The sequence below is a fragment of the Scyliorhinus torazame genome, chromosome 6, assembly GCF_047496885.1.
Source record: "Scyliorhinus torazame isolate Kashiwa2021f chromosome 6, sScyTor2.1, whole genome shotgun sequence".
NCBI classification, from domain to species: Eukaryota; Metazoa; Chordata; class Chondrichthyes; order Carcharhiniformes; family Scyliorhinidae; genus Scyliorhinus; species Scyliorhinus torazame.
Window position 1 is genome coordinate 198,147,248 of NC_092712.1, and position 259,639 is coordinate 198,406,886.

Genomic DNA, 259,639 nt, shown 5'->3' on the forward strand with positions numbered 1-259,639 from the left:
ATGATAACGACCCGCTCTGCGATGAGCCCTGGTGCTCCGCATCGTATGCCAATGTCTGACTCCTGCCAACAGTAGCACATTCCTCCGTCCACCTGGGTGATCACTGTGTGCGAGCAGGTCATTCCATCACACGGTCCCATCCCTGCTGGGGTGGTGGTGGTGGTGGGGACAGTCGGGGGGGGGGGGGGGGAGGGGGAGCACAGCCCACCCACAGGGTCCACTCGTTCCCCCCCTTCCCACGTCCGCCCATTTCCCTGCATCCCCCGGCCAGCCGAGACCAGCCCACCCCTCACACCCATCTGACAGAGCCCCAAGGCACATTGTAACAGTGGTAACAGGTGTTTATTGTGAACATATATACAGGTTTGTGCCCTAGCTCCTATTACTAAACTGTGCCCTGTACCCGTGACAATTAACGTGTCTACTTTTCTGGCTTTACGGGCCCTAACATTACGTCTAGGTGGGGCCCCAGATGGCACAGCAGGCGTGGAAGCAGCCTGCTGTGACTCCTGCTCTGTGACAAGGGTCCTCTTTGGCGGGCGTCTTTTGGGGTGACTGGGCCTGGATGGGCCCAGCTGCTGCTCGGGTGTCCCAAGTGGCGTGGTGCCACTCTGTTCTGCCCACTGCCCACCAGATGCGCCAGGGATAGGAGGGGGAGGGAGAGTCCGAGATGCTGCGGTGTCCTGGCGCCTCCCCTGCAGGAGTCACCGGCATGGACCCCATCACCTCCTCCTCTCTCGGGGTGCCTGATGGCCCCCGGGTTACTTCATGGGATGAGGGCGCGAGCGGAGATATCCCCTGAGGCTCTCCCGACACCTGCCACTGCCAGTCCTATTGCCTAAACTCTGTATGCTCACAGCCCATGGAGCACAGACGGTGGACCATCTGCATCTGGGACTGCACCACATCACGCTGCGACTGTGCCACCACCTTCTGGGTCTGTGTCATATCAACCAATGACTGCGCCATCCCCTTCTGGGACTGGGCCACTTCCTGTGTCTGTGTCACGTTGGCCAGTGCCTGGGCAATGCCATCGAAGTTCCCAGCCATGGCCCACTGTGACAGGGCCACGCTCTGGAGCACCGCTGCAATTTCCAGGTGGTTCTGGACATGGTTGCCTGTGAGGTAGCAACCATGTCCTGGGCCTCGGCCAGCCCCTGCACAGAATGTCCCAGGCCTTGGACATGCTGATCAATAGCCAAAACCATCGCCCCCAATGCCCCCACCGCGGAGGCCACCCGTGCGTTGTTGGCCTGGGTGGCACACATGGTCAACATCATCTCCTGCTCCTGCACACTGTTTGACTCCTCCAACTCATGCAGTCCCTGGCTCTGTGACTGCATTTCCACGATCGATGGGACTGTCCATTCCAAAGGTCCAAGACCTGTATGAACGGCAGCTAGTTCCTGAGATTGGTCTGCCCTCCGATCGTTCACCCACCTTGGGAGTTCCTACCTTCACCTGTTGTACCGGGTCAACTGTGTGGTGCGCACCAGAGAGTGTCCCAGGAGCCTCTTCACTAACATGCCCAAGCGAGGTGAGTGTCTCTGGCATGGTGGAGGGTGTCAGAGAAAGCTGTGACAGAAAGTCAATGTCATCCTCCGACCTGTGCTCTGGGGTGCCCCATGTCTTGGGCAGAGGGCTGATGTTCGAGCTGCTCCCATCACTGCTCGGCTCATTGGGGGGGTGTTTGCATGAAAGTGGTTTGGGGGTGAGGATGGTGTGGGGGGGTGGGTGTTGGCGTGACAGTGGAGTGGGGTGAGTGGTGTCGGGGGGGGTGTTGGGGGGATGGTTGGCGTGACAGTGGAGTGGGGGTGAGTGGTGTGGGCGTGGTGTTTGGGGGGTGTTGGCGTGACAGTGGAGTGGGGTGAGTGGTGTCGGGGGGGTGTTGGGGGGGATGGTTGGCGTGACAGTGGAGTGGTGGTGAGTGGTGTCGGGGGGGTGTTGGGGGGGATGGTTGGCGTGACAGTGGAGTGGTGGTGAGTGGTGTGAGGGTGGTGTTTGGGGGGGGTGTTGGCGTGACAGTGGAGTGGGGTGAGTGGTGTCGGGGGGGTGTTGGGGGGATGGTTGGCGTGACAGTGGAGTGGGGGTGAGTGGTGTGGGCGTGGTGTTTGGGGGGTGTTGGCGTGACAGTGGAGTGGTGGTGAGTGGTGTCGGGGGGGTGTTGGGGGGGATGGTTGGCGTGACAGTGGAGTGGTGGTGAGTGGTGTGAGGGTGGTGTTTGGGGGGTGTTGGCGTGACAGTGGAGTGGTGGTGAGTGGTGTCGGGGGGGTGTTGGGGGGGATGGTTGGCGTGACAGTGGAGTGGTGGTGAGTGGTGTCGGGGGGGTGTTGGGGGGGATGGTTGGCGTGACAGTGGAGTGGTGGTGAGTGGTGTGGGCGTGGTGTTTGGGGGGTGTTGGCGTGACAGTGGAGTGGGGTGAGTGGTGTGGGCGTGGTGTTTGGGGGGTGTTGGCGTGACAGTGGAGTGGGGTGAGTGGTGTCGGGGGGGTGTTGGGGGGGATGGTTGGCGTGACAGTGGAGTGGGGGTGAGTGGTGTGGGCGTGGTGTTTGGGGGGTGTTGGCGTGACAGTGGAGTGGGGTGAGTGGTGTCGGGGGGGTGTTGGGGGGATGGTTGGCGTGACAGTGGAGTGGTGGTGAGTGGTGTGGGGGTGGTGTTTGGGGGGGGTGTTGGTGTGACAGTGGAGTGGGGTGAGTGGTGTGGGGGTGGTGTTGGGGGAATGGTTGGCACACGTGCCACAGGGAACCGCAGCTAAGCGGGGTCTCTCTTCCTCGCCTGAGGCCAAGCTCCATCTCGGCTACCTCCCTTTCCTCCGGGTCGCCAGCCACGTCCAGGACCTTCTGCTAACTCTGCCACGGTGAGGGGCTGCTGGTCCCCCTCCTGTCTTCTGCTCCCAGTTGTTGTGTGATGGCCTTCTCCTGGGGAGGGAGTGGGGGGGAGCACATAGATCAACAGTGTTAGACAATCCGACGCATGCATCCCAGGGGGTGGGTAGGTGTTGGCATCATGGCCATGTCACCCGGCCATGGCAGTCAGTATGGGAATCCACATGTGGTGCAGGGTGGGGGTTCGGCCGTCCTCTGGGGGGCTGGGGTGGTTATGGTGTGTGAGCCGGGGTTAGTGCCAGGGGTACACTGCTGCCTACTCACCCTGGCCGCCCTGAGTAGGTTGTGCAGTTTTTCCAGCGTTGCTGGCCTGTCCGGTGTTGCTGGTGGCGCTCACAGCCTCTGCCACCTGCGCCCAGGCACAACGAATGGCGGTAGCTAGCAGCCTCCTTCCTGGGCTGGGTTACAGGGTCATCCATCGCTCCTTCACCACAGCCGACAGGGTCTCCAACTTGGCATCTGTGAACCTCGGGGCTGCTCTCCTCGCTGCCATCTTGTTGGCTGGGGTGGTGTGTGTGGGGGGAGAATTGTGTATACGCGGCTGCAGCTTGTCAGCCTCCTGAGTGTCAATCGCAAAACTGGCAGATCCGGCACCGTTTCCCATTAGAATCGATTGTGTTCCACGTGGTGCCAGTGCTAGCCCCCTTTTTTTTTTAAATAATATTTTATTGAAAATTTTTGGTCAACCAACACAGTACATTGTGCATCCTTTACACAACATTGTAACAATACAGATAATAATGACCTTTTTAAATTTAAACAAAAACAACAACAAATAAATAAATATTAAATAACAAAAAAAAAAAAAAACTAGCCCTAATTGGCAACTGCCTTGTCTCAGGCCACCCCCCCCCCCATCCCCCCCCATCCCTCCCCCCCCCCCCCCCCCCAAGTCCTGGGCCGCTGCTGCTGCCTTCTTTGTTCTCCCCTATCTATCTTTCCGCAAGATATTCGACGAACGGTTGCCACCGCCTAGTAAACCCTTGAGCCGACCCCCTTAGGACGAACTTAATCCGTTCTAACTTTATGAACCCCGCCATATCATTTATCCAGGTCTCCACCCCCGGGGGCTTGGCTTCTTTCCACATTAGCAATATTCTGCGCCGGGCTACTAGGGACGCAAAGGCCAAAACATCGGCCTCTTTCGCCTCCTGCACTCCCGGCTCTTGTGCAACCCCAAATATAGCCAACCCCCAGCTTGGTTCGACCCGGACTCCTACTACTTTCGAAAGCACCTTTGTCACCCCCATCCAAAACCCCTGTAGTGCCGGGCATGACCAAAACATATGGGTATGATTCGCTGGGCTTCTCGAGCACCTCGCACACCTATCCTCCACCCCAAAAAATTTACTGAGCCGTGTTCCAGTCATATGTGCCCTGTGTAATACCTTAAACTGAATCAGGCTTAGCCTGGCGCACGAGGACGACGAGTTTACCCTGTTTAGGGCATCTGCCCACATCCCCTCCTCAATCTCCTCCCCTAGCTCTTCTTCCCATTTCCCTTTTAGTTCGTCCATCATAGTCTCCCCTTCGTCTCTCATTTCCCTATATATATCCGACACCTTACCGTCCCCCACCCATTTCTTTGAGATGACTCTGTCCTGCACCTCTTGTGTCGGGAGCTGCGGGAATTCCCTCACCTGTTGCCTCGCAAAAGCCCTCAATTGCATGTACCTGAATGCATTCCCTTGGGGCAACCCATATTTCTCGGTCAGCGCTCCCAGACTCGCAAACTTCCCATCCACAAATAGATCTTTCAATTGCGTTATACCTGCTCTTTGCCACATTCCATATCCCCCATCCATTCCCCCCGGGGCAAACCTCTGGTTGTTTCTTATCGGGGACCCCCCCAGTGCTCCGGTCTTTCCCCTATGTCGTCTCCACTGTCCCCAAATCTTCAGTGTAGCTACCACCACCGGACTCGTGGTATAGTTCCTTGGTGAGAACGGCAATGGGGCTGTCACCATAGCCTGCAGGCTGGTCCCCCTACAGGACGCCCTCTCTAATCTCTTCCACGCCGCTCCTTCCTCCTCTCCCATCCACTTACTCACCATTGAAATATTAGCGGCCCAATAATACTCACTTAGGCTCGGTAGTGCCAGCCCCCCCCTATCCCTACTACGCTGTAAGAATCCCTTCCTCACTCTCGGAGTCTTCCCGGCCCAAACAAAACCCATGATACTCTTTTCTATCCTTTTGAAAAAAGCCTTCGTGATCACCACCGGGAGACACTGAAACACAAAGAGGAATCTCGGGAGGACCACCATCTTAACCGCCTGCACCCTCCCTGCCATTGACAATGCTACCATATCCCATCTCTTGAAATCTTCCTCCATCTGTTCCACCAACCGCGTCAAATTTAGCCTGTGCAATGTGCCCCAATTCTTAGCTATCTGGATCCCCAGGTAACGAAAGTCTCTTGTTACCTTCCTCAACGGTAGGTCTTCTATTTCTCTACTCTGCTCCCCTGGATGCACCACAAACAGCTCACTCTTCCCCATGTTCAATTTATACCCTGAAAAATCCCCAAACTCCCCAAGTATCCGCATTATTTCTGGCATCCCCTCCGCTGGATCCGCCACATATAGTAGCAGATCATCCGCATATAAAGATACCCAGTGTTCTTCTCCTCCCCTAAGTATTCCCCTCCATCCCTTGGAACCTCTCAGCGCTATCGCCAGGGGCTCAATCGCCAGTGCAAACAGTAATGGGGACAGAGGACATCCCTGCCTTGTCCCTCTATGGAGCCGAAAATATGCCGATCCCCGTCCATTCGTGACCACACTCGCCACTGGGGCCCTATACAACAGCTGCACCCATCTAACATACCCCTCTCCGAACACAAATCTCCTCAACACCTCCCACAGATAATCCCACTCCACTCTATCAAATGCTTTCTCGGCATCCATCGCCACTACTATCTCCGTTTCACCCTCTGGTGGGGCCATCATCATTACCCCTAACAACCTCCGTATGTTCGCGTTCAGCTGTCTCCCCTTCACAAACCCAGTTTGGTCCTCATGAACCACCCCCGGGACACATTCCTCTATTCTCATTGCCATTACCTTGGCCAAGACCTTGGCATCTACATTGAGGAGGGAGATTGGTCTGTAGGACCCGCATTGTAGCGGATCCTTTTCCTTCTTTAAAAGAAGCGATATCGTTGCTTCTGACATAGTCGGGGGCAGTTGTCCCCTTTCCTTTGCCTCGTTGAAGGTCCTCGTCAGTAGCGGGGCGAGCAAGTCCAAATATTTTCTGTAAAATTCAACTGGGAATCCGTCCGGTCCCGGGGCCTTTCCCGTCTGCATGTTCCTAATTCCTTTCACCACTTCTTCTACCGTGATCTGTGCTCCCAATCCCATCCTTTCCTGCTCTTCCACCTTGGGAATTTCCAGCCGATCCAAAAACTCCATCATTCTCTCCCTCCCATCCGGGGGTTGAGCTTCATACAATTTTTTATAAAATGTCTTAAACACTTCATTCACTCTCTCCGCTCCCCGCTCCGTCTCTCCATCTTCGTCTCTCACCCCCCCTATTTCCCTCGCTGCTCCCCTTTTCCTCAATTGGTGTGCCAGCAATCTGCTCGCCTTCTCTCCATATTCATACTGTACACCCTGCGCCTTCCTCCATTGTGCCTCTGCAGTGCCTGTGGTCAGCAAGTCAAATTCCACATGCAGCCTTTGCCTTTCCCTATACAGTCCCTCCTCCGGTGCTTCCGCATACTGTCTGTCCACCCTCAGAAGTTCTTGCAACAACCGCTCCCGTTCCTTACTCTCCTGCTTCCCTTTATGTGTCCTTATTGATATCAGCTCCCCCCTAACCACCGCCTTCAACGCCTCCCAGACCACTCCCACCTGAACCTCCCCATTGTCATTGAGTTCCAAGTACTTTTCAATGCATCCCCTCACCCTTAAGCACACCCCCTCATCCGCCATTAGTCCCATGTCCATTCTCCAGGGTGGACGCCCTCTTGTTTCCTCCCCTATCTCCAAGTCTACCCAGTGTGGGGCATGATCCGAAATGGCTATAGCCGTATATTCCGTTCCCCTCACCCTCGGGATCAATGCCCTACCCAACACAAAAAAGTCTATGCGTGAATAGACTTTATGGACATAGGAGAAAAACGAGAACTCCTTACTCCTAGGTCTACTGAATCTCCACGGGTCCACCCCTCCCATCTGCTCCATAAAATCCTTAAGCACCTTGGCTGCTGCCGGCCTCCTACCAGTCCTGGACTTTGACCTATCCAGCCTTGGTTCCAACACCGTGTTAAAGTCTCCCCCCATTATCAACTTTCCGGTCTCTAGGTCTGGGATGCGTCCTAGCATTCGCCTCATAAAATTGGCATCATCCCAATTCGGGGCATACCCGTTTACCAACACCACCATCTCTCCCTGTAATTTGCCACTCACCATCACGTATCTGCCCCCGTTATCCGCCACTATAGTCTTTGCCTCGAACATTACCCGCTTCCCCACTAATATAGCCACCCCCCTGTTTGTCGCATCCAGCCCCGAATGGAACACCTGCCCGACCCATCCTTTGCGCAACCTAACCTGATCTATCAGTTTCAGGTGCGTTTCCTGTAACATGACCACATCTGCTTTAAGTTTCTTAAGGTGTGCGAGTACTCGTGCCCTCTTTATCGGCCCGTTAAGCCCCCTCACGTTCCACGTGATCAGCCGAGTTGGGGGGCTTCCCACCCCCCCCCCCCTTGCCGGTTAGCCATCATCTTTTTCCAGCTTCTCGCCCAGTTCCCACGCGGCTGTATTTCTCCCAGACGGTGCCCCCCCGCCCATCCTTTCCCGTACCCACTCCCCCCTTTCCCCATCAGCAGCAACCCAGTAATTCCCCCCTCCCCCCCCCCCGCTAGACCCCCCGCTAGCGTAATTACTCCCCCCATGTTGCTCCCAGAAGTCAGCAAACTCTGGCTGACCTCGGCTTCCCCCCGTGATCACGGCTCGCCCCGTGCGGCGCCCCCTCCTTCCTGCTTCTCTATTCCCGCCATAATTATCATAGCGCGGGAACCAAGCCCGCGCCTCTCCCTCGGCCCCGCCTCCCATGGCCAACGCCCCATCTCCTCTCCCTCCCCACCTCCCCCCATCACCACCTGTGGGAGAAAGAAAAGTTACCATACCGCAGGATTAATCATACAATCCCTCTTCGCCCCCCCCCCCCCACTCGTCCCACCACTTTGTCCAAACGTTCATTTTCGTAGTCCAATCATTCCAATTTTTCTTCTACAATAAAAGTCCACGCTTCATCCGCCGTCTCAAAGTAGTGGTGCCTCCCTTGATATGTGACCCACAGTCTTGCCGGTTGCAGCATTCCAAACTTTATCTTTTTTTTGTGAAGTACCGCTTTGGCCCGATTAAAGCTCGCCCTCCTTCTCGCCACCTCCGCACTCCAATCTTGATAGACGCGGATCACCGCGTTCTCCCATTTACTACACCGAGTTTTCTTCGCCCATCGAAGGACCATTTCTCTATCCTTAAAACGGAGAAATCTCACCACTATGGCTCTGGGAGCTTCTCCTGCTCTCGATCCTCGCACCATAACTCGGTATGCTCCCTCCACCTCCAACGGACCCGCCGGGGCCTCCGCTCCCATTAACGAGTGCAGCATCGTGCTCACATATGCCCCGACGTCCGCCCCCTCCACACCTTCAGGAAGGCCAAGAATCCTCAAGTTGTTCCTCCTTGCGTTATTTTCCAGTGCCTCCAACCTCTCCACAGATCGTTTCTGGTGTGCCTCCTGTATCTCCGACTTCACCACCAGGCCCTGTATGCCGTTTTCATTCTCTGCTGCTTTCGCCTTCACGACCCGAAGCTCCTGCTCCTGTGTCTTTTGTTCCTCTTTCAGCCCTTCAATCGCCTGTAATATCGGGGCCAACAACTCTTTCTTCATTTCCTTTTTTATCTCCTCCACGCAGCGTTTCAAAAACTCTTGTTGTTCAGGGCCCCATATGAAACTGCCACCTTCCGACGCCATCTTGGTTTCTGCTTGCCTTCCTTGCCGTTGTTCCAAAGGATCCGCTGCAATCCGGCCACTTTCCTCTCCTTTTTCCATCCGTATCCAGGGGGGAACACCCTCCTGGTTTACCGCACGGTGTTTTCAGCCGTTAAAATTGCCGTTGGGGCTCCTATCAAGAGCCCAAAAGTCCGTTTCACAGGGAGCTGCCGAAACGTGCGACTCAGCTGGTCATCGCCGCACCCGGAAGTCCAGTGCTAGCCCCTTAACGGTAGCAGAATCGCTGCAGGTGCGGCACCGGTTTTTCTGTCATAAAGGTCCACGGATTCTGCGTTGACGTCAGCACTTAGTCTCAGGAACGGAGAATCCCGCCTGTTGTACAATTATTATCAAGGGATCTCGTATTCTACAAGCTTCACAGGGCCATCTCCACCCATGAGACCCGTGCAGGTTATAACAGTACTGGGAACCAGGGTACAGGAATTGTTTCCTTTTCTTTCAGTCTGTCAGTCTGCCTTTTGATTTACCATTCCCCCCTTATGTTCTTAAGCCCAGAAAGAGATAAGTTTAATTAGGCTCACCAGAAGTGACCGGGGTTACATTGCCCAGGAAATACCCCAGACAGAGTGACAATGTTGTCCCTGGGCTGACTGAAGAAATCCCTTTGCTCCCAGAATTATGTTTAATTGGGTGAAATGTCTGCAGCAGAAAGTTGACAAATCAGACACCACACTAGATTGCAAACCTGACTTGCAACTGGGATTTTTGAGCCCAAATGGCACAGATATACAGATCTTCAAAGGCAGAGGGCTGGAGGATATAGCTATAAAAAGGGAAAATGCTACTTCTGGATTTTCTGGTCCTCCCCACCCCTCTGTACCAGAAATTCTTGCCTTGGTCAACAGTCCGTTAAATTGTCCGTCCCTCCCACGATGATTCCCACGGCGGGCGAGATCAGAAGGTTTACCCCGGAAGTTCTGGTGAATGAGTACAAAACATTGGTTAAGACATAATCAAAGTAGTTTATATAGAAAGGATTTAGAGTCACCAAGAAGGTGCAGCATAGGATAACATTAAGGATGATAGAATATTATTATGATGGGAAAATGGAAAAACTGGACTGCTATCCAATGGAACAGAAAGTGAAGGAAGGACTTAATACAATTATTCTAAATATTGAAAAATGTTTGGATTGTTAAACCACTGACTGGTGAAATAGGAGCAGGGATGCAAGATTTAGGACGTGTTATGGGCCAGAGCTTCGAAACTCCAAAGTATATTATGAAGTCCACCTGACCTACAACCTTGATGTTGAATTTGACTAGGATGAGCACAAGAGCCTTCCCTTCAGGCATGACTCCTCAGGCTTCTTAGATATTTTAATCAAAACAAGCTTTATCCTAAGAATTTAGTTAACATATATATATAAACACACAGCAAGAACTGTATCAATTACAAACAAAAAGACACAGCTACAGTAATCTATGTATAATACTTAATGAATTCCCCCTTAACTGTTCCAATTCAAAAGCAAAACCCCATAAACCAAAAACCCCTTTTCAAGGGCTGGCCTAACACTCTGCATTCTCACTTGAATGAGACTGGCTTTCCCTGAGATTCTAATCCCGTCTCACCAGCAGATTTAACTCCTTCCGGAAAGCCAACTGTATCTTTTAAGTTACCAAAGCAGGTAGCTATAATCAATGTATTTTTTTTACAGGAACAACTCTTTTAAATGAAACAGTAGAAAGAAAGGAAAAAAACACTTCTTCTCCCTGAATCCACAGCAGTCAAACTGAAAATGAAACTGAAAACCCTCCCAGCCACAGCTTAGTTCCACACACAAAATGACATCACTGAAGCCATGTGATAAGACACAAACCTTTCTTAAAGGGACACTCCCATGACAGGCTGCTGTTTCAGGCAAAATGGGGGCAGAATAAATTTTTCTTACATGTTAGAATAATGAATACATTTCGATATGTAGCTTTTGAAGTAAAATTTTAGAAAGAAAGGCTCAAAACATACAAAACTGAAATGGGCAGAGAAATAGGTTAGATAACTTTAATATCTTACATTCAAAGGTACAAACCTAATGCTCCAAACTGTCTTCTCCTGTGCCAGAATTTCTGTTGTCTAGATTTGATTATTCGAATGTTCAACTTGCAGGCTTGCCATGTTCTACCCTAAATGGCGATGAGGAACATGGTGCCTTGTCATACAGGCACCTGTTGGGTGCCTCTTTCAGACTGTGGCCTCTGCATGGGAAGCAGTGGTCACTGACATATGTGGAACAGATGAGGGGCTGGATTCTCTGCACCCTGACGCCAAAATCACGTTCGGCGATGGGGCGGAGAATCCAGTTTCCCGCATGAAATCGGGCCCAGCGCCGGTTCCGCGATTCTCCGCCACCCGAAAAGCAGCGTACCCGGGGAGTACTCCCTCCAATTATCCACCACCTGAGGCCATTGCCTGAGGCCCGCCCTGCTATTCTCCGTCCCCGACTGGCCGAATTCCCGATGGTGTGGACCACTCATGGTCCCACCATCATGATACCCGCGTGGTGGCTGCGGACTCTGTCCGGGGCCGCCACAGTTGGGGGGGGGGCTGATCGGAGGGCAGGGAGGGCCTCATTCGGGACTGGGATTTTTTTGTGTGGGCGGTCCGGGTCAGGCGGGCAGCCGATCGGGGGCACTATTTCCGCTGTCCAGGTCCGGGAGCTGAGCCAGCCATGGAGCATGGCACGACCGCCGGATGCCACCGCCGTGCGCATGCGCGGCCTCTGACCCGGAAGTACAGCTGGAGGTGCGAGCTCCACGACAGCTGCCTGCTAGCCCCCTGCAGGGCTGTGAATCTGTGGCCTTTTGACGCCAGTTTTCCTGGCACAAAAGACCACAGTTTTCATGACGGCGTGGGGACATAGTCCCAAAAATGGAGAATCCAGCCCGAGGGCTCTGAGAGAGGGAGATGGAGGAAGATGAGAGGGCTCAGGAGCTCTTGGTATTTCTACCCTCCTCAGTGGACTATGCAGCTCTGGAATGACCCTCAGGTGGGGTTGATGGGGTTGACTGCTGGTGCACAGCATTTGCCCATTTCAGCAACCGCTGTGCCAACAGTGTGACTGTTCTGTAAAGGATATGCAGCACCTCATGTGTTCTCTGGGTGTCAGCATTGATACTCTGAGCAGACTGATTTAGGTTACAGAGGGCTGCTTGTGCCCCATCCAGGACGTGATGCTGCCCCTATATCCACTCCACGTGAACCGCCGGTAAATCCTATCCTTAGAAACCTTTCTGTCAGATTGCGCCCTGAGAGATTCAGTTTAAGAATTTTATTCTAGCTATAACAGGGGAGGTAAGTGTCCACTAGGTGGCTTGTCAGCTCCCCATCAAATCAACGTAGGACTTTCACGGTGAATGGTAGGACCTTGGGGAGTATCGTGGAACAGAGAGACCTTAGAGTTCAGGTGCACGATTCTCTAAAGGGAGAGCCACAGGTAGCTGGGGCAGTGAAGAAGGCTTTTGGCATGCTGGCCTTTATCAATCAGGGCATTGAGTATGGAAGTTGGGAAGTTATGTTGCAATTGTACAGAATGTTGGTGAGGACGCACCTGGAGTATTGTGTCAGTTTTGGTCGCCTTGCTATAGGAAAGATGTTATTAAACTGAAGAGGGTGCAGAAAGAGATTTACAAGGAGTTGCCGGGACTCAAGGGACTGAGTTATAGGGAGAGATTGCACAGGCTAGGATTTTTTTCTTTTCTTTGGAGCATAGAACATACAGTGCAGAAGGAGTCCATTCGGCCCATCGAGTCTGCACCAACCCACTTAAGCCCTCACTTCCACCCTATCCCCGTAACCCAATAACACCTCCTAACCTTTTTGGACACTAAGGGGAATTTATCATGGCCAATCCACCTAACCTGCACATCTTTGGACTGTGGGAGGAAACCGGAGCACCCGGAGGAAACCCACGCAGACACGGGGAGAACGTGCAGACTCTGCACAGACAGTGACCCAGCAGGGAATCGAACCTGGGACCCTGGCGCTGTGAAGCCACAGTGCTATCCACTTGTGCTACTGTGCTGCCCACGTTATCCCCACTTCTTCATTCATTCACCAGATTAACAAAATTTAATTTATGGAGGGAGGTCTAATATGGGCCACCCAGATTCCCAGATAACGAAAGCTAGACTTGGCCAAGCAAAAAGGCAACGTCCCCAGCTCACCACCCCTCCCTGCGGAATTCACCGAAAGTATTCGCTTTTGTTAAGATTCAACTTATAACCCGAGAAAGGAGCCAAAACTCCTTAGTAGCTTCATTATCTCCTCCACATTGGAGAGTGGATCTGTTATATTCAGAAGCAGATTATCTGCATACAAGGACTTCCTCCCCTTTCTCCCTCCACCCCATAGATATCCTCAACGTTATGGCCAGAGGCTCGATTGCCAAGGCAAACAAAAGCGGGGAAAATGGGCAACCCTGTCTCGTACCCCATTCAACTGGAAATGTCCTGAGCTCAGGGCATTCGGATGGACACTCGCAGTGGGGGTCTTGTATAGAAGACGGATCCAAGATATAAACTTTGGCCCAAAACCGAACCTTCCAAGGATCTTAAACAGGTACCCCTACTCTACCCTGTCAGACGGTTTTCAGCATCCATTGAAATAATCACCTCTGGCTCAGGGACTTGAGAGGGGGACAAAATAATATTAAGTAGCCAACTCATGTTGGCCGAATGCTACCTGCGCTTAACAAACCCAGTCTCCCTCCGAGATCACCCTGGAAGACAGGGTTCCAAGCGCATTGCCAGAACCTTTGGCAACAACTTACCCTCGACGGTCAGTAGCGAAATAGGCGATGGGACCACACTGTCGGACCTTATCCTTCTTCAAAATCAAGGAGATCAATTCTTGCACCAGTGTAACCAGCAATATGCCCCGGGACATGGAATTGTTAAACATATCTAACAACAATGGGATTAACTGATCTGAAAATATCTTTAAAAATTCAATTGGGAATCTGCCTGGGCCCGGAGCGTTACCAGACTGCATTAAACCCATTCATTTCATTGTCTTCCGCAGGCTCAACGGAGATTCCAACGCCTCGCTTCTCTCCCACTTCATAACTGGGATAGACAGATCATCCAAAAATTCCATTATGGGCAACCTCTATGCTGCGGGCTCCAACTTATAGAGCCTTTGGTAAAAGGCCTCAAAGCAGCATTGAACTCACCTGGGGCGAGACCGACGTGCCATTCAAGTCCTTCATCTACACTATCTCCCAGGGGCAGCCTGCCGTCTCAGCTGGTCTGCTAACAGGCGACTGGTCTTCTCCCCATATTCATAAAATGTCCCCCTTGAGGGTCACAGCTCTTCCAGCGCCTTGCCCGTCGATAGCATTCCATCTGCATCTTCTTCCTACTCGCCAACAATTCCGGTGTCGGGGCAAACGAGTACTGGCGGGCCACCTCAAGGATAGAGTCCATCAACCTCTGCCTTTCACTCTTCTCTTTATGTGCCTTGTAGGAGATTATTTCCCCCCCATATGACTGCCTTCAGGGCATCCCACAACATGGAAGGTTAGATAGTCTCACACCTGTTAAACTCAGTATACACCCAAATAGCAGAGAGCACCCCCTCACAGAATCCTTTGTCCACCAGCAACGCCGTATACACGGGACACTGAGAGGGGCCTGGCCCCAACACCAAGCCCACAAAACATGGAGAATGATCCGAAATAACCATTGCCAAATATCCCGCACTCATCACCCCAGAAAGTGCCCACCACAAAAAACGCGATCCGAGAGTAGGCCTGATGGACATGAGAGAGAAAAAAAAACCTTCTTACTCAGATGTAAAAATCTCCACGGGTCTGCCCCCCCCCCCCCCCCCCCCCCCCCAACCCATCTGGTCCATAAAAGCTAATAGTACCTTTGCCACTCCTGAAGGACTCAAATACTTAAGTCTTGATCTATCCAGGCAAGGGCACAGTACACAAAGTCCCTCCCCAGAATTAACTGGTGCAAATCCAGTTCGGGAATAGATGCCAGCAACTTGCTGACAAAAGCTGTATCATTCTCGTTGGGTGCATACAAATTAACTACGACCACCAGAGTACCTGCCAAAGACCCACTAACATATCTCCCATTTGGGTGTGCCAAAATTCTAGTCGCCAAACAAGACATCCTTTTATTAACCTAAAACGCAGCCCCACCCCCCGCCCTACTATCGAATCCGAAATTGAATACCTGCCCCACCCAGCCATTTTGTAGCCTCATCTGGTCATTGATCCGAAAATGGGTTCCTGCAAAAACTCAGCATCAGCATTCTTTTTTTTTAAATTTAAAGTACCCAATTATGTTTTTTCAAATTAAGGGGCAATTTAGCGTAGCCAATCCACCTACCCTGCACATCTTTTGGGTTGTGGGGGTAAAACCCACGCAGACATGGGGAGAATGTGCAAACTCCACACGGACAGTGACCCAGGGCCGGGATTCGAACCCGTGTCCTCAGCGCCATAGTCCCAGTGCTATCCACTGCGCCACCGTGCTGCCCCGATATCCACATTCTTCTTTTTATAAGTTTAGTGTACCTAATTCATTTTTTCCAATTATGGGGCAATTTAGCATGGCCAATCCACCTACCCTGCACATGTTTGGGTTGTGGGGGTGAAACCCACACAGACACGGGGAGAATGCGCAAACTCCACACAGACAGTGACCCAGAGCCAGGATCGAACCTGGGCCCTCAGCGCCGTGAGGCAGCAATGCTAACCAGTATGGCACCGTGCTGCCTTTATATCAGCATTCTTAAGGTGCACAAACACCCTAGATCTTTTCACTGGGCTGTTCAATCCCCTTACATTCCAATGACCAGCCGAACAGGAGACCCCACCCCCCTCCCCCACCCGGATCCACAGTCAGCCATTCCCATCACATGGGGTAATCCAGCAACTACTCCGAGAGTGCCGACATCAGGCCTACCCGCGATGGCCGTTAAACCCCCCCCCCCCATCAAAACAGAACAAAGAAAAAGTTGTTGTAGCCACTGTCAGAGAACTAACCCTCCCCTCTGCCCCACCTATCCAACCTCCCATCAATAGCACACCCCAATAAACCAGCCAGCAGCAACAAGATGAACAAAGATCCCTGCCTTCCCTCCATTAGATGTAGAATAGAATTTACAGTGCAGAAGGAGACCATTTAGCCCATTGAGTCTGCACCAGCCCTTGGAAAGAGCATCCTACTTAAACCCACAACTTCACCATATCCCAGTAACCCCACCTAACCTTTTTGGACACTAAGGGCAATTTAGCATGGTCAATCCACCTAACCTGCACATCATTGGACTGTGGGAGGAAACTGGAGCACCCGGAGGAAACCCACACAGACACGGGGAGAATGTGCAGACTCCGCACAGACAGTGACCCAAGCCGGGAATCAAACCTAGGACTCTGGAGCTGTGAAGCAACAGTGCTAACCACTGTGCTACTGTCTTGCCCTTCTTAAGCCCAAACAAAATGAAAACCAATATTCTAAGCTCATCCTTAAAATTCCCTAAAGTATGAGCTGCAGTTACCCCACACCCCACTCATATCCCATTAACTAACTAAACAGCTAGTAGGGCGGCCCCCGCACAGAGTAAAAACAGAACAAATAACCAGAACATCAAACAGCCCCCCACCCATGTTCAACTTTAATAGTCAAAGAAGAAAGAACAATACACATCACACAAACTGGCAGTAAAAACTCCGGAATAGCCAAACATCACGCCAACAAACCCTAAATATCACATACCCACAACAAATCCAATTCAGTTTGCTCGGCCCTAGTCCTTGCTGTAATGATATGTATATAAACAAGTTAGTGATGGGTTAATTATTACATCTCATTGTAAATCAAACACTAGAGGGTGCCACCACTTCCCTATATTTAAGTCAGATCCTGAGGGAATTCTGTGAGTAGCATTGGAGAAAACATAGTGACAGCATTAGGAGACGATTAAATTAGACAGAGTTAACACAAGGTTAGATCATAGTGTAGTTAGTGACTGTTTAGTTTATTGAGCACTGATAGACAGATTCAATTTTACTTAATTATTAACTGTAGCTCAGTAGAGTTTGCGAACTTCATTTCCTTAATAGTTTTAATAATAAGTTAGTTTAGAATTATTTGGATTGGCGGATTCTGTGTCAACTACATATCGGAAATTCTGGAAATAAAGACAAATATCACAACATATTACCACAAATGATAATATAACACGTGCTTCTTCACAAAAGCCTCTGCCTCTTCCAGTGCATCAAAATAGTAATATTTCAAGTCGTAGGTGGTATGCAGGGTGTTCCACATCATTTCAAACCTTGCTCCTGTACAACATGGATTCGGCCTTGTTGAATGCTGACACCTCCTAGCCAGCTCTGCTCCCATATCCTGGTAGGGTCTAATGGCGTGGCCCTCCCATTTATAGTCCTAATGGTCCTTCATCCACTGCAGAACCCTTTCCTTCTGTTGATAGCTATGAAAGCGCACAATGATGGTCCATAGTGGTTCACCAGAATGGAGCTTTTACCTGAGTGACGTATGGACCCAATCCAATTCGGGAGGGGAAGTCTTTCAACCTTCACCAAACAACTGTGACATGTATTCTGTTGGATTTGGACCTTCCAAACCCTCTGGCAGCCCTACGATCTGGAGGTTCTGCCTTCTGGAGCCATTCTCCAGATTGTCCACTTTGGCCCTTAGTACCTTGTTATCCCTGTGCCATCTCCACTTCCAGGGAGGCAATCTGGTCAGTCTGTCTGGAGAGGGCCACCTCCACCCCCTGTAGCACGTGCCTTGTGCCTTTACCATCTGGTCCGTTTTTGCCAAAGCAGCACGAATGGGGACCAGGGTCCTTTCAATTGCTCTGTCAAGGTCTTCAGAGGCATCCTGATGTAATTTCTTAAGTTCCACTGCCAAGATGCCTGTAAGCATATTAACCGTTAATGGAGTAGCCAAAGTTGCAGCAGGAGCCTCTCCAATCTCTCAGCAGACAAAGCACTAGAGGTTTCCGAGTCGGATGATGATCCTTTACTTGTCTGCTGCCTCGTCTTGTAATTTTTAGGCATTCCTTTTATGTGGGATTTTTATCCCATAAAACTAATAAAGTTCCACCCCAAATCCCCCCCAAACACTGGGCTAAAAGGGCTAAATTATAAGTACTCTGGCGGGAGCCACCTTTGCTCCCTACATGCTGCCATCAGAAGCCCCCATTTTGTCTATTGTTTTTTAATTCTCCGGGAGTCTTCCAGCGTGGGTCCAACCTCCGCGAGGCCAGTTTTTGTTGTGATATTTTTAAAGAATGGGCTTGCAGACGGTAGAAATGAACAAGAGCTTTATCGGAAAGGTGTTTAGTCTACAGGCTGTTAGGATAGACTGCCTGTTTGCCCACACAAATTGTCAATTTCGCATCAATAAATCACGTGATCAGACTCTTAAAGTGATCTTGTTAGGAACAAACATGAATACACAACAAATACCGTCTCCCTTTCATTCAAGGCAACCTCTGAAATGCCCCCACCCCACATCCGGCTGGTGCCTGAGGCAATTCCACTTTAAAGAGTGACCCTTCTGTCGCAAGTTTACGTGTTACTCCTTTAATTTAAAAAAACACTTTTAGCCTCATCACTTCCTACCTCAGACTTCACCCCTCAGAATGTCAGATTATCAACTTTAAATACAGAGAGGAACTCACCAAAGACAATGCAGCGCCCTGTGACTCATTCTCCTGCAATTCAAAATAGCTCTCGCAGTGAGTCAAATAAACCACAGTTAAGTTGCTTGTGTTCAATGGGTGGCTTGTTGAAGGTATTGGAGACTCATATCAGTTTCATTTCACTGGGGAGGCTGCATTAAGTCACAACAAGTTACATGAGTATAGGAAGCAGATGGTCAATTTTGAATATACATGAGGGTCCAGGTACTAATGGATGAGTTTCCTGCTAGCTTACCCTCTCACGGCCAACATAATTTTTTAAAATATAAATTTAGAGTACCAATTCATTTTTTCCAATTAAGGGGCAATTTAGCGTGGCCAATTGACCTACCCTGCACATCTTTGGGTTGTGGGGGTGAGACCCACGCAGACACGGGGAGAATGTGCAAACTCCACACGGACAGTGACCCAGAGCGGGGATTGAACCTGGGACCTTGGCATCGTGAGGCAGCAGTGCTATCCACTGTGCCACCGTGCTGACTGCCACTGCCAACATAATTGATAGCCGACAAGTATGGATGTGTGGCCTCTCATGCGATTCTTCCAGCCCACTCGCCATCTTGCCCGCTCCAGCAAGCTCCATAAAATCTAGCCCATGGGAGCCAGAAATATGTCAAGCCGGAATTAAGAGGAGAATTAGGCTCATCTGTGGTGCCTTCCAGTTTTCAATAGGCTGACACTCAGACAGAGGGCACGGTTTAACAGAAAAGCTTCCAAGTGTGGTAACGAGCAGGAACCGCCGGGAGCTTCCCGACGTTCGGCCCGGCGAGGCCGTCACTGGTATCAAGGGTTAATTGGTCCACTTAGTGAAGCCCCACAGACTTCACGCCGTAAATGATTGTCCCACCGGGACCTCACCTGCCAGCGCCCGCTAACAAGAGGAAACAGTACTTAAACCGATCCCACAGAGCAAAACCCACACAGCACACAGCAATGTCACCGAGGAGATCAGCCCCATGATTCGGGGATGCCGACCTGGCTAAAATGTTAGAAGGGGTGGAGTCTAGATGGGATGCCCTGTTACCCCGAGGGGCATGGAGGGTCAGCCACACAGCAGCCAGTGTCACTTGAGAGGAAGTGGCAGCAGCCGTCAGCTTCGGGAGCGTCACCAGGAGAATAGGCACCCAGTGTCAGAAGAAGATCAATGACCTCCACCGGTGAGCTGGCTCCTGCACCCTGGCACAGGCCATACATGCCACCCAGGCTGCCCCCGACGGCCATGTGCCTGGCACTGCTCCGCACAGCATCATACTGCGCCCGGCCCACCGATGGCCAGCTACCCATGCCTGTCCCTCCGCTATCCTGCATCCCCTCTCCCCAATCTGGAGAACTGCAGAGCATGTCTCAGTCACCGAGGATAATAGCTGAGGGTGTTGACATCATGGTGCAGACATTGGGGAGCCACTAGGGTTGGGTGCAGGTTGCTCAATTCAGCTGCACCTCCATCCCAAGATGATCCCCAGGGCCCAAATGCTCCGACCAGGAGGAGGGGATGCTGGATGCCAACCCAGAGCCTCCCTATGGCATGGTGACAGTGGGCCCCAGCTCCCCTGAGTTCCAGCCCCCGACAATGGCCCGTCTCGGAGTCAGCCCCTAAAACATGGTGGCACGTCGTGGTATGGGCCGTCAGCAAGTGGGCGGGGGGCCCTCTGGCCCCAGGGCCCCCAATGGATGCCAGTCAGGGGCATCAAAGGCCACCGGACATGGTAAGGAGCAGGCTGCCTCCACCTCTGATGTGCATCCCGGGATACATCTAGTCGGAGCGGTAAAGCACAGAAGGCTAATCAGGTTGGGGATCACTGAGAGGGCACTGGGGGAAAGGGGGGTGGGGGAAGAGGGATGGGGTGGCGCCATGGGGGGCTAGGGGGAAGTTGGGGTTCAATCATTAAAACACGTTGCACCCAGGACATGTTACACCTATGCCACGATATTCTGCAATGCGGGCCAACCTCCGCCAGCCCCAGCCCCCAAGCACGGTGGTTCTGGATGTGCCTCTATCAACCTCCCCCGCCAACTGTCCCCCCCCCCCCCCCCTCCCCCCCAAGGCATACCACATACAGGTAATGAGTGTGAGTGCACAATCAGCAAACGGGCAGGAGTAAGACCATGGCCTAGATTGAGGAGCACCAGCCCTCAGCTCGCAGCGATTTATCATCATCCCCCTGCCTTCAACAGTGACCCTTTGACAGTGCCAACACAGACCCATCACCCAGGAGTGATGTAACAGACCCTGGAAGGGGGAGGGGATGGGCAATGGGTGGGGGGGATTGGGTGGGGGAGGAATGGGTATGGGGGAGTTGAAGCAGGCTGGGTGGGGCTGTGGGGGAACGGAGAAATGGGTGTGGTGGAATGATGGGTGGGAAGGGTTGAGATGACGGATGAAGCCACATCCTATGAGAAACAAGCAAGGATGAAGGCCTCCCTGACCCTTGCCGCTGCCACCTGTCTCCATCCTCTGGCTGGTCCAGCTGGTCCTCCAGCCCTTCCTGGTTCAGCACCTCCTCCTTGGAGTTGGCCACATATACCTTCCCTTCCACCTCCAGCATGTCACCCTACTGCAGTGCTAGGTTATGGAGCAGACCATCACAAAGCAGGCATCCCTCTGGGGTGTGTACTGCAGGGCACCGCCAAAGCTGTCGAGGCATCAGAACTACATTTTGAGCAGTTTGATGCACCGCTCAATGACAACCTGGATGGCCACATGGGCCTTGTTGTGTCGGGTCTCCACGCAGTTATCTGCTCCGCACTGGCGTCATTAGCTAGGTCCTGAGCCTGATCCCGCAAGAGTCAACCGGCCATTCTGGGTTGGTGCTCGAAGAGGCCGGGGTTCTCTGACTGCCCCAGGATGTAGCTGTCAGTGTACAATCCCTGGGCAGTGTGCACACAAGTGTATGATCCGGAAGGTGTGGCTGGACACAAGTTGGACGTTCAGGGAGCAAAACCCCTTACTGTTGATATGAGGAGTCCCTGAAGCCCCATTGCGTGCCAGGCATCGTGCGTGCCATCCACTAACCCCTGGACTTGGGGCATCCCGGCAATGGCAGAGAATCCTGCTGCCTGGGCATTATGTTGGGCCTGGTTCAGGTCAAAGTTTATATAGTTAGCTGCACAGGCAAACAGGGCATCCTATACTTCACAGATACACTTGTGAGCTGGAGGTTGTGAAATGCCGCACACGTCCCTGCTCGAGCTCTGGAATGATCCTGAGGCGTAAAAGTTCAGGGCTACGGTGACTTTGTGGCCACCACGAGCAGGTATCTTCCTCCATGTGGTGCCAAGTCCGCAGGTACATGGCACAGGCGCTGCACCATTGCCTTGTTGAGGTGAAGACTCCTGCAGCACATGCTTTCCGCCATCTGCTCAAAAGGGCAGCGACACCTGGACACCTTGCGCCATTGCGGACCTCCCCCTCTGGGTCTCTCCCTGGCCTGATGGACAGTTGGGTCCTCAAGGTGTGGGGCGGGGCCTGGCACATCGCCTGCCACCTCGTACCCCTGTTGACGCCGCTCACTTCTCTGGCGTCTGGCCCCCTGGCCTGTCACCAGCACAAGGGCAGCTTCTGCGGGATCCATGATATCATCCATCCCGTGTAATGTCTGGAAGGAATTGGAGAGGGTGAGAGACTGACAGCCAGCGATGGCTTCCACCCCGGGACCCTCCATTCCCCCATGGCTCCCCCCTCCCTCACATCCTCTGTCATCCCTCAGGGTGCCAGCTAACCCACCCTACCCATGCACCACGGCCGCATCAGGCGCCCCTGGACACCGGATTCCGGACCATGTACCCCAGACACCCGTTAATAACATTACCAGGACTGGGCGCCGGTTCCCTCAACAGTGCACACACCCATCCTGTGGTCGCGGGAATGTTCCCAGTGCTGAGGACTGGCCACTGGGTGTTCGGATATTTGGCTGCTGCATCCGTGGTGTTGCTTCCTGCAGTGTCCAGGCTTCATGATCTGATCGGGATGCTAGGCAATAACTCCCACATGCGACCTGGCCCACCTACCCATGGGAATCCACTTGGAAGTTGTGAAGTGCTCACTTTACTAGGATTGCCAATTCCCTATTAGCAATAGCTTTCAGCCGCGTGTCAGAGGCCTCCACGGTCAGTGAGAGTTGTGGGCGGTCGGTGGGCCAGATAGGCGGGAGCCGGAGTTGACTTTGTTATGGGTACACATGATCTAGGGGGTGGCATGGTGGACCCGCGGGTGCTGAGACATCCACACCCCCCAGCCAAAGAGCGGCTACCCTCTCACCAATGGCAGCCCCCACCACCCCCGCTCCTGACCAAGGCCATTCCCCACCCGGGTGCTCCCCCACGTCCACCCATCCCCGAGCACTGGGGCAGCAACCCTAGTGCCCCCCGGCCTCACTATCCGGGGATCGAAGATGACTACTCACCTCTTCGGATCCACAGCAGCCATTCCACTAGCTGCACATTTTTAAAAAAGTTTACTCACCAGTGCCGGCATCACCGCTTGCTGGGGAGGCGCTTAGATCACAGGAAGCCGTCAGATAGGAAGTTGATCCATTAATGGTATGGAGATTGACTTTAATTGGTGATTATTGTTTTCTCTCCACACTGTGGTGGGCTCGGTTCTCACAAACTGATCAACACCTGGCGCGGTTCCCGATTTTGGCCTCTCCTGCGAGCGCGACATGGCCGTTAAATCGTGCCCAGAATTTTTTTTTGTCAAAGCATCAGAGGGTAATTCCTCCTTGAAGTACACCTTAGCAAGGGTCAGCATATTCAGGAAAGCAACCGTGGAAGAGATGTGAGATCAACCAGGCAAAATAAATTGCTTAACTTCTTATGTTTGACTGAAGTGAATTTACTTGTTGATCTCTTATTAAATATTACATAAGGTATTGGTTAATAACAATAATAAAAGTAATTCATGCTTTTGCACAAGGTAGAAATGTGTATAGAAAATGTAATCTTGCCCTTGTAAAGGAGCCAGTTATTGTTTGGCTAGGGCGGAGGTATGGAGGTAGGGTGCTCTTTCCAAGGGCCGGTGCAGACTCAATGGGCTGAATAGCCTCCTTCTGCAATGTAAATTCCATGATTGTGTGAATATTGAACAGGTTTACATTCTGAATTTCCTGGAATTGCTCAGCTGTGCTAATCTTGGATTTATTTTGTGGATGTTGAGGTATCGGAGGGGAGGTAGAAAAGATTCACAAGAATTATTCCAGGGATGAGGGATTTCACTTATTAGGATCAATTAGAGAAACTGGAATTGTTCTCCTTAGAGAAGAGAAGGTTGTGAGGAGATTTGATAGAGGTGTTCAAAATCATGAAGGTTCTGGACAGAGTGGATAGGCCAAAACTGTTCCTATTGGCAGAAGAGTCGAAGACCAGAATTAACATGAATGGCAATTGAACCAAACGCAACAGGAGGGAAAACCTCTTTTACACAGTTTCATGTGAGAGTACCTTTAAGAAATGAGTGTTTCTAAATGGGTGTGTATATAAATATCTGTAGTGAGAGTACCTTTGAGAAATGGGTGTTTGCTACTGCAGTGATGTCAGAGAGTGGGTGGAGCTGGGCTGTCTGTCAGCTTTTTACTTTCGTTTCAGGCTGTTTGCTTCAGGGTGTGTTTTAGTTTCGTTTTCAGTGTTGGAGCTGAAGCCAGACCAAGCAGCTGTACTGCTGTTCTCTCTGCCATCGAAAGACTATCTCTTGATCATTTGGTGAATTCAGAATTATAAATGTTTTCAGTAGTGACTTTAACCTGATGTGCTTCTGTTAAAGGTTTTGTTTTTAAGTCGTATGGATGTTAAAAGGAAAGCTTAAAGGATTACTTAGCGTTGTAGTCTTTGGGGGTTGTATTTGAATTAATGGTTGCTAAGATATTCACTGTATGTTTTAAAAAGGTTAACTTGAGTTCATACAATAAACATCATTTTGCTTTGGAAAAAATACTTTTCCATTTCTGCTGTACCACAGCTCTAGAGTGGGCCGTGTGCTCCCCATACCACAACCTATTAAAAGTTGTGGGTCAGGTGAACCCCATGATACACTTTGGGGTTCTCTACACCCTGACGCTTAACTACAGCATTGGGTTGGATTTGGAATGCATTCCCAGAAAGTTTGCTGGAGGCAGATTCACTGGTGACTTTCAAAAGGGTATTGTTTATTTATCCAAAAAGAAAAAAAATTGGGTGGCTGTGGGCAAAAGGTGGAGGGGTGAGATTATCTGGAAAGCTCTTGCAGAGAGGCAGCACAGGCACCAAGGACTGAATGGACTCCTTGCTGTAACCATTCAATAATTTTAGAAAACTAAATAGAATTTCAGAAATGTTAAAACAAAATTGCAGACAGCATACATCGATAATTGTCTTCCACATTCCACGATATTTAATACACAGTGGCTAGGTAATTCTACAGAAAACAATGCTTCTTGCATGTTTTATGTTTCACATTTCTGCAGCTACACAAACACAGTTTGGCTTGCATAGAGCAGCCATGTGTCTCTGTTTAATCCAATTAACAAACTGACCCAGATTTTTACAGCACTGCAAAGCTGTCACAGTGTTTCAAAATGAGCAAGGAGCTCAAACAAAAACATTCTCAGTTTAAAGGTTTGATTGCTGTCTCTGTGTAGGCAGCAATCTGTTCTTGTTTTCTACAGCATGCATGAATATATCACGCCATTCAGTGTCCTCTTTCCCTGAGCATATTTATTTTTCACACATTCTTCTCATACATTCCATTTGTAATGTTCTTCGTTGTATCTCTTCCGTATTCCTGAGGTGGAAAGCAATGCGACAATGAACTCATCAAAATATTTACACATTAATTTTATCTCTTTACTTTACATAATTATGAGTGTCATTTTTTTAAAAAATACTGAATAAAAATTAACATTTATTTAATTTAAATGTTTGATTTCGTATTTAAAGTCAAACCTCTCAGATGAGCAGCATCACGAGCTCTAGGCTTGACAAGCAGAACTGAGATTCTGACCATTTGGACACAGCAGGTTAGGACGAAGTTGACATAGAGCCAAGATTCAGAGGCTGCAAGATGGCTATTGAAGGCAGCTAACCAAAAACAGTAAAAGATTGTCGAGATGTTAATTCACAAACAGGAATTGTAACAGATGAATGGGAAACAGCAACAAGATGCAAATAGAAACTATTTTCACTTGTGCAATTTTTCTCATGCTGCATTGGAATGGGAAAACAATTTCAGATCAAATCTCTTGGAATTAGATTTTTAGGACACCCATGAGAGTTCTATCAATAAAAACTGACTCAAAGTTTCTGGAAAATATGCTAAGACCTCAGCATTGAGTTCCATGCTGTAAGAAACATATTGCGGCTTTAGGGAGGGTACAATGCAGATTCACTGGGACGCTGACTAGAATAAATAAATACAATATGAAGGAAGCATTGAAAACAACTTAACTGTAATAACACATTGTCATGCCAGGAATACATGAAAGAAAATATATGTATCTGTATCACCCTGGCTATTTCATAAAATTATTATTTTAAAAATATAACTAACTGACGGAATCCATGATTGGCTAATACTTACACAAAAGAAATTTCCAGCCTTCAGAAAACCACAGCAACCTCATTATCTTTAAAGTTGCACTGATGCCCCCTGTAAATGCCGAAATCAAATTCCAAAGAAATGCACAAAGGCCCATTTACATTTCTGAGGCAAAGCCCTGGCCAATGGAGATGATCTGTCTGTGAGGACAAAGGCCCTTAAAACCTCTCTTTACATCAGAAACGTAACTGGACTAGCCATATAAATGCTGTGCATATTTTTTGAAATTCGTCCATGGGACGACATTGCCCTTGAGGAGGCAGTTAAGAGTCAATCACATTTCTGGAGTCACATGTAGGCCAGAACATGTAAGTATGACAGATTTCCTTCCCTAAAGGACATTAGTGAACCAGATGGGTTTTTACGACAATCGACAATGGTTTCATGGTCATCATTAGATTTTTAGTTCCAGATTTTTTTTAAATTGAATTCAGATCTCACCATCTGCAGTGGTGGGATTTGAATCTGGGTCTCCAGAGAATTATTCTGGGCCTCTAGTTTACTATCCAGTGACAATACCACTCTGCCACCACCTCCCCATATAAATACAAGGGCAGGTCAGAGGCTAGACCTAGAATTCTCCATCCATTCATGCCAATAGGATGCTCCGGTCCCACTGCAGTGAATTAAGTTTTGGCTGGGCACCAAATTCTCTGTTCTCACTGCCAGTTGTGGTGGGGCGAACTGGGATCGGAGGATCCGGCCTAGGAATCTTGTGGCAAGTATCTCACCTTTTGACTCCCCAAATCTACAAGACACAAGTCAGAAGTGTGATAGAATACTCTTGGATGAGTACAGCTCCAATAATATTCAAGAAGCTTGACACCATCCAGGATAAAGCAGCCTGCTTGATTGGCACCCCATCCACAAACATTCAGTCCCTCCACCATTGACAACAGTGGCACAATGGCAGCAGTGTTTACCATCTACAAGATGCACTGCAGCCACTCACCATAACTCCTACCATATAGAAGGAAAAGGTCATCATACACATGGGAACACCACTACCTGGAAATTCCCCTGCAAGCCACTCACCACCCTGACTTGGAAATATATTGTCATTTCTTCGCTGTCCCTGGGGTCAAAATCCTGGAACTCCCTCCCTAACAGCATTGTGAGTGTACCTACATTACATGGACTGCAGAGCTTCAAGAAGGCAGCTCACCACGACCTTCTCAAGTACAATTGGGGATGGGCAATAACATGTGCAATAAATAATTTTTTAAAAATACATTTACAGTCAGAATGATTGATTACTGCACCTTTAATGTAATGATCCCTTGAAGACCGGTTTGGAACCCTGGGGGACTCCTCCTCTGGCTCCACCCCCCAGGGAGCCATATATAAGGTACTGTTCAGTGGGCAGTGTGCAGTGAGCACACTTCTCGATAGCTGTCTGGTTGTCTGCTAATTAAAGCCTTTGAATTACCAATCATCTCACTCGAGTTGTAATTGAGGGTATCTCAACAGTACTAAATTCTTTTTTTCCAATTAAGAGGCAATGTAGCATGGTGAATTGACCTACTCTGCACATCTTTTTGGGTTGTGGGGGGTGAGACCCACGCTGGGATCGAACCCGGGTCCTCAGTGCCATGAGACAGCAGTGCTAACCACTGTGCCACCGTGCTGACCCCTCATGGGCAATAGATTCTACCGGTATCCTGTAAATTCTTCTTTTTTAAGTAGTTTCAGGATCGTGCGTAAATCTGATCATCAAGGACAGGAGAAACCTCTTTACACTAATCTGGGCAATTAATTTCCAGCGTTAGTTCTTGAAGTCAATTGGATAGCTGGATCAAGGAAAAGGGTTGACGAAATACTGGCATAAGGTGAATAGGACTACATGCTCACCTGGAGTGGAAATGCTGACAAGCTTGTTAGGTTGAATGGCTTGTTTCTGTGCTGTAACTTTTATACATGTAAAAAAGCAGATGTGAAGCTTTCAAACAACGTGAAGTGAAGTGGAGCAAAGGAAAAAGTTGTAACTTGGTGGTGAGGGCCATGCTAATACCGCAATGGTCCCAAGTAAAACCGGGTGTCAAGGCTTTCAGTCATGGCAAAGGAATCTCCTGTCAGGAACCAAGTTTCATTCAAAATTAGGATGCCAATCCTTAATAAGGTAGTGAATGTCAAGGACGTAAATAAACATTCTGGGGTGGATGGAAACTCAAATAGAACAGGAATTGTTCATCAGTGTTAGTCTGGACTGGTAATGATGGATGAGATCTTCTCTAAGGCAAGCATGCTTTTCCCTATGCACAAACCATTCTAAGCCATTATAGTGGATGAATGAGCAGGGTGGAGGGAGGTCACTGGAGAAGGGAGCAAAACAGTCTTTGAGGATGAATCTTGCCAGGGTCTTGTCTGATATTCCTTACATACCACCCCATCTCCCCAAAAAATGGATTGTTAAGTTTCACACTGTATAAAAATATTGCGACTTTAGGACTGTAAAAACTTTGAGTGAGCTGTGCATTAGTAGTGTGCTTGACAAGTAACCAATAGGGAAGCTGTGCCATCTGTTGATGAGGATCCGTAGCCAATAATCTACTGTGGCTGTACAGGTGATCACTGTGCTTAGCCTTTATGGCATAGGGTTGTTTCACACAGCCATTGATGATGTCTGTAATAAGGCAAAGGGGTTGCAATGCAGGCACACATTAGTCAGCTGGCTCCAGAACTGTACAGGAGATTATGATAATTCATAGACATTAACCCAGTTTAACAAAGATCCTGCATTTCTCCAGGTCCAAGATGAAATACCTAACACGCACATTTTTTGCAAGCTTTTATAGCTGACTGCCTTGACAAGAATGGCTTAATTCCCTGATTGGATAGTTCTGCCCTTTCCTTGGATTGCCACCTTGTCATGGTGGAGAGGCTTAAACGCTCCATTGATCCCGAGAGCAATACCATGCGGAATCTTAAGCTCCTTGCTTAAGTGGTGGAGTTTGATTCAGTCACCTTGCTCTTGGAATAGGGACAGGAGAGCATTTTGGCAGCTTTCTTCACAACTGAGCAGCCTTCTTCAGGATCCACTCTGCTCACCCCGCATGGGGAAAGGGCGCCCTAAAAATAGTCTGTTTCATCCCGAACCTGGCTGGAGAACCGCATTCAGTAGGCTCATCTACCTGCGGTCAGAAAGTCAAAATTAAACTCCAGTTAGAAACCTGGAATGTAAAAACCCTCGTGGATAATGACCAAAACAATCAACTGGAATGGAGAACTGCCCTTGTTGCCCGTGAACTCAGGCACTTCAACATCGACATCGCTGCCTTGCAAGAGAGTCGCAGAGCAGGTGAAGGGCAGCTGAGGGAAGATGCCGGTGGTTACACCTTCTTCTGGAGAGGAAAGCCCGAGGATCAGCCAGGGACGCATGGAATTGAATTTGCCATCGAGAACAAGCTCGTCAACCAACTCTTGGAGCTTCCTAACAGCTTCAACGAGTGCCTCATGACCCTCCTTCTACAACTTGCCAATAACCAGCAGACAACGGTTGTGAGTGCCTAAGCCCCAATGCTTGATGCCAATGATGAGTACAAAGAAGGCTTCTACTGCACCTGGACACCATACTCTCGAACATTGCTAAGAAAGATAAGATCATCCTTCCTGGGGACTTCAATGAAAGGGTTGGAAAGGACTCCCAAATCTGAAAAGGAACAACCGGAGAGGAAGAAGTTAGGAATTGCAACTCTAAAGGGGTTCTCCGGCTCACCAAATGCGTGGAACACCAGTTTGTCATCATTGACACACTGTTCCACCAAAAAGACAAGTTCAAGACTTCCCGGAGACATCCATGATCAAAGAACAGGCACATAATCGACTTTGTCATCATCCGATCCTGAGACCAAAAGGATGCCCTTGTCGCCAAAGCGATAACCAGTGCAGATGACTGCTAGACAGACCATCAGCTCATCCGCTCCTCTATGTCCATCAAACTCCACAAGGTTGAACAGCTCAGAAAAAAGATCAGTGTTGAACGACTTCAAGAGCCAAATATGCTAATGACTTCCAAGTGTCTGTTCCATGGGAATGGAGGAAAACTGGGAAGAGCTGAAGACAGCCATCGCCGCAAGCTGTGAAGTAACCATCAGCTACAAGACCAGGTAACACCAAGCCTGGTTTGACGAGAATGACCACATCGTCCAATACGTCATCGACAAGAAGATGAAAGTTCTCCATGCCTGGCAAAATTACATAACCAGTAAGGCAAAGAGGATGCTCATCAATCTGCCAAGGCAAAGATACAAAGAAAAACCAGGCAAATCAAGAACCAATGATGGACTGAGAAATCTAAGGAGCTGCAATTCCTCACTGACCAGCATGGCACCTGGGCTTTCTCAGTGCCACCAAGGAAATATATGGACCCAACACCCTAGGCCTCAAACCAGTGTGGAGCAAGGATGGAAAACCCTTGAGAGACAGAGAAAACATTGGCCTTTGATGGAGCGAACACTTCAAAGAACTCCTAAACCATGATACAACCATAGATGAGGAAATACCATAACTCCTCATCAAAGATGATCTTAGACGCCCATCGACTGTGGACGAAGTTGAAGCACCATTTAACAGTGGAAAAGCCTTGGAGTGGACGGGATTCCGGAGGAGATTTTCAAACTTGAAGGAGAAGAGATCATCCGTCAGCTCCATCAGCTGTTGCTGAAAGTCTGGGACAGAGAAGAAATTCCTGTTGACCTCAGGAATTCTGCCATCGTCACCACCTTCAAGAAAGGAGACAAAGCGGACTGTGGGAACTACCAAAGAATCTCCCTACTCTCCATTGCCGGGAAGATCATCGCCTGAATACTTGCTAGCCACCTTCTCCCAGTCTCTGAAGAAATCCTTCCAGAAAGCTAGTGTGTTCCAAATCATGGAACACAGGACATGATTTCACTGCTTGGCAACTTCAAGAGAAATCAGGAGCAACATGAACCACTCTACATAGCCTTCATCAATCTGACCAAGGCTTTTGACTCAGTCAATTGGGAAGTGCTACGGAAGTCCCTGTCAAAGGCCAGTTGTCCAAAGAAGTACACCAACATCCTCTGACTTGTCCATGACAATATGTCAGTGACAGTCCTCACCGAGAGAAATAAGATAGAAACCTTCGATATTAAGAGTGGAGTCAGCGGGGATGTGTCATCGCTTCCACTCATTTCTCCAACTTCATCGCCACTATCCTTCACCATGTCAAGAGCAAGCATCCCAGTGGGAGTGGACATCGTCCACAGGATGGAAGAAAACTTTTCAACCTCAATCAGTTGAAATCCAAGAAAAAAACGACACTAACATCGCTCTTGGAATTTCAGTATACGGATGACATCACCACCTCCACTCTCTAAGAAGAGAATCTCCAAGCTATGCTTGACACCTTCACTGAAGCATACCAAAGAATCCGTCTCTGACTCAACCTCAAGAAGGCTCAAGTCCTTCACTAACCCAACCAGGGCAAGATCCAGTCTCTCCCTCCATCAAGATCAATGGAGAAACCTTGCCAAATGTGGAACGTTTCCCATACCTGGGGAGCCACCTCCCGCCTAAGGCTGACATCGATGTGCAGATCCAGCATCATATCCAATCCACGAGCATCTCCTTTGGACACCTAAGCATGACCAGTAACATGGAGTTGGGGCCGGGGTTGTGTCGGAGGTAGTCGAGAGATTGGGGCGCCAATTTTAAATGGTGCCCAGATTTCTTCCTGCACTGGTGAGCGGAGCTCCTCAGTGCAATAAATGCAGCTGAGTGTGGCCTCGGTGGGCCATTCCCCACTGAGGCCCCAGAAAAATAACAGAGTGCCTTTCGATAGCAGGGTCGTTCCCGGCACTTGATCGCGCCCATTATGTAAGATGGTTAAAAGCTTGGACAAAGAGTTAGGTTTTACGGAGTGTTTTAAAGAAGGCAAGTGAGGTAGGGAAGTAAAGAGGTGTAGGGAAGGTATTCCAGAGCTCAGGAACTAGCCAACTAAAGGCAAAGCGACCAATGGTGAAGTGATTCAACTTTCCAATGCACAAGGGGCCAGAATTAGAGAAAGGTGGATATCATGGAGGGTCATAGAATCATACAATGCAGAAGGAGGCCATTCGGCTTATCGAGTCTGCACTGACCCTTGGAAAGAACACCCTACCTATGCCTTTGGCCCACCCCATCCCCATAATCCCATCTAAAATTTTGGACACCAAGGGCAATTTAGCATGGCCTATCCACCTAACCCGCACATTTTTGGACGGTAGGAGGAAACCGGAGCACCCGGAGAAAACCCACACAGACACGGGGAGAATGTGTAAACTCCAAACAGACAGTCACTCAAGATCAGAATTGAACCCGGGTCTCTGGCAGTGTGAGGCAGCAGTGCTGGCGCTGTGAGGCAGCAGTGCTACCACTGTGCCATTGTGCCTGGGCTACAAGGGATTACAGAGATAGAGGGGCAAGGCCATGTAGGGATTTGAAAGGAAGGATCATAATTTTAAAAGCAAGATGCTGCTTGAGAAAGAGTCAATGTAGGTCAGTGAACAGAGGAATGTTAGGGGAACAGGACTTGACATGGGCAGCAGAGTTTGGAATGACCTCAGGTTTACAAAGGAATGTGGGAGATCAGTTCGGAGTGTGTTGGAATAGTTGAGTCTAGATGTAATGAAAGCATGGATGAGGGTTTCAGCAGCAGATGAGCTAAGTCAGGGACAAAGTCAGGCAATGTTACCAAGGTTGAAATACCATTATGCTATTGTCCACCTTAGATGGGAACTTGTCACAATGTATTTATATTTCACAACTCTGCCCCAACCAATAAGCGATCCAATTTACACTGGGGAAAATAAATCATTCTAACTGCATATTCTAGGCCTTTTGGGTCCAAAGATTGAATAACGGTGAACCTGAACTCTCGATTAAAAGGATACAACTGGATGTTCGAATTCAAATCTTCAATTTGGACCAAAATGTGGTATATATGTTATTCTAATTTTAATATGTATAGACCAAATAATCAAATCTGCTACTTAGACTTACAAGACTAAAATCCATTATGAAAACCTCAATGACCTATTGTAAAATCATTGCCCTGTGCCTGTGAAGGTTTTTGCAAAGGTATGAAAATTGAAATTGCATTTAGTGCCCTTTTGTGCAAAATCTAATGGCTGTAGCATTTTCTGAAAGGGGATTTTTAGCTTCTGATTCCTTGGAAAATAGAGTATTAACTTGGTCATTGAAACCTCAACCCCAAATGTATTACACTACGTAAATTGAAATAATTGGTTATAGTGTGGAAATCACAGTGTAGTTACAATCATTTCTCCAGCACCCTTCTCCCATCTCTGATACGTTTTAATTTTGAGAACTGCACAGTATTTAATTTTGTGGCACTAAACCTTAAAAGTGAGACCCACACCTTGAACTATCCTCCCCCCCCCCCCCCCACCTCCCCCGCACCCCATCCCTGCCACCTCAACCCCCCCAATAATCCTCAAGCCTCCAACCTCCCCCCTAATGAAATGAGTGCATATGTGTCCATGGGTTTCAGCCATGGAAGTGAAGAGCAGTGAGATTTTCAACTCTTTCCATTCTCTGCAACCAAAACTCCGCCCATCATTCATTGGACTCCTCCCATTTTGATCTCCAATCCTAGCAGCCGCATGTGAATTTGGAAACATTGGGAAAAAATTATACTTTTCGTTGTCACTAAAAGTGCAAGAGATTTTCTATCTACATTTTAATTGACTGACTGTCATAAAAGATGCCACACCTCCTACTTGGGCAAAAGCACATAACATGCTCTAGCAGCGCATATGAGGTTTTTTTTTGTTCAGGCGATATGGGCATTGCAGGCTGGGTCAGCATTTATTGCCAATTCCTAATTGCCCTTGGACTGAATTGTTTGCTTGGCCATTTTCAACCACATTGCTGTGGGTCTGGAGGGAATAGAGGAGGTTGAAGGGTTATAGAGGGAAGGCGCAAGGTGTTGGTTGTAGAGAATGGAAGGAGTTGAAAATCTCAATGCCCATCACTTCTATGACTGGACACATCAGACTGTTTGTGAATTCAAATTACACTATTTGCCATGATGGTAATTGAACCCAGATCCCCAGAGCATTACCCTGGGATTACCAGTCCAGTGGCAATCCCACTCCACCGGTAGCGTGGGGCAGGGCCAGCGAACCACGCGCACATGTTTTGGGGTTGTGAAAAATTGGGAAGATTCTGGGCGGGAGTGTTTATGGCATTAGCCAGGATAGTGGAGGAGGAAATGGGCCAGATCCTTTGGTGGCAATATTTGGGGTTTCGGAGAAGCCGGAACTCATGGAGAGGAGGAAGGCCGATGTCGTGGCCTTCGCCTCTCTGATTGACTGGCGGCGAATCTTACTGGGGTGGCTGTCAGCAACACCACCGGGGGCAGCGGCTTGGTTGGGCGATCTGTACAATTTCCTGTGGCTGGAAAAAATAAAGCACGAGCTAAGGGGCTCAGCCAAAGGGTTTGAGGCAAGGTGGGGGATGTTCGTGACCATGTTTGAGGAGTTGTTCGTCGCGCGGTGGGGGTGGGGGGCGTAAAAATGGAAAAATTTGTACAAACTATATAGTTGATTGTTGGGAAGTATGTTTCCCGGGGAGTTTATGTGTTGTAACTTTTTTTATATACATTTGTAATAAAATACTTTTTTTTAAAAAGTGCCCGAGGAACCCCTTCACGAAAGTGCCCAACCGAGATGAGTATCTCTGGGATGGTGGAGGGTGTCGGTGCAGCAGTGACCCGAAATCGATGTCATCCCTGGAGATGTGCTCGGGGGTGTTGTGAGGTTGTGCCAGAGGAAATGGGACCCTGGATGGTCCTGCCTCATCAGGAGGCGATCCTGCAAGACGCAAGACAAGACGCATGGTGACATTGCAGGTAGGTGTGGCGTGGGGGGGAGGGGTGACTCATGTGCCATAGGGACGTTACAACATATTGTGGGCTCACTTGGTAATCCCATGCCGACCTCCACCTCTGTGACTGCCCGCTCTCCCACGACGATAAGGATCCGCAGATCCGGCGGGCCCCCTCTGGTCGTCTCCCACCGGTTGTGGGCCACCTTCTCCTGGGGGGACAGATAATGGACAGTGTGAGACATTCTGATGCAGGCAGCTGGTGGCCTCTGTGTGTAGGGCACCGGACCATAGCGGACAGTATGGGTGTTGGCATGTGATGGAGGGTGGGATGTGCGTGGACTGCCGGCAGGTGGGGTTCGGTCACTATCTATGAGGGAGAGTGGGTTACGGGAGTGGTGGACAGGGTGGTGCCGGGGCACGGACTGGTGACTCACCCTGACTGGACCAGGGGGTTGCCCATCCTCACCCAGCACTGCCTACCGGTCCTGGTGATGGGGCCCACGGCGCTCACGGCCTCTGCCACCTCTGCCAAGGCCCGGTTGACATTAGCGAAATACAGCCTCCTTCCCACCCCAGGGAACAGGGTGTCCCACCTCTCCTCCAAGGCATCCAGTAATATCTCAAGCTTTACATCCGCAAATTTTGGGGTCGTTCTCTGGGGTGGCGTCTTCTTGGGTGGAATAACTGTGTGTGGGGAGTCGAGTGCTTATACGCAGCTGCGGCCTGTCAGGCTCATCAGTGCCATTCCCAACCCCAGCGAATCACACACCAGCATGTGTTGAAATTGCACGAGTTCCACGTGGTGTGAGTGCTGGCCTATTTGCATATCCTGAATTTCTCCGGCAGGCGCACCCCCGGTGGGACCTAGAACACCTGCCATTCGTGTCAGTGCTTAGTCTCTCAAACGGAGAATCAAGCCCAGTGTTATTGTCTGCACAGTGTTTTAATGGGATATTTTTCTGTCAAATTAACAATATTGCACAAAGCTGTTAAAGTAAAATTACAATCTCTGGTTTGTTTAATAGCTGCGATGGGATCACCTATAGGGCGCACACAAACTAATTGCATTATGTTGTTGCTGATCTTAATTTTTAATGACCAATGCTGCATATATATCGGACAATATTTGTAACCATATGGCAGGCATTATCACTTTCCTAGAACATTTCTATGATTGATGAATTGATTGGTGAATCTAGATTAACGTGGAGCTAATGTGCTCCAGCCGGTCAGGATACTCGCCTGGCGGCTGCGGACTCAGTACGTGGCCACTCTAGTCAGCGGCGGGCCGATCGGAGGCCTTATAGGAGGCCAGGGAGTGCTTGTGCAGGAGTTGAGGGTCGGGCGCACGGCCGATCTGGGGTCTCTTTTGTGGGTCTAACTCCGCGGTCCAAATCCGCCATGGAGCACATTAGCTCCACACCGTCGGGACTTCGACCGGTCGGGGCGGAGAATGGCTGAGTGGGCCTCTGGAAATGGCCCCAGTTAGGTCCCAGGTGATGCGGCGTACTCCCCGTGGACGGCGCTTTTCGGAACCCGCAGAATCAGTGAATGGGCGCCGGTCCCGATTTCTTGCGAGATCATCGATTTTCCTCCCCTGCGCCAGCCGCGATTTCGGTGAGAGGGTGCGGAGGATCCAGCCCAGTATTTTTAGACCAGCCTGAGAGCCATTCTGAAGATAGCTATCTTGGAAAGCCACGTTTCAAAAGGAGCCATTTGTGGGTAAAAAAGATTGAGAATAGTGTTGGTGCAATGACACACCCATGTCTGATGCTTGTTTGATAGGGAATGAGGCCTCTGATAGAGCTATTGCATAGTAATGTTATTTACATATTGTCATGTGGGAGATGGATGATGGCTGAACTTAGCTGTGCCTCCATACACTGTAGCACTGTAGGGCAGTATGGCAGTTCAAATCACGAAGTCAAAGGTTTTTGTAAGATTAAAGAAAGTTATGTACAAAGGGATTGTCGTGTTAAGCACACTGAGATAACACGGGCTGCAACTGGATGCAGCTTTAACTGAAAGATACTCCAGACCTTAAAGTTAGTTCAATCTGATTTATTGAACCTGTCACACAGTTAGCACAGTTCTCTGTAAGTTCGACTCTCTGCTAACCTAAGTGTGATTACTCTGTCTGACTGAACCGGACTAGCTCTTAGCCACGTGCTGGAGGTGTTATGTGATATATACACCCTGACTCACTCTGTAGATGTCCCCAGTGGAAAGAGGCGGAGTGTGAGTTCCTCATGCCTTTTATAGTGGGAAACCATCCCCAAGTGTTCTGCCTGCTGATTGGTTATGTCCTGTTCTCTGTGTTCATTCGCTGTCTGTATCTCATTATGTGCATGTCTGCATATCATGACAGGGATATTCTGTTCTCTACACATTTCCAAAAGTAGGCATGCTGTGAAGATCATGTCAGTTATTCCTCTGGTGAGTCAAAAGATGCTCTTGTGCTATGGAAGGACTGCCTCTGCAAATGGCAAGGGCAATTAAGAAGTAACCTATTCAGCGGTTTACCAACAGTTGAGAGCAGCGTCAATATCTTGTGGTTGATACCGTTCTTATCTCTTTTCTTGAAGATTGTGATCATCATGGCATCTCTGAGGTCACTTGGAATTTATTCTTTGGGTATGTATCTGAGAGATCAATATATCTCCTCTATGTTTCAGTATTTCTGCAGGGATAGTGTCTGAATTAGAAGCTTTACTGTTTTCCATCTAGTCAACAGCATTTATCACTTTGTTAAGCATTAGTTAATTGTATAGTTCATTTCTGATTGTATGTTGTGGGATATTCTCCAGCAGGTGCATGCCTACCATTGTGTTTTAACTGAGTAGTTCAACAAAATATTCTTTCCAATGCGTGTTGATGCTGCCCATGTCTTTGAAGAAAGCCTTGCCATCTTACTACTGCAACTTAGAACTGACAGGCTCCTGTAATCATTTATCACATTAATGGTAAGCTCTTCAACTTCAATGGCTGAAGGCCACAACTAAGCTATAACCACTGTTGTAATATATTTTGGCAATGCACAAGTTAGTGCTCACAATTAAGCCAAGCTACAACAAATAGTCGGTGTATTCACCGAAACATATCAGAGCATGGAACTTGCCCCGAACACCAAGAAGACCAAAGTCTGCTATGAACCTACACCAAATGTATCAAACCCAATGCCTTCAATTGAAATTTGTGGTGAAATGTTGGAAAATCTCCCTCTCTTTCCATATCTTGGAAGTTATGTATCCCAAAAAACTGACATTATGAAGAGGTACACCACTGAATCCAGTGTGCTCGCTCAACCTATGGTAAATTACATACTTGAATTTCCAACAGTCATGATATTAGACCCGACTGTGTACCTGGCTAAACCCATATATGGTGGACAAATGATTATGAGACTCAGTTTATAAAACAGAACAATATTTATTTCCACGCACACAATGATTATGGTTATTCAATCACACACTCTCAATCATAGGTTACACTATACACCAATAGTTCCAAGATCTTAACTTAACTTGGCAGTGACCGACAAGTGCTAGGCAGATACAAGCCTGATATCTGTGATCGCAGTCTTGTAGTCTCTGTTGTTTGGTTATCAATCTGGTTGTCTTCTGGCTGTGGTCTTCCTTCTGTTGGTAGCCTGGCTGGTTTCCTTCGTTGGCCAGTGGAAGTCATCGCTTGTGATGGCTGCTGCTCAAGAGACAGAATGATGGCTGTGCAGTAACTTTTATTCTGCTTGAATTTTGTGCCCTTTGGTGGGCGGTCTCTGGGTAATTTGTCAATCAATTGATCAGAGCTCGATCAGCCTGATCCACCAAGTCCAATCAGGAGCTGCCACATCAATTTTGGGGTGGGCACTCAGTGGCCATGCCTGCAAGAGTTGGAGGCAGGTAGGCCCTTCCAAATAAGGAGTTTAGGTGCTGCAGTGTCTGGTAAGCAAGTGTGATTCACAGGACAGTTCTATTGTCCCATCTGGGATGGTCTGGAGATGTCCCTTTGCCGATGTTGTTTGCAACAACCTGCAAAGTCTTTTGAAGTCTGCAAAGCCTGGGCTGCAACTATGATTGATCTGTTCTGCAGCCTGCTTGTCCTGTTGCTAACTTTTGGTTGGTTCAATTGGCTCTGTTTTATAACCGTTGCTCTCGAGTCGCACGGTATCTTTATGATACCGCCACGAGGTTCAAGTCCAAGTAATGATCGATAACTCAATACACCGATTAGTAAGATTCAAATCAAAGCACATTTATTATACACAGTAATCGCTAACCATGCACAAATTCTACGACTAAGCTACTTCTACGACTAACAGGCCTATACTTAGCTTCGGACTGGCCCACCAGGTCAGGGGAACAAATGGCCTTTCGTTCGGGTTCAGAGTCTGCGGGATTCGAAGTTGGTACGGATTGGTAGCTAGGAGCGCCTATCTCGTAGCGAGCGTTGACTTAAGACTTACTGGATCTCGGCGGCAGTTGAACCGGTCATGGTCAAGGTTGGTTCGCGTTGCTGGGTCACCCGGTCAAGAAGAACGATTTGAGCTTGAAGGCTTAACTTTATAGTCCCCAGGGGCTTCCCGCCTTTCGGGGCGGACCCTGTACCTGGTTCCAGGTGATTGGACTTTGTTCCAATCGCTTAGTTCGATTTCTCCAATACTGGAGCGGTTCCCTGATCGATGGGCGGTCTTGAGGTGTCCGTTAACCTCTTTTGTGTTGGCTCCTGCTGGCGCCGGGGAGTCTGGCTTAGCTTTGTTTGTCCCAAATGTTGCGATTGTTCCCGGGGATTGCTTATTAGCATGTAGATGGCTGCTACATTTTTATGCAGATGGCTGCTTGTATCGATGCTGTCTGGGCTTTTGCAGAGTTTAATACACAGTAAACTTGCACCTGCTGGTTTCTGCCTGTGTTGGCTGAATTTCCCTGCAGCCTTTGCTGTTCTCCATTTTACATCGGGAGTTGGCCAATAACAGTCCATAACCCTGACCACTTTTCCCAGCATCCCTTGCTGGACACCATTTTAGGTGGCCACACGACATTAAACTCAAATTTAGTGGGCTGCGTTTTCCAACCAACCCCTCCTCCCCGACCCCGAAACAACCTCAGTACTTCTCAACAATGCTGAAGATTGGACAAATTATAGATGTCTTATGCAAGGCTCTAGAACTGTGGTGATATACATCACTGTAAGCACACAAAGGGTTAATGTATATACACTACACCTAGCTAGACAATAGAGGAAACACCAGAGACATGACACACAGTCAGTCAACTAATAGGTCAGTAAGATAGGACACGACCAATGGGCAGTCACGATACACACAGAGGTGACACTACCACAGGAGGGCATTACACCAACCCATATAAATGAACACATCACACATGCTCAGTCTCTTTCCAGTGGAGACACTCAGTGAGTACAGATACAGGGTTGATTGAACATCACACCCACCACGTGGATTGTAGCAGACTGGTTAGTCAGTCTGAGTAGCTATAGCAGGATTAACAGTAGAGTCGAATCCAAGTAGGAGAATCGTTAACAGTAATAAATGTGTTAAAGCTATCTCCAAGTCTGAACCTTCCTTTGTCAGAGTGCACATCAAGGAAGCAGCTTATGCTACGCCAAGAACATAACAAAACATGGTTGCAGGAGTGACTGTTAATTCCATATAGTTTCAACTCAGCAAACAGTGACAACCAGCAACAACAGCCAGGCAAGATGATGTTCGGGATTCCGGTTCCACAACCGCTCAGGTACCAAGGCAATCTCAGTGAAAACTGGCGTTGGTTCAGGCAGAGATTCGAGATCTACCTGGTAGCGTCCGACCTAGATGGCGTGGCGGATGCAGAAAAAATAAAGCTTCTACTTACCATCGCCGGTCGAGAAGCAGCTGAAATCTTCCAGACCTTCAAATACTCAAAGGGGCAAAACAAGAGCGACTTCCAGGCAGTCCTGGACAAATTCCAAGAATTCTGCAATGAACATACAAGAAGAAGAGGTAAAAGAGGCGCCAAAACTCACCATGAGGCGAAGGTAGGATTTCCAGTAAAGAACACGGCAGTTTTGAATTGCAGCCATCTTGGAAAAGGTGCTGCACATGCGCAGTTGCACGAAGAGTGCGGGAAAGTCCATTTGCACATGCGCGAGAAGCCGCTTCACAACGTCAGAGGCCCCGGACTATGCCCACTTAAAGGGCAAATGTCCCAAAAGACGGGAAAAAAAATTTCAAGCCTCAAAACCAGATTCTTTCACCTGGAACGACAGCTCAGTGCCTGAAATTCGACCAGTAGCTGAAAGTAACCTCCGCAGAACCCTGCAACAAGCAGTTAGCACCGCCCAAAGAGAATATACAGTCCTTGAAGACTATGACTCAGACCTTGAATTCTTCTTTGGACATCGCAAGCCCAATGCCAGCTCCGACACAAAACGTGATGATATGGTCCTAGAAGACAATGACTCAGACAAACATTTCACCTTGGGTGGCTACCCCAGTACCAAATTCGAACCGCAACTAGATGTGTTGTACATTGACGACCCCGACGACGAGTTCTTCGGATTGGGGAATATTCAGCCCAGCATATACGACATCCCGACTCGTGAGTGCAGGATTATGCTGTGGCCTGACACCAAGAGACAGAGAACGGTACAAGCCCACAGAGAGCGTCCTGCTGCCACACAGAGAACGGTCCCCGACACCACACGGAGAGTTGTCCACGCACCACAAAGGGTCCGAGCCTCTACACAGAAAGCGATGAAAGACTCCACAGCGAGACAACTGCACGTCTCCACACAAGAAATGACTTCAGTGACACAAGCCTCCACAGCGAGCTCATGGACAGCCTCGCAAGACTCCAGAGCGCAGTCCTTGCATGATCAAGGAGTGATGACAGTCTCCACAGCGAGACCAATGCACAATTCCACACAGGGAACACTGCACGACTCCACAGAGGGAGTGACACAAGCCTCCACAGCGAGCTCGTGGACAGACTCCATGATAGGAGCAACGCAAGTCTCCAGAGCGTAGTCCTTGCATGAACAAGACCTTGAGGGTCTAGCAACCTCCTCTGAGCAACCAGCAGCAGACAATGCAAGTCTGCCACGCTCAAGTGAACAACAGAAAGACTCTGACAGTCTGCCACGCTCAAGTGTACAGCAAGCAGACTATGACAGTCTACCACGCTCCAGTGAACACGAAGAAGACTCTGACAGTCTACCACGCTCAAGTGTACAGCAAGCAAACTATGACAGTCCACCCAGATTATTTCAGCCACCAGAAGAAGACTCTGACAATCTACCCAGCTCAAATGAACGACAAGAAGCCACTGAGGCTCTACCCACTGTATGTGAGACAAGTGACGCCGGTATCCCACTTCCCATACCAGATGTGCAACATGACAGACCTCAGCTAGAATGTACAGAGGCACTCGACAATCACAGTGAGACTACTGGTGACTCCGGTGACACCACGTTACTTCAAAATTCATTCGCTCGAGCCTCTCCACAAGCAAATGCATTCCTGAATGTTTTGACTCCGGATCGGGAGCATCAAGAGACCTCAGAAGATGCAAGTGAACCTGAAATGACTCCGGACGGGGAGCATCAAGAAGCCAAAACTGACTCAGGTGAAACAGACCAGACTCCAGGCGGGGAGTATCGACAAGCCAAAGCTGATTCAAGTAAGCCGGACATGACTCCAGATGGGGTGCGCCGCAAACCCAGTGACGGCACGCTCAAGGAAACAGCAGATGCCACAAAGCACGCTGACAAGAGTAACTGTGTGAAGGACTCGTATTATCCACAGATTGTGGTCCTTGAGCGCAACAAACACGACAACAAACCCAACCACCACAACAACAAAATCTAAAACAATAGCAAGAATCATACCAGAGGCAACAGCGTCGACAACAAGCACGACAAAAACAACACCAATGGAACTACGACTGGTTCGACATGGTACAACTCTGCATATGTGGGACACTGTTACTGCTCAGCTCAGTACAATGACATACCATGGCAGGACAATGCATCTTACCAATTCACGTTTACTGCACTACCAACAGGCAACCTGGCTTTCAGGACAGATGCCATCAAGAATTACCACCACAAGCATCGAAAGAAAAAGAAAAAAGAGTCCAAATCCGACAACGAAGTGATTTGACCACTTCTTGGTTCCTTCAGCACAGGGACATTGATGGTGTTTACAATGCAATGCCACCATCAACATCACCAACTCACCAACCAAACAAGAAAGCCACTCGACCATAATAATTAATGAACTTTGGACTCATGCATATGATTTGCACTTATTGTTTAATGATCACTGTTATCATAACTTGTACAGAGTATCACTCATCTACCTAGTTTGTTCAATTTTCTTTAACACTGTACAGAAAATATGTAACATGAAAAAAGGGGGGATGTGGTGATATACATCACTGTGTACACAAAGGGTTAATGTACATACACTACACCTAGCTTGTCAATAGAGGGAACACCAGAGACATGACACACATGACAGTCAACCAATAGGTCAGTAAAATAGGGCACGACCAATGGGCAGTCACGGTACACACAGAGGTGACACTACCACAGGAGGGCATTACACCAACCCATATAAAAGGACACATCACACATGCTCAGTCTCTTTCCAGTGAAGACACTCAGTGAGTACAGACACAGGGTTGATTGAACATCACACCCACCACGTGGATTGTAGCAGACTGGTTCGTCAGTCTGAGTGGCTATAGCAGGATTAACAGTAGAGCCGAAACCAAGTAGGAGACTCGTTAGCAGTAATAAATGTGTTAAAGCTATCTCCAAGTCTGAACCTTCCTTTGTCAGAGTGCACATCAAGGAAGCAGCTTATGCTACGTCAAGAGCCTAACAAAACAAGAACAACATAATTTGTTTCTTGCTCAGCTGTCTTAGAAGGATCTTCTGCATCAAGTGGAAGGGCAAAAGAACAAACATGAGCATCTTTCAAGACACAGATATGCCAAGTATTTTGTTTAAAAGATATTTTATTCCGAACGTACACAATATCAACAAAATACACGGCCCATCAAAGAATAGCGAACAGTTTATACAGTTTTTCCCCTTTTAATCCTTCTCCTCCCTCTCCACGTCCCCTCTCCCCTCACCCGATGATGAACAGCTCCTCAAAATAATGTCATGAACAGCTTCCACCTCACTTCGAAACCTTCTTCTGACCCCCTCAGAGTGAACTTAATCTTATTCAGTTGGAGAAAATCATACAAGTCCCCCAGCCAGGCTGCCACCTCTGGCAGCATATCTAACCTCCAATTCAAAAGGATCCTTCACCGGGCAATCAGAGAGGCGAAGGCCACAACATCGGCCCGCTACCCCTCCAGCAGCTCCGGCTCCTCCGAATATCCAAAGATCATCACCATAGGGTCCAGCCTGACCTTGGCCCCCACTATCCTGGATAACGTCCAAACACCATTTCCCAAAAACGCTCTAGCTTCTTGCAGACCCAGAACATGTGAGCATGATTCGCCTGCCGCCACCCACACTTCTCACACCCATTTGTCATCCCCTTGAAGAACCCACTCATCCTAGCATGACCCAGGCTCATTCTCACGCAGGAGGAAGTTAAGCTCACCTGCCACATCGCCTCATACCGAAATCCCCATATTATCTCCCTCCCCAACTCCTCCTCCCACTTACTCTTCATCCCCACCACCAGTGCCTTGCCCTGCTCCCCAACCACCTGTATACGTGCCCAATTCTACTCTCCCGCAAGTAATCAGGAAGCAGCAGTTGCTCCAACAACATGTACCCCGGTAGCCTGTGGAACGTCAGCCACTCCTTTCGTGCCAAATCCTGCACCTGCATATACCTAAACTCGCTACCCATCGGTGGCTCAAACCTCTTCCGCAGCTCGACCAGCCCCACACACTTCCCCTCCAGGAACATATCCCTCGCCTGCTCCAGCCCCTCCTCCCTCCACTTCCCATACATTCCATCCATCTCCCCTGGCTTAAACCTATGGTTTCTACACACTGGTGTCAACATCAACATCGAAATCGCAACCAACCTAAAATGCCTCCTCAACTGGTTCCATACCCTAATAGTCAACTCCACCACCGGACTTCCTGTATATTTCCCCTGGACTAACGGCAATGGAGCCGTCACCACGGACTCAAACAAGAACCCCTGTAGGACTCCTCCTCCAGCCTAATCCACTCCACACGCTCCCTCCCCCACCAACGCCTCACTTTCTCCACATTTGCAGCCTGGTAATAATACATCAGGTTCAGGAGTGCCAACTCCCCCTTTTTGCCTCTGCCATTGTAGCAGAGCCCACCTCACCCTTGATGCCTTCCCCGCACATATTAACTCCAAAATCAGTGCTTCCCCCTAGAGAAGAAGGCCTTAGGGAAAAAGACTGGTAGGGTCTGAAAGGCAAACAGGAACCTTGGTAGCACATTCATCTTTACCACCTGCATCCTCCCTGCCAACATTGTGCAAAGTATTCTATCTCTTTAAATCCCCCATAACCTCCTCCACTAACAATGTCAAGTTCCAGCTATGCATTGTGGCCCACTCATGTGTCACCTGAATCTCCAAATATCTGATCTACTCTCTTAAATGGTAGTGCTCCCAAATTGGACCCTGCCCCGCCGCATTCACCGGAAACACCTCGCTCAACTACGTTCCCTACATTCAACTTATACCTGGAGAAGGCCAGAACCTCTCCAGCAGGCCCATAATTCTGCCCATACTCTCCAGCGGGTCTGACACAAACAACAACAGGTTGTCTGTATACAGTGACACCCGATGCTCCCTGCCCCCTTACAATCCCTCATCACTTGGCTAACCCTCAAAGGCCATCGCTAAGGGCTCAATCGCCAAGGCAAATAACAACAGTGACAGCGGGCAGCCCTGCCTCGTTCCCCTATGTAACCCCAAAAATCCTGAACTCATCTCATTCATACACACACTTGCCATAGGGGACGCATACAAAAGACAAACCCAAGCCAAAAACGTCTGCCCAAACCCAAACCCACCCAGAATTTCAAACAGGTACCTCCATTCTATTCAGTCAAAGGCTGGATACAATAACATCAGGAGCCCATCCTCCTGACGGAGTCACAATTACATTCAGTAGCCTCCTAAAATTACTGGAGAGCTGCCTACCCTTCACAAAGCCCATTTGATCCTCAGAGACCATCTCTGACACCCCCCCCCCCCCCTCTAACCTACATGCCAACACCTTCACCAATACTTTCACGTCCATGTTCAACAATGAAATAGGACCCACACTTCTTCCCCTTCTTCGGGATCAACAAGATTGCACCTGTGCTAACATTGCTGGCAACTCACCCCCCTCCACTGCCTCACTGAACATCTCCAACAAGTAGGAGGTTAACTCTGTCGCAAACAGCTTATAAACCTCTGCCGGAAAGCATTCCGGCCCCGGCTGCATTCCCCTGATACAACCCAATGGTTCTTCCAGTGTATGCCTCTTCCCCTCCTCCAGCTCTGGACCTCCAACCCAGCCAGAAACCGCCCATATCTCCTGCCTCGCCAACTGGCTCAGCCTTATACAGCTTCCCATAGAACCCGCTGAACACCTCATTTATCTTTTCCAGTTCCGACACTAGCTCCTCCTTCTCCACCCTTATCTGCTAACTATCTCATCTAAAAACTGCTGATGTTCCTTCCACCCCCTCCTGTCCCTTTGAGCCGTAAACAAAATAATCTCACCACGGACCACCGCCTTCAAAGCTTCCCAAAACGTGGCTGCCGACACCTTCCCATTCTGATTAAGCTCCATACAATTTCTTTTTTAAAAAAAATATATTTATTAAAGTTTTTTAACATAATTTTTCTCCCTTACAAACAATAACCACCCCCCCCCCCCCCCCCCCCGTAACAAAAAAAACCGAGAAATCGCGCAGAGCAAGATATATACATGGCAAAATTATATATTTACACAGCTTTGTACACTGGCCCTCACCCGTAGGTGCCAGTTTCCCCAACCCTTCATGTTAACTCTTGCTCATCCACCCTCCCAGGCAGTCCCCCCTTTCCCCCCCTCCCCCCCTCCCAGGACGTCCCCCACCCCCCCATCCCCTCCCCCCAAGGTTGCTGCTGCTGTTGACCGACCTTCCTCTAATGCTCCGCGAGATAGTCTAGGAACGGTTGCCACCGCCTGTAAAACCCCTGCGCAGACCCTCTCAAGGCAAACTTAATCCTCTCCAACTTTATGAACCCAGCCATATCATTTATCCAGGCCTCCAGGCTGGGGGGCTTCGCCTCCTTCCACATTAGCAAGATCCTTCGCCGGGCTACTAGGGACGCAAAGGCCAGAATGCCGGCCTCTTTCGCCTCCTGCACACCCGGTTCGTCCACTACTCCAAATATTGCTAGCCCCCAGCTTGGCTTGACCCGGACTTTCACCACCTGAGATATTGCTCCTGCCACTCCTCTCCAGAACCCCTCCAGTGCCGGGCATGACCAAAACATATGGACATGGTTCGCCGGGCTCCCTGGGCACCTTCCACATCTGTCCTCTACCCCAAAGAACCTACTCAACCTCGCCCCCGTCAAGTGCGCTCTGTGGACCACCTTAAATTGTATCAGGCTGAGCCTGGCACACGAGGAGGAGGAATTAACCCTACCTAGGGCATCAGCCCACAGACCTTCCTCGATCTCCTCCCCCAGCTCCTCCTCCCATTTACCCTTCAACTCTTCTACCAGCACTTCCCCCTCTCCTTTCAACTCCTGGTGTATTTCCGACACCTTGCCCTCCCCGACCCATACACCCGAGATCACCCTATCTTGAACTTCTTGTGCCGGGAGCAACGGGAATTCCCTCACCTGTCGCCTCACAAAAGCCCTCACCTGCATATATCTAAAGGCATTTCCCGGGGGTAGCTCCATACAATTTCTGATCACCACCCTCACCTTCTAACAAATGCCTTGTCTGCCAGAAGTCCCAAATCCAACCTCCCGCCCGGCTTTTGCCCCTGTCCCGAGCTAAACCTCACACCCAGCCAGTATGGCGTGTGATCTGAGATCACAATTCCCGCATATTCCTCCCTTACCATTGATATGCCGATATTGAGGCCGTGATAATCCCGTATTAGCCAAGATGAACTGGGCAAACAGGCGCTTACTCAGAACTACATCAGGGAACTCAATCATAAAAGGGCCAAATTAAATATTTTAAAGACAATATCAAAACTTCCGTGAAGGTTTGCTCTATTTACGTCAACACGTGGAAAGCAGATGTCCAATTGTGACTAAAATGGCAATTCATTATCAAAATTGATGCTTAGACTTTCCAATCAACAATAACAGCCACTGACTTCCGGTGGTGGCAATGAGTGAGTGAGCCGCACATTCGGGGGCTCTCACTCCGGCGGGATTTCAGGACCTGGTTCCCCGGTTTTGCGGGGCTGTGGAGCACTGAAAGGACGGCCACGGGGGGCTAAGGAGCGAGCAGAGCTGCATGGAACTGCGGGAGAGCAGAAAACAGCGCAAACGGGAGAGGAAGGGACAAAGGCAAGGTGCAGGGGAAGCTGACCTGGGAGCAAAGATGGCGGACCTGCGGACCTCAGACCCGCCGATCCAGCAGGTGCTGGAAAACATGCTGCAGGCGATAAAGAGCAGTTTTGAGTCGTTGAAGCGGGATAACTTGGACCCACTTCAGAAGGCAGTGGATCAGCTGAACCAGAGACTGGATGCCCAGGACGAAAAGGTTAAGGAGCTGGGAGAGCGGTGGAGGAGCAGGCGGACACGCAGACGATTGCTGCGCTAGAAGTCGACGGGTTGAAGGAGAGACAGAGAAGACTGCTGGACAGAGTAGAGGAGCTGGAAAATAGAGCCCGTAGTAGACAAAATCTGAGGATCATCGGCCTCCCGGAGGGGGCGGAGGGAGCTGATGCCACAGCGTTCGTGGCGGACCTGTTGATGCAGCTGATGGGGGCTGAAGCCTGTCCGCGGCCGCCGGAGCTGGAGGGGGCACACAGAGTACAGGCGAGACAGGTGCATCCGGGGGGGGGCCCCCGTCCGATGGTGATTAGGTTCCACAGGTTTGTGGAGAAGGAGCGAGTGCTGCAGTGGGCAAAGAGCGCTAAGAGCAGCACGTGGAAGAAGCGATGGACTTTGTGAGGGATCAGGGGCTGGTCTCGAAAAAACGTCCCACGGACGCAAGCTAGGGTCCAAGAATTACTGGTTGAAGGGACGCTTGCTGTGCCTGGACTGCAGGTCAACTGTTTACTGCTTTAAAGGTACCTTGTGGTGTATTTTTTGTGGGCAGTTTTTGCCTGTGGGGGATGTGGGGGGAGGGTATCCCCCCTCCTCTCGAATGGTCTTTTTCCTTTTTTCTGTTGTTTTTTTTTCTCTCCTTTTTTTTTCTTCTGTTGTGGTGGGTACCTTTTGTTGGGCTCTCTGAGTACACTGGAGCCTGTATTGTAACAAAAGGGTGGCCGGTCAGCAATGGGGATTAAAGATGTTGGTTCGGGGCTTTTATTTCATTCATGTCTATGGTTTTTATGTTTGTTTCGGATGGGGGATGTACGGGTACTGGGTGATTGCGGTGTTATATATATTTAAAAAAAATTTTTGGTGCTCAGAAAGGGAGGTGGGTTAACACTTTTCTGTGTACACAGCTGGGACTGTATTGTACCTGGAGCAGCCTCGCGTTGCTGTTTGATGTTTACATCTTGTTTGATCTTTCCCATCTTAGTGAGACTGCTCCAGTGGGTCGGAGTGGGGGATGGTGTGCTGGGGAGTGGGAGATGAGGTCGGGGAAACAATGGGAGTGAGACCAGGGGGCGCCGGAGCGATGAGTCACCGGGCTAGCAGATTGGCTAGTCAAGGGAGTCAGGTGGGGGGGGGGGGGGCGGGGAGAGAGAGAGAGAGAGAGAATACAGCCAGTGGATGGCAGGGGTGGGGTTATCGGTGGATGTTGCTGGGGGGGAAGTTATTTTGTTGACATGGGGGGTCTGAAGTAGGTAATGGAAAGGAGGTCGGGGTGGAGGCAGGGGGTGGAGGCAGCCAAGAGGCGAGCCAGGAATGGCACGGCGCATGGGCCGGGGGTGAGCCCAAGAAAGGTTATGGCTGACCGGAGTGGGGGGGGCGGGTTGTGTCCCCCAACCAGGCTGATCACCTGGAATGTCAGGGGACTAAATGGGCCAGTTAAAAGGGCACGTGTGTTCGCGCATTTGCGGGCTCTAAAGAAGGACGTAATTATGTTGCAGGAGACACATCTGAAAGTGTCTGATCAGAGTAGGCTAAGGAAGGGCTGGATCAGCCAGGTCTTCCACTCGGACTTGGATTCTAAGTCCAGGGGGGTAGCAATTATGATCAATAAGCGGGTTCAATTTGAGGCGGAGGGCATAGTCGCAGACGGCGGGGGCAGATTCCTTATGGTAAGGGGCAAGCTGGAGGGGAGAAGAGTGGTGCTGGTGAACATATATGCACCGAACTGGGACGACGTTAACTTTATCAAAAGAGTGTTGGGGAAGATCCCGGACCTAGACTCACGTAAGTTGATAATGGGGGGGACTTTAATACGGTCCTTGACCTGGGGCTGGACCGGTCATGTCCCAGAACGGGCAGACTCCCAGCAATGGCAAGGGAGCTGAAAGGGTTCATGGAGCAAATGTGGACTCATGTGGACCCATGGAGAGCCAGACAACCGATGGGAAGGGGCTACTTGTTTTATACGCATGTTCATAAAGTATATTCTAGGATTGATTTTTTTATCGTGAACAGGGACTGTGTAGGGGAGGTAAAGAATACGGAATACTCGGCAATCACTATCTCGGACCATGCCCCGCACTGGGTGGACCTGCAGGTCGGGGGGGGGGGGGGCGAATTACCAACGCCCGCAATGGAGGTTAGACGTAGGACTGTTGTCGGAGGAGGGGATATGTGAGAGACTTCGGAAGTATATGCAAAATTACTTGCAGGTGAATGATACAGGGGAGGTTTCAGCAGCGACCCTGAGGGAGGCGCTGAAGGCAGTAGTGAGGGGGGAGCTGATCTCAATTGCGGACAGAGCAGAAATGGACAGATTGGTTAGGGAAATTCACCAGATAGACGAGGAGCATGCGGGGTCCCCGGGGGAGGACCTACTCAGGGAGAGACGGAGATTGCAGGCGGAACTGGGGGTGCTATCCATGAGTCGGGCCGTGCAACAACTTAGGAAGGCGAGGGGAGTGGTGTATGAGCATGGGGAGAAAGCCAGTAGATTGCTAGCGCAGCAATTCAGGAAGAGGGAGGCGGCCAGGGAAATAAGTAGAGTGGTTGATGGGGAGGGGAGCAGAGTGGAGGACCCAGCAGGACTGAATAAGGTATTTCGGGACTTCTATAGTAAGCTGTACACTTCAGAACCCCCGGAAGAGCCGGAGGAGATGAAAAGGTTCCTGGATGGACTAACCTTCCCAAAAGTAGGCAGGGGACTAGTGGACGGGCTGGGGGCCCCGATTAGAGCGGAGGAGGTATTGGGGGGCCTAAAGGCCATGCAGTCGGGAAAAGCCCCGGGACCGGATGGATACCCAGTAGAGTTTTACGAGAAGTTCTCGGAGATAGTGGGACCGGTCCTGACAAGGGTTTTTAATGAGGCAAGGGACAGAGGGACCCAGCCACCGGCGATGTCGCAAGCCACCATCTCGCTGATACTAAAGCGGGACAAGGACCCGGAATCCTGCGGGTCATACAGGCCAATCTCCCTGATCAATGTGGATGCCAAGCTCCTGGCCAAGGTCCTGGCGATTAGAATTGAGGACTGCGTACCGGAGGTGATTGGGGACGATCAGACAGGGTTTGTGAAAGGCAGGCAGCTGACAGTTAACTTGAGAAGATTGCTTAATGTGATCATGATGCCCCCGACGGGCAAGGGGGTGGAGGTAGTGGTGGCAATGGACGCTGAGAAGGCCTTCGACCGGGTGGAGTGGGGCTATTTATGGGAGGTGCTTGGATGGTTTGGGTTCGGGGAGGGACTGGTTAATTGGGTCAGACTATTGTACCAGGCCCCAAAAGCTAGCGTTAGGACGAACAGGATAATGTCAGATTATTTCAGACTACACTGCGGGACCAGACAGGGGTGCCCACTCTCCCCGTTGCTGTTCGCGCTGGCCATAGAGCCGTTGGCGATGGCGTTGAGAGCTGCAAAGGGGTGGGAAGGAATGACTAGGGGGGGTGGTGGAACATAGGGTCTCTCTCTATGCGGACGACCTGCTCCTGTACGTGTCGGACCCACTGGCCGGGATGGAAAATATACTGGAAACATTGAGGAAGTTCGGCCGGTTTTCAGGGTACAAATTAAATATGGCCAAGAGTGAGATGTTTGTGGTGCAGGCAAGGGGCCAGGAGAATAGACTGAAGGAGCTGCCATTTAGGCTGGTGGAGGAACGTTTCCGGTACTTGGGGATACAGGTGGCACGAGACTGGGGCAGGTTGGATAAGTTAAATTTGACTAGGGTGGTGGAACAAATGAAGAGGGAGTTTCGGAGATGGGATGCGCTCCCGCTGTCACTGGCGGGGAGGGTGCAGACTGTAAAGATGACAATCCTCCCTAGATTTCTGTTCATCTTCCAGTGCCTCCCGATCTTTATCCCATGGTCCTTCTTCAAAAGGACTGGCAAAATCATCATGAGGTTTGTCTGGGTGGGAAAATCCCCGCGGGTGAAGAGGGCGATGCTTGAAAGGAGCCGTAGCGAGGGGGGACTGGCATTGCTGAGTCTGATCAACTACTACTGGGCGGCTAACATAGTAGTAGGGGCGGCCCTGCGGATATGGGGCCAGTGGAGGAGGCATGTGGCGGGGGGGGGGGGGGTGGGGGGGCTGCGTCTGTCTGGGCTCCAATATGTGATAATCATCGATTCGCCCCCGGGAACATGGATGGAGGATTTCGAAAATGGCGGCGGGTGGGGGTGGGGAGGGTGGGCGTTATGTTCCTGGAGGGGAGCTTTGCGGGTTTGAGGGGCTTGGAGGAGAAATTCGGGCTGGTAAGGGGAAATGACTTTAGGTACTTACAGATGCGGGACTTTGTACGCAGACAGGTCCCATCCTTCCCACGCCTCCCGTGGGAGGAGGGGGAGATTAGAGTAGAGTAGGAGGGATACATAGGCAGGTAGTGTCTCGGGGAGCGGAGCAGGCATGTGCAGTATGGTTTGATTGAAGTATTGGTTTTATATTGATGTTTGCACATTTCTGTTATCTGTAACTGTTTACAATGCCAAGAAATACCTCAATAAAATTGTTTGTTAAAAAAAACCAATATCAACCACTAAAAGAGAACAGAAAGAGACACTGAAAGAGAGGGCAGTAGCTTGAGCCTGTTATATTACTGGGTCTAATAATATGTATTGTTACTAGTTGCTGTTGATGCAGATGGTCTGATGGTGTGGTCCTGAAGAAACTACGAGTCTTCAACTTAAAGCAAACTAATGTATTAAAGTAACAATTAATTATATCTGAGTTCGACACGCGACAGAACTGTTGCCGAAAAGCTGCAAATTTTTTTCTTCTTTTCTAACTTAACTATTCTATTCTACCGCACATGAGTGCGGCCTCAACCGGGACCTGGGATTCATGTCGCATTACATTCATGCCCCACCATCTGGCCTGCGAAATCCTACCAACTGTCCTGGCTTGACACAATTCACACCTCTTTAACCTGGGGTTACCCCATCTCTGGATCTGTAAAGATTTAATCACCTGCTAATGCTCGCATTCCAAGCATTGTCTGGCATCTTTGAATTTGTCTATATATATGTTTCTGGAGCATACCTCTTCATTCACCTGAGGAAGGAGCAGCGCTCCGAAAGCTAGTGACATCGAAACAAACCTGTTGGACTTTAACCTGGTGTTGTAAGACTTCTTACTGTGCTCACCTCAGTCCAACGCCGGCATCTCCACATCATATTCTATTCTAGGTAGTTTACTTTAGCCAATCCTGGTACCATTTTATATTACTGGTTCTAGTAATATGTATTGTTACTAGTTGTTGTTGATGCAGATGGTTAAAGCAAACTAATTTATTAAAGTAACGATTGATTATATCTGAGTTCGACACTCTACAGAACTATCGCTAGAAATCAAGTAATTAAATATGATTGAATTAACTGATTCACAACTATAAATACTAACTACACTGAGAGCTATCTCAATACACAGCTGCTTACTAAACACCCCTGGGTTGGAAAGAGACCAAGATCCTCTGGGAGCTGATATTTATACTGGATCTTGTAATGCCCTCCAGTGGTAGTGTTACAGCTAGATGTTATAATTAACCCTTTAGTTATATACACATATGCATGTCATTACAGAGCCAAAAATACACCACCACCTCTACCTCCTGAGAGCCAATGTGCTCACTGTGGTAGACACTGGAATGCTATGATGGGACCCGAAACCATTTGCTAAACCAAAGCTAACACTGATATCTTACTCACAACCAGCCAGCTGCAAGAAAGAATCACCCTTAACATGAGGGATTACAGATCGATAATTGATTTATAGTTAATTGTTTTTTCAGTAAGGGCTGTTAGGGAATCTATTCATCTGTGTGTCACCGTAGACATTGCAACATTTAATGGACGGTCCAATGCTGTTACACTGGTTCCTGCCTAGTAACAAGTGTTGGATCCGCTGAGAGTATGTTGATAGGTCCTCCAGATCAGTTTAAGGGTAATTCAGAGAGGCAGTTTGAGGCAGTCAACCTCAGGGAGCCAGCCTGCAAGTGCCATGTACAAGGGCTATTGCAGAAGTCCCAGTTAAGTTAAAGAAAGTGCTGTGAACTAGCTGTGCAGTTGGGGCTCATGAAAAGACCTAGGAGCTGTTTGGTGGCTCCATGCAGTAAAAAAGGGTAAGGTTAAAAGCAATAAGTGAGAGTTAACAAAGACAATGGGCGGGATTCTCTGTTTCTGAGACCAAGGCCTGGATTCTCCGATTTTGGGGCTATCTTTGGAGGATGTGTCTAGTTTTACAACAAAAACGTTGGCGCCGCCTCACACCGATTCTCACGCCATGGTCGTGCCGTAAAACATGGCGCCGGCCGTGCGCAGACCCGGCCGGCCAGATAGTGGCTTCCTGGACACCCCCTCGCCATCCCCCACCAGTCCCCCAAGCCCTCGCCGAAGCCCCGCTGCCAGCAGCACAGCTCACGCCCGACTGTGGTGGCGATGCACACAGTCCGCAGCCACCACGCTGGTTTAACAAAAACTGAGAGCACACACACCCCACACTGTTGGGAACTCGGTCTATCGGGGTGGAGCATCGGGATAGGGCTCCAAGTGACGCACTGATGCCATGCCAACAGCGTATGGTGTGCCCCTAAATGATGCCGTTTTGGAGGGGGTGGAGCATGCGATAACCGGCGCTGTCCCCAATTTGGTTGTAAAGCACGGTAGCACAGTGGTTAGCACTGTGTCTTCACAGCTCCAGGTTCGATTCCCGGCTGGGCCACTGTCTGTGCAGAGTCTGCACGTTTTCCCCGTGTCTGCACGTTCTCCCTGTATCTGCATGGGTTTCCTCCGGGTGCTCCGGTTTCCTCCCACAAGTTCCGAAAGACATGCTGTTCGGTAATTTGGACATTCTCAATTCTCCCTCTGTGTACCTGAACAGGCGTCGGAATGTGACGACTAGGGGCTTTTCACGGTCACTTCATTGCAGTGTTAATGTAAGTCTACTTGTGAAAGTAAAGATTATTATCATAAACAGGGATTCTCTGCCCGATCGCCGATTATGATTTCGGCATCGGCAAACGGAGAATTCCGACCCATGTGTTGATGTTGACGCACAATTTGTGGACTTTCACGACACAAAATTGGCGCCGAACCTGGATCGATTCAGCAACTGTGGAGGGCCGCGCCACATGGAACACAATCGATTCCGATGAAAATCGATGCAGGATTCGCCGGATCCATGATTGGCACTCGAGAGGCTGACAAGTTGCAACCACACATACATATTACAATCCCCAGACACACTCACCCCTGCAAACAAGATGGCATTGAAATGGCGAAACACGATTGGATGGAGAAAAGGTTCCGACACTAAAATCGTGGCGAGCGCTGATTTGACGCCAAATCGCTATTCTCCGTCACCTCGACAGTGGCATCAATGCGGTGCTGGAGCATGGCCATACAGTTGATGGGTCGGCTGGGGCCAGAGTACACCTAGGAGGGTGGCTTGAGAGGAACACCTGTATGACCCGTGGCCCTAAGTTCACAATGGGCTGTTAGCGGTGTGCGCAGCTACACGGCTGCCTTTCCGGCTGCGGCAATGGTGTTCCATGTCCATCCACCCCGACCCCACAGCCCACCTCCTGGTCACCCCCTACTACTGCCCCTGGCCCTGGCAGAAGCCGCCTGGCCAGCAGCAGAACTGTCAGCAAACTATGGCGATGTTGGACATTTTCCGTACCATTACTCTTTCCCTCAGCAGCTTCAATGCAGGTTTAATGATTTTTCAAAGCACAAGTGAACCGCGCCGTCGGGAACTCGGCCTATCGAAGGCGGAGCATCACGAAGGCCCCAGAGAATACTGGGTCAGGCCCGCTAATGATATGCAAACGGTGTCTACTGTACGTGCATTCTGGACCACATTGATGCCGCTGTCGAGGTGATGGAGAATAGCGATTTGGCGTCAAATCAGCGCCCGCCACGATATATAAGTGTCGGAACCTTTTCTCCATCCAATCGTGTTTTGCGATTTCGGTGTCAGCAAATAGAGAATCACGCCCAATGTTTCAACAAAGATCCATCTCAAAAGACTCGCAGTCAACTACTGCGACCAGTGACCTGTCAGATCTACACTGTCAAGGCCATTTTGAACTTTAGTCTTCTTATAGTGTTCCCCTTTGCCAACCTTGGCAGAGACCTTATTTGTCTTGTCCTTTGCTTTGCATTGTGTGTGTTGGAACTTTTGAAAGGGGGAAAATAGTTACTCTTCCTGATTAGAAATTGTATGTTAACCAGTTTTGTAACTTGTTTAAAAAAGTTTTGTTTCATAATAAATCACTTATTCTGAGTTTATTGAAAGAATTCTGTTTCAAGTTTATTTAAGTCTCGGTCTAGAAGTAGCGAAGGTACACATAGGGCCATTTTGATGAGTGAATTAAACAGTTACACTATTGCTGTGCTGCAACCTGTATCGTGGGGCTAGAGAATCTGTGCACGCCTTCAAAGATACTTGATCATTTTTGTAAATGATGATATTCATAACGCCACACTTGATGAGTTTATATTTGCTACAAACATTTTAATTTTGAATTTAAAGAAACAATTAAAAAAGGCACAGAAGTATCAACACATTTTGACATGAACATTAATTATTTAATGAGGTAACAGTAAGCAGCCAATTGGAAGAAGTGAAAACTCTTAGATACAAACAGCTTGAAATAAATTAGCAATTATTTGTAACCACTACCAATACTACAAAGGAAAACATGAGCATGAGATAAAGATATCCCAATTAAGATGGACTACATTGTTGTAAAGAAAATCTTATACAGGCTAAATGGACTCAAAATAAATAAATCCTCAATACATTAGAATTATCCTGGCTGAGAAACCCGATGTAGACAACTACAGACCCAATATTTCTCCATTTCAATTAATTACCAAGAGTAAAACTGATCTTCTGTACAACAATAATTTAGTTGCAGCAGTCATTCAGCATTCAAAAGAAGATCCCGCCTAACCACCTTCATCTTTTTAAGGAAGTGACAACTCAAGTGGCCTGTGGTAAGCCCTATGATATTCTGCACCACAGTTCCCTGAAATCCTTTGATAATGTTATGCACAAAGGGGCATAACGCAACCCAAGGCTAAAATTTGTGAATGGACAAAAAACTGGCTGAAATTTCGTAAACCTATGTACATGAGAGAAATATGAAAGGGATAACTCAGGACTCAGTACTAGTTAGTACCAATACTTGTATTTCACATAAATTACCCAGATTCAGGAATTGAGTGCAAAGTGATCTAACTTGCAGATGATACAATACAAGGGCAGTGGAATTAGAAGAGTTTCATCAAACCTACATCCAATTTCTGTCAAATCACTTGAGTCTGTGTTATGAAGAAAGATTGGAAATATTGGTCTTTTCATATTTAAAAAAGACTTCCAAGGTGATCATTGTTATATTACAGAGATGTAATATATATATATTACTCATTTGTCTTGCCGAATTGTATTCAACTTGATAAACAGTCAAAGTCTTCCAGTTGATGACAAATTATTTATTGAGTAACAGAATAATATACTTGTGAGTTCTTTTACTTTAATACTTTGACTAGTAATAGAATTAACTAAGATTAGATTACATTAACAATTAATATATTGCACTACACTCTGGACTGGCCACGTCTATCCTCTAGCTGCAATACACACACACTAACACTAAGAAAGAGCGGGAAACTCCTTATATAGTTCCTGTTAGTGTTGCCATCTAGTGATCATCTGACTGTACTAACTGCACATTAAATAATCATGTATTAACATATACAGAGATCACTACAATCTTGTAGCAGTCTGAGATTGTTAATTGTATGGAAAATGCTAGATAAGAACTAAGTACCGAGTAGAATTTGGCAGTACCAGTTTAAACTGACAAAAGGATAAATATCAGAACCTCTTTTTATGCAAAATGATCAACTTGTGGAATTGACATCTAGATGGTTAGATGCAAAAACTCAGGGATAATTTCAGATGCTACAATGAAAAATGTTTAAAACTCCTTGGAAGAAATGGATTATAAATGACTGGCCTTCCTAATTCATAATTGAATTGTCACTTTATTATTTATTAGACTGCATTAAAGTTTTTAAAGTTATCATGAATAAGTAATAACAATGTATTTTGTAAAATTATTGGTGTTTCTTTTGAAACATTTTACTTTGATCTTTACAGCTTTATTTGTCTAGACAAAATAATACTTTTTAAATGCCTATCACATTATAAATATTCAAGATGTTTTACAGGAGATTAGAAGAAACCAAACAGGAAATGGGAGGGAGTCCATGGTCAGAAGGATATGTTTTGAAGGTAAGCGATTCAAGGCAGAAAGGTTCAGGAGTTCAGTGTTCAAAAGCATGCTGCATAAACATTACTATGTAGTGGAATGGGAGGTGACGAAGACACTCTGACCAGGATCAGAATATTGACGGCGATGTATCAGGGTAGAACAGGCTATGGGGGAATTTGAAAAGAACAAAAATGTTAAAGTTGATGTGTTGTCTATGAAGCTTAACCAGGGAAGGTATTCACAAGTGTTGGATCTAGTACATGGTACATAACTTTCCCGGTGTAGAATATAAGTGTTATACTTTTGAGCTGAGTTGGAACTTGACAAGCACTAGCAGAGGTTTGTAGAAATCAGGCACCAAGGTAAGAAACTATGGATAAATGTTTCAGATGATGAGAGTGAGATCAGGGTGTTAAAGATCAAAATTCCATTAGCTTGTAAGATATTTGTGATGTCAGAACTTGAACCCCAAAATCTATCTGCTCGACTACAGTTCTTAGCTTTTGGCCATCTATCTTTATGAAATAGCCGTTACCACAGAATGAATGTGAATTCTGGTGTTCACCTTAAATTTTGCAAATAAAGAATGCAAATAATATTACTTTAGAACTTTTTATAAAATTTAAACTGAAAATGCTGGTAATAGGGACGCCTGTTGTTACCTGTCTCACTTAAAACTTTTAGCTTTTTTTTTTCAGTTTCTGATCAACCTGTTGTGCATTTCTTAGTTTTTATTACATTTCATTTGTGATTTTTCTTGCATTCTTTTGTTACTTCTTCACATTAGAAGACAAGCAAAAGCCGTCCAACTTCAAAAGAGCTACAAAAAGCTGAAAAAAACAAGAAAAAGTAATTATATTGAAAGTGTAGTGGGACATGGACCTGTAACTCAAACTGCAGAAAAACTCAATGATTCTTTGATTCAATGAAAAAAAATGTGGTGAGGTGAGTGGGCAGAGCCTGAAGGTGTATGGATGGTAATGGTTCAAGATAACTTTTCCAGAGATGTTTGGGAGAATGAATCCTGAAAATGTTTAAATTACTGACACTTTATTTGGAAAGTTTCCAGGTATCTTATGGAATCTATAATGAACATGGGCTTTTTACATTTTAATCGAAAAAGGAAGAGGTATTTACTAAATATTATTGAAAACTATTTCCGAAGTGTCATTTGGAAATCAATTATTTTTCTTTAAACTTTTTGCCAACAGATAACTTATTCCTAGGAGTGTTTGTGTAAGTTGTTGAATAGCAAGGAGAAGATTTAAACTCAATCTGGTTACTTCCAGACCAAAATATTTGAATGTGTCTGCATACAATGTGTGAAATGAAATTCCAGATCTTGAGTCATACCCACCATATGCAGTTGCTTTCAGAGTAGCAACAGTCATAGGAACAGGAATAAGGCATTTAGCTCAGTATGTCTGTTCTGTCATTCAATTCAATCATGCCTAATCTGCAATTTAACTCCCTCTACCTGCTTTGGTTTTGTAAACCTTAATACCTTTGCCTAACAAACAAAAATCTATCAATCTCAGTTTCAGGATTTCCAATTGATCTAATTTCAACAAGGTTTTGGAGGAGAGTTCCAGATTTCCACTACTCTGCGTGAAAAATTGCTTTCTGACATTACCCGCCTGAATAGTCTAGCTCTAATTTTAAGGCTATGCACCTTTGTTCTGCACTCTCCAGCAGAGGAAATTGTTTCTCTCCATCTAATCCTTTAATCATTTTAAATACTGAGATTAGATCACGCTTTAATCCTCTATTTTCAAGAGAACATAAACAATCACTCTTCAACCTGCTCTCATAATTTAACCCTTTCAGCCTGGTATTATTCTGGTGAATCTGTCCTGTGACTCCTTCAAAGCCTATATATTATTTCTGATGTGCAGTGCTCAGAACTGAAAACAATACTCCAAACAGTGTCTAACTAGAGCTCTGTAAAGCTATATTGTAACTCTCACCCGCTTGCATTAAATCCCTCTTGCAATAAAAGCTAATATTCAATTAGCCTTTTAAATTATTTTTTGTACTTATTCACGAGCTTTTAGTGATTTCTGCACTTGGACTGTGAAGTATCTTTACTCATCCACTGTTTCCAACCTCTTCCCACTTAGAAAATACGATAACATTAGCTGGTATCCTATCTTGGCATCCAGCCTCATGGAGGACTCCCTATACAGGCACCCTCCCTATTCCTTTGGGGATCAGGCATGCAGAGTCTGAGCCTGCCTGCAATTTTGTGACCTGCATGAGTCCACGTTTCATAGTTACTTGCAGTGTGGGAAGCTGCAGCTCTCTGCCCACCTCCCTACTTTAAGTATTTGAAGGAGTTGCTACTTAACAGCTGGCTGCATTTCAGTCCCATGCTTCTGATGTTGGTCATTCAGTGTGAAGTGGGGCAGACAACTCAGAAGACCTCATTGTGGAACTAATCCAGGGACTGGCCAAAGTGGCCATCCACAGGTCCATACAGCACTCAGTCGAGGGGTCGATCAGTACGAATACCAGCCTTTTCCCTGGTTGTATCCATTGAGAAGTACTAGGTGTTGCATGTTTGAGGCCTTCTGCAACCAGTGAGAACTAAAGGAACAGGAATGCATAATTGAAAATAGGAATAACTTTATTTTAACTTGGTTTGTTTGTTTTTGTTTCACTAATAATTTGGAGTTTATGGGTTGTGCCTCTTTAAAAAGGGGGGCACTTTTGTTAATTTTATTTCTTTTGACAGTGCCCTGCCATGCTATTTGTCATTTCATAAACCATAAGACACAGGAGCAGAATCAGTCCACTCGGCCCATCGAGTCTGCTCTCCATTCAATCCTGGCTGATATTTTCCTCATCCCCGTTCTCCTGCCTTCTCCCCGTAACCCCTGATTCCCTTATTAATCAAGAACCTATCTATCTCTGTCTTAAATACACTCAGTGATTTGGCCTTCACAGCCTTCTGCTGTGGCAAAGAGTTCCACAGATTCACCAACCTCTGGCTGAAGAAATTCCTCCTCATCTCTGTTTTAAAGGATTGTCCCTTTAGTCTGAGATTGTGTCCTCTGGTTCTAGTTTTTCCTACAAGTGGAAACATCCTCTCTACGTCCACTCTATCCAGGCCTCTCAGTATCCTGTAAGTTTCAATAAGATCCCCACTCATCCTTCTAAACTCCAACGAGTACAGACCCAGAGTCCTCAACCATTCCTCATACAACAAGCTCTTCATTCCAGGGATCATTCTTGTGAACCTCCTCTGGACCCTTTCCAAGGCCAGCACATCCTTCCTTAGATACCTGGCTCAAAACTGCTCACAATATTCCAAATGGGGTCTGACCAGAGTTTTATACAGCCTCAGAAATACACCCCAGGTCTTGTATTCTAGCCCTCTCGACATGAATGCTAACATTGCATTTGCCTTCCTATATGAGTGAGCAAATACTCTTGATCTCTTTCTTCAGTTCATGGTAGATACACTCACAACTTCTTACATCGTACTTTGTCTGGCACAGGCTTTCCCACTCATTTAATCAATCAATGTTGCTTTGCAACTTTCTGCTCCCATCTACAGTTGTATCTAACGTTATGTCAGCAACAGATACAGATGTTCAGTTCTCTGTTCCTTCATCCAGGTCATTTATAAATGCAGTGAAAAGCTGCAGCCTCAGTACAGATGCCTGGGAGACACCATGGGTCCGAATTTTTGTTTGCCTTATACCGAGTGACAGACAAGATGCAATTTCACGTCCCAAGTATTGTGTCAGCTTCCCAATGCAGTCCCAAATCCCAGAAATTTTAGAGAGCTCCTTGAGGGCTTAATTAAGGACATTCTCCTGACCCTGACCGGATTTTCACTCCAGCACATGGCGCCAGCAGCCGTCCGTGAATCCATGAGTCTTCCAGGAGCAGGGCAGCTAGACATTGGAGACGGAGGTTCCAATAATATTTGCAAGGTGCTGGTTCGAAAATCGGCTGCAATCGTGGCAGCGCTTATTATATGTGTTGGGGGGAGGGGGCGGCGGACCAGGAATAGAGCCACTGGGAAATCCAAAGAGTGTTAAAATAGTTGATATTTAGCTTTTTTACGACCTCTACCACTTCTTAATTACTTATTCAACCGATCCATCGGGGTTTCCCCCCCTCTCTAATCCAACCCCAGGGAAAGCCTGAAGAGGATCTCATTGTTATCCCAACGCAGTATCAATTTCTGGGACCTTTACAGCTCGCTTTTGAGCCTGCCCTTATTGGACTGGGAAAATTCCGCCCAACATTTTGTGTTGATGACCTTGAATCCAAATTGGGTAAAGTTAGAGAGATAAGTTTTCAGCAGTTACAGAAGCAGGGAAAGGAAGATCAGAATGGAACGAATGGGGTGGAAGGCAGGATAAATTAAAAAATGAAAGGGATTATGGTGCAACACAAAAGGAGATGGCAATGGGACAGGTAAAGAAACAAACAATTAGTTGGGAGGATATGCAAATAGGATCACCAACAGCAGTTGTTGCCAAAGGGGGTAGAGTTCATGTGCCGCTGAGTCAGGAAGTCTGTAAAATGCCGAATTTCATGAATGAGGTGCTGTTCTGAGTTTATGTTGCATTTCATTGGAACAGTGATTTTTGAAGACGTGTCAGAGTGGGGTGGAGAATTAATTGATAGGACAGCCGATCTGAAGGTTAGGGTCACACTCGCAGACTGAAAAAAAGAGGTATTTCTCAAAGCGATCATCCAATTTGTTTGATCATCCAATTTCCACATCATCCAATTTGTTTGATCTGCCCAATGTAGAGGGAATTCAGGAAAGATCAAGTACAAGTGAATCGCTGTTTGAGCTGTCGACTGATGTTTGGGACTGGGAAAGGAAGAAACAAAAGGGCAGATGTTTAGGGAAGGCAAAGTGCATTGTCATGAGTTAATTACTTTATTATTGATTGCACGATTATAAAAATGATAGAGGCTGAACTAGGTGAACCTTGGAATAAAACTCAAAAAGTGTTGGAAATTCTCAGCAGGTCTGTCAGCATTTGTGGCGAGAGAAAAAGTGAACATTTCAGTTCGGAAGAGTGGAGTCGAGCCGAACTGGTCGTGAATTCTGTCCGGGCGTGTTTGCTTCAATCAATTACCATTTGTTGTTTCACTCAAACAGAGTGATCCCTCTGCGCCCTTTCCTTTCCTTCATTCGGTCAAAGTTTCATCAAGCCCAACAACATGACTCATCCACAAACTCTCCCCTTGTTCCGAACAAGATTCGGCCCCTCCTTCAGAATGGGGGGAAGCAAATGGCTGGAGATATGATACAAAAGCAAAATAAGTGCAGACACTGGAAATGTGAAAGTGGCAGATCATCGACCTGAAACGTCAACTCTCCTGCCTGCCTCTCTCTCTCTCTCCATGCTGCCTGGCCTGCTGAGTACTCACATACAGCACCTCTTGCTATTTTTAAAAACAAAAGTGTAAAATCCTGCAAGATGACATTTGCCTCATTTGAGAATGAAGCAAATATGTTTCATTTCTGTAACTGACGTGGATCACTGTATAAACTCAACCAAGTGGGGACTCAGCAGCTGCTGGCGTTGGGGGGGACGCATGCGCGCTGCGCACTCAGCGCTGCCTGCACGTGACCCTGCCGGCTGCCGACTGCCGGCACCCCTCCCCCCCCCCACCCCGCGTCTCCTCGCCATCTTCTGTCAAAGGGAAGCCCAACTTCCGAGTGGAATTCCGCCGCCCGCCACGTTCCGCTTGTGCGAGGCGCGAGCTGGGAATTGGAACGCGCCGATTGTCTCACTCGTTGGGTCAGCGGCTCGCGCGTGTTCTATTGACAAGCCGCGCACGCGCGCGCACACGGCGAGGAAGGGAGCCGGTTGCACACAGGTTTGTGCTTTCTACACATTTCCGACTTGCACCGTCCCTCCTTCATTTAATTGTGCTTGTGTTTTAAATTTTGATGTGTGGACTGTAGGACGATTTTCTCAATTTTTGAACCCCCCCCCCCCAAAAATGACCGCAGCTGCAATATGCTCGTGCTTCTGATGGGAAAGTTTGCAGCAGATCTCTGGGGGTAATGTCTGCTGTTCTGAATGGTGATTCGGCCGAATATGTTTTAACTGCTTTCTGCGTTCTTTAATCGCCTTCCAATCATTGTGTACAATGTGCAGTTAGTAATACTGGTGTCCGTCACTAGGGCAGTGGAGGGGGTGTGCATGGCAATTCCTCGGCGGGCTTCTTCATTGAGGAAATAGGTTGTACTGTATCTCCGGACATAATCCGTCTGTGTTGGAGATTTATACACGTGTAAAACAAACCCTGATAATTTGTCTTGCCCGCCTTCATACTTCTCGCCCTATTGTATGAAGTGGTTAGGCCGTGCCTTTGCCAGCGTGTTTAATGTATATTACTGATTTCACGATGGTAATATTTCGTGATGTAAAAATATGATCTGAACACCCCTTGGCTGTTTTGCAAGGTGGCCATATCTGGTTTTGGTGAAGAACATTTTGCAGATTTTGATGTAGACGCGAGGTGTTGGCGTCAGCATTTAGACTTAGTAACATTTCTTCTTCTGAGCTCATAAAATACCTAACTGTTTTGTTAGTAATCTGTGGTGCAACATGTTGGATGATGTTCCTGTCCTGTTGCATGGAGCAGACTGGGGAAAAAGAAAATTCACGTTAGCTTTTGAATGGCCGTTTAACTCGAACACTTTAACTGGTAATTCGATAACACTAATGACCATATTTTACACTAGTCAAATTACTCTGAAGGCCGAGATATCTATATCTCTTCTAGAAACCCAGAAAGCTCAATTCTATTTAAACTTATTTCTCCTTTGGCTTGTCCTGTTTGAATTTTGAAGGCCTGATTTGTTTGAAAATGTGACATTGTAACATGAAATCTGCCATGTGGGACCATGCCAAAGCCTTGCTAAAATCCATTTAGACTATATCACGTGAGCTATCTCATTGACCCTCCTTGTTATTTACTCACAAATTCAAGCAAACTGGTCAAACAAGACCTTCATCTAATTAGCACAGGGCTAAATCGCTGGCTTTGAAAGCAGACCAAGGCAGGCCAGCAGCACGGTTCAATTCCTGTAACAGCCTTCCCGAACAGGCACCGGAATGTGGCGACTAGGGGCTTTTCACAGTGACTTCATTTGAAGCCTGCTTGTGACAAGCAATTTTCATTTCATTCATTTCATATCCATGCTGGCTGTCCTTGACTAATCTGTGTGTCTTTCTAAATGACAGCTAATACTTTCCTTCAGAACTTTCTCTGCTCATTTGCCCGCCATTGAGATTAAGCTGGCTGGTCTGTAATTGCAAAGTTTATCCCTTTCTCACTTTTTAGACAATGGTACAACACAACATTAGTAGCTGCAAATCCTCTATCACCAAACTTGTAGCCAGTTATGATTTGAAAATAATGGTTGGTGTCCCTTTTATTTCCTCTTGTTTCTCTGAGTGGTCTGGGATATATTTCATTTGACTTGATTTATCTACTGTCAGATACGTTAAACCCCTGAGTATTTCCTCTCTGTTTATCCCATCCAAAATTTCACACTCCTCCTTAACTACAACATCAGCATTGCACTGCTGTTTTGTGAAGACCAATGCAAGCTATTCATTACGAACCATGCCCATGTTTTGTTTCCACATAAATGTTACCTATTGACCCCTATTCTTTCCATAATTATCCTATTGCTCTTTATTTGGAAAATATCTTGTGTTTTCCTTGATTTTACTTGCCAATATTTTCTCATGGCCTCTCTTTGTTTTCCTAATTTCTATTTTAATTTCATCTCTGCACTTTCTATGCTCATCTAGGCTTTCTGCACCGCTAGGATCCTGTAGTATTGAGCTCTCGGTATCTGACATTCTGTTTTTTGTAACTGATAATCCGGTTCGATATGTGGAGGTGTTTTATTGAGGGTGCCACCTCTCTCTGGAAGATAGAACATAAAGCATAGAAAAGTACAGCACAGTAAAGGCCCTTCGGCCCACGATGTTATGCTGACCATTTGTCCTAATCTAAGATCAACCTAATCTACACCCCTTCAATTTACTGTTGTCTATATGCCTGTCCAAGAGTCGCTTAAATGTCCCTAATGACTCTAGAGTCCACCACCTCCGCTGGCAGTGCATTCCACACAACCACCACTCTCTGTGTAATGAACCTACCCCTGACATCTCCCCGATACTTTCCTCCAATCACCTTGACATTATGTCCCCTCGTGACAGTCATTTCTGCCCTGGGGAAAAGTCTCTGGCTATCCACTCTATCCATGCCTCTCATCACCCTGTACACCTCAATGAAGTCACCTCTCTTCCTTCTTCGCTCCAGTGAGAAAAGCCCTAGCTCCCTCAGCCTTTTTTCATAAGACATGCCCTCCAGTCCAGGCACATCCTGGTAAATCTCCTCTGCACCCTCTCCAAAGCATCCACATCCTTCCTATAATGAGGCGACCAGAACTGACACAATATTCCAAGTGTGGCCAACCAGGGTTTTATAAAACTGCAGCAAAACCTCGCGGCTTTTAAACTTAATCCCCCTGTTAATGAAAGCCAACACACCATGGGTGGGATTCTCCGATCCCGCGCCGAATCAGAGAATCTCCGGTGACCGGAGAATTGGTGCTGGCGCGGCGCCGGTCAGTGCGCGAGGCCGATTGCCCACCCAGTTCGGCTGAGTCCCGTCGGCGGCGTTCTCGTGTGATCCAACTCGGCAGGACCTCAGCGTTCTGGCTGCGAGGGTCGGCCTAGTGGGGGTGAGGGAGCATCCGACTCCGGGGGGGGCCTCCACGGAGGCCTGGCCTGCGATCGGGGCCTACCGATCAGCGGGCGAGCTTATTCCTCCACGCCTGGGCCCCTGTAGGTCTTCACCATGTTGCGTCGGGGCTGGCACGGAGACTGCACCCCACGCGCCGGCTGTGCTCGCGCTTGCCGCGCTTGTATCGGCTGCTGGAGCTGCGTGAAACACTCCAGTGCCGTGCTGGCCCCCTGTGCGGCGCAGGATTGCTGATCCTAAGGGCCAGATGACGCCGTTGTAAAACACTCCGGCGTTTACGACGGCGTCAACACTTAGCCCCAGGATCGGAGAATCCCGCCCCATATGCCTTCTTAACAAACCTATCAACCTAGGTGGCAACTTTGAGGGATCTATATACATGGACCCCAAGATCTGTTCCTCTACACTTCCAAGAACTCTGCCTTTACCCCGTATTCAGCATTCAAATTCGACCTGCCAAAATGAATCCCTTCACATAGTTTGATTTCCGTGTCGGAGTGGACTCCGTGTCAGATGTAAAGATAGGTTTACGTTCCCTCTTATATTTAAAAAAAAACCCATCCCTTTTAAATTAAAAAAAAAATAAATTAAAAAAAATTACTTTATCAGAATTACAAACCCAGAGCTCGGAGTGTGGACAGGGGCAAACCCCTAATCCAGCTCCTTGCCTGCTCCAAAAACCAATTCAAATTGAACCCAATTCATGGCCCCCACAAGAGAGACATGGCATTATACTTGATCTCGCGCTCATCTTAGCCAAAAGGCCGGGGTGCTGAAAGAGGTGCAACCGTGATTTTCTACCCGTTGCAAATATAGATTGTAGTCTGAGCTCTTCGTCAGATGATAGGCAGCTTGGCTGTTTCCAGATCTCTCCATTTTCTTTAGTGTGCTGCTTAAAGTGTGTCAGAGTCTCTGTACGTTTTTGCCATTTAAAGCCTTTAACATGACAATTGCCTACTTAGCAATAATTAGGAATAAAGAGGAGTCGGGCAATGAAATGGTCTATGTATTGCCAAACCCTCTATTGGTGCTTCAAATACAATGCAAACCAATTGGCTGGATATTTTATAAATGACAAGATGATTATTGTGAAAGGGTGGAATTAGTAAACTGATGGAACAGTATATTACAATTTTTAAACATTTAAAAAAAATCTAACTAATAATTAAATCTACATATTTCACTAGAGCACTGTTGTCCAATGCACTCACCAATAGGCCACAGGCTTGAAGTGAATTGATGCAGTTTATTTTTAGAGCCACACATGAGGTCGAGTTATGTTTAAAGTTACAGCGATTGAGTATGGGTGTCACTCAGTTTGTACCTAATTGTGCAATCAACCATGTTGTTGTTAGACAAAAGTCACATATCTGTCAGACCTCAACTTTGTTTATTAGAATATCGTTCAGGTTTTAGATATTTGTAGTTCCGAACTTGAACATAGTTTGTGTTTTTAGTGACCTGAAGCTGAAGGACTATTTGCTCAATGAAACAAGAAAAATAGTTTACTGTTTGTTGCCTCCTCTTTTCTTTGTTCTTGTGCTGTCTGGGTGCCTCAAAATGACGGTACGTTTAGATCTGCTGGACTTCTCTGTAGCTGTGAAAACTGGACTGGCCTTTGGAGGGAAAACGATCTAGTTGCTCTTGAAATTTTCTTCAGGAAATCTAGTGACAAGGGGGATGTTGACTGAAGAGCTTGGTTTTGTTTAGCTGGTAGTTGGCAGTTTTTGCAAACAATTAGGTTGCATGATTGACAGACATGCTGCCAATGAGGGTTGAAATGTGTAATTATTGCAACCTTGATGCAGCACCATTCAAATATGTTCAGCTTTCACCTTAATAGATCTGTTGAAATCAGCAATTGAAAGAGATGGGGTGCTGTTGATGTTACAGGAGGTTGGCCATGAGCCAAAGGTCTGTTAAATGTCTGGTCACTGTTCGGAAATGGCAGGTGACAACATATAAGCAAGGTAAGAGTCAGGAGCATTAAAGCCAAGATTTGTTGATTCTTTTCTCTTCCTGAATCTCCTAACATCAATTCTGATGAAATAAAGACAGTTTGCACTTGAAGAAATTTGTATTATCTGAAGCAAACTATCAGAGACATACATAACACTTCAGGTAACAGATGTCACAACTTTTTTTCAGAGTTTATACAGTGGGCTTGGTTTGTGGAATGGTTGGATTGTAAAACCTGTTTCAAGTTGTTCTGGCAGTGGTATGTTGGTCTTGATTGAGTTTAAAACCTCCAACCTGTTTTCAGAGAATTGCTCATTTGTTTTGCTTTTTTTTTTTGAAAATATTTTATTCAGGCATTTGGTAATTTTAACACTTTTAAACGGAAAAATCCAACAAAAGACAAAAAACCCACAATAACATAGCCATCCATCAAACAGACCCCAATCAACATGAACCATATAAACACTCCATCTGCTCATTTGTTTTACTAATATTGCACATTTAATATTGCATATATTTTGTCGTGTGGTGAATCTGGTGACTCGATAATCACAAATTTGGTTTTGAAATCGTATTGGACAGCATTTTGCTAGATGTATGAAAGTTGCACTTATGCCCTTGTATTGGAGTCTGAAGATTGTTCGCATCCATGTGTAAATTTGATTTTATAATGGCCAATTCAAAGTTTATCTGCTGCCGTGGCTTTAATGATTTTTTTAAAGACGAATATTTTGTTCTAGCATAATAATGGTGAAGCTTCTCCATTGTATGTCAAATGGGTTATTTAATGTTCTTTTAGAAATACTACTGATTTCCATTTTTAAAAAATGATGGAGGAACAGAATATGCTTCCCCTAAAAAACTTAAAATCCATTCTCTTGTATTTAATCTTGTACTGAATTGTACTAAATCTTGTTTTCAATGGGCAACAGAGGTACAGTAGATTATTCATTTTATATACGGTATACCTGGAATTATTTTTGGTTACAAATCCTTCCATGGAACCTCTTAAACATTTAGGACGGCAGAGGTGATGGCAAAGAATAGTGGGCAGTTTCAGACTGGGAAAACAAAAACAATTCTTGCATTCCTGCCTCTATTATTGCATCTAAAATGGAAAGTTCTCCACTCACGTGGTCGCTGAAATGATCCTTATTATCACTTCTGCCTACTATTTATCTTCACTTTCAAACCCTGTGCTTTTTGTGTTGTCCCTTCAATTTTTCCTCCATTTCTGCTTGGCATCTTTTCCTCCATGAAGTTCCTCAAAATATTTTGCCACATAAATACTATTGCTCAAATTTATATATACATTTTAAAATACCCAATTCATTTTTTTCAATTAAGGGGCAATTTAGCATAGCCAATCCACCTACCCTGCATATCTTTGGGTTGTGGGGGTGAGACCCACACAGACATGGGGAGAATGCAAACTCCACATAATAATAAGAATAATCTTCATTAGTGTCACAAGTAGGCTTACGTTAACACTACAATGAAGTTACTGATAAAATCCCCATGTCGTCTGATCGGGTACACTGAGGGAGAATTCGGAATGTCCACTTCACTTAACAAGCATGTCTTTTGGGACTTATGGGAGGAAACCGGAGCACCCGGAGGAAACCCACGCGACACGGGAAGAACGTGCAGACTCCGCACAGACAGTGACCCAAGCTGGGAATTGAACCTGGGATCCTGGCGCTGTGAAGCAACAGTTCTAACCACTTTACTACCATGCCGCCAATGGACAGTGACCTGGGGCTAGGATCGAACCCGGGTCTTTGGAGCGTGAGGCAGCAGTGCTAACTACTGTGCCACCCAGCCACCCATAATATTAGATATTTTAATGAGATGGCCAGACTCGTTCCTTGCATTTTTGCTAAAGATGCTGTGTAATTGTCAGCAAGGCTTATTCAAGAGCATTGTGTGTTGATAGGCCTGGGAATTTTCTTCTGCCCATCCAACCACATAACACTGCTGTCTGTTTTATGTAGGAAAAGGTCCCACAAACTCTCATTTGCCATTATTCTTTTCTGAATTGTATATTTTTATTGTCTGACACAATTATTCACACAAAGTAGTTAAATCAAATGTCTTTGCCTCTCTCAAACTTCAGCTTTTCTCCATTTGTTAATCTTGAATATATTATTGAAGTTCAGTTTCCATTCTTTAAGAATTTTGAATAATGTCGACCGAGTTTTCTTTTCCGTGTAAATAATTTAGTTCTTGGATTTTCCTCATAGCTCAGATGCTTAAACTTCTTTCCCTTTTCTAGACCGCCTTCTTTACACACCACATCACCACTTCTCGGGAGTTGCTCAGTCGCTCTGCTTGTTTGCCTCTAATTTCCAGTTAATTTTCCACTTTCTTGCATTTTGGTTTGTGAGGTACCACTACCCCCGAATCCCATTCTGTGTTGCGATCTGTGATCTGACAAATTTGCTTATGCTCTCGCTGATTATTTCCTTCCCTTTTGCACTCACACCATTTATTTCCTTCCCTTTTGCACTCACCAACCTATCTAAGCCTGTCCTCTATTGTCTGACACCAAGATATTCAAGGTCTCCAAGCTTGGTGAGGGATTGCATCTAGCAATGAGAGATTGTACGTTTTTCAGTTTGCTGTGGTTGGAGAAATCCTTGACTAGACTGGACAAAAGGAAACAGCTGAAAGTAAGTCATACCTATAATCAGGCAAAAAAGATGTTTGGTAATTAAATTAGTCTGAATGAATTATTTTTCTTCATCTTTGCACAAAACGTGTTACTGCTATAATCCCAGTTTCTGGCTCATAAAAGCATGAAACTATATTTCCAGTTAGTTTGAACAGTACTAAGTATACGTTATCACTGTCTTCAGACTGTGCAGATGCGCCGCCGCCAGTGCCAAATACAGATGGCGGCTGCACAGTTCCGTGTGTGAGAAAGCTGCAGCCCCCTGGCTATCAGTGCTGGGACCTTTGCTGTTTGTAGTATATATAAATGATTTGGAGGAAAATGTAACTGGTCTGATTAGTAAGTTTGCAGACGACACAAAGGTTGGTGGAATTGCGGATAGCGATGAGGACTGTCTGAGGATACAGCAGGATTTAGATTGTCTGGAGACTTGGGCGGAGAGATGGCAGATGGAGTTTAATCCGGACAAATGTGAGGTAATGCATTTTGGAAGGTCTAATGCAGGTAGGGAATATACAGTGAATGGTAGAACCCTCAAGAGTATTGAAAGTCAAAGAGATCTAGGAGTACAGGTCCACAGGTCACTGAAAGGGGCAACACAGGTGGAGAAGGTAGTCAAGAAGGCATACGGCATGCTTGCCTTCATTGGCCGGGGCATTGAGTATAAGAATTGGCAAGTCATGTTGCAGCTGTATAGAACTTTAGTTAGGCCACACTTGGAGTATAGTGTTCAATTCTGGTCGCCACACTACCAGAAGGCTGTGGAGGCTTTAGAGAGGGTGCAGAAGAGATTTACCAGAATGTTGCCTGGTATGGAGGGCATTAGCTATGAGGAGCGGTTGAATAAACTCGGTTTGTTCTCACTGGAACGAAGGAGGTTGAGGGGCGACCTGATAGAGGTCTACAAAATTATGAGGGGCATAGACAGAGTGGATAGTCAGAGGCTTTTCCCCGGGGTAGAGGGGTCAATTACTTGGGGGCATAGGTTTAGAGTAGATGTACGAGGCAAGTTTTTTACGCAGAGGGTAGTGGGTGCCTGGAGCTCGCTACCGGAGGAGGTGGTGGAAGCAGGGACGATAGTGACATTTAAGGGGCATCTTGACAAATACATGAATAGGATGGGAATAGAGGGATACGGACCCAGGAAGTGTAGAAGATTGTAGTTTAGTCGGGCAGCATGGTCGGCACGGGCTTGGAGGGCCGCAGGGCCTGTTCCTGTGCTGTACATTTCTTTGTACCGGCAGGTTAATTTTTCCGGATTTTCGGTTTATATAACATGTTCACGAAGCGTGTCTAACGACCTGCCTGATCCATCTCTCCCTCCGTCCCGCCATTGCCACCTTCACCTCATGACCTTCAAGAGCCATCCTTTGTTGACACGCTGCCTACCTGACGTTCAACCTGAGAAATGTATGGTTTACTAAGTTTCTGAATCTGTACCATTGTCCCAACTCCATCCTCGCCCTTTGGTATTCAGTTGGGTTCAGCTAACTGCTGTGTAGATTTAACCCTGAGCTGAATTTCAAACCCAGTGTTCAATCCATAACATCTGCTCCCCAGCTAGCTCACCTCCAACAATGCTCAACTCTTAACCATAATATTGCTACTTTATACTTGATTCACTATGCCCACATCACCAACCTCCCAAGGCACAGCTTATTCTTAAACTTCACTTAATCCCTTTGTTTCATGAGTCTTATAGATGTGAATAGGCAACATTTTGAAAATATATGATATTCTAGGTAATATGCTGGGGATTCTAGATAATATGCTGGGGATTGATGGAGGATGATCTGAAACTTGAAACATCGTGAATTATGGGGAGGATGGTATAGATCTTCACCAAGACTAATTGGTGGATGGACTGACAAGTGTCAGATGTAGTTTAATTGGGGGAAATGTGAAGTGATTAATTTTTGTAGGAAGAACATACAAAGCAAAAGGTATTAGTCTAAAGGGGGTGCAGGAACAGGAGATCTGGATGTATGTATGTACAAGTCATTGACATTGGCAGGATAGATATATTCATTCTTTGGCTGTGGGTGTCACTGGAAAGACCAGTATTTGTTGCTCATCCCAAATTGCCCTTGGACTGAGGGGTTTGTTGGGCTATTTCAGAGGGCAGTTAAGAGTCAACAGTATTGGTGTGGGTCTGGGACCACATGTAGGCCTAACCAGAAAAAGAGCAAAATGGCTTTTGGCAACAATTGATAGTTTCATTGTTGATATTAGCTTTCAATTCCAGATTTATTAATTGAATTGAAGTTTTACTAGCCAACATGCCTCCAGAGTATGGCCTGGGCCTCTAGATTACTAGTACAGTGATATTGCCACTGTGCACCATCTCCCTGAAGAGAGAACAGTTAATAAAGCATACAGTATCCTAGGATTGAGTAATAGGGGCATGAAGTAAGGGAGTTACTGTATTACGATCCCAGACCAGACCCCAACAGTGGCTAGGATACTGGACCAAAACACCAATATTTTAGTTAATTTTAAGACTGCGGAAAGAATCAATAGCTCCAGGGGTGATGGCATGAAAAAAGTAGGGCTTTGGCATTTCCAAAACAAAACATTATTATGAATGCAATATTAAACTTAAAAAAAAAAAGTTTATACAAATTTTTTTTAACAAACAAGGCTTGTTTCCCCCCCCCCCCCCCCCCCCCCCAATAACAAAAAGAAGAAAGAACACAAACACCACAATCAAAAATAATAAACTACTTATACATTGGGTTTCTCCCGCATATATTAACCGCCCCCATATGACATTCAAGAGTACCCTCCCACATCTGTCCTCCACCCCAAAGAACCTACTCATCCTCGCCCCTGTCAAATGCGCTCTGTGAACAACCTTGAATTGGAGTAGGCTGAGCCTGGCGCAAGAGGAGGAAGAATTAACCCTACTCAGGGCATCAGCCCACAGACCCTCATCAATCTCCTCCCCAAGCTCTTCCTCCCACTTGTCCTTTAGCTCCTCTACCGAAACCACCTCCTCCTTCTTTCATCTCTTGATAGGTCGCCGAAACCTTGCCTTCTCCGAGCCATACACCCAAAATCACCCTGTCCTGAATCCTCTGTGCCGGGAGCAATGGGAATTCCCTCACCTGCCACCTCACAAACGCCCTCACTTGCATATACCTGAACGCATTTCACGGGGATAACCCAAACTTCTCCTCCAGCGCCCCTAGGCTCGCAAACGTCCCATCTATAAACAGGTCCCCCATTCTTCTGATCCCTGCCCGATGCCAGTTCCGAAACCCCCATCCATCCTTCCCGGGACAAACCGATGGTTCTCCCGAATCGGGGTCCAAACCGAGGCTCCCATCTCGCCCCTATGCAGTCTCCACTGCCCCCAGATCTTCAACATTGCCGCCACCACCGGACTCGTGATGTACCTTGTCGGCAAGAGCAGCAGCGGTGCCGTCACCAGCGCCCTCAGGCTCGTGCCCCTGCAGGACGGCATCTCCAACCTCTTCCCTCTATTACCCACTTACGGATCATCGCCACGTTGGCTGCCCAATAGTAGCCGCACAGCGGCAGCGCCAGCTCTCCCTGTCCCTACTACGCTCCAGAAACGCCCTCTTTACCCTCGGGTTCTTATTTGCCCACACGAAACCCATGATGCTCCTACCTACCCGTTTAAAAAAGGCCTTGGTAATCACAATGGGAAGGCACTGGAACACAAAGAGAAACCTCGGGAGGACCATCATTTTAACCGACTGTACCCTGCCTGCTAGCGAGAGTGGCAGCACATCCCATGTTTTGAAATCCTCCTCCATCTGCTCCACCAACCGCGTCAAATTGAGCTTGTGCAGGGCCCCCCAGCTCCCAGCCACCTGGATCCCCAAGTACCGAAAGTTCATTTCCGCCCTCTTCAATGGTAGGTCGTCTATCCCCCTTCCCTGGTCCCCTGGATGCACCACGAAGAGCTCACTTTTCCCTACATTGAGCTTATAGCCCGAGAAGTCCCCAAACTCCCTTAGGATCCGCATGACCTCCACCATCCCCGCCACTGGATCTGCCACATAGAGGAACACGTCGTCCGCATACAGCGACACCCGATGTTCCTCTCCCCCTCGGACCAACCCCCTCCATTTCCTGGACTCCCTTAGTGCCATGGCCAAAGGCTCAGTTGCCAATGCAAACAAAAGGGGGACAGGGGGCACCCCTGCCTCGTCCCTCGGTACAGCCAAAGTGCTCCGACCTCTGCCGATTCGTAGCCACACTCGCCACCGGGGCTCTATATAGGAGTCTGACCCAACTGATAAACCCCTCCCCAAACCCAAACCTCCGCAGCACTTCCCAAAGATACTCCCACTCCACCAGGTCGAAGGCCTTCTCTGCGTCCATAGCTGCCACTACCTCCGCCTCTCCCTCCACCGATGGCATCATAATCATGTTGAGGAGCCTCCGCACATTGGTGTTTAGCTGCCTGCCTGTTACAAATCCCGTCTGGTCCTCATGAATCACCCCAGGGACACAGTCCTCAATTCTCGTAGCCAGCAACTTAGCATCCACATTGAGGAGCGAGATCGGTCTATACGACCCACATTGCAGCGGGTCCTTCTCCCGCTTCAGAATCAGCGAGATCAGCGCCCCGGACATTGTCGGGGGCAGGGTCCCCCTCGCCCTTGCCTCATTGAAAGTTCTCACTAACAACGGGCCTAGCAGGTCCACATATTTCCTATAAAACTCGACCGGGAACCCATCTGGCCCTGGGGCTTTCCCCGCCTGCATGTTCCCCAATCCTTTAACCAGCTCCTCCAACCCAATTGGCGCCCCTAAACCAGCCACCTCCTGCTCCTCCACCCTTGGGAACCTCAGTTGATCCAAAAATCGTCGCATCCCCTCTTCCCCCGCTGGGGGCTCCGATCTGTACAGCTCCTCATAGAAGTCCTTAAATACCTCATTTACTCTCACCGCACTCCATACCGTATTCCCCCAGCTATCCTTGACTCCACCTATCTCCCTCGCTGCCACCCTCTTCCGGAGCTGGTATGCCAGCATCCGGCTCGCCTTCTCCCCATACTCGTACGTCGCCCCCTGTGCTTTCCTCCAGTGTGCCTCTGCTTTCCCTGTGGTCAACAGGTCAAACTCCGTCTGGAGGCTTCGCCGCTCCCGAAGTAGTCCCTCCTCGGGGGCCTCTGCATATCTCCTGTCCGCCCTTAAGATCTCCCCCACCAACCTCTCCCTGCCCTCTCTCTTCTCCCTGTGGGCCCTAATGGAGATGAACTCTCCCCTGACCACCGCCTTCAACGCCTCCCAGACTACCCCCACCTGCACCTCTCCGTTGTCATTGGCCTCCAAGTATATCTCAATGCACCCCCCGTACCCTCCCGCACACCACCTCATCCGCCAGTAATCCCACATCAAGACGCCACAGCGGGCGCTGGTCCCTGTCCTCTCCTAACTCGAGCTCCACCCAGTACGGGGCGTGGTCTGAGATGGCTATGGCCGAATACTCCGTTCCTTCCACTTTCGGGATTAGCGCCCTACTCAAAACAAAAAAATCTATCCGGGAGTAGGCTCTATGTACATGGGAAAAGAATGAGAATTCCCTGGCCAGGGGCCTAGCAAACCTCCACGGATCCACTCCCCCCATCTGGTCCATAAACCCCCTAAGCACCTTGGCCGCAGCCGGCCTCTTTCCCGTCTTGGATCTGTAGCGATCTAATGCTGGATCCAGCACCGTGTTGAAATCCCCCCCCATTATCAAGCTTCCTGCCTCCAGGTCCGGAATCCGACCCAGCATGCGCTTCATAAATCTGGCATCATCCCAGTTCGGGGCGTATACGTTTACCAGTACCACCCACACCCCCTGCAACCTACCGCTCACCATCACATATCGACCCCCATTATCCACTACAATATTCTTGGCCTCAAACGACACCCGCTTCCCCACCAGCATTGCAACCCCTCTGTTTTTCGCATCCAGCCCCGAATGGAATACCTGTCCTACCCATCCCTTTCTCAACCTGACCTGGTCTGCCACCTTCAAATGTGTCTCCTGAAGCATGACCACGTCTGCCTTCAGTCCCTTTACGTGCGCGAACACTCGGGCCCTCTTAACCGGCCCATTCAGGCCCCTCACATTCCAAGTTATCAGCCGGATTGGAGGGCTTCTCACCCCCCCACCCCCCCCCCCCGCCCCCGCCGACTAGCCATCTCCTTTTCTAGGCCAGTCACGTGCCCGCGCCTCCCGCACCCTCCAGGACCCCCACCCCGACCACCTCTCCTATTTCCAGTTCCCCATTGGGCAATGCAGCAGCAACCCTATACCCCCCCATCCCCCGCTTGATCCATATCTAGCTCTTTTGCTCCCCCCATAACACTCCCGTAAGTAAGTCAGCTGACCCCGGCCTCTCCTGCCTTCCCATCGACCCCCCCAGTGTGGGAATCCCCCCTCCCCCTCCTCCTTAGCAGTCAGCATTTCTGTCTTCGGCTCCTCAAAGCAGCGTTTAAGAAACTCCTGCTGCTCCTGCGACCACTGCACCCATGCTGCTTGGTCTCCCTCCCGCCGCCATCTTGCTTTTTCTCCCTCTCCCTTTTCGCTGCTCCAAGATCTCTTTTTTTCACCGCTCCACTCCTGGTCCAATCCATATACTGTTGGGGGGACCTTGCTGTCACCTTCACACACTGGAAGCCGTCGAACAAGTGCCGTTGGGGCCCCTCTAGAGAGCCCTAAAGTCCGTTCCCGGCGGGAGCTGCCAAACGTGCGACCTATTCAGGCATGGCCGCAACCGGAATTCTCAATATTAAACTTTTTAGCTTCACACCGGAAAATAACAACTTACAATTACCCCTTAACACTACAATACAATTTCCCATTAAACAACAAGAAAGTAAACGTGCAGCTCTCAATCCAGCGTAGGAATCAGCAGGGCAAAGAGTAATAATTGCTTTATGAAACCGATTTGGCTCCGGTTGGAACCCTTTCACACTCGCTGAATTTCTTCAAATAGCTGCTTCAACTATGTTATTTCAGCCTCTTCAGACAAGATTGCTCTGCTTTAAAGTATTATTAACTATCCTACTGGGAAAGAATTCTGGACTCCCGAGTCAGGCAGATCAGAATTCAGCTCCTCTCTCCCTCAAAGCTTCTCCTAACTCACTGCCTCCAATGACCTCATTTCCCCAAGCTGAAAAACAAATTATCTCTGCAGGCTGTTAAAGCACCTTAACTCCCCAGGGACTTCCCCAGTCAAGCCACATTCTTCTAGTCAATTTCACTATTATTTTCTAGAAGCAAAACACAATCCTTTTTTAAAACCATGGCTACTGCAGCCAAACACACCGCTTTTAATTCTCAACTTGTCCCAATATTTAGAAGCCAATATTCCTAAAATCCTCCAATTGTCACATCTTCTCTTCCCCCCCCCCCCTTAAAAATATTATTCCAGCAATGTAAACAAATGGTTTCATTTTCTAAAACCGTTGTAACTAAACATTTCTTAAGATTACATATAACTTATACTCTGTCATTTTATGTTTTTAAACAGGTAAATATCAACATGAATATAGTTGATTTTAGTCTTCTCACACATTATAGTCGTAATAAAGCATCCGCAACCACATTTTCTTTTGTACAGATTCGTGTGTAGGTTCTGTCTGAGTAATCCTGGCTTTATCTAGCATATAGGTGGTCTCTGTTCTAGCTTCCAGCAATTTTTCTAAAGTCGCTTGAAGACAGGGTCTCACATTTAGTGCAAACTCATCAGCTTCCGGATCCAGTATTCCACCACTGAAGATACACTTTGTGACTACTCTACCTGTTCCTCCTGACCAGATACTAGTATCATCACCTCCTGTGTCATGACCATGATAGGAATTTGACTGCTCTTGGAACTCCACAGTTCCTGCATTTTCTTTCATTGCAACCTGGTGTCTTGTGATTAATTCCCTCTCTTGTTGAAGTTGTTGCAGGGCAGCACTCTGGCACAGTGGTTAGCACTGCTGCCTCACGGCGCTGTGGACCCGAGTTCGATCCTGGCCCCAGGTCACTGTCCGTGTGGAGATTGTATCTTTCTCCCTGTGTCTGCGTGGATCTCACCCCACAACCCTAAAAGAATGCAGTGTAAGTGAATTGGCCACACTAAATTGTCCCTTAATTGGAAAAAAATAGAATTAGCCACGCTAAATTTTTTTAAAAAATGAAGTTGTTGTTGCTCCTCTTCTAGCTCATGCTGGTATGCTGGAGTTCCTGTGCAATTTGATGTCGGATCTCAGTTTCCTCCCAAACCTGCCTTTCCAAGCTAGCTTTCTCTTTTTTGTAACCAGCACTAATACCTTCAGCTTGATGAGGCTCCAATGCTGCTGCTCCCTAACCTTCAGCTCTTCATTAATTCTGTCAAGGGGTTCTATTTGACGTTTATATAAATCCGCCATGTCCGTTTGTACCAGTTCTAATTTTAATGGATTGAGCCGGTATGGATGTTGTTTAATGGGAATAGCATTTCCTATATCTACATTATGCATAATTACTTTTGTACTTCCAATTTGTTCCTACATACAGCTCTACGTGACTGTAATAACTCTATTAGGTCATGTTGATTTTCCTCCAGATGGTAACTCAAATAATTTTTGATTTCTTATCTGCTTTTTTTCATCACCTGTTGTGACAATTTTAAATGTTTCCTAGCCAACTCACTTAGTTAATCTCTCCCTAAGATTTGACACATAGTCCAACAGCGTAGTTTCTGACCGCTGACTCACCAATTTCTCCTTGATCAATTTATGTGGTCCTCTCACCTCATGACCAAAAATCTATCCAAATGGACTAAATTTAGTTGATTCGTTAGGTGCATTAATGTTGTAATGGGCATTGATTTTTAAAAAAAAATGTAATATACCTAATTCATTTTTATTTCAGGTAAAGGACGATTTAGTGTGACAAATCCACCTACCCTGTACATCTTTGGCTTGTGGGGGTGAGACCCATGCAAACACGGGGAGAATGCGCAAACTCCACGCGGGCAAATTTCGAATAGTAGAAATGGGATTTTCTGCTTTTTATTCAGATTTCCAGCCTCAACAGTATTTCTTCAGTATTGTATTTCTTCAGTTTGGAGGCAGGTGGATTTTAAACTCAGCATCTGAAAGAGAAAGAAAAGTACTGATTTGTTGGTTGTGACAGATTTGTCTTGCGTTCGAAATGAAACACTTCCGTATGCATTACTCAGCTAGCTGGTGAGCATGTATCACGGTAAAAAGAATAGAGCTTATTCAGTGGTGAATTAGGTGAGAAGGAAACTTGTAAAATCGTTAGTACAAGTGCAAAGTATGGCAGGTGGATGAATGCTGGAAATCTGAAATAAAAACAGAAAATGCTGCAAATACTCAGGTCTGGCATTTTTCTTGTTAACAATTTAAGTCTTTTTATATGCTGGTTATTTGGATGATAAAATAGTGAGAGCTTGAGGTCATGCAAGGTTTGAGCAGAGCTTCCTTTGTAATAGATCTGTAATCCCATATGTGTGTATTTTATAAAAAAAATAAAATCCCCTCATTTGAGGCAGTCAAAATGGTCTTTGATGACTCTCTTCTGTTCCCTCAACTTTCCCCTTTCTCTTCTCTCCACTCCCAATATTTTTAGGTGCACCAGATGCCTTGTTAATCTGATAGAGCATGATTCGACCACTAACCAAACTGGGTCATTACATTGCCTACGTTTTTGGCAAATAATGGGAAGTGTATCGGAGTTGTTGTTAATTAATTAATGCATTTTGTGTGTCATTATCAAGCAACATGGATGCATCATAGTATTATTAGATATCAGTCATCTAGAGGCTTTATTTCAAGAACAAAGTGTCCAGCTGAAAGCCAATTAATTATTTTTGATAGAAGAATTATGTTTTCTGTTTGAAGATGGAATTTGCTCTTTATTTATCACACGCTGCACAGTGTTCAGTCAGGCTACTGCATAACTATAATATTTTTGCGTGTTTCGCAGGCTGCACATGTGCTAGAATAACAAACTCCTTTAGCAGGGGCATAGAGTCATAGAATTTACACTGCAGAAGGAGGCCATTTGGCCCATCGAGTCTGCACTGGCCCTTGGAAAGAACACTACTTAGTTGCACATACAACTGCAAATCTGTTTTTTCTCAAGTCCGAGACAGTCTTGTACTGAAACTTATTCCCGAGGTGGGATTACTGGAACATCCAAAGTATAGAACTTGGGTTTCGCAAATTACTCTTTGAGGGCTTTATTTCCAGTTTGACCTATTTTCTGGTGAACGATATAGTTGGGTGGGCTTGGAATTTAAAGGACTGATTTAGTAATCATTGCTTTCAAACATCCTGTTACATACAGTGAATAGTTCTGAAGATTTGCCATTACATATGGAAATGTGGTTGCCACTTTGTACACTTGAGAGGTAGAAACTCATCTTGGTGGTAGGGCAAAACAGGGAAGGAGCTGGGGGGCGGGTGCAGTCTGTTTTACACTCTGCCCAATTTTCTTTATTTCAGTCAGGCCAAGTGTAAAATGAGCTGCTGATTTGCTGATCCCTGATTTGCTTTATTGCTCAAGATGGTTTTGTACACCAAAGATCCCATAATCAGAAATGGAACGAATAGCTAATTAACTTCTTAAGTGATGTTTGAGGAGAGAATTTTCACTAACTAGGACACTGATAGAACTCCTTGCCACTCTTCACAATAGTGCCATGGAACTGTTAACATCTGTCAAAACAAACAGAAAGGGTCTTGTTTTTAACACCTCATCTGAGAGATGGTGCTTCCAAAACTGCAGCTTTCGTCAGTACTGTGTCATTGGGAACAGTATAATGTTTCATTGTTTTTATGTAAAATTAGAATGATCTACCTGGAGGTGTGTTTTGTAATGTTGAAACTCATTGTTAGCTATGCATTTACACCAAATGACTATTTGCAGAGCTTTTGTAGTAAAGGTATGTATTGGGACATATCTAAAGGCCAAAAGAAATACTGTACAGATCATACACCTTCTCCTTGATCCTGCTCCCTATTTTGTGAACATTATCTTCTGAAACTAGTGCTGACAAATTTGTTGATGGAGACTGAATGACTATTCTTCAGTTTGGAGGCAGGTGGATTTTAAATTATGACCACAGATTTGGAATGACTGAACATGATTTTTATTGCATTGGTCTTTTATCTGTGTTCTGGGATCACGTTCTACTTGTTTATCATTAGGCCCGTTGGTTTATGGCAATTCCAATACTGTTTCAATGACACCTGGGTTACAATATTTCCCCAGAATTTGTATTGGTATTTTTGGCTTCTTTCCTTCAATTTGTCCCCCTTTTTCCCCCATCAGTTGTAAATAGAAAAATAAATCTGTGACCTTGGCTCAGGCCAACCCTGTACCTTCTGTACCACTGCTGGATTAGAGCTGCACTTGAAGTAGTGCAATTGCTGTCATGATAAAACTGGGTTCACCTACAAATGTGTGAAGATTGTCTTTGTGCAGTATAACATACGCAAGTTAATGGATTTGTGGTGCCGCCGTTGCTTTTGGACATCTGCGAAGCTGTTTTCTAAACCAACACGGGTTTGCACTTCTACGATATGATGGATCAAAATTGAAGGACTGAAAGAAGTTTGAGGAAAAACACAGTAAGGTGGGATATGGGGAAAATAAACCAGCTGGGATACCATCTAATTTGATGGATTACTCGAATGAGGGGCCAGTAAAGGCAGTTCCTGTTGGTAGATGTAATATATTTTGATGTATTTTTTACAGATCTGTTTTACCAAATATTGTGTTCAGCTGGTAGTTTACCGTCTCCCTTTAAACTGCATTTGTTAATAATATTTGAAACATTAAGCTTCTTCTCTTTCCTTCCGCCACCCACTGCACCCTGCAGTGTGCAGTTTTTTTAGAAAGTAATTGAGGTACATTGTGTACACATTTGTATTTGCCATAGACTGCTACTCCTGAAATGAAATGCTCTCAAATTGGCCAGACATGCTGGCTCTTTCAAGTTGTTTATTAATGGGAGATTAAAGTATTCAACTGTCAAGGGGAGCTTTGGCAAGATTTCTTAACAGCTGAACTAAAGTTGGGGTTTGTAAGGACAATAGTCTGAGCTGAAGGACGAGTTATTTCTTTAACTGACAAAGTAAACAAGTGTTAATATTCCAATGTAGATTTTGTCCTGTTCTGTAGAGTAGACTGGCCGAAGTGAACGAGGAAGTACAGAACATGTAGTTTAAAATAACTTCTTATGGAACTGTTATAACCTGCCTACTTACCATTGGCTGGGGACTAATGACAAATAACACTAAACAATTCTTGTGGAACTACTGCAAATACGTCCATCTCCCAGCATGGCCAACTCCCAGATGACATGGTGAGTTTACAATGCCACCTAGTGGTCAGGGGTCCTGCATAACATTATGTAGAAACTCACAATGCATATATCACATCCCCTTTCCTTTGTAAAATAAAATTATTTACAAGCATGAAATTACTTTATACATTTCAACATAATATGCATAATTATATACACGTAACCCTGTACACAGTTCAGTACACGTTCAGTCTTTCAGGTTAATGCCATCTTCTGGTTGGTCTCCTGAGCATTGACCTAATAATAATAACTAATAATCTTTATTGTCACAAGTAGGCTTACATTAACACTGCAATGAAGTTACTGTGAAAATCCCCTAGTTGCCACATTCCGACCCTGTTTGGGTACGCGGGGGAATTCCGAATGTCCAAATTACCTAACAGCACGTCTTTCGGGACTTGTGGGAGGAAACCAGAGCACCCGGAGGAAACCCACGCAGACACGGGGAGGAATTGCAGACTCCGCACAGACAGTGACCCAAGCCGGGGATCGAACCTGGGATCCTGGCGCTGTGAAACAACAGTGCTAACCACTGTGCTACCGTGCCGTCCACAAGAATATGTGATTTTGTTTCCTATTCCGAAAGACCGGTTTTCTTTCTGGTCTTTGAGTCACCAACTCTTTCAGCCTTTTGAAATGACTCTTATTCCTTCTCCTTGACTTTAGTGCCATCATCTGTGAAATTGGTACGGTCCACACTCACATCTGCCTGTGCACCCAGAGCATCATTCTTGCACCTGGTCTCGGCCAAGGGATTAGCTGTTTCTCAATCTTCGGCTAGATTGAGGAGTTTTGGTTGATCCATGGTGCTTGTGCTCGAACGCTGTACTGTGCACCCATCAACTGGTGATGCATCTAATGTCGGATGCGTTCGAAGTTGCAGGCAAGTGTGTGACTTCAGGAATGATCTGCAAACCTTCGCATTCCGGTATCTTAGCTAGATCAATGTCCTCAATATTAGACATTACCTCTTCACTTTGTGGTTTAGCCTCAATTAGTGGCTCATCTTCATCTGATAGAATGATACATGCTTCGTCTTTTGTTAGAGAACTGCGCAAAGATGTATCCATTTGTTCTTCCTTTAAGTTTTTTGATGGACTGGCCTCGAGTACTTGGGAATCCACTGCAGGAACTATGCCATGGGCATTGGATAATTCATCGTACTTCTCTGGAGCCAACGTCTCCAAAATGGGGATTATTTCTTCAGTTAGAAGTTGGCTGTTCGCAGTTGATTTGCTCTCACTGAAAATCATATCAACGACAGACAGGACTTCGCTGTCTGTGTCCTCCATCAAGTGAATAGGTATTGGTCGCTCCTCCTCCACCAAGTGAACAGGTATTGGTCGCTCCAGTGTCCAACGGGAGTAACATTGCCAGGCAAAGTGGTTTGCTCTACCAACCCAAACCTCTCCAAAACCGCAAAGAGGTACCTCCACTCGACCCTATCCAACGCTTTTTCTGCATCCATCGATATGGTGATCTCCGGTTCTGGCCTAGCCACTGGGGTGAGAACCATATTAAGCTGTTGCCTTCCATTGGATGACAACTTTTGGTCCTTTTATAAATCCCGTCTGGTCCTTCCCAATTACCTCCGGAAGTCAAGGTTCCAACCTTGATGCCAGGATTTTGGCCAAAAGCTTTGTGTTTACATTGAGCAATGAAATCTGGTGATATGACTCGCATTCTGTGGGATCCTTATCCTTTTTCAGGAGAAGAGAAATGGTGCCTTCCCAATCATCTCTGGGAGAGAGCCCCAGGGAATGATTAAAACATCCCCATCAATAACAGAACTAGCTGATCTCACTCTGCCCCTTTTAATAAAGCCTTGGATACTGTAAGCATTATTGACCGCTCTGAATGTCCCATGCAACCTTCAATGATGCCCACACATAGGCACCTAGGTCCCGCTACTCCTCCACCCCCTTTAGATTGTACCTTTTATATTGTCTCTTCACGTTCTCCCTATCAAAATGAGTCATTCCACACTTCTCTACATTGAACTTCACCTGCCACTCGATTGTCCTTTCCACCACCTTATCAATGGCCCTTTGAAGTTCAGTAAGAAGTCTTACAACACCAGGTTAAAGTCCAACAGGTTTGTTTCGATATCACTCTCTTTCAGAGCGCTGCTCATTCACCTGAGGAAGGAGCAGCGCTCCGAAAGCTAGTGATATCGAAACAAACCTGTTGGACTTTAACCTGGTGTTGTAAGACTTCTTACTGTGCTCACCCCAGTCCAACGCCGGCACCTCCACACCTTTGAAGTTCCACATTACCCTCCTCACAGTTCACGAAGCTTCTAAGGTTAATGTTAACTTCACATTTTGACATTTTTATTGTGCCCTGTACATCAAGGTCTAGTTCATGAATATATATCAGGAAGAGAAAGGGTTCCACCGCCAACCCCTAGAAAACTCCACCACAGACTTATTTCCAGTCCAAAAACATCCAGTGACAACTACTGTTCCCTGTCACTCGCCCAATTTTGAATATATTTTGCTACTGTCCTTTTTATTCTATGAGCTCTAACTTTGCTCACAAGGCTGTACAGCACTGTATCAAATGCCTTTTGGAAGTTTGTGTGCACCAATTGCAGAGTATTACCTTCATCAACCCTCAGAACCTCTAGAAAGTTAGTTAAATACTTTTCTCTTGATCCATGCTGCTTTCCTTAATTAACCTGCATTTGCCTGAATGGCTGTTGATTTTGTCCTGAATTATTGTTTCTAGAACCTTGCCTCCCACTAAAGTTAAAATTATTGGTCTGTAATTGCCAGCTTATCTATTTGGCTTATCTATATACCCTTTTCGGAACAGTGGTGTAACATTGTAATTCTCCAGTCCTCTAGCACATCCAAATCTAAGGAACACTGGGAAATTACAGCCAGTGCCTCCACAATGTTACTCTCTCTTCTCTGTGTCTGTGATGCATTCCATCCTGTCCTGGCACCTTATCAACTTTAAGTACAGGCACCCTATCCAGTACCACCACATCATTAATTATAAACCCTGTAAGTGTTGAATGACCATGTCCTGGGAGCATTTTCTTCTTTGGTAAAGAAGGATGCAAACTATTAATTTAATACTTCAGCTATTCCCGTTGCCTCCATGGGTAAATCTCCTTTTTGGTCCCAAATCGATCCCACTCCTCTTATCACCCTTTTACTACATTATATATTCATATAAGATCCTGAGGGAGCTTGACAGGATGGATGTGGAGAGCTCTTGTGGGAGAATCTAGAACTAGGAGTCCCCATTAAAAATAAAAAGTTGCCTATTTAAGACAAATGAGGAGAATTGTTTTCTGCTGTTATTTTTTTCTGCTGTTGTATGTTTATTCATTTACCTTCTATGTTTGCCTGGTTGTATTGTTCAATGATGTCTGTCATAAGCACACTTTTTCTACACTTTAATCTCGATCTCTTATGTCATCCAGGGAGTTCAGAATTTGTTTATCGTACCTTCCCCCTTCGTGGGAGTATACTGTGATCATCCATAAAATTTCATAGAATCCTTAGAGTGCAGAAGGAGGCCATTTAAGCCATTGACTCTGCATTGCCCATTCCCGCCCAATCCCAGTACCCTGCACATGAGCCATCTTCTTCAAAGGTAGCCCGTTGTTCAGTTTGCATTTTTGCTGCCAGTCTTTGATACCAATTCATCCTGTCCTGGTCCATTCTTACCCCATTGAAATTGGCTTTTTCCCAGTTAATTATTCTTACTCTAGATTGTTGTTTCTCCTTTTCCATAACCAACCTCAACCATATGATACATTAAACACTGTCCCCTATATCAGGGTTTTTCAAAGTGCATGTCATGACTGGTGTTTGGGTTTCGGAGGGATCGGTCGCGCCCATCCCGTGGTGGTCCCGATTGTGGAAAAAACACCCAAAGGCCGCTACTGACATTTTTATTGAGAATGGGACTGCTGCCGTCTTTTAAATGAGAAGGAAATGATGCTTTGTGCAGTCGTCCGGCCAGAAGTGGCAGCAGTGAGCAGGTCACATGCCTTGCACGTATACTTGACATCAAGTATGTACATGCTTTTGGTGCCAAATCACGGAGGAGAGTGACTTCCATTTTCTAGCTGCTGGCAAGCAAGGCAAGAGGACTGTGGACGATGAATCGTTTTCTTACAAGAAAGAGACAGCCAGAGACACAGATAGGCAGAGTACCTACTGACCAGGATCTCCCATCTGAATCTGCTGGAGAGAGCTGCTCAGGTGAGTTCAAGATAGGATAGAGCAATGCTAGTGTTAGCTATTTACAGAGATCCCAGGGCTCCGGTTAACAGCCAGCAAAGAAGATACTTCAGTCAGGAACAAACACTATAAAGATGAGATCTTGAGGTATGGTTTTGTCAATTGTGCCGATGCAAAGCTCATTTATGCTATTTGCAGGGAAATACTGGCAAATGAGAGGAGACGTCTCAGATTTTGAAAGAGAAATGATTGGTGAGAAATTTATTTTTGAGGTTAAGACCCCAGCCTCTGTAATTAACTTGCTGCTGACTCCAAATGAAAAGGCTAATCTGCTGTATCTGATCTGTGACAGTACATTAAAATCAGACCAAAAGCCCATGATGCTGTCAGCATTCTGCAGTAGCATCTCCCAGGAGTATCCAGTGCTGAGTAAAATGAGCATTTTGTTGCTATTGCCCTTCACAACGACCTTCATGTGGGAGGTTGGATTTTCCATTCTCACAAAGGTGAAGATGGCACAAAGGAAACTGGCTGAAGTCTGCACCTGATATGCCCATTGCCCTCTTCTCCTGTGACCCTGATTTGGCATGAGATTTGTGAGGACCAAGCAGCCTTCCCTTTCGAATTAAAGGCAAACGTGGGTTGTGAAGATAGGTGGTTGGCACAAACTGGTACTGGGGAAAAATGTTTGAATATAACAGCCCTCAATGTTCCCTCACTGATACTTGATCTATTTGACTCACTTCATTCCCCCCAAGAACCAGGTAAGCAACGCCTCCTTTCTTATTGGAATGGAAACAATATGATGGTGGTGAAACTTTTCCTGAGATGCTCCTTTCTGTCCTTCACACTACTAGTATCCCAGTCTCAATTCTGATCATGAAAGTCCCCCTTTATAATTACTCTACAATTCTTGCACCTCTCTGAAATTTTCTTGCAAATTTGTTACTCTATATCTACATAATAGTACCCTGCGTTCTGAGATCCTTTTCATTTCACATCATCTTAGCAGTAGGAGTGGCGGCACGGTGACGCAGTGGTTAGCAGTCCTGCCTCATGGCGCTGAGGACCCAGGTTCGATCTCGGCTCCGGGTCACTGTCCGTTTCGAGTTTGCGCATTCTCCCTGTGTCTGCATGGGTCTCACCCCCCACAATCCAACGATGTGCAGGGTAGATGGATTGGCCCCGCTAAATTGCTGCTTAATTGGAAAAAAATTAATTGGATATTCTAAAGTTTTAAAAAACTTTTTAAAATCTTAGTAGTCGGAGCAATTTATAGGGCAGGACACAGTGCTAGCCAACATATGCACAGTATAACTAACCTAAAAATAGATTAGAAAAACATTTTTTTCAAAAAATAAGGAAAATCGTACATAAGATTCAAAATGAATGGGTAAAATGCTAGTGGTTGCTCAGGAAGTATTAATCCGGTAAATAAAATTCCTCAGCAAAGTTAATTTTGCATGAATGTGCTGGCAAATTTAGGCTGCACAAAATATTATTTAATATTTGTCAATGTGTGTCATGTAGTGACTTATCTCTATGCTTCAGCTAGTATTGCTGTTTCAAGTCCTGGTTATAATCCTTGCACTGTTGTCAAAAAACCAGTAAGTATTCATGATGGAACTATTTTCACTTCTGTTGTTTCAACAATTCAGGTAGAACCTGAATTGGACTTTATAGGGTGCTGCAGTCCCTGCCCCTCTCCCCCTGGGCCCAGCTAAAAGTTGGGTGGGAGGTTAATTGCTTTTAGGCGAGACCTCTGCCCCATCTCATGTAGTCCCAGCTGTTGCTGCACTGGTGGCAGTGCTGGCAACAGCTGGGACTTCAGGAAGTCCCACCAAACTGAGGAGCCTCTGGTATGTTATGGGTTGAGGCCCAGGCAAGGATGAGGGATGGGAAGACTTGGTTGGGTGCCTTTGACCCTGACACCCCCCTCCCCCCATAAACCTACAGACAAGTTGGAGTGGGTAATGTGGGGAAACCACCCATTGTATTTTACATGCCTCATATTACTGAAGCTTTTTGGGAGAAAAAACATGGGCTGAGATTTTCCAATCGCAATGATGGTGCACACTTGAGACCGCCACAGCAATTGAAGGTTGCAGTGGCATTGGAAGTTTCCGGGAACCTCCCACCACCCTGCACTACTCACTGACTCCCATGTCTCCCTCTCGGCGCTACATGGCGGTCCCGGTTTGCCATTCACCATTCCCCCTCCAGACATTGCTCACTACTGTCCTGTGACTGCCCCCCAGCCCCGACACACTTCCTGGCACTGCTTACCACCTGGGGTATGAGGTTGAGCAGGTCTACCTGTTTGGTAAAACGAATCAGAATTTGCAGCTAAGTGCTAGGCACCTTTTATATTCATCCCATGTTCTCCAGTGACGACTTAAAACATGATGACATCAGGGATTTTGTTTCTGTTCAGCTAATTCTGTCTCTTTTCCAAATGTGGTAGTGATCTTTGATCAGTCTCATCAGAAACGCATTACTGAGTAGCTTTTTGGCTTTCGTGAAGGCTCAAATTTAAGCTCTATCTTTTAGTCTCTTTTCAATGTAAATTATGCATTTGGCCCCTCCCAAGCAACTACCCTGATGCTTCTCTGAAGGTGATGAATCAGTTATGATATCATGTTATCGGTTTGAAGCTTTCCCAGAGAATGTGAGTGTTACTATGAGGAGCAAGTTTTATCTTTTCAAAGTAACTGTTTTGCATGTGGGAAATTGGTGGATTGTTACCAAGTCTCTCTTTCTGGATGCTAATAGTAACCCATTTTCTGGGGAAGTTCTGTCCTTGTGAGTCATATTAACAAGGCGGGGAGGGTGGAGCGGAACAGAAATTCAGTACTCTGAAAATGGTGGTATAATCTAAATCTCAGTCTGGTCAGAAGTGTAGTTCAACTGAACTAGGTTTTATTCCGAGTAATGTTACTGTTTTTACAGAATGCTGCTTTTAACTAAATAATCAGACAAGCTTCTTATCATTCTGTTCAATGCCAAATTTTCATTCTTGGAAAGAAACTACAATGAAGAAAACAATTTGCATTTATGTAGCACCATATGCATACTTGGGGCATAAAAAATGCTTCACAGCCAATGGCTGTTGCCGTTATAATCTAAGAATAATAAAGTGGTTGCAGCACAGCTGGAGGCCGTTGACCCACACTTTCCTTGTAACCCTGCAAATTTGTTTCCTTTTAGACGTTTATCTGGTTTCCTTTTGAAAGCCGCTATTGAAACTGCCTCCGCCATACTCGCTGGTGTACATTCCAGATCCTGAAGTGTGCTGTGTAGTTTTCCTCATGTCATCATTGCTTCTTTTGCCATGACAATGTAGAGAAATACATCACCAAAGTTGTGATCAGCAAGCTAGCCAAGGAAGCAAATGACCAGATAATTGTTTCGCCGCTGTTTGTTGAAGGACAGGTAGTAGCCAGGCCAACAGCCCCTCTCCATTAATTGTTATGCACCCACCTAAGCAGGTAGATGGGACCTCTGTTTAATTTCTTATCTGCAAGATGTCTTCTCCCAATAGTGCTACCATGCAAACTGAGAACTGCTTTCTGTAAATTTCAAAGACTCTATATTTGACTTATGGAGGAAGTATTTTGAAGGAGTTGGAGTTCAGCGGTATGAGAAAATGTATAACTAAAGCAACATTGCTTAATTGGGTGTTAATTCAGTCTCCCCATTTAGAATCCCATAATAGCTAAATGCCAGTGACCTGATGTGCTGGTCTGTATTTTAGTCTTGTACGTACTATTTCAGTGTCACACGTCCTATAATATTATTTGGCTATGTTACTTCTGCCATGCCTGCCTTTTGCACTTAAACATGTAATACACTTGCTGTCAGTGAGTCATAGCATCACTCAGTTCTGCCTACTAACATTGGACTGGTCACATGATGATCTCACGACGTCTGTCCCCATCTCTCACTGCCCAGCATGCGATTTGTCTCAAAGATCCCATCCTCATTTTGCTACATTCTTGGATTGACCTTTAAACAGTATTAAATATATCAAACCCAGCTCCCAGTATTCCCTTAACTGACTGCACCCCAGAGCATCCACCAACCAGCTATTCATGGATTCTGGAAATGTAACATTTGTGATGATCTTTGACTTGGAAACAGTACAGTAGGGAATATTTGTGGAATTTGTCATTGTTTTTAAGGACAGAAATTTGCTCCCTACCCCACAGGTGTGTTTTGGGACGGGGAAGGAGGTAAAATTGAATGGATGGGATCCTGCCCAACCCAGTGAACCTGCTCACTCCGGCCAGCTGCCATTTCACACTTGGATGGACAGGCCTTGGGGGGGGGGGGGGCACTATGTGGCCACATAATAGCCACTTAAGGGCTTTTTCCCACCCAACTTCACGTTTTAGGGTGGGAAAGTGACAGCAAAACTTTCCTCCATCTTGAGTGGAAAGGTGGAGGGCACCTCACTCTGAGGGCTTCCTCAGAGTTGGGAAGTTCACCCTGCGGGACATTGGAGCTCTGCGTGTCCCCCTCCCCCAACATCTTGATCGGTCCCTCTCTTGATCCTCTAGGGCATCCGCAGCGCTCCTGCCTCAGGATTCCTGGAGTTTTACCATTGCAACTTCGTCTTGGGACTTCATTCCATGCAGAGTGCCGCAGTACCGCTCCTGGCCACCTCCACCGTAGGTTGATGGAAGTCCTATCCACTGCCAATCCGTTAAATGGCAATGGGAAGTTCCAGAGTCGGCAGCTCATAGAATTATAGAATCCCTACAGTGCAGAAGGACGCTATTTGGCCCACCGAGCCTGCACCGACCCTCCAGAAGATCACCCTACCTAGGCCCAATCCCTTGCTCAACTTCGTAACCTCACTTAGCCGTTGAACACTGAGGGACAATTTATCATGGCCAATCCACCTAACTTGCACATCTTTGGACTGTGGGAAGTAACCGGAGCTGCCAGAGGAAACCCACGCAGACACGGGGAGAACCTGCAAACTCCACACAGACAGCCACCCAAGGTAAGAACCCATGTTCATGGCACTGTGAGGCAGCACTGCCATCCACTGTACTGCCCAATCACATTACGCACTGACTCTTGGGGTGGCGAACGGCGATTGTTCGCAATCCTTAAATTCCAACCCTAAGAATATTTGAAAAGGATTTTTAAAGAGTTTGCGTCAATTGTAAAGAGATAATAGTGTTGCATATGACGTGGTGACTTTTGACCTAGAAGCAGTAGAGACAAGAGAGCATTTTAAGATGAGAAGTCATATGACTGACAGACGACGAAAAACCGTAGTAGAGGTGAGAACAGAGGAATCACATTTACAAGGAGCAGTTTGTATTTAATACTGCTAAACAGGATAGAAAGCCAAACATGGTTTTGGAGCAGGCATTATGAATTGGATAATTTTACTGCTGCAATTTTGTCAGTGCTGGCTAAACTGTTGAACAAGGTTTATTAAAGGGAGTCTCTTGGAGCCTGTATCATCAAGACAGCTGTGAACCTACTGGGGGAATCTGGCAGGAATGTGCGGTTTTGGTGAAGACCGCCTTCAAGCAACTCTGATGGAATACGCTGTTGGTCAATGTGAAGTGAGGGTGAATTCATAGAATTAGAATCATAAAATTTACTGTGCAGAAGGAGGCCATTTGGCCCATCGAGTCTGCACCAGCTCTTTGAAAGAGCACCCTACCCAAGCCCACACCTCCACCCTATCCCCATAACCCCATAACCCAGTATCCCCACCCAACACTAAGGGCAATGTTTGGACATTAAGGGCAATTTAGCATGGTCAATCCACGTAACCTGCACATCTTTGGACTGTGGGAGGAAACCGGAGCACCCGGAGGAAACCCACGCACACACTGGGAGAAAGTGCAGACACAGACAGTGACCCAAGCCGAGAATCGAACCTGGGACCGTGGAGCTGTGAAGCAATTGTGCTAACCACTGTGCTACCGTGCTGCCCTTGGCTGAATTGATTGAGTGAAAGTAAGAGATCCTAGGTAGTGGGGGCTGAGGTAGAGAACTTTAGAACTGCACAAGATGCCACACATCTGCTGAGCGTGAGCTGGGTGCTGTGGTTGTGTAAGGTGTAAGTGTGTAAGATGTATCTTTGTTGTGTGGATGATTTGAAGTGAAAGTTACCTTTCATTTGAAATATCATTTACCCATTAATTCATGTTGGTTCTCATTTGTGTTAAGATAAAAGTAATACGTTTTTGGGGGTGGGGGGGGGGTGGGGGTGGGGGGGGGGGGGGTCATTCAGTACATTTTGTTATTTTGGTTTATGGTTTCACCACACTGGGATCATAACACATTTCATTATTTTGCTAAACAAATATATGAACAGTGAGTGCTACTGATTCACAATTTCCAGAAAAATGTGGGCATAATTACATCATCCTAAATCCCAAAATACTGGTGGTGCTTTCCAGAACTTTGAATTAAAAACATATTTTCACTTACTGTGCTTGACCGGGTTGGGTAATAAATGCAGGTTTTGTTAGCAAAGCCCTCGTCTCAGTAAAACAATTTCAATGTCAAACATAAGCAGGGGTATCCTGCTAAGGGGAGCTACTTTTAAGGGCTGTCTTGACAAATCCATGAATAGGCTGGGAATAATAATAATCTTTACTATTGTCACACTGCAATGAAGTTACTGTGAAAAATCCCCTAGTAGCCACACTCCATCCAGCGCCTGTTCAGTTATGCAGAGGGAGAACGTCTTTCGGGACTTGTGGGTTGAAACTGGAGCAGCCGGAGGAAAGCCATGCAGACACTGGGAGAACGTGCAGACTCCGCACAGACACACGGAGGAAACCTACACAGACACTGGGAGAACGTGCAGACTCCGCACAGACAATGACCCAAGCGGGAATTGAACCCGGGACCCTGATGCTCTGAAGCAACCGTGCTAATCACTGTGCTACCGTGCCGCCCATTTGAGGGATATGGTCCCCGGGAGGGAGTTTTTAATTCAGACGGGCAGCATGGTCGGTGTTTGTTCTTTGTATGTATAACATTACAAAAGTTACACCTTTCTTTTGGAATGTTTCCCAATCTTAGCTGCTCTGAGGGCATTATCTGGGTTTCTAGCCCAGGATCAATACTATTAGGTGATATTATCCGTTAAGCACTTTGCCAGCCTGTTGCAATTCATGATCATCCGATACCTGACACAGCCTGTTACTTGGCAGCAATTAGGTTCCTTAGTCTTTCGGGATGCATGCAGTTTAGTAGAAGAATAATACAGTGCCGCAGTATGCAGCGAGTGTCAGCAAGTTAATTAGCTGAACGATTCTGGACTTGAGGAGTCTTCACAGCAACAAAGGGATCGTAAAATCAATTCCTGGGGGCATTTAATTCTCCTTCACATGCCAGGTAGACTTTCTGTGGGCAGATCTAAAAATGTAGTAAATGTTAGCTGCTGAGCCTCCTGATTATTGAAAATTGGAAGGGTACTGGTAGTGCTACAGATCATCTTCATCCTTGCCAGGTTTACATGTGCTCTGCATGGTCCCTGTGATGGTGACTGGTATAATGCCTGGGGTAACCCGGTTGAGGGTTTTATGTTCCCACATTTGTTTCTTTGTTGATAATTGTGAACATCCACTTAATGCCAACTCTGTTTGATGTCTTTTAGATTATGTTTTCTCCTGTCACATTTGCATGACTTGGGGAAATCATCTTTATTGTCCTTGGATAGAAGCCTAATTTGGCAGTGTTCGATCTTGTGCTTGCTTTTTATAATAACAAGAGAAATCTATGACTGTTCAAATGCGCACAAGGGCTCTAGGCTATAATGCTGACAAGCAGACCTCCCTTGCTGTTGCACTTTTCCTGATATTCAGAATCAACAAGATTGTAAGACATTTCAGACAGATTGAAATGAGAACTTGATGTATATAGCACCTTCCAGAGGGCAGCAGGATGGCGCAGTGGAGAACACTGCTTCCTCATGGCGGTGAGGACCCGGATTCGATCTGGGTCCCAGGTCACTGTCCGTGTGGAGTTTGCACATTCTCCCTGTGTCTGCGTGAGTCTCACCCCCACAATCCAAAGTTGTGCAGGGTAGGTGAATTGGCCACGCTAAATTGCCCCTTAATTGGGAAGAAAGAATTGGGTACTCTAAATTTCTATTTTAAAAAAAAAAATAAAAATAGCACCTTCTATTTTCTCAGGACCTCAAAAAGTGCTTCATAGCCAATAAAGTATTCTGAAAGTAAGTCATGGTTTTAATCTATGCAAATGAGGCTACAATTTGTGCAGAGCAAGATCCAACAAGAGATATGAAAAATGGCCATGGCCTATTTAAAAAAAAAAAAAAAAAAAAAAAGTGGTGGTGATTGAGAAATAAATGCTGGCAGGGCATAGGAGAACTCTTCAGGTAGTGCTGAGGGATCTTTTATAGCCACCTGAGATGGCACATGTGGCCTCAATTTAATATCTCATTTGAAAAGATGGCCACTCAACAGTGTAACTCTCTCTGTATTGCACTAAGGCATCCTATGGATTAAGTGCAGAAATCTTTGAAATGGGGCTCCTGAGAGAGCTTTAGAAATATTGGCATTGGAGAGAGCACTGATATTGGAGAGAGCTAGAAAGGACGGGCCTGAGCGAGAACACAGCGACTGACGAGACTGAAGGAACGAAGAGAGAACAGAATTAAACAATCTGAGAGGATGCAAGATATTTGCAGGGGGAAGGGACTGAACCAGAAGTTGTACGCATTGGCACCAATGATATAAAGCGAGCAGATATTGAGGTCCTAAAATGTGATTATCAGGAGTAGGGTGTAAGTTTAAAAAAATAAGACCTTTTAGAGTAGTAATCTCTGGACTACTCCAGTGCCATGCACTAGCCAGAGTAGAGATAGGAATATAGGGAGGATTAATGCTTGTTTGAAGCATGGTGCAGAAGGGAGGGCATTTAAACCAGTTTTGGGACAGAACACTTATTCAAAAGGAATATTAAGAGGTACACCTTAACAGGACTGAGGCCAATGTCCCAGAGGTTCACTAGTGTGGTTGAGGAGGGTCTGAACTAAACTGGCAGAGATTGGGCACTAGCATATGGTAGTAGAAAGATAAGAATGAGGTGAATAAAGTGAGTGTGTTTGACAGTACTAGAAAAAGAAGTAGAAACACCTGCAAGTTTCCCTGCAGGAACTCCCCAAGGTGCCCCCCCTCCCCCAAACAATAATTACCCTATTTCCAGTTCTCTAGCTTTGACAAAGGTCATCCAGACTTGAAATGTTAGCATTTGCCAGACATGCTGAGATTATTCAGTATTTTTTATTTGTGTTAAAAATGGTGAGGACTGGGCGATTTAAACATACAAGGATATAAAATGTTCAGAAAATATAGAGAAGGAAAAAGGGGCATTGGGGATGGCAGTAATGATTGGGGAAGACATTGTAGTATTGGAAAGAGGGGATTTCCTTGAGGGGGCAAGAACAGAGAGGGGTAGAATTTGGGAGCAAATAAGGTGAGATCAAACTATTTGTGGTATTCAGTAGACTTCCAAGTAGTGAGAAAGAGCGAGGAACAAACCTACAGGGAAATCAGATGTGCAAGAACTATTGAATGGTGGTACCGAGGAACTTTAATCACTGAAACATCGAGTGGGATAGCAATAAAGGGCAACTTAATCATTGTGTTTTCAGGCCAACTGGAAGGGAAGCATTGTTAGATCTGGTGCCTGGAAATGAGGGATGGAGGGATAAGTGGACCGTGTCTGGGGAAACCTTTGAATAAGAGTGATCATTATATTATAACGTTTAGATTAGTGATGGAGAATAACAAGGAAAAATAGAGCTTCTAAATTGGAAGAGGGCGGAGTCCAATGTGATGAGAAGGGATCCCGTCGGGGTAAAATGGAGCCGGAGACTGACGGGGAAAACTAACAGAACAGTGGATGATCTTTAAGAAAGAGATACTTCAGGTAGAGGCTGGCTACGTTCCAGCAAGGGCGAAAGATAAGGGAGTCAAAACTGGGGCTGCTTGGACAACAAAGGAGATGATGGAAAAAAAAAGGAGGCTGAAAACCAAGTCAAATACAGTAGGTTCAGAAGGAAGATGAAGAGGGGAATAAGGCTAACAAAGAGAGTTTAAGAATAGATTGGCAGTTAACATAAAAGGGAACCCAGAAATTGTCTGCAAGCATGTAAATAGAAAGAGTAGAGTGGGTCCTATTATGGGCAAAGAAGTGATTATATGCAAAGAGATGCAGATCAAAGCAACAATACAATATTTTTTAAATATAAATTTAGAGTACCCAATTCTTTTTTTTTCCAATTAAGGGGCAATTTAGCGTGGCCAATCCACCTACCCTGCACATCTTTAGGTTGTGTGGGTGAGACCCACAGCAGTTGTGGGGAGAATGTGCAAACTCCACACACACAGCGACCGGGGTCGGGATCGCACCCGGCTCCTCGGTGCCGTAAGACAGCAGTGCTAACCACTGAGCCACCGTGCTGCCCACAATGCCACAATACTTGATGAGTTCTTTGTATTCGTGTTTACTACAGAAGTGTGGTCTACCAATACTTTTTGTTGCAGAGGTATTGGAGACAATGGATTGTGTGATAATTGAAAGGGAGGTGGTACTTGAAACGCTGACTGTACTTGGACAAATAAGTAATCTGGTCTTGGTTGCTTACATCCCAAATTGCTAAAGGAAGAAGGGGTGGAGATAGCGGAAAGGCAGACGTTATTTTTCAAATCATCCCTAGATATGGGGAGGTGCCAGAGGATTGGAGAGTGGTCGATGTGACAGCCTTATTAAAGAAAGGGTGTAAGGACCGTCCTAACAGGTACAGTTAGTCTAACATCGGTGATTGTTAAGGTTTTAAAATCCTTAATCGGGGAAAAATAATCAACAGGTGCTTGGAGAGATTTGAGTTAATTAAGGAGGACAGATTTGACCAGGGATCAGAGGACACAGATTTATGATTTTGATCAAGATATACATGGGAAATATGAAGAACTTTTTATACAGCAAGTGGTAATGACCTGGAACTTGCTGCCCAAGAGGGTGGTAGATGTGGAAATGATCAACGATTTCAAAAGGAAGTTAGATGGGCACTCACAGGAAATAAACTTGTACGGCTATGGGGACCAAGTAGGGGAATGGGACCGACTAGATTGCTCTGGAAGTAGCCAGGGTTGATCTTGTGGGCTGAACTGGCCTCCTTCGTTGCTGTTGATGTCTCCATGACTGGGGTACGAGGTCCATCATTGAGCCAAGGCTAGCACTTTCTGAACCAAAATACATCATCCCACTTCCCAGGGGAAAGAGCACGCCTTGGAGATGAAAATTGTATCATCCTTGTTTTCAGTAAAATTAAAACTAGGTAGGTATCACAATTGTTTCAGTCCAATTTGGTAAAATTAATGTGGAACTTTATTCTCCGTGGATTGAGCAGAATTATTCTTCTGTACAGCCTCAGCTGTGAGTGAGAGATGAGGTTATAAAATTAAACTGTACTTAATAGTTCTAACAAAACATTAGCATCTTCCAGCTTGAGCATTGACATTTAAATACAGTTAAAGTTCTCCTGTGGTGATGAGACAAGTAATAACTATGTCAGAGGGTTGCTGTGCAGGGAGTACATGCGACACGTCCAGACAGAATCATGTAATCTAGAAGCGTGTGATTTTACTTAAGAGGAATTGGAAATTTTCGTAAGTTTTGGCAAATATTTGATTGGGGATAAGGATACGTTGGTTCCCAAGCTTGGGTTCTTTAATGAGGCAGTAACTGAGATATCTAAATGAGATGTCAAACAAAGTTATTCATTATGATTTCAATCAAAAGACAGAAATTATAGCGCAGATAAATCATTTGGGTCAGTCTTGTGTTAATGCAAATTTGAATAATAGAATGGTTATGGCAGCGGAGGAGTGTGTCTAAGCTGGTTCTCTGCACAAGCTACTCTGTTAGGACCACTCCCTTTCGCTACTTCGTGACCGTACAATTTTTCTTCCCTTCAGGTAATTATCGAATTCCCTTTTGAAAGCCACTACTGAATCCGCTTCCATCATACTCTGGCGATACATTCCAGTTCCTTATCCTATATTGCATTTAAAATGGTTTTCCTCCTGCCAACCTTTGGTTCTCTTGCTAATCACCTGTTGATGTCCTCTGTTTCTCCATCCTTCCGCCAATGGGAACAGTTTCTCCCCAACTCCTTTGTCCAGACTCCATGATTTTGAATACTATCAAGTCTTCTCCTCTGCCTTTTCTTTTCTTCTTAAATGAGAACAACCCTAGCTTCTTCAATCTACCGCGTCACCAAAGCTCCTCCTCTTCCTGAGAGCCAATTTTGTAAATCTTTTCTGCAGCCCCCCGATGCCTTCACATCCTTCCTAAAGTTTGTTACCCAGTATTGAACACAATACTGCAGCTGGGGGCGAACCAGTGTTTATAAAGGTTTGCCCGTTTTCCATAACTTGTTGCTTTTGTACTCTTGTCGCTATTTATAAAATCAAGGATGCTGTGTGCTGCATTAACTGCTTTCTCAATCTGCCTTGCCACCGTCACCAATTTGTGTACACATACCCCTGTGTCCCATCCCTCCACTCCTGCACCCACTTTGGAATCATATTCTTGGTTTTACATTGCCACCCCAGAAATGAGTCACTTCATACTTTCCACCTCTTTACCTTAATTTTCATCTGCCACATGTCCAGACATACAACCAACCTGCTGCATGCTGTCCTCTTTCACATTCGGTCAACTACAGATTTTGAAATTGTGCACTCGTACGCTCAATTGTTTTCTTATTTCCTGTAATTCATACAACTATTATTGTGACAGAAGATGACTATGTGGTTATAGGAATGGTTCTAATATACTCAAATACAATTTCTTTGATTGCAAGATTTCTTCCAGAAAAGCAGAATTCACCACCTTTCTGGAGATAAGCTATGCATTTTAATGTGGAGGATGAAGGAGCAAGTGTGGCTAATGCTTAAGTGATTTTAAAGTAGTGTACTCAAGCTAGCACTATCTTCCCCTTGTCATGGTTTGTCACCTGATGAGATGGGGCATAATACAAATCATTTAAGCTGTTTATTTCTCAGTTAAATACGGAATAGTTATGAGTAAACCCACTTAATTAGTGCAGTTTAACTTGATACAAAATGAGGAACACTTTACCACCTCGCATCAGTGGGCTGTCTTGTTAACTTGTTTAACAAAATGCCGTCTCACTCTTCCCCCAGCATTTTTGCCTTTTTGAGTCTGCTTAAACTGTACTCATTTTAAAAAAAAAAAGCCGAATAGTCCATACATCTTCATCCCACCAGTTTTTGACTTAACTAGAGAAGCAGACAAATAGCTTCATCATTCTCTGCGATAATAATTTCATTTAGCATGTTAATCAACTTTGGTTCTGGTCTTTTTTAAAACATGAATGTTTTTTTAAAAAACAAACTGAAGATAACCGATTTTCAAATCCATTATGACAAAATGGGCAAAAACCTCTAATGTGGAAACCCTTGGTAGAAAACTCAGAATTCTACTGTTTGGCCTTTTGTACCTGCGTTGAGTCCAGGATCTTATTTCTCTCCTTTGGAAAGTTGATATTCCATTATAGGAAATCTATATTGTATGTTGGGACAATGGAATAAGTGCACCGAACATTGACCAGAGTACATTCATTTCTTTTTTAATTGTTTTGACATTTAATAATTTCCCATTCTCTGAGTTGTTGTTCATCTGCATTTTTCCTCCCTGTTTGCCATGATCCTGCATTTTGGTATCTGATATCTTCTGCCTCGTGTGTCCAAATAATTTATATAATGAAGATTGAGAAGTCCCAACGCAGGTGACACCTACCTGATCACTGCCTACGTGGAGCAAGTGCTGAACCCAGCTTTCTTTTGTATTTTCTGCCTTCCTCAATAAAGCTGGATGAAATTGGGAAGCAGTCTGAATTTGGAGTGCATTTTGGATATCCACAGGTGTAGGCACATCAACTAACAACACAAATGGGTAAGTGCCTTGCATTAGGAGTGGGCTGTGGTTCCCATCTGAAAGTCTTTTGAGATTGGAAATTTGCTGTTAGAAACTTTGTGCAAGCATACTTAAGCAATTATGGATTCATCTGAGGTTGCATTTGGATTGACACAGTGTCTAACACTCGAAACTGCTTGGCTACAGTACCCATTCTGGCACTGTTTGGACTCAAAATGTTTTGTGCTATTGTGTAAGTGTGTTATACAGAATATGTTTTTTCCTATTTTAGCAGAAACTTTAATTGAGCCTCCACAATTGCTGCTGAATGTGTCTATTTGAGAGTGTGGGGTGAAATGTGTGTAAAAAGTGAATGCAAGATGTATATAACCTTTTACCTGGTTCTGGGAGCTGTGTGCCATTTATTCCATCTTCTGGCTAGAGTGCTTTTTGCAAATTTGGTTTTCCAATTTTCTCTCTTTTCCTGTAGGTGTTTTCTTGTGCTGGGATGAAGTGTCACTGGTGTTCAAAATCTGTGTTGCTTTACCCAAGTGGTTATTTATTTTGTGCTTAAATGTTGAATGACTGGGGTGGGCAGGGGAGCAGTGTTCTGTGTAGATATTGGGCCCGCGGGGGGGGGTGGGGGGGGGGTGCAGGGCAGTGTTCTGTATAGATATCGGGCGGGGCAGTGTTCTGTGTAGATATCGGGCAGGGGGGCAGTGTTCTGTGTAGAAATCGGGCAGGGGAGCAGTGTTCTGTGTAGATATTGGGCCCGCGGGGGGGGGGGGCAGGGCAGTGTTCTGTATAGATATCGGGCGGGGGGGGGGGGGCAGGGCAGTGTTCTGTATAGATATCGGGCGGGGGGGGCAGTGTTCTGTGTAGATAACGGGCGGGGGGGGGCAGTGTTCTGTGTAGATATCGGGCAGGGGGGCAGTGTTCTGTGTAGAAATCGGGCAGGGGGCAGTGTTCTGCGTCGATAGCGGGCAGTGGTCTGCGCTGTTATCGGGCTAGTGAGGCAAAGGTCTTGATGGATATCCATGAACATTGGGAATCTGTTTTATCCCACCAATCCATGGTATTTGAGGTCAGTTGTAGTGCCCCATGCCTTTATCTCCCAGGCCACTGCCTGAGACAGTTGGTAACCTTGGAGTTATGTCTGACTATGGGATGAGCTTTTGACCATGTTTGCTCCATCACTAAAACCACTTCCACTTCTGTAGCATTGCAGTCTCTGGCCTTGCCTCAGCTCAATTGGTGCTGAAACCTTTATCTATGCCTTTAGTTTCCTCCAGATGTGACTGTTGCACTTCGCTCCAGACCCCATTTTCCACTGACCATAAACATGATGACACCCAGAACTTGGTTGTCTGCATCCTAACTTACACAAGACTCATTCTTCTATTCCCCCTGTTCTCAGAGGACTAAATTAGCTTCCAGTTTGGCAAAGCCACAATTTTTAAAAGTCTCATTTTTGTTTTCAAATCTATCCATGGTCTCGCTCTTCTCCAATCTATGTAACCGCCCTACAAACCTCTGTGACTTTGTGCTTCTCCAATTCTGGCCTTCTGCAAATCTCTGGTATGAATCCCTCTACCATTGGTGGCTGTGCCTTCAGCTGCCAAGACTTGAAGCTCTGGAAAGTTCTCCTTAAATCTCTCTGCCTCTGAGCGCACTCTCCTCCTTGAAGACGCTCCTTAAAACCTACCTCATCTGTCCTAATATCTCCATGAGTGGCTTGGTGCCAGATTTTGTTCATGAAGCACCTTGGCATGTTTTATTATATTACAGATTATATTTAAAAGCATGTCGCTATTATTATAGCTGGACTGAATTAAGTCAGAACAGACCAGGGATAAAGCCTTTGATATTCCTGGTCTGTGGCTCAGCATTTCACCAGGCGATAACACTCAGCAATTAGTTGAGCACTGATGCGTATTAAATTCATTTTATCCATCTTTTAATTAATTCCTGTAATGGGAATTGTGCTGAAATTTAAGTCTTGTCCATTTAAAAAATGATGATAACTAAGCTTTTATGCTTCATTTTATAACATCAATTCTACCAGGGGCAATCTGAATAATTCTGAACTAGGGTTAAAATGGAAATTTAGTTTCTTCACAAGGTCTCAGCTGGAAATAAAGGGCACGATCTATCTAAAATACATCAGAGTTTGTTCTGGGTTCGATTAGCAGAGTTGTTCCTGGCTGTACATGGCACTTTTTTTTTGTGCCCCGGCAGGGAATGCCCCCCCCCCCCCCCCCCCCCCCCCCCCAAGCATCAGTTCATGAGCTGAGGAGCTCCAGGATCAGGTCACTATTTAAAAAATTATGTCCCGAAATCTCAAACCCCCCTCAACACACCTGTTGGGGGGGGCTGCACCCCCAATCCCCAGCGTGGGCAAATGCCGGCTGGGTACCTTGGCACTGCCAGGGTGCCAGTCTGCTTGTGTCAAGATTCCAGGGTGGCACCAGCACTGCCAGGGTGCCACCCTGTCTGGAGACCGCCCACCTGGGGGCCTCCGAACGTCTGGGAGACCTCTAGGTCCTGTTCTGCCAAGTCTAGTTTGTGGGGATCAGTACTACATGGTACCCAGCCAAAGAGGCCGTTAGATCGTGCGGCAGTATGGCTGGGTGGGTTCTAAACTCACTTAGGCGTGTGAGACTGGGTCCCGCCCACAATGAGATTGTGATGCCTCACAACATTTGGTTCGATCACACGAAGCATAATGGCCATCGGGAATCCTGGTGGAGGCCTGTCCCGGGATCTACCGGTCACGTCTCGCCAGGGTTCAGGCGGGTTGCGGCCAGTAGATCGCACACCTGGTTAGCCATTCAATAAGAATGTCATATTTGCCTAATCATCTGATGAGGGGCTGACTCATCAGCATGAGAGCAAATATTTCGAGTGAAAAATCCTTCTTCAAAATTTAAAAATAAATCCATGTATTTTTCTCAGCATTTCGCAGTTCTTGGGCATGAGGCCGGATGTTGTGCTTCATTCATTGCCCTGTGCCCATAGATTTGAGTTACCATTTTGTATTCAAAGACTTAACTGGTTTGAGGAAGATCATTGAGATCAAACATACTATGGTGAGCATAAAAATGTGTGCTTATATATAAAAAGTTCATGGGAGGAAGACTTAATCTCAAAATAAATTGTTCCATTGGAGTCTGAAATTTATTGCAGATTTGTCAATTTTCCAGGAGCATGGGGACCAGATCAGTGTGTCAGAACCTGAACAAGCTGTGCATGAAACATACATTTTAAATTCCTTGTGCGACTCTCCAGTATTGAACCAAACATTCCGAAAGATCGCAAGTTGGAATCTTTTAACATTCTCTGTGCTGTTCTCTGACACCTCTAAAATTGAAAGTATCCAACACACCCTCTGGCTGCTTGCTCATTGCTTCCTATTTTAGCTGGTTAGTATTCTCAGTCCACTATACCTTGCTATCAATTGCTACTCTTGTCCCTCCGCTGCCCACTCTGCACATTGCTGCTGTGTTTTCTGCCACCTTAAAATGCTGTGCTTTCTACTTGTATAACTATTTAATGCACTGATATAATTTATCAGGGTGCATATTCCTTGTAATTTAACCTGAAATATGTGGTCTGGCAATGTACTTTTCCAATGCGAGATCGGAATACTATTTCTGGTGGGCTGCCTGCATTTTCAGCCATGGGTAATATCAAATCCCTGGTCCAAGAGACCGTTTCATTATACATGATCAGTAAGTTTTGATTTGTAAAATGACTGCGTAGGAAGGGACAGCTTGAATTATAAAAGGTACTCCAAAGGTGGCGCTCATAATTTCACTATTCAAAGAGGCAAGTGTGGGGAGTGGCGAGTTTTGTGGCCAAAGGTGGTGGCTGCGTGTTGTCATGGAGCCATGGAAGCAAGGATGCATCATTCTGGAGGGCTTGAATGGCTGGGGGAATTAATAAATAGTCCAGGGTGGAGGGAATGGGGAGTTAATTAGGTAGCTATAAATAGGTTTTCAAAATGAAATACAAGCATCTGATCTGTGGAGTTAGTGCTGAGCATGGATCAATCAGCAATATTAACCACATTACAAACTTGGTGCAAAGTCAGATTTTAAATATATATACATCTGCCCCATAGCTGCTTGATGCTGGGAAAGCTTAGCTGCAGGAAACTGACCAGTTCTTCCAGACTGGCAGGAGCATCCTTCAAAAATGATACAATGGAAATTAAAAAGCACTCCCACAGTGGTATTAATAAGATATATGGATTTTCTTGTTGAATTAGGTGGTTTTATCTGTATTCAGCAGGTCTTTTTCAGCTTCGGCACTAGTGACTTTGGGGAACTGAAACTATCCTTTTGCACTGGTTGAATGTATATAGATGATGCTGTTGAACAACTAATTAAAAAGAGAGGAGCAGTTTACAAGATGACTTACAAATATGGATTTGAATCCAGCCTAGCCTGATGGGATGTAGGTCTCCCTCATGAGATTGACTATTGTACATGTGGATAACTATTGTAGGAAAACTTTAAAGATCACCTTTATTTAAAGCTTCATCCTGCATCTCAGGATTATGTACTTGAGGTGGTATATTGCCGACAAATTCTCAAAAGTAGAAAAGTTTCCCAACACTGCTATCTTTACCATGAGCACTTAAGAACATCAAAATGGTGGCCGTACTAAGGACTTAGTGAGCTGTCTTGCATTAAATGTATCAACATGGTTTAGTTTTTAATAAACTGGCAATTAAAAATAGCACTGCAAGCTCTGTCAAAACCTTGTTTGCCTGAAAAGTTTCAATGTGCCACAAAAATGTTGTGCAACACACCCTTAATTTGCTATTTTTAAACTTTCTAAGAGTTGTCCTTTATGAATGCAGAATTGTTGTTAACTAAGCAATAATAATAATTGCTTCTTGTCACAAGTAGGCTTTAATTAAGTTACTGTGAAAAGCCCCTAGTCACCACATTCCGGCGCCTGTTCAGGGACGTCGGTATGGGAATTGAACCCGCACTGCTGCCTTGTTCTGCATTACAAGCCAGCTGTTTAGCCCAGTGTGCTAAATAGAAGCTTTTCACACTTTTTGTTTCTTCCTCAAGGAGATTCACCCACTTAGTAATCTTGCATTTAGAAATAAATAAATGTCTCAAAGGATTGATCAGCCAAACAATATTGACAGAGGTGGTTTCAGTTTGGAATGGGACAGTTTCAAATTCATTACAAGCAGTGCTAACCACAGTCTTGGTTGATTTAGCCAGATACAGAACAAAGTGTTCTATTGTGTTTGAGCAGCGTGCCTTATTTCCAGCTTAAACATCCATTTTCACACCAGTCATTCTTGCATCCTCAGGCAGTCTGCCTCAAATATGGAATTCAGGCAAAGTTAATCATGCCAGAGTATTAAGCTTTGTACTAAACTTTCAAATAGTCATGTAGAAGTCCTGAACATTGAAAACTGAGAATCCTCAATTTTATCAGTAATATTTTCTTTTGGCTAACTTGATTTCTGGTTTCTGGAGGTATTAAAATGTTCCATGAACTTTTCCCCCCCACTAAAAATGTTATTGACTTCCGGAAAAGCTTTCACGCTTGTAGGTTTGTGACAAATTATGCATTGCACTTGGTATAGCATGTCATTAAGTATGACCAAGGTCCTCGTCCTGTAGTTTTTTTTTGTACCTTGGAGGATCCATGATGTTTGATGTCAAAGACCTGTAAAGTTCTTGCATTTCTGCCTGGAGTTGAGTATTTCTTTACTACGTTAGTAGCATGTTTGTGTTTATATTTTGTACATTTTTCCTTTGGGTAACTCTATCTTTCAGATGTTACAAATTTTCAGGCAGTCTTTTGCAGGTTTAAATCACTGACCTACAGTGCAGGTCTTGGGAGTTCAAGATATTTTGTAAGCATCAAGTGAGTTCTTTTTTTTCGATAAAAGGAAGCAAGTGTAGTGACTTGGTGTTTCTGAGTGCAACCAGTGGACAGTCTTTTGGGATATTGAAGAAAGGGATTGCTAATATAGATCGCGAGGTTGATGTCTCATTGCCAAGCTAGTTCTGGGAATCCTCTTTTTTTGGGCAGAGGAGTGGGGAGAAAGAAGCCTTTCTTATGTTAACCTAATGATGCCCAATCTCCTGTATTAATATGGGAAGACTTTGCATTTTGTATAATTCATAAAAAAGATACAATTTATTTTTCAATTTGTGCCAGGCTAGAAAATGTCATTATTTAGCATAATACTTTTAGCTATTATGGACCATCTGTTGAAGACCTTCCTATAGATAGGAATTCAGCTAACTTTATTCTACCCATAGAAATGCTTAAATGCTATTGGTGGTGTAGAAATCATTATTCATTTTTTTCTTTTTAAAAAAATATAGAGTACCCAATTATTTTTTCCCAATTAAGGGGCAATTTAGCGTGGCCAATCCACCTACCCTGCACATCTTTGGGTTGTGGGGGTGAAACCCATGCAGACATGCGGAGAATGTACAAACTCCACACGGACAGTGATCCAGGGCTGGGATCAAACCCAGGACCTCAGAACCATAGGCAGCAGCGCTAACCATTGAGCCACCATGCCGCCCCGCAATCAAGAGAGTCAAAAGGGTATTCTTGGAGCGTTGGGGGGGGGGGGGGGGGGGGGGGTGTTGTGTAGAGGCACCAATCTAGGGGCACTTGTTACGGCTCCGCTGCCGTTCTCGGCAGCATGATACACCACAAGTCCGGTGGTGATGCCGGCACTGAGGATCTGGGGCAGTGGAGGAGACACTGGAGAGGAGGGGGCCTCGGTGTGGATCCCGATACGGAATAACCACAGATTTGCTCTGGGTAGGATAGATGGGGGTTACCAAGGCTGGTATAGGGCAGGTATTAGGAGGATTGGGGACCTGTTTATTAATGGGGTTTACCCCAGCATGCAGGCGCTGGAGGAGAGGTTCCCCTGGGAAATGCGTTCATGTATCTTCTGGTTCGGGACTTCCTTAGAAAACAGGTGGGGACATTCCCGCGGCTGCCCCCACGTAGGATCCAGGATAGGGTGGTGTCTGGCGTCTGGGTAGGGGAGGGGAAGGTGTCAGACATATATCAGGAGCTGCAGGAGGTAGAGGAAGCCTCAGTGGGGGAAGTTGAAGGATAAGTTGGAGGAGGAGCTGGGCGAGGAGCTGGATGAGGGCCTGTGGGCCGATTCCCTGGGCAGGGTGAACTCCTCCTCCTCATGTGCCAGGCTCGGATTAATCCAGTTTATGGTGGTGCATCGGGCGCATATCACGCCGAGTGGGATAATCGCCGGGGCGCCACGCCGCCCCAACGGCCGCACGCGATTCTCCCACACCGCCCCCCCCCAAAAACCGGCACGGCGAGAATCACGGCTGGCCGCTAGGAGAATCGCCGCTCACCGTTTGTAATGGCCCAGATGGGCTGAGCGGCCTGCCCAACACGACAGGTTCCCACCAGCGCCATCCACACCTGGTCGCTGCCGGCGGGAACGGCGCGGGAACGCTGGGGGGGGGGTTCCTGCATCGGGGGGGACACTCAAAAGGGGTCTGGCAGGCCGGCCTCTCTGAATGAGGACCTCCGTTCCTCCGCCGCCCCGCAAGATCCATCTGACATCTTCTTCTTGCGGGGCGGCCACGGGGAAGACGGCAACCGCATGCACGGGTTGGCGCCGGTCAACCTGCGCATGCGCGGATGACGTCATTTACGGGCGCCGCTATTACGTGGCGGCAAGGCCCGGCGCACGGAAATGATGCGGCGCCGCTCCTAGTCCCCCGGGGAAGGGAGAATAGGGGGCTGGGAGCAGCCTCCGACGCCGGAGTGAAACACTCCGGTTTTCACTCCGGCACCGGGACTTAGTCTCCCGATGGGAGAATTGCGCCCATAACGTTTCATATACTTCCTGTGAAAGTCGACCCTAGTTTTTCAGGAAACATTTTGATTAATTACTTACCGATAATTATTACAGTTTATTAATTTATAGGGGACAAGTGGGAACCTTTTCCCTCTGCCAATTCTAACAGCAGTTTCCCAGGTCAGTCGACAAGACTAATGTGTACCATATGATCTATCATGACGTCTTCGAGAAAGAGTAACAAGTATGCAGCTCCGTTTAAACTGGAGAGAAACAGTGTCAGAATGGGTTAACGAGCATTGGCAAAATAGGTCACATCACCGGCCGAACCATTTGACTCCATGCGCTCCGAGAAGCAAAGAAAGGTAATATTTCAGAATTCAAGCGCAGTGCTCAAGATGATGGTGTGCAAGATTTATGAAAAGGTGCACTTAGTACCTCGTGAAGAAACACAAATTTCAGTGCCTGCCACCTGAACTCAACAGTAAAACACTAAAATTCCAGCTTTTTGTTATCTGTTAACCAGGGCAAAATGGATTTCCAAAACTGACCTGTATTCGAAATCTGGGCGCAGCAACAATTAACTTTGACATCCTAGCAAGAAAAATTGTTACCAAGATTTGTGGAAAAGCCATCCTTGCACAGATGATTGGTCATGAGAAGATGAGGTTCAGAGTCATTTAATATTGTATGGCAGATGGCACAAAATTCGAGCTGGTTGTGATATTCAAGTGCAAAGTTCTTCCAAATGAGAAATTGCCATGGAACCGTAGGATTCCTACTGTGCAGAAAGAGGCCGTTCGGCCCATCGAATCTGCACTGACTCTATGAAAAAGCACCCTACCTCGGCCCACTTCCCTATCCTATCCCAATAACCCAAATTAGCCTGCACATATTTGGATACTAAGGGGCAATTTAGCATGACCAATCCACTTAATGCACACCTTTGGACTGTGGGAGGAAACCGGAGCACCCGGAGGAAACCCATGCAGACAAGGGGAGTGTGCAAACTCCACACAGTCCCCCCCCCCAAGGCCGGAATTGAACCCAGGTTCCTGGTACTGTGAGGCAGCAGTACTAACCACTGTGCCACCTGCTGCCCAAAACGTAGTTGTCATGGATGAATGAAGGTGGTTGTAAGAAATTAATCAAATGGAATTTGAGAGCAGGAGGACAACATAGTAATTACTCCCCCAAAAAACTCATTTGCACCTGTTCAAACCCCACCTTGATGTAGTCCATAATGTGGATCAACCAACACGCAAATTATTTCCTGTAGTCTTATAAGTACAGTCATAATCTTTATAATAATCTTTATTGTCATAAGTAGGCTTACATTAACACTGCAATGAAGTTGCTGTGAAAAGCCCCTAGTCGCCACACTCCGGCGCCTGTTCAGGTACAGTGAGGGAGAATTCAGAATGTCCAATTCACCTAACAAGCATGTCTTTCGGAACTTGTGGGAGGAAACCAGAGCACCCGGAGGAAACCCACGCAGACACAGGGAGAACATGCAGACTCCACACAGACAGTGAAGCAACAGCGCTACCCACTGTGCTACTGTGCTGCCCCTTGGATGTGAGCATAAATAAACCTCTTAAGGACAGTATCTGGAAAAATATGTAACAATTGAATGTTGTGGAATGATAATGATGCTGAGGTTGCCAGTGCTACCTATGATGATGAGGATGATCTATATGTTGATATGTGAATGGGTCAAATTGTTAATTCATTATGCTGTATATTTATATTTGTGTTAGATGAGATGTAAATAGTTTGTAATATTAAAACAAAAGTTAGGTATTTAATATACATTCTTTAGTTCAGTTCCATTTTAGTTCATTCCATTGCCACCACCTTTTTTGGGTCCAAATCATGCACACATGCCAATACCTCAAAAACATTATCCCTGTAAAGTTGTCCCATGACTTTTCAACTTTTATTGGTCTCAAAAATTCTACTTTTACACAAACATGTGTAATACCTGTGACTCCGGCGATGGTGCATTATTCTTCCATGTCCTCCTCAACCTCTCCAGAGGGGCTGGTTTAGCACAGTGGGCTAAATAGCTGGCTTGTAATGCAGAACAATGCCAGCAGCGCGGGTTCAATTCCTGTACCAGCCTCCTCGAACAGGCGCCGGAATGTGGCGACCAGGGGCTACTTGTGACAATAAGCAATCATTATTATTATTATATAATATTATAGGGCAGCACGGTTTTAGTCATATTTATTGTTGATGACACCCAGATTACTTCCGCAGCATCCCTTAATATGTTTTCAGACTTTCTGGCTGGCCCAGATCTCTTGGTCAGTGGCAGAGTGGCTACACCACCCATTTGCCACTTAATCTTGGGAGCCTTTGCACCTTCTGATCCTGGTTCCAGTTTAAATCCAGCACTGAACAGCGTCGGAAGACCGAGTTATGACCAAGCAATTGGAAATTTCAACTTTCATGCATCACATATGTGCGCGTGCCGGGACCTCTCTCCTGTTCTCAAGACACATTGGCAACTTGTGCGAAGTGGCGAATAACCCAATTTATCGCAAGATTCAGGCCTCTGTGTCACATCTTCTTCATAGGTGAACCACTGTGTTCCCCCAAATCGCACTGTGAAGACGGGCACAAATGTTTTTCTCCTCCACTACATACTTCTGCTCCCTTTCTGCTGTACAGCACCTCGTACAGGTTCATGGGATCATCCAGCACAAGAAGACCATTCAGACCATTATGTCAATTTTGACCTTTTGGTAGACTATCCAATTAGTCTCCCTCCCCTGGTCTTTTCCAATCGCCTTAATTGCCTTTTGATAAACTAGGGAAACTGTTGATTTTTTGTGTGCATGGAATTAATTATACGAAATCCATTTTATTTTACTATTAATAAATGCTTTGTTGATATAGTCACCAAGCAATTGCAGTGGAGCTCTTACCATAATAAAAATTTGATTCCGCATTTGAAAATTATTTTTGTACATTTATCAAAGCAACTCAAACTCTGCTTTTGGAGCTAATAGGCAAAATGAGCCACTCGAGTATACAAGTCCCAGTCATTTTATTAATCGTTGGGAACAAATAAAATTTCCTGTTTTTAAAAAAAAAAAAAAAAAATATTTTATTGAAAATTTTTGGTCAACCATCACAGTACATTGTGTATCCTTTACACAATAATATAACAGTATAAATAACAATGACCTGTTTTATAAACAAAGAAAGAATAAATAATGTATAACAAAAACGAAAACTAAAACTAAATGGCAACTGCCTTGTCTCAGATAAACACTCTCCAAAAATATGATTAACAGTCCAATATACAATTATTTATAGCAACGACCTATACATATTATACATATATATTAATAACCCTGAGACTCCTTCTGGTTCCACCCCCCCCTGGGCTGCTGCTGCTGCCTTTTTCTTTTCCATTCCCTCTATCTTTCTGTGAGGTATTCGACGAACGGTTGCCACCGCCTGGTGAACCCTTGAGCCGATCCCCTTAGGACGCATATACCGGAATGCATTCCTTGGGGCAACCCATATTTCTCGGTCAGCGCTCCCAGACTTGCGAACTTCCCATCCACAAACAGATCTTTCAGTTGCGTTACTCCTGCTCTTTGCCATATTCCAAATCCCCCATCCATTCTCCCCGGGGCAAACCTATGGTTATTTCTTATCGGGGACCCCACCAAGGCTCCCGTCTTTCCCCTATGCCGTCTCCACTGTCCCCAAATTTTCAAAGTCTCCACCACCACCGGGCTTGTGGTGTATTTCTTCGGTGAGAACGGCAATGGGGCGGTCACCATAGCTTGTAGGCTAGTCCCCCTACAGGACGCCCTCTCCAATCTCTTCCACGCCGCTCCCTCCTCTTCTCCCATCCACTTACTCACCATTGAGATATTGGCGGCCTAGTAGTACTCACTTAGGCTCGGTAGTGCCAGCCCACCCCCTATCCCTACTACGCTGTAAGAATCCCTTCCTCACTCTCGGGGTCTTCCCGGCCCACACAAAACTCATGATACTCTTTTCGATCCTTTTGAAAAAAGCCTTCGTGATCACCACCGGGAGGCACTGAAACACAAAGAGGAATCTCGGGAGGACTACCATTTTAACCGCCTGCACCCTCCCTGCCAGTGACAGGGATAAAGATTTCCTGTTTATGATTGACTCGCGCTATTATGTTTTTTAAAAAAAAAATAATAATATTGTGCCAATGAATACATGATAAACTGATTTTGTGAAATCACTTAGGAAATCTGCTAGTTTGATTTAGTTTCTTCATCCACAGAGATCTTCCAGTTCAGTTCTCCAGCCACAGCACGAGCTTCTCAGCTGCTAATAGCTATTGGACTAGAACTGAGGAATCCAAAAGTGGTGATTTAAAGGGCAATGGATTGCAGATTTTGGATGCCGAATTAATCAACTAATGTTTGCAGCACCTAAATCTATGCATGTATGTAAAACACATTCCAACTTCTCAATAAAATCCTTTGGATTTCGAGACCTGCACCTTTTAGAGAGTAAGGCAATCCCCTGGCTTTATCTTGCAGCCTGTGTGAATGTACTGTGTTTCTGATGGCACCAAATGCAGCAGTGTAAGTGGGCAGCTTGCCATGTGGAGAATCTGTTCTCTGCAGCAGGAGGCCGTCATCTCAATGTTTGATTCAATTCTGTTTTGCTTGTGTATTAAACTGAGAAACAAAGTGGTGATTATTTTTTAATGGGTGTAAGAGTACTTCAGTTTGTATTTTGGAAACTTGACAATTGTATTGTAGAATCATAGAATCATTAAGCATGGCACAGAAGGAGGCTTTTTAGTTTGTCATATCTGTACTGGCTCTCTGCGATAGCAATTCACTGAGTGCCACCCCCCCATCTTTTCCACTGCAAATCTTTTATCTTCAGATTCTTTTAATTTCCTTTGAAAGCCGACATTGAATTTGTACACTCAAACAGTGTTATCCAATTCTAACCACTTGCTACATAAAAAGCTTTTTCTCTTGTCGCTATTGCTTCTTTTCCAATGACCTTTTAATTAGTGTCTTCTGGTTCTCATCCTTCCACCAACGGGAAGTTTCTCCCTATCTACTTCTGTATCGTGATTTTGAATACCTCTACAATACTTTCTCTCTTAGGAAAACAGCCCTAGCTTCTGCAGTTGATCTATGTAACTGTGTCCAGGGATAAGGGACTTCTAATGAATCTTCCCTACAACCTCTCTAATGCCTTCACATTCTTCCTGAAATGTGACACCTAGAACTGTACACAATTCTCAGCTGAGGCTCAACAAATATTTTATACAAAGTTTATCATAACCTCCTTGCTTTGTCTGCGTGGGTTTCCTCCGGGTGCTCCGGTTTCCTCCCACAAGTCCCGTAAGATGTGCTGTTAGGTGAATTGGACATTCTGAATTCTCCCTCTGTGTACCTGAACAGGCGCCAGGATGTTGCGACTAGGAGATTTTCACAGTAACTTCATTGCAGTGTGAATGTAAGCCTACTTGTGACAATAATAAAGATTATTATTATATGCCCCTATTTATAAAGCACAGCACCCTGAATGCTCTTGTAACCGTGCTCTCAACATTCCCTGCCACCTTCAATAATTTATGCACATACTTTCCGCTGGTTAGAATCCATAAAATACCTTCAGTGCAGAAGGAGGGCAGTTGGCCCATAAATTCTGTGCCGACCCTCTAAAAGAGCATCCTACCTAGGCCCCTCCTCCTATCCCCGTAACTCCCCCTATCCCCGTAACTCCACCTAACTGGCACATCTTTGTACACTAAGGCAGTGTTTTCAAACTTTTTTTTTTACTGGGACCCATTTTTACCAACCAGTCGACCTTCGCGACCTACCATTTCCGCTTACCTTTAATGTGACCGGTGAGCCTGCTTGCTCCTCATGACCTCACGTACTTTGACAGTCAATGTTAAATTTCAGCTCAGGGCGTCAGCTGATGAGTTAAGTTCTCATTGCATCCGTTGAAAAAGAATTTATCCTCACATTCGCTATGCTAAGTCTTCAAATGCCTTTGAAATTTTGAGGGTTTTAATCTTTCATTTGCCAGTACTTCCCTGCATATAACACACACAAGCTCTGCATCTTGATTTGCAGTGGCACAATGAATAAAGTAGAAAAACTACCTCAAGAAATCCTCTTTATGCTGCTTTGTTCCTTATTTCAGCTTCTTAATTGTTCACCAGAGGCTCTGGAGCTCACCCCAGCACTGCTGGCAGCTACAAAATGGAGGAATCTTTCTCGCGCCGAGAGCATGTGATGTCAGTATACCTGCTCTCTGTCACCGCTTGTGGAGAGAAGACTCCAACAACTTTTGAAAAAAGAATCTGCTCCTAGGTCAGTGCGCTGACATCTGGCGGAGGCGGTCTGTCTCTGGGTTCCGGTCCTGCGCACTGCTGAGGGGGCATGCATGCACGGGATGGCTGGCATTCTCAAAGCCGGTTGCAGCTGTTGAGCACTTCTTCTCGTGATCAGGAACTTCTCGACCGATGGTCCTCCCGACACCTGTCCGTGACCCATGCCGCAGGTCGTGACCCTGGGTTTGAAAATTACTACATTGAGGGGCAATTTTTAGCATGGCCAATCCACCTAATCTGGACTGAGAGGAAACCGGAGGACCTGAAGAAAACTCGCGCAGACACTGGGAGAACATGCAAACTCCACATAGTCACCCAAGGCTAGAATTGAACTCTGACGCTGAGGCAGCAGTGCTAACCACTGTGCCACCGGACTGCCCACCAGTTCTTCTCCTGCACCCCCGTTAAAATTGTACCCTTTATTTCATATTGTCTTTCTCTATTCTACCAAACTGAATCACTTCACACTTCTCTACATTCTAAGTTTTATCTGCCATTTGTCTTTATTATTTATCAGGCTTTATCCTAGGGTGGCACGGTAGCACAGTGGTTAGCACTTTTGCTTCACAGTGCCAGGGACCTGGGTTCGATTCCCAGCTTAGGTCACTGTCTGTGCAGAGTCTGCAAGTTTTTCCTGTGTCTGCGTGGGTTTCCTCTGGGTGCTTCAGTTTCCTCCCACAAGTCCTGAAAGACACGTTTGTTAGGTAAATTGGATACTGTGAATTCTCCCTCCGTGTACCCGAACAGGTGTCGTAGTGTGATATGTTAGAAGTCTTCCCATGCTGAGTTCTGAAATGAGCAAAGAACATCTGAAAAAAATTAAAAATACATTTGTAATCCAGTTTGCCTAGATGTTCAAGTGGGTAAGGGGTATTTATAAAAAAAAAAATTGGAAATCGATATCCCATATGTTTGTACGATATTAACATCCAAAATCATCAGGGTTTGTATATTTCTGTTCAAATACAGGATAATGCTACTTTTATGCTAACATTTTTCTAATCTCGGGCTTAAATACAAATCCATGTCATCCTTGAGATGAAAGAGCAGTATTCTTCTAATCATCTCTGCACCCTGCTGCTGTTAGAATTCTGCCAGCAATTTAAGAATTCAATGCCGCTCCGATGCTAGATACACTTTTACAAGCTGCATTCTACTTCCTTTCAGTTTGGGATTCTGATGTTTGAAATTAATTTTATGCATACAGTGTAAAAATGAAATCTGTTATAAGCTGCTCTTCTAGATGGAACAGATTGTTGTCAAAGTTGCTATAGTTGGGACTAGTGAACAATTTTCCCATCTGGCAAGCTGGTTGCATCAAAGTAGATGTTATTGTATTACAATAATTAATCTGTACTTGCATGCATTAAATGTCGATCTCTTTGCACGGTTTGATGAAAGGTATTCATAGTATTCCAGATCTTCCCTGTGTGCATTTATGCTGAGTTACTCTTAAAGGCTTTGTGATTTTTGTTACAGCTTGGTATTGTGGTATTGATACAATATCTATAATTCAGCAGGGCACGTTGCTATTGAACGAGTTGGACTTTGTCCAATCGTTGGGAAACAATGTCAGATGGTTCTATTGATGTTTTTAACTCGTGCTTTACTGCAGGAGTCTTTGTTATTTAATATTAGTGCAGCCCATACTTTTCAAGTTTTGGCTATTGGATTGCTTATTTGCTTCTGTGTCTTGAATGTTTTTTTTTCTCATTTCGCTTTAGGGGAAGAATGATTGGGATCTTGGGAGCAATTATGTGCACTGGTGTATAGCTCTACAGGTGGCAGTAGCCATACAGTCTTATACGGCCCGTGAATGGCACAGCAGCACAGTGGTTAGCACTGTTGCTTCACAGCACCAGGATCCCAAGTTTGATTCCCCGCTTGGGTCACTGTCTGTGCGGAATCTGCACGTTCTCCCCGTGTGTGCGTGGGTTTCCTCCGGGTGCTCCAGTTGCCTCCCACAGTCCAAAGATGTGCAGGTTAGGTGGATTGGCCATGATAAATTGCCCTTCATGACCAAAAAGGTTGGGAGGGTTATTGGGTTATGGGGATAGGGTGGAAGTGAGGGCTCGGGTGGGTCAGTGCAGATTCGATGGGCCGAGTGGCCTCCTTCTGCACTGTACTTTCGATGTTCTATCGTCTCTGCTTCCACTACCCTCACAACTCTGATAAGTCTGTGCACATTCTCGAAGACCTTCACATCTTTCCTAAAGTGTGGTAATCCGAAATGGATACAATACTCTAGTTAGCCTAACTAAGAGCTTTATAAAGGTTGAACGTAGCTTTCCTGATTTTGTTCTCAATAGCTTAAAGCCCAAGATCCCACACACTTTGCTATCTACTCTCTCAATATGTCTTGCCACCTTCAAAGGTTTGGTGGATTTTTCCCATATTTGTTCAGTGTCAGACTCTGACAGTAACTCGAGCTTTCCAGCTGCACAGCCGGATTAGAGGCGGCAATGTCAGTTCCAGAGATCGAGGCGCCGCTTAAAATGGCATCCCGATCTGCATAGAAAATAACCCCCCTCATGAACATGCCCACCTCCCCCCCCCCCCCCCCCCCCCCCCGCCCCACCACCAAGGCTCCTTTTTGTGGATGCATACCTCATTACGTCACCGGCATGGAAAATTGGGAAACAAGATCTTGCCGTCGAGAATCTAGTTTCCTGATTCTCATGGGATTTTGCGCCCGTCTTGCCATTCTCGCTGACGGCAAACACGGGCGCAAAATCTCTCCCTAGACATGTAACTCTCCCCCGGTTTCCTCTGTCCCTGCGTATCTTTTAAAACTGTACCAATAACTAAAAAATAGCCTCTCTTTGTCCCTTCTGCATCACCTCACACTGCGTTAAATTCCACCTGATTTTTGTCCAGATGCAGTTGAATGTTGTCATCCTTACTGTTAACCACATTTCCAGAGTTGGTATGATTAGAAAATTTTACTCGGTATTTCGATATCGAAGTCATTTATCTATTCAAAAAAAAAAAGCGCTAACCCTTGAGGATCTCCACTGTTTACCACCCTTCAGTCTGTTTTCTTTCACTTAAGCTCAATATTTTTGTCCAAGCTGTCACTGGCCATCCTATTTCACGAGCCTCAATTTTGTGAACTAACCTTTACATAGGACTTTGTCAAACGGCATCTTTAAAATCTGTATCTTCAAATGTGCATAGATAAAATTCATATAGATAGCATTGCTTTCCTTGACCTTTTCTGCTACTTTGAAAAATTCAGTTAGATTAGTCAAGCATGATCTGTCTTTTACAAGTCTGTGTGGGTTCTCCTTAATTAATTCCAAGTGCTTGTTGATTTTTTTTTGCGCTTGATTGTTTTTAATACCTTGCTCACCACTCATGTTAAACTAACTGACCTGTGGGTGTACCTTTTTATTGTGTGAAGCTGTCACATTTATTACTTTAATTCCCTGGCACCTTCCCTGTATCTAGCGAAGATTGAAAATTGTGGCAACCTCGTCCACTCCCACTTCCTTTAGCAACTTGAGCTGCAAACCATAAAGTAACTAATCAACAAGTTTACCATTTCCCTTTCTGTATTTACAATATTAGCCTCCAGATCTGTTTTTAAAGGGCTCCCATTGCCCTCAGGTTCCCTGGCGCATTCCAGCAGAGCTCCCACAGGACAATTGGGGGTAGACAATAAAAGCTGTCCCAGCCAGAAACACCCACATTCTGTGAAAGAATAAAAACAATACTTTAGCCCGGAGGCTTTTTGGCTGTAACTTGCTGAGATGGAGTTTGGATTTAGACCCTGGGGTTAAACTCTTGTTGTTCCACTTCAACTTCTCGTCTGAAAGTAAGGTGCATCCGTTTGGAATAAGCCCTGTTTTGTTCATGTGCGTCTTAGCCAACCCTAATGTCAGCCCTGTGGCCAGTTGTCATGTAGATGGGTTTGTGAGCTGTTGGAGCATTGGAGACAAACTGACATAAAAGTCTGAGAACACGCACGAACAGACTCAAAAACAGCATCTTCCCCGCTGTTACCAGACTCCTAAACGAGCCTCTTATGGACTGACCTGATTAACGCTTCACCCGATACCGATGTTATGTATTGCATTGTGTTGCCCTATTATGTGTTTTCTTTTCATGTACTTAATGATCTGTTGAGCTGCTCACAGAGAAATACTTTTCACTGTACCTCGGTACACGTGACACTAAACAAAATCAAAATCTGTTCATGCTCAATGTTCATACACGTGCAGGAACCAATGGACAGCAGTCTGTTACTATTCTGTTTTTTTTTGCAGGTTTTTGCAATAGATCAATGAGTCAAGGTACTTCATTCAAATGCAATCATCCTGTGAAACAATTAACAATACTTTTTTTCTTTTAAAAAAATAAATTTAGTGTACCCAATTTTTTTCCAATTAAGGGACAATTTAGTGTGTTCAATCCACCTACCTTGCACATCTTTGGGTTGTGGGGGGCGAAATCCACGCAAACACGGGGAGAATGTGCAAACTCCCCATAGACAGTGACCCAGAGCCGGGATCGAACCTGGGACCTCGACGTTGTGAAGCAGCAGGGCTAACCCACTGCTCCACCATGCTGGCCCCCCCGTTAACAATACTTGTTTGTTTTTCATGTCTATATGTGCCAGAAAGATGTTTTGAGTAATCTGAATGCATTTCAGTTTCCGTGTCTCCAAATTTTGGATTGGCTGGCTACACTAAGACAATGGCAGGCCTGAAGCCATATGAGTGACTGGATAAGCCAGTGACTGCAGGTAGATTATAGCCAAGATGATGTAACAACCAGCTTTTAATAGCCATTTTACTGTGGGATGGTGCTGAAGGATTTGTTTCTGACGTTTGAAGGGAATTAGTAATGTGTGGCTATATTGTTAGTACCAAGTGCTGTAATTTGCCTGTTTGATTCTCAAACTTGATTCAGTTGATTGTAACATGAATCCACAAAAGGCATTTTCATATTTATTAGAGTGAACCAAACATAGCTCAACATCCAGTTTGAAAGGGTGGAGAGTGGATCTAAAACTATAAGGGCAACTCTGTGGGCATGAAAGCTGAGCTAGGTGAAACAAGTATGGATATTAGGCCAGGGGATAGATCGATAGAGAAGCAATGGCAGACATTTAAGGGGATATTTCAGAATAAGTATAGTCCTGCTCTGGAGAACAATTCTGAAGGGAGGAGTCACCATCCATGGTAAACAAAAGAAGTTAGGGAGAGTATCGAACTTAAGGAAAAATCATACAAGTGCGCAAAAATGCATGGCAGGTCAGATGATTGGCCAAAATATAAAGAACAGAAAGTAACGAAAAGGTTAATCAGTAGAAAGAAATTAGAGTACGAGAGAAAGCTAGCTAGAAATGTAAAAACAGATAAGAGTTCTCTAGGTATTTAAAAAGGAACAGAGTAAATAAGGTGAGTGTTGCTCCTACAGAGAGGAGTTAATAGTAGATAATAAGGAAATGGCGAATTAAATGAACAAATATTTTGCTCCTATCTTTCTTTAGAGGATACAAGAAACATTCCAGTAATAGCTGTAAATTGGGAGGGGAGAGGAACTTGGTAAAACTACAATCGCTAGGGAAGTGGTACTGAGCAAACACCTGATGGGCTTCATCCTAGGGTCTTAAAAGAGGTGGCAAATGAGAGAGTAGATGTGTTGGTGTTAATTTTCCAATATTCGCGAGATTCTGTAAAGGTTCCATCAGACTGGTAAGTAGCTAATATAACCCCTCTATTTAAGAAGCGAGGGAAGCAGAAAACAATAGGCCAGTTAGCATGGCTGCTGTCGTGGGCAAGGTGTTAGAATCAATTATTAAAGAGGTTATAGATGCCCCCTCACAAGCTCAAGCTAACTGGGGAGAGTCAGCATGGTTTTATGAAAGGAAAATAGTGTTTAACCAATTTACTAGAATACTTTGAAGGAGCAGCATGTGCTGTGGATAGAGGGGAGCCTGTAGACATACAGTACTTAGATTTCCTGAAGGCGCCACATAAGGTGCCACATCATAGATTATTGCAGAAAATAAAAGCTCATAGTGCAGGAGGTAACACATGAGCATGGATTGGAAGTTTGTTGTTTGACAGAAAAGAGTGTATGCACAAATGGGCCTTTGACTGTCAGAATGTGACATGTGGAATCTTGCAGGGGGCTTCCTGGGGCCGAGACCTTTTTCAATTTTACATCAGTACTTTCGATGGGGGGAACAAAGGCATGGGAGCTAAATTTTAGACGGCACAAAGATAAAGATGGATAAGAAAGTATGTTGTAAAGAGGACATAAGGAGCTTGCAGAGGGGTGAGTGGGCAAACATCTGGCAGATAGAGTATAATAGGAGGAAATGTGAAGTTGGTCACCTTGGCAGGAAAAATAAAAAGGCAGAGTATTACTTAAATGGAGTGCAAAATGCCATGGTGCGGAGGGATCGTGCTGTTCTTGAGCACAAAAGATTAGTATGCAGTTGCAGCATGTAGTCAAGGATGCTAATGGAATGCTAGCCTTTATTATGAGAGGAATTGGACATAAGTAAGGATCTTATGCTTCAGTATACTGGGCCTTTTTGTGAGACTCCATTTCGGATACTGTGTGCAGTTTTGGTCTTCTTATTTAAGAATGTTAATGTATTGGAGGTGGTTCAGAGGTTTACTAGATCGATATCTGGAATGAGCAGGTTGGATTATAGATTGGAAAAGCTGGACTTTTTGCCACTAGTAGAATGAGGAGTGACTTTACAGTGGGCTAAACAGCTGGCTTGTAATGCAGAACAAGGGTAGCAGCGCGAGTTCAATTCCCGTATCGGCCTGCCTGAACAGGCGGCGGAATGTGGCGACTAGGGGCTTTTCACAGTAACTTCATTGAAGCGTACTTGTGACAACAAATGATTATTATTATTGATTGACGTATACAAGATCTCGAACGGTATTGACGAGGTAGACCTTGAAAGGAGATTTACTTTTATGGGTGAGTCCAGAACAAGAAGGCACTGTTTTAAAATTAGGGGTCTCCCTTTTAGGAGCAAGAAGAGGAGAAATTGGGCGCGATTCAATAAAAAAATTTCTGTGCGGTAGTGAGTGGGAACTGCTAGAGGTCCTCTGGTTCCTCCCAGGCATCCAACCCCTGCTAGTCTGGCGCCTCCTTGTCATCCTCATCCTTCCTCCCCCTCTGAGGTGGTCGCATGTTCCCCCTCCTCCACGTCTAGCACATCGCCCCAATACTGTACCAGTTAAGGAGAACACAGCTGACCAACACAAAGCGGGCGACCCTCTGGGGCACCATCGGAACCGCATTTTGAACAGACCGATGCGCCGCTCAATGGCAGACCAGGTGGTCTCAAGGGCCCCATTGTACCGGGTCTCCGCATAGGTCACTGGCCTCCGTTCTGGAGTCATTTGCCAGATCCTAAGCAGATACCCCATACCTCCCAAGAACCAACATGATCTTAAGGTGGTGGCTGCACACGAGCTGGACTTTCATGGAGTGGAACCCCTTCCTGTAAATGTAGGACACTCCCTGATGGCTCGGTGAGTGCAAGGCGACACGTGAAGTCTATCAAACCCTGGACCTGGGGCATGTCGGCAATGCCAGAGAATCATGCTGCCCAGGCATCTTGTTGGGTTTGGTTCGTGTCAAAGTTGATAAAGGTTTCTACCTGGGCAAACAGGGCCTCCGAGACCTGTCGGATGCACCTGTGTGCTGCAGCTTAAGAGATGTCACACAAGTTCACACTCCAGCCCTGGAATGATCCTGAGGAATAGAAATTCAGGGCTGGCCACCAAGAAAGGGGGGCCTCCTCCACGTGGTGCTAAGTCTACAAGGATGTGGCATGGGTGCCACACTGTCTGCTTGTTGAGGCGGAGCCTCCTGCGGCACACTCTGCCCATTTTCTTGAAAGACCAGCGATGCTTGTACATCCTGGGCAGTCGCGGACCTCCCCATCTGGGCCTCCCTCTGGTCTGATGGGTGGCCAGGTCCTTTGTGAGAGGCAGTGTCCTGAACATGAGCTGCCGCATCTAGTCTCTGTTGATGCTGCTGCCGCCTTCTGGCTTCTCGGCCTGCCAGCAGCACCACTAGGTTTAGCGGAGTCCAAAATATCATCCATACCATTCAATATCTGTAACGAATTGGGAGAGTGTGTGAGACTGACGTCACCCCCCCCCCCCAAAACCTGGCATGCCCTGCCCACGCACAACCAGGTGCAGCAGGGACCCTGCTCACCGGACCCCACAGCCTGCACCCCCAGATAACCGCACATAACGTTACCTGGACCGGACGCAGGTTCCCTCCCTATTGCACTCATCCATTCTCCAGCTGCGGACATGTCCCGGGGCTGGGGTCCATCTCCTGTGTGTGTGGATGTTGGCTGCTGCGTCTGTGGTGTTGCTTACCGCAGTGTTCAGGCACAGTGCCCAGGCATCACGGTTGATTGGGATGCTGGGCAATATCTCCCACATGCTCATGGCACGCCCACCCACTGGAATCCACTTGGGATGTGTGAAGTGCTCACTTAACCACGATTGCCAACTCCCTTCAGCCTTCAGCTGCACAGCAAGAGGCCGCCAGGGTCAGTGGGAGTTATGGGTGGTCAGTAGGGCAGGCAGGCAGGGGCCCAGCAGAGACCCCCCCCACACTCCAACCAGTTGTCCCACCCCCTCTGAGCACCGGGGCAGCAACCACAGCGCCCTGGGCTCTTTGCCAGTGAGTGAAGATGGCTACTCACCTTCTCGGCTCCCCGCAGCAGCCAATCCGCCTGGTTCATGTTTTTAAAAAGGAGTACTAATCGACGCCAGCGTGAACACATGCTGGGGAGGCTATTGGATATGGAGTGGTTCCCATTAATTGTATGGGAATCGATCTTGAGTAGTGATTAGTGATTTCTAGCCATGCTATGGCGGGGTCCCAATTTCGCCTATTGGAGCCGGCCGGTTGCATCGCTAACGGTTTGGCACCCGACATGGTTCTCGTTTTTGGCGCCTCCCGCTATTTACCAGCCTTGTCTCGTTCGCGTGCAGTGAGGCTACTGAATCGCGCCTGTTGTTTCTCCGAAGGTTGCATGACTTTGGAACTCTCTGCCTCAGAAAGTGTGGATGTGGGTTCACTGAATTATTTTAAGGCTGGGTAGATAGACTCCTGTTAGGTAAGGGAATCAAAGGTTATCAGGGGTAGATGGGAATGTGAAACTCAACGCATACTGATTCGCCATGATTGTATTGAATGGCGAAGCAGACTCAAGGGCTGAATAGCCTACTTTTATTTTCTATCTTCGTACATTCAACACCTAAATAGAGCATAATTTTATCCACTAGATACAAGGCAGGTAAAGTCGAGGTCAATTTCCAAGAGCAATTCTGCTTTCCCAGGAGAAATCTAGTGTAAAAATCCACAAATATAACAGGATTTTACAGGATTGTGTTCTGGTGAATGTGGCTGTATTATTACAGGATACTTTGGTTCTTTAATGTTTTTAACTTGAACTTCAAATTTGCATCCAACTGCAACTCTGAAAACTCTCCGTGCTGAATTAGTGCTACAAATATTTTTTGTCCCTTAAACTTGAGGCATCTCAATCCAGCCACCGGAAAAATTATCCAGTCATTGTTGTTTATTGGAACCTGCTGTGTTTACCTGCAAAGCAAGTGATTACCGTAGAAAACAAATAAATTGGTGTAAAGTGCTTAGGAATGTCCTAAAGGTGTGAATGGCGTACATAAATATACTTCTGAAATCTCTCTCTTTTAATGGAAAAACTGGAGCTTGTATCATAATAAAAACAAAAAATGCTGCATGAACTCAGCAAGTCTGGCATCATCTGTAGAGAGAGAAAAACAGAGTTAATGTTTTGAGTCTGTATGACTCCCCTTCAGAGCTGAAATGGGGTATAAATATGATGGATTACATTGCTGGAAAGGGGGGTGGAGAAGGTGGAGCAAAATTGAAGGTCAGGGAAAAGCCAGAGCTACGGAGATATTGACAAAGATGCCATGGACACAAGACCAAGGGAGTGTTAAGGGTAGTGTTAAGGACTACCGGTGCTGATAGTGGCATAAAGGTAAGGTAGGAGAGTTTGTTAATAGGAGAATAAAGGTCACCGCTCGGTGAAAGCAAAACTAAAGAACAAGTGACAGTTGGCCCTGTGGGGGAGGGGGATTTGTCTAGAGGCAAACCAAAAAAAGGGTCAAGATGGAGAGGCAAGTTCATGGTCTAATGTTGTTTAACTCCGTGTTAAGTTCAGTGCCTAATCAGAGGATGAGGTAATGCTCCTTTGCGTTGGGCTTCACTGGAACATTGCAGCGAGCGAAGGACAGATATGTGGGCATGAGAGCAAGGTGGTGAGTTGGGGTCATGCTTGTGGATTGAGCAAGGGTATTCTGCAAAGCTTGTATCATCAGGTGTACCTGGAGCGTGATTCATCTTTTAATATCTTGTTTCCAGTTACAAGCAAACAACATGAAATGAAGACGTTGGGCATGATTGTGCCAATCTGATTCCAATCTTGGATATAACGGCAGGCTGTAAAACCATGAATTTTGTCATCAAATGTGTTTGAAAGCTATTTTTCTGTCTAATTTATTTATTAGCTATACTATCAGAGATGTTCTGAATTTTGTTTTAACTCTGTTTTGTAGTAGAAAAAAATGTAGTGTAAAAAAAATCCCTGGATCAATGGGGAGTGGGCAATGGGAGCAATGTATTACAAAACATGTCCATCCCTTCAGACCCAGTTATAAATCTGATCCACACTGATCTAGTTCTTCTTGCTTTTAAGGAAACTCCTGGGAATCATTAGTTCATCTTGTTGTTGGTCAACTTGAGATGGCATGACAAAAACTAACTGCAAGTCCCATATAGAATTAAGGGAATATAGGCTGTGGTTTATATGTTCGGTTCTTCAACTCAATAAATGTGATTTGAAAATCCACATTTTCTATTGTGTATGCTGGTTTAAAAGCCATTTTCTCTATAGTACAAGCTGGGTTTCAGCCAATGACTAAATAATTTTTCAATTTAAAAAAATATTTTCCAGCTCCATAACTTATTGAGGTTGCGGAAGCATTTTTGTAGGCCCTCACAAACAGAAAACATTTTGAACACTTTCCAATCTGATTAATTTTTAACTGCCTGAGGGAAATTTCAGTTCAAGCGATGGGTATGTTCTGGAAGTGGAAACAATTGGCTGGCATTATCTTTTGTGAATGAGTGGGTTAATTATCTCAAACATGTGCCACAGTAGAATATTTTGCAGGACAGAAGAGTATGCACCTGTCAGCATTTTATCTCTCAGTAATTGAACTATGAAGGCACCAAAAATGTAAAACAAAAAGCTGGAATTTTCTCTGGGCACTTCAAAGAGAGTGCGGGTCGTGCGGCATGTGTCAGAACGGTTGCCAAATTGCGGTGTGTGTTGGGCCTCGGCGCCGAATTTCGAGTCCGTCTTGTGTAAAATCATAGTTATAGGGTCGCACTCAGATCTGAAGAGTGAAATTAAGGTAAAGTTTTCTTCAATTTCAAGATTTCAGCTGAGAAACAGAATAAGTCAGCGCTCGACTGAAGGAACGCGATCAGTGCAGCAAAGAAAGGGGCCTAAATCGAAATTGTTGCCCTGAATTGGTTGTTGAGTTATTTTGTTGAAAAATTATGGCTTGTAAGTACCTCTCTAACTTTCCTCATGGTCGAGCAGGAGGTTTAACTGCTGTGTTTCATGCACCGACAGATTTATGTGAAATGTCATTGTGACAGGATTTTGGGTTTGAATCCAGTCACAAACCTGGTTGTGATGCCTTGTGGCCCCAGCTGTCACGTGACCTGCCAGGGGATGAGCTCATAATTACCCCAAATGTAGCTGTGGATTGGGTGATTGACACAAAATCCTCTTTTTCACTGGGGCTGGCTTGGTCACACTCTCCTTTGATTCACAAGGGTGTGCCATCAAATCCCACTCCAGAATCTGTGTGTAGCAAGCAAGGCTGACACTCCAGGACAGTACTGAGAGAGTGCTGCACTACTGATGGTGCTGCCCTTCAAAAGAGGTGTTAAACCGAGGTCCCGTCCACCTTCTTATTCTGTCGTAAGTGATTCTAGGTCACTGTGCTGAAGACACACGAGCAGTGCGCTTATCGCCCTGAGCACTGGCTGGTATTTACCTGGGAATGCAGCTTTGATAGGATACTTTAGTTCTCTGCAGCATTTACTGGGAGCTGGCTTGTGTGTGGAATTCTAGTTTAGGGCCAGAGATTGTCAATATTGCGAAGACTAATGGTCTCAACAATAGGAAGGCACGTCGTTTCTGTTCCCTCCAGATTTTTTTTCTTTGTGAAGAGGGGATGGAGGAAATAATTTTAGCAGGCAACATGGCCAGACTGGGTAAGAATTTGAAACAGAAGTAAACTATTCTTCCTGTGACGCGATTTAACCATTGCATTGCACCCAGCGTGGATCTGTGTGCGGCGGTTAAATAGCAGGAAAGGCCAGGCACAAGTCAATTTGCTAACTAATCCCCCCCTCCCGATGGCAAGTTCCAGATCACCCCAAATATGGCGAGCATATCATTAATCCTCATTTGCATTAATTTCCATCTCATTAGCGAGATTGAAGTTGAATGCGGTGGCCTCCTAGGAATTAAGCGATTCCCCAGCAAGAAATCACATGGCCATTGTTTCGTACTCCTTTTTAAAAACATGAAGCTGGTGCAATGGCTGCTGAGGGAAACTGAGGTGGTGAGTAGCCATTTCCATTTCCCGGCATGCAGCCTTCAAGCTAACTTTAAATATCATGGATACTCATAACCGGGGGCACCTACAGCTGCTGCCTATCTGTCTTATCAAACGCTTCCAAGACAGAACCCTGCTCTTGGTTCTAGGCTGAAGGTCACTTTAACTCCCTTTGACTGTGAGCAGCCCGTAGCGTCACAGCTGAAGGCTATTGCTAATGAGGAATTGGCTCTGTTAGTTATGAGAGCACTTCCCAGTTGTATGTTGTGTTTGCTGATTGCTCCTGCAGGTGGCTGCAGAACCTGGAGTTTGTTGTTGCTGTTTCCTTCCTTTTCTGTAGCCAGAAAGAATAAGTGATACGTGGACTGTTACATAGTTGATTTTCAAATCTTTGTTACTGTTGACTGTTTAATAAACAAATTATTCTCCAGTGGTGCTGTAGGTTGTGTTTGCTGATTGCTCCTGCTGGTACCTGCAAATGCCTGAAGGCCGTGTGTAAGTTTGCTGCCATGTCATTTTTGCTTTTGTGGCCTGGAGTAAGGAAAGGGAGGATGTAAGATGACCTGCTGCCAGCGCTAGAGATGGGGAAAGGGGTGCTTCTCTCTTCTGGTGTGCTCTGCGTCTGTGCAACTTTTTCCTTGTTGAGTCTACTGCTGGAAACTGCAGGAGGGAGAGAGGGGGGCGGATTGATTCAAATGAGCAACTTGATGGAGGCGTTGAAGAAATGATTTTGCAGATTGTTGATGACTTGTTGCACTGTTGACTGTTCAATGGTTACTGCCGAGAGGGCGTGTGTTTGTTTTCTGCCGTCTCTTTTGCTCCTCTGGCCTGGAGTGAGGAAAGGGAGGATGTAAGATGACCTGCTGCCGGTGTTGGAGAATGAGAAGAGGTGCTGTTTCTCTCTTTGGCGTGCTCTGCGCAGGTGTGACTTTCCAATTTAGTACTCCTTTTGTGTGGCCCCTTGTTTCGCACTTTAACTGATCACTGTTTCTCGATGTACCATTTTGTCAATGTACTCTGTCGATTTATTCTTTATTTGTCTACTATGTATGTACTGTGTACATTCCCTTGGCTGCAGAAAAATACTTTTTACAGTACTTCGGTGCATGTGACAATAAATCCAATCAAATTAATGTGACTTTTCACTGTTGAGAGTCGAGAGCTGGGAGCCGCGAGGCGGATTGATCCGAATGTGGAATTTGATGAAAAGTGTTGAAGAAATGCTTTTGCGGATTGCTGTTGACTCGATTGTACTCTTGACGGTTTGATGTTTATGTAGAACATACAGTGCAGGAGGCCATCCGGCCCATCGAGTCTGCACCGACCCACTTAAGCCGTCACTTCCACCCTATCTCCATAACCCACCCTAACCTTTTTTGGACACTAAGGGCAATTTAGCATGGTCAATCCACCTAACCTGCACGTCTTTGGACTGTGGGAAGAAACTGGAGCACCCGGAGGAAACCCACGCAGACACTGGGAGAACGTGCAGACTCCGCACAGACAGTGACCCAGCAGAGAATCGAACCTGGGACCCTGGCGCTGTGAAGCCACCGTGCTAACCACTGTGTTACCGTGCTGCCCAATATGAACTCCTGCATCTTTGTCTCTCTTTGACAGTCATCCAGACTCGGAACGTTAGCTCCCTTTTCTCTCCACAGATGCTGTCAAACCTGCTGAGATTGTCCAGTATTTTCTGTTTTTGTTTCAGATTCCAGCATCCGCAGTAATTTGTTTTTACTGCATCTTTGACTTGTGCCGATATTTTATAGCGAAAATGTTTGTATGTATGGCGGCAAGGTGCCTTTTCCTCGTTGGTTAGTCTGATGTATAGACTTTTTGAATAAAGGTCCTGTTGACCGTTTAATAAACAAACTATTCTCGAGTGGCTTCTCCTGGATTCATGCGCCATGACTCAGATGATGATTAGTGCATCTCATTTCAAGCAAACTTTGAAGCCTGAACAGTTTGCCTGAATTCAAGAAGCGTCAGCACCATAGAGGCAGCAGCCAACAATCAAACACTCCAGACTGGGCTTCAGCACTGGGGATATCCTCCGGACCAGAGGGTAAGTGTGGGGATCAGGAGAGGGCACCTGAGCACGGTCTCCCTAATGTTCCTGCCAGGGGTCTGTGGTCTAGGGACTCCTGATGTGGCTGGGGGTGAGAGTGCAGAGTTGAGGTTTACCAGCACAACTGGCTTGGTGGATGGCACTCTGAGAGAGGGCAGGACACATAAGGGTGGGGGAGGCTTGGTGGATTTGAGGGCCCAGGGGTGAAGCCCTAGCTGATTTTTGGTCTCTCCTCCAATTTCTTTTAAAAAAAATAAATATATATTTGTTAAGATTTTTAACACAATTTTTTTTCACACTTACAAACAAACCCCCCCCCCCCCCCCCCGTAACAAATTGAAAGAAAGCGCACATAGCAAGACATAAACATGGTAAAACGATATGTTACAGAACTTTGTACATTGGATTCCTCCCGTACATGTCAGTTTTCCAGATCCTTCATGTATTTCTTGCTCAAATACCCCCCAGACCCCCCCCCCCCCCCCCCCAGGTTGCTGCTGCTGCTGACCGACCTTCATCTAACGCTCTCCAATTTCTTACAGAAAGAACAGTATGGCTGATTATGTTGGTCCCGGAGAGGCAGCCCTCATAGTACTGGTGGGAGCCCAGGTGGCCAGATGCCGGAGAAGGCAGCAAAGTCGACGCAGGTTGGAGGTGGCACCCCATGTGCAGGGGGCCGCTGCACACCCTGAAGACTCGGCTGCCTGCCAGGCTGAGGAGGAACCGAGGAGATGCCATCGATGGCCCAAGGTGTCCAGGCGTTGTTGATCTTTTGAGGAGATGATGGACAGCATATGCCGCAGGAGACTCTGTCTTAATAAAGTGACAGTGCCATGTTCTTGCAAACTTGGCATCTCATGGAGGAGGAGGACACCTGCTCCCGGAGGTTGTGAAGGTCACCACAGCCTTGAACTTGTGTGCAGCTGGATCATTCCAGGGCTCGAACTGGGACTTGTGTGGCATTTCCCAAGCTACAGCCCACAAGTGCATCCGTGAGGTCACAGATGCCTGGGCATCGGATTATATCAAATTTAAGCTGGACCAGCCACAACAAGATGCCCAGGCTGCATGGTTCTCCACCATTGGCAGGATGCCCCAGGTCCAGGGGGTGATTGATGGCACGCAAGTCATCTTGCGTGTCCTGGGCATCAGGCATTCATTAACAGGAAGGGATTCCACTACCTGAATGTTTAACTCGTGTGCAACCACCACCTCTGGATCATGCACATGTGAGTATGCTTCCCAGGAAGCGTGCAAAACAACTACATCCAGGGACACTCTGAGAAGATGGGTTGACAGTAGCAATGACTGCGACCTTGTCTAGGGACTTGGAGTTCATGAGTTTCATCGTGTGGCCAACCTCGTTGGCAGCAGCAGCTCGTGGAGAGTATGTTTAAGCAATGCCATACCCTGTGCAGGGTGCACAGTGCCTTCTGTAGCCTGGACCAGTGAGGTCAGGCTCTGGGGACTGATGACCATGGAGTACGTGAGCCAAGGACACTGAACAGGATACTGGTTCCCGTGGTTCAGCAGTAGCTGGGGGGGTGGGGGGAGACCAGCTACATCCCAGCAGAAGCCTTTCTTAAGCTGGCAAGAAAAGCCACAAAGTGGGAAGGGTGTTGGAGAGGAGGATGCAGGTTTCATGTAAATTGCAGCATCCACGTCATTTGTGGTTTGCCCGACCCCTCTGACAGAGGAGACATCTGTGATGTCGGTCTCTGAGAAATGCAGGAAGTGCAGTCACGAGAGGGGCCCTAATGGGTCCAGCATGATGAGACTGATGCCATGGTTCTCAAAGGTGCAAAATCAAAGACGTGAGGAGGCTTCCTCCATCACTTCTGAAGCAACAAGGGAAGCATTGAGTGTCAAAGTGCAAGGCACCATGTTGTGTAGAGCACAAACTGGGCCACTGCAGCATCTTCTTTATGTTGAGTATAAGTAATTTCAATAATAATGCAAATAAAGCCCACATTTTTATAATGGCTAGCATGCTCTTTGTAGTTCAATATAAAACCGCATTTATGATGTGCATGGATATTAGCAGATTTTCACTGGTGCTAGTGGAAACTGCAACTAACTGACAGAAAGATTGAGAAGATGACGCGTGGTTGATCTCCTAATGCAAGCTTAGACTTAGTGTGCCTGGCATGTGTTCAGTTGTTTGGTGAGCCGTGTCCCTTGGCTAAACCTTCGCCGAATCAGTAGAATCCTTGCAACAGTAGCATCGGAAAGGGAGCCCCAACACCTTGCCTTTCCAGCCCACCCTCATCATCTGCAGACTCTCCTCTGATTCCCAGGCCCCTCTCCTGTCCTGCTCCTTCTCAACCGCAGATGAGATGGGGCCCTCCTGGTGTTCTGCTTCTTTGAGCATCACTTCCCTTTGCTGGCCATGTTGTGCAGCATGCTGTACGTCATCACCATGGGAGACACCCTGGCAGGTGAGTATTGTAATAAGCCACCAGGGATATCCAGGCAATAAGTGCATCTAATGGCACTGAGGGGCCATTTAAGTAGGGGGTGGGGAATCCAATTGTGTACCTCGAGGCTGGATGGAAGACCTGTCAAAGTCTTGGCTAATGTAGTATGAATGAATCATGGCAGCTGTCAGGAATGTGTGCAAATGCATGGAGGAAGTTTTTGCTTTGGTCATATACCATTTTGAATGAATGGTATGTCTTCCAGTTTATGAATCTGTCAGGTCTCTCATTTGGCATCCTGATGGCCACATGGATGCAGTTTTGGGGCACAGTGGTTAGCACTGTTGCCCCAGAACCCGAATTTGATTATGACCTTGGGTTTCCTCCAGGTGCTCTGGTTTCCTACCACAGTCTAAATATGTGCTGGTTAGGTGGATTGGCAATGCTGAATTGCCCCTTAAAGTTCAAAGGTTTGGTGGAGTTACAGGGATAGGGCGGGGGAGAGGGATCGGGTGCTCGTTCAGAGATCGATGTAGACTCGATGGGCCAAATGGCCCCCTTCTGCACTGTATGGATTTTATGGATAATACCCTACCCTTGAGGGAATCCGGTGACCCTCTGCGATTAGGTGGCTGTATTTGTGTGGAACTTGAAGTGGTTGCCTAACTTCACAGAGGGCATCTGTAACTGGGAGGGTACGCTGGTGTGCACCCAACTACGCGATCCCTTAGAGGTCTACAGCTGAGCCCCGAAGGATCCTGACATGAATAAATTCTGTGCTACTGGCAGAGCTGTTGTGAGTGGTGAGAGGTGAGGGCCTCTATGTCCATCACCATCTACCTGGACAGTCAGTCTCCACCTGCATCAGCACTTGGTCAGGTAAAGGTGCCCAGGGACCCGCCCACACATCACTGGCTGTTTCTGTGTTGCCTCGATGCTTGAATGTATGAGGGAGCCAGACCCATTTCCAGCTGTACTCTTTTTGTTGGCTGTTTTATTGAGCCTGGCAGAATGCCAGGATGCCACTTTGGAGGCAGTTGTGAACACAGCTCCTGAGGTGACAAGGACCGTATCCTCCCTCCCCCCCCCCGCCCTCTTTCTTGTGAAACTCGTACGTTCAAGCAAAGTTCTGAAGATTTTAAGACATTAAAGTAATTGATATTAAAGTTGCACAAATTGTGCTTGCGCGTCTGTCTTGTCTCCTGTAGTGTTCACAACTCGACTGCAGATATGGTTCTGCAGGGCATTGATGACGATGGCAGAATTTCTAAACTCAGCATTTTAACGGTGCCGTCAACTTCCAAAGCAGTGCAAGCGGGGTTGCCCGCCAAGTCTCTTTCCCGCTCAGCAGAAAATGGTTGAAGATGGAAACAAAGGCAAGATTTCTGCTGTCACCACCCAGCAGCCATTTTCTTTTAAAATCCCCACTCCACAGTCGTACTGTTTTTAGGACTGAAAAATCATAGCCCCCAGAGCTTACTATGTGTCGAATAAATAAATATTTGATCCTAATGTTGCACAAACTCTCAACAGAGCACAGCTCTTCTCGCTTTATTTAAATTTTGCTAAATCTACTTTTCCCTAATCGTGCCTGATCGGTAGCAAAGAGTCCAAGACTGTTTTGGAAGGTTGATGGATTTCAGGCGAGGTCTGTATACCTCCTGGTTGGAGCTAAGGAAGATGGCTTCTGTTTGACTAGCATTTTACTGGGGAACCCTTCTGGCTTTTCTTTTCTTCGTACACATTCAGATTCATCATGAACCAACAGCGCTAAAACAAATTATCTGGTCTATTTTTTCCATTGTGGCTTGTGGGACCTTCTGGTATGTAAATATGTGCACTTGCATAGATTACAACAGTTTATTGGCTGTACCTTGCTTTCGATCCTGAGGATGTAAAAGTAATGCTATGTAAATGCTATCTCTTTGTTTGTTCCTTCCTTCCAGATTTTGAAGCAGGCATTTTGATATTTAAATATTTTGAACAGAAAACAAAATAATAGTGCTGCTGGAACTCTGAAACTAAAACACTAAGTTTGGAAACTCGTTTGTGGAAAGGCCAAATGCTTAGTGTGTGTAAAGAGCAGCTCGCCATGCTTCATTCATGAGCTGCAGGAAAGATTGGCTAATTTGCATTCAGATTTACTCCACAGATGTTGCCTGACCAACCCAACTTGAGTTTTCCAGAATTTGTGTTTGTTGTAAAAAAAAAAAGTTTGACCTGTGACATGTGTCCATTCCGTTTTCCCTTCTCTCCACCACCAGCACACCCAGAGGGGTTGCCAATCTATTAAGTTTATTTAACTGCCCTGCCTAGCCCTAGCCTCCTCACCCACACACACAGCATTTCTCACTTGCCCATGGTCATCTATCTCCCTGTCATCTGGCACAGTTTCATTCTAACGTACATATGGGTTTATTTTCTGAACAATCTACTTGAGAAGCACCAAATATTACAATTTGGTGCTGTGAGTAGTAAATAACAGCATGATCTGAACTGAATGATCACAACTTTACTTCACACTTACATTGTTGCGATAAACAGGAAGCTAAGCTTTAAGGAGACTTGGCTGCAGTGAAAATTCACATTTAGATTTGAAACCATCATACTGAGAATAGAAAATTGGCTCTGGAGGTTGAATCCTGGAACCCTACAGCGCAGAAGGAGGTTATTCGGCCCATCGAGTCCACACTGGCCCTCTGAAAGAGCACTCTACGGAGGCACATTCCCCTGCAATCTCATAACCCACCTAACCGTTGCACACTTAAGGGCCAATTTAACATGGTCAATCAACCTAACCTGCACATCTTTGGACTGTGGGAGGAAACCGGAGCACCAGGAGGAAACCCATGCAGAAACGGGGAGAAATGCAAACTCCACACAGTTACCCAAGGCTGGAATTGAGCCCTGGTCTTGTGTAGCAGTAGTGCTCGTCACAGTGCCACCCCCTTCACTTTTAGCCAAATATCCTCGGTGTTCCTGTGGCACCAGGCTACGTTTATTCTTTAGCCCTCCTTCACAAAGGGGTGGCACGGCAGCACAGTGGTTAGCACTGTTGCCTCACCGTGCCAGGGACCCGGGTTCAATTCTGACCACCAGCAACTGTCAAGTGGAGTTTGCATGTTATTTGCAGTGGGGAAAGTGCTGCTTCCAGGTATAGTCAGAGCAGAATACGCCGTGATAGTTATCTCCAACCACGTTACGTGAATGTGAAGTTGGTGACGGGCTGTGCCCGGCATCCCACATGAAGGTTGCACATGGACCTGCTGGCCGATAAGGTCTACTGCCAAAACATATTACAAGCCATAGGCGAGTATGTTACAAATAACCAGAACAGGTAAATCTCACCTTCCATGTTCTGGGAGGTACTAAAGGCGGTTATTAGGGGAGAGATTATAGCCTACAAGGCACATAGAGACAGGGAAGAGAGGGTGGCCAGGCAACAACTGATCGACTCCATCCTGGAGGTCGACAGAAAATACTCCGAGGCTCTGACCATTGAGCTTCTGGTGGAGAGGGAAATGCTACCACTGGACTTTTAGCTGCTATCCATCAGGAAAGCAGTGTACCAAACTTCACCAGACATGGGGGACCTTCTATCAGCACGGGAAAAAGGCTGGCCGCCTATTGGCTCACCAGCTGAGAAAGCAGGCAGAAACGAGGGAGCTAGTGCAGGTAAAGGATAGTAGCGGTCGACTGGTAATCGAGTAAAATAATAATCTTTATTATCACAAGTAGGCTTACATTAACACTGCAATGAAGTTGTGTTCCTTGTGTCTTAATAACCGTCGTCTTGAAGTTGAAGTAGATGCTTTATTATGAGTTTGTTTTCTCTTCAGTGCTTAACTTTAAGTTACATTTGAGCTGCCTGTCTGTCTTGCTACCAGTTCCCGTTCCTGTGAAGGGTCCTGACTTTCTGTTCGTGTTTTTATATCTCCCGTGCTCCCTCTAGTGATTAATAATAGTCCAATCTTAATAAAAACATTTATGAGTCCAAATTTGATGAATTTGTTCATTGAGTTTTTTTCTTTTTTGTTGTTGACGTGGTGATATTGATATTGCAACTCCGTTGTGAATGTTGTCGGTGTTCTTGTTTTTTTTAAGTAACCAACAAGTCATCCCGAGGTGTTTGAATGGTCGAACCACTGATGTTGACTGACATGGACTTTTTTCTGTGCTTGTGATATCGATTTAGTGTGTCATCTGTCTTGGAAGCTGGTGTGCTTGCTTGTTCTGGAACAAATGTGAATTTGTGCGATTCGTTGTCATGCCATGGCATGTTTGTAGGCTCGTCATTGTTTTGCGTTGTGCTGTGGCATTGTCCTTCATGTGCAGAGTTATACCATTTTGTACAGGTTGTTGTTTCATTGTTGTTTCTGTCTTTGCTGTTTTCATTGTCGTTCTTGTTGTTTCTGTTTTTGTTTTCGTCGTTGTTCTTGTCGTGCTTGTTGTCTTTGTTATGTTTCTTGTTTTTGTTGTGCTTGCAGTTTTTGCTGTTGTTCTTGTTTCTGCAGTGCTTCTTGTGGTTTTTGTTTTTCTTGTTGCGCTCAATGAGTGTTCCGTGTGGATAATTTGCGTAATTGGTGCGAGTGTCCTTTGTGGTATCTGTTACGTTGAGTGTTTTGTCTCGAGAATGGTCTGATGTTGCATTGATGTTGGTGACATCAGTCATTTGTGGTGAATTTGATTCCTCTTCTTTGCTTTGTTGGTGCTCCTCTTCTGGAGTCAAAATCTTCCCGATTTCATTTTGTTGTGGTCTCTCTGGACTTTTGGTAGCCCTACTCTGTGCTTCTGTACAGACGAGCTGCGATCTGTCAGTATCGCTGCGATCCTGCACCTCTTGTATGTCAAGTGTGATCACATTGTCACTGTTTTTGCATGCAGTGGGTAGACGTACATTGTCTTCTTCCTGATTATGTGAGCTTGGTAGACTTTCATACTCTGCTTGTGGTTGCTCAGATACGGTGGGTAGACTTTCATGGTCTTGGGTGTTCGCAATGGAGTGTTTGTTTGCTTCCATTTTTGAGTCTGTCAACGAACTGCCCATGGAGGCTTACGTCGCTCCCTCTGTGGAGTATTTCATTGCTCTTTCTGTGGAGTCTTTCATTGCTCTTTCTGTGGAGTCGTGCAGTGTTCTCTCTGTGGAGTCAATCTGTGCTCTCAACGGAGTCGTTCTGTGCTCTTTGTGTGGCGTTGTCTTCTTCTTGGGTATTGCTGTCATCCAATGTCTCGATGATCTGCTATGGCATCATGGTATTGGATTCATCAACCATGAGTAGAGTCGTGTTGAGCTTTGCAACCGTGTTGCTGATGCTGTGATCAGCATATCCGAATAATTCAGTATTGCCTGGGTAGTATTGTTCGAAAAACAAATCATCTGTTTTTGTTTCGGATATGGTATCGTTCTCCATCTTTTTTTGTTTCGCATTTGTTATCATTCTCTTCACTTTGGGTGGTGCAGACTGCTTGTTCCAGGGTGTTGTTAAAGTTAGCTTCCACTGTTGGTATAAGTTCAGGCATTGTTCTGTCTTTTGAGGAAAGAAAACTGGGTTTTACAGCTTTAAGTTTCTTGTTTTCAATTTTCGGGCATTTCTCCTTTAAGTGGGCGTGGTCCGGGTCCTCTGACGTCGTGACGTTCGTGACGTCATGTGTAGGGCTCGATTTCGCAAGCGCAAATCGATCTTCCTTGACAATGCGTTTTTTTGGAAACTGCGCATGCGAGGCTTGCGCATGCGCAGAACCATCTTCGAATGGTGCAATCTTTTCTTTGAACTGGGCATGCGCACATCGATCTTCCTTTACAGTGCGCTTTTTTTGTCCACTGCGCATGTGCGGCTTTGGTTTCCTGCGCATGCGCAGACGCAGATTTTCGTCTTTTGTTGCCCGCAGACTGTACAATGTGCTTAGACGCCATTTTGCAGTGGATTACAGCGTTTTTGCTTAGTAAGACATTAAAGTTACTTTTTTTCTTTCGATCTGGACTTTTCAATCGTGATTTTCAGAGTTAATCCTTTCTGTTCTGGTTTTGATTGTTTGAGTTTTCCATCACTCATTCCCTGTGCAATTAGTTCTCTGGGCATTGAATGTTTTAAAGCAGCATTGTTACTGATGTTACAGTAATCTTCAAACTTTTTCAGTATTACTTCTAATTTCGTGCTGTCTTCACCTTTCAAGTATTTAAAGCAATTATAGATTTTTCTAGCTTTCTGTCCCGCTGTTGTGAGTAGCAGCGCTATTTTTGTTTCGTCAGACACTGCTTTCATATCATTTGCTGCGATACATATCTCGAACATTTGTTTAAAGCTTTTCCATTTATTACTTAAATTACCGGTTGTTTCCAGCTGCGGTGGAGGTCCAAATTGCAGTAAATCAGCGAAGTCTTCCAACGTCTTTCTTGCCATTTTGGTCTTTCTGTGTCTGCAGCTTGTGTAATCTTATCGTAAGCTTTCTGAAGCCAGTCCTGGTACCTTGTGTCTTAATAACACTTGTAGTCGTGAAGTTGAAGTAGATGCTTTATTGTGAATTTGTTTTCTCTTCAGTGCTTAACTTTAAGTTACATTTGAGCTGCCTGTCTGTGTCTTGCTACCAGCTCCCGTTCCTGTGAAGTGTCCTGACTTCCTGTTTGTATATTTATACCTCCCGTGCTCCCTCTCATGATTGCTCAGTTGTATTGCATCTACATTGACCCCTTGCTTAATATACACAGATATACAGATCACCACAGAAGTTACTGTGAAAAGCAACACGTTTGAGACATTCTACCAAGGGCTGTACACCTCCGATCCTCCCGACGGGGATGGGGAGATGAAACGGTTCCTTGATGGACTGGATATGCCAGTTGTGGGGGACGATAGGTGGGGGAAGCTGGAAGCACCAGCAGGAATGGACGAGATCAGCTCCATGCAGGCTGGGAAGACGCCGGGACCCGACGGGTTCCCGGTAGACTTCTATAAATAATTTGCATCAGTCCTGGCCCCGCATCTGCGGGACATGTTCGCAGACTCGCTCGTGTTATGGGCCAGGATTTAGAGAACCCCAAAATGTATCATAGAGTTCACCTGACCACAACTTTTAATAGATTGTGGTATGAGGAGCACATGGCCCACTCTACAGGTGTGGTACAGCAGAAATGGAAAAGTTTTTTTAAGCAAAACAATGTTTATTCTATGAACTCAAGTTAACCTTTATAAAACATACAGTGAACATCTTAGCAACCATTAATTCAAATACAACCCCCAAAGATTACAACACAAAGTAAACCTTTAAGCTTTCCTTTTTAACATCCATACGACTTAAAAACAAAACCTTTTATAAGAAGCACATCAGGTTAAAGTCACTACTGAAAACATTTATAATTCTGAATTCACCAAATGATCACGAGATGGTCTTTTCATGGCAGAGAGAACAGCAGTGCACCTGCTTGGTCTGGCTTCAGCTCCAACACTGAAAACGAAATTAAAACATGCAGAACTGCATACCAGAGTAGGCAACTAACTGAACATCAGGTGGATGTTGAATGTCATAATGACCCCATCCGGGAGAGAACACCAGAGGTTAACATGTCCTTGGATGCAAAAAAGAGCCGTGCCCGTGAGTGGCAATCTTCTGGGTATTGGACCAGCCAGTCCTCCATACGGTGAAGAGGGCTGACGCCCTGACTTTTGCTTCCCTAATCGCACGCCGGAGAATCCTGCTCGGCTGGTGATCGGCAGCGCAGCCCACAGCTGCGGACTGGTTGGCAGACTTGGAGGAATTTCTCCACCTGGAGAAGATCAAGTATGCCATCCAAGGATCGGACGAGGGCTTCCACAAAGCGTGGGGGAGGGGGGAGGGGGGGGGGGGCGGTGGAAAGGGAGAGACCAGAGCATGCCTCCAACAGGGGATGGGGGTGGGGGGAACTGCTTGTAAAAACTGTTGTACGTAAGATATGAACTGGCTTGTAAATATCAGACACATTTGAGCTGCATGTCAAACTGTTGTACTGTTAAAGTTGAAAACGACAATAAACATATTTTAAAAAAGGAATATGGGAGCAGGAGTAGACCATTTGGCTCCTTTCACCTGCTGCACCATTTCAGTATGGTCATGGCTGATCCTCTATCTCCGTGCCATGCCTCCGCTCTTTCCCATATCCTTTGGTGCCTTCTGAGTCTAGAAATCTATCCATTTCCTCCTTCAAAATATTCAATTATTTGGCCTCCACAGGTTCATCATCCCGAGTTTAAAAAAAATTCTCCTCATCTCAGCCCTAAATGGCCGACCCCACACCCTGGCACTGTGACCCCTTGTTCTAGATCCCCAGCCTGCGGGAATGTCATCCCTGAATCCAGTCCGGCCAGCTCTGTCATAATTTTATACGTTTCAATGAGATCTCCTCCTATTCTTTTAAATTCCAGTGTCTTGAAGTGTCCTCTCCAGATTGAAATGGGCTCCACTGTCTAATGGGCAGGCACTTCTGCTCAAAATGGTGCATTGCCTCTAGCATGGACAGGGAAAGAAGGTCATCTTAACTCATTGTACTTTGAGGATCAGCTGTTGTCCCCAATGATAGTTTAATGGAGCTGATTCTGGTAATGATAGTTGAAAATCAGTTTGCTACTGTGTGAATATAGAATCTTTCATCTGGCAGCTTCTGGGAAGGAAGACCATGGTGAACTTGTAATTCCTGTGTCGAGTTCAGAGTGCAGTAGGGTCAGAGTATCTCTGAGCTATCCTGAAATAGTGACTTATTGAGTTCATGTCCATTTGATTCTTACAAAGTATAAACAGTTGCGAGTAGATTGTGACAAAGATCGCTTTATATTATGCATATTGTGTAAGCTTTGTAATCTTTCAGAATGTTATGTCCATTTTTAAACATTTTTTCAGACCAAGTATCAGCCAAAGTTCTTCTCTCATGGTGGATATTCTCATCACAAAGAATGCCTGTCCTTGATGATAGGATGAACAGTTGGACTTTATTCTTTACAGCATTTTAAATCATAAAATCGTAGAATTAACAGTGCAGAAGGAGGCCATTCGGCAGATTAAGTCTGCACCGGCTCTTGGAAAGGGCACAGCACTTAAGCCCATACCTCCACCCTATCCCCGTAACCCAGTAACCCCACCCAACCGTTTTGGACTCTTAAGGGCAATTTAGCATGGCCAATCCACCTATACTGCACATCTTTGGACTGTGGGAGGAAACCAGAGCACCCAGAGGAAACCCATGCAAACCCGAGGAGAACGTGCAGACTCCGTACAGTCACCCAAGCTAAATTCTTTTTTGTTTATAAATTTAGAGCACCCAATTAAGGGGCAATTTAGCGCGGCCAATCCACTTAACCTGCACACCTTTGGGTTGTGGGGGTGAAATCCACACAAATACTGGGAGAATGTGCAAACACCACACGGACAGGGGGCCGGGATCGAACCTGGGTCCTCAGTGCCGTAGGCAGCAGTGCTAACCACTGCACCACCGTGCGCCCTTTTAATGCTAAGTTCTACTCCTGTGTTGGAACCTTCAAAGGGTTTTGTACTTGAAATGTGTAATATGTAGTACTGCTTTATAGACAACACATTGATTTGTCACAGATATGATGGAGCTGACCTTGTTGCGAGAATTAAACAGATGACAAATTGCAGCTGAAGCAAAAGCTAACGACAATCTTCTCAGGAAAAATGCTCTGAGTTAATCAGCTTCCAGATGAAATGTAATTGTGCTGTCTCAGCAGGATGTCGGCTCCCTACCAGTAATAACAGATGCCGCTATCCGGCTGGTTGTAGCAGCGACGGTGCAAGTAGTTACACAGGTGATTGCAGTAGGACTTCACATCATTTAAAATACTTTGATTCCTTTTTGATTGTGTTTCAGGCCTTGCAATGCAATCTTGCAGGATTTATTATTCCGAAATTGATGCCTCAAGAATTACCAATCGTAAATTTGATCTGTTAAGTTTAAGATTGTTCTTTCTTAGCTACTTTTTGAATCCAGGAGTGTAATTTAAATCACATACAGCCAATTTACTTGGTCATCCCTGTCTAACTTGCCATTATCCTCATGGCGGGTGGCCTTCTTTCTCTCCTGATTGTCTGGGGTATCTTTGTCTCTCGGTCAGAGAGTGTCTTAACCCTTCGTGTCTCGGTGTTTTTCTTTTGTGTGGTCTTTCCCATGCATTTTCCATCGAGCACGTATTCCTTGAATGCGTTCTGGTGCACAAGATCTTTCTGCATTTGGAAAGACTAGAAAAAGATTTCCCAACTCAATGCAGGAACGCACTGTGGAATCTAGTGTGGTAGGATGTGACAATTTCAGATTTGCAGCTTTTGTGTATTTAGAGTCATAGAATTTACAGTGCAGAAGGAGGCCATTCGGCCCATCGAGTCTGCGCCGGCTCTTGGAAAGAGCACCCTACCCAAGGTCCACACCTCCACCCTATCCCCATAACCCAGTAACCCCACCCAACACTAAGGGCAATTTTGGACACTAAGGGAAATTTATCACGGCCAATCCACCTAACCTGCACATCTTTGGACTGTGGGAGGAAACCGGAGCACCCGGAGGAAACCCACGCACACACTGGGAGGATGTGCAGACTCCGCACAGACAGTGACCCAAGCCGTAATCGAACCTGGGACCCTGGAGCTGTGAAGCAATTGTGCTATCCACAATGCTACCGTGCTACCGTATGGTTGGAAGCTTTATGTAACAGCTGTGACAAAAATATTCCATCAAAAGCCACAGTTTCTGAGACATCCTGGGGCCTCCAGGTAAAAACCTTCGATTAAATTTACTCATTGACTTGTCTTTTAATCACCTTTTGTAAATTTTTGATGAGAAATGTAGTTTGAAACCTTTGTTTGGACAGTAGTAACTTAATGGTCTTCATTACGGAACTAGTTTTATATTATAGTTATTAACTGAATTTAAAATCCACAAGCTGCCATTTGGCGTTTGAACCCATGTGTCTGGAGTATTAACCTTAGTCCAGTGACACTCCGAGTGCACCACATAGCCCCAAAGCCAAAATTACACAGTATTCCATTTCTTTCACCAGCTCTCAAAAACCCATCACATTTCTGACATCGTTAACAGCATTTTTGTAATAGAGGATGCAGCACAGAAAGAAGCCTTTTGGCCCACTGTGTTGGCCATCAAACACCTACCTATTCTAATCCCATTATCCAGCAGTTGGTCAGTTGTGGCCTTGTATGCCATGGTGTTTCAAGTTCTCATTTAAATGTTTCTTCAATGTTGAGGGTTCCTGTCTCTGACACCCATTCAGACAGTGAGTTCCAGATACCCACCACCCTCTGGGTGAAAAAGATTTCCTCAAATCCACCTATAAATCTCCTTGCCTTAATCTATGCCCCCTGGTTATTGACCCCTTTATGCCCTCATAATAATAATCATAATCTTTATTGTCACAAGTAGGCTTACAATAACAATGCAATGAAGTTACTGTGAAAAGCCCCTAGACGCCATATTCCAGCGCCTTTTCGGGTACACGGAGGGAGAATTCAGAATGTCCAAATTACCTAACATCACATCTTTCGGGACTTGTGGGTGGAAGGAAACCTGAGCACCCGGAGGAAACCCACGCAGACACCTTGATGAGGTCCTGCCTCTGCCTTTTCTGTTCTAAGGAAAACAACCCCAGCCTATCCAGCCTCTTTTCGTAACTGAAATGCTCCAGCCAAGGCAAAACCCTGGTGAATCTCCTCTCCACCCTCTGGTGCAGTCACATCCTTCACATAGTGTGGCGACCAGAACTGTGCACGCTACTCTGTGGCCTAACAGCTCCATCATGACCTCCCTGCTCTTATATTCTATGCCTCGCTGAAAGTATCCCATTTACCTTCTTAACCACCTTATCTAGCTGTCCTGCCAAAAATCAGGGATTCTTGGACATGCACCCAAGGCCCCTCTGTACATCTTAGCATCCGACTGTTCATTGGATTTTCACTTGTTAGTTCTCCCAAAATACATCACCTCACACTTTTTAGGGTTAAATTCCATTTCCCACTGATCTGCCCATTTGACCAGCCGATCCTGTAATCTAAGGCTTTCCTTTTCACTATTTGCCACACCCTAATTTGCATGCCATCTGTTAACTTACTGAGCATACCCCCCACATTCACCTCCAAATCATTAATGTACACTAGATTCAGCAAGGCACCTAGGACTGATCCCTGCGGTAGACCACTGGACATAAGCTTCCAGTCGCAAAAACAACCATCGACCATTATCCTCCACTAAGCCAGATTTGGATCCAATTTTCCAAATTGCTCTGGATCCCATGGGCTCTTATCTTTATCAGTATCCCCAGCTCACCTTGTCAAAAGCCTTACTGAAATCCATGTAGATCCATCAGCTGCACTGCCCTCCTCTACACACCTAGTCACTTCCTCAAAGAATTCAATCAATTTTGCGAGACATGATCTCCCCCCTGACAAACCTGTGGGCAGCACGATAGCACAGTGGTTAGCACTATGGCTTCACAACACCAGGGTCCCAGGTTCGATTCCCGGCTTGGGTCACTGTCTGTGCGGAGTCTGCACGTTCTCCCCGTGTCTGCGTAGGTTTCCTCCGGTTTCCTCCCACAAGTCCCGAAAGATGTACTGTTAGGCAATTTGGACATTCCGAATTCTCCCTCAGTGTACCCGAACAGGCGCCGGAATGTGGTGACTAGGGGCTTTTCACAGTTACTTCATTGCAGTGTTAATGTAAGCCTACTTGTGACAAAAAAGATTATTATTATTATTATGTTGACTATCCTTGATTAATCCTTGCCTCTCCAAGTGGAGATTAATTCTGCCCCTCAGAATTCTTTCCAATAATTTCCCTACCACTGATGTTGGACCCACTGGTCTGTAATTACCTGGTGTCCCCTACTTCCCTTGAATAATGGTACCATATTAGCTGTCCTCCAGGCCCCTGGCACCTCTCCTCTGGCCAGAGAGGATTTGAACATTAGTGTCAGAGCCCCCGCAATCTCCTCCCTTGCCTCACACAGCAGCCTAGAATACATCTCGTCTGGGCTTGGGGATTTATCCACTTTTAAGCCCGCTAAAACCACCAACACCACCTCCTTAATCTGTTCAAATATATCACCGTCCCCCTCCCTGCTTTCTATACCTACATCGCCCTTCTCCCTAGTAAACACAGATACTCATGAATACCTCGCCCTACTTTCGGCTCCACACAGAGGTTGCCACTTTGGTCCCTAATAGGCCCTACTCTTTCCTTGGTTACCCTCTTGCCATGAATATGCATAAAGGTTGAATTGGATGGCCAGATTGTGAGCAATCATGCCTCAGATTGAGTTTGTGGTTGTGGAAGAGATGATCTAGCTTTTGGACACGCAACTAAGTGAGGCAGTGTACGTGTTAAGTTGAAGAGGTTGATTCGGTGTACTTATGGGAGATGATCCTATATTAATAATGTTGTCCAGTGGCAGTCTGTAAATTAATGGAAGGAAGGGACCAAGGATTGATCCTCGATCAATTCTGGAGATAGTGGCAGAGAAGCCTTTGCTAACTCAAGTAAACAAGGAAGGGAAATTCCATGGAACTGGGAAATGGAGATAAACTGTTGAAAGAAGATGGTATGGTCACCCTTCTCAAAAGTTGCAGTCAGGTCAAGGAGGACAAGTAGGGAAGAAGGACCTTAATTACAGCAGTGGAGGATGTTGTTTTAGTGCTATTTTGATGCTGTAGCAGGAGTGGAAACCTGATTGAGTAATTTGGAGCAGCGGGAAAGATGGGAACAGATTGTGGGGATGGCATGTTCAAGAGCTTGGAATGGAAAAGGAGGTTGGAGATGAAGTTGTAAGAACGGTGAAGCTAGTAGTAACTTTTTTGAGAATGGGAGGGGATGATGTTGACGGCAGCAGTATATTATAATGGAGGAGAGGCTACTGTTTACAATGTCAAATAACAGAAGGTCCAAGAAGGGAAGTTGGGTGGACAGCAGTTCAGTAGGAATGCGGTTTAAAGGGCAAGAGGTGGATCTGATAGACAGGATGAGCATGGAAAGGACATGAGGAGAGATTGGAGAGAAATAGAATGAGATGCAGTTTGAGGGAATATCAGGCAGAAGCTTTGATGGGGGTGGCCGTGGCAGGTACATCTGAATGAATACTAGACTTAAGATTTAATTTTTGCATAGTGTTTCTTATTCTACTATTGTTGCATCATGATAAATTTGAAATATCTGCTGAAATGAAAATCCAATTATTGTGTGCTTTTCTTTTGTTTCCTCCAATAATGTACTACACAGTGATGGTCGTTTCCTTTTGTTGTCTGTTTTGCTGTTCAACCAAGGAGATTTGTGTCAGTAGTGCAAGCTTCTTTAAGCTACCGCCAGCTCAGTGTTTTCTCTAGGAGTCTTTCATCCCCTGCTGTTTACATAGAAATCCTTTGGTCTTTCCTTTTAAATTTGAAGGAGGATCAGATGAAGATCTGGTACATTGACATCTTCTGCACTCGCCCATGTTCTTGCATCATTGAATCTTACAACACAGAAGAAGACTATTTGGCCCACGCCTGTGCTTTTTGATTCGTTTTTTTGCATGGTCAGATGTTCCCACATATTACATGCAGGAAGAAACCTGTCAGCGGTGAAGCTTATGCTCAAATTAAGTTGTGGAAGAAATGCGCAGTCTTGCAGATGCAATGCACACCTTATCTTTTGTTAGCACCTATTTGATCAAACTTGCTTCCGCTGAACTCTTTAAAGGGACAGTAGATGTATAACAAAGTTTGTTCCATTGTGGAGTTGCATCAGCCCAGTTGAAGACGGCTTGTTTCCCAAGGCTGCTCAATTTTACACAATTTTCACAAATTTTCCATAATGTTATATCCAACATTTTGGACTCTGTTAAACATCAGGTAGGAAATTTGGCTGCTGGCCTCAACTTGATATATAAATCAATCTCCCAAAGACTGACCTGGCTGGGTAATGAATTTGTTTTCTCTGCATATTTGGGGTAATGGGGAAATCCAAGGGACCAGCTTTTTATTAATGTGTCCTAGCCAATGGTAAATTTAAGAACCCGCTGATGTTACCTGCAAGTGTGTCTCAAAACCCTGAAGGATAACTTGAAACACTGGTTCTTAGTGGTGTATATTTGTTTGGAATAATGTGAGGAACCATGTACAACCCAGTCCAGTCATTGTGTAAACAACTTAAAGAATATTTATTAAGGTGAAAGAAAAAAACCCAGCAAACGACTAATATACACAATGACACTTCAGTATATGCATAACTAAACACACCGTTATCGGAAATTACTTTTTGTTCCCAACATATACCCACGTTCCCTGAACTCTGAGACGTACCTTTTCCCAAGCAACATCCAATTTCAGTAACTGTACAGGTCAAATTCAGTCAATAGTTACCACACAATACCACTTCAGGTGACCAAGTCTGGGAAGACACCTCTTCCTGGCTCAGCAAAGACACAAAACTGTGTCTTTTAGAGGAGAGTATCTGCAATCTACTTTAGCTCCAAATGTCAGTTGGAACAGGCCTCCATGGCTCGAATCATAGAAAACTAGCCTCCCTCCTCAATGGGACTGCTTAAGTGTGAAAATAGATAAGTCCCCTGGGCCTGATTGGATTTATCCTAGGATTCTCTGGGAAGCTAGGGAGGAGATTCCTGAGCCTTTGGCTTTGATCTTTAAGTCATCTTTGTCGACCGGAATAGTGCCAGAAGACTGGAGGATAGCAAATGTTGTCCCCTTGTTCAAGAAGGGGAGTTGAGACAGCCCCGGTAACTATAGACCAGTGAGCCTTACTTCTGTTGTGGGCAAAATCTTGGAAAAGTTTGTAAGAGATAGGATGTATAATCATCTGGAAAGGAATAATTTGATTAGAGACAGTCAACACGGTTTTGTGAAGGGTAGGTCGTGCCTCACAAACCTTATTGAGTTCTTTGAGAAGGTGACCAAACAGGTGGACGAGGGTAAAGCAGTTGCTGTGGTGTATATGGATTTCAGTAAAGTGTTTGATAAGGTTCCCCACGGTAGGCTACTGCAGAAAATACGGAGGCATGGGATTCAGGGTGATTTAACAGTTTGGATCAGAAATTGGCTCGCTGGAAGAAGACAAAGGGTGGTGGTTGATGGGAAATGTTCAGACTGGAGTCCAGTTACTAGTGGTGTACCACAAAGATCTGCTTTGGGGCCACTGCTGTTTGTCATTTTTATAAATGACCTGGAGGAGGGCATAGAAGGATGGGTGAGTAAATTTGCAGATGACACTAAAGTCGGTGGCGTTGTGGACAGTGCGGAAGGATGTTACAAGTTACAGAGGGACATAGATAAGCTGCAGTGCTGGGCTGAGAGGTGGCAAATTAAGTTTAATGTAGAAAAGTGTGAGGTGATTCATTTTGGAAGGAATAACAGGAAGACAGTACTGGGCTAATGGTAAGATTCTTGGCAGTGTGGATGAGCAGAGAGATCTCGGTGTCCATGTACATAGATCCCTGAAAGTTGCCACCCAGGTTGAGAGGATTGTTAAGAAGGCGTACGGTGTGTTAGCTTTTATTGGTAGAGGGATTGAGTTTCGGACCCATGATGTCATGTTTCAGCTGTACATAACTCTGGTGCGGCCGCATTTGGAGTATTGGTGCAATTCTGGTCGCCGCATTATAGGAAGGATATGGAAGCATTGGAAAAGGTGTAGAGGAGATTTACCAGAATGTTGCCTGGTATGGAGGGAAGATCTTATGAGGAAAGGCTGAGGGACTTGAGGCTGTTTTCGTTAGAGAGAAGAAGGTTAAGAGGTGACTTAATTGACACATACAAGATGATCCGAGGATTGGATAGGGTGGACAGTGAGAGCCTTTATCCTCGGATGGTGATGTCTAGCACGAGGGGACATAGCTTTAAGTTGAGGGGAGATAGATATAAGACAGATGTCAGAGTAGGTTCTTTACTCAGAGAGTAGTAAGGGCGTGGAATGCCCTGCCTGCAACAGTAGTGGACTCGCCAACACTAAGGACATTCAAATTGTCATTGGATAGACATATGGACGATAAGGGAATAGTGTAGATGGGCTTTAGAGTGGTTTCACAGGTCGGTGCAACATTGAGGGCCGAAGGGCCTGTACTGCGCTGTTATGTTCTATGCTCGCAATTATACTGTTCAATCTCAGTGATGTTTCCCTTTGTGGATTCAGCTGTCTGCCTTACTCAAATTCCTTGCTTTTAGAACAAAGAACATTATAGCATAGGTACAGGCCCTTCGGCCTGCCAACCCTGCACCAATCCAGATTCCTTAATTAGGCCTACTAGTTATTGAACAAACAATCTGTATCCTCCATTCCCCACCCATTCATGTGTCTAGTCTATAAAGATACATCTTAAACGTTGCTGTCTTGCCTGCCTCCACCACCTCCACTGGCAACAGACATCCATCACCCTCTGCATGAAAAACTTTCCCCGCACATCTCCCTTAAACTTTCCCCCTCTCACTTTGAATCCGTGCCCCCTTGTAATTGAGTCTTCCACCCTGGGAAAAAGCTTCTGACTATTCACCCTGCCTATACACCTCGTAACTTTGTAGACCTCCGTCATGTCTCTCCTCGGCTTCCGTCTTTCCAACCGAAAACAATCCTCTCCTCATAGCTAACACCCTTCAGACCAGGCAACATCCTGGTAAACCTTCTGCACAGCATCCATGTCCTTCTAGTAGTGTGGCGACCAGAACTGCACGCAATAATCCAAATGTGGCCTAACTGAAGTTTTATACAACTGTAACAGAACCTGCCAACTCTTGCCCCGGCCGATGAAGGCAAGCATGCCGTATGCATGCCTTCATTGCCACTTCCAAGAAACTACGGGTGTGAATGCCCAGATCCCTCTATGTCAATGCTCCTAAGGGTTATGCTGTTTATACCAATTATCATTTGTATAGCCCACTAATTCCTGACAAATAATGTTTCTGATATGGCCATTCGCACTTCAGTGTCTCTGAATTCTCTTTAATCTTGTTACTGGGCAAATCGCATCTCATTTTTTCTTTAGATGCCTGCCAGTCTTGTTACTTGTCTATTTTATTTTCACCTCAAGCTTACTGTTAATCTCGTTAACTTCCTATATTCCTGACAGTAAAATGGTTTTCAGCCAGTGTTGATTGACAACTGTTCGACTTAATTGATCAATGAATTACAGACAGTTTTTCAAGGATATGTTTCATTTGTAACCCTCTGATTTAAAAAAAATATATATTTTTATTCTCCATTTTCACATTTTCTTCAGAATTTACACCCCACCAACAAACGGTAAACGGTGACGAATACAATGTCAATCCCCTTATTAACAACAACGATCCCATCCTCCCACCAACCCCCAAAAAACAGCCCACCTGACAGTATAAGCATCAAATAAAATTAAACCTCCCAAGGAGAAGAAAAAGTAAAAGGAATCCGGAATCGCCTATGTTCACCATTGACATATATCTCCACCCGCCCCCCCCAATATTCAATGCCATCCAATCCCCAAAAGAATGACGCCCATGAATTGTAGACACCCACCCTCCCTCCCAGACTCCTCCCCTCCACATCCTCTTGTAAACTCTCTTTCCCCCCCCCCCCCCCCCCCCCAAAACCTCGGTTCCTTCCCCCAACTTTTCACCCCAGACTCACCAAAACCTGTTCTAACAGGCTCCGATGGCCACAGCCCCTCCCCCACCTCACTTCCGTTCACTGGCCGACTTAAACCGCCAACGTGGAGTCCCCTGCCTGGGTCTCCTTCCCCCTTGCCTGGTCCCAGGAAAACCAAGAAATCCCCTTTAGCACACAACTCCAGCATACACATCCAAGCCCCAAAGAACCATCATTGCAAATGATAAGTCCCAACTCTTCCCTTGTCCAAATATATACAGCGTCGACTCATTTAGTACATGCACCAACACACTGAAAAAATAAAGTTACATGAGGCTACATCGGTACACGACCATTTCTCAATTCTGCCACAGTCCTTCTGCCTTCGCAAACTCCTCTGCCGCTTCCGCCGTCCCAAAATAAAAGTCCTTGGATTTGTAGATCATCCTCAACTTAGCTGGATACACTATGCCGCACTGCACCTTGCTGATATACAGTGCCTTCTTCGCCCGGCTGAAGGCGGCCCGCCTCCTCGCCAGTTCCACTGTAAAGACCTGGTATATGCGTATACCAGCTCCAGCCCACTGCACCACCTTCTTCTGCTTTGCCCAGCACAGGACTTTCTCGTTCACGCTATACCTATGGAAACACACAGTTACTACTCTTGGCGGCTCACTCGCCTTTGGTACAGGCCTCCACGACCTATGAGCCCGATCCAGTTCATATCGAGAGGGATCGTCCCACTCTCCCAATAGCTTCGCCAACATCGTGGCAAAATACTCCGTCGACCTCGGGCCTTCCACCCCTGCGGGCAGGCCCACAATCCTCGGATTCTGTCGCCTGGATCTGTCTTCCATTTTGGCTCGCAGACCCTTGTTGGTCTTCCGCAACTCCTTCCGCATCGAGGTGAGTTGATCACTGTGCTGCGATAATACCTCTTCCACTTCCTTTAGGGTCTCACCTTGGCTCCCGCACCTCCGCCACTGCGCTCAATACCACCGCCCTCACCGGGCCAATCGCCTCCTCCACCAGCACTTTCAATACCGCTCAAAATCTCCTTCTTCATCGCTTCCATGTGTTTTGTGAACTGTTTTTCAAGTTCCACACCTATCACCTTGGTCATTTCTTCTGCTGTGAGCAATGCGGCCTCCCCTGGTGCTCCAGCCTCCGCTTTCCTTACAGTTCCTGCACTGACTTTTCCACTCACCGGCGGACTTTCAGTAACCCCCTTTTTCCCAAACGTGAACATTTCTCCTCCCTGTGCCTTCTTACAGCTTTTTCAGCCTCCGTTGTCCCCAGGACCGGGCGTTACAACTCCGAAATTTCTATTCCCAAGCAGGAGCCCTCCAGTGTGCAGCTCCCTCCCGCCCGCCGTCACCAGAAGTCGTACCCCTCTATGATTAACAACTCAAAGGACAAGTACTCCAAACTCTTGTTAAGGCAATTGTCAGAACTGTTCCTCTCCCCACATTCTCACCGCTCCCAACCCTTCCAGAAAGTGTTCTGATGAAAGGTCACCAACCAAGGGCAGCATGGTAGCATTGTGGATATCACAATTGCGTCACAGCTCCAGGGTACCAGGATCGATTCCCGGCTTGGGTCATTGTCTGTGCGGTGTCTGCACATTCTCCTCGTGTGTGCGTGGGTTTCCGTCGGGTGCTCCGGTTTCCTCCCACAGTCCAAAGATGTGCGGGTTAGGTGGATTGGCCATGCTAAATTGCCCATGGTGTCCAAAATTGCACTTAGTGTTGGGTGGGGTTACTGGGTTATGGGGATAGGGTGGAGGTGTGGACCTTGGGTAGGGTGCTCTTTCCAAGGGCCGGTGCAGACTCAATGGGCCAAATGGCCGCCTCCTGCACTGTAAATTCTATGAAATTGTATGAAACCTGACATGTTAACTCTGTTTCTCTTTCCTGACCTGAGCAATCGCAGCATTTTGGGTTTTAATTTTATTTTTTTGCATCCACTGTACAAAACAAAAAAAGTAGTGTTGATATCTGAGCTGCTTTAGCAGAAAAGAATGGACCAATTAACTTTGGAAAAGATAGCTTGACAGTGGGTTTTGGCATGGATGGGCAGTAGAGTTGTATCTTTATTGCTTTTCATAGAAAGTAGGATGCTCGGAAATAGTGTGGTGAGTTCAATTCCTTGGGACATATGTGCAGAGCAGTGGTAAGTACTGCCATTGTTTATTCTGACTGCATCCCTTGTTTGTGATGTGTTTGATCTTATCACTGGTGCTTCACTGTTCTCACCATTAAATATTAAATGTGGCCAGTATGCTTCCCCACGATCTTTATTAAAATCCCCACAGTGCGGGAACCGGTTCTTGTTAGTTTATACCTCCTCATTAAAGATACCCTTCCTCCACATTTATTTCACTGAATTTTGGGTTTACTCAAATAGCATATAATTGGTATCCATTTTACAGTGCTAGCTTTGCATAAATAATTCATATTTTGTTCTAGTGTCAATTATTTTCCTTGCTGTCGCAGATTCCACCCACACGCAATCTTCCTCCGTTTCAGGTTAAATTCTCGTTCTGTCAGATGTGCTCATTACCATTTTTAACCCTCCCACAGTTCTCCTAAATGTTTTTGGTTTGTGATTCCTTTTTGATACCAATCACGTTGCTCCACTTTCCTGAAGTTGTTGACCATGACTAAGTGTGGTTTTGTGGGGACAGGCCGTCCTCCAGTTAGCAAGCATGCATTTAGATAGGGCGCACTTTTCTGGTAGCGAGCGGGGACTGCCGTGAGCTTCCCGATGCTTGGTCCAGTGAGGCCAGCAACGCTATTCAACCTTAATTGGTCCACTTAACGAGGCCCTATGGGCTTCTCACTGCAACCGAAGGCTCGCCGGCTGATTCACCGGGACCGTGTTCGCCAGCCCCCCCCCCCGTTAACGAGGCCGACCAGCACTTAAACAGCACTTGCACAGCCAACCCCACTCAGCTCGCAGCCATGGCGCCGAGAAGGCCGGTCCCAAGATTTGGCCATGCGGACCTGGTGATGCTCCTAGATGCGGCCGAGGCCAGGAGGGATGTCCTCTTTCCCTGAGGGTGAGCCACAGGGTGGCCAGTGCCGCCTGGGACAAGTTGGCGTCGTGACCAGGAGGACTGGCCTCCAGTGTTGTATGAAGGTCAATGACCTACACCGGGCCGCATAGGTGGGTTGATACCAACGTCGTTCTCCCCCATCCAGAGACCTTTCCACCCCCATGGGGGGGGGGGGAAGAGAAAGAGTGGGGCCCCCATGGGGGAGGGGGGGAAGAGAAAGAGTGGGGCCCCCATGGGGGAGGGGGGGGAAGAGAAAGAGTGGGGCGACACCAATGACAGTGGAGCATTGTGGACATCTGTGATACATTAAAAACCCTCGAGCACAACCAGTATGATGCCTCGGTCACTTTCTAGCGCAATATGGGCTGATCACCTCCCTAAGGGGAACCACCTGGGTTGTGTGAAGTGCTCACTTAACCACGATTGCCAATTCCCTATTAACAATAGCCTTCAGCCGCAAGGTCAGAGGCCTCGGCAGATAGTGGGGGTTATGGGTGGTAAGTGGGCAGACGGGCAGGGGCTAGGGTTGCCTCCAGAATGGGTACATGATCCAGGAGTTGGCATGGCACAGCTGTGCGTTGTTGCCACCCTTGCCGAGCACTGGGGTGGCAAGCCTATCGCCCCTGGGATCTTTGCAGAGAGCAGAGTAGGCTCTCCGTGGAAGTCCTTCCACCAGGTTCACGTTTTTCAAAAGGAGTACTAATCGGTGCCAGCGGGAGAGGCTGATGAATCACAGGGGGGGCTGTTGGATATGGGGTCGCTCCTGTTAATTGTATGGAAATAGGGAGTAAGTGGTGATAATTGGTTTCTCACCTCGCTCCAGCGAGATTCCGATTTCGCCTACGGGAGGAGGCCGGTTGCATTGCAAACTATTTGGCGTTTGGCACCGTTCTTGTTTTCTTCCTCTCCTGCTATTCTCTGTCTCCTTTCGCTCGAACCAATGGCCTAAGGGATCCTCAATGTGCTATGCCCTCCTAGCTCTACCTCTACGTCTAGGTGTCTCCCCAGGATACACATCTGAGGGGAGGCAGCCAGCTGCTCACCTCGTCTTGTGGCCCTCAATGCCCCTGTTAGGCGTCCTCTGGGGTCGGAGGGCCCCGCTGCACTTGTTGGCTGTGCCGCTCTCTCCCGTGTGCTGACTTCGAGATGCGGCCTCATCAGAGGAGTGGAATTCAGAGGAGCAGGTGGCCACCGGCACCACTCCATGGGACCGGTCCGGGTTGGCACCCAGAGACCCTCTTTCAGCTTGGTGTTCATAGGGCCCTAGGGTGTTCACCTTGGGACAGAGGGGCAGTTGGTTCAAGCCCCAGTTGCCCCTGCATCATCTGGCTCTGCCAGCTTTGGCGGCTCCCCGATGTCTGCACCATGGTTTCGACACCCTCGGTGATGCTCCTCGGTGACTGGGACATGCTCTGCAGCCCTCGGCAATGCCCATCTGAGACTGGAACAATCTCTGCAGCACCTCCGCCATTCCCATCTGAGAGCAGGACATATCCACAGCACCTATGCTTGATCTTAGCCAAAAGGACCACTCTGTCCTCGAACTGTTACAAGATAAGCTCAAGAAACGGCATCTCCACTTCCAGTTCTGCATTCTATAGCTTTTGTGACTCAACATTTGAGTTTAACAATTTCAGACTATAGCTACTGCTTACACTTTTCACACAACAGTCCCTTGTGATGGTTCTGCTTTTATCGTTTGCACCTCCTCCAGGTTCACCTTTTTTGCTTCTTTACTTCCACTACCTCTTTTTTGCTTTGCACCATCGTTCTGTTTGCCATTCAATCTCTCCTGTTGTCCACCCGATTATAAACCTTCCCTTTTTTGTTCTCTTTGCCCCCACCCCCAAACATGCTTTCTCTGCCTCCGAACTTGCTTAAAAACGGGCATAAAGTCATTGACAAAAAATGTTTACTCTCCACCGATGATGCCCGGCTTGCTGAATAAATGCAGCATTTTCTGTTGTCATTACAATGTTTTGTTTTTGTGTTGTTGGATCTTGTCTGCTTTCCTACCTTTCACATTTGCACAGCTCAAACTTCAAGCAAGGAAAGGTTCTGCGAGGTGGGGGGAAAACTTTGATTTATGCAGGTCATTGTGCAACTAACATTTGCTGTTGCATTGGGTACATTTATACATGCCCAATCCCAAATCCATCAAAATATATGAAATGGAAAGCAGTTTTATGCTAAAGGCCTCTGAGGAAATTCAGACTACTGGCTGAGTAGAGCTCCAATCCACTGGTCAATCTTGCTTTAGTATTAAAGCTTTGTATTCCATTGCAACATTAGCCACCAGCCATGCAATTCATTCAGGAAAGCCTGGTTCCTGTTACAGATGCAGAACTAATGGCTGCTATTGTAACTGGAACTTTTTGAAATTTGGGAAACCAGTATCGATATGGGTGGCATGGTAGCGCAGTGGCTAGCACAGTTGCTTCATAGCTGTAGGGCCCCAGGTTCGACTCCTGGCTTGGGCCACTATCAGCGCAGAGTCTGCATGGTCTCCCCGTGTCTGCATGGGTTTCCTCCGGGTACTCTGGTTTCCTCCCACAGTCCAAAGATGTGCAGATTGGGTGGATTGGCCATGATAAATTGCCCTTCGTGTTCAAAAAAGGTTAGGTGGGGTTACCGGGATAGGGTGGAGGTGTGGGCTTGGTGCTCTTTCCAAGGGCCGGTGTAGGCTCGATGGGCCAAATGGCCTCCTGCCCTGTAAATTCTATCATATGGACTCTGGGTCAACTTATTTTCTTTCACTGTCTTGTTCTTGACAACACTAATCGCTTTTGAAAAGTAGCACACATTGTACAATTTAGATATTAGATATTGCATTGCACATAGAGACAATAAAGGTTCTGAGTCATTTTAATTGCATACTGTGGAGCATGAGTAATAGCACACTGGAATACCTTAAGCTCGCCCTTAGTGATACGAGAGATTTAATTGTGTGCAGTCATTAATGATAGATTTTGCAGCCTTATATTGAGATGTATAAGTTAAGCTGTATATGTTTGGTATTTTTAGAATTGTTTCCAGTGTCCAGCATAATTAATTCTGAAACTCTAATGCGTCCCTTAGTGAAATTCTGTATTAATCAGAAATTTGGGGGAGATGGGGCGAGGAGAATTTATGTAGCTGTGGATAGGGTTGCCAGCCTTCCCAGAATGGTTGAGTCTCCCCTGGAATCGGCATTAATCTCCCGCTGGCCAAAGAGAACCTTCCAGGAGATTTTAAATCGCAACAGCAGTGGTGAGGTGAGCAGGTGGGCTGACCGAATTTTCCATCTGTGTTTGTTAGGTCTGTGCCATCTTTAATGCAGCTACTGACACTGGTGCACATAAATGGGGCCTGCGGCTGCGTCCTCGGTGCTTGACCGCATTCGGACACTCCAGCTGATCAAATGCAGCCACTTTGCTTCCGCAAGTGCCACATTGAAGCACTGCGGCTCTGGGTGCAGCAGCTGCCCAACTTGGGGCTTTTAAATGATCCAAGGAGGGGTAGAGCTGGGAGTTTAATAGGTTAGATCCTCTTTACCCAGGACATTGCAAAACCAGAGCAGGGGGCTTACCTGAGTAATGTGCAGTTCTCATGTTAACATCTTTAGGAAGGGGGATATTTTAGACAGACATGATTCTGTGAATGTGTTGTTATTTTCAAGCATTCCCAGACCTGGGTTTTCCGTAACATCTTTCGCCAGTATCTCCCAGAATATGACCACATTTAGACTATAACCTAAAGGACTGTCTTGGTGTAGGGACGATAGGATCTTGCTAACTGGGCTAAGCAAACATTTCCACAGATTAGATTTTTTTCCATTGGAGAGGGAATAAAGTACAATATTTGGATCACATTGCTCCTGGGATGAGATTTTGGGTTTATACTAAAACCAATATTAGACCCACTACTTTGAGGTGAATGTAATAAATGTAGGTCATATGTACATCAGGATGACTGGGATGTGTTGGTAGCGCTGGAGTTGGCAGACACGCAACATACAGGAGCTGCTAAAATTATTGAATAAACCCTTCTGCTGTTAATCCCTTGCCGTCAGTCTATACAACCCAGCAACCCGTACATCGTGTCAGAAGCTGGCTGAGATGGCACAGGGACGCTGTCGCATTAATCCACTCATCTTTGATGAAAACATCATGGATAACTGGGCCAAGTTCAAAAAGAACGGGACATCTACTGTGGTGCCAGCCTCTCTAATTTAAAAGGTACAAGTGTACACACTGATAAACTTAGCGGATCCCGAGGCAGTCTGAAAATTTTAATCCTTTGTCTTCCAAGGAGAGGAGGTAAAAGAGGACATAAATATTCAAGAAATCTGAAACAGATATGCCTATCGATCGGAAAAATATCACATTGGACAAGCATGTTTAAACTTCTAATCGAAAACTCAAGGAATCCATACAGTCTTATAATTGACTTTAAGAATCCTTGCCAAAAAGTGCACGTTTGACATCCTCACTGACAAAAGTGAGAGACCGCATTGTCTGTGTAATCCATGGCGAAGTCTTCCATAAACATTTGCTTTGAGAGAAAAATCTAACACTAGAATCTGCCATCAGCATCTGTATGCTAAATGAGCAGACAGAAAGAAGCACCAAAGAGTTACGGTGAGAAGAACTTGCCCTGCTACAACTCGGTGGCCATCACTCAGAACAGAAGTGCGTGCTTCACAACTAATAAACCTTGTAACAACTGTGGCAAACAGAACCACTGGCTAAATGCTGCAGATCCAAGTCACAACAACCTATTTCGGTCACCAGCCATAGTACGGCCAGTTACTGCTCCGGAGTTCAGCAAACAAACACATTGAATTAATTGGAGCTCAATCAGAGCACTGAGCCTCTCAAAACATTCTATTGAGAGAGTATTGACACCCTCACGGGGAAAGGTGAAATCTTTGCTACGTTAAGCATTGCCCGCAGCAGTGCGAAACTCAAAAGTCAAGATCGACACTGGTGCGAAGTGCAGTGTCCTGCCCGAGCAGCCGCTGCGGGAAATCGACCCCTATGCTGCGCTAGATTCAGACACCAAGGTAAATCTTATGGCATACGGCAGACAAACCATCTGTACGGAAGGTGTGGCCACTCTCCATTGCAGGCAGAGTAACCTCCAGTTTCATGTGGTCGGCCAAGACTAAAGCTGTTGCTGGGTCTTCAAGACAGCGTTGTACTGGAGATAATCTACCTTGGTCTGAACATACTCTGCAGCACCAGGCCCCAGAGATGCTGGAATACAAAGTCCTGTTTAATTGCGACATCATTGGGAAGCTACCTGCCATATAATCACATGATGTTGGATAACTCTGAAAAGCCCACTGTGTGCACCTAGAAGAGTGCCCCTTGCGCTGAAACAAAGTGGTTGATGAATTGGATTGATTGACTAGACGGGAATTCACAGCCCTCGTAGACGAGGCCACAGTGAGTTTCAGCGATGGTAGCGGTGGTAAAGAAAGACGACACTGTCAGAATCTGCATCAATCCAATTCACTTAAACAAAGGATGGTTGGACAGGTTATAGCCGACATGCCCGATGCTAAGGTTTTGAGTATCTTTGTGAAGTGCAGGTTTTGGCACATCCTGCTGGATGAAGAATCCTTGAAGTTCACTGCATTCATGTCTCCAGTAGGCAGATACCATTTCTTCCACATACCTAGTGGGTTCTCCACTGGCACTAAGGTCTTCTAACAGTCTATGGAGCAACTCTTTGCTGGACAACCCTGTGAAATGGTCATCAATGACATCCTGGTCTGGTGTTGTACAATGCAAGAACTTGAGGCACGTTTGCGTTTGGTCCTCAACAGAATCGGGACCATACAGTTGAAGCTCAGCCCTGTCAAATGCCAATTGTGTCAACCAGCTTCCTTGCGTGGGTCATCTTGCTCATAGCCAATGACGCGAAGCTAGATCCAGACAATACAACAGCTATACAACAAATGTCCATTTTCCAAGGACAACAAGCACATCTTGCAGTGCTTCCTTGGTATGACTAATTATTTATCCAAGTTCATTCCCTGCTACAGTGAGGTGACTGTAGCCCTTCCACCAAGAGGCCGAATGGTGTTGACAGGAGCACTACACCGCTGCATTTAGCAAACTCAAACAGGCGCACTCAGCCCCTCTGGCATTACAATATGTTGACGATCAGGCACATGTGCTCTTATCAGCAGGTGCCTCCCAGCATGGACTCGGGGCAGTCTTTATCCAGGATAACAGATCAGTAGCCTTCACATCAAGGACCCAGATCGAGAAGGAACTCTTGACCCTAGTCTTCTCGTCAGAAATTTCACAGGCAGCACGGTAGCATAGTGGTTAGCACAATTGCTTTACAGCTCCAGGGTCCCAGGTTCAATTCCCGGATTGGGTCACTGTCTGTGCGGAGTCTGCACGTTCTCCCTGTGTCTGCGTGGGTTTCCCCCGGGTGCTCCGGTTTCCTCCCGCAGTCCAAAGATGTGCAGGTTAGGTGGATTGGCCATGATAAATTGCCCTTAGTGTCCAAAATTGCCCTTAGTGTTGGATGGGGATAGGGTGGAGGTGTAGGCATGGGTAGGGTTCTCTTTCCAAGAGCCAGTGCAGACTCGATGGTCCGACTGGCCTCCTTCTGCACTGTAAATTCTATGAAAACGTCACCTGTGGTCGTCCTGCCAACTGATCGTCAGCCGCTCATAGCTGTACTTAAAAAAACCTCTTCATACTGCATCAGCAAAAAAACCTCTTCATACTGCATCAGCATGTCTGCAATGCATGATGCTCAAGCTGCAATACCCGCATGGTAAGGTGCCGTACCTCGCTGGTGCCCCCTCCATGGCTTATCTACCCACCACTGACTTGGCAGATCATGAGGTGGATATTGACAACCTGACAATTCAAGTAGTGGTGTCCTGCAGAATTGACAAACTCAAAGCTGCTCCACAGCTCTGACATCATTTATAAAGGGCCAGCCAAGTCATCAAAGGAGATTTTGCATAAGCTCTACACCTTCGCGAAGGGAGGAGTTAACCAGGGGCATGCTGAGTTGGAAGCAACAAGGTATGGTAAAGGATCCTTGTACTGCCCTCCATGTATGCAATCATCAAGAGGGAAGTGTCCGGATGTGCACCACGCAGCACGCTCAAGCCTCAGAAGCACTGCTGCACCGACATGAAGTAGCCTGAGCAGATCAAATTCAAAATTCAAGCATTAAGTACTGACCGAGTCTACTATGGACTATGTCTTTAAAAGGGGAGGTTGGTGGGGTGGTTGTGGTGGAGGAGGAAGTGACAACAATGGGCCTCGTGCCAGATGCAACAACCCAAGCCAGTGCTCTGCGTATTGTAAGTAGTTTTGTTGCCCAGCTCTGTAAATACCTGTCACTACTGTCCTACATTGTCATATGCCTGTATTACCGGTTCTCCCAACTGAGACGGGAAGATGTAGACCGAGTGGCATTGTGTACATTGGGATGATGTGGACACCAGAAATGAAGTGCCATTAGCTCTCCCCCCGCAAAGGCAGACACTGTAAGAGCTGCTTAGATTGATGAATAAACCCTTCGGCTTGTTAGCCCCTTGTCGTCAGACTAAAAACCCAACAACTTCTATTGCCCTTTTCTAGTGTTATCTACAGAAAAAATATGATTGATTCCTGGTAAGACAAATGGGCTTAGTTTTGGATGATTGAAAGAGTTTAGGATCATCAAATGAATAGAGGCAGAAATAACTCAATGAAATTAGAATTTGTCTTCAACCAATTAATGATGCATGTTGTTCTCTCTCTTTCCCATTCTGATTAATAAATTTATATCTTAAATTTTGAACTTCTGAATTTATAAGCGTATAAGTTAGATGCCATATGTTATTGTTTTGTGATGGTCTCTGTCCATATTTATGAAACACAATGTATAAAACTAGTCAGCATGTTAACCTTTTTTCAAAAGTGCTTGTCGTGATGCTCTTGTTGCTTGGGTAACATGCAATAAAAGCTGAATAAGATTCCGTTAAATATGCAGTAAATTGGTGAAAAGAATAAACTAGAACACAAGGGTAAAAGGCATTTTTATATTGATCATTTTCAAATTGATCCTTTTTATATTGATTGATTGATCATTTTTATTTCGAAGCTAAATGCTTCCATCTGATCGGAATGAACTGCATAATAATGACACATTAGTTTGAATTTGGTATTTTAAACTGCAAAAAGACACATTTGGCAAAATTGCACTGGTCAGCTATTTTCAAGATTATTCTGAGAAATATTAAAGCCTAAATCAGAACTGAACTGGATGGTGTCATGGGTTAGATGAGGCCTTTCGCCTCCGGGTGAGTAACTTCAAAAAAAATTGACTAAAATTGTGAAGGGGGGAAAAGAATTCCAAAGCTATTGGGATGGAACAGGGCAGTGAGACTAATTGAATAACTCGTTCAGAGAGTGGACACAGGCACAGTAGATCAAATGGCCACCCCCTGTGATGAATAATTCTACAATACAAAGCAGATCCATGGGCTGCAGTGAAAAGTCCCATTGGTGCAGTGGAAGGTGCTTTTTGAAGGGACTAGGCTGGCCATGTAACCGCAGAGAGAAAGGAGCATGTACAGCATTGGGATATTCTGTACCTGACTTGAGAGTGCTTGCTAGCAACACAAGTGTCTGTAGTGAGAACAGTTCATTTCCCAGCTTCACCTTGATGAACACAATTTATTTAACCATGCCCTTCAATAGTATAACTGGTGACTATGTAGTTATCCAATTTTTAACCAAGGGCTGGATTTCATCACATTAGAGGTGCTCAGCCAGTTCACACTGGGGTGGAGAGTTGAAATTATCCCTAATGGAGATGAAATATTGTGCGTTGGAGAACTTCCAGCCCTGTTCCTACCAACCACCATTTTAATCGCATAAGTTTTATTTTGGTTGTCTGTGTGAAACGGGTGGGAGCCTTGTTGCTACATGCATAATGTAAATATGTCATTAGGACCCTGTTACAGTTAAAGCTTGGTGCACAGAGCAAAACCTTGTGGAATTAGATGCTAGTTGACCTTTCACTGGTTGTGCTTGTTTTGTTTGCATGGTGGACGTCTTATCCTGTTGAAAGAGAGAGAGTTGGTGAACTGCTTTTATAATGGGATGTGCATACTTGTGGGGCTTCCATGCAATGTTTGACGGTATTGGAAATTTGCAAGCAGGATGGGGAGGTGCTCAATGGAAACTAAAGTAGCCGGACTGTGAAATAGTAAAGCGTTTACCAGAGGAGTGCAGTGTGCATCATTTGCTTCCAGGTGAAGATGGAATGCTGCTGGTGACATCCTGCATGAAAAGTGCTGGAGCCCATGAAATTGAACAATTCTGGTTCTTCCTGGGCATTGAGACTCCCATCAATGCACAGTGATCTTTTTCTCAACAGATTAACTTTCTGGCATTTCATAGTTTTTGTGGTGTTAAGTGCTCTGAGGTACAGATAACCAACACGGTTGTAATTGGTACAACGCAGTTTTATTCCAACTTGTTATTTACAGATCTGTCTTGGTACTCCGCACGTGGTGAAACTCTGAGTGTCTTGTTAATCAGGTCCTGTCCTTGTCCTTGTCTCCAGATGGACTGTCCACCAGGTGTCGTGTTTCTTGTCTTATACTGTGTCTGCCCTTGTCTGTGATTGGCTGTCGTGTTATGTGTGCTAGTTGGTCTGTCTATCATGATGTGTGTGTTTGAATATCATGACAGTTTTTATGGAGCTTGGGGTGCTTTCAATTAAGTTCTCCTTTATTAGTGACCTCCAAATTGCACTCCAAATCTGGGAACATTAGCTGGAACTGGGCACCAATGTTATCCTTGTTCATCTATCAAGTACCCAAGATACTGAGAAATCAATGCTGCATTTCTTCCCATATAGTGAGAGTATTTATAAATGGTGCATAAGTTGCGTTATTGGTAATTCATCCAGCCTTGTCCAGAGATTGACTAGAATATGACTTGCAGACCACGAAGCAAGCAGTTACATCCAATGAATGTACGTCTGGTGGGTAAAATATGATGCAGTTGGTATCTTAACAGCAATATTTAGGGTGGTAGAGGTTGTACGTGAAGAATTGTGAAGAGTTCTCATTCTGGACTCACTGAACATGGCACTGGATTCTCATCATGTTCCCTTCCCTCTTCCACTCAGAATAATTAACCCAAAACGGATTTTGTTTGCACTAAAATCTAATCATTGAAATTAAGCAATTGAAATAAATTGGCCTCAAAGGTATTTTGAACACACAAATTCAAATTATTTTGTAGTTTAAATTAAAAGTGACTAGTAGGCAGTATCCTGCTCTGTCTATTCTCTTTTCTGGGATGTTCAGTCCAGTCTGTCTACACTCCGATCATAGTTTCTCCTTTCCATGTCAATGCTGTGACTAATCACTCAAGTTGTCAAGCGAATTGTTGTGATAGTTTGAAATTTAGCATTCCTGCATTTGTTCTGATGAAAAGCTTCGACAACGCGACTCCTTTTTTCGGCAACATTCAGTTTCTCCTTTTGTTACTTTGCACCTTTTTTTTGATTTTTCTGTCCTCGCGCCTGTGTTGTGCATGGGTTTCCATTTGTAGACTGAATATATATGAGACTTTGCACTTGTGGTGAACCTGTGAAGCAGCGCAATTACAATGTATCAGAAAAAGTGTGTTTTGGGAATGTTCATGAATAACAATCAGGATTGAATTTTTTTTAGTAGCCTGCCATCCACGTATGAAGCCTGATATCTGAATGTAATCATCTGACTAGAAATAGAAGGTTTAAAGTTGTTAGCTGGGACTGTGGCTTTTGTCAGTTTTGCTAATTGGTGCTGAATTTCAGTCTACTTTCATATTTCCTCAGCAGCAATGCAGCAGGTATTGGACAACCTCAATGACTTGCCCATCTCTACAGGAGCTAAGGAGATAGACCTCATCTTCCTCAAAGGAATAATGGAGAGTCCTATTGTCAGATCTCTTGCCAAGGTACTGAACTCGCAGTCATCTTTAAATGCTTTATCTCTCATTTTTGTATTTCATATGGATGTATTTGCTACAGTGATATTAATGTAGATCATAAACATAAAATATATCCTCAGGTGTTTCGCGGAGCAGATAAGAGGTAATAGGCTCTGTGCAAGAGGTGGATTGAGTAAATTTTTGGAGGAGAAATTTGGAGGACAAATATGAGAATATGCTCTGCTGCAAGCGATGGGTGTAGAGAGAAAACCCGTAGTCCGTGTTAATTAATGGGTTTCGGGGTTCTAAAGAGGGTGAAGTTGGGATAAAGCCATGGAGGAATTTAAAGCTGAAAATGGAGAATTTTACACGTATGATTTTTAAAGATTTATTAATTCAGATGATGTGGGCGTTGCTGATGAGGCCAGCATTTATTTGCTCGTCTATTCTCAGATCAGTTGAGAATCTAAGCGGATCTGCAATCACATCTGGCTAGCATGGGTAAATATGGCAGATTCCTTGCCCTACAGAAAATTAGTGAATCAGGTAGGTTTCTGCAGCAATCTGGGAATTCTATAGTCACCATTTACTGACATTAGCTTTTTAAAATTCAAAATGTATTTAATTAATTGAATTTAAATTTCCCAGTTGCAATGGTGGGACTGGAACTTTTGTCTCCGGATTACTGCACTAAGCCTCTGGATTACTAGTTCAGTAGCAGTCACTGTACTTTTTATTCATTCTAGGGATGTGGGCTTTGCTATTCATTACCCATCCCTAATTGTCTATAAGAAGGTGGTGGTCTGCCTTCTTGAACTGCTGCAGTCTGAGGTATAGGTACACCCACAGAGCTGTTAGGAAGAGAGTTCCAGGATTTTGACCCAGCAACAGTGAAGGAACAGCGATACGTTTCCAAGTCAGGATGGTGTATGGCTTGGAGGAGAACTTCATGTGGTAGTGTTTCCATATATCTTCTGCCTTTGTCCTTCTAGATGCTAGCATTCATGGGTTTGGAAGACATGGTTTTGAGGCTGGTGATACAACACGTGGTCTCCTACAATAAAGTTCCAATATTTGTTTCACTGACTAACATGGTTGTACTCATTTTGTTTCTTTTATTTAGACTCTAGAGAATAAAATGCACATTTCTGGTTTCCATATTGTAACAATAACTGGAGTATGCACTGGGAATTATGTAAAAGAGATTCCTAAGAATGATATCATAACTTTACTTTTACCATAACTGAGAACTTATTACCATCAGGAAAGACTGAACACATTGAGCCTCTTTTCTCAAATCAAAAAAAGCAGGGTGACCGAATGCAGATCTGTAAAACTTTGAAGGGGTTTGATAACAATAGATGTAAAGATGATGTTCCACTTCTGGTGAGTCCGGAACTAGGAACCATCAAAAGATAGCCATGAGTAAATCTCATAAAGAATTCATGGCAAAATTTAGAATATGTACTTGCTACTACTTGGGATAGTTTTTTGATTTGATTTGATTTATTATTGTCACATGTATTAGTATACAGTGAAAAGTATTGTTTCTTGCATGTTGTACAAGCAATGCATACCGTACATAGGGAAGGAAGGAGAGACTGCAGAATATAATGTTACAGTTATAGCAAGGTGTAGAGAAAGGATCAACTTAATACGAGTCTGATGGCAGTAGGGAAGGAGCTGTTCTTGAGTCAGTTGGTACGTGACCTCAAACTTTGGTATCTTTTTCCTGATTGAAGAAGATGGAAGAGAGTATGTCTTGGGTGCGTGGGGTCCTTAATTATGCTGGCTGCCTTTCCGAGGCAGCGGGAATTGTAGACAGAGTCGATGGATGGGAGGCTGGTTTGTGTGATGGATTGGGCTACATTCACAACCTTTTCTAATTTCCTGCGGTCTTAGGCAGAGCAGGATCCATACCAAGCTGTGATACAACCAGAAAGAATGCTTTCTATGGTGCATCTGTAGACGTTGGTGAGAGTCGTAGGTGACATGCCAAACTTCCTTAGTCTTCTGAGAAAGTAGAGTCATTGGTGGGCCTTCTTAACTATAGTGTCGGCATGGGGGACCAGGATAGGTTGTTGGTGATCTGGACACCTAAAAACTTGAAACTCTCGACCCTTTCTACTTCGTTCCCATTGATGTAGACAGGGGCATGTTCTCCACTATGCTTCCTGAAGTCGATGACAATCTCCTTCGTTTTGTTGACATTGAGGGAGAGATTATTGTCCGCACCAGTTCACCAGATTCTCTATCTCATTCCTGTACTCTGTCTCGTCATTGTTTGAAATCCGACCCATTACGGTGGTGTCATCAGCAAATTTGAAGATCGAGTTGGAGGGGAATTTGGCCACACAATCATAGGTGTACAAGGAGTATAGTAGGGGGCTGAGGGCACAGTCTTGAGGGGCACCGGTGTTGAAGATGATCGTGGAGGACTTCCGGTTGCGGCTATGCGGAGCTAAGTCGCACATTCGGCGGCTCCCGCAAAAACGGACTTTTGGGCTCTTTTCAGGGCCCCCAACGGCACTTTTCCGACGCTTCCCGGTGTGGGAAGGAGATTATAACAGTTCCCCGATAGTATATGGCTTCTACTAGGAGCGGGGCGACTAAAAAGGTGGTGGTGGACCCGAAGAAGGTGCGAGGGAAGAAGAACAAAATGGCGGCGGGAGGAGACCAGGCAGTGTGGATGCAGTGGGCGGAGGAGCAGCAGGAGGGTATCCAGCGCTGCTTCAGAGAGATTAAAGCGGACCTGCTAGAGCCGATGAAGGCTTCCATTGATGAGCTGCTGGAGACACAGACGGCCCAGGGGGTGGCGATCCGCGAGGCGCACGAGGCGCTCCACAAGAAATGGCAGGAGCGGTTCGAGGAGATGCAGAATCGGTCGAGGCAGAAGAATCTGCGGATTCTGGGCCTTCTGGATGGGCCGGACGTGGGGGCCTATGTGGTCACCATGTTGAACTCGCTGATGGGAGCGGGGTCCTTCCAGGGGCCCCTGGAGCTGGAAGGGGCCCGTAGAGTGCTGGCAAGGAGGCCCAAGGCTAACGAGCCTCCGCGGGCGGTGCTGGTGCGGTTCCATCGGTTCGTCAATCGGGAGTGTGTGCTCAGGTGGGCCAAGAAGGAGAGGAGCAACAGGTGGGAGAACGTGGAGGTACGAATATACCAGGACTGGAGTGCGTAGGTGGCGAAGAGGAGGGCAGGGTACAATCGAGCGAAGGTGGTGCTGCACAGGAAGGGGGTGAAGTTTGGCATGTTGCAGCCGGCGCGACTGTGGGTCACCTACAAGGACAGGCACCATTATTTTGAGTCTCCGGAGGAGGCGTGGGCCTTTGTTCAGGCCGAGAAGTTGGACACAGATTGAGGGTCGGGATGGGCAATTGGGGACTGCGGTTGATATGTTATTTATTTATTTTTTGCGGGGGGGGGGGGGTCCTTTGCTTTGCTCCTGGTTTCTTTTTCTCTGTTTTTCTCTTTCGGGTCGGTGAGGGTGGTTGGGGCGGATTGTTTTGGTTGGGTTGGCCGGGGGGGCTCTTGGAGGGGGGTAGGTAAACGAAACAGGGATGGTGGATGGCGGTGAGATGGGGCCCCGCGAGGGAGGGGGAGGCCCGAGTTGGGGGTAACCCGAGTCGGGGGTGAGGGGACGGGGCCTGTAAAAGGAGCTGCATCAGAAGTGGCGGGGCCGCGTAGGTGGAAAGCGCAGGCTTTTTCCCGCACTGAAGACTCGAGGGGCCGGGGAAGCGAGGGTTGTTTCCCACGCTTAGAATGGAAGGGTGAGGGGGAGCCTATGGATGGGGAACGAGGAGGGTGTGTCACACAATGGGAGGAGTCGAAGGAGAGGCGGGAGTCGCCAGGGTCAGCATTAGTCAGCTGACTTGCGGAAGTGCAATGGGGGGGAGTAAATCAGCTACGATGGGTCCTAGCCGGGTGGGGGGAATCGAGTTGCTGCTGCTATGGTCATGGGGGAGCTGGAACGAATGGGGGGGGGGCCGAGACGGGGGTATGCCGCTGTGGGGAACGGGCCGGGTGCGGGCGCGTGGCTGGCCGAGATGGGGTCATGGCTAGTCGGCGGGGGAGGGGGGCGGGTAGCCCCCTGATCCGGCTGATAACTTGGAATGTAAGGGGACTGAATGGGCCGGTCAAGCGGGCCTGCGTGTTCGCGCACCTGAAGGGGCTGAAGGCGGATGTGGTTATGCTCCAGGAGACACACCTGAAGGTGGCAGACCAGGTAAGATTGAGGAAAGGGTGGGTAGGTCAGGTGTTTCACTTGGGGCTGGATGCCAAAAATCGAGGGGTGGCGATCTTGGTGGGAAAGAAGGCGTCATTCGAGGCGTTGAGCATTGTGGCAGATAATGGCGGTAGGTACGTAATGGTAAGTGGTAAGTTGCAGGGAGAGAGGGTGGTACTGGTCAATGTGTATGCGCCAAATTGGGACGATGCGGGTTTTATGCGGCGTATGTTGGGTCGGATCCCAGACTTGGAAGTGGGGGGCCTGATAATGGGGGGAGACTTTAACATGGTGCTGGATCCGGCACTGGTTCGCTCCAGGTCTAGGACGGGTAGGAAGCCGGCGGGGGTTAGAGTGCTGAGGGGATTTATGGACCAGATGGGAGGGGTGGACCCGTGGAGATTTGCAAGGCTGGGGGCTAGGGAATTTTCATTCTTCTCACATGTCCATAAGGCTTATTCCCGAATTGACTTTTTCATTTTGAGTAGGGCGCTGATAGCGAGAGTAGAGGATACTGAGTATTCGGAAATAGCCATTTCGGACCACGCCCCGCATTGGGTGGACTTGGAGATGGGGGAGGAGAGGGACCAGCGCCCGCTGTGGCGCTTGGAGGTGGGGCTGTTGGCGGGCGAGGAGGTGAGCGAGCGGGTCCGAGGAAGTATAGAGAGGTACTTGGAGACGAATGACAACGGGGAGGTCCGAGTGGGGATGGTATGGGAGGCGCTGAAGGCGGTGGTGAGGGGGGAGCTGATCTCCATTAGGGCCCACAAGGAGCGGGGGGAGAGGGAGAGGGAGAGGTTGGTGGGGGAGATGGTGAGGGTAGACAGGAGGTATGCGGAGGAGCCCGAGGAAGGATTGTTGAGGAAGAGGCGCAGCCTCCAGGCCGAATTCGACCTGGTGACCACCAGGAAGGCGGAGGTGCAGTGGAGGAAGGCCCAGGGGGCGATTTACGAGTATGGGGAAAAGGCAAGCCGGATGCTGGCGCATCAGCTTTGGAAGCGGGACGCAGCTAGGGAGATCGGGGGAATTAAGGACAGGGGAGGGAGTGGGGTTGGCATCAATGGGGTACCGATCCGAGCCCCCACGGGAGGAGGGAGGGATGGGCCGCTTCCTGGACCAATTGAGGTTTCCGAAGGTGGAGGAGGGACTGGTGGTGGGATTGGGGGCCCCGATTGGGCTGGAGGAGCTGACCAAAGGGATAGGAAGCATGCAGGCGGGGAAGGCACCGGGGCCGGATGATTTCCCGGTCGAATTCTACAAAAAATATATGGACCTGTTGGGCCCGTTGCTAGTCAGGACCTTCAGTGAGGCAAGGGAAGGGGGGGCTTTTCCCCCGGCGACGTCCTGGGCACTGATCTCCTTGATCCTGAAGCGGGACAAGGATCCCCTGCAGTGTGGGTGTTACAGACCGATTTCCTTGCTAAATGTAGATGCCAAGGTGCTGGCGAAGGTCTTAGTCATGAGGATTGTGTACCGCAGATAATCCATGAAGACCAGACGGGGTTTGTGAAGGGGAGGCAGTTGAACGCGAATGTGCGGAGGCTTTTGAACGTTATCATCATGCCGGCGAGGGAGGGGGAGGCGGAGATAGTGGTGGCGATGGACGCTGAGAAAGCCTTCGATAGGGGAGAGTGGGGGTACCTGTGGGGGTTGCTGAAGAGGTTCGGGTTTGGGGAGGGGTTTGTCAGGTGGGTTAGGCTGTTGTATGTGGTCCCGATGGCGAGTGTGGCCACAAACAGGAGGAGGTCTGAATACTTTCGGCTGCACCGAGGGACGAGGCATGGGTGTCCCCTGTCCCCCCTGCTCTTCGCACTGGTGATTGAACCCCTGGCTATGGCACTGAGGGAGTCAAGGAACTGGAGGGGGTTGGTGCGGGGTGGGGAGGAGCATAGGGTGTCGCTCTATGCGGACGACCTGCTGCTGTATGTGGTGGAACCGGTGGGAGGAATGCCGGTGGTAATGAGGATTCTTAGGGAATTCGGGGACTTTTCGGGGTACAAGCGCAACATGGGGAAGAGCGAGCTGTTCGTGGTTCACCCAGGGGACCAGGAGAGGGGGATTGCCGAGCTCCCACTAAAAAGGGCGGAGAGGAGCTTCAGGTATTTGGGGGTCCAGGTGGCCAGGAGCTGGGGGGCCCTGCATTGGCTTAATTTTACATGGCTGCTGGAGCAAACGGAGGAGGGGTTCAAGAGGTGGGAGCGTTGCCGCTGTCCTTGGCGGGTAGGGTGCAATCAAAATGACGGTGCTCCCAAGGTTTTTGTTCCTGTTCCAGTGCCTCCCCATGTTTATCCCAAACGCTTTTTTTAGGCAGGTTAACAGGAGTATAGAATTTTTACAGTGCAGAAGGAGGCCATTCGGCCCATCGAGTCTGCACCGGCTCTTGGAAAGAGCACCCTACCCAAGGTCAACACCTCCACCCTATCCCCATAACCCAGTAACCCCACCCAACACTAAGGGCAATTTTGGACACCAATGGCAATTTATCATGGCCAATCCATCTAACCTGCACATCTTTAGACTGTGGGAGGAAACCGGAGCACCCAGAGGAAACCCACGCACACACGGGGAGGATGTGCAGACTCCGCACAGCCAGTGACCCAAGCCGGAATCGAACCTGGGACCCTGGAGCTGTGAAGCAATTGTGCTATCCACAATGCTACCGTGCTGCCCTATAATGGGTATAATGAGTATAATGGGGTTTGTGTGGGTGCGAGGGACTCTTGAGGGTGAGAAGGGTGTTCCTGGAGCGGAGTAGAGATAGGGCGGGACTAGTGCTGCCCAACCTCTGTGGGGTACTACTGGGCCGCCAATGCGACGATGGTGCGCACGTGGGTGATGGAGGGGGAGGGGGCTGCACGGAAGAGGCTGGAGATGGCGTCTTGTGTGGGTCCGAGTCTGGGGGCGCTGGCAACGGCGCCGCTGCCGCTCCCTCCAAGGACGTATACCACGAACCCGGTGGTGGCGCCTGCCCTCACAATTTGGGAGCATTGGAGGCGGCATAGGGGGGGAATTGGGGCCTCGGCGTGGACCCCAAAACGGGGGAACCACCGGTTCGCCCCAGGAAGAACAGGTGGTGGGTTTTCGGGGTGGCACAGGGCACAGGGCAGGGATACGAACGTTGGGGGAAGTTCGCGAGCCTGGGTGAGCTGGAGGAGAAGTACGGGCTCCTCCCCGGGGAACACCTTCAGGTACTTACAGGTAAGGGTGTTTGCCAGACGGCAGGTGGTGGAATTCCCACGGTTACTGCCACACACAGTACAGGAAAGGGTGCTCTCGGGGGGTGGGGGGGGGGGATCTCGGAAACTTACCAGGTGATGCAGGAGGAGGAGGAGGCCTCGGTGGTGGAGGTGAAAGGTAAGTGGGAGGAGGAGTTGGGAGAGGAGATTGAGGAAGGGACGTGGGCAGATGCCCTGGGGAGGGTGAACTCTTCCTCATCGTGTGCGAGACTCAGCCTCATACAGTTTAAGGTGCTGCACAGGGCACACAGGACCGGGACAAGGATGAGCCGGTTTTTTGGGGGTGAGGAGAGGTGTGTTAGGTGCTCTGGGAGCCCAGCAAATCACACCCATATGTTCTGGGCATGCCCAGCGCTGGAGGAATTTTGGAAGGGCGAAGCGAGGACGGTGTCAAGGGTGGTAGGATCCAGGGTCAAACCGGGCTGGGGGCTCGCAATATTTGGGGTGGCAGAGGAGCCGGGAGTGCAGGAGGCGAAAGAGGCCAGTATTCTGGCCTTTGCGTCCCTGGTAGCCCGGCGAAGGATTCTTCTTCAGTGGAAGGATGCGAGGCCCCCAAGTGTGGAATCCTGGATCAGCGATATGGCGGGATTGGAGAGGGTGAAATTCGTCTAGAGAGGGTCGGTACAAGGGGTCTTTAGGCGGTGGCAGCTGTTCTTAGACTTCCTGGCAGAACGGTAGACATTGGTCAATGGCAGCAGCAACTTCCGGGGGGGGGGGGCTTACTTTATAATTATTTTTGTTATTGTTATTTACACTGAAGGGTCTGAGGGGGTGTATATACCTGTTGTGTCAAGTCGGGGTGGTGTATATACCTGTTGTGTCAAGTCGGGGTGTTAATGTTAATTTATTATTTATGTACAGGGGGGAGGGGGGTATGGATGGGTGCTTTTCTAGACTGTGTTTTGTACTTAACCCTGTTGGGTTCTTTTTTCATTTTGTTATTGATATTTTATGAAAACCTTAATAAAAATTATTTTTTAAAAAGATGATCGTGGAGGAGGTGTTGTTGCCTGTCCTTACTGATTGCGGCCTGTGGGTTAGAAAGTTCAGGATCCAGTCGCAAAGGGTGTGGCTAAGGCCACGTAGTTTGGAGATGAGTTTTGTAGGAATGATGGTGTTGAAGGTGAGCTCTCGTCGATAAATAGGAGTCTGAGGTGGGTAGCATAGATGTATTCCAGGGGAAACTAACTAAGTGTGTGAGAAATACATAGATAGAAGATAAGAGTAAGAGGAGGCCTTTTGACCCTTCGCGCCTGCTCCGCCATTCATCACGATCATGGCTGATCATCCTAATCCTGCTTTCTCCCCATAGCTTTTGATCCCATTCTCCCCAAGTGCTATATCCAGCCGCCTCTTGAATATATTCAAAGTTTTAGCATCAACTACTTCCTGTGGCAATGAATTCCACAAGCTCACCACTCTTTGTGTGAAGAAATGTTTCCTTATCTCTGTCTGAAATGGTTTACCCTGAATCCTCAGGCTGTGACCCCGGTTCTGGACACATCCACCATCTGGAACATCTTCCCTGCATCTACCCTGTCTAGTCCTGTTAGAATTTCATAAGTTTCTAAGAGATCCACCCTCATTCTTCAGAACTCGAGCAAGAACAATCCCAATCTAGTCAATCTCTCCTCATATGACAGTCCCGCCATCCCTGGAATCAGTCTGGTAAACCATCGCTGCACTCCCTCGAGAACAAGAACATCCTTCCTCAGAGGGAGACCAAAACGGCACACAATACTCCAGGTGTGGCCTCACCAATGCCCTGTATAATTGCAGCAACACATCCCGGCTTCTATACTTGAAAGCTCTCGCAATGAAGGCCCACATACCATTAGCCTTATTTACCGCCTGCAGCACCTGCATGCTTACCTTCAGCGGATGGTACACAAGGACACCCAGGTCCCGCTGCGCACACCCCTCTCCCAATTTATAACAACCATTCAGGTAGTAATCTGCCTTCCTGTTTTTGCTTCCAAAGTGAATAACCTCACACTTATCCAAATTACACTGCATCTGCCATTGATTTGCCCACTCGCCCAACCTGTCCAGATCATGCTGTAAGATCCCTGCATCATTGTCGCAATTCACCCTCCCACCTAACTTGGTATCATCTGCAAACTTTGAGATGTTACATTTTGTACCCTCATCCAAATCATTAATAGATATTGTGAATAGCTGGGGTCCCAGCACCGATCCCTGTGGTACCCCACTAGTCACTGCTTGCCAATTTGAAAAGGACCCATTAATCCCTACTCTTCGTTCCCTCTCTTATGCGGGACTTTGTCAAACGCCTTCTGAGAAGTCCAAATATACCATATCCACTGGCTCCCCCTTGTACTGGTTACATCTTCAAAGAATTCCAACAGATTTGTCAAGCATGATTTTCCCTTCATAAATCCATGCTGACTCTGACTGATCCTGCCACTACTTTCTAAATGTTCCGCTATAAAGTCCTTGATAATGGATTCAAGCATTTTCCCCACTACCGATGTTAGGTTTACTGGTCTATAATTCCCTGCTTTCTCTCTACATCCCTTTTTGAATATCGGAGTGACGTGAGCTATCCTCCAATCTGCAGGGACAGTTCCAGAGTCTATAGAATCCCGGAAAATGACCACCGATGCATCCACTATTTCCAGAGCCACCTCCTTAAGCACTCTGGGATGCAGATTCTCAGGCCCTGGAGATTTATCCGCCTTCAATCCCATCAATTTTCCCAGCACCATTTCTCTACTAATGTCGATCTCCCTCCATTATTCCCTCTCACTAAACCTTTCATTCTCCAACATTTCTGGTATCTGATTTGTGTCCTCTTTTGTAAAGACAGAACCAAAGTATGTATTCAATTGCTCAGCCATTTCTTTGTCCCTTATTATGCATTCCCCTGTTTCTGTCTGTAGGGGGCCTACATTTCTCTTTATCAATCTCTTTCTCTTCACATATCAACAGAAACTCTTAGTGTCAGTCTTTATGTTCCCTGCAAGCTTCCTTTTGTACTGTACTTTCCCCTTCTTAATCAATCCCTTCGTCCTTCTTTGCTGAATTCTAAACTGCTGCCAATCCTCAGACCTATTATTTTCCTTGGCCAATCTGTAAACGTCTTCCTTGGATCGGATACTATTTCTAATTTCCTTTGTAAGCCATGGATTGGCCCTCTTACCCATTTGCTTTTGTGCCAGACAGGAATGAACAGTTGCTGTAGTTCCCCCATGCATTCCTTGAATGTTTGCCATTGTCTATCCACTGTCGTCCCTTTAAGTAACTCTCCCCAATCTATCAAGGCCAACTCACGCCACATATCTTCATAGTTCCCTTTATTAAGATTCAGCAGTCTAGTCTCCGAATCAACTACTTCATTCTCCATCTTGATAAAAAATTCTATCATGTTATGGTCGCTCATCCCAAGGGGTCTCGTACAGCCAGATTGACAATGACGCCCTTCTCATTACACAGTACCCAGTCTAAGATGGCCTGCTCTCTAGTTGGTTCCTCCACATATTGGTCAAGAAAACCAACCCATATACACTCCAGGAATTCTTCCTCTACGGCATTGTGGCTAATTTGATTTACCCAGTCTATGTGAAGATTAAAATCACCCATGATCACCGATACTTCCTTATTACATCCATCTCTAATTTCTTGTTTAATGCCATTCCCAACTTCGCCACTGCTGTTTGGGAGCTTATATATGACACCCACTAATATTTTTTGTCCCTTGGTATTTCTCAACTCTACCCATACAGATTCCACATTGTCAGAGCTAATATTCTTTCTCACTACTGTTAATTTCCTCTTTAACCAGCAGTGCCACACCACCACCTTTTCTTTTATGCCTGTCCTTCCTAAATACTGAAAACCCTGGGACATTCCGTTCCCATCCCTGATCACCCTGCAGCCATGTCTCCGTAATCCCAATTATGTCAGACCCATTTCTATCTATCTGCGTGATTAGTTCATCCACTTTATTGCAAATGCTCCAAGCATTAAGGCATAGAGCCTTTAAGTTTTTCTTTTTCACAATGTTTGTCTTGCTCCCAATATTTTTCTCTACTGCCCTGTTTGAATTTTGCCCTTGGTTTCTCCACTTATCACTTTTCTACCTTTTGCTTTTGTCCTTGCTCCCTCTTTCTCTGACTCCTTGCATAGGTTCCCATCCCCCTGGCATATTAGTTTAAATCCTCCCCAACCGCTCTAGAAATAGTCCCCGAGGACATCAGTCCCAGTCTTGCCCAGGTGTAACCCGTCTAGTTTGTACAGGTCCCACCTCCCCCAGAACCAGTCCCAATGCCCCAGGAATCTGAAACCCTCCCCCATTAATCCTATACATCCTGTCATTTCTACTCTGACTAGCACCGGTAGTAATCCTGAGATCACTACCGTTGAGGTTCCGATTTCACCACTGGCTGTTCGCCTCCCCCCAGAATGTCCTGTACCCGCCCCAAGACACCCTTGACACCAGCACCAGGGAGGCAAAATACCATCCTGGAGCCTGGCTTGTGGCCACAGAAACGCCTGTCTATTCTCCTTACAATTGAATCCCCTATAACTATTGCACTCTCAATACTGATCAGCAAGAGGACGATGTTTAGTGCAACAAAGACGGTCACGGACACAGGGGGATGGTACGTCATGGTCAGCGGGTCTCTGGATGGGGCATCGGTAGTACTAGTTAACGTGTACACGCCCAACTGGGACGACACGAGCTTCATCAGAAAGACCATGGCAGAAATCCTTGACATAGCTACGCACCGACTAATCATGGGGGGGGACTTCAACTGTGTACAGGATCCAACGACTGACCGATCAAGCCCCAAAACGGGGAAAACCTCAAGCATGGCAAGGGAACTCGGTCACTTTATGGAACAGATGGGAGCGGTGGACCCCTGGAGGTTCACCCACCCAGGGGAGAAGGAGTTCTCCTTCTCCCAGTACACAACGTATATATCAGAATTGACTTCTTTGTGGTGAGGAAAATTGTGCTTCCGGGGGTAGACAAAGTGGAATACTCCACAATTGAGATATCCGACCATGCTCCACACTACATGGACGTGATGCTGGAGTCTGGCAGGGCCCAACACCCCGCATGGAGGTTGGACATTGTACTACTAGCTGACAAGGCCTTGAACAAAAAGATATCGCCGATCATAGCAGAGTACACCGAGAACAACCAGAATGGGGAGGTGTCACCCTCCACGTTCTGGGAAGTGCCAAAGGCCGTACTAAGAGGGGAAATCATCACTTTCAAAGCGCGAAGAGATAGGGAGGAAAGGGTGGCTACGCAGTAGCTGGTCGACTCCATACTGGAAGTAGACCGTAAATACTCCGAGGCCCCGACCGTAGAGCTCCTGGGCGGAGAGGAAAGAGCTACAATGGAACTTTGATCTGCTCTCCACCAGGATAGCAGTGCACCAACTCCGTCAGGCACGTGGGCAATGCACGAACATGGAGACAAAGCCAGCTGCCTGTTGGCACACCAGCTGAGAAAGCAGGCAGCCACCAGAGAAATTGCACAAATCAGGGATACCAAAGGCACAGAACCAGAAAAGATCAACAAAACCTTCAAGGCCTTCTGCCAAGGGCTGTACACCTCAGAGCCCCCATTAGGGGAGTCTGGGATGAAACGGTTCCTTGATGGACTGGGCATACCAGTCATGGGGGAGGGCAGAATACGGGGCTGGAAGCACCACTAGCACTGGGAGAGATCATGGACAATATTAGCTCCATGCAGACGGGGAAGGCGCCGGGAGCAGATGGGTTCCCGGCGGACTTCCACAAACATTTGCGACAGCACTGGCCCCGCACCTGCGGGAGATGTTCACAGACTCACTAGCTAGGGGCACACTGTCGCCCACGCTAGCACAGGCCTCAATCTCGCTGATACCCAAGAAAGATAAAGACCCAACGGAATGTGGGTCATACAGACCCATCTCACTGCTGAATGCAGACTCCAAAATACTGGCCAAAATCCTGGCCAAAAGGCGAGAAGACTGTGTACCAGAGGTGGTCGCAGAGGTCCAGAGGCTTTGTCAAAGGTAGACAGATTACCTCGAAGATCAGGCGCCTGCTGAACTTGATGATGACCCACTCCGGGGAGAGAATATCGGAGGTGATCGTCTCCCTAGACGCAGAAAAAGGCGTTCAACAGGGTCGAATGGAAATACCTCCTAGAGGTACTAGAGCTGTTCGGGCTTGGAACAGTGTTCACCTCCTGGTTAAAACTCCTATGCAACGCTGGCGAGCGTACGGACCAACAACCCCAACTTCCGATACTTCCAGCTGCACAGGGGCACCAGACAATGATGCCCACTGTCCCCGCTGCTGTTCACTCTAACGATCGAGCCACTAGCAATTGCGCTCAGAGCAGCAAAAAGCTGGAGGGGGATCCGAAGGGGCGGCAGAGAGCACAGAGTCTCACTCTGTGCAGATGACCTGCTCCTCTACATTTCGGACCCACAAAGCAGCATGGACGGAATCATCGCGCTCCTGAAAGAGTCTGGCGCCTTCTCGGGCTACAAACTCGACATGAGCAAAAGCGAGATCTTCCTGGTACACCTCCACGTAGTGGGGCAGCACTAACGGGACTGCCGTTTAAACAAACCCTCCACAAATTCTGCTACCTGGGGATCCAAATAGCCCATGACTGGAAAGGGATCCACAAATGGAACCTCACCAGTCTGACAGAGGAAGTAAAAAACGACCTGCAAAGATGGAACACTCCTACTCCCCCTCGCAGGGAGAGTCCAGACGATCAAAATGAACGTGCTGCCCAGGTACCTCTTCCTACTTAGATCCATTCCGACCTACACCCCCAAGGCCTTTTTCAAAGCACTAGACAAACTAATCATGGCGTTCGTGTGGGGGAGGAGGATGAATGCTAGGATCCCAAAGAAGGTCCTACAAAAAACAAAATCCAGGGGGGTGCAAGCCCTCCCAAACCTACAATTCTACCACTGGGCGGCGACGGCCGAGTGAATAAGGGGACAGATCAAGGAGCCAGAAGCCGAGTGGGTGCATGCGGAAGAGGCCTCCTGCAGGGGGCCCTCCCTCTGGGCCCTTGCCACGGTGGCACTCCCATCCCCACCCAAAAGACACTCCAGCGGCCCGGTGGTGATAGCCACCCTCCAGTCCTGGAACCAACTACGGCAGCAATTTGGCCTGACCAAAATGTCAGACAAAGCTCCCATCTGCAACACCCATAGGTTCACACCAGCGCTGACTGACGCCACCATCAAAAAGTGGGGACAGGACAGAGGGACACTGACAGTCAGGGATGTATACACGGACAGCAGGATCGCAACACTGGACGAACTGACAGAGAAATTTAAGCTAGCCAGGGGGAACAAACTAAGGTACCTGCAACTCAAAAACTTCCTACGAAAGGAGACAAGGACGTACCCACAACTGCCACGGCAGACATTACTGGAAGAGTTACTGGACGCAAGCATACTAGATAAAGGAAACTGTAGCGACATGTATGACTGACTGTTAGAAAGGGCCGACACCGTACTGGACGCAACAAGAAAGAAATGGGAGGAGGACCTGGGGATTGAAATAGGGTGGGGTCTCTGGAGCAAAGCACTGCATAGGGTCAATTCCTCCTCCTCGTGCGCAAGGCTCAGCCTGACACAGCTAAAAGTAGTACATAGAGCCCACTTAACAAGAACCCGTATGAGTAGGTTCTTCCCGGAGGTGGAGGACAGATGTGAATGGTGCCAAGGAGGCCCGGCCAACCACACCCACATGTTCTGGTCTTGCCCCAGACTTGCGGGGTACTGGACATCCTTCTTCGAGGCAATGTCCAAAGTGGTGGGGATGACATGCCCGAAGGTGGCGGTCTTCGGGGTATCAGGCCAACCAGATCTATTCCTGAGGAGGAGGGCGGGCGCCCTTGCCTTTGCCTCCCTGATCGCCCGCCATAGAATCCTGTTCGGCTGGTGGTCAGCAGCACGACCCAAAGCTGCAGACTGGCAGTCCGACCTCTCGGAATCTCTCCAAATGGAGAAAATCAAATTCGCCATCCGAAGGTCAGATGACGGCTTCCACAGAACGTGGGAGCCATTCACCCAATTGTTCCGGGACCTGTTTGTGGCCAACGAACAAGCAGAAGAATAGCCAGGTAGCAAAGAATCAGGGGAAAGTAGCCAAGGCAAGAGAGGGAGAGATAGACCGGGAGGGAGGTGGTGGGGGGGGGAGCTAAACCCAAGAGGAAAGAAAGACGCACCACAGGAGGGGGGGGGGGGGGGGGGGAAAGAGTGATGAGACGGGGAACAATAGAGGAGAACCAGGGAGGGGGGGGGGGGAGGCAGCGAAATGATAGCCGGAAGGAGGGCACGAGAAACGATAACAAACTTGACATCTACAGGAACAGAGAGCAAGGAGAATCCAGGCGAAAGACTGGATGAATGGCTGAAGTGGAGGTGAGCGCGAGACGACCACGGCAGCGAAACCCGTCTGGGAGAAGCAAGTGACAACACCAACACCAGACCCATTTGAGTATTGCCCTCTGTAATTGTTTCTCCGGCACCCAAATGTACATCTACCCCCCCCCCCCCCCCCCCCCCCCCCCCCGCCCAGTCTCCCCCACCCCCCACAGACAGATGCCTACTTATGTGTTGTGAATAATATTTCCAATTGTACAGAGTTGCTGCTGTTGAGCTGGTGCATAATACCTTATCAGTTACTTTATTTTATTTTTTATTATTACCTTTTTTTGGGTATGTTTGTGTGTGCCCTTCACTTCTATATATCTTATTCTGGTGTACATAACAGTAAATATACTTTGCTCAAAAACCCAATATAAAACATTTATATATTTTTTAAAAACTATTGCACTTTCACACTTATTACCCCTCCCCTCTGCAGTAGAACCAACCATGGTGCCATGGGTATGGTTGTTATTGATTTCCCCTGAGAGGCCATTCCCCTCAACAGTACCAAAAATGGTATATCTGTTCTGCAGGGGAATGGCCACAGGAGATTCCTGCACTACCTGCCTCGCTCTCTTGCTCTGTCTGGTGGTCACCCATTCCTTTCCTGCCTGTGGAGTCTGAGCCTGCGGTGTGACCACCTCTCTGTACGTGCTATCCATGATGTTCTCGGACTCGCGGATGCTCCACAGTGTCTCCAGCCGCCGCTCCAACTCTGAAGCTCAAGCTTCCAGGAGCTGTAACTGGAGACACTTCCTGCACACATGCTGACCCTGGGGACTGGAACTGGAGCAAGAGGTGCAGACCACACCTTGGAGCTGTCCTGCCATGATTTATTCCTTAAAATTAAACTTTTGAAAGTGAAGTTTTTGTGTCACATTATATCCCCCATGTCTCTTATACTATTTAATTAGCTTTTTAAAGAAAAACTGAATAATTTATCATAGAATTTACAGTGCAGAAGGAGGCCATTCGGCCCATCGAGTCTGCACCGGCTCTTGGAAAGAGCACCCCACCCAAGGTCAACACCTCCACCCCATCCCCACAACCCAGTCACCCAACCCAACACATAGGGCAATTTTGGACACTTAAGGGCAATTTATCATGGCCAATCCACCTAATCTGCACATCTTTGGACTGCGGGAGGAAACCGGAGCACCCGGAGGAAACACACGCACACACGGGGAGGATGTGCAGACTCCGCACAGACAGTGACCCAAGCCGGAATCGAACCTGGGACCCTGGAGCTGTGAAGCAATTGTGCTATCCACAATGCTACCGTGCTGCCCGTAATTATCCCTCTTGATCTGAAATCAAATTAAAAATAGTTATTTATTTGAAATTTAAATAGTTATTAAAATCAACTTAAAAATAGTAATTTAAATCAACCCAAAATAGTTATTTAAGTCAAATTTTAAAAATAATAATTCAATTCGAATTAAAAATAGTAATTTAAATCTAATTAAAACTAGTATTTAAGTCAGAGAGAAAAGAGTAGAAGGATACACTGATGAGGTTAGATGAAAAGAGTAGAAGGATATGCTGATGAGGTTAGATGAAGAGAGGTGGATGGAGACTCATGCGGAGCATAGACAGTGTAGACCAATTGAGGAAAGTGGCTGGTATGTGATTGTTGAGTCTGGCTTAGTCAGAGAGCTTCATTGTTGACACGCATTGATGGTTGCAGGGGAGTTGGGGGCATTTCTTGTTTATGGAAGAAACAATGTTGGTGTTTTTTGCGTTCATTCTTCATTGATGTTCACGTTAGTGCTCGTGTTATACTTGCCAATTTGTTGCAATGTGCATGCTCAGCTGGCTCTCCCTTTAAATGGGGGTGGGGGAGGGCTAGGTCTAAAACCTCCTCACCATAAGACATAGGAGCGGAAGTAAGGCCATTCGGCCCATCGTGTCCACTCCACCATTCAATCATGGCTGATTTCAACTCCATTTACCCGCTCTCTCTCCATAGCCCTTAATTCCTCGAGAAATCAAGAATTTGTATTTATATATTAATCCATGCTGACTTGTCCTAATCCGACCCTGCACTTCCAAGAATTTAGAAATCTCATCCTTAACAATGGATTCTAGAATCTTGCCAACAACCGAGGTTAGGCTAATTGGCCTATAATTTTCCATCTTTTTCCTTGTTCCCTTCTTGAACAGGGGGGTTACAACAGCGATTTTCCAATCCTCTGGGTCTTTCCCTGACTCCAGTGACTTTTGAAAGATCATAACTAACGCCTCCACTATTTCTTCAGCTACCTCCTTTAGAACTCTAGGATGTAGCCCATCTGGACCTGGAGATTTATCAATTTTTAGACCTCTTAGTTTCTCTAGCACTTTCTCCTTTGTGATGGCTACCATATTCAACTCTGCCCCCTGACTCTCCGGAATTGTTGGGATATTACTCATGTCTTCTACTGTGAAGACTGACGCAAAGTACTTATTCAGTTCCTCGGCTATTTCCTTGTCTCCCATCACAAAATTACCAGCGTCATTTTGGAGCGGCCCAATGTCAACTTTTGCCTCCCGTTTGTTTTTAGTGTATTTAAAGAAACTTTTACTATCATTCCTAATGTTACTGGCTAGCCTACCTTCATATTTGATCCTCTCTTTCCTTATTTCTCTCTTTGTTATCCTCTGTTTGTTTTTGTAGCCTTCCCAATCTTCTGACTTCCCACTACTCTTTGCCACATTATAGGCTTTCTCTTTTGCTTTGATGCATTCCCTAACTTCCTTTGTCAACCATGGCTGCCTAATCCCCCCTCTGATAACCTTTCTTTTCTTTGTACAATGTTAATATATAAAGAGAACAGCTGTGGCCCCAACACTGAACCCTGCGGGATGAACCTCTGTACTGTGTCCTCAATTACTCCCAGAAACTCCTGCCATTGCTGTTCTACTGTCTTTCCCACTAGGCTCTGCTCCCAGTCGATTTTCGTCAGTTCCTCCCTCATGCCCCTGTAGTTACCTTTATTTAACTGTAACACCTTTACATCTGATTCTACCTTTCTTTCAAATTAGAGATTGAATTCGACCATATTATGATCACTGCCTCCTAAGTGCTCCCTTACTTTAAGATCTTTAATCAAGTCTGGCTCATTACATAACACTAAGTCCAGAATGGCCTGTTCCCTCGTGGGCTCCATCACAAGCTGTTCCAAAAAGCCCTCCTGTAAACATTCAATGAATTCCCTTTCCTTGGGTCCACTGGCAGCATTATTTACCCAGTCCACCTGCATATTGAAGTCCCCCATGATCACTGTGACCTTGCCTTTCTGACATGCACTTTCTATTTCGTGGTGCATCTTGTGCCCCCGGTCCTGACCACTGTTAGGAGGCCTGATTATTCACCACTGATTCACCCTTGCCAGTCCCCTGAGCCTTCATGTGAGAGTCCATTCTCCTGCTCTCCTCTCACATGATTAAACAAGGAAAATCACAACTGCACAAAGCCGACAGATGCACATTTACCGTTATGCAATTGTGAACTGGATGCCACCAGATTCTTGCGCATATTACTGACTATCCCGACTGTAGGACTTCATTGAAAGCTGTTTCCTGTTAATGAGCGTTCATGGTAAATGTGTTAATGTGTTACAAGTGCGAAGCCAACACAGGCTGGTGTATTGGTGACGCATCGCAAGCATGCTGCTTATCGCCCACCCCACCCCATGGTACCACCGTACACACCACGTTTCCTGCTTTTGTGGGCTCCAAAAGAAAATCTCCAATCATTTTTGTTAAATTAGTAGTACTCCAGCATGAGAAGCTCTGCAAAAGTTATTTATTTATGCAAAAGCTTTAGGGTCGATTCTCTATTGCTATTTGAGGGTTGAGCATCACGTGAAATTATGAGTCCCTTATTTTAATGAAGAGAAAGTTGTGGGCTATGAACCTGTCCCTGCCATGAGTGTGCAATGAGACCCTCCAAGTTCAAATACAATTAAACAAAGTTCTATTTAAGCAGCTTTTTTAATATCCAAATATTAAGAATATTCTATCTGGCACACGTTCTTTCTTTGGCTCTGCGTACTTCTAAATCCAAGTCAATTCTACTGTGACTATGAAATTGACACAGCAGTTTACTAGTTATTTAAAATAAACATGCTCTCTTTGAATATGTGCACTGAAATTTATCTGATTGGAGGAATGGAGGGTCTTTTGGAGGAGTGAGGGTCTTTTGGAAAAAGTGTACCATCTATGTTCTTAATGTTAATGGTAAGAGAAAATAATTTGCCTTGCTTTTAACTGGAGAGTTCGGCTGCTTTTTATTAAAATTAAGATGTATTTGTATGTAAATGGTATTGCCGTGCCAGGGGAGTAATATTAATACTGCATTGTAACAATTCTCATGTAAGGAAAATTAACTTTTAAATCCTCCACTGGATTATGCAAATTTAATTTAAAATCAAAGAATGGTCCATAATCTTCCCAGTAGATATCCAACAAGCTGTCCTTACAATTTACAATAGATGCGGTCAAGTGTTTTATGTGAAAAATTAAGTGCAACAAAGAACATTGGGTTGTACTAGTTATTCTTCTGAATGCAGCTCACACGCGTAAATGGTACCATTTTTGAAGATGGGTTGTATTTTAATCATGTATTTTTTTTAAACCAATGGCTTTTTTGTTCTGAAGGAATAAGCATATGCAGCAAGCTGAATTTGTGAATACTTTATGAAACAATTAACCATATCTACCTTTGGTCATTCAACTTTTTAAGCTAAAATTTAACATTTTAATGAAAGATTTGAGTAATAATTAGTCCAGAGTGCAATGCTTATTGGCATTAACTAAATTATCTTTTTCAAAGGATATCTCATTAGTTACATGGACATGTATGGTGGGCACAGGCGTTTGACTCCAGGAATTAATAGAAAATGTTCTTGACAGTTGAATATTGTAGCAAGTGGTAGACATGTATGTGATTTGCATATTGTAGCAAGTGGTAGACATGCATGTGATTTGCTCATGTGGCCATATAGTGGACAAAAGTGGAGAGGGAAATGGGAAAGGTTTAGAAGGAAAAGAAAATGAAAACTTCAGTTCAAAGTATGTAACTAGCGCACCATCACAAATTTTAAGGTCAGTTATTCAGAACTGATTTAATCAAAGCTCTGATTAATGTGACTTGAGGTTGGGAATAAAGCCCATTGTTGAAGCAGTATATAGGGAACTTTAACATCTGGTTCTGGAAGTGGCACTTTTTTCTATGTCCAGGATCAAAAGTAGGAAATATTCCCCTTTCAAACATTCCCAAGTTTGGGAGTAGAATGGCTACAACCATTCAGTAATCTAAATATTAACTTGATTGCCTTTCTTTGTCTTCAGACATTTCAAGTTTAATCAGTTATCTTTAAATAATGAGAGCATTATGTTGTACAGTAGATATGAACTTCATTCTGGGGAATATTTTCGCAAAATCCTCCTGCGTCTAACTTGCCTGTGTTTACCAGTATTGTAAATGATTCTATTGAATCTGTTGGGACAGCTGTAAAGGTTGACCGTTTATGTTTAATGTAAAAGAGCGTGATAGATTAAATGATTAATTGTGATTTGAGGTTTATTAAGTATTTCAAGTTATACCTTTTGCTTATCTAAAGGATGTCTCCAGAACAATCCTGATGAGTTTTGTTGTTGTGATCAAGTGGGATCCTTTATCTGCTTGTACTTTGTGTTTGATTATCCCAGAGGGTATAAGGTATAGCAGCAGTAATGTGCTAAGAGAAATTGCACGTGTTACTATGTTTGTTTAATACAGGCTCATGAGCGACTCGAAGAAACTAAACTGGAAGCTGTGAGAGAGAACAATGTGGACCTTGTGAAACAAATTCTTGAAGACATCAGTTGCATAGTCCATCACAATGAGACTGCCACAGAGTTGGCCAAGATTCTGAAGGAGCCACACTTTCAGGTACAGGCTGCATTTGTACAGTTTTTCCTTTACGTTTTTGATATAAGCAAAATCGAACAATAAAAGTCAATGGACCTCAACGAGTGTTGAGATGAAGGGAGACTTATAATTGTTAACTAAAAGGAAGCATGAAAAGACGCTGGCAAGAACTACCTATTTTTAACTTAGTTTAGATATTCTGCTGAGGTGTCTTTTTATATATTCACCTTGGATGGGGACATGTGATGAGAGCACGAGAGTGGCTACGTTTTTGCGAGCTCCGGCTCTGCTCTTTTAATCCGTCTTTTCATCCTCGTGTACATTTCGTTTTTGTCTTAGTTTAAGTGGTTTGTGCTGTGTCCTGGGAATTGTTGGTTGGTGTCTCTGCGTGATGGGGCCAAGATAGTTCCCCACTTATTCATGGCGGTTGGAAGGGGTTGGGGTTGGGCTCTGCCTTTAGTGAAGCAGTTGCTTTTGAGCGGGCTCCCACCTTGATGTTGCGGGGTGTGTCTGTATGGATGATGGCTGCTAACGAAGATGATGTTCTGACTGAAAGTCTCGGCTCTGTGGTACAGGTCGTTTAGGCCCAGTTCCAAGAGAGTGCGGGGTGTTTTTATGGAGGCATTAGAGGAACACCAGGATGTTCCTGCAATAGAGTGGGCATGGCCCCTGGTGGGAGCCCACCTCCGTAAGGTTGAGTTCCTGCTGTATGGCCTGTTGTCCTTCCTTACGGATTTGGGAGAGGGAACAGGAGTGGTGTGTCACTGAGCCTGATCCTCGTGGTGAAGTGGTGGAAACATTCCCGATTGAGTTCGAGAATTGGGTACCTTGTTTCAGGAGTCTCGATCTGGAGGATGGGCATGTTAAATGCGATGGATCACATCTAATCCCATCTTTGAGGCCTGTGGTAGGTTTGGCCTTCCGACCACTGGTCCCGTATTGTCCAGTTCTTGATTTTAGTTGTGTGGGGTTGGAGGTGACTGAACTGGTTGAGTCACCCTGCCAGGCCGGAGCCCAGGTTGTTGAGCACCTAGGTTCTGGTGAGATGGATGGTGGAAGTGATGTTGTCTTGTGCTTCAATCATTGGAATCTTTGACAGATCCTGAAGAGTTCTCACTGATCCTGATCCTGCTTCATCCTTGATGTTTGCTTTCTTCATGCACCAGTGAAGAAGTTTTTATCTTGAGGACAGCCCTGCATCTTAGTTGTTATCCTGGACTTTGCTCTGTCTTGATCATGCTGCTGTCCGCATAATGTTTGTCAGTTTTTTCCTTTTACAGGGAAGCGTGCAATGAATGGGGTGTGATGACCTGTACTGTTGACTATCCTGATTTAACAAGTTCATAACATGTTAAACAAATTTGAAGTTTTCCCAAATTAATTTAAGGCTTATTGACTTCATTGAACATTGTTAGCTTCTAGAATTGTGTCTTAACAACATAGGTGCAATTGTTCATTGGAAAGCTAAGTGTTTGAGTTGATTCATGTTTAATAATAGTAATGCGGCATCGACGTTAACACAAGCTGGATTCGCCAAACATATCTCACAAAATAATGTATCATTAATGTGTTTTGTTTTAGTATACTCTGATTTCTCTTCAGATTGTACAAATATTTTGCCTCTTAATGTATTATTTTAGTAAAAGTAAAGTCGCCATAGTCCCAGATTGACCATAGGCTGCTTTTCCCCTTTGAGGGGGAGAAATGAGTGGTGATTTAACCCAAGGATCACCACACCTCCGGCGAGGGGCAAGTTTGAGAAAGTGGGGCCTCAATGAATAACCTCAGCCGGTACGGGAATTGAACCCACGCTGTTGGCCTCGCTGTGCATCACAAATCAGCTGTCCAACCAACTGAGCTAAACCCGCCCCCGTATTGTGTATACAGTGGATATTTGGGTAAAATTGCTAAATATCTGAAGTTTTGAATTGTGATAAATTTTAAATAATATAAATGTCGCATTTTAGTGATTTAACAGACTTGCTGGACGTTTTATATTCAGACTTGTATATCATTTTCCAAATAAGGATCTGAGTTTGATTTTAAAGTCCTATGATCCATTGAGGAGCATGAAGCTTCATTAAATCCTGCAAACAGAAGGATCCAGCTATGGAGCTTCAAAATACCCGGGGCTGGATTCTCTGCACCATTGCGCCAAAATCACGGCCGGCACAGGGGTGGAGAATCCATGTTCCCACAAGAAAGCGGGCCCCGAAAAGCGGCGTACTCGGGGAGTATGCCGCGTCGCCTGGGACTTAACTAGGGCCATTGCCAGAGGCCTGCTCAGCCATTCTCCGCCCCCGACCGGCCGAAGTCCCGACGGCGAGGAACCAATGTGCTCGGTGTTTGATTAAGCATTTAACTATGTACCAAAGATGTATAGACAAGGGGCTTCAACTAAATTTTACTGAACCTGTTTTGTTTATTATTACTTCTTCCAATCTAAAACCTCTATTGATGAGACATCTGTGTGAAAGATTTTAGCAGCATAATCTTTATAATCCTCTGCTGCGATTGCTACAGTGCCAGGCCAGCTTAATAAAGTAGTTTTATTTAAAGCTGTGACCTAGTTTTTATTCTCCTCTAACATTTCATATTTTAAGGTACTCTGAGCAGAGTTAATAACTTCTGTTAGATTTTATTCTTGCAATGATAATATAAGAGCGGGACCATTACCAAGATTGTATTCTTGCAATGATAATATAAGAGCGGGACCATTGCCAAGATTGTATCTTTTATCTGGCACACAGTTTTGAATGTGGAGCTTGATCATAGTCTCTCCTTGTTGCTGTGGCTTGTTTTGACATATGGTCTTAAGAAATTACAGTGTAAATCCGCATTTGAATTGCTGTTCTAGTTTGCAGGGTGTGCATGTCTGAAATTCTATCAAATAAATTCGGACGATGCTGGGTGTGTACTGTCCATTTAGAGTAATTTCTAATAACTATAATCCTTGAGGGGTTTTTGATGTAAATTGAATTAAGCAGCTAATAGAGATGGTTTAATTTGAACTGGGATCAGGAGTGACCTCCCTGTTTTTAATGAATGATTTTGCCCATTTTGTTTATCCATTTTATTTCTATTAAACAGTAAACATTAAAACAGTGGTGTTAGAAATATGTTTATATGGGGTATGCACAATCCTCATTATACTCTGGTGTTGGAAATGTTACATTGGACTGGGTTTTAGATTTAAAAGAAAATCCTTCCTCGTTATCCTACTTCTCAAAATTATTATTTTTTTTAATGTGCGTTTTGATCTGATTGAGATCTAATTCTTACCTAATTGAGGATATTGAATATGATCCAGATATGTCAAATATTCAAAAATCTGAGGCTGTTGGCTTTCTGATTTGTCTTAAGATCTCACTGTTAATTCACGGTAAATTAAATGCAAAGAAATTGGTTTTCCTTTTTCTTGTTTCTTCTTTCTTTCTCCTTCCTCCCTTCTCCCCAACCACACATCCAACACCAAATAAGCTTCTATTTGTTTAACATTTTTAAAATTTAAAGTACCCAATACTTTTTCCAATTAAGGGGCAATTTAATGTGGCCAATCCACCTACCCTGCACATCTTTGGGTTGTGGGGGGTGATACCCATGTGGAAAACAGGGAGAATGGACAAACTCCACGCCGACAGTGACCCGGGGCCTGAATCAATCTTGGGTTCTCGGCACCGTGAGGCAGCAGTGCTAACCACTGCACCACCGTGCCGCCATAAGCTCCAAAAGTATCATAGTTTTAACATTCTTTTTGTTATGCTCCAAAGACTACTTTTAGCCTATGTCTTATGCCTTTTAGAAGGCTCAATAAATGCAACAGGCAAGTAGCAAATATTCCCATTCTGCACATTACCTGAGAACACACTGGTCTTTGTTTGGGCATTAGAGAGGAAATACCCCACAATTTTACAAACATCAAAGTTATTGGATGGAAGGTCATGGTACGTACACGTGAATTCCTGATACAAGTACTGGCAATGTATCCCTTAATTGTCTTTGTTCATAAACATTCATTGGTTTATTGGTTCTGTCCCTAAATTGAGGACTGATAAAACTGTACTTGATATTTAATGCAGTTTTATAAAATAATATCTTTTTCTTTTTGCATGTAAAGACTTGTTCCCTTTTGCAATTTGATATCTTAACCTCTTCATTCAGTCTACTGCATTTTAACCATTCTTTGTTGTCTTTCAATGTTTCTGGCAAGGGTGGGATAGCAATTCGCAAAATAATCCTTAAACTCAGAACCTTTCTGTGTGTTAATATTCAAATTATGATAGGACAGAGATCTGGGCGGTGGGTGCGTTTATTTTGGCCTTGTCTTATGATTTGAGTGGAGAAACCAAGAGTGTAGTTACTGCTTGCGGAAAGGAGTTAGAACAGAGGTTCTGATGATGCTCTGTTGCTCTTTCCACAGATGCTGCTAGATCTGCTGAGTGGTTCCTCCTTCCTGTTTTTATTTTAGAAGAAGCAGAGTTTTAGCTTGGATGTACTTCTTTGCCATTGATTACTTCAATATAACTTTTATATGTGGAAGGAGCAAAAATGTAATTTAGAATTCTAGCACAACAACCCTCCATCATCCTCATTGTTCCATTGGGCTTGACCTTTGGTGCACCCCTCTTGCCTTAACTCACCACCGCTCTTTTTGTGCCATCTAGATAATCTCACTGCCATCTCCCCTTCCTTTTAAGACTTTCCTTAAAACCCAACCTTTTAGCCACCTGTTGCAATATTTTCTCCTTTGGTTTGACACCAACTATTTGTCTGATTACGTACATAATGTTACGTGGTATTTTCCAGCACAAAGACCACTCAGGCCAACAGTTCCATTTTGGTGTCTATACTTTACACAAGTGTCCTCCCATCCTCTTCATCTGACCCCCATCAACATATTCTTATTTTCCTTTACCCCTTCTGTTCTTATGTAGCTTCCCTTTAAATGTAGTCATACTATTCACCTCAGCTGCTCCTTGTGGTGGTGAGTACTAGATTCTTACCACTCTCTTAGGTAAATCTTTGTCCTGTTCTTTTACAAGTTCCTTCCCTCCACGATTACCAAATCGACTGAATTCAAAAACCATCTAGAATCACAATTTATTGTTTGAAGTTTACTATTCAAAGGATGAGTAGCTCACAATACAGTGGCTAAAAGTTCCCTTTACTTACAATCTCGCAAGTGGTCAATCTTTCATTTGAATGTAGTCAGTCAGTTGATCAAGCTACTGCCTCTGTCTTCTCTTTGCTCATCTTGTTGATTGCAGGGGTAGCAACGATCATTCTTGTGCTCCAGGATTTGTACCTTCAGTGGGACATGCTGGATGTTCTTTTCGAGTGAGATTGGTGTATATTAGTGGAATACGCATCATCCACTTGCTTTGAAACACTATCCACCTTCTTTAGTGGTATTCTTTGCAGTTTCCCCATGGTTCTCAATCCTTTTGTGTACAGCCTTATCAGAATAGTGCCCAAGTGTATTACAAGCCAGATTTGACAACTTTGCTCATCAGTGGTTTCATCCTGTGACAGTGCTCATCACCGGGTTGATTGACTTCTTGCCGCCACAAAATACAGTGTGCTAATAATAGAGCATCCTGACTTCTGGTTGCGGCGATGCACTGCTAAGCCGCACGTTTCGGCACCTCCCGTTCCAACGGACTTTTAGGCTCTTATCGGGAGCCCCAACGGAATTTTTTTTCGACCAAACCCAGTGTGAGGTGACGAAGGAAGGAGTCCCCCCGGGTGTGGATGGCAAGGAGCGGCGGTAGTGGCCAGATTGCGGAGGATCCTTTGGAGCAGCGGCAGAGAAGAGAAGGGAGAAGCAAGATGGAGCCCAGATGGTATGGGGCCCGGAACAGCAGGAGTTCCTCCGACGATGTGTGGAGGAGCTCAAGAAAGAGGTGCTGGCGCCGATGTTACTGGCAATCGAGGGACTAAAGGAAACACCAAAGGTCCAGGCGATGGAGCTCCGCGGAGTGAAGGCAAAGGCAGCCGAGAACGAAGATGAGATACCGGGCCTGGTGGTAAAAACGGAGACGCACGAGGCACTGCATAAGAGGTGCATAGAAAGGCTGGAAGCCCCGGAGAACAGCTCGAGGAGGAAAAACCTATGGATTTTAGGTCTCCCCGAAGGAACAGAGGGAGCTGATGCTGGGGCGTATGTGAGTACGATGCTCCATACACTAATGGGAGCTGAGCCCTCAATGGGCCCCCTGGAAGTGGAGGGAGCGTACCGGGTCCTCGTGAGAAGACCAAAGGCAGGGGAAACACCAAGAGCAATAGTGGTGAAGTTCCATCGAAACAGGGACAGAGAGATGGTCCTGACCTGGGCAAAGAAGACACGGAGTAGCAAATGGGAGAACGCGGTGATACGCGTGTATCAAGACTGGAGTGCGGAGGTGGCGAGAAGGAGGGCGAGTTTCAACCGGGGAAAGGCGGTGCTCCATAGGAAGAAAGTCAAATTTGGGATGCTGCAGCCTGCGAGACTGTGGGTCACGCATCAGGGCAAACACCTCTACTTCGAGACGGCGGAGGAGGCATGGACATTCATTCAAGAAGAGAAATTGGACTAGATTTGAGAAATTGATGTCTGGAGAGAGGTAGCGAGGTGGTGGTACAGAAATGTAAAGTGGGGAGAGGGGAGGCCTACTGTATAATAATGTTGGATGGGGAATTCCCCCCCCCCCCCCCAATGGGGGGGACACGAAGAAATGTGGGCGCCGGTGGAAAAAGGGATAGGGAAGGGGAATGAGGGAACTGCGCCATTTGGGGCGGGGCCGAGAGGAAAGCGCGGGTATTTTCCCGCGCTATGGAAATTATAGCGGGAAAAGGGGCGCAGGAAGGAAGGGCGCCTCACACGCAGAGAGGTCAAAGAATGAACGGGGGAAGCCGAGGTCAGCCAGAGTTAGCTGACTTCCGGAAGCAATATGGGGGGAGTAATCAGGCTAGAGGGGGATCTAGCGGGGGGGGGGATTAACTGGGTTGCTGCTGCTGAGTGTAGGGGGGAGCTGATACGAGGCGAGGTGGTCGGGACGGGAGAGCGCCATCTGGGGGACAGATGGGTGCGTGACACCTGGGTGAGGAGATGGCTTAAAAAGGGGGATGGCTAGTCGACGAGGGGGGGCGGGGGGGGGGGGGGGTAAATGGCCCCCCAATCCGGCTGATCACGTGGAATGTGAGAGGTTTAAATGGGCCGATTAAGAGGGCAAGGGTGTTTGCGCACTTAAAGAGACTGAAGGCGGATGTAGTTATGCTCCAGGAGACGCACCTGAAGTTGGCGGATCAGATTAGACTAAGGAAAGGATGGGTGGGACAGGTATTCCACTCAGGGTTGGACGCGAAAAACAGAGGGGTGGCAATACTGGTGGGGAAACTTGTATCGTTCGAGGCTAAGACCATAGTGGTGGATAGTGGGGGCAGATATGTGATGGTGAGTGGCAGATTGCAGGGTGTGGCAGTTGTGCTGGTGAATGTATATGCCCCGAACTGGGATGACGTGGGATTCATGAAGCGAATGCTGGGATGTATCCCGGACCTGGAGGTGGGAAACCTGTTAATGGGGGGGGGACTTCAACACAGTGCTGGACCCAGGGCTGGACCGGTCCAGATCCAGGACCGGGAGAAGGCCGGCAGCGGCCAAGGTGCTTAAGGGATTTATGGAACAAATGGGGGGAGTAGATCCGTGGAAATTCACCAGACCGATGGGTAAAGAGTTTTCCTTTTTCTCCCACGTCCATAAGGTATACTCCCGGATAGACTTTTTTGTTTTGGGAAGGGCACTGATCCCGAAAGTGGCAGGAACGGAGTACTCGGCCATAGCCGTTTCAGATCACGCCCCGCATTGGGTGGATCTGGAACTAGGAGAGAAAAGGGAGCAGCGCCCACTCTGGCGATTAGACATGGGACTACTGGCGGACGAAGGGGTATGTGGAAGGGTGAGGGGATGTATCGAAAGATACCTGGAGGTCAATGACGATGGGGAGGTCCAGGTGGGGGTAGTATGGGGAGCGCTGAAGGCGGTGGTTAGAGGAGAGCTGATTTCCATCAGGGCCCACAAGGGGAAACAAGAGGGTAAAGAAAGAGAGAGATTAGTGGGGGAAATTTTGAGGGTGGATAAGAAGTATGCGGAGGCCCCAGACGAAGGGCTATACAGGGAAAGACGAAGATTACAGACGGAGTTTGACCTGCTGACCACGGGAAAGGCAGAGGCACAGTGGAGGAAGGCACAGGGGATACAATTTGAATATGGGGAAAAGGCGAGCCGGCTGCTGGCCCAACAACTCCGGAAGAGGGGGGCGGCGAGAGAGGAAGAGGGGGCGGTGAGAGAGATCGGAGGAGTTAGGGACGAAACGGGAAAGATGGAGCAGAGAGCAGGGAAAGTGAACGAGGTGTTCAAGACATTTTATGAGAGGCTGTACAAGTCCCAACCCCCGGAGGGGAAAGAAGGAATGATACACTTTTTGGATCAGCTAGAGTTCCCGAGGGTGGAGGGGCAGGAGGTGGCAGGTCTGGGGGCGCAGATTGAGGTGGATGAGGTGATCAAAGGAATAGGGAACATGCAAGCAGGGAAGGCCCCGGGACCAGATGGGTTCCCGGTGGAATTTTATAGGAAGTATATGGACCTGCTGGCCCCGCTTTTGGCGAGAACCTTTAATGAGGCTAAGGAAAGGGGGATATTACCCCCGACAATGTCGGAGGCGACAATAGCGCTAGTCCTGAAACGAGACAAAGACCCGCTGCAGTGCGGGTCATACAGGCCCATCTCCCTCCTAAACGTAGACGCCAAACTGCTGGCCAAAGTGATGGCGACAAGGATAGAGGATTGTGTCCCAGGGGTGGTACATGACGACCAGGCAGGATTTGTAAAGGGGAGACAATTGAATGCCAATGTACAAAGGTTGCTGGGAGTGATGATGATGCCCCCATCGGAGGGGGAGGCAGAGATAGTGGTGGCGATGGATGCAGAGAAGGCATTCGATAGGGTGGAGTGGGACTATCTGTGGGAAGTGCTGAAGAGATTTGGGTTCGGGGAGGGGTTTATTAGATAGGTTAGACTCTTGTACGGGGCCCCGGTGGCAAGCGTAGGGATACTTTCGACTACAGAGGGGTACAAGACAAGGGTGCCCCTGTCCCCGTCCCCGTTCCTGTTCGCGTTGGCAATTGAACCATTGGCCATGGCGGGGAGGGACTCTAAGAAGTGGAGGGGGGTGCTTAGAGGGGGAGAGGAACATCGAGTGTCACTATATGCAGATGATTTACTGCTATATGTGGCGGACCCGGTAGAGGGGATGCCAGAGGTAATGCAGATACTCAGGTAGTTTGGAGAGTTCTCGGGATACAAATTAAATATGGGAAAGAGTGAGCTTTTTGTGATGCACCCCGGGGAACAGGGCAGGGGGATAGATGCTCTGCCACTGAGGAGAGTGGTAAGGAATTTTCGATACCTGGGGATTTAGGTGGCCAGGAACTGGGGAACCCTGCATAAACTTAACCTAACGCGACTGGTAGAGCAGATGGAGGAGGACTTTAAGAGGTGGGATATGGTGCCCCTGTCATTGGCGGGCAGAGTCCAGGCGGTTAAAATGGTGGTCCTCCCGAGGTTTCTTTTCGGGTTTCAGTGCCTCCCCATCCTGATTACAAAGGCCTTTTTCAAAAGAATAGACAGGAGTATTATGAGCTTTGTGTGGGCGGGAAAGACCCCGAGGGTAAAGAGGGGGTTCCTGCAGCGCAGTAGGGACAGAGGGGGATTGGCACTGCCGAATCTGGGCGACTACTATTGGGCCGCCAATGTGTCGATGGTCTGTAAGTGGATGAGGGAAGAAGAAGGTGCGGCGTGGAAAAAGCTGGAGATGGCGTCCTGTAAGGGAACGAGCCTAAAAGCGCTAGTGACGACGCCGCTACCGTTCTCCCCGAAAAGGTACACCACAAACCCAGTGGTGGTGGCGACCTTGAAGATCTGGGAGCAGTGGAGACGACACAGGGGAGTGACGGGTGCCTCGGTGTGGTCCCCGATAAGGAATAACCACAGGTTCGTCCCGGGGAGGATAGATGGGGGATTTCAATGTTGGCAGCGAGCAGGAATTAGAAAGCTGAAGGACCTGTTTGTAGACTGGACGTTTGCGAGTCTGGGAGCGCTGGACGAAAAATATAAGTTGCCACCAGGGAATGCCTTCCGATACATGCAAGTGAGGGCATTTACGAGGCAACAGGTGAGGGAATTTCCGCAGCTCTCGACGCAAGGGATCCAGGATAGAGTGATTTCGGGGGCATGGGTTGGAGAAGGTAAAGTGTCCGAAATATACAGGGAGATGAGAGACGAGGGGGAGGCGATGGTCGAGGAGCTGAAGGGGAAATGGGAAGAGGAGCTGTGGGAAGAGATCGAGGAGGGGCTGTGGGCCGATGCCCTAAGTAGGGTAAATTCCTCGTCCTCGTGTGCCAGGCTTAGCCTGATTCAATTTAAGGTTCTACACAGAGCGCATATGACGGGAGAAAGACTGAGCAGGTTTTTCGGGGTGGAGGACAGATCTGGAAGGTGCTCAGGAAGCTCGGCGAACCACACTCGCATGTTCTGGTCGTGTCCGACACTGCACGAGTTCTGGGAGGGTGTGGCAAGAGTGATTTCAAAGGTGGTGGGGGTCCGGGTCAAACCAGGCTGGGGGTTAGCTATATTTGGGGTTGCAGAAGAGCCGGGAGTGCAGGAGGCGAGAGAGGCCGATATCTTGGCCTTTGCGTCCCTAGTTGCCCGGCGAAGGATTCTGCTTGTGTGGAAGGAAGCGAAGCCCCCGGGCGCGGAGGCCTGGATAAACGACATGGCAGGGTTCATAAGACTGGAAAGAATAAAATATGCGTTAAGAGGATCGGCTCAGGGGTTCGCCAGGCGGTGGCAACCGTTCCTTGACTATCTTGCGGAACGATAATGGAAAAAACAGAAAGGACAGCAGCAGCAACCCGGGGGGGGGGGGGGGGGGGGCGGAGTATTACTCCGGGTTTTTGTTTTTTGCCAGTTGTTGATATTTGCTTTTTGTTTTTTTTTCTCTTTTCATTTGTTGTTAGTTTAATATATTATTTAAATAACGTTTAATGTATATTCCTTTATTCAGCTGTAAAAACGGAAAATTTTTGTTTGAAAAATTTCAATAAAATATATATTTTTTAAAAAAATAGAGCATCTTCACCTCTGACATGAGGGGAGGGATTCTTTCTCTAAGCCTCCATGCCAAAATCGCGATCGGCGCGGGGGCGAAGATTGAGCGTTGACGACGAAACCCGGATGAGACGTCGCTTCTGCCACGAATCGCGCGCGTGCGTGGTCTACGCAGCGCGAGTCAGGGACCATTGACAGAGGCCCCCGCGGCGACTCTCCCAAGTGTAACTGGCCGAGTTCCTGACGGCGTGGGTCTCTCATCGTCCACAGCCGTCGGGGCTGGGGGGATCCCTCGCCGGGTGGGGTCATACAGACGACCAGGCTATCGATCGGGGGCCACCGGTCCACAGGCGTGCACAATCTCGTGGGGCCTATCTTTTTCGTGCCGGTCCGCGGTGTGGGGCCGCCATTTCGCGCGGGGCGGCCGCCACCGCCGTGCGATGTGCGGACCCCCGACCGGAATTGCAGTGCCCCATATCGGCAGCCGGAGCTGCGAGGACTACTCCAGGGCCCTGCTAGCTCCCTTCAGGTAGGAGAATCACTCTGGACTTACTTCAGGAAAGTCCAGAGTGATTCGCCCGCATTTTGACGCTGGAGTGGGGACATAGTCCCATTATTGGAGAATCCCACCCCAGGTCTCCGTGCAAGGCCGGCTGGATCTTTTTAAACATGCTGCAGCACTTTGCTCAAGAAAAGAGACGATTGTGAAGTGATTGAGGTCTTTTTTATGAAATTGTTTAATAGGTTGAAAGCAGAGAAGATATTTCGACATACGGGATACATCAGAACTGGTGCCTATCTTTTTGGTCAAATCATGTGCGTGTTGATTGGTCAGGGAGCACTCGCAAGCCTTGGCCAACTAAATTTGAATGCGGCTGTGTCTCTAGAACACATTCTGATTAAAGAAGTTTCTCCTGGACTTATTAGTGACAATCTTGTGTTTATGGGCCCTGGTTCTGACATATCCCGTAAGTCGAAACATCTCTCTGCTTTCAACCTATGAAACAATTTCATAAAAAAGACCTCCATCACTTCTCAATCGTCTCTTTTCTAGCGAGTAGAGCTGCAGCATGTTTACAATTTCCTGTTGGGTCTACCTAATTTTTCAGTAAACTCCAGTAAAACCTTTGTACGTTCTCCAGTGCCTTTATAGGTTGTCCAAGTCTCTGAAGTGATGTAGGAGCATGGGGTCACTGCTACCTGGTAAACAGCAACCTTCTTTTCAGATTTGCCATCCTAGTCCTTAAATACACTTTTTCTTAGTTGATTCAAGGCTGAGCTGGCACATTGCAGGAACTGACGAATTCCGAAATCTGTATCCGCCTTAGTTGAGTGGAAGATCCCAAGATGGGGAAATGATCGATATATTCCAGGAACTCGTCGTTTTTCTTAATCGCGGGGAGAGGTGTATATTGTGGGAGCTGATTGGACGCGAGGAGAGGTGTATACTGTGGGAGTTGATTGGACGTGGGGAGAGGTGTATACTGTGGGAGCTAATTGGACGAGGATCTTAGTTTTCAAGGTGTTTAGTGAAAGTCCATTTTAATCATATACATTGTAGAAGGAGTCGACAGTGACGTGGAGCTCAGTTTTTGAGTCAGCACACACAAGCATCGGCTACATACTGAAAAACTATGGCTAAGGTTGGCATGCTTTAGTGGGCAGCACGGTGGCACAGTGGTTAGCATTGCTGCCTATGGCGCTGAGGACCGGGGTTCGAATCCCGGCCCCGGGTCACTGTCCTTGTGGAGTTTGCACATTCTCCCCGTGTCTGCGTGGGTTTCGCCCGCACAACCCAAAGATGTGCAAGGTAGGCGGATTGGCCACGCTAAATTGCCCCTTAATTGAAAACAAAATAATTGGGTACTCTAAATTTTAATAAAAAGGTTGGCGTGCTTTGGTTTTTTGATTGGTTGTGCTGAACAGTTTCTTGTCTGTCCTGTAGATTATTTCCATAATATGCAGGAGGTGAGATACAGCATTGCTGTGAGGAAAATGGAGGAAAGTTGGTGCAATGACACGCTCTTGCTTGGTCTCGGTCTTCGCTGAGATAGGGTTTGCGGTTGTTCCATTAGTGAGGATTATGGCTTGTATGTTATCATGGAGTAGGTGGAAGATTGTCACAAATTTATGAGGGCAGCCCAATTTAAGGATTTGCAGTTGACATGGACTACATGTCTTGCCCAGCGGAGTTGGTTTTGAGTGATTAGCGTCTTGATACGGAGAAAGTCTGCTTGGGAGGGGATACTGCTGTTGCACTGCCTTTCCCTCCGCTGGATTTGGCAGATATTGTGAAGGCACCACTGGTGGTACTTCTCCAGTGCTTTTAGGTGTCTGCTGCAGGTTGTCCAAATCTCCATATGGCTGACACCAAACTCCCAAAGTGACTGATGTACCCAGAACAGGATACTCCCAGGAGGACAGCAGAAATACATTAGGAATGTCCTCAAAGTAGCCTGAAGAGATCAAACATCCCCATCAACTGCACGGAAGTCCCTAGCTTCTGACTGATCAAAAGGAGAAGTTTCATTCGGGAAGCACCGAACACGTTGAAAGACTTCATCAAGAACATTTAGAGGCAAGGTCAAACAACCAATCTAGTCAACCCTTCAAGCATCTCCTGCCTCACATGCGACAGAGTCCGCAGATCACACATTGGACTTAGCGGCCGTTTCAGAACTAATTAAACCAGTGTGGATGTAAAACATCCTCTAACCCGCAGGACTCCAAAGAAGAAGAGACCCTTTATAGTACTCCAAGGGTAGTCTAATCAAGGTTATGTGCAAGTTTGGCAGAACTTCAACTTCTCTGCTTTGCAATTCTGATCCTTTAGAAATGAACCCCAGTGCTTGCCTTGCCTGTTTGTTAATGGCCACATGAGCCAATGTTGCTGCTTTTCGTAGTTGGTTTATTGAGTACCCAGATCTCCCCTTATTTCCCAAAAAGTATGTGGCCTTAATATTGCTACCAAAATGGGCCATCTCATACTTATCCGTATTCAAAATAAGTTGCCAGTTGCATGTTTGTTCTGCGCCTTCATTCACATCTTCCTGTATTTTGTGACGGTCTCCCTGTAGCATAGAACATACAGTGCAGAAGGAGGCCATTTGACCCATCGAGTCTGCACCGACCCACTTAAACCCTCACTTCCACCTATCCCCATAACCCAATAACCCCACTTAAACTTTTTGGACATGAAGGGCAATTTAGCATGGCCAATCCACCTAACCTGCACGTCTTTGGACTGTGGGAGGAAACCGGAACACCCAGAGGAAACCCAGGCAGACATGGGGAGAACGTGCAGACTCCGCACAGACAGTGACCCAGCAGGGAATCGAACCTGGGACCCTGGCGCTGTGAAGCCATAGTGCTAGCAACTTGTGCTGCCCTGCTAAATAGAATTCTAAATAGAATTAAATAGATAATTGTTAAATAGATTCTGCACCAATGTTTAGGAAATAATGGTTCTTTCTTAATGTTTGCAGTCACTTTTGGAAGCTCATGATTTGGTTGCATCGAAGTGTTATGAAACACCACCCTCAAGCCCCAGCCTGCTAAATGAAATCTTGAGGAACCAGACAGCGTCAGGAGATGCTGTTCGTATGATAGGAATTCAAAAGAAGGCCATGGAGCCTTTGGTAAGCATTTAGTTTCATTTGAGAGTTGGTGATCGATGTATCTTGGGTATTTGCTTATTTATAATTTTGGATTCTTGTATTTGTAGTGTTGCAGAGTTCCTGTAATCATCAATCACATTAGATCATATCAATCCTGGGACTGCTACCTGGTAACTCCCCATTCCTGAGTACTTGTGGGTCTGAACTAGGGCAATATTTGGGCACAGCTTGAGGGGTTGTAATACGAACCAGGACTGGATGAGCTTAGAATAGAAAATAGAAAAAAAAAATTAAAAAAAAAAAAAAAGATGAATGGAAGATTTTTTTTGTTTCCTTTTTCTCACCATTTTCTCTCTTCCTTTCCTAATATCTTGCTGGGTTCAAGCTCTATAGGTTCCAATAATTGTGTAAAACCTCATGCCAAATTGCCACTTGAACTAACTACACGGTTATCTAGCTGTTTGATTTGGCTGGTCTGTGATGGTCACTCATTGCTGGCACATTTCCAGCTAGATATGTTGCATAATCAGAAAGCATTGTTGATTTTGCCCTCTACAACACCAGTGCAGAAGTCAATTATAGTGTCCCTACCACTGTTCCAGCTCAGATTAGTTTATTCAACTCGGGCAGAGGACTATAACTCTGTGTGGTTTTCACTGTTTATTGATATGATTATTTCAGGCATCCATATAACAGAGATGGCATTCCAGAATAGTTGAGCTTTTGGACCAATGTGTACCCTTCATTTTGTTTGGCACAAGTGAACATACAGGGATTGTTTTAGCTGAGAATAGCTAGAGAAACTGTTGGCTTCATAAAATTGGTGTGAGACCAGTCCTGAACCATTTTGTGAACGGAGAAGGATTCCTCCTGTTTCTCTTTCTAAATTGTTTTCTAAGTATTAAAAATGGAATACAAATGATTTCAAAGTTTGCAGATATAGAAACTTTAAGTATTGTGAACTATGGGGAAAATATTGATAAGGAGGACATGGGTTGATGGAATGGGTAGATATGGCAGATTAATTTTTTTTTAAATTTAGAGTGCCCAATTCATTTTTTCCAATTAAGGGGCAATTTAGCGTGGCCAATCCACCTACCCTGCACATCTTTGGGTTGTGGGGGCGAAACCCACGCAAAGACGGGGAGAATGTCCAAACTCCACATGGACAGTGACCCAGAGCCGGGATCAAACCTCGGACCTCGGCGCCGTGAGGCAGCAGTGCATGGCAGATGAAATTTAATGCAGAGAGGTGTGAATTGATACACTTGGGGAGGAAGAAGAAAGAGGTCATGTAAAATACAATTCTAAAAGAGGTGCAGGAACATAGAGATACCCGGGGGTATATGTGCACCGATTGTTGGAGGTGAGGGAGCAGTTTGAGAAAGTGGTTAAAAAAAAGTCATATATGGGGCGTCATTCTCCGACCCCCCCGCCGGGTTGGAGAATGGCCGTTGGCTGCCGTGAATCCCGTCCCCGCCGAAGTCTCCGGTACCGGAGATTGGGCGGGGGCGGGAATCGGGCCGCGCCGGTTGGCGGGACCCCCCGCTCAATTCTCCGGCCCGGATGGGCCGAAGTCCCGCCCAGAAATTGCCTGTCCCGCCGGCGTAAATCAAAGCTGGTATTTACCGGCGGGACCAGGCAGCGTGGGCGGGCTCCGGGGTCCTGGGGGGGGGGCGCGGGGCAATCTGACCCCGGGGGGTGCCCCCACGGTGGCCTGGCCCGCGATCGGGGCCCACCGATCCGCGGGAGGGCCTGTGCCGTGGGGGCACTCTTTCCCTTCCGCCACCGCCACGGCCTCCACCATGGCGGAGGCGGAAGAGACTCTCCCCACTGCGCATGCGCGGGAAACTGTCGGCGGCCGCTGATGCTCCCGCGCATGCGCCGCATTTCCGTGCCAGCTGGCGGGGCACCAAACGCCATTTCCGCCAGCTGGCGGGGCAGAAATCCCTCCGGCGCCGGCCTAGCCCCTCAATGTTGGGGCTCGGCCCCCAAAGATGCGGAGCATTCCGCACCTTTGGGCCGGCGCGATGCCTGTCTGATTGGCGCCGTTTTTGGCGCCAGTCGGCGGACATCGCGCCGTTGGGGGAGAATTTCGCCCCGGGTACTGGACTTTATAAATCGAGGCATTGAGTACAAAAGCAGGGAAATAGGAAATTATGGTAAAACCTTTATAAACCTCTGGCTTGGTCTTAACCAGAGTAGTGTGTCCAATTCTGTGCACCAAACCTTAGGAAGGATGCAAAGGCATTAGAGGGGGTGCATTAAAGATTTAGGAGAATTGTTTCAGGGATGAAATACTTCAGTTATGTTGACGGACTGGAGAAGCTGGGCTTCTCTTTGGACAAAAAAAAGGTTGAGAGGGGACTTAATTCAGAATGCTCTAGGCATTTTGGTTAGGGAGAAATTGGTTCCATTGGCAGGGAGATCGAGAACCAGAGGACACTGATTTTAAGGTGCTTGGCAAAAGAACCTGTGCTGACATGAGCAAAAACTCTTAAATAAGGCAACTTCACCTCACAGCAATAGGAGAAAGGGGAATGTTTACTATTTTCTTGTTTGCAGTGATACATTTTCTTAACCGTTTTTCACACTTGACCCCAATTGCTAAATGGTTGCATTTTGTTCTGATTTTGTTGGGGAAGCATAAACATCAAATAAGCTTTAATTATCTCATTTATTTTTAATAGGGTGTTACCTTTCGGGTGGAGAATAATGAACTGGTAATTGCAAGGATACTCCACGGAGGTATGATTGACCGTCAAGGTCTTCTCCATGCAGGCGATATCATTAAAGAAGTAAATGGCCGAGAAGTGGGGTCTGACCCAAAGGTACTGCAAGAAATATTAAAGGATTGCAGCGGAGGCATCACATTTAAGATCTTGCCCAGCTACAGAGATACACCTTTGCCCCTGCAGGTAAGAGATATTGCAGATGTGCTGATTGGGAAGTATTTAACATAATATTTTATTCTATAACAATTAAACTAATTGCCTCGGATCAGTAGAACTTGTACTTCATTGAACATTTACATCTTCAGAAAAGGCATTTTTCTGTTGAGAATCATGTTATATGTTTGATCCTAGAATCTGTTGTACTTTCTATTATCCTATTACTATTTAATGTTGTCCATCTGAATAGCTACATAATCGCTTTCCATTATAATAAAATCCATAATGAATAATCCATTAAATCCATATTTAAAGTGAGTCTTCAAATTATCGATGGAATATTTAACAACTGAAGAGTTGAAATTGCTTTGAGCTCTGATTCAGTCAGGAAATCAGTTGGAAAGTACTGGTGATTGGGATGGCAAGCAGGCAGATGGCCACATGGAATATCTCGTGATGCATTGACATGGCACAAGATTTGCACAGTTTTGACGTTGTAGCAGCTTTACAAAAGGTTGATGGCCCAAACTAACACCAAGCAGAGCAACTAATCAGAGCAACAGTACCCATCTGGAGGGTCTTGCTCTGCTTTATAGTATCTGGTCAGATCCTGTCACCAGATTCAGGTTGCATTCATCCATATCTCTAATACGAACATATAAAATGGAGCAGAAGTATGCGATTTAGCCCCTCCAACCTGCACTGTCATTCAGTAAGATCATAGTCTATCTGTTTGTGTTTTCAATTCCCCCGATCTACCCCAGATGTCCCTTGCCGAACAAGAATCGTACCTGCCTTCACCATAAAATTATTCAATCACCGTGCCTCCACCACTCTTCTGAGGCAGATATTACCAAAGTTTCACAACCCTCAGTGAAAAAATGTCTTCCTTTCTGTGTCCTAAAAGTCTTGACACCTTATTTTAAAACAGTGCCCCAATTCTGGACCTGCCCACAAGTGGGGAGGCCTAATAGCACAGTGGTTAGCATTGCTGCTTCACCACGCCAGGGACCCGGGTTCAATTCCGGCCTTGCGTGAATTTGTGTGGTGTTTGCATGCTCTCCCTGTGTCTGCATGGGTTTCCTCCGGGCGCTCCGGATTCCTCTTTGAGTCCAAAGATGTGTTGGTTAGGTGGATTGGCCATAATAAGTTGCCCCTTCGTGTCCAGGGCTGTGCAGGTTAGGTTGTGGGAATAGTGGGGGAATGGGCATAGGTAGAGTGCTCATTTGAAGGGTCAGTGCAGACTTGATGGGCCAAATGGCCTCCGTCTGCATTGTTGGGATTTTAAGTAAAAATTAAATTCTAAGAAAACATACTTTTCACATCCACCTTGTCGAGACTGTTCAGGATCTTAGATTCTTTAATCAAGTCATTCCTCACTCTTTTAATCTCTAGTGGAAACAAGCCCAGTCTGTCCAACCTTTCCTTGTAAAACAATCTGCTCTATCCAGGTATCAATCTAGTATCCCTCTTCTGAATCATCTCCAATGCATTTATATCCTTCCTTAAATAAGGGGACCAAAACTGCATACATCCCTACTTTTTATGTTCAATTCCTCTCATAATAAAGGATAACATTTCATTCGCCTTCCTAATTACTTGTTGTACCTGCATATTAACTTATGATTCATGTACTAGAACACCTCGACCCCTCGGTACCTCAGAGTTTTGCAGCTGCACACTGTTTAATCAATACTCTGCTTTTTTATTTTTCCTGCCATGGGGCCCCAGCACAGCACACTGCAGGACTCCATTCTCGTCACTTCCTGACAGTCAGACAAAGACCCATTTATGCATAAACTCTGTTTTCTGCCGGACAACACATTTTCAGTCCATGCTAATATATAACCTCCTAGACTATGAGCTTTTATTTTCTGCAATAACCTTTGATGTGGCACCTTCTGGAAATCCAGGTACAGAATGTCTACAGACTCATCTTTATCTACAGTGTGTGTTACTCTGTCAATCTACTACAATAAATAAGTTAAACATAATTTCCCTTTCACAAAACCATCCTGATTCTTATGATTACCTTCATGATTACTGTGACATTTTCTAAGTGCCCAGCTGTAACCTCCTTAATGATCGATTCTAATACCTTCTCCATGGCAGATGTCCAGTTAACTGGTGTATAGTTTTCGGTTTACTCCCTCCTTTGCTTCTGGCGAATTTTGGAAAATCAACATCAACACATCTACTTTCTCATTTGCCCCCTCTTTTAAGACCCTAGGATGAAGTCCATCAGGACCCAGAGATTTGTCAGCCCACAGGTCCATCGGTTTGCTCAATACTGCTTCCCTAGTTTCATCAGGTTCCTCTCCCTGCCACCTCCTGCTTAACAGCGATTGCTGGAATATTCTTTGTACCTTCTATAGTGAAAACCGAAGCAAAATATTTGTTCATTTAATTCGCCATTTCCTTATTATTTATCATTAACTCCTGTCTGTAGGAGCAACACTCACTTTATTAACTCTTTTCCATAGAAACTTTTGCTATTGTTTTTCCGTTTCTAGCTAGCTTTCTCTCATTCTTTAATTTTTTTCCCCTGATTAAACTTTTAGTCATTCTCTGCCATTCTTTATATGCTGACCAATCATCTTTCAACGTTTGTATGTTTTTTCCTCAAGTTCGATGCTTTCCTTAACAACTTTAGTTAACCACGGATGGTGGGTCCTCCCCTTAAACTTGTTCTTTAAAATAGCAATATACTTCTATCGATCTATCCTCTCATCTAGTGTCTCCGTTCATTTCAGCTAGGTCAACTTTCATGCCCACATAATTGCCCTTATTTAAGTTTAAAATACTAGTCTTAGACCCACTCCTCCCGTTCAAACTGAATGTAAAATTCAATCATATTGCTACCTAATGGTGCCTTTGCTCTGAGGTAATTAATTAATCTTGTCGCATTGCACAGTACCAAGTCTAATATATCTTGCTCCCTGGTTCCAAAGTGCTGCTCAAAGAAACTGTCTGAAAGCATTGAACTCCTCATCCAGGCTACTCTTGCCAATCTCATTTTTCCAATTAATATGCAGATTAGAATCACCCATGATTATTGCTATCCCTTTATCACAAGCATCCAATATTTCTTATATACTTTGTCCTACATGTGGCTACTATTGGGAGGCCTCTAGACCGCTCCCACTAGTGAGTTCTTTCCCCTACTATTCCTCCTCTTCATTCAAACTAATTCTACTTCCTGATCTACTTAACCAAGGTAATCTCTTCACTATTGCACCAATGCCATGCTTGATTAACAGGACTACCCTCCATCCTATAGCCACGTTTCCATAATGGCCATCAGATCATATTTATTTACTTCAATGTGTGCTATCAATTAATTTAGTTTGCTATGAATTCTACGAGCATTCAGATACAGAACCTTTAGTTTTGTCTTTTTGTTACCTTTGTAACATCTAGTATTGACTGTTAGACTATTCTTAGATTTTTTTTTCTCTGTCCCTTCCTGCCATTCTCTGCCCCTCATTTCCCATATTACTATTTTTCCCTCTTACCTTGTCTACCCCATCATTTGCCACATCTACCCAAACGTGATCCCTCACTCACTTTGTTTCGTTTAAAGCCCTCTCTACTTCTACTGTCTTCTAATGCACCAGTTCAATGTGTACACTTTCTGTATAGCCCAAGTTAGGATTTATTTTGTATCTTAGCCTACAGATTTAAGTGAGGATGTACTGTTGGGTTGGTGTTAGATTTAAAAATTGCATGGAACATGAGATCCAGACTACCAAGATAGTTTAGAGAGAAGAGCTAGAATCTTAAACCAGAAAACTCTAACCTTTAAGAGTGGTCCCTAAAATTGTAAAGTTACCAAAATCATGATGGTTTATGGAATAATGTGCCACCGTATATATACTTTATAGATGAGGCCTCTTAAAGCTAAGGAAAGAAAAATGAACCTGATCTTTGCTGGTGATGCTTGATGAAAAGGTACTAAGTGTGAAAGCTACCTGACCAGAACGGTTCCTGCGATTTTGTCCCACACTCCAAGAGTTCAATGGCTTGTTGACATTCTGTCTAAGCTAATGATTGGAGACTGACCAATTTGGCTTACTCCATGTAGCATATTCAACACTTGCCACCAAGCCCGAGAACCGCCTTTACTGCTGCCTCTAACCTGACCATCTAACTCTTGAAACTATCTTCCCTGGTACTGGTAACTGAGGTAAGCAGAAGACTGAGAAAAAGAGAGCATAGAAAATTGTCAGGTGGGGGTGGTAGGCTGTGTAGACATGTGATTATCGTTGGAAGTGGAAGGAAAAAGCTGTAGTCCAGGTATTCCATGAGAAACAAATTGGATTGAGAGTTGTACATCATAATTCTGCCTGACTCAATAACTTAATCAATAACTTAATGGTGTTACATGGATCCTGCTCCCTATTTCAAAAGGTGAGGCATACTTGGCTTAGGCTGTTAGCTGACATGCTCTCCTTTAGTGCACTGTAATTTAGATAAACCTAGCAATTTTTTTGCTGTAATGCTATGCTGTTTGATCTTTCGCCATTCTTTGACAGCAAGAATGATTGTTTTATTTCTCTACATGTACCGTTTTCAGAATATACTTTGTGTCATCAGGTGGCACCCTTAAGCAGCATATGATGGGGCTCTGACTTGAGCAGTATTGAAATAACCTTCGATAGACGTCTCGACTGTGATTGATAGTTAACTCTGGGATTCCGGTTTCTAACATCAGAATGTATAATTACTGTGTTGAACAACTGAATTAATAATTAATTAATCTTATTTAATTGTGTTTCTGCTATACTTAATGAATCACAGCTGCTGATTAGATTGCGATATAGTATATACAATTCAGATATTGTGGTCAAATTGGAAGATGGCAAAATCTATCTATAATTGAATCATAGAATGGTTGCAGCAAGGGTGACCTGCTGATCCCACTCGCCTGACATTCCCCCGTGACCCTGCTAATTTTCTTGTGAGTTGCTTATCCAAGTCCCTTTAGAGAGTCAAAATTGAATCTGCCTCCACCACACTCTTAAATAAGAGTGTATTCCAGGTGCAAAAAAAATTCTACGTTGGCTCTTTTTTGCCATTCATCGTATATGGTGTCCTTTGGTTCTCAATCCGTGTGGCACCAGGAATGGTTTCTCTCTTATCTGTTCTGTCTAGATCCCTCATGATTTTGAACACCTTTTCTCATATCTCCTCGCAACCTCTTTTTCACTTGAGAACAAGCCCAGTTGGGGCAGCACAGTGGCGCAATGGTTAGATCTGCTGCCTCACTGTGCCGAGGACCCTGGTTCGATCCCAGCCCCGGGTCTCCGTCTGTGCAGACATGATGTGGAGATGCCGGCATTGGACTGAGGTGGGCACAGTAAGAAGTCTTAGAACACCAGGTTGTGTGTGGAATTTGCACATTCTCCCTGTGTCTGCGTGGGTCTCACCCCCACAACCCAAAAAGATGTGCCGCGTAGGTGAATTGGTGCTAAATTGGCCCTTAATTGGAAAAAATAATTGGGTACTCTAAATTTATATTAAAAAAAGAACAAGCCAAACTCCTCCGTCTACCGCAAAACTGAACTCCCTCACTCCTGGAGAAATTCTGGTGAACCTTTTCTGTGTCCTCTCTAAGGCCTTCAAATTCTTATACTGAATGGTGCCCAGGATTGGAAACACTGTTCCAGTCCAGGTTGAAATATGTTTTGTAACGTTTCCCCATAACTTATTTTTGTATCCTGTGCCTCTGTTCATGAAGCCTAGGGTCCTGTATGTTTTTTCAACCTGCCCTGCCAACTTCAATGTATGTACGTACCCCCAAGTCTCTCTTTTGTGCTGCACCTCCTTTAGGTTTTTCATCTTTGTAAAAATGTCTCTCCTCATTCTTTCTTCCAAAATGTATCACTTCACACTTCAACAAACGTCACCTGCCATCTGTCTGCTCATTCTACCAACCAACTATTTCCAAAGCTAACCTAAACAGTACGATGCTATGACCACTAGTCCCTGAATATTCTCCTCCTGATACTTGATCCACTTGACTCGCCTCCCTCCCAGAACCAGATGTAGCAAGGCCTTCTTCATTACACAAAATCTAGTGGATGAACTTTCTGCCGTTTACCTGCCTGCTCTCGATTTGTCTGAAATTTTACTGGGACTGGAATGCATCAGGCAGCCTGCCCTTGCCCCTATTCAGGCCTTTAAGTGGCATATAAATAAGTTACAGGAGCAGAATTCCACCCGTGCTGGTATTTTACCCACAGCAAGATCGGCCTATGCCATGCAGGAAACCTGGCAGTTTTAGCAGGGTGGGAGTCGGGGCAATATTCTTTGGTGGGTCCCCCTGACCCTTGGAGGTGCCCCTCCCATCTTTAATCCTCCCAAGGTCGCTTGAACCTGACCCCAGCCCTCCTGACTGAGACCCCTGACCTCAGACTTGCCTGGCTCTTCTATATGATGGGAATGTCTGTCGATCCAGCAGTGGCAACCACTCCCGGCTGGCACTGCATGGACCACAAGAGCTGCCGGTCACCTGATTAGTGGCAGCTCTCAAAGGCAGGACCATCCCAAGGGGGCGGAGGTCTCGCTTTGAAGCAGTTAATGCTGTTCCCAGCATTAATGGGCAGGCTCCCATTAGCTTTTCAGCCAGGAAGACGGGGTCACATTGCCCCTTAAATGTAGCCCATACCGTTGTAGAAAATTCTTCTGTACACATTTCAAAAGCCCCTTTTCACCTCTCTACCTAATATTATTACTTTGCTAGTTTGTATTTGAATTGAAGTCCCCAATATCACTACTCTATATGGTTTTTGCATCACTCTGTAATTTCCTTGTAAATTTGCTCCTCTATATCTTGCCCTGTTGAATGGTGGTCTCTGAATACACTGAGTAATGTGATTCTGTCGTTTCTTACTTGTATTACTTCTTAGTCTTGCCTTTCTGTGTCTCCGAGTCCATTTTACATTGTGTTTCTCCTTTTCTAATGCTACACCCTGGTTCCCAACCTCTGCCAAGTTATTTATTTTTACTTTCCCAACAGCAGTAGCAAGTTGTCCCATGAGGTACTACCCAACCGGCCTGTGCAAGTTCTACCTCCCCCAGAACTACACCCTGTGTCCCATAAACCTACAAACCCTTCTCCCTCGTCTGCTCCCTCCTCTCTTTCTCTAGGTGCAGTGTACCAGTGGGTAATCTGGCAATTCACCATGTTTTTCAGGTCCAGCATGCTAGTTTCTTTCCTTATCTCTCTTAAATCTACCTGCAGGACCGCCTCCCACTTTCTACCCATGTTGTTGGTACCAATACCAACCTGGTAGAAATACAAGAAATACCTGTCCTAACTGTAGAGTCTGCACTTTCACTATTATTCACAAGCACAAGTGGTGTCCTGGAGTTCTTGCATGGAACAGGTTGTACACTACATGGAGTTCAGCGTGCGTCTCGGATTAAAAATTTCTTGGAAGAAATATTAATCCCTCTTTCCCTTTTTTATTTGAGTAGTGATATAACACTAACAACCCCTCGAAACCTCCTAGCACTATTGCTGTGACAATGGGCTTTGAAAGATTGTGACAAAATCTCTTGTTTCTACAGTTGCTTCTTTGAGTAATCTAGGGTGTATTCCATCCAGACTTGGTCACTTACCAACTTTCAGTAATGCTAATCTTTTCAGTATAACTGTTTCTAATATGCTCTAATCTGTTGCAGGTGTTTGTGAAATGTCATTTTGATTACAATCCAGCCAATGACAGCTTAATCCCCTGCAAAGAGGCAGGATTGAAGTTTTCCAGAGGGGACATCCTTCAAGTTGTGAATCGAGAAGATCTCAATTGGTGGCAGGTTGGTTCCACTTTTCTGCATTGCGATTGAGAGGTTTTTATTTCTTGCATTTGTCCTAATGAGGGCAAGGCAAAACGTTTTGACAACATGTCTCTTTTAATCAGTACTCAAGCTCTCTGTTTCAGCTCGTTCTGAGACAGTATGATTTTTAAAATTTATTCTTTATAGGATGTCGTTCTCAGTGACTAGATCAGTGTTTATTGCCCATCTCTAATTGCACTTGAGAAGGTGGCAGTGAAGCACCTTGAACCGCTGTAGTCAATGTGGTGTAGGTACACCCACAGTATTATTGGGGAGGGAGTTGCAGGATTTTGACCCAGCGACAACAAAGGAACCGCAATACAGTTCCAAATCAGGATGGTTTGTGGCTTGGAGGGGAACTTGCAGATGGTAGAAAATGAGGACATATAAATATGTTTGGAATAATACTTAACAAAATATTCACTTAAAGCAAATGCAGTCTGAGCTATTTAATTCCTGAGAATGGATTAAAAAGAAAATGAAACCTAATTTTAAGTGATGGAAGTAATATAACTATTTGGTGACCCATATCGAGCAGACTCTTTAACCATATCATTGAGTTCTGAAATAGCACAGGCTGAAAGGTGGCGCAACACTGCTTTCAGGCTTTCTGGCAGACCTTCGTGTTATTTCATATTGCTCTGAACTTGGCACTGTGCTGCAGCTTTTCCAAATAGGTGCCCTGAGAGTAGAACCTTTATCATCCACGATGTTAATGTGCAGGATTGCCTGATATCATGGCAGTGTTTGGTGCTTGCAAGATTTGAGTCTATACTTTTAGATGCAGAGGGAGGTAACATTTTGTGATTTCTGTTTGTCTTGTTGAGATGAGGGGGAAAATTAACGTATGCAGGTACTTCGATGATAGCAGAATGTTCGAATGTGTTATAAATCTGTGAAATTATGGACTAAGGGGTGTACTGACATCGTGTCTAGACAGGCGGAATGGAGAATCCATTTCATGAATAACAATTACTCGGCTTCTGACCAGGAACCCCAGCAGGTCCCCAATCCATACTGAGGCACTGGGCGGAGCAATCATCAAGGTAAAGGCTAAGCATCTGCCCCGCTCCCGTCTGCAGCTCTGGCAAGTCCGACACTCAAAATATGGCTCCCAGGGGACTGGACTCCAAATCCAAGTACAAAATCGCCAACATGGTATTGAAAAATGACCACCAAAATTTTTCCAACTTCGGGCAGGACCAGAACATGGTTGGCGGACCCCTCCCACACCGCTCACAAGCGTTCTCCACCCCCTCAAACAACCGGCTCATCCTCGACCTCGTCAGGTGCAGCCTGTGCACCACCTTTAACTGTATTAACCCCAGCCTCGCACGCACGGTTGAGGCATTCACCCTCTGCAACTCTTCATACCACAATCCCTCTTCCAATGCCACTCCCAGCTCCTCCTCCCATTTGGACTTAACCCCCTCCAGTGACATCATATCCTCCTCCAAAATCCTTCCATAAATCGCTGAGATGGCCCCCTTTCCCCTTTCAATCCCATCACCGACAACACCCACTCCAACTACAAAGAGGAAAGTGTCACCGGAAACGTCAGGAAAACCTTCCTTGCGAAGTCCCACACCTGCACCACCACCCCGCTCCTCCCATCCTCTACTCCTCCCATCCCCGGAACCTAGCATCTTGCCGGCACAAACACATGATTCTCTCGAACCGGCATCAGCTTCGACCCCACCCCTAACTTAAAATGCTGCTGAAATACTGAGTTGCATTCCAATGCTGAGTTCTTTGGCGAGATGCCGTTATAGCAAAGCTTCTGGAAGAGTAGAGCCACTTGGGGAAAATCAACTTGTTGATTTCTACAATAAAAACAGAAAATGGTGGAAAGATTCAGGCAGCAGTGCAGAGAAAGATTTTGACCTTCTATCAGCTCTTGCATTTTTCGGTTTTATTTCTGATTTCATATATCTGCAATATTTTGCTTCTATAATTACTGATATCTGCATTTGATTGCGCGTGTACTGTTGCCAGAAGTTACTGTTTGATTCCCACTTGTTCATCATGAACACTGTTAGCTTCTCCATTGTTTCTACAGCAGCATCTGGCCCATTATTCAATTTGCATGTTGTCCTTTTATTTCACTTTATGCTCCAATGTGCTCAAAGTAATGTTGACACTTGTAGACTTTGAGAATCAAGCAGTTAAATTAGTAGATTTGAATGAACTTAATTGTGAACGTTTGCTTTTTAGATTGAATACACTAGTGGATTTCCTGTGCTGTTGCTCCAAAATTGTGCTGTGTTTTTAGCCGTGCTGTTAAGGGTTTTCTTGCACATCAGCCCCATTGCAATCAGAGAACTTACCTGCTCCTTTTCTCAAGCTGAATTTTGTTGGACGTGACCTCTAACTCCACCTACTGTCCTTCCCATGGAAGCCTCTTCAGACGCTATTTCCAAGATTCAAGGTTGCACCACAGCGAGCATCATTTTCTGCATTGAGCACAAAGTTCTCTTCCATGTTTCCTCTAAGCAGCATTGCCACCAAATTTATATCAGTCTCTCTCTCTTTCTCTCTGCCACTACTTTGTTCAAAAGCTTGCATTGAAATAATCCATGGTGTGAGTGTATTTTGTAAATCTTTAGTGGTTTTATTCAGATTTGATTATTTTTCTTTTTTATGCTGGCTTGAGTTGGCGCTGAAAATGTGCGGTGCGCATTGGCATTTAATATTTGTGCTGTGGTTGATGGATTAATGAAATAATTACTATAATTTTGGCCAAAAAAAGACATGGCAATCAATAACCTTAACAAGATTACTTCATGTTTCCAACTCATCCTTCCACGACAACGTACAAATCTCCCTCCCCATTGTAGCATCCTCGTTTATTCATTGTACTGAGAGATGCATTTAGCACACAAAGGGTGTTCTAACCTGAAGGTGGTTGAATGAAGAGTGCAGTACGTCAGGAAGAGTGGATAAGGTTGAGGGATGACTAATAAACCACTAGTATGAAGGAAGTGCAGAATGGAAGAGCCTCCTCTAAAAGCCAGGAGTTCATGGAAAATGAGTCACAGGATGAACCATCAATTACAGATCAAACAGACTGAGCTGAAGTACAACTGGACTGCAGTAAATGCAGCTTTTGGCCGTGGGCCATCTGGCAGCCTGTATAAAAATAAATCATGCCAGATCTGATCAAAAAAACAATAACATGATTCTCAAGTGTTCAGCAGTACTGTTTTAGTTTAGTTTTAGTTGAACCGTTAGTTTAACTAGTGAAACCGTTATGATAAAAATCGTATTTTCAACCCTGGATTAGGCCTGGTCTTTCAAGAAATTTTGTGGATTAATGAACATGTTCCATAACTTTAGAAAGCAATATCATGGCACACTTGGAAAGATAAAAGTGATGACCCTTTCTAAGGCAATGGTGTGCTTAAGCAAATGTCATGACTAGCGAGAGATAATTGGAGTAGTTATGTTTAATTTCAGGCTTATCAAATGAAGGGAGGAGGAAGTGCAGGTCTAATTCCCAGTCAGATGTTAGAAGAAAAGAGGAAAGCCTTCGTTAAACGAGACTGGGATCTTTCAGGTTCAAATGGTAAGCTGTTCAGTGTTTTTGCAATTGTTACAGCTTGCTTAAAGGCACTTGTGGGTGGAATAAAAAAATAATAATTATTGTCTGAAATTCTGTTTTGTTCTTTGATCAGTACCATTTTGTGGAACAATTATTGGTAAAAAGAAGAAAAAAATGATGTACCTCACAACCAAAAATGCAGGTAAGGTGCTTTTAATATTTATACTGCTTCTCCTTGAGATCAAAATGTTTTCCACTTTTTTCACTTTGGAAATTTAACTGATTTAATTATTGTTAAATAAACCGATAATGCCATTCAATGTTTCTATATATCCTAGGGGAAACTGCCAAAATAAGCACAAATGAGTGGCAACATGCTAATTGCAGTGGGAGTGAGCATTTAAAGGTGATGGGATTTAGTCAGAGAAAGCAAAGGGATTTAGTCAGAGCAAGGCTGAGAAGGGTGAATACTATTGCCACCAGGATAATGGGTAAACAGAGCTCAGAGTGCAGATTCTGTGTGGTCTAATGCACGAGCTTTGGACACCAGCAAAGGGGGCTTTTGGAGGAGGTGAGTTTAGGGTTTTCAGTACTGGGAGATTTAATAGAGTGGAAGTGGGAAATGTGAGAATTGCTTGGGGAGGGGATCAAGAGAGTAGATGGTGTGAATCTGATGAGGTTGGAAGAACAATGTGGGATGAAGCCTGGCAGTATGTGGGCATGGAGGAACAAGTTGTTCTTGAATTTGGGACAAAGTGAGGATGGAGTGCTAGGTACATGGACACCCCAGATTCAAGCTATTATAGAGCAATTAACATAAAATATTTGTTAGAAAGGTGGAAGCAATTATTGAGAATAAACCTGAGTATTATCTGTACAGTAATTTTACTTGTTCATGTGAGGGGGAACATTGCTGGCTAGGCTAGGATTTATTACTAATTGTCTTGGCGAAGGTGGTGTTGAGCCGCCGTCTTGAACTACTGCAGTCCATATGGTGTAGGCACATCCACATTGCTGTTGGGAAGGAGGTTTAGGGTTTTGACCCAGCAACAGTGAAGGATTAGTGCTATATTTCCAAGTCAGGATGATAACATAGTAAGCAGCTGTCATGTATGTATTCGAAAACGAATAAATAAAAACAAAGTGCTGGAAAAGCTTAGGTCTGCTGCACTCTTTGGGGTGGGACACACACACACACACACACACACACACACACACACACACACAACATGAAAATGAAATGAAAACCGCTTATTGTCACAAGTATACTTCAAACGAAGTTACTGTGAAAAGCCCCTAGTCGCCACATTCCGGTGCCTGCTCGGGGAGGCTGGTACGGGAATTGAACCATGCTGCCGGCCTGCCTTGGTCTGCTTTAAAAGCCAGCTATTTAGCCCTGTGCTAAACCAGCCCCTGGGAGGTGGGAGGTAATGATGCAGAAGTGGGAAGAGAAACCATTCAAGTGATGCTCTGGCAATGATTAATGTGGTGGTCTTTGATCGAGAAGCAATAATAATAAGGAACATTTGTAATTACTTCAAAGTATTTGAAGGACCCAGTCACTGGGAGTGACACTATTGATGGCAAGTGACCCAAGCTATAAAAGGAGATGCACTTCCTTTTCATAGGTTATGCAGTCTGCTGCCCCCCTTCTTGCCTGCAACCCCAAACCTTTGGATTTTCTTTGCTTCGCGAACCCTCTTGCACAGCAGTGTGTGGGTTAACCACCGTGTACAATTCATTAGGAATCAAAGTCTGGATAATAAGGATTACCTGACCGACTGTGTTGGTCCAAAATCTGTAGTGTTGGTGAGAGACATGCATATGTCTCCACTCAGAACAGCCCCAAGGTTGATCTCTCATCTAAGAGTTCACTTTATGAAGAAAGAGTGGGTAAATGTAGTTTCTCATCCTCTACAGAGGACCAGAGGGACCTTGATGCCCAAAGATCCCTGAAGGCAGCATAACCAGTAGATACGGTGGTTAAGAAGACATAAGGGATGCTTTTAGCTGAGGTATAAAATATAAGCGCAGGGAAGTTATGATGGAGCTATATAGAACACTTGTTAGGCCAGAGCAAGAGTATTATGTGCAGTTTGATTGCCATACTATAGGAAAGATGTGATTGTACTGGAAAAGGTGCAGAGGAGATTCACCAGGATATTGCCTGGGCTGGAGCATTTCAGCTATGATGAGAAGTGAGATAGGCTGGGTTTGCTTTCTTTAGAACAGAGTACGGTTGAGGGGAGGGGACCTGATTGAGGTGTACAAAATTATGAGAGACCTAGATGGGGTAATCGGAAGGAACTTTCCCTTAATAGAGGGGTCATTAACCGGGAGCATAGATTTAAGGTAAAGGGCAGGAGATTGCGAGAGGATTTGAGGAAAATTATTTTCACCCAGAGGGTGGTGCCAATTTGGAACTCCCTGCCTGATAAAGTGGTAAGGGCACGAACCGTAACAACGTTTGAGAAGTATTTAGATGAGCTCTTGAAACAGCTGAACATACAAAGCTATGGACCAAGTGCTGGAAAATGGGATTAGAATAGATGGGTGCTGGATGGCCGGTGCAGACATGGTTTGACTATGGTCCTTGAGAGGGTTCTGTGTAACAGCTGGGCTCCACATAACGTAACGTCAAATCTAAAGGATGGTATCTCTGGTACTATTGTACACTCTCAAGCTGCACTGATGTGTCAGTTACATGATCTGTGGCTTAAACCCACAACTTTTTGACTGAGCAACTGAGGCAAGATAATATAAGTTGGATGATTTTATTGAGTCTTTAGTTTCACAAGTCCTCGAGAACTTTAAAGTTGTTAAGTTGAACATAAAACCGGTGATTTTCATTGCGTAAAGTAATTTTTTGTTTTGAAGTGATATTTTTTATTTCTAGTTGCTGACTAAACTTGACTGGTTAAAATTAAATTGTCTTCCATATTATTAGAATTTTATATTGTGAAGAATATTTTATTTAAATATTTTTACTGGATTCGCACCAAGAGTTTGATCGGCATGAAATCATGATCTATGAGGAAGTAGCAAGGATGCCACCTTTTCAGAGGAAGACGCTGGTGTTGATAGGAGCTCAAGGTGTGGGACGACGGAGTTTAAAAAACAGGTTCATCGTAATGAATTCCACGCGGTTTGGAACAACAGTCCCATGTAAGTTCTTTTTTTTATGCAACTGGCAGAAATTATGTTTTTGTTTGGGTGAGAATTATTTTTCTCCTTCCTGCTACAGCTTAAAAACGCAGTCATCAGTTTCCAGGATGTGGAGATGCCGACGTTGGACTGGGGTGGGCACAGTAAGAAGTCTTACAGCAACAGGTTCAAGTCCAACAGGTTTGTTTTGAATCACTAGCTTTCGGAGCACTGCTCCTTCCTCATGTGAAATCTCTTCATTCACCTGAGGAAGGAGCAGTGCTCCGAAAGCTAGTGATTCGAAACCCGCCTGTTGGACTTTAACCTGGTGTTTTAAGACTTCTTACTGTGATCAGTTTCCAGGGCAATATTGCTGGGGTACAGTCCGCCAAGTGAATGGTAAGAGTGCAACAAGGTGGCTAAGGCAGTAGGTACTGTAGTCTTTGCCAAGAGCTACACACTTTTCCTGAGATTACAAAGTCGGCAACAACTGAATCTCTGACGATCTGTCTTACCCCACCCCCTGCCATCTATCCACCTCCACTTCTGTATTGAAGATAGTTAACTCTACTCCGATCATCCTGGTCTGTATACTTATGAAAAATGTGTCAATTAACCAAAATCTTCAGGTTTCAAAAATAGGCAACAGTTGAGACACCAGCTCTGTCGCAATATTCTGATGTACTCAATAGGAAATAGTTATGAAGTTACAGAAATTGGAAGTTTATCTTGGAAATGTGTTTCTTGGCAAGAAAGATTAGGAAAGTTGTATTTTCAGGATCATTGACTCAAGGTTATTTTTCCTCATAATCCCAAGGGAAATCTTTAATAACCTGGCAGACTCGGTTTTAAATTTATCAATAATTGTGATCTAACAACATTGAATTTTTGGAATAACTTTTCGGGTTCTAATGAATCCGAGTAGTTTGAGAAGACTGTCATTTCTGTCAGAAATTATTCCAGTGACTTGCAATTTGACAATAGAAACTTGCATTTACATTACAAAAACAAAGAATGCTGTAAAAATCTCAGCAAGCCTGACAGCATTTATGGAGAGAGAGAGAGAATGGAGCTAACGGGCACGATCTAACTGAAATCGTTCTCAGCCTGGTGGCGAGCAGGAATCGCCGGGAGAGCTGACCTGGTGAGGCCATCACCGGTATCTAATGTTAACTTGTCCACTTAGAGGCCCAGTGGACTTCATGCTGCAAATGACTCATGCCAGATGATTTGCCGGGACCGTGTTCGCCAGCCCCCCACTAAGAGAGGGAGCGGCACTTAAACCGATCCCACAGAGCAAACCCCACAAAGCAAGCGACAATGCCACCAAGGAGACCAGCTCCAAGATCCGGCGATGCAGATCTGGCTAGACCTTTGGATGCGGTGGAGTTGAGACGGGAGACCCTGTTCCTCGGAGGGTCTGCTACAGGACTGCCAGTGCCGCCTGGCAGGAAGTGGCAGCGGCTGTTAGCACGGGGCGCCTTAACCGGAGGACCGCCACACAATGCCGGAAAAATTTAAACGACCACCACAGGGCCGCATGGGTGTATTGGCATCAGCCCGAGCGACATCCTGCATGTCACCCCCACCCCTCCCCGATGACCATGTGCCTGGTACCGCCCCTGTCCAGTAGTGGTAGCTACGCCTGCCTTTCCCCTGGTGCATGAAGCGGGTGGTTCACGATGCCTTCTGTGTCCCCGCAGGGAAAGCTGGCCCATAACTGCTGGACATCAAGAGTCCTCACCTCTGTGAAGAACAAGCTCTGGAGATTGCTCTGGACAGATTGGTCACCAACATGGAGATTGACCTGGGCCGCAGAGGTGGGTATCCACTGGCCACCACCCAGATAACCGGTCACATGTTGAACCTGCCAGCATGTTGAGCCCACTGTCCACATGTCCATTCTCCCACAGGATCTCCATCCAATGGCGCAGAACAATCTGGGTTGGTCCCCCTCCCTCCATGCCTTCCACCTCTGAGGAGAGCCTAGAGGATGCTATCATAATAGTTGTGTTACAGCTATCATCCCCGCCCTTCACCAATGCAAAGATACACACCATGATGAGTGAAAGCAGTGGACAGGCTTCTCGGGCACATTCTGGTGAGCGCCACACAGTTGCAGAAGCAACTGTGTGGTGGAGGCAAGAGCATCCGGAGGAGACAGCGATCAGAGATCTGCTGGATCCTAGGAGACAGCTGGGTCCCAGTCAGATACTGAGCCTCTGAACCAGGTCTACCTGGAGCTGATGCAGTCAATTGTGTCCGAACGTGATATTCAGAAGGGGATGTCAGTGACACTCCAGCAGGTCCACAGCCGATTGGAGGAGTCCCAAAGGTTTGGGTGCTCGAGATGATGCGACAATGCGCGACACCAAGGTCAACACCGCTAGGGTGGCGACTGAGTGGAGAGCCTGGCGCACGATGTCGGGACTTGACTGGTGGTGCCCAAGCCATGGCTCAGTCTGTGTCTGTGATGACCACGGCTGTGGGCATCAACATCATTTCTCAGTCGGAGGGGCATTTCCCGGACGCAGTGCCAAAGGCTGAGGGCACAGAAGATAACACCAGCAATGAGTGGCACCGAGGCCAACGCTGCTCGGGTGACGACCACAGTGGAACGCCTTTGAGCACGATGTCGACCCCATGGGTGGAGGAGACCAATGCGTTGCCCAGTCAGAGACAGTCATGGCTGGGCACCTGGGCAGCATGTCCCAATTACAGGTGGACCTTGTCGGGGCGCTGCAACATATGATTGAATCTCAGGTGGGCATGGCTGAGGCACTCCAGAGCATGCGCCGATCGCTGAGGACCGTGTCCCAGATGCAGGTGCACAATGGCGAGACATTGCAGAGCATGGTCTGCTCAAAGTGGCATTGCTGAGAGTTGCTGCCAGGGCTGGCAGAGCCAGATGACGTGGGCCATCTGTAGCACAGTCGAGCTGCCCAAGAAGACACCCAGGGCCCTACGGTCATCGATCGGGGCGACAGGATGCTGGGAGCCAGAGACCTAAAGCCTCTGGCATGTTATTCTGCTATACGGGCAGACCTCCAACGTGGGCATGATGCCCTGGATCTGCCCCTCCCCTGCACTCGAGGCATACCACATGCAGGTGATGGGTGTGAGCGTGCATTTAGCAGACAGGTGTCAGACTATGGTCAGCACAGCGCAGGTTATCATCACCTTCCTGCCCTTGACATGGACCATTTGGCAGTGCCAACACAGGCCCATCATCCTGGAGTGATGTGACACAGATCCCAGGAGTGTGGAATTGGGGGGGGCAGGCAGCGGACATGTGTGTGGGGGTGGCAGGCAGCGGACATGTGGGGGAGGGAAGGTGAGGCGGGCCGGGTGGGAGAATGGGGACAGAGGTATGGCGGGGGATGGTTATGATGATGGACAAAGCCATGTGCCAAGTGAAGCAGGCGAGGATTAGGGGCCCCCTGTCACTCTGGGTATGCCGGATCCTCGCCACTACCATCTGTCCTCCAGCTGGTTCTGTGAGTCCTGTGCCAGCTTGTGGAGTGCACAGCAGATGACCACAAAGCAGGCCACCCATCGGGGGGGTGGGGTTTGTACTGCACTGCACCACCAGTGGTCGAGGTATTGGAACCATATTTTGAGCAGTCTGAGCAATGCATCGATGACAGCCCAGGTGGCCACGTGGGCCTACTTATAGCGAGACTTCACATCGGTCATCGGCCTCCGTACTGGCGTCATTAGCCAGATCCTAAACGGGTACCCCTTATCCTCCAAGAGCCACCCGATCACCCTATGATGTCCTTCGATGCTTGGGATCTCCGAGTGTCCCAAGATGTAGCTGTCGTGCACACTCCCTGGGAAGCGTGCATGATCTTCATGTGGTGGTCGCACACATGTTGGACGTTCAGGGAATGGAATCCCATCCTGTTGATGTAGGACACTCCCTGAAGCCCTGGTGCGCATAAGGCGACATGCGTGTCAACTAATACCCCCTGGACCAGGGGCATCCCGATGATGGCGGAAGTTCCTTCTGCCCAGGCATCCTATTATCTTTGGTCCAGGTCAAAGTTTAGAATTAGCTGCCTGGGCAAAGCAGGGCATCCATGACTTCACGGATGCACTTGAGGGCTGTTGGTTGGGGTATGCTACACAAGTGCCCGCTCGAACCCTAGAATGACACTGAGCCGTGAAGGTTCAGGGCAGCGGTGACAATGACGGCCACTGGGAACAGTAATCCTCCGCGTGGTGGCAAGTCGCAAGGACATGTCACAGGGGCCGCACCGCCCCCTTGTTGAGGCAGAGCCTCATGCGGCATGCACTGTCCGTCATATGTTCGAACGGCCAATGACGCCTGTCTCTGCCTCTGGGTCCCCCTCTGGTCTGATGGGTGGCCGGGTCCTCAGTATGGGGTGGGGCCCTGCACATGGACCGCTGCCTTGAGCCTCTTGTCGATGCTGCTGCACCACCTTCTCTGGCGCCTGGCTGCCATCAGCACCGTGATGGCAGCTTCTGCGGGGTCCACGTTATCATTCCTATCGTATAATCTCTAAGGAACTGGAGAGGGCAAGGGAATATCAATCAGCGATGGCTTGCAGCCCGCTACCCTCCGGACCCCCATGTCTCTCCTCTTTCCCCCACACCCACCCCACTCACATCCCCTGCCATCCCTTAGGGTATCTTCAATACATCCTGCACATGCACCGACCTGGCAATGTCCTTGGGCTTACTGCCCAGGTTCGAAGATGGCTACTCACCTCCTCGGATCCCCATTGCAGCTACTTCATGTTTTTAAAAAGGTGTACTAATCCGCATCCGCGTGAACACTTGCTGGGGAGGCGGTTAGATAGGGGGTATGGAAATCGGCTTTAATTTATGATTATTGGTTTCCCACCACACAGCGGCGGGATCCTGATCAGGCCAACAGCAGCAGGCCGGTGAAATCCTAAACCGATCGGTGCTCGGCCTGGTTCCCGATTTTGGGCTCTCCTGTGATCTAATGGCCACGGCGCACTCTCGCGTTACATGGCTGGTAAATCGTGCCAAACCTTTCTAGTCTGGATGACTCTTCATCAGAGCTAGAGAGAACTAGAAATGGGATGAAATTTATATTGTTGTAAACAGTATATATAACCGTATAACACTCATCCAATTTTCAGTTCTCTCTAGCTTTGACAAAGCATCATTCAGACTCAAAACATCAGCTCCGTTCTCGCTCAATAGATGCTGACAGACCTGTCATGTTGGGCGCTCTGGATCCGTGGAACACATACAGGCCACCAACACTTAAAATAGTGCAACACTACTGTATTAAGTCAGAAATTGTTTAATATACTTTCACTGTGGGTTAACACGATGTTAGATTGAACTAAAGACCTATGCCGTGTCCTAACCAGTCTATGCACTCAGCACATGGTGAAGATCTGTGCTGCAGGCTTTGAGCTCTATCCTACTAGGAAGCTGCAGCTCGAATGAGCGGGAACTCTGATGCCCCCTGTCTTTATAGTGCGTGTGCTCTAACTGGTGATTGGCTGAGGTGTTGTGTGTGTTGATTGGTCCCACTGCGTGTCCATCAGTGTGTGTGTCTGCACCATGGTATACTGGTGTATATTATGACATCCCCCCCCCACCTTTTTATAAAAGAATGTATATGTGCGGCAATAAATAGTGTATGGTGAGAATGTTCCTAACTAAGTGTGGAGTGTGAGAGACCTATTTACAGGACTATGTTCATGAGAACTAAGCAATTTACATGGGAAGGTGCCTGGTGCAGAGAAACAGTATGCAACAAGAATAACGAGATGAACACTATATACAAACCAGGTAAACGATCAAACAAAGCAACAAAACAATTCAGAAAGTCTATATGTCCGCAAAGTTCATAAATTAAGTCTCTGAGGTGGGCGACGAATTCTGGTTGACCGCCTCCAGGGTGGGTCGGGAGCCGCCGGTTCAGGAGCGGGCTGGACTGCGTCAGAGTCCGGGGGATGCAGAGTGACAGGGATCTCTGCATCGTCCATGGCAGGATCGGCAGGAGGGCGAGGCAACAGTGGAGGATCACGTAGCGAGCGTGGAACGAGACGAAGGACGCGTCGATTGCGGCGCAGAATGGAGCCATCCGGTAGACGAACCAGGAACGAGCGGGGGGCCACCTGCCGAAGGACAACAGCGGTTGCAGACCAGCCAGCATCCGGAAGATGGATGCGGACGTTGTCATCTGGAGCCAAAGCACGGGAGTCATGAGCCGCCTTGTGCTGTGCACGAGACAGCTGCATCCGGCGAAGGACCGGAACGTGGTCGAGGTCTGGGACATGAATGGACGGCACCGTCGTCCTCCGGGTACGACCCATGAGCAACTGGGCTGGCGACAGGCCAGTGGACAGTGGGGCGAAGAGATAGGCCAGCAGGGCGAGGTAGAAGTCTGATCCCGCACCGGCAGCCTTGCAGAGGAGCCGTTTGTCTATATGGACTCCCTTCTCCGCTTTGCCATTGGATTGGGAGTACAGAAGACTGGATGTCACATGGGCAAAATTGTACCGCCTGGCAAAGTTGGACCATTCCTGGCTGGCGAAGCAGGGGCCATTGTCCGACATAACCGTGAGCGGGATGCCGTGTCAAGCAAAGGTTTCCTGACAGGCACGAATGACTGCAGACGAGGTGATATCGTGCAACCGTATCACCTCCGGGCAATTTGAAAAGTAGTCCACGATCAGGACATAGTCTCTACCTAATGCGTGGAACAGGTCGATGCCCACCTTGGTCCATGGTGACGTGACCAACACATGGGGCTGCAGGGTCTCACGTGGTTGGACTGGCTGGAAGCGCAGACAAGTGGAGCAGTTGAGCACTGTGTTGGCTATGTCTTCATTAATGCTGGGCCAGTACACACTCTCGGGCCCGTCGGCGGCACTTTTCCACGCCAAGGTGGCCCTCGTGTAGCTGTTCCAGGACGAGCTGGCGCATGCTATGTGGGATGACAATGCGGTCCAGTTTTAGAAGAACCCCATCTACTACCGCCAGATCATCTCTGACATTATAGAACTGAGGGCATTGGCCCTTGAGCCACCCGTCTGTTAGGTGGCGCATGACAAGCTGTAGCAAAGGGTCAGCCACCGTCTTGCGGCAAATTTGGACGAGGGGTTCATCCGTGGAAGGTAGATTGGAGACCGTGAATGCCACATGGGCGTCAACCTGGCAGACAAATCCCGCTGGGTCACATGGAGTGTTGACTGCCCTGGAGAGAGCATCAGCAATGATGAGGTCTTTGCCTGGGATGTATACCAGCTGGAAGTCATATTGCCGGAGCTTGAGAAGAATACGCTGGAGGTGAGGCGTCATGTCGTTCAAGTTTTTCTGTATTATATTGACCAGCGGGCGATGGTCGTTCTCGACGGTGAATTGAGGAAGTCCGTATACATAATCGCGAAACTTCACCACACCAGTCAGAAGGCCCAGGCACTCCTTTTCTATCTGCTCCGTGGGGGTCATGGCACGTGACACATATGCAACGGGGCCCCATGATGAGGCCTCATCATGTTGAAGGAGCACTGCCCCAATGCCGGATTGGCTGGCATCGGTCGAAATTTTGGTCTCCTTTGCTGGATCAAGGAAAGCTAAGACCGGGGCCGTGGTGAGTTTTGTTTTGGGTTCTCCCCATTCGTGCTCGTGGGCAGGAAGCCATTGGAAGTCTGTCGCCTTCCTGACCAGGTTCCTGAGAGCCGTAGTATGAGAGGCGAGGTTAGGGATGAACGTCCCTAAAAAATTGACCATGCCCAGAAATCGGAGGACCGCCTTCTTGTCCTCTGGCGTTTTCATAGCTGTGATAGCAGCTACCTTGTCCGCATCCGGCCGCACACCCAACTGGGAGATGTGGTCCCCAAGGAACTTGAGTTCCGTCTGACCAAAAAAGCATTTGGCCCTGTTGAGGCGGAGGCCATGCTCACGTATACGTTTGAATACGCGCTGGAGGTGACTGACATGCTCCTGCGGGGTGGTGGACCAAATGATTATGTCGTCGACATAGACGCGAACACCTTCAATGCCTTCCATCATTTACTCCATAATCCTATGGAACACTTCTGAAGCAGATATGATCCCAAACGGCATCCTGTTCTAACAATATCTGCCAAAGGGGGTATTAAATGTGCAGTTTCCTGCAGGATTTGTCGAGCTGGATTTGCCAGAATCCTTTTGAGGTGTCGAGTTTGGTGAAGAGCTTGGCGCGAGCCATCTCTCATGTGAGCTCTTCGCGCTTGGGAATTGGATAATACTCCCTCCGATTTAGATCCTTGGGCTCAATGTAAATTCTCAATTCGCCGGAATGTTTTTTACACATACCATGGAACTGACCCAGTCGGTTGGTTCCGTGACTCTGGAAATCACTACTTGGTCCTGGAGGTCCTGCAGCTGCTGCTTGAGGAGGTCCTTAAGGGGTGCTGGGACCCTGCGAGGTGCTTGCACCACAGGCGTGGCATTATGTTTCAATAAGATCTTGTAGGTGTATGGGAGCGTGCCCATGCCCTCGAAGACGTCATGGTGCTGGTTGATGATGGTGTTGAGTTGCGCCCTGGAATCGATGTCCTGAAAGGCAGACATGTCATCAGGAGAGAGAGAGTGAACTCTCTGAAATAGGTTTAACAGCTTGCAAGCCTGCACGCCAAGCAGTGAGGCTTTCGAAGAGCCCACAATTTCAAAAGGAAGGATGGCTTTGCGTGACCTGTGCGTCACTTCAAGTTGGCACGAGCCGCTGGCATCAATGGCATTGCCATTGTAATCCAATAGCTGGCAGGCTGATGGAAGGATGGCTGGTTTGACACGAAGGCGTTGGAGGTCAGACTGCGCAATGAGATTGGCGGAGGCACCAGTGACCAGGGGGAATCGTATTTGGGACCGGTTGACCGTCAGGGTGGCACACCACTCATTGTCTGGATCGATGCTGTATACCGACAGCGGCTGGTGTCTTTGCTTCGGGAACGCCCTGTTTTTTGTCACGATACCAACTCGAAAAGGCGCCTTCGGGTCCTCGGTGTCAATGTTGTGTGGTAGGTCCGCATCGGACTCGGTGACCGTGGGTTGAATGGCCCGGAAATCCCTGCGAGGCTGGCTGAAGCCATACGAGTTGACAGGCTGAACTGCTCGGCATAAGGCAGCATAGTGGCCAAGTTTGCCACATCTCAGGCATTGTCGAGATTTGGCAGGGCATTGCCGTTGTAAATGGGCGGAGCCATAGTTGCTGCACGTCGTAGCGTCAGCACGTTCGCTGCGCCACCGTGCATGCACGGTGCGGTCGTATGTGGTGCGTGTCTGCACATTACGTTCGTATGTGGTGCGCGTCTGCGCATTACGTTCGTCAACGTCGCCGTCCCCTCGTTTGGTGCGCACAAGCACGCAAAATGGCCGCCCTCATCCAGGCTGAGGCCCTGGAGTTGTTCGATTGCTTGGACCCGTTCCGCCTCGTGGGGACCTTGCTGCGCCGTTTCAGCTGTTTGGATGTGGGAATACCGACTCGTGGCGTTTTCGTGTAGGACGCAGGTCTCTATGGCGGTCGCTCGGGTGAGCTGCTTTACCTTGAGGAGCTGCTGTCGTAGGGGGGTCCGACTGAACACCGAAAACGATCTGGTCGCGTATCATGGAGTCGGAGGTGGGCCGTAGCTACAGGACTGCGCAAGGATGCGGAGGTGAGTGAGAAAGGACTGGAAAGGTTCATCTTTGCCCTGCAAACGCTGTTGCAACACATAACGCTCAAAACTTACATTCACCTCTACGCTGCAGTGAGTGTCAAACTTGAGGAGGACCGTCTTGAACTTTGTTTTATCTTCATCATCCGCAAAGGTGAGAGAATTGAAAATGTGGATGGCATGGTCCCCGGCCGTGGATTGAAGAGAGCAATCTTCCTGGTATTCGAGGCATCCTCCTGGTCTGTGGCCTCAAGGAAGAGCTGGAAGCGTTGTTTGAATATCTTCCAGTTGGCCCCTAGGTTACCGGCGATGCGTAGCGGCGGCGGCGGACAGATGTTGTCCATGTTGCAGGATGACGGCATGCTGGCGGAAGGCAGATCACTTACAGGTAGGTCTAAGAAATGCTAATATCCCTCACTCCTGGTATCATGTTGTGTTGGGCGCACTGGATCCGTGGAACACGTACAGGCCACCAACACTTAAAATAGTGCAACACTATTTTAATAAATCAGAAATTGTTTAACATACTTTCACTGTGGGTTAACACGATACTAGATTGAACTAAAGACCTATGCCTTGTCCTAACCAGTCTATGCACTCAGCACATGGTGAAGATCTGTGCTGCAGGCTGTGAGCTCTGTCCTACTAGGAAGCTGCAGCTCGAATGAGCGGGAACTCTGATGCCCCCTGTATTTATAGTGCGTGTGCTCTAACTGGTGATTGGCTGCGGTGTTGTGTGTGTTGATTGGTCCCACTGCGTGTCCATCAGTGTGTGTGTGTCTGCACCATGATATACTGGTGTATATTATGACAAGACCTGCTGAGATTTTCCAGCATTTAATGTTTTGTTTCGGATTCAGCATCCGCAGTAATCTTCGTCTCTTAACATTAAAATGTTCCAAAAGAAATGTGGTGATATATTTTGGTCAGAAGAGTGAGAAGAGGGGATATAAAATAATGGGTACAGTACCAAAGTGGGTGCATGAACAGGGAGTCCTTGGGCACGTTGTAAAGGGGTTGAAAGGGCATAGGGAATCCATGTTTGGTAAGTAGTTCTTTATTGCTCCCTTTTGTACTCTGTGACTCTGATCTGGAGTACTCGTTTGGATTTACGAGAATGGTTCCATGGATGAGGATAGATTGGAAAATCTGGGGTTGTTCTACTTGGAGAAGAGCAGGTTGAGAAGAGATTTGATATACGTAATCAAAATCACGAGGGGCCTAGACAGAGTAAATAGGGAGAAACTGTTCCCACTGACAGAAGGGCCCAAGAACCAGGGGGTGCCGATATTAAGGTAATCGACAAAATAATTAAGCCAATGCTGACCTATGACAAAATATTTTTATTCCGTAAAGGATCTGGAATGTACTACCTCCGTGTGATGGAGGCAGATTGAATCATGACATTTGGAAAGGAACTTGGAGTTGGATTTGATTTATTGTCGCGTGGACTGTGGCACAGTGAAAATGATTGCGTACAGTCCAGACAGATAGTCCCATACATGAAAAAACATAGGACATACAATAAATATACAATGTAGATACATAGGCAGAGGCATCAGGTGAAGCATACAGAGTGTAGTACTACTTAGCAGAGAAGATGTGTGAAGAGATCAGTTCCATCCATTAAGATGTGTGAAAAGATCAGTTCCATCCATACGAAGGTCATTCAGTAGTCTGGTAACAATGAGGAAGAAGCTATTTTTGTTAGTGCATGTTCTCGGACTTTTGTTTCTCCTGCCCAATGGAAGAGGTTGGAAGAGCGAATAACCCGGTGGGAGGGGTCTTTGATTTTGCTGCCCACTTTCCCAAGGCAGTGGGAGGTGCAGACAGAGTCAATGGATAGGAGGTAGTTTTGCGTGATGGACTGGGTTGTGTTCACGACTCTCTGTAGTTTCTTCCGTTCGTGAGCCGAGCAGTTGCCATACCAGGCTGTGATGCCGCCAGATAGGATGCTTTTTATGATGCGTCTGTAAAAATTGGTAAGAATCAATGTGGACATGCCGGATTTCCTTTGTTTCCTGAGGAAATATATGCGCTGTTGTGCTTTCTTGGTCATAGCGTCAACGTGGGTGGAACAGGACAGATTGTTGGTGATGTGCAGACCTAGGAATTTGAAGCTGAATAGGATAGGACCCGAGAAGAGAAAATTGCATGAAAAGGGAGGGGAGTGGGACTAGCTGAATTACTCTTGTAGAGAGCCAGCCTAGCGGACTGAAGCAAGGGGAAAAGTAGCTGAAATCATTATCTCCAGATAATATTGATCAAGAAGTCTAAATAAGCTCCCACGTCAGTTATACGGCCGTGAAAAATGTTTTGAGGTTAGGTGGTTATAGGACTGTTAAAGGTGGAACCATTTTGATAATTTTCCTTTCTTTCCATCTCTGGCAGATTTAGGAATAATCAATATTTATAGTTAAAAGTAGTCTATAAATATAGATACATGTCAAAAGTTCCCACTGAAAAAAAGTTAGAAAACATGGTTTCAAGAATTTTAAAATGTTTGTTTTATTCCTTTATTTATTGCAGTTACTTCAAGAAAACCAAGAGATGATGAACTGGATGGACACGCCTACAGATTTGTGTCAAGGGTGGAAATGGAAATGGACATAAAGGGCAGCAGATACCTGGAACATGGGGAGTATGAAGGAAATCTCTATGGGACAAAGATTGATTCAATCCATGAAGTTGTTAGTACAGAACGAATGTGCATTTTGGATATTAATCCACAGGTAGAGACATATTTGGTGACAAGAATAATTGCATAGTATGGGGGCTGCTTAGTAAAATCCAGGAATTTTAATTTAGCATAGTACAATTACATTTTAGAATTTTAAGAATCTTTTTGCAGCATCTTCTGTTGTGTCCTCCTATTCTTGATGCAAAATCAACATCTCAATAGGACGTCCAAACTGCAACCTCCCTTAGTTTAGCAGTTCGACTTTTCCTTTCTGTCTGCATTAATCAGATGTTCTGCTCATACAGATTCAGCCAGTTGTGTTCTTTTGAATTATAATTAATAGATTCAATAACAAATCTGAAGAGAAAATATTCTATTAAGGGCGTTTTCAAGGTAGAGTATTTGTAACATTGGTTAGAAATTCTGTTATTTTGCTTATGCTTCGGGAGAAACTGTTTCAGAATTTTCCTTTAGAATTGGAATGTGTTGCAGGCAGCTCATGAACAAAAGGGAAGAAACTATGTAGACGGAAGTGGAATTGGTGCGGCAGAATGACCTTTCCACAATTTGGTGCTTCACTGTTTTTTGATCTTCCCTTTTCTTCCCTCCTGAAGACATTGCTACTCAAGTTTTTTTTTTTTTATTGGCACTAGTACCTCTCCAAAAGGTACTCTTCATGTGAAAGTCTACCAATGAACACTGACAGGTTGTTTGAAAATGAAAGGCATCAATCACAGTTGATGTAGATTCTGTTCTCCTGGGTAGCAATTCAGAACAAAATCCTTGCTTGATTTTCTTTTCCCTCTTCGCCTCCACCATTTTCCCTAGTACAGGGATTTTGAAGCAAATTGTGTTCCCCTTCTTGCCACATATATCACTTGACATCGGCTAATTTGGCAAAATCAGGGCATTTAGAGTGGGGCTCTCTGGTGCGTGTGACTCTGATGCCACTGATTTATGCTTTACTATCTGTCTTCTGGTGTGTTTTCAATATTTATGCCCTGCTGCCAGTACATCGTTGCTTAGTATCTATGTCTTACAGGCACTGAAGATACTGAGGACAGCTGAATTTATGCCGTATATTGTGTTTGTCGCTGCTCCCGAATTAGAAACACTACGTGCCATGCACAAAGCTGTCATTGATGCTGGAATTACAACTAAACTTCTGACAGTAAGGAGCCCTTAAATTTTCACCGCTTTGAATTCTAGAATACTGGTCTTAATTATTTGATTATTAAATATTTTCACATTTTTGGCTGAACTGGAAAATACTCTAATTACATTGATTGCAATCTATTGTGAAGTAACACGAATAATATAGCAACAAGGTACTTTGTGTTAACTTTCTAATCACCAGCTAGTTTTAACAATTTATTAGTTATTGAGTTGTGCTGCATGTTTTTGCCTCAGTTTCCTGTCTTTATCCATGCCTTTTCATCCAATCGATTCTCATGCAGAGCCGTAGCTCTGAGGAGCAGACGCGATGAGCCAAATGGCTTAATTCTGCTCCTATATCTTAACTCAGTTAAAATGTTAATATATAAATCATTTGTTCTCTGTGTGTCAATTTTCTATTTATTTTTCTACAGGATACAGATTTGAAAAAGACAGTTGATGAAAGTGCTCGAATTCAACGAGCGTACAGCCACTACTTTGATTTGACTATTGTCAATGATAACTTGGACAAAGCTTTTCAGAAGTTACAGACTGCAATAGAGAAGCTCTTTATAGAACCACAGTGGGTCCCAGTCAATTGGGTGTACTAGTAAATGAAGATTAAACCATATTTTGATGTGTGAATAAGTAAAAAAACAAATTAAATAACAATGTTAAATTTGGCAGAACAGATGCAGAGGCAGGGAAGCTCTGTTGTATCTCATGCCTTTATATTCTTTGTAGGTTCTGTTTATAGTACACTATTTTGGCTTTTTATATAAATAACTGAAGGGAAAGTGTTCTTATAAATGTAATTTATTTTAATTTTTCTAACTTTTTACAAATGGTCTTTGTATCCATACATATCAAGTGAAGGACAGTAAGTTGCAAGGAAAACCTTTTTTCCATTTCTTTTAATTTTGGCCTTGAAATACCTAGTTTAAAGACACATGTTCAAGTTCTAAGCATTTTGATGCAAAGTGAAGTTTCTTTTCTCATATTCCAAAGCTGTAACTTGTTAACTAAGCCTGCACTGTACATTTTGACAGAAGCTTTGCACCAGCATGATGTATAATGTACTGTTTCTGTAATAGATATAGAGTAATGGAATATGGTCTTCAGGAGTTAAATATGGCTATACTGCATTGTTGAAAGGGTCAGCATAAAACTTCAGTCTATTCCTAAAGTGTATAGTGTCATTACACATTTGAAAAGAAGCTAAAAACTTGATATCAGCGGCCCCATCCAGCCAACCTGGAATTTTATCTTTTTACATTCCAGCTTTGCACTGCATCATTCAGCTTTAAGTTGGGTTTGGGTATTTCCTGCTGCAAAAGTAATTGAAAGAGACACAGACTGGTACATACTCAAGTGTACCAAGTTACCCGGCTGATTATCTTTACTATGGTAGGGATGTATCATTCATTTATCCCTCTTTTGTCAACAACAAAAGGGGTTGGTTTAGCACAGTGGGCTGAACAGGTGGCTTGTAATGCAGAACAAGGCCAGCAGAGCGGGTTCAATTCCCGTACCGGCCTCCCCGAACAGGCGACTAGAAGCTTTTCACAGTAACTTCATTGAAGCCTACTTGTGGCAATAAGCGATTATTATTATTAACAACTTCCTTTATCTAGCACTTTTAACGTAGTAAAATGCCCCGAGGTGTTTTACAAGCGCCTCTTGTGCTCGTTAGAAAATGCACTGAGAAGTCATCACCAAGCCAGCCAATAGCTTCCACAGTGGCTAAAACAGCTCTCTGAGCCCTCCACTGAATTTTGTCGGGGACAGTTTTCAGTGAGGTGAGTCATTGAATGGGGTGCAACCACAGCAGCAGCCTGAGTTCCCACCAGGGCCCCACTTGTGCCAGCTTCCTGCACAAAAGCATCGGCCAGACTGAGAGGTGAGTGACTGCTCCCATTTCCACATGCATGTTATTCCTATTGTGGTTACCCAGTAAAAGTTATTAACATCAATCCCAGGCGAGTTTAAATTCTCCATTTTACTTGGATCTATGCTGGGTAGCTTGATCAAAAATTATGACATCTAGATGTTTGCCTGGAAGTGAAAATCATGTGAGATCTGAACCTAGGTCTTCATTCCCACAGTGTATACTGAGTTTCTTTATTACTATAATAATTTTCACAATTACGATCCAGGATTTCCTCACATGTAATGTGAAATACAGTTGGCCATTTGTGCCCTTGCAGCACTAAAATTAAAACCAGAGCTTTCCAACCCCCCTCGTTGTTTAAATTACTTGTGTTATTACCACCACCCCGCCCAAAATATCTGATACTGTATATCACAACAATGAATCTTTTATGGCCTGTACTAGATGCTGTTACCAATCTGATCTTCCATTTAATTCATCATTTTCTGCAGCAGCTCCCTGTAGGATTATAAACTGGGCCTCGGTGCGTGCCGAATCCCACCGGTGGGATCTTCTGGTTACACTGAAGTTGGCCCATCCCCACCAGTGGTGGGTTCCTGGCGGCGGGGTGGACGAGCTATGCAAAAGCCAGTAGACTTTGGCGGAGCTGGAAGATCCTGCGGCGACCTATGGCACGCCCCAAGAGCTATGGGAAAACCCATTGTGGGCGGGTGGGGGTGCGGAAAATCCTGACCTTAGTCTCCACACAACTTCGCAAGTTGATTGGCAGTGTGGTTGTGAGGCCCTTAACGTTGCATGAAGGCTGAAGTTGCTATTTTATTGCTACGATTGGTTCTACATTTTATTAATGTGTAAGCTTCCCCATAGACTATAGTTTCTGAGTTAATTTAAAACATAGATCTATTTCTTCAGTCAGGACTGGCGTACAGCTACCTCTCTAATGGACCCCACTCTTTAAGTAATTTTTGTTAGTTTTTAGTGCAGTTTGGACTTCTAAAATGGAATGGGATAGCCTGTAGCTTTATCTGTTTTCCATCAACTTGCTCTTTTTAGCTGACTCCATTCAGATGAAGGCAAAGCAGAATATTAGAACTTGTATCCTGATAATCAATTTATCAAGGTTATTAGACCATCTTTGGGCCTCACTGAGTGCCCTAATATCTTTTGCCAGATCAGACTGTTCCTGCTGATTTTTTTTCTTTTTATCTTTTTAGAAAGGTTTTGCAACTGTTGATTTGTTATAACATGAACCTTTTGTACATTCTCTGTTGCTAATAGAACTGTTATGTAACTTATTGCCCATTGCTAGACCTTTAAATAATTGACCTGAAACATGGAAACAAGTGAAAGGAGGAAATGGAAAGCTTTCACTCTTCCTATAAAGTTTACACAGAGAAATATTTTAGTATTTCAAGAATTCCAGTATTTGTATTTTGTTTGTTTAGTTGTGGTGATATTAAGCATATTTTGAATGTGTGATTGAGATGAGGATGTTCAGTTTAGCTACAGTTACTTTAAAATATTTTGTCAAAAACGAATTGTGCTGGTGATTATGTCATGGATGAGTTTGTTGTGGTGAGGCATATTTGTTAATCTTTTTTTAAATTGTAAAGTTGTTCTTTTTATATTTAATCTGAAGTGCTGTTTTCTGTCTTGGTGTTTATATGTTTTTCTTCTTGTCTCCGCCCCTGCCCCCCCTCCTAGGTATAGTTTAGATGAGAATCCAGGATTCTCAACTTGGTATGCGAATATGCATTTGTCACATTTCTTTCCCCTTAACGCTTAAAACAAATAAGCTAAATAAGCTGGTTAACTAAGTTAGAACGACTGTCTTCTGCTGGAGGGAGAGTAAGGCAAATAAATTGCAGTTGTTAACATGTATGCAGTTAACATCCAAGCTCAGAGTGGGTTTATGAAATTTGCATTCAATAGTCTTGTGCATTTAGAGATTGATAGGGTCGATTAATAAGGGGATTGGGGGTTATGGGGAAAAGGCAGGAGAATGGGGATGAGAAACATTTCAGCCAGGATTTAACGGGGGAGCAGACTTGATGGGCTGAATGGCCTAATTCTGCTCCTGTGTCTTATGGTCTTGGGTGTAAACAAATAGCTACTTAATGCGTGTTCATTAATGATCTGATTTGAAAGTATTATAATATCATGAGTTGAGTACAAATTATTTTGGACAGGAAAGGAAAATGGTTAGATTGCGGTTGTTTGAATTAATCAGAGTCCATAAAGTAATCTCAGCAATTAGGAGATAATACTCAACAACCTGATCTTTAGATTATTTGCAATGTGATACCCTAATTAGATAAATAAGAAAAGGAAAGATGATGCAGCAGGGAAGGATTCATATTTCTGGGCCATTGGGATATTAGCTTGTGCAGGATGGACACGTTTATTCTGAGCAGGTCTGAAACTTTGTCCCCATTGGGTGAGTAGCCATTGCTATGGGTGAATGTTTAAACTGATAATGGTGGGGAGCAGACCGATTGAGATATATAGAAAAGATATAAGAAAAACAAGAAATTTACCAAGAACAAGTTGGGACAAGGATCAAAGTGAGTGTGTGTGTGTGTGTGTGTGTGTGTATAGTATATACACATACAACGTAAAAGTATTACGAATAAAATTTGAATTTCATGTGCACATTTTTATAAGATAATATAGTGTTTACCAGAAATATGGCTAGGCCAGGGAGCTGAGCGGTGTTGGTTTCCAAGTTTTGAGGAGAGATCGTGTGTGGAAAAAGGGAGCTGGGATGGTAATGATGTTCTAAGATTTTGTATAGCACAAGAGAGGGGATGGTGCAAAATGCAATATTTTGCTTCTGGTAATAAATCAAAAGAATGGTTATCCTGGAGAAACATTGGACTGCCCAACAGTAGAGCAGTGGTGATGTAAAAGTTCACTATGGCATTTTGAGAATTTGAATTCGGTTAATAAGAAATAAAAATTTGGTATTAGTAATAAATGACCATGATGCTGTTAGATTGTCATAAGAATCAACTGTTTCACTATTCTTTTAGTGAAGGAAATCTTCTATTCTTCCCAGCTCTGGCACATTTGACTTCAGTCCCAACATGGATGACTTAAGTAACCTCCGCAGGAGCAGAGAAAATCCCAAGGAGAAGTGTTGTGATACAGTTAGAGACTGTTAATCACTAAACAAAACCCGAATACACAGTGATTTAACCAATAGAACTATGCCACAATATTTCTTGTTTTTATAGAAGCATAAATGTTATTGTAGATGGAACAAAATAAGCAAACACTATCGCTAATACACGCATATGTCATGCACTTAGGTTTACATCTTATTTACTTTGCCAACCCCCAAGAATTCTCTTGTATATTACAACATCCTAAAGTCAGTTATTTCCGTAGGGGACATTCAAACATAGCCGCAATCTTCTGGAAACGAATTCTCCCCAGTTTGAGCCATCCTCTGGAGTCGAACCTTAATTTACTGTTTCTTGATTGTGGATCCCTCAATCCCTTGTCGTGGTTAGTTTCTCAATATTCCCAAGCTAATCTGCTGGTTGTTTTCTATTGCCACTCAATTGCCTGTTTGAGGATTACTGTAGATTCTTCCATTAGTATTAATGTTCCATCTTCTTTTCCCTCATGGAATCCACACTGACCTTAAGCCCCACCTGCGTTCCATGCAGCAAATTATGACGTTAGCTTTCTTTGCTTACAGTGCAGAACTAACTAACTGGCATTTACTTTGCAGCTCATTGAGAGAAGGTAGCCAAACTGCACATACCAGGTCCAAGCTGCAATTAAAACCCAAAACAAAAACATCTCTCTGGGTTGCCTTTACTAAAATTATTGCAGATGTTTTGTCTCCACTTCTTTAGCTAAGTAAGCCCACCTGCTATTTTATGATCTTGTGTTTCAAACTGTTAACCTCTTAAGTTGACAATACCCCAACCGTTTAAGTGTAACAAATTCTAAACTTATTTGAATTACATTCACCATATGGTAGCTCATCAGTTTCTCAACCAGAAATCCCAATTTTCTACAGTTAAAACTTCCTCAAACTGAGTTATATTCTAGAACACTTGAACCATGAACTAAATAGTCTCAATCATAATAAAGACAAATTCCTTGAGGTTCGATTTTAAGGAAATTTATTTACACAAAAATATTTGCGGAGAGTGTTCCAACTGCAAAGCCAGTGCACTGCGACAGAATGTTTAATAGTCTGAAATCACAGTTTGAAGTAAACAGCCATGCTTATATTAAATAGACCTTGGAAAGTACGTAAGCTGAAATACGTAGTACGTATGTTCTTGCCCTTGGCTAAAAACAATTCGAGTACACATTTTGTTATCTTTCGGAGGACAATGTGTTTTCATAATAAGGCCAAGCCCAGAATATTTCAGCATTTTCGCTAAAAAGCAGTGTTGACTATAGTCGAGCATTTCCCACCATGCTTCTAAATTGGCAACTCATTAATTTCCCTTCCATACAACTATAGAATGACTTGTGAAATATGAAAGCATGACAAAAGTGATTTAGTTTGAGACAATAAGAGGCATAAGAGAAGTCTCCATTTACAAGATAAAACATGTAATTTGCTGAAGAAGTAGGTAAAAATGGGGTGAATTGGCAATGTAAATATAGAGGGAATAGCAATTAATGCAGTGACCATAATGATTAGTTTCAGTATTAAAAATTAAGAATTACCCAAATATTCAGGATACTTGATTGGGAGAATTTTTTTCAGCAAGCAAGAAAGGGAACTGAATCCAGATAAAAGTTGGCAAATAAAACAGGCCAAAAACAATGGACAACTTTCAAGCAACAGATGGTTTAATATTGACTAGTTATTTCCCCAAAAGGTGAAAAGGCACAAGATAAGAGGGTAGAAATATCATGGTGTTTTGATCAGTTAAATTTGCATTCCAGATGCCAATCGCATGATAGGATGATCCACGGTGCACAAAATGCAGCTATTGCCATAATTGTTTATATACTCCTTGGGTGTACCTGATGGCTGCCTGAAATGAATGCTGGGGTCATTAAATATTTTAATAAAGGCCCTGCACTTGTGCTTGGACTGTTTTGTCAAATTGGTGCCAGGGAGAGTTTGATTCAGTCATTCTTCATGCCCAGGAAAACCTGTCAAAAATATGGGAGGAAAAAAGCCTGAACCAACACGATTCAAAAGGAGCTCTGCCTCCATTAAGGTAAGTCTCGACTGTTTTTGGCTGCAGGAGAGTTTTGGAGCCGTTGTGTGGATGTTTTTGGCAGCACGGCAGCCTAGTGGTTAGCAATGTGACTTCACAGCGCCAGGGTCCCAGGTTCGATTTTGGTTCACTGTCTGTGCGGAGTCTGCATGTTCTCCCTGTGTCTGCGTGGGTTTCCTCCGGGTGCTCCGGTTTCCACCCACTGTCCAAAGACGTGCAGGTTAGGTGGATTGGCCATGTTAAATTGCCCTTAGTGTCAAAAAAAGGTTAGGAGGGATTATTGGGTTAGGAGGATAGGGTGGAAGTGAGGGCTTAAATGGGTCGGTGCAGACTCTGTTCTCTCTTTTGCTTGCATTTGGAAAATCTTTAATGAGGAGCTGTTGGACTGAATTCAGGCAGCGGCAGTATTTTGTCATTTCATTGGTTCCAGGAATCGTATAAAGTATTTTGAGACGTGAAGGCAAAATATACTTGGAATTTGAGTACAAAGAAATATCTTTAATCATGTAGTTCCTCTGGAAAGGATTATTAAGACTTCAGGAAGTGATTCTGCAGGCCACAGTGACTGTCTTAAACTAGATTGTAATTGAAAAGGCTGGTTCCTTCTGCAGAAAAAAGCCATTCCTTTCTGTAATCTTCCAACTTCAACTCAATCTGAGTTCATTAAGGAGAATTCCTGCAGAATGTTTTCTGAGCCTTGCTATGATTAAATATCCCAGTTTAAATGAGGAAGTGAATAGTGGACCCTTAGTGATGAATGGAAGGCTGCTAGTGAAGGAGTAGACTGTTCTGCTACTTGAGTCTGTTATGTCATTTTATCTGATCAGTGTTTTTCAAACTTATTTTTCCAGGGACCCACTTTTCCCAACCTTCGTGACCCACGCCATGTCCATTTCAATGCAAATAGGGAACCTGCTTGGTCCTCACTACAATCAGGTTCATGGGAGGAGAGGGCAATGCACTTATCAGGTGTAGACTTCAACCAATTCCTTTTTGCTGTGTTCATCTCTGTGGTAACGGAAAATCCAACATCTCACATATAGGTCGCCGTGAAGGGCAATAGCAATAAAATGCTTGTTTTACTCGATACTGGATACCCCTGGAGATGCTACTGCAGAATGCTGACAGCCTCATGAGCTTTTGGCATGTTTTTAATGTGCTGTCACAGGTAAGGTACAGCAGTTTAGTCTTTTCATTTGGAGTTGGCTTGGAATCGGCTAGAAGTTAATATCTGACTTGGGGATCTCAACCTCAAAAGGAATTTACACCCATCACTTTTTCAAAATCTGAAGCTTATCTTCTCATTTGCCAGTACTTCCTTGCGTATAACACACACAGGCTTTGCATCCTTATTTGCAGTGACAAAACCATACCTCAAGAAATCATATTGCTTTGTTCCCGAGTTAAGTTTCTTGGTAGGCTGTTAACCAGAGGCCCTGGAGCTCTATGGAGCTAACCTAATACTGCTCAGCCCTCCCCTGGACTCTCCTGAATAGCTCCAGCAGAATCAAATAGTTGGGGGGGGGGGGGGGAAAGAGAGAGAGGGGTTCAGGCGAGGTTAGTATGGGGGGGGGGGGGGGGGGGAGGGGTTCAGGCGAGGTTAGTAAAGTAATAGAACAGAGTATAGAAAGGAGGGGGAAATCTAACTTCAGGCACAGCAGAAAACGAGACAACTATGACAAGAGGGCGGTCAACGCAGGACTGAGGATGTTCCAAAATCCGTGCAGTCTCTTAAACATAAATGAGCTTGTAGCACATTGAAATTGGTGGGTATGATGTTGTGGCACACAGATGATGTGGCTGCAAGGGAATCGGGGCTGGGATTAATATTGAAGGATATGTGTCCTATCAATAGGAGATGGAGAGGGGGCTGGGTTTCCTTAATAGTATGAAACAAAATTGATAGCAAGAAGCAATTATAGGGTCGGAAGGGATAGAATCTGTGGGTACAGTTGAGGAATTGCAAAGGAAAAAAGACCCTGATGGGAGTTATACACAGGCCCTAGCAGTAGTCAGGATGTGGGGCAGAAAATAAATCCGGAGATAGAGAAGGCATATAAGAAAGGCAATATTACAATAATCATGGGGGGCTTCAATATTCGGGTAGACTGGGAAAATCAAATTGCTAGCGGATCCTGAGAAAAGGAATTTGTGGAATGTCTATGAGATGGTTTTCTGGAGCAGCTTGTGGCAGAGCCCACCAGGGAACAGGCAATTCTGCATTTGGTTGTGTAATGAGGCAGACTTGATTAGGGAACTCAAGGTGAAGGAACCTTTAGGGGGCAGTGACCACAGTATGATAGAATTCACCCTGTAGTTTGAGAGGGATGGGCTGGAATCTGATGTGACGGTATTACAATTGAGTGAAGGTAACTACAAAGACATGAGGGAGGTGGCCAGAGTTGCTTGGAGGAGGCGCCTAGCAGGGAAGACAGTTGAACATCAACGGCAGGAGTTTTTGGGGGTTATTCGGGAGGCACAACAGAAATTCATCCCAAGGAGCAGGAAACGTGCTAATGGGAGGACAAGGCAACCATGGCTGACAAGGGAAGTCAGGGACAGCATAAAAGCAAATGAAAAAGTATACAATGTGGCAAGGATTAGTGGGAAGCCTTTAAAAGCATGCAGAGGACTGCTTTTGCACTGTTTATAATTGTACACTTCTGTTACTGTTATAAAACCATAAATACCTCCATAAAATGTTTATTAAAAAAAGCAAGCAGAGGACAACTAAAAAAAAACGAGGGAAGATGAAATTGAGCTTAAGCTAGCTAATAATAGAAAAGGGTTGCAAAAGTTTTCTATTGATACGTAAAAGAGAGGCAAGAATGGACATAGGACCACTGGAAAATGTGGCTGAAGAAGTGATAATGAGGAACAAAGAAATGACTGAGGAACTGAATATGTACTTTGCATCAGTCTTCACAGTGGAAGACACCAGTGGTATACCAGAACTTTGAGAGTCAAGAGCCAGAGTTGAATGTAGTGGCCATCACTAAGGAGAAGGTGAATAAATCACTAGATGAACTACACCCCAGGGTTCTGAAGGAGATAGCTGAGGAGATTGTGGAGGTGGTGATCTTTCAGGAATCATGAGTCAGGGAGGGTCCCAGAGGACTGGAAATGGCTAATGAGTGGAAGTGTCAATTACAAGGGGGCACGGGTGAGAGGTGGAAAATTTAAAGTCGCAGTGATCCTGATGAAGATGAATCATTTTGTTACAATGATGAGATGGCCAGAGACACACATGAGTAGAGTACCTGCTGTCCAGGATTTCATAAGACTATACGATACAGGAGCAGAATTAGCTCATTCAGCCCGGGTCTGCTCTGCCATTTGTTCATGGCAGATGTGTTCTCATCCCCTTATTAATCGAGAATCTATCTCTGAGCTGAAAGATCACTGCAGGGTAAATTTTTCAGTGCTGTAACACCACTGTTTAAGAAGGGAGCGAGGCAGATGACCCAAAAATCATAGGCCGATTAGCCTGACTTCGGTCAGTGGTAAGATTTTAGAGTCCATTATTAAGGATGAGATTGCGGTACTTGGAAATGCACAGTAAAATAGGTCTGAGCCAGCACAGCTTGGTCAAGAGGAAGTCATGCCTGGCAAACCTGTTAGAATTCTTTGAGGACATAACGAGGAAGTCAGACAGAGAGCCAGTCGACGTGATCTATTTGGATGTCCAGAAGGCCTTTGAAAAGGTGCTGTACAGGAGACTGCTAAATAAGGTAAGAGTCCATGGTGTTAGGGGCAAGGTGCTGGTATGGATAGATGATTGCTGAGTGGGGATAAAGGGGGTCTTTTTCAGGATGCCAGCCAGTGACTAGTGGTGTTCCGCAGGGGTCAGTGTTGGGACGACAACTATTCACGATATACATTAACAATCTGGAAGAATGAGTTTGAAGGCATTGTTGCTAAGTTTGCAAATTATACAAAGATATGTAGACGGACACGTAGTGTTAAGGAAGCAGGGAGGCTGCAGAACGACTTGGATAGAATAAGAGAGTGAGCAAAGAAGTGACAGATGGAATACAATGTGGAAAAGTGAGGTTATGTACTTTGGTAGGAATAGAGGCATAGATTATTATCTAAATGAGGAAAGGCTTTGGAAATCTGAAGCACAAAGGATCTTAGGAGTCCAAGTTCAGGATTCTCTTAAGGTGAACATGCAGGTTCAGGTGGCAGTTAGGAAGGCAAATGCAATGTTAGCATTCATTTCAAGAGGGCTAGAATACAAGAGCAGGGATATACAGCTGAGGCTGCATGTGGCTCTGGTCAGACCCCATTTGGAATATTGTGAGTAGTTTTGGACCCTGTGTCTAAGGAAGGATGTGCTGGCATGGAGGGGGCCCAGAGGAGGTTCAAAAGAATGACCCCAGAAGGAAGCCTTGTCATATGAGCAGCAGTTGTGGAATCTGAGTCTACCCGATGGAGTTTAGAAAGATATGGGGGGAATCCCATTGAAACTCTCAGAATACTGAGGCCTAGATAGAGTGAACGTGGAGAGGATGGTTCCACTAGGTGTAGAAAGTAGAACCCGAGGGCACAGCCTCAGATTGAAGGGACGATAGTTTAAAACTGAGATGAGGAGGAACCTCTTCAGCTGGAGGGTGGTGAAGCTGTGGAACTCATTGCCACAAGGCTGTGGAAGTTAAGTCACGGAGTGTCTTTCAGACAGAGATAGATAGATTCTCGATTAATAAGGGGATGAGAACACATCTGCCATGATCAAATGGCAGAGCAGACCCGGGCTGAATGAGCTAATTCTGCTCCTATATCGTATAGTCTTATGAAATCCAGGACAGTAGGTACTCTACTCATTTGTGTCTCTGGCTGTCTCTTCATTGTAACAAAATGATTCATCTTCATCAGGATCACTGCGACCAATCATTCCACAATCCTCTCGACAACCACGAGCGGGTCTGGACCCGTACTTTTAAAAATCCTGAATGAGATCATAGCTTATCTGTACTTCAGTTCCAATTGGTGAATGTAGAATATTTCGCCATTTTGTACAGAAGAGTGGGTTGATTGATATAGAAGTGCGGTTTGTGAGAGAAACCCTTTTTGTGGTGCTGGGATACGCTTTGGTTCAGAACTCTGATCAGCTATGATTCTCGTGATTGCAGTTTTCCCAGTAATTTGGTTTTGAGGTAGTACAATCAAGGATAGAGATGAGATGGGTGTCGCTATTCATCCAAATATTCAAAAGATCCCAACCCAGGAATATGCGGAGAGATCAATACACAATTTGGCAGCAGAAATCACCCCCTCCAAAGATGATATGGAAACTTTGCCATCCACTAGGTTGAGTACAGCAGGCGCATGGGAACATGACCATCTGAAAGTTGCCTTCCAAATCATCAACCTGACTTGGAAACATGGCTGTTTTTTCATCTGCACTCGGTCAAAATCCTGAAACAACTTCCTTAACAACATTGTGGGAGGACCTTTACCACACAGTCTGCAATAGGTTAAAAGAAAGTGGTTCACTCACCACCTTCTCAAGGGAAGTTGGGAGTTGGTAATAAATAATAACCTTGTCGGCAATGCTCTTATTGTACGAATGAAAAAAGCGAAGCTACAAAATCTTCACCCTGTTGGATATCGGTTTTATAATTACAGTAAATCCCAATGAGTTGATTCCCAGGGAATCTGCCAACAAATTTGTGTTGAGCAGAGCTTTGTGACATTCCCACACAAATATGTCTGTAATCTGATATACCCACCAATGCATCGTCTGTCAAAACTACAGATTCAAATGAAGCAGTAAATGTGTAATATTCCCACCTTACAATGCCCTGACTTTGTAAAAGGCTTTGCATTGAAGTGTCAGGACTTGGGTCCAGAAAAATTTACCTTTCTCTACTTAGAATGTTATCTTCAAATGTGTGAGACACAAACATGTTTTCGTGCTGTACTGTACATCCAGGGGCATGTCAGCAGTCTTCGTGGCATTGGCTAGGGAAATAGGCAGCTGAGCGGCCAGGCATTCACTGGACTTTTCAGAGTCATGGGACATTTACAATTGCATCGTCTGTCAGTTCCATTGTGCAATGTATGGCATCATCTCCATCTGTGTAAGTTTCCATGGTGGCCTCCCACAGGCGAGTGAGAAGTGCTTCATCAGTGGGTTGGTTGATCTCCCCCTTCTCCTCAATATCTTGTCATCATTGACTGAACCAATATGGCAGAAGCAGTTGGCAATTGTGGATTCCATCATAATCTTCCATGCCGCCTTCCATGATCAGTTGGATTGTACTTCTTATTGGTGGCCTTGATAACCCTGAGATCAGCTGTGGGTTCTCAGGTTTTTAATCACCCCCTGAACCATTGTTTGGAGCTTAACCATAGCACTGGGAGGAAAAAACATCAGCTTGATGACAGTATCTGTAATGACAATTTTTTTCTTTCCCTGATACATTTTGTCTACTTTCCTGATCCATTCCCAAATGCTGGTTTTGTTAGCCTCTTACTGCATGGCTAGTGTCTTGACATTAGTTAGGTAATGTGGTTTCCTGGACTTTCCTATCATATGGGTAGCTTTTGCACAGAGGGCCAGCAGACACGATAGGCCGAATGACCTTCTGTGCTGTAGGCATTTATAATTTTACAAGAAGCGGCAGCTCTTCGCGTTCCAGGTCCATTATCTAGAATGTCACTTTTCACGTACCATCACGTGAATGGAATTGCTAATTGGGGAAAGAGACAAGATAGTTAAGATAGACATGCCAATTAGCTTGGGCTGAGGAGGAAGAATTAACTATCATCGGTAAACACATTCACTTGAAACCCAGATTCAGAAGGTGGACTGGCAAAATAACATGCTCATAGGATATGCCTCCTGAGTTGGTTCAAGTTCCATCTGAGACACTGAAGTACGTTAACTCAGGCTGAGATTTGTGCGCAATACTGAGGAAATGCAAGACAGTTGGAGGTGCTGTCTTGTGGATGAGACGGGGTAAAATTTCTATCTGGGCACAATTGGCAATCCATAGTTTTCAGTATCATTTTACTTCTTTTTCTGCTCAGTTATTTCTATGTCACCAAACATAGAGGGCTGGATTCTCCGGTCGTCGACACGGAAATCGCATTCGGCGATCGGCTGGATAATCAGTTTCTGACCGAATCGCATTGGCGCTGCTTTCGCGATGTTCCTCCCCCTCCAAAGCGACATGCTCTGAGTGTACGCCACGTGACATATCGATGGCCTCAGGACCCGACCCCCCCCCCAATGCTCCACCCCGACCGGCTGAGTTCCCAACAGCGTCAGTCAGTGGCCACTGCCATGTAGCACGGCATGCACGGCCACGGACATTCTCCGGGCCATACCGGCAGCTAGAGCTGGGTGCTTCGCGCTGCCTTGATGCGAGCCCCCAGCCAAATGGAGGATCGGTGGCCATTTTACGCCAGTTCTGTTGTAAAACCCCACCATTCCCATGCCTGCGGGGGGACATAGCCTCAAAATCGGAGAATCCAGCCCAGAACATTCCCATGATGAGGCAGCCTTTTTAGAACTTGAACTTATTTAGATATGACAAAAATTCTTGGCATATTTAAAAGTGATATTCTGGTGTGGTTTCATTAATAGAGCTGAAAATGGATTTAATCACACAGTACAAGCATTTTAATAAGTCTCACCTAACACACTCAACCTGATTTTAAAGTCACTGAAAATGACTATGTTTTAAACAGAACGAGTTTTGGACCAGATTATTTCTTGGTACATGTAACTCAGTCAAAAGTGTGCAAAAAGGTGAAAGTAGAGGAAATTCGAAACCGTGATTAATTCAATCTGTGACTGGCTAGTTTCATGGATGGGGCCATCTCCCAAACTAATGTTTATTCAACTAGCTCAAAAGATTTCAGCCATTACTTGCACTTGTAAGTCCTCATTCTTTTGTTGTGGCTTGATTAAAAAAAACTCCAGGCCACTATATCCAATTCACGTCACAAGGAATTTCAACTGGTACCCTGCTGGGTTATGAATATAAATTAGATGCTGGTAGTACTAGCACATCCCTGAATGTAAAATTCGTGGCTGCCTTAAGAAGCATCGATGTACCCCAAGCAATTACAACAGATTCAAACATTGTGTAAAAAAAAAATCTAAGTGGAAAATCAGCACTTAAAATTCCCAGTATACCACTGTGGTTCTCGCCATAAAAACGTGTGCTGTATTTATTACACTAAATAAATACTGCTAAAACATGTCTTCTACTATACTCAATCAATGTTACCAAATTTTGCTGGAAACAATTTCTAATTCCAACCGATACTGAAAATCTATGTCCAGATACAAAATGTAGAAATTATCCAGGAAAGAACAGGCAAAAGCTGAATTCACAAGAGAATGGCAGGAAATTGTGACAGACGAGGGCTCTTATAGTTAAAAACAGATGGTAGTCTGTAGAAGACAAGAGGACAAATTAATATAATAATGATACACATCTGAAATATTAAAAAATATCCCTCGTAGACTGCTCTAAAATTTCCACTTGGAATTGAAAAACTTACAGTTACCACTTGGTGCAAGTTTTACACTTTTCCTGATCAGTTCTAATTTCTTCAAAGATACAGAATTAAGTTCTTCTCAGTCCAGTGACTTGTAGACACCTCATAGGTATTTTTAGATTCCTTAGCGCAGTTGCTCCAGTAAAATATATCCCAAGCTTCTTAGGATACAAACATGCCACAAAACAATATCCATGATGTGGAGATTCCGGCATTGGACTAGGGTGAGCACAGTAAGCAGTCTTACAACACCTGGTTTAAGTCCAACAGGTTTGTTGCAAATCACTAGCTTTTGGAGCACTGCTCCTTCCTCAGGTGAATGAAGAGGTGGATTCCAGAAACATTGTCTATATATATATATATAGACAAAGTCAAAGATGCAATACGATACTTTGAATGTGAGTCTTTGCAGGTAATCAAGTCTACAGGTCCAGACGGAGCAACTGGAGAGAGGGATAATCACAGGTTAAAGGAGGTGTGAATTGTCTCAAGCCAGGACAGTTGGTAGGATTTCGCAAGCCCAGGCCAGATGGTGGGTGGTGAATGTAATGGGACATGAATTCAAGGTCCCGGTTGAGGCCATACTCGTGTGTGGAACTTGGCTATAAGTTTCTGCTCGGCGATCCTGCATTGCCGCGCGTCCTGAAGGCCGCCTTGGAGAACACTTACCCGAAGATCAGAGGCTCGTTGTGCTTGACTGCTGAAGTGTTCCCCGACTGGAAGGGAACATTCCTGCCTGCCGATTGTCACGCGATGTCCATTCATCCATTGTCGTAGCTTCTGCATAGTCTCACCAATGTACCACGCTTCGGGACATCCTTTCTTGCAGCGTATGAGGTAGACAACATTGGCTGAGTCGCCCGAGTATATACCGTGTACCTGGTGGGTGGTGTTCTCACGTGTAATGCTGGTACCCATGTCGATGATCTGGCACATCTTGCAGAGATTGCTATGGCAGGGTTGCGTGGGGTCGTGGTCGCTTTTCTGAAGGCTGGGTAGTTTGCTGCAAACAATGGTTTGAGGTTGCGCGGTTGTTTGAAGGCAAGTAGTGGGGGTGTGGGGATGACCGTGGCAAGATGTTCATCTTCATCGATGACGTGTTGAAAGATGTCATAGTTTCTCCGCTCCAGGGAAGTACTGGATGACGAAGGGTACTCTGTCGGTTGTGTCCCATGTCAGTTGTGTCCCGTGTTTGTCTTCTGAGGAGGTCGGTGCGGTCTTTTTGCTGTGGCGGGTTGGAACTGTTGATTGATCAGGCGAGCGCCATATCCCATTTGTACGAGGACATCTTTCAGCGTCTGTAGATATGTTACGCTCCTCCTCGTCTAAGCTGGTCCTTTGTACACGGAGGGCTTGTCCATAGGGAATGGCTTATTTAATGTGTTTAGGTTGGAAGCTGGAGAAGTGGAGCATTATGAGGCTATCCGTGGTCTTGCTGTAAAGAGAAGTGCTGAGGTGACCGTCCTTGATGGAGATGAGTGTGTCCAAGAATGCAATTGATTCTCGAGAGTAGTCCATGGTGAGTCTGATGGTGGGATGGAACTTATTGATGTCATCGTGCAGTCGTTTCAGTGATTCTTCACTGTGGGTCCAAAGGATGTATCTGGTGTATAACGTCAGTTGAAGGTCCTGTGCGGTGAGGAGGTCTTGTTCAAACTTGTGCATGAAGATGTTGGCATATTGAGGTGTGAATTTGGTCTCCATGGCTGTTCCATGTGTCTGGATGAAAAAATTGTTGAAGGTGAAGATACTGTGATCCAGAATGAAGCGGATTAGTTGCAGAATTGCATCTGTAGACTGGTAGTTGTCGATGTTGAGTACTGAGGCAATTGCAGCAATGCAGTCGTCATGGGGGATGCTGGTGTAGAGTGCCAAGACAGCCATTGTGACGAGGAATGTACCTGGTTCAAATGGATCATGCAGTCGCTGCGACAAAGGATGAACGGACATCGCGTGACAATCGCCAGACAGGAATGTTCCCTTCCATTCGGGGAATACTTCAGCAGTCAAGGGGCATTCAGCTTCTGATCTTCAGGTAAGTGTTCTCCAAGCCGCCCTTCAGGACGCGCGACATCGCAGAATCGCCAAGCAGAAACTAGTTCCGCACACTAGTATGGCCTCAACCGGGACCTTGGATTCGTGTTGCATTACATTCAGCGCTCACCAACTGGCCCGGGCTTGCGAAATCCTACCAACTGTCCTGGCTTGAGACAATTCATACCTCTTTAACCTGTGATTATCCCTCTCTCCAGTTGCTCCGTCTGGACCTGTAGACTTAATTACCTGCAAAGACTCACATTCAAAGTATCATCTTGCATCTTTGGGTTTGTCTATATATATATTTCTGGAACCAACCTCTTCATTCACCTGAGGAAGGAGCAGTGCTCCGATAGCTAGTGATTCGAAACAAACCTGTTGGACTTTAACCTGGTGTTGTAAGACTTCTTACAAAACAATATGTTCTGTGGATCATTGTTTTTGGAAGATAGTTTTGATTCTTGGTTCATAATTTTTTTTAAAATAAACATTTTATGGAGGTATTTTTTTGGCATTGTAACAGCAGCAATATAAACAATGTACACAAAAATATAAACATAGTGCAAATACCACCTCCCTCCCCACAGGTCCCACCATTAATTACCCCCTAATCTATGCTAACCTAACCCCCTCACCCCTTCTGCTGACAATTAATTCTCTATGAAGAAGTCGATGAATGGTTGCCACCTTTGGGTGAACCCTAACAATGACCCTCTCATGGCGAACTTAATTTTCTCCAGACCGAGAAAGCCAGCCATGTCCGATAGCCAGGTCTCCGACTTCGGGGGCCTTGAGTCCCTCCATGCTAGTAATATCTGCCTCCGGGCTACCAGGGAAGCAAAGGCCAGAACGTCTGCCTTTTTCTCCTCCTGGATTCCCAGATCCTGCGACACCTGAAGATTGCCACCTCTGGACTCAATGCCACCCTTGTATTTAATACCTTGGACATGATGTCAGCAAACCCCTGCCAAAATCCCCTCAGCTTTGGACATGCCCAGAACATGGTTTGCTGGTCCTCCCGCACACTTTGCGCACCTATCTTCCACCCCAAAGAATCTGCTCATCCGGGCCACTTTCATGTGCGCTCAGTGCACGACCTTGAATTGAATCAGGCTGAGCCTGGCACATGTTGCGGTCGAGTTGACTCTACTCAATGCGTCCGCCCAGAGGCCCTCCTCTATCTCTTCTCCCCCCCCCCCCCCCAGCTTCTCCTCCCACTTTCGCTTCAGCTCCACGGTCTGCATCTCCTCTGATCCCATAAACTCCTTATAAATGTTAGAAACGCTCCCCTCACCTATCCATCCTCTAGAAACCACCCTATCCTGAATGCCCCTTAGCAGCAGGAGTGGGAAGGTTGGTACCTGTCTATGCAGAAAGTCCCGCACCTGCAGATTTCGAAATTCGTTTCCCCCCCCACCAGTGCAAACTTCTCCTACAGCGCCCTCAGACTCGGAAAGCTCCCCTCTGTAAACAAGTCCCCCATCCTCTCAATCCCCGCTCTCCGCCATATTCAGAACCCCCGTCCATCCTCCCCAGGGAAAACCAGTGATTATCGCAGATTGGGGACCAGATTAATGCTCCCACATGTCTTCTCCATTGCCCCCAGACTCTCAAGGCCGCCACCACCACTGGGCTGGTGGAGTACCCCGCCGGCAGGAACGGCAGAGGCGTGGTTACCAATGCCCCCAAAGTTGTATACTTGCAAGAAGCCGCCTCCATACGCACCCATGCTGACCCCTCCCCCCACGCCCCCACCCCACCAGCCACTTCCTAATCATGACCATGTTAGCCGCCCAGTAATAATTGCTAAAGTTCGGCAGCGCCAGCCCGCCCTCTCCCCGATTCTGCTCAGCATTACCCTCCTCACTCGCAGGGACTTGCCCCCCCCCCCCCCATACGAAGCCCGCTATAACTTTATTGACCCGCTTAAAAAAGGAGCGCGGAATGAAGATGGGGAGACATTGAAATACAAACAGGAATCTTGGGAGGACCGTCATTTTCACCGTTTGGACTCTGCCAGCTAGACACAACGGGAACGCGTCTCATCGCCAGAAATCATCCTTCATCTGATCCACCAACCGGGCCAAGTTCCATTTATGTCACCGGTCCCAATCCCGCGCCACCTGGATACCTAGGTACCTGAAACTCTCCCCTACCACTCTAAACAGCAGTTCCCCCAGTCGCTTCTCCTGACCCCTCGCCTGGACCACAAACATCTCGCTCTTCCCCATATTGAGCTTATATCCCGAAAACTGGCTGAATTCCCATGGTTTCTTCCATCCTCTCAATCGGATCCGAAACATACAGAAGCAGGTCGTCCGCATACAGCGAGACTCTGTGCTCCACCCTCCCCCCCCGGACCAGCCCCTCAGGGCCCTCAGAGCAATTGCCAGCGGCTCTATTGACAGCGTAAACAGCAGTGGGGAGAGGGGGCATCCCTGTCTCGTCCCCCGGTGCAGTCTAAAATAGTCCGAAGTCGTCCTTTTCGCCCGTACACTTGCCACAGGAGCCTGGTACAGCAACCTGACTCAATCAATAAAGCCCCTCCCGAATCTGAACCACCCCAGAAACCTCCCATAAATAATCCCACTCAACCCGGTCAAAAGCATTCTCCGCATCCATCGCGACCGCTACCTCCACATCCCTACTTTCATCATGATCACGTTTTAACAGCCTTCTTACATTGACCACCAGCTGCCTGCTCTTAATGAACCCCGTCTGATCCTCCACAATAACATTCGGTACGCAATCCTCCATCCTGGAGGACAAAAGTCTTGGCCAGCAGTTTGGCGTCTACGTTCAACAGGGAAATCGGCCTGTAAGACCCACATAGCTCCGGGTTCTTGTCCCGTTTCAGGATACGCGAAATTGTGGCCTGTCTGGGGCAGAACCCCTCATTCCCTTGCCTCATTAAACATCTTCATCAGCACCGGTCCCAATATTGGGCAGCACGGTAGCATTGTGGATAGCACAATTGCTTTACAGCTCCAGGGTCCCAGGTTCGATTCTGGCTTGGGTCACTGTCTGTGCGGAGTCTGCACATCCTCCCCGTGTGTGCGTGGGTTTCCTCCGGGTGCTCCGGTTTCCTCCCACAGCCCAAAGATGTGCAGGTTAGGTGGATTGGCCATGATAAATTGCCCTTAGTGTCCAAAATTGCCCTTAATGTTGGGTGGGGTTACTGGGTTCTGGGGATAGGGTGTAGGTGTTGACTTTGGGTAGGGTGCTCTTTCCAAGAGCCGGTGCAGACTCGATGGGCCGAACGGCCTCCTGCACTGTAAATTCTATGAAATCCCAGAGAACGTTTTATAGAACTCCGCTGGGTATCCATCCGGTCCCGGGGTCTTACCCGACTGCACGGCCTTCAAGCCCTCCACTATCTCTTCCAACTCGATCGGTGCCCCCAGCCCTTCTTCCAGCTCCCCGTCCACCTTCGGGAAAGTCAGCCCCTCCAGGAAGTGCCTCATCCCCTCCGGCCCCGCAGGGGGTTCCGACCTATACAACCTGCTGTAAAAATCCCGAAACGCCTTACTCACCCCTCCCGATCAATAACTTTCCCTATTTCTCTGCCTCCCTCTTTCTGAGCTGCTGTGCAAGCATCCTACTGGCCTTCTAACCCTGCTTGAATACCGCCTTCATTGCCTTTCTGAGCTGTTCCACTGCCTTCCCTATGGTTAACAAGCCGAACTCTGCCTGTAGCCTCCGCCGTGCCCTTAAAAGCCCTGCCTCTGGAGTCGCCGCGTTCCTCCTGTCGACTTGCAGAATCTTTTTCACCAGTTGATCCATCTCTGCCCTATCCGTCCTGTCCCTGTGAGCCCGGATCGAGATCAGCTCTCCTCTCACCACTTCCTTCAGCACTTCCCAGACCATCGCTGCTGAGACCTCCCCCATATCATTTACCTGCAGGTAATTTTGTATGGGTCTCCTCAGCCTCTCGCACACCGCTTCGTCCGCCAATAGCCCTACGTCTAACCTCCATTGTGGGCGCTGATTACTATCTGTACTAACCTGCAGGTCAACCCAATGTGGAGCATGGTCCGAGATCGTAATCGCCGAGTACCCAGTGTCCACCACCCCTGCCAGCAAGGCCCTACCCAAAACAAAGAAATAGATCCGAGAGTATACCTCATGTACGTGGGAGTAGAAGGAAAACTCCTTCACCCTCAGCTGCCTAAATCTCCATGGATCCACCCCCCCCCCCCCCCACATCTGCTCCATGATCCCTTTCAGTTCCTTTGCCATTGCTGGCATCCTGCCCGTTTTCGAGCATGGTCGATCCAGGCCAGGATCAATAACTGTATTAAAGTCCCCTTCCATGATCAGCTTGTGCGAGTCTAGGTCCGGTATCATCCCCAACATTCTCTTTATATATTCCACATCATCCCAATTTGGCGCATACACATTAACCAGCACTACCTTCATCCCCTCCAGCTTACCACTAACCACAATATATCGACCCCCCACATCCGAAACTATTCTACCCACCTCAAATATCACCCGCTTATTAATCAAAATCGCAACCACTCTAATCTTTGTATCCAGTCCAGAGTGGAAACCCTGACTGACCCAGCCTTTCCTCAATCTAACCTGGTCCACTATTCTAAGGTGCGTCTCCTGCAGCATTACCACATCTGCCATCAGTCCCCGCAGGTGCACAAACACGTGTGCCCGCTTAACTGGCCCATTTAATCCTCGAACATTCCAGGTGTTCAGCCTAGTTGGGGGGCAGAGTCCCCCCCTCCGCCGATCAGCCATCCCCTTTCTTGGGCTCGCCTCCAGCCCATGCGCTGCGCCTCCACCGGCCTGCCCCCTGGCGGCACCCGCCACTGACCTCCTCACAGTCCTTCCACCGAAGTCCCTCCCTCGTCAGCAGAACCACTACCCCTACAACACTACTCTGAAACCTAACCCATATAATATGCATGCCCCCCCCCACTGCGTTTCCGTGAGCTAGCTCACCCAGCTAGCTTGGTGGCCCCTACCCCGGTGCCAAAAGTCTCCCACCTATTGTTCCCTCACTCCCCTCTCCCCCCCCACTCATACAAACAAATCCCCTCATCTAACAATCCCCCCACAATCACCCAGCTGAAAACAAAATTCACCACCCACCGAAACCCAAACAAGCATGTCTCCATCCCACAAAAGTGCACATCAATGAAAAAGACATTGCCAACTTCCACCAAAAAGAAAACCCGAAAACGACAAAACTTTCCCCCCCCTTCTTAAACAGAACTCAAAAACACAAGAGAAAAAATAAGAGGAGAAAAAAAATAAAAATAAAAACAAGGCCCAATCTAAACCAACAAGTTGCCTCAAAGTTCGAGAGCTCTCAGCCCCCCACCAGTCCTTTTCTTTTCACAAAGTCCAGCGCATCTTCGGGCAACTCAAAGTAATGATGCGTGGTCCTCATATGTGACCCAAAGACGAGCTGGATACAACAGTCCAAACTGCACCTGTTTCTTGAAGAAGATTGACTTAACTTTGTTGAAGCCTGCCCCTTTCCTAGCCACCTCCACACTCAGGTCCTGGTACACCCGCAGGATACGGTTGTCCCACTTACAGCTCCGCGTTCACTTGGCCCACTGAAGAATATATTCCTTGTCCAGGAACCTGTGGAATCTCACCACCATTGCCCTCGGAGGGTCCCCTGCTCGCGGCTTCCTCGCAAGCGCTCTATACGCCCTGTCCACCTCCAAGGGTCGGGAGAATGTTCTCTCCCCCAGCAGCTTTTCGCACATACCCGCTACGTATGTCTCAGCATCCGCTCCCTCGGCCCCCTCTGGGAGCCCGACAATTCTTAGGTTCTGCCGACGGGACCTATTCTCTAGGTCTTCCACCTTCTCCAGAAGCCTTTTATGCTGGTCCCGCAGCTTCCCCACCTCCAGCTCCACCACTGTTTGATGCTCCTCCTGCTCAGCCAGTGCCTTCTCAACCTTCTGGATCGCCCGATCCTGGGCGTTCAGTCTGTGCTCCAGCTGATCAATCGCCTCTTTAATCGGGTCCAGACAGTCCCGTTTCTGCTTGGCAAAGCCGTCCTGGATGACCTGCATCAACTGCTCCGTTGATCGCTGGGCCGACACCCCTGGGGTCCGGTCCTCGGCCATGCTCACTCCTTTTTTAAAAAAAATATATTTTATTCAAAATTTTTGGCCAACCATGACAGTACATTGTGTATCCTTTACACAGTAATATAACAATATAAATAACAATGGCCAGTTTTAAGCAAGAAATAAATAATATATATAAACAACATCAAAATTAAAAAACAAAACAAAAAACAAAACAAAACTAAATGGCAACTGCCTTGTCCCAGATAAATACTCTCCAAAAATACAATTCAGCAGTCCAATATACAATTACCTATAACAACAACCTATACATATTATACATATACACTAACATCCCTGAGAGTCCTTCTGGTTCCTCCCCCCCCCCCTCCCCGGGCTGCTGCTGCGGTCTTCTTCTTTTCCATTCCCTCTATCTTTGTGAGGTACTCGACGAACGGTTGCCACCGCCTGGTGAACCCTTGAGCCGACCCCCTTAGGACGAACTTAATCCGTTCCAACTTTATAAACCCTGCCATGTCATTTATCCAGGTCTCCACACCCGGGGGCTTGGCTTCCTTCCACATCAACAGTATCCTGCGCCGGGCTACTAGGGACGCAAAGGCCAAAACATCAGCCTCTTTCGCCTCCTGCACTCCTGGCTCCTCTGCAACCCCGAATATAGCCAACCCCCAGCTTGGTTCGACCTGGACCCCCACCACCTTCGAAAGCACCTTTGCCACCCCCACCCAAAACCCCTGTAGTGCCGGGCATGACCAGAACATGTGGGTGTGATTCGCTGGGCTTCTCGAGCATCTCGCACACCTATCCTCTATCCCAAAAAATTTACTGAGCCGTGCTCCAATCATATGCGCCCTGTGTAACACCTTAAATTGTATCAGGCTTAGCCTGGCACACGAGGACGATGAGTTTACCCTATGTAGGGCATCAGCCCACAGCCCCTCCTCAATATCCTCCCCCAGCTCCTCTTCCCATTTCCCTTTCAGCTCATCTACCATAATCTCCCCCTCGTCCCTCATTTCCCTATATATGTCTGATACCTTACCGTCCCCCATCCATGTCTTTGAGATCACTCTGTCCTGCACCTCCTGCGTCGGGAGCTGCGGGAATTCCCTCACCTGTTGCCTCGCAAAAGCCCTCAGTTGCATATACCGGAATGCATTCCCTTGGGGCAACCCATATTTTTCGGTCAGCACTCCCAGACTTGCAAACGTCCCATCTACAAATAGATCTCTCAATTGTGTTACTCCTGCTCTTTGCCATGTTCCAAATCCCCCATCCATTCTCCCCGGAGCAAACCTATGGTTATTTCTTATCGGGGACCACACCGAGGCTCCCGTCTTACCCCTATGCCGTCTCCACTACCCCCAGATTTTCAGAGTAGCCACCACCACCGGGCTTGTGGTGTATTTCTTCGGTGAGAACGGCAACGGCGCCGTCACCATAGCTTGTAGGCTAGTCCCCCTGCAGGACGCCCTCTCCAATCTCTTCCACGCCGCTCCTCCTTTTCTCCCATCCACTTACATACCATTGAGATATTGGCGGCCCAGTAGT

The 259,639-nt window shown here is 46.2% G+C and overlaps 1 protein-coding gene across 7 annotated transcripts; it reads left to right on the top strand.

The window, feature by feature from the left end:
* Positions 1-64,721: 64,721 nt before the first annotated feature.
* On the top strand, positions 64,722-237,900 carry LOC140425220 (protein PALS2-like). Of its 7 annotated transcripts, none has more exons than XM_072509272.1 (12): positions 64,722-64,903; positions 166,828-166,949; positions 188,577-188,729; positions 203,340-203,492; positions 206,162-206,389; positions 214,052-214,183; positions 217,661-217,769; positions 217,879-217,947; positions 220,749-220,910; positions 233,072-233,274; positions 234,265-234,393; positions 234,812-237,900. In XM_072509272.1, the coding sequence occupies exons 2-12, from the start codon at positions 166,833-166,835 to the stop codon at positions 234,986-234,988; spliced, it is 1,632 nt and encodes a 543-aa protein (XP_072365373.1). In that variant the 5' UTR covers positions 64,722-64,903; positions 166,828-166,832; the 3' UTR covers positions 234,989-237,900. The 7 variants fall into 7 exon arrangements, with proteins under 7 accessions (XP_072365373.1, XP_072365374.1, XP_072365371.1 ...); XM_072509273.1 differs by having other exon boundaries at positions 166,831-166,949; XM_072509270.1 differs by lacking the exon at positions 64,722-64,903 and adding an exon at positions 88,992-89,010 and having other exon boundaries at positions 166,831-166,949.
* Positions 237,901-259,639: the final 21,739 nt, after the last annotated feature.

Bases quoted from the DNA above. Each gene is read 5' to 3' on its own strand.
- LOC140425220 (XM_072509271.1), top strand. The intron at 166,950-188,576 runs GTACTGAACTCG...TGTTTAATACAG, and splicing joins TTGTCAGATCTCTTGCCAAG to GCTCATGAGCGACTCGAAGA. The intron at 220,911-233,071 runs GTAAGTTCTTTT...TATTTATTGCAG, and splicing joins GTTTGGAACAACAGTCCCAT to TTACTTCAAGAAAACCAAGA.